Source organism: Equus przewalskii, chromosome X (genome assembly GCF_037783145.1).
Source record: "Equus przewalskii isolate Varuska chromosome X, EquPr2, whole genome shotgun sequence".
Lineage (NCBI taxonomy): Eukaryota > Metazoa > Chordata > Mammalia > Perissodactyla > Equidae > Equus > Equus przewalskii.
The window spans coordinates 66650212-66928855 of record NC_091863.1 but is presented as its reverse complement, the minus strand read 5'-3'; the positions used below and the strand labels follow the sequence as shown (position 1 = coordinate 66928855).

General features: G+C 36.3%; 1 protein-coding gene across 1 annotated transcript; it reads left to right on the top strand.

The window, feature by feature from the left end:
* The first annotated feature begins 48274 nt into the window (after positions 1–48274).
* Positions 48275–205361, top strand: CHM (CHM Rab escort protein). Its single transcript, XM_008519568.2, has 15 exons — positions 48275–48392; positions 68663–68729; positions 99946–100018; positions 102758–102882; positions 114985–115372; positions 119470–119586; positions 120096–120216; positions 121793–122018; positions 160713–160790; positions 170384–170488; positions 170895–170958; positions 175911–176007; positions 189859–189957; positions 195729–195889; positions 201913–205361. Exons 1-15 carry the CDS (start codon positions 48344–48346, stop codon positions 202102–202104), a joined length of 1962 nt encoding a protein of 653 aa, XP_008517790.1. The 5' UTR covers positions 48275–48343; the 3' UTR covers positions 202105–205361.
* Positions 205362–278644: the final 73283 nt, after the last annotated feature.

Here is a 278644-nt window from a genome sequence, read left to right as displayed (position 1 = left end):
TGAAGTAATGCAGTGACATCTGTTTTTAATGTTTTAAAGATGGAATATTCCTGATTAAGTAGAAGAAGTTACTAGAGATGTTTTCAGTGATTGACATTTATGGTGGTATCTTCAGGGAGATCTAATAAAGGCATTTATACTTCTTACAATAACTACATTTTAACCCACTATCAATTATGTGCAATAATACTCAGGCATAAATCCTTTCTTTCTGTGGAAACAAATTGAGGAACTCTTCTTTTGTCGCATTGCTCTATCACATTGAAAGCTTTTCAATTAGCAGTGGTAGGCTATTCCTCTGCCACACTTAGAAATTGCAGAGTAAAGATATAAACATAGTGTAATTAGGCCAAAAAAGAACAATGGAGAATTTTGTATTGAAGGCCAATTTGCAACATTTTGTAATCAGTCCTTTCACAAAAGCCATACTCATTTATTTTGTTAGTATACAAAGCAAACAATGATGAAGGAATTTTCATATGGAATTATTTGATAAAGTCCCTGAAACACCGCATCTTGGAAGTGACCTAAAAGCTCTTAACTAAGGTAGGGTTGCCAGATTTAGCAAGTAAAAATACAGGATGCAATATTTGCAGTATTTGGGACATACTTATACAAAAATTATTCATCATTGATCTGAAATTCAAATTTAACTGTGATTCCTGTACCTTTATTTGCTAAATCTGGCAACATTTACCCAGGGGAATCAGGGAAGTCTTCTCAAGTGAGGTGATACTTGAGCCATCGTGAAGGATCACTTGAAGTTAGCTAGGTGAAAGTGAGTGGAAGGAGGGGGCAAGGCGTTTGAGGCAGAGGCATGAAGATAATAGTGAATATGGCTGGAGAATAGGAGTGGGAAAGAGTGATGAAAAATAGAGTTGAGCCCTGAAGTTTATCTAGAAAGTTAACTTCTAACTTCACAATGATAACAGATAAAAGGGACATTACTTTACTTGAATCTCCAACCCTTTTCTCCAAGTTCACAACGATGTCTGACAGGTGTAAACACAGCAGCAGTCGTGCAAAACAGTTGCTTGAAAGAATACAAAGCTCTGCTCTGTCCAAATTCTCTCTTCTTTCAGAACCTTCAACAGATTTCCCCTTGCTCTGTGAGAGCTAATCGGCCTTTGATTTTCTCCAGTAAGGAATCTGATCACTTCTCTTTTCTTTGAACATGTCACATTCCACACTCTCTGCAACTGTTTCCACCTGTCAGGATGTCAGGTCTCAATGTAACTTTATGGCTGGAGTAGGAAACTTGAGTGCTCCAAAAGGAGATTTTTCACCAATAACTGATGGTTGATGAAAGAACCAAATGTCCTTTAATGTAAACTGATGTTTGTATCCTGTTTGAATACTGACTTCTGAAAAGTTGTGGTCTGAGCATGAACTGTTGTTAATCATCCTACTCACTAAAACCTCTCAATATGAGGCCTTTGCTGTGGCAAATCACACTTGTCTCTATTGTCCTGGGAGGGTTTTTCATACAAAGTATAAAGTCCTATTAACATTACTCATCACAAGGACTCTTGAAAATTCATTTCAAATTCATTAAGACAGGCATTTTCAAATAACTTATCTAAACTCTTTACTTAAAATATAGAGCCAAATGGATACATTTTGAGCCCAAAATGTCTGAAAAGAAATAAAACATCAAGGGGAAGGTGTGACCTACACTTATATAAAACTCTTGTGCTAATATTATCATTAACAATGACTCGCAAATCATTCTGTTTTGGAATACAAATACTAAACAACTGTATATAAGGTAATGCATAAAAATGAAAATATTCTGTTTCATCATTTGACATTTTTATATTTTTCTAATTCCCTATTTGGTTTTAATTTCACATATACACGAAAAAGGGAACAAAAACAGAGTTTCAATTCTCTTGTAAGCCATGGACAATGTCTTCAACACAAATAAAAACATTCACACACACACTCACACACACTCCTCCATCCTCCCTTCCCCCACAAACACATGCTCATTCTACCACTACTACTAAAATCTCAATCATGGGTTACTATGTATCTTCATCTTTGGTGCAAGCAAACAAAAATTTCCATTTTACTGCTTTACTGCAAAAGACCCATCCTGGAGTTACCGCCATCTAGTGTCAAGTAGGGGTATTTAATCCTTTTATTTTTCAAAACTAAATTGCCTACAATTATAAAACGTAAAATAACAAGAAAATAAATATAAAAACTCTGAGAGAACCCTTCAGTCTACAATATATCCGCCACAGCATTGTTTGATTGTAAATGAAAGTAATTATTTTTGTTTTCAAAGAAATTGGACTTCTTCCAGGTTTCTAGCATGTTAACATTTTACTTTGTGATGAAAATGTAAACTATACAGATATGTATTCCTTTGCATCTTAAACGTATTGAAATTCTACGCTGAAATAATATTTCTTTTTTATTGACTTACCAATTGTTTTCAATAATAATAATTTGCTATTTTTATAGAACATGCTTACATCTGTAGCTCTTATCTTGAGAAATTTCTGTGTGTGCAGGTTCCTGAGATGTTGTCACAAATGATTTCCTTGCATTCATGACTGCATAAATATTGCCGTGGAGGAAAAAAGTTAACATTTAGTCAAATATTTCAGAATTCTTTCAGAAATGGGGTATTAAATATTATGCTAAATATATCTGAAAAATCTAGCTGTGTAGGAGTTAGAAAGTTTCTTTTTTTACAACAGTGCCCTACTATCGTTTTTCAGGGTCACACACATAGTAACCTCAATCTGGAAAGTGACCTTTTGTTTAAACTAGGAAACACAGAGATACTGCAGAATTTCAGCTCAGTCTTCCTAAGAAACAAATGCATCCCTATTGACCTCAAGTGGTAACTTTCATTTAAATGTACACATTTTATAAAGAACTAATACTTAGTGTCAAATAGTGCTTATTTAAAAATTATCTGTCCTGACTTTAAAGATGCAAATAATTATATATAATATTTTTAGTTAGTTCACTTTTCCCTAAAGAACAGGATAAAAATATCTACCATGGATACTGACCACTCCAAATGGGCAATTTAATCACTTCATCTAGTTAAAGAACTGCTAGGGTGCATAGGCCTGTTCTTTTGTCTCTGTCAGTAAGGAAAACCCTTAAATATGAATGGGTAGGTTCTGGGTCTCTAGGTTAGCAACCACTTTTCATTTCTCAGAGTCACTGGAACCAAGTCTCATTAATCTATGTCTTGTAAAAAGTTACAGAGGTCACATTAAAATGTGTGTGATATAACGGTTTCTCCATCTGGGGTAGAAAGGAAAACAAAAGTAACAGTAGATTTCTGAGGCTTAGCTCTTTCATAATTTAATATCAGAATTGAATTCAAGTGTGTCAGTGATATTACTGAGTCGTTATACTAGAAATGTAAAGATTAAAATCAGCTGAAGCCTTAGAAATAGACATCTACTAATTGATTGGAACATTTGGTCTGTGGTTGGAGTATGTTGTAAATGATTTTGAATTAAATGCAAACAGTGCTGACTCAATTATGTTGCTATTTGAGAATTACAAAAATTTATTTTCCTTACTTAAAAGGCAATCTATTTGTACCATATAAAATATTCAAAGCAATGTAAAATACTCTTTGTTCTGGTCATCATTCTCTGTTCTCATAGTCATGATTTTACCCCAGAAGTGGAATCTAAGTTGAGAAATAGTTAATGAGTGCCAGTGGTGTCCCCTGGATTTTATATAACACTGCTTTAATGCATGCAAATAAAAAATGTGATTGGAATTATGTAATGGTTTTAACGTTAGGAAAATCCGAAATCTTTTATGTTCAATGTGAAAATAAATGGGGCATTAAATGACTAGATCGAATAAGTACAGACCCCTCAAACATCAGAAGTACATTTTCTCAGCTTGATTTCTTAAGCGGCCATGGCTTCATCTGTATTAGGGGACTCTTAAATATTAAAAAAGAGTAAAATTTCTTAAATAAGTAAGATATTAATATAGCAAGAGGCATATTAGAAGCAATGTTTTGCTTTAGTGAGATAGACACAAAACATTTCTTTTCAGTTGTCCAGGAATCATCAGTGAGAATCTTATAGTAGAAATTTAACGGACATTCATTAAATATTTATTTCTCCAAATATTCATGTTAGTTTCTTTAATTCTGAGCTAGATGTTTGACTTCAAATTTAAAATGCATGGTTTGAATTCATTCAGCATTTCTTATTTAAAGTCAGCATGTAGGTCAGGGGTTAGGCTACAGTAATTCATCAGAGGGAAATCTCCCATGTGTAAACTCTGGAGTGGGAGGTTTTGTTGTAGCATTCTGGAAAAGCAGCGAAACCCTGTATTATTGTATCCTGTGGCATCATAAGGCAAGAATCAGACTGAGAAGTAATTCCTAAATTTAAGACAAAGACAAGTTTAAAATCAGGTAACTCTGATTGTCTAAGTAACCCGAGGCAGTTACATTCAGAGAAAATGTTGTTCTGAGCCCGTTGACTGAGATTCTAATAGAGAAACGGTATTAAGAGGGTGGGAAGTTCTCAAGAATGAAAATCTCACTATACAACTAAAAATAATCCTGAAGTAAAAGAAAAGGAGAGTGAAACTAAAGAAGATGATGTGACCTTATAGGGAGCTTTCAGAAGAGCTCAGATTATAAAAGGAGGCACACAAAAGATGGAAAAATAAACATGCTCAAGGACAAACATTTTTAAATGGCACATATATACCTATTTATACAACCTATGAAGGTTGGAGCCAAGGAAGGGATAAGAACTGTAAAATTAGAAGAAAAGTTTAAAACCACCAAAGTGCCTTTTAAAAAGTTATATTTGGAGTAAGAACCAAAAAGGGCTACAGTGTACACTGATGTGTTTCTCAGAGTTGGGATGTTTATTTAAAATGTCTATTCCTTCCCTTGCACTCAATGAATCCAAATCCCCAGGAATGGGCCCAGGAATCTGCATTTTAATTAATTCCCAGGTGAATTTAATTTTTTTCAAAGTAGAAAGTGAATCTAGTTTTAAAAGTCAAATAATGCCAAAAGACATCTAGTAAATAATAGTTTCCTTGGCCAATCCACTCTCAAATCCTCAGACTTCCTCCTAAAAGGTAACAACTTTCAAACGTTTCAGTTATCACTACTGGCATTTACTTCCACATTTCTAAATAATATTGCTATTTCTTGATTGTTCACTTTTCAATATTGCCTTTTGACTTCCTCTTATAGTAGATAAGGATTTAGATCTCTTACACTTCCACCCTTATACTTCCCCTCCCCCACACTCCCAGTATAGTTATATCACAATTTGGGGAAAACTAGGCTTCAGTGTTTACATTGGTATGATCATATATATCTTATTCATAGTTGAGCCAATTAGTATACTGTGATTACATTTCCTTTCTCTAACAATGCTTGTTTTTCCAGACATTAATAATTGCTTCATATACGCTTAGATTTTTCCGTACTTTTGGGTGATTCTGCCCAAATGCTCCTTCATTGTCTCAATCCTATTTTCTACACGAGCGAACACACCATATAATGCCTAACTTCCTATTTTCCCAGAAGTCTTCCTTCCTGAAGCCCTTTACCTCTCTGCTCTGCTCTGGGTTAGTTTCTCTCCAAGTCAGTCACATCTATTGTTCTAGGAATTTCCTTTGCCACCATCCTGTGTTGGATCACCTATTCCTTTAATATTCCTCTGTCCTGATTTACTCCCTTCTTTTGGTAGTCTATATCCTCCAGTTACTTTCTGAGTGCTGCATAGAAGGCACTTTTTGACTCCTGGGATGTATGAAAATATCTTTGTAGCTACCAATCAGCTTTGTAGTGTCTCATTTTTAACATGAATGGGAAGGCAAATAGTACTAGATATTTCAGGAAGGCCCTTGCTGAAAAAACAGACACCAAAATAGAGAAAACTTGGAGAGAGAATAAAAGAAAAGAGCCAAGGCTAGGAACAGAATAAAACTTTAAAATATATAAATAGTATGCTCAGACAGGTGAGAGAAGATGTAGTAGCTATGAAATAAGAACAAGATACTATAAAAATAGTAATCAGTCCACAAGACTTAGAGCCTGGAAATTTAAAACATAACATAAAAAGAGAATCAGCCCTATATCCTCTCTGGTTGGTTAATATTACATTGTTGGATATAGCCTAGTGCTCTCAAGGTTTGTGCCTGAAAACCACCTGGAGACCGTAGGTTGAACATGGCGGAGTACACAAAGACATTTATCCACTCTTCCCTCCCAAAACCACATTAAAATAATAGTAAGGGATTTTTGTTAATGCCTTAATTGTGACAGAGACCAAAACACAGAAAGGGAAATAGGAGAAAGTAAAGAAAAGGCTAGGAACAGAAGAAAACTTCACAAAAATTATAATTACTATCCTTAGAGAGATGAGGAAAGATGGAAAGTGCATAGAGGTGTGGTAGCTGACTTAGCATATGAAGGAAAACAATGCACATAGGCTTGCTTTTCACCAGACCATTCTGGAGCAGTCATTTCAGCTTCCTCCAAAAGCATGTTAACTTCTCTTCTCCGTTCTTTGTGTCCATGGGTAGAGCTTGCAGATACGTAAGCTTCAATATCTTCCATGTCGGCCAGCTGATTCAGCAATAAGCCAAACAGATCTCAAAGGTCAGTATTTAGAGTTCTTGAAGAACAGACATCTCAATTTTGATAATGTCTAATTTATTAATATTTTCCTTTATGGTTAGTGCTTTTTGCGTTCTGCTTAAAAAGTCTTTGCCTACTCCAAATGATCATGACGATATTTTCCCATGTTGTATTCTATTAGTTTTATTGTTTTATCTTTCACACATATTTATATTTTCAATCCTCTGAGAATTGATTTCTTTTTACAGTGTGAAATAAGGGTCTTTTTTCTTATGTATATTAAAATGACCCATTTATTTAAGTAAAGCATTCTTCCTCCATTGCACTTCAACATTGTCGTAAGTCATGTGACCATATACATGTATGTCTGTTTCTGGATTCTCTATTCCATTCCATTACTCTGTCTATACATACACCAATACTATACTATCCTAGTCAGTCTATATCACTAATAGGTATTAATATCTAGCATTTTCATTTTATTAATCTTCTTTGGGTTTATTTTTCTTGACTATTCTTGGGCTTTTGCATTTCTAATACAATTCTGAGAATTGACGTCAATTTCTACATAAAACCTACTGAGTTTTTCATGGGGGTCAAAAAATATCAATTTGCAATGAATTGGCATCTTTACAATTTTGAGTCTTTTAATTCAGGAATATGGCATAAGCTTTTTCCATTAATTTTGGTCTTTTTTTAAATTTCCTCTAATGTTTTATAGCTTTCTATGTAAGGTTTATGCACATCTTTTGTTAGATTTGTTCTTAGGTATTTGATGATATTATAAAAGATCTTTTTTTCTCAAATTCTAACATTGATTTTTTATATTGACCTTGTATCTGGAGAACTTATTAAATTCACTTATTATTTCTGACATATGTGTGTAGATGTTTCTGGATTTTCTCCATACATAACAGTGTCATGTGCAAATAATAATGCCCTTATTTTTTCATTTCCAACTCTTTTACTTTTTCTCTCATTTTTTTTTAAAGATTGGCACCTGAGCTAACAACCGTTGCAAATCTTCTTGTGTTTTTTCTGCTTTTTCTCCCCAAGTCCCCCCAGTACATAGTTGTATATTTTAGTTGTGGGGCCTTCCAGTTGTGGCATTACTTTTTATTTCTTTTTCTTGCTTTATTGCACGGGTTAGGACCTCTAGTAGAATGCTGAGTGTAAGTGATGATAGCAGGTATTCTTGTCTTATTGCCACTCTCAAGAGAAAAGCTTCCAATATTTCACCACTAAAGATGATCTTTCCTGTAAGATTTTGTTTTACATACTACTTATCAGATTAAGGAAGTGTTCTTCTATTCCTGTTTGGCTAAAAGTTTGTGGGTTTTTTTTTTTAATCATAAATGGGTGTAGAATTTTAACTCTAAGTCATCTATTGAGATTATCATAGGCTTTTTCTAATTTCTCCTTCTTTTCTCATTTCTCTTTAATTGATTTTTATCAATTTAATTTATAATACATTGAGTGACTTTTCTTTACAAAAGGTTAATTTTTATTATTATCATGGATTCAAAATCCAATAGCTCATATTAAATTGTTCTAAAAAAATGTTAAATGTACCGTATGAAAAGATGGTACTCTTAAACCTACAGCTATCAAAATTTTGGTTTATTAATTGAATAATTTTTTTAATTTCATTTTACCTTGAAATTCTTGGGATAAAGCCAACTTGGCCATGATGATTATCCATTTTATATATCACTGGATTTAATTTTATAATATTTAAAAAAAAATTTCATCTATGTGCATCAGAGAGATTGGCCTGTAACTTTTCTTCCTTATAATGTCCTTGTCAGACTGTGTTGTACTATTCTGATCACATAAAGTGAATTGGGAAGCATTCACCCATTTTCTATTCTCTGGAACAGTGTTTGTGTGACATTGATGCTACTTCTTCCTTAAATGTTTTGAAAGATTTACTGTCATCTGGGGCTGGAGTTTTCTTTGTGGGAAAGTTTTTAATTGTAAATTCAATTTCTTTTTTTTTTTTCTTTTTGAGGAAGGTTAGCCCTGAGCTAACATTTGCTGTCAATCCTCCTCTTTTTGCTGAGGAAGATTGGCCCTGAGCTAACATCTGTGCCCATCTTCCTCTACTTTATATGTGGGACGCCTGCCACAGCATGGCTTCAGCAGCAGTGCCTAGGTCCACGCCTGGGTTCTGAACCAGGGAACCTCAGGCTGCCAAAGCCAAGCGCACAAACTTAACCACTGTACCACCGGGCTAGCCCTTAATTCAATTTCTTTAATAGATATAATACCATTCAAATGTCTTATTTCTTGTGTCAGTTTGGTAAATTGTATTTTTCAAGGAAGTTTTATCTAAAATTGAAATTTATTGTCATAAAATTAAAATATACTATTATCTTTTTAATATTTGTAGGATCCTTAGTGGTATTCCTGGCTTCATCCCTAATATTGGTGATTTGTGCCTTATCTTTTTGTGTGTGTGTGCCTTGAGGAGTTTTGCAAAGAGTTTATCGATTTTATTAGTCTTTGCAACTAAGTAACTTTGACTTTTTGAATTTACTCTATTGTATGTCTTCTTTCTATTTAATTAAATTCTGCTTTTATCTTTATTATTTTCCATCTACTTTCATTGAGTTTAACTTACTGTTCTTTTCCTAATTTCTTGAGATGGATATCTAGATTACTAGATAAATCCACCTTTCAAACTCCTGCCTCTGTCTTGGTGAACACGTCAGAAAACAGCCAACATATGAGTCTGGGAAAAACTACCACATGAGGTAGTCCCCTTCTGACTCAGAGCAGAAAAAAGGAAGAGCAAGGGATGGATATGACGGCCCACAGGCAAATGTCTAATACAGAGTGTGAAATCTGGAGAAAAATGACTTGGGTAGGACATGATAATGCTCTTTAAGTTCTCAAAGAGTTGTTTTATGGGAGAAGGACTGAATGTGTTAAATATCAATCCAGAGGTCAGTACTAGAACTAATGGGGGAAATTACAGAAAAATAGACTGCAGCTCAATATAAGAAAAAACTTTTAACAATTAGAGTCACACAAAAACAGAAGAGCTAAAGTATAGGGAATCAGGCACTCTCATAAATTTTTGGTTGGAAAGCGTTTTGACAAAATCTATTAGAATTTAAAGTACTCTTTCACTCAACAATTTTACACTTAGGATTTTTTTCTATATGTATTATTGTTAATGTACACCAAGAAGTATGTGCAAGGATAGTTACTGAAGATTGCTTGCAATAGGAAAAGATTGGAAACACTCTAAAAGGCTATCAGTAGGGAATTGACTAAACAAATTATGGTAATCCATACAATTATAATACAGTGTAGCCAAATGCTGCAGATCTAGATTTACTGGAATAATGTCCAAGATATATTATGTGAAAAAAGAAACATGCAAAACAGTTTCATAGTTGGCTATCATTTACATAGCATGCTATTATTTGTGTAAAAATAAAGGAATACAAATCTACACACAGGTGTATATACTTTATATGCACAATAAGGCTGTGGATGGATACACAGGAAACTACCAAGCGGTAGAAAAAGGAATCTTGAAAGCATAGATTATCTGAATTTTCACAAACCAAATGAGTTAGAAAACTTTCACATTTCAAGTTACATTTTCATAGATAAAATAAAGAAATGTTAGCTAGATAGTTGAGTGAATACTAATTAGGGGATCAATATCAACCACAGGTAAAATCTCTGTATTGCACCACAGAGCCCTGTCCTCCGTTCTACTCAGCACGGGTAGTAATGACTTGAATGAGAACGTAGATTCATAGACCCTTGGATGAGAATATGAAACTCAGCAATGTCCATTTTAACAGAAAACTCGTAAGAGTAGCAAATACATTGGATTGAACAACAAATACGTTGTTAGTCAGTGTTTAGCCTTCTTGTCAATCAAAGTTATCTACATTTCTTAAATGTGCATTTGGATAGAAACAGAGCAGATAAGAGGAATCGCTATAATTGTCATCAGTTTCACATTTCAAATTAGAAATTTGACTATGACTATTTTCTCTATACTTGCTAAGAATTGCGAATTTGTTGAATTCCAAGTCAAAAGTGGATTGTTAGTTTTCTTTAAACCATAATAAGAAAGCTGACTAAACGGAGATTTTTCAAATCTGCCTGTAAGCATTTGAAGATTTTTTTTAATTTTAGTTATTTCCATTACAAAAAGTTGATAAATGAAGACATGTTTTAGACTACTTAATGGATCTATTACACCTTATTAGATGACATACGAAATATTAGAAATGAGTATCTCAAGAGCAATGATGTAAGGAGATTCAGTTCACCAAAAACACAAGGATTTGCAGCTCTCTCATTTGGTATATTAAAACAATCATACAAATCTTCACCTATGCCCCTGTTGTGAATCTAAGAAAAATCAGATTTGGGTAAAGGAAAGCGGGTATAGCATCCTTGTTTCAAGACTGATGATTCTTTGACTTGCCTCATATGTACTCCTCACACTGTCAAAGTAGGACGTCACTAGCTGGCAGCCCTTTTTAGATTTAACTCTTATCCATCATAAGTCTTCCTCAATGCAGACTCTCAGTACAGCAGAAGCAATAGCACACTTACAAGAAAGGGTCATCTATTGTTTCCCCGTGGGAGCACCAAAAGCCATTCAAGCAGACAACACTTGGAAAAATAGGTCTCTGTACAAAGTTTTTAAATATAAGTTGTTTGTCTCAAAGGAGTATCTATGCAGAATATAACACGATTATTTTATTTACATAGGGTTTTACATGTCATTTTTCCCCCCATCAGACCCTTTGAGTATACTCTCAACTTCTTGAGTTTTAGTCATTTGTTCTAAAGCCAGTAGCATGACATTCCCAATAAGGAGTTGAAAAGCACTGATCAGTAAAACGTCCAAATCCTGCTCTATACCTGCCATGTATTCAGTTTGGCGTATTGTTTGGGAAAAAAATTAAGACTGGGAAGTAGATATTATATAAAAAAGGGGTCAATTCAAAACAGAAAATTTAATAATGTTATCTCTTTAATCATGCTCCTTTTTTTTTTTGCTTGTTGCTTGGGAAACATGAAGATCTACCTATAAATATCATATAATATTGTTAGAAAAATTTAAGATCTAATGAAGCATTTTCAATCTATGAGAAGTGCCAACAGTGTCAAGCCTAAAACTGCAAAGAAACTGCCAGCTCTTAAGCCCTACTTATGGGTCACTGAGATGGATCTTGACCTTATTTGGGGCACCTAACTGGCAGTTTACACACTAGTGCAAGTTATACTAAAGTGCATCTGTTTGGAGAGAGATATTGGATCTGCAAATCAAAATTCCAGATTGAAAAAGTGCTATGTTGCCTTCTCCTAAAGAATACATACTAAAGGCCTTTTTGCTCTCCATAGTGACTTCAGGTTTTTAACATTGTTGGCAAAAATTTTAATTGCGCACATTTTAAAAATACATTTTTATGATAATGCTAACACGTCAAGGTCAGTTTTCTAAAATGTTTGTGAAGGGACTTGTAATTTTAGAAACAGTGCAGCTATGTAACACACTATCAAGTTTAGCTCTCTACCTGTAATTAAAAGTGATCCTTTAAATTCTACTAGAGATGCAATATTACTAGCACTGATAACTGTACCCTTGCTACCTGGTTCTCAAGTGAAGGAAGGGCTCCTGTTCACTTGATATGTTTACTCAGCTCCCACTAATGTGGATAGGCAATCCTCGAGGACAAGAAAAAAAATTATAGGTCTAGCATATGAAACACCAACTCAATAAATTTAATTCTGCAAAGATATGTGAAATTCTTCCTGACACTACAAGAATAGCAATTGCAAGAGGCTTTGGTAAACAAAATAGAGGTTGAAAGGATTCAAGATTGGAGGAAACAATCTCTCTGTCAAATCCTGGCATTAAAAGTCACCACGATTTTGGTAATCTGCCTTGAAAAGTTTTGATACTATTAATGTACTGCAATGTAATCACAATACTAAAGGACAATGAAACACGTTGTCAATTAAATTTAAAACTGTGATAAACACAAATGTGCTAACTGAATTATGTGGGAGAGCACTTGCAGAATGAGAAATACCTTTGAACTCTCCCTTTTCTCTATTGAGTTCAAGTTTTTAAATAAAGAAAGCCTGCAGGGTATATTTGGGATTCATTTTTTGAAACTCTAGAGTAATTGGATTTCCGAAGTCATCTTTAGAAAGAAGGATTTATCTAGATGGACAAAATCTCTGGGCGATTCTGTCTGCTCACCTGGTGAGGGACTGAGTAAGTCAGCCTTTCCATGGCCCCGAACGCAGTCCATTGAGAGGCTCAGGTGGAACATATTCACCAACCAGCCTTCGCCTAGCCTTGGAGCAGCTACAGTTGTAGCTATTCCCAACATCTTTAAAAGACAGAAGGAAATGGATTTTTTTCACTCATGCAACTCCTTTCTTTTTCCACTACCTCTGTATAAGCTCCTGTTTCCCATGTGGAAGAAAAATAGGAGTTAATTATACTCTTAAATATCTATAATATAGGTGTTTGTATAATGTAGCTCAAAAAAGATGGACTACATGAGCTCACAAGGATGCTTCTCTTTACACTGCAGTCTATTTTTCCCCCAAAACACTCAAGTTCCCTCAATTTCCAGCTCTGTCCAAAACTTCTATAATCCTCATAATGATAAACTAATGCTTTCAGATTTAAGGAAGTTACCCCTTCACCACCTCTCACAATATACTCAAAATGGAAAAGCAATTGCATAAGTAAAATTTCTTAGAAAATCATGGTGAAGACTCAATTTGCACCTAGATTTAGCTGGGGTCTCCACTGAGAACTTAGGCTATGTATTTTCTAGAAATCAGGCATGTCTGGTGGTACACTAAAAGCAGGTTGGCCATGGATCTATTACATGTAAGTCCTGGGGAAAAACTCAAACCAAATGAGGGAATCGAAGCACACAAAGACAGTCAAGGAAATGGATGGGGAGGTTCACTTCTGAGTTCAGCCCCGAGATTGTCATTCAGCATGGTCCCCTGGCTCAACGCTTGTGGACCCATGGCTGAGTGCAATAAAAGAATAAAAAGGAAAAGAACTGCTTCTGTGAATCTTAAGAGTACTGAGTAGCACTTCTCTGTACCCTACTTAGTAGGATATCACACCAATGGAAGTAAAGGGTACTTTCTTCAATGGGGTTAACTACTAAAACAAAAAATGGGCAAAATACTGGTGGTTTTGGTGGGCTTCAGTGGTTATGGGTGCCTGTGGTAGGCATCGGGGTAACCTTATGTGTTGCAGTCGTGTATATAAAGCACTTAGCACAGTTTCTGACACAAAATATCTGCTCAGAAAATGCTGGCTTAATAGCACGGTTATTAATAGTAGCAGCACCCTTGGTGAGTGTTACGGGTTGAATTGTGTGCCCCCCAAAATTCACTTCAGCATGTGACTGTATTTGGACATAGGGTCTTTAAAGAAGTAATTAAGTTAAAATGAGGTCATTAGGTTGGGCCCTAATCCAATAGGAGTGGTGTCCTTATATGAAGAGGAAATTTGGAGACAGGCACATACAAAGGGAAGACATGTGAAGACACAGGGAGAGGACAGCCATCCATGAGCCAAGGAGAGAAGTCTAGAACAAATCCTTCATGGCCTTTGGAGGGAGCCAATCCTGCTGACACCCTGATTTCGGACTTCTAGTTTCCAAAACCATGAGAAAATACATTTCTGTTGTTTAAGCCACCCAGTCTGTGGTATTTTGTTATGGGCATTACTAAATCAGTGGGAATTGGCAGCAACAGGATACATCATGCTAGCAAGCTGGGGGAAGAGAAGAAAATAGTGGTAGCTGATATCACTAGTTCCTAAGCATTAATTTATTCATATACATTCATTGAATAAATATTGGCTGGTCATTACCATGTGTCAGACATTATTCTAAGTGTTAGAAGTTGAAAGACCAACAAAGCATAGTCCCTATCAGTAAGGAACTCATAGTCTTGTGTATGTGTGGTCGTTTGGGAGTGCGAAAAGAGGAGGAGAGGAGGAAGGAGGGGAATGAGATGATGAAAAGGGCATAGGGCAGCAAATAAGTAAATCAATGATTACAATTCCATAATCAGCACTGTGAAAAGTAGGACAAAGTTAGACATAATGTTTTATGGATGTACAGAGGCGGGCCATCTAAATCAGAATGGGGGTCAGGAAAAGCTTTCTGAAAGAGATGTCTCTTGAACTAGGCACTGATGAGTGAATAGGAGTTAGCTAGATGAAAAGAGGAAGGGCATTTCTATTTAAGACACACTAGCCCATCCTCTTCTTCTTCTTCTTTTTTTTTTTTTTTTTTTTTTGCTGAGGAAGTTTAGCCCTGAGCTAACATCCATTGCCAATCTTCCTCTTTTTTGGCTTGAGAAAGGTTGGCTCTGAGCTAACATCTGTGTCAATCTTCCTCTATTTTTTTGTACGTGGGACACCACCACAGCATGGCTGGTGAGTGGAGTAGGTCTGTGCCTGGGATCCAGGTCCATGAACACAGGCCACTGAAGCAGAGCACGTTGAACTTTAACCACTTGGCCACAGGGCTGGGCTTCCCTTCCCCTTCTTCCTGAATTCCTTGAACTAAATGGGGAGGTCTTGCAATAGTTATAGGGGAAGTGTCAGCAAAATTCAGTTTTGTCACTCTTCTAATTAATACAATTTATCAGGCTGGAATGGCCTAGAAAATTCAAGACTTTTACACACAGTTCACACAGTTCAGTTTTGTATTCAAACTGAAAATCGAAAGCTACACACACAGACATACACACATTTGTGAATGCTAAGAAGGCCCAATTCAGGAAGTGTAATCATTGCTTTATAATGACTATATTGAACCCTGAGAAAAAGAGACTGAAAATAAATTTCAACTCATATTCCAACGATATAAAATTATTCTTTATTGTGCTTTTGCCAGCTTCTACATGAAAACTCATTTATCCTCCCTTTGATTTCAGTATCTGATTTGTATCTAGTTCATCTACTATTCAAAATAGTCTTTCATAAGTTTAGTGAAGAGATCTGAAGTCACACAGAATAATACATGCATTAAGATTTTCTAATATCTCATTTCATGTACTAGTAGCACTCCTATGTACTATGGAATCAACTAATATCTCTGTATATCAGTTTTTTGTCTATAAGAAGGTTGATATTTTTCCTCCCAGCAAAAATGGCAAAATATATTTCAGCACAAAATAGCTGTTCTAGTTTTAAATTGTATTTGAACAGTGAATAATGTAGGCCTACGAACTGAAAAGGATGATAATAGCATCTTTGAATAGTTCAGAGGCTAAAGAAAGCAAATTTTAAAAAGGAAAGCATGACAGTAAAGAATTAAGGTGACATGTGAAATGTACTACCATTCTATTCCAAATCAGTCATTTAGGCTCACAAAGATAATGATGATGATTATGATGACATAATTATATTCAGCTAAAATATCAATTTTAATTCATCCATTTTCTTTTACAAATTAAAAAAAACATATTTCTTTCTCTTCCCAATAGGAATGTGACCATTTAAAAATAGGTCTTCTTGCCAGTCTCCTTCTAATAACCTGCTTCAGAATGAAGAACTGAATAGTCATTCTTTCAGTGTCAAAGTTTTCACTGAATGCTTTGACTTCTATAGAAGACTGAGAATACTGTCCTTTAAACTGCTGGAGTTAGGCTTATGGTATATTTGAATACAGGCATGCCTCATTTTATTATGCTTCACTTTATTGTGTTTCACAAATATTGTGTTTTTTCCAAATTGAAGGTTTGTGGCAACCCTGTGTCAAGAAAGTCTACCAGCGCCATTTTTCCAATAGCGTTTGCTCACTTTGTGTCTCTGTGTCACATTTTGGTAATTCTCACAGTACTTCAAACTTTTTCATTATTATTATATTTGTTATGGTGACCTTTGATCATGATCTTTGATGTTACTATTGTAATTGTTTTGGGACGCCATGAGCACAACCAGATAAGACAGTGAACTTAATAAATGCTGTATGTTCTGACTGCTCCACTGACCAGCCGCTTCCCTGTCTCTCTCCCTCTCCTCAGGCCTCCCTATTCCCTGAGACACAACAATATTGAAATTAGGTAAGTTAATAACCCCACAATGGTCTCAGAGTGTTCGATTAAAGGAAGAGTCACATGTCTCCTACTTTAAATCAAAAACTAGAAATGATGAAGCTTAATGGAGAAGGCATGTTGAAAGCGAGATAGGCTGAAAGCTAGGCCTCTTGTGCCAAACAATTAGCCAAGTTGTGAATGCAAAGGAAAGGTTCTTGAAGGAAATTAAAAGTCTATTCCAGTGAATACATGAGTGCTAAGAAAGCAAAACAGCCTTATCGCTGATATGGAGAAAGTTTTAGTGGTCTGCATAAAAGACCAAACCAGCCACAGCGTTCCCTTAAGCCAAAGCCTAATCCAGAGCAAGGCCCTAACTCTCTTCAGTTCTCTGAGAGCTGGAATTGACTTCTTCAGAACTTCTGTTAATGTCGCTGCATTATTGGGGAATGCAGCAGATGAGGAAGATGCAGAAGAAAAGTTTGAAGCTAGCAGAGGTTGGTTCGTGAGGCCTAAACAAAGAAACCATCTCCATAACATAAAAGTGGAAGGGGAAACAGCAAGTGCTGATGTGGAAGCTGCAGCAAGTTATCCAGAAGATCTAACTAAGATTTTCAATGAAGGTGGCTACACTAAACAACAGATTTTCAGTGTAGATGAAACAGCCTCATATTAGAATAAGATGTCATCTAGCACTTTCATAGCTAGAGAGGAGAAGCCAATGACTGGCTTCAAAGCTTCAAACAACAGGCTGACTCTTGTTAGGGGCTAATGCATCTGGTGACTTCAAGTTGAAGCCATTGCTCACCTACCATCCTGAAAATCCTGAGGCCCTTAAGAATTATGCTAAATCTACTCCGCCTGTTCTCTGTAGATGGACCAACAAAGCCTGGATGACAGCACATCAGTTTACAACATGGTTTACTGAATATTATAAGCCCACTGTTGAGACATACTGCTCAGAAAAAAGATTCCTTTCAAAATTATTGCTCATTGACAATGCACCTGGTCACCCAAGAGCTCTGATGGAGATGTACGATGAGATTAATGTTGTTTTCATGCCTGCTAACACAACATCCATTATGCAGCCCATGGATCAAGGAGTGATCTAGACTTTCAAGTCTAATTATTTAAGAAATACATTTCATAAGGCTATAGCTGCCATAGATAGTGATTCCTTTAATGGATCTGGGCAAAGTAAATTGAAAACCTTCTAGAAAGGATTCACCATTTTAGATGCTGCCAAGCACATGTGTGATTCATAGGAAGAGATCAAAATAGCAACATTAACAGAAGTTCAGAACAAGGTGATTCCAGCTCTCATGGATGACTTTGAGGGGTTCAAGACTTCAGTGGAGGAAGTAACTGCAAATGTGGTGGAAATAGCAAGAGAACTAGAATGAAAAGTGGAGCCTGAAGATGTAACTGAATTGCTGCAATCTCATGATCAAACTTTAATGGATGAGGAGCTACTTCTTATGGATGAGCAAAGAAAGCGGTTTCTTTCCTTTTTTTGGTGAGGAAGATTGGCCCTGAGCTAACATCCGTGCCCATCTTCCTCTATTTTGTATGTGAGATGCTGCCACAGCATGGCTTGAGGAGTGATGTGTAGATCCAGGCCTGGGATCTGAACCCACAAACCCTGGGCTGCTGCTAACTTAACCATTACATCACCAGGCTCACCCCAAAAAAGTGGTTTCTTGAGATGGAATCTACTTTTGGTGAACTGCTGTGAATATTGTTGAAATGACAACAAAGGATTTAGAATATTACAAAAACTTAGTTGATAAAGCAGTGTCAGGGTTTGAGAGGATTGACTCCAATTTTGAAAGAAGTTCTATTGTGGGTAAAATGCTATCAAACAGCATTGCATGCTGCAGAGAAATCATGCGTGAAAGGAAGAGTCAATTTATGCAGCAAACTTCACTGTTGTCTTATGCTAAGAAATTGCCACAGCCACCCCAACCTTCAGCAACCACCGCTGTGATCAGTCAGCAGCCATCAATACGGACGCAAGATCCCCCCCCCCGACACACACAAAAAGGTTATAACTTGCTGAAGGCTCAGATGATGGTTAGCATTTTTTAGCAATAAAGTATTTTTTAACTAAGGTATGTACATTGTTTTTTTAGACAAAATGCTACTGCACACTTAGACTACAGTATAGTTTAAACATAACTTTTATATGCACTGAAACAAAAAATTCATGTGACTCACTTTACTGTGATATTGAGGTGATCTGGAACCTAATCCACAATAACTCCCAGCTAGGCCTGGATATATTTTGGACGCAGCATGGCAAGATTTTTTTCCTTACTCTACTAAGGTCCTAACCTCCCACAATAGTTTGTCCTTTTTCTGGGAAGACACCATTCATTATGAAAGGATGGAGTATGAAAACAGCTGAACTCTTGAAAAGCAGTCTATTTCAGATAAAACTCTGGCAGCTTGGGACTTTTCTAGACTCTGTCAGAAACCTAGAGATACAACAAATGCTGGTCCCAATCTCATTATGGAGGCCAGATTTAGTGTCTGAAACAGAAAATAATGCAAATAAGAACTATAATAAAATACTAAATTATGTGAAAGAGAAAAAAAGGACAACTTACCAGAATATCTCCCTTACCAACTCACGTGATGGGCAGATAGACTTTGGGATATCCAAAGAAATGCAAACAAAATTAAAATCACAGAAAATAAGATGATTATTGAGGAAAACTGTTATGTTCTCTTAAAGAGTTAACTTTTAAAAGGCTCTCCTCCAAACCACGATTAATAATCTTGTTTTCATAGCTAAATTGGAAATATTGGGAGAGAGTCCAGAATGGTGAGCTTTGTCTTGCTGTTTGTTATGGAAAGCTAACACACAAATGCCTGGCATGAAAGAAAAACTTGTTTCTGTCAAACACATTCTGTTCAGGAAGAGTGCATCCGTGTGAAAATATGACCCCTATAATGCTGCCAAGTTTAGCAAAATCTAAGGCGAGCTGTCGAGGAAGTACTAAAAGCAGCTTTAACTTACACACTCAGTTTGTAAAGGCTTTCAAAAACAAGCTCAAGGAGAACACTTATAACAGACTCCTTTGGTAATTCCCCTCTCTTTCCGACTTCCTTTGTCTCAATTTAGACACTAGATAAATGTATTGTTCCTGAAAGAACTGGAAACATGATGTTTAACCTGTAACATATTTTTCAACATTCTGGTTTGCATGTCTTGGGTATTAAAGTTTCATATTTGTTTATATTCTTTGTGAGTTTAAAATAAGGGTCTTCTGCAACAAATCTGAGTTTGCAAGAACTTATTTCCTGTGTTGTCTTTATGGTCTTTTGTTTTTGGGTTCTCTTTAAAACGTCCAAGTTAAGATATTGCATATGGGAGACATCAATGCTTTAACTTTATGAACCACCTTAAACTCTAATTTCGTGATGAAATATATGGTAAAATTCCCAAAGGAGTTTAACCAGTTTCAAAACCTTGGGGATTATGAAGGTTTTTTTCTTTTGGTCATGTATAATTTTATTTTTTCAGGGTTGTGGGAGGTTATATTTTTTAAAAATTTCCCTAATTTTCTCATTTCTTAAATAGCACAGACAAAGCTTCAAATTGGAGCTCAGCTATGCAGTGACTCAGAGATTTCAGTGCACCCAAACTAATAGTATGTGATTTGGGTATATGTGAGTTGACTACTGTGGGTGGGTTCAACACCTGTGATCAGAGTTTTGGTGGACCTGTTATGATGTGTTGGTGAATATATATATGGTAGTAGTCAAAAACTCATATGTTTACAGGGGCCTGGCAGGTAGTATAAATGAGTGAAGTTGTCTGGCGTAAGAATAAATATCTTGAAACAGGAAGCAATTGTGGTCTTTAATTTCCCTACTTTTGATTGAGATACAGCTACAGCTTTTTCTTTGTCTGTTTTCCTTTGAATTATTTTAGGGAAAACAACAATGCAAGCAAAAGAAGAAACAGAAACTAACAATTGGATTCAAAAGTATCAATGTGCAAGATTTGGCTATGATTATCAGTTTGTGACTGCTGGTTTAGAGTGAAATATAATAATTGCTGGGCTCTCCAGATACTGTGATATCAGGCACACAGCACCATCTGCGAAGCACTTTTGCCAAGAAGTTGACCCTGAACCTAATTAAATCTCTAAAGTTAACTTTCATTTACAGAAATATAAAGGATAGAGGAACAAGTAAAATGATACCTGCAGGAAGGAGACAGACAAATATAGAATGTGGGATATTCCATATGAATCATTGATGTGATTTCTCCTACTAACCAATGGCAGGGAAAATAAAGGTGGAGAGAAGATACTGCCCTAGATTCAAAGAGACCAAACAGGCATATCGATCAAATGCAGTTGCGGATCTGATTTGGATCCTAATTCAAACACATATTTTTAAACAATCAGAAACATTTGTTTATGGACTAGATACTAGATAATACCAAAAAATATTGTTAATTTTTTTGACATGATAATGGCATTGTGATTATGTAAGAGAGTATCCAGGATTTTTACAGATACATACGGAAGTATGTAGAGGCAAAATTATGTGGTGACTGAATTTGCCTGAAAGACTTAAGAAAACTGAGAAAAAGCAAAAAAGAGATAGATAAAACATGTGAGACAAATCTTGATAATCTGGCGACGGGTATATGCGGATCCATTGTACTATTTTCTATTTTTGCTTTTGTTTGAATTTTTTCATTTAAAAAACTAAAACTGGAGAGAGTTATACTTCCAGGTATGAGAGATTAAGACCCTACTTGACAACTCTCCACCTCCACCCCTTTGCATAAAATAACTATGAAATCTGGGCATAAAACAACAAGAAAATACCTGAACATACCGGAGAGTGAATAGACGTGTCTGCTGGGTTGGTAGTGCAATGTAAGGTCACTTGGAGGAGAGAAGACAAGTACATTCCTATCTCTGCGGTTCTTATCCTGAGGCTAATTGTAGTCCGAACTTGGCTGGGAATCATGTATAAAAAAATGTACAACCTATCTCTGCCTTGTGAAAAAAGAAAATTGAACCCAGGAAACTGACTGCTGAAGAGAATGGAGGAATCCTGCAAGGGAAAGAACCAGTGAGCAGATTCCCAAACTCTGTCCAACTAAATTTCTGACTCACCTCTGAGGCATGTATGGAACGGACCAAAAGCGTCTCAGCTAAAGGCCACCTAACTCTACACTAGAGGTTTCGAACTGACAACTCATGGGTAATTTCCACACATAGACGCATTTGCACCCAATCTGAAGTGAGTTTGAAGTTCAAGCCCAGCCCCCCTTCCAAAAAAATCATCTGCTAAAATAAAGAAGACAATGCTCATCAGGGAAAAATAACAGAATCCAAAATCTCTACAATTTAACATTCAAAATATCCAGCATACAGCAGAAAATTACAAGGCACATAAAGAACCAAGAAAATGAAACACATCCGAAAGACGGAAAAAAATCAATCAGGTCTAATTCCAAGAAGAATCAGTTGGTGGAGTTAATATACAACAATTTTAAAGTGGCTATAATAGCCATCCTCAGTGAAGTAAATAAAATGTGGTTTCAATAAGTAAAAATTTCAGTAAAGAAAAAGAAACAATAAAACAGAACTAAATGGAAATCTTAGAATTGAAAAATATACTTTCTGAAATTAAAAGTTCAGAATAGACTTAACAGCCAAATGGAAATGACAGAGGAATGAGTAAGTGAACTTCAAGATAGATCGATTAAAATCGTCTAATGTGAAGTACACAGAGCAAAAAGATTGAAAAATAATGAACCGAGACTCATGGAACCATTAGGTGATATCAAGTGATTTGACATGTGTGTAAATGCAATACCAGAAGATGAGGTGAAACAGAATGGGGCAGGAAAATAATATTTGAAGAAATAACAGCTCAAAACTTTCCAGATCTGATGAAAGAAAGAAATTTGAAGATTCGAGATACTCAATAAATATCGTGCAGAATAAACTAAAAGAAGATCATGCCAAGGAACATCACAGTCAAACTATCGAAAGCCAGAGATAAAGAGCCAATCTGGAAAGCAGCAGGAGTAAGACAATGTGCGGGGGAGGGGACAAGGTTCAATTAACACATGACTTCTCCGAAAAGAAGGAGGACAGAAAAGAACGGAGAGAAAAAATTTTTTAATGATGAAATAAAGAAAACTGTTAACCCATTACTTTATATTCAGCAAAAGTATTCTTCAAAAATGAAGAGGAAATAAAGACATTTTCAGGTAAAAGAAAACTAACATAATTCTATCACTAGTTTATCTGCGTTACAAGAAATGCCAAAGAAAGTTCTTCAGGTTGAAGGGAAATAATACTAGATAGAAACTCAGACCATTAGAAAAGAATAAAGAGCATCAGAAAGGGCAAATACCTGGGTAAATACAAGGACCACATTTTTCTTTGTGCCCTGTTCTTCTTAATTGCTTTATAAACCATATAGCTGTTTAATGTAAAAATAATAATATTGTCTTGTGGGCATTAGAATGTATATAGACATAATACTTATAACAACTATAGCAGAAAGGACATTATTAACTGGAAATGGACTGCAGAATTTAAGGATTAATAACGTAAACCCTAGGGAGATCACAAAGAAATTAAATGCAAAGAATTATAACTAAACATTTATCAGGAAATAATAATGTAATTCCAAAAAGATTCAGATAATTCAATAAAAGGCAAGAAAGGAGGGAAAGAAATGAAAAACAGGATGCAAACTAAAAACAAAAGAAGTGGTAGAATCAAACACATTAAAAATTACTGAACTAAATAGTCCAAGTAAAAGGTAGAAATTATCAAAATGGATAGAAGATATACTTTCATAGTTGAACGTAAATGGATGTAAAAGATGTACTTTACAAATAGTAAGCATAAGAAGGCTAGAATGGCCATATTGATCAGATGAAACAGATTTCAAGATGAAATATATTATGAGAGATAACGAAGGACATTTCAGAGTGACAAAAGGTCAGTGCATCAGGAAGATGTAACAATTATAAATGCATGCGTCCCATGAGAGAGCTTCAAAATACATGAAGCAATAAGTGACAAAAGTAAATGGCAAAATAGATCATTCCACAATCATGTTGGAGAATTTAATAGTCTGCATTAGTTATCTACTGCTGCATAACAAATTACCTCAAAACTTACTGGCTTAAAATGACAAACATCTATTTCACAGTTTCTATAGGTTAAGAATACCTTCTGCGGGGCTCTCACAAGGGTGCAGTCAAGGTGTTGGTTGGTGTTGCGGCCATCTCAAAGATTCCCTGGGGGAGGATGGACTTCTAAGCTTAGACACGGAACTGCTGTCAAGCCTCAGAAGAGCCACTTCAGAGGTCATTCTCTGTTGGGAGGTGTTAGGTCCTCACTGGCTTTTGACCAGAGACATTAGTTCCTTGCCACATGAGCCCCTCCATGGGGTGTTCACGATTTGTTAGCTTGCTTCCTCAAGAGCAAGGGTGGAGAGAGAAAGGAATGGGGGAGTGACTCAGGGAACACTTCATATGCTGCACTGTGACCAAATTCTTTTATTTGCCTGTACTTTTGACATTCCAAATTTCTGTCTTCTCATATTGTAAATTCCTCAATAGAAGAAACCACGCCTTTTCTGTATGACATCCCTCCCCTCATAGCGTTGAACGAATTTATAGCAGAGTCAACATATTTAATGTTACTCGTGGTGTCAGGAAAGGCACACTGACATGTGCAAAGCCATCTAAATAGAACACCGAGTGGAATAAAAGACTGTAAACTGCACCTAGCTAACCATTCTATAGTCAATTGACGAAGTTTAGAATTTTGCTAGTTCCAGCTGAATTATCTCAGGCTATATTTCTTAGTATAACAAAGGAAGAGGTACTTGAATTAATGGCTCTAGGTATTTTGACCTCTTGTCTGTGTATAATTGTGCTATGGAAGGGAGCTAAGGGCACCTAGCAATAGCGAAGGGGGAAAGTGAATTCTCATCCAGCTCTACTCATTGGAAGTTGCAGGATAGCAATACAAAAACTACCTGAGTCTCAGTTGCTCAGCGAAAATTAAAATCCAATCTCAGGAGCAAACTCTCACATACCATTAATGGGTTCTCTAGAGCACAGTTTCTCAAACTGTGACTATTGACAATTGTTGTTGTTAGTGCTGTCAGTCCAACGCCTGGCCACCCTGTGTACAGCAGAAGAGAACCCTGCCCGGTCTTTTTGCACCATCCTCTCCCCTTCTGGCGCTGTATCAGACAATGCTCTGCTGCTATTCATAGGGTTTTCATGATCATTTTTTTCAAATGTGGGTGCCTAGGTCCTTCTTCCTCAACATGCAGCCACCACAGTGTGACAGACCGGTGGTGTGGTTCCCTGACTGGGAAATGAACCTGGGTGTGGTGCTCTCTGAACTTTAACCTCTAGACCACCAGGCCTGTCTATTGACAACTGAAGCCGGATAATTCTTTGTGGGGGGAGGAGGGGCAGGGATTGTCGTGTGCACTGTAGGAGGTTGAAAGGCATCCCTGGCCTCTACCACTAGATGCCAGTAGTTGCACCCCCATCCCAATTGCAAGAAACAAAAGTGTTTCTAGACATTGCCAAATGCCCCCTGGGGGGCAAAATTACCTCCCTTTGAGAACCACTCCCCTCGACAGTACTTTCCAAACTGAGAGGCACATCTTTTACTGGGTACTGAAATCAATTTAGTGGGCATCAACCAGCATTTTTTAATGAAATCAAATTGAATAGAAAACATCAGAGAGAGCCCAGCCCTGTCATACAGTGGTTAATGTTCCATGAGCTCTCCTTTGGCAGCCTGGGTTCACGGATCCCAGGTGCAGACCTACTCCACTCATTAGCCATGTTGCAGAGGTGTCCCACATACAAAATAGAGCAAGATTGGCGACAGATGTTAGCTAAGGGCGAATCTTCCTCAGGAAAAAGAAAGAAAGAAAAGAAAAAGAAAACATCGGAGCACTTAGACTGTAGTACACGTAATACATTGTGTGTGTACTGTGTTGCTATGTAAAATCTATTTTTTTTTGTCAACTTCAATCTCTCTCTACAGAAACACAGATATGCCTAAGTAATGTGATGTGCATGAGTTGTTTCTTTTTAATATTGAGGAAAAAAGTAGTAGGTTTGGTTTGAAAACTCTGAAGGAATTGTAGAAACTCTTAGACATTAGATGAGGCATCAAAACCCAGATTGACTGTGACTGGTTTTCTCTCAGTATTTATATTAGAATTAAAGGATTCTTCCAGACTCTTGTCATTATGCTGTTCTTACTCCTCTCCTATGGGTCCCTTCTATTCCTGATGATGCTTCTTAATTCTTCTATATTTCAATAGAAACTTAGTATGAATTGCTGCCAGAAACGTTGGAAAGCAACTGTGCCCAGAGCACAGCTGAAAGTACTCAACCAGAATGGCTGCTTTAAGGTCACAGACTTTATCCTAGCTAATCTAAGATCTAGTAGTCCATGATCCCTGTATGAACGTCATCCAAGCTTGACCAGGCCCTACTGTGCCCTTCAAAAATATTCTCATGGCCTCCTGTCTTTATGCCTTTTCTCCTACAGTTCTTCCTGAACTCATATCCTTATCAATACTACCCATCTTTCAAGGTCTCTCCAGGGCCTCTATGATGTAATACCTTACATTCCAGTAAAAAATAATCCCTCCCTTCTCTGAACACCTTTTGTACTTCTTGTCCACACTGTAGAAGCCCTCTTAAATGACGTGACTGGGAACCACACTTTGGAGGTTACTAGCAAAAAATTAGTGAAAGATGTGACTTATCTTAAAGATTTTGTCAAAACCTAAATAATACAAATGCACATTAATTTGACAATCTTTTGACACAAATGCCAAGGCTTTTTCCTTGAGAACACATCTGCCAACTGACTGTCAATTTCTGTACTTATCCCAGGCCGTGTCTGGAAATGAGGGAACATTTACCTAAGAAGCAGTAAGTACCCACACTATTTCTAAATTGGAACACATTTGGTATTAGAACCAGATAGACAGTAATTATATCTGCACTAAATACTTTCAGTAAACATATTAAATATGTAGTAAGTGTCAACAGATATAAATAATTTTCATAATTATAATATTCCACTGTGCTCCAGGGCTTGTAAAGGTAATTATTAGGAATTTTCTTCATTCTTTTGAGTTTTAAAAATAGTTTATGCTCTTTGCTGCTAATGTACTTTCAGCAGTTATTGAACAAAGACTTATTTAAACCATTCACATTACAATTATTTCTTTTCCTTAAAATTGTGTAAGCTCCAAGAAGGTAAGGACTACGTTTTTCTGGTTCATTGCTATATCCCCAGCATCTGTCACAGTTCTTGACACATGGCCAACATTCAACAAATGCTTGTTGAATGAATAATACCAAAAAATTTTAATGGGCTAGTTATAATTGTTTGTTTGTGTTTGGAATTTAAGCTCTTAAAAGTGGGGTCTGTGAGTTTTAGAGTCTGTAGGGGATCTAACCTGAAGCGCGTGTCAGCAGTCATTACCATCTCTAGGCAGGGGCGTGCTGGTAAACATGTGTGGTGAAAATCTTCCACCAAGTCTGAATTCAAGCTACCAGCCTGACCTTCCTGAACTTGGAGCTGGGAAGAGACGTGGACACTGCCTCTCAGGAGCCAGTGTGAGCTGGATCCAGCGTACCACTGCCCGGGAGATGTCAGTCCTCACTCTGCCCAATCAAGCTTTAGATATTGAGACCTGAAAACTGTACATTTAATATTCTCCCCTCCTAAAACAATCCTGACCAAGCCCGGCATTTTAGCAGGAGCTCTATCTCCACCAGAAGATGGGAGTCTGTAATTAGTCTTGTTGCCATAATCCAGGAGTTCTCAAAGCGAAGTTCCAGGATCAGCAGCATTAGTGTTACCTGGGAACTTTCTACGAAATTCCCAAATTCTCAGTCCCCACCCCAGCCCCATCTATCCAATCAGGAACTCTGGGAATGAGTGGAGGAATTGTGTTTTAAGCCCTCCAGGTGATTCTGCTACTTCAATTTGAAAACCACTGCTCTAAGCCAATAGTCAGTAGGCCTAAGGCACGCTCCACAGGCACCTGCACTTTCAACCAGCTGCGATCTTTCCCTCTTTCATTCATGTAATTTCAGTCAGTTTGACTTAGTTTCTGCCCCTTTCAATGAATCTTAGTCCACGTCTCTGAAGGAACTAGTGTCTTGGCCTAAACCACAAATAGAACTCTTGAAAATTAGATACAGATGCCAGCTGAGATGGAACTAGTTACTCACACTCAGGATGGCAATGTTAGTCTTCCTACCCCAATTGCAACTCTTTCTCCAGTAGCTTTTCAGTAAGCTTTCATCCTAGACTCCACAGGTTTTGGCTCTAGGCTAAAATATCTGGAAGACTTAAGTGATAGACATGGTGGTATTTTTGTTGTTGTTGTCTACCTTTTCTCACAAACTCTCTAAAAAGGTGATTTAGGTATAGTTTTAGTTTTGAGAGCCCCTAAAACAAAATGTAGGCTTAAAAAGTGTGCCCTATGTCTCCTGTAAAAAGGTTAACATATAATGAAGCCATATCTCCAATGATGACTTTCTTAGTTGTCATATTATTTAAGCACTAAATCCTGGGACTTCTTCCTAGGAAAGGCAATCCCCAGGGGCTCTTTTTGCTGTTCAGGTCTACCACAGAAGTACAGGATACATGTTAACAGGATATATGAATATAAAGCACTAAGAAAAAGAGAAAATAAAGGCTATATTTTAAATTACCAGAAACCACAAATAAAAATATACATTAGTGGGCCGGCTCCGTGGCCGAGTGGTTAAGTTCACGTGCTCCACTGCGGTAGCCCAGGGTTTCACTGGTTCGGATCCTGGGCGCAGACATGGCACTGCTCATCAGGCCACGTTGAGGAGGCGTCCCATATGCCACAACTATAAGGACCTGCAACTAAGATATACAGCCATGTACCAGGGGGAATTTGGGCGAGATAAAGCAGAAAAAAAAGAAAAAGAAAAAAGATTGGCAACAGTTGTTAGCTCAGGTGCCAATCTTTAAAAAAAAAATATATATATATATATAAATTAGTAAAGTCCTTGAATTCTGAGATGTGAAAGAAATCAACAGGATCTTAAAGAAATAGAATTATACATAAGTTTAAAATTCAATAAAAATAGAAAATGTAATCCTATATATTTTCCCACTATCAAGATGCTGTGGTGGACATCTATTACTTTTACTCCTGAAGAATCATTCACCAATCGGTTTGTGACAAAATATACCATAATTTTTCTTGGGGACACTATCTCTCTTCTACTCTGTTTATGTGCTTAGGGTGGATCTGAGTCCATCTCAAGCTCTAGGGGAAGCCACCTATGTCACTTGATACTTGCCATTGAGAAAATCACATTTCCACAATGACTGGTCCAGAGATGGGCACATGGCCCAGTTGGAACTAGTGAGACTTTTACTAGGTTGATTGAAAGAAAAGCAAGTGATGTTCCCTGCTGGACAATTGTTAATGTAAGAGGATCAAGCTGCTGCAGCCATCTTGCCACTAGAAGAGGAGAGCCTAGAGTCACTGGGGGCCACCACAGTCTGAAAAAGAAGTGACACACAACAGAAGGTAGAACTGAAAAATGGAGTGAAGTGGAGCTCTAGTGACATTGCTTGGGCCAAACTCCTTGACATTTAGTTACACAAGTCAATATATTCTTTAAATTGCAGGAAGTTAGAGTTTGATTTTCTGCCTGACAAACATATATCATCATAAAGTCTGTAAGTTGTGAGCTTACAGCTACTCCACGCACCATAATGTCCTGAAGGAAGAATCCACAAAACGTCAAGGGTGCTCAATAGAGTATGTAGAACACAGGAAGATGCCTCCGCAGAACAAGCTGAACAGATAAGCTGACCGATTAAGGATCTGGAAGAAACTGGGGGCAGGTGAAAAACAACTCTTCTGAGGAAAATTGTGAGGGGATGAGGGGACATCCTGTTCTCTTTCTTGAAGACTTCAGAAAGCTAAGCCATTTGGGAAGGAACCAAATGATTAAGAAGTCTTATTGGTAAATAATGGAGAATGTTTTTGTGGATTTTTAAAACCTTACATGGGAAGCTTATTTTTACTTTTTTTGAAATGAGTTTTATACCTCAAATTTTCAAAAATATAAATCAGAAAAATGGATAAAATGCTCATTTCCTGATGGGCTATTTGTTTTATTCTGTCAAATAGTAGATAGATATCTCAACATAAAGTTATTCAGTATGTGTGTGCATGTGCACGCATATGTGTGTTTAATGTATTAATAACTTTAAGAAAGGATCACAAACTCAAATATCTAGAGATCAGGTAGATAATATACATGAAGAAAGTGGGCTATTTGAGACGAAGGATCAGTGGGATACTGTGGTGAAGTGGCAAGCAAATATGCTACTTAATTCAGTTGCCCTATGGGAATACAGATCCAGTATTGCCATATCCCCCGAGTTTTTAAGAAAGCCTCAAAATCTGTATTTTAACATGAAATACTGCAATTTTTAAATATTGGCGACTATTCTCTTGTTGTTGTCAACACTGTGCATGCCAAACAAAATAAAATCCAGCTATTAGCCACCATTTTAAATTCCAGCATTCAAGCAAGACATATTTATTGAGTTCCTACTAATATATTCTAGATCTTATTTTAATCACCGAGGATAAAAATAGTGAACAAAACAGACAACCTATCTGCCCTCATGGAGCTTACTGTCCTAGGAGCACAGAGTAGGAAACACAGTTTATAGTAATGCTTCTCATGTCCTTGTCCATAAAAGTTGACAAAAAGCAGAGTTTCAATGGAACAAATATGAAAGTGTACATGTGTTTCCACATATGTCATTTTTCCTTCCTCTTCTCTTGTAAATAAATATTAATTCAATTTATGTCTGGGTATTATTGTTATATTATTGTGTAACAGGAATTATGTTTTTCTAATTTTCCACTGCTTGCTAGGGAGTGTGGATACTGGTAGATTTAGGGACCTTTATTTGTTGAGCTCCTGTGTGTATGTATGTGAAATATTATGAGGTAATATTTTGAGATGTTTCATCTCCACTGTCTCTATTCTTTGTATCCGTTATTCTTTCCCGCTAATTGGGCAACAGCTTTCTATATGCTCTGCCTTTCCTTGCACGATAGACTTGTCTTCGAACAAAGATGTCTAATGAGTCGCTGATTGGATTTTGAAACTTACAGCAGACATGATAATTTAAAAGCCAAAGAATTTTGATTTGTAAGAGCCAAATATGGTTGATACAAAAAAATGTTCTTGGAATTCTCAAATTTATATATGGAGCCAAAGCTGAGAAAATTGAGTTTATATCATCAGCCATTAAGTGAGGTTTTTGTTTTTTGGAGGGTGGGACCCAGACCGCCAGAGACCACTGTCTAGCTTCCCAAGGTGTAGTGTCCTAAAAATTAAAAGTTTCATAAGGATGTACCTTGGCAGTAGATTAGCAATGGCGGCGGGAGGTGTTCAGGAAGATAGACCTCAGGGAAGCCTGCACACATCACGCATACCTCAAAATGGTGCGTGGAAAGCAACTATGTGCTCCAGAGCCCCCAAGAAGAGATCAAGCAGTGCTGATGGAGTTAGTTTTGAAAATAAGAGGAGAAAGAGGAAGTAATAAATTTAAATCATGCACTGATTTAAAACTAAAGGTGACTGAGTTACGTTGAATTGGCAGGTTTAGGTTTCCTGCCAGTTGTGAAAATGGGATTCATGAACTAATTTAAATTACAGTACAATAAAAGTTCTGAAGCTTCATATCTGACTTTTGGGGCGGTGGAATTTATATCTGCTGCATGAGTTTGGAAAAGCTGAGGTAAACTTCAACAGTGCTGCTTATGAAAGGAGCAAGATTTAAAGGTCCAGAGGGAAAGATCTTGGATCAAAGAAGATACAAGTCAGCAAGACTGGACAAGAAAGAGGAAGATTGAAAGTAGAAAGAAACGAGAGGATGGAAATTCACTGCTCCCTGCCTAACACACACACACACACACACACACACACACACGCACACAGATTGGTGGTGCAACTAGGGAAACCTGGAAGGAGACGTATATCTACTGAGGATGTTTGTAATTAAATTCTATGCAACAGGCAACGTGATCCTTCCTGTGTTCCCACGAATGTTCAGTAAAACTCAAAACAAAAAAAGCAAATAAAAAAAAACAGCAATGATAGGTTCATTATGATTGGAATTCTTGTGAAGGCCAGTGAAGCAGTCAAGTTTTGTGTCAAGGTTTGTGGGAGGCCAAATTACATTCCCAATATGCAAATAGGGTGTGCAACCAATAAGTGAGCTTTAAAGAGTTAGTTATGTGTGAGAGAGTTCAACACAGGAATTATGTCTCAAATGTCTTGGTATCTCTCTGAACATCAGTTATCTAATCTATAAAATGAAGATGAAGATATGTACCTTGTAAAGTTGCCCAAAAGATTAGAGATAATATATTTAAAATACCTAACATATAGTGTCTGGCACAGCAATGCCATGAGAAATTATGGCAATTGCAATATTACTGTTATTATTAATATACCTCATTGCATTTAGCTTTTAAAATCAATATACATTGTCCAAAATTAGACATTATTCTGCCATTTAAAAACTCTGCCTTTAGCCCATATGTTATAAAGGAGCTTGTTTCAATCTTCCTTTGTCAATGTCTCAATCAGCGTATATTTTTAATGAACCACGTAAGAATTCATATATTGATTACATCGAGAAAAAAAAACTGGCTTGATCACCTAACAATTATAAAGATATCCAAAATATATGTTGTATTACTTAAAAAATCTTTATGTGAAGAAATAAGTTTAGACAGATTTATTTAGCTACAGCCACACAGACCTCTTTCCTGTTCTTGAAACATATCTTGACTTTTATGCTTTTTTTCTTGTTGAAGACCAGCCCTCCAAGCAGGAGGAAGGGCTCCTTCCTTTGCATGTCCATGACATCTTGTTTATTCCTTTATGCTGGCATTTATCATTGAATGCCTGGTATTATAAGCCATTTGTTTGTCTCTTCTCTCAAAGAAGAATATGTCCACTTCTTATTCATCTTTATACACTCTGCTAGTGTCTTGTACCTAGTAGGTCTACTCAATATATCTTTTAACTTTAACAATTTTTTATTCTTTCTCATTTACATTCTCCAAGAAATGCTGTGAATATATCTTCTTAAATAAACCGATCTCAAGATTTTTAAATAACCTTTGCTTTATCCTAAATGTTATGATATTAGTTTGAAGGTCTTATGTTAGCCCCAAACAATTAGAGAAATGCAGCTAAAAATCATAATGAGATGCTATTTCGCATTCACTAGGACGGCTGGCATAAAAAAAGCAGATCACAACAAGTGTTGTTGAAAATACGGAGAAATCAGAACCCTGATACAATGCTGGTGGAAATGTAAAATGATGCAATCACTTTGGAAAACAGTCTGGAAATTCCTCAAGCCGTTAAACATAGAGTTACCACCTGACCCATCAATTCCATTCCTAGGTATATATCTAAGAGAAATGAAAACATATGTCTATTCAAAAATTTGCACACTAATATTCATGGCAGCATTATTCATAATAGCCAAGAGGCAGAAACAACCCAAATGTCCATAAACTGACAAGTGGATAAACAAACTGGTGCATCCATATAATGGAATATTATTCAGCCATAAAAAGGAATGAAGTACTGATACATGCTGTGACATGGATGAACCTTGAAAACATTATACTAAGTGAAAGAAGCCAGTCACAAAAGACTACATATGGTATGATTCCACTCACATGAAATGTCCAGTACAGGGAAATCCACAGAGATAGAAAGTAGACTAGTGGTGGCCAGGAGCTGGGAAGTGGGGGTGGCACCAAAAGGGGAGAGTGGGTGATAGCTAAAGGGTGTGGGTTTTCTTTTGGGGATGATGAAAATGTTCTAAAATTGACTGTGTTGGTTGTTGCACAATTCTGTGAATAAACTAAAAATCCACTGAATTTTACACTTTACACGGGTGAACTCTATGGTATATGGAACTATTTTTCAATAAAGCTGTTTTAACAAACTCTGCTTTATCCTGAACACTGAGAACATTAGTTTGAAAGCCTGCTATTGGTCCCAAACATCTACTTCTTGTAACAATGCAAATGAAACAGCATAGTAAACTAATACATAAATAACATTTAAACACACAGCCCTAGTCACTTCACTGAATTTATTATTGAACTTCACTTGTTTGCTTGCCGTTCCCTAAATTTTATTCTCTTACTTTTTTTCTTTACTGTATGGGTCACTTGTCATCTTAGAAATCAGTGCCAGTAAAATTTCTATTGGCCAATAAGAGGAAATGGCACTTTCTTAATACAGGAAGGAAACAGACGCAAGGACCCTCCTTATAGCCGTGCAGGCTGTGCAGGGTGTGTGCTGCACTGCTCCAGAGGATGTCATTTACATAGCCCACAGTGCGAATGCTGCCTCCTAGAACTGGGCAATGTGATAGCCTTGATAAAATCTTCTTTGCTTTCAGTGCCATTCTCTAATTATGTAGGGTCAAGTGTGACTTCTCCTCACTTATTCTCATACCAACTCCACAACATATTGACTGGTCTGTCATTTCTACTGATATGTCCGCCAAATTCATTCTCATTCCATTCTCGCTACCACTGCCCTAGTTTAATCACTCATTTTTCTTTCCTAAATTATTCCAACAGTCTCCTAACTGATCTTTCTACTATATCCATCATATCACAAGCCGAATTTTCTTCTAAAGATACAATTATATCTTTCCCTGTACAAAAAGCTCTCAGTGCTTCCAGTTACCTATAAATTCCACAATTCTTAGCCTGCCATTTAAAATCCCTCGTGATCTCACTCTAACCTACTTTGCAAATCTCATCTTTAACCAATTCTTTCCGTGTTTCATACTACAACCACATAGCTCTATTCTCTGTTCCTCAAACCCATCATGCACTTTGCTGCCTCCATACCTCAGATCATGTTCTCTCTCTTGTTTATAATGTCCTTTCCATCTGGTTAAATTCTACTCTTTCCTTAGGGCCTAGCCTAAATGCTACCATATCTTGGATGCTTTCTCCTATCCTTCCTGGCAGAATGAATAGATCTTTATTCTGTAGGTTCCTACTATTTTATTTATACCTTTCTTATCATACTCATCTTATGGCTGGTATTATAAAACATCTGTGTGTCCATCCTTTCCATCATGACTCCTCATCTCTCTTAATCATCTCTGAATATAACAGGTGCTTAAAAATGTTCAATGAATGGAAAGAAAAATAAATGTACCATATTGGATTTGGGAAAGACAAAATGAATGGCAGATGAAAAGAAAGAGCTATATAAAACACAATAAAATAAAAAGATAGTGAAGAAGATGCTGAAGTCCTACTATAGGTTGGATCCTTTAAATAAGAATTCAGAAAAGCTATGAGTTTGTATCATAGGAAATATACAATTGATGACTGATGGTTCACATTTTAAAAATATCTTTTTGTAGAAGCTGTTTGATGGCTTCCTAAAATAAAAAGGCTTACAACAGAAAATATAAAGAGGAGTAAGTGAATGTGTGAAATTGAGGCTAAATAAGCAAGAATAACGTTGATAGCATTTCTAAACTGAAGTATTTCTTTTTTTCCCTTCTAATTGTAGCAAATCCAATTGTAGCACATCTCACATTTGTAATTTGCATGATTGTGGTCACAAACATTTCCCACATTATCCATACCTCAACTGCCATGACACTATTTCTTATTCTGAGAATAGGTCTGGAGCAGGCCCCATGGCCTAGTGGTTAAGTTTGGTGTGCTCCACTTTGGCAGCCTGGGTTTGGTTCCCAGGCATGGACCTACATCACTCGTTGGTTGCCATGCTGTGGTGGCAACCCACATGCAAAAACAGAGGAAGACTGGCACAGATGTTAGCTCAGGGCGAATCTTCCTCAAGCAAAAAGAGGAAGATTGGCAACAGATTTTAGCTCAGGGTAAATCTTCCTCAGCAAAAAGAAAAAATAAAAAAGAATAGGTCTGATGGAACCAGGGAGTTTACAAAGGAAAAGCAAAGACAAACTTATAATTTTAGTTACAAAGATTAATGTCTTCTTTTGGTGAACCTAAACTAATATTTATTAGATTATATCCAAAATTCTGTCAATGTTACATTTTAGGAAGTCAAACCACACCACTTCTATACGATTTGCACAGATCTGTCATTTTATTAAAATAAAAGCATACTTCCAGGATAATTAAGGACATTAATTATTATTCCAGTTGACTAATAACTACGATTTTGCACATGTTTCTGTAGTTTAAACATTTCAGAGTTCTACTAGGAGAAATTACACATGGCACGTGGTACATTTCACCTCTCTCAACTTCACCATTATTTAACTTCTATGGCAAAGGTCAAACCAACTTTTTAGTAGGTCTAAATGCCTAGAAACAGGCAGTGATAAATATATGGAGCTACACATTCATGTACATACAGGAAATGCACCTTGGGGGGAGGGTTTTCAAATCAGAAATTCTGATGAATTGTAAATCCTAAACTCATGTCGTTCTGAGATAAGGGCATCTGTGCCTAAGATGCAAGTTCTGGTATAACTTCTTGTAAGAGGAAAAACATACAAATCATCATTTCCATGCATTTAAAAAAGACATCTCTGAGCCAACTTGGAACATATGAAACTTCCCCAAATAGAATGAAAGTAAGAGTTTTACTTTATACTTCCATTAACTGTTCTCAAAACACACAAACAAAAAATATTTCAACTCAATATTCATTAACTTTATTTAAGAATTGTCATGCTCCAGGCATTGTGATAGGTGCTGCAGAGGACTGGAAGATGAGAAAAAAATAAATAAGTTGTGTTCTCCAGGTACTTTCAGTCTGATAGGTGAGATAGGTAAAGACAGAACTAACTATAATTTAAGATTTATGTCAGTAAGTGCCCTCAAAAAATGGCTAAAGCAGAATTGAGTTTGCATTATACATACTTTTTATCCAGCATCATTTTTTGGGGGTACAACTCCTGTACCAATCTGTAGTTCTGATGGTCCTGTTAATTATTGTGTCACCTTGCCTCCATCTCAGACCCCTTCCCCCAGAGTGACCATGTGACACAAGCAGGCCAATCTCACTGGGCTGTCCTGTGCCACAGTGATTGGACTATGTGTGGGCACATGACCCAAGCAAGGTGTCCTAAATATTTTCTCTTCATCCCTCCAGATCCATTATCCACCCTTTTCTACTCTGCTCTGAGTTCGAGGAGGCTGACCTTTATGAAATACATTAACGGGCTTCTTTGCCCTCTGTCTTCTTGTTGGCTTCAACCAATGGGGAGCCTCAAGAGATTAAAAGAAGGGAGGAAAATGAGACCAGGGTATTTATTCCTGTGGTCCCTTCCTTGCAAGCTTGCTGCAAATTGACTACAACCCTCTACTGAAGTCACAGCACCTGCCAGGTGGCCTTCTCCATACAGCTACCCTCTCTGGACTCAGGTAACTCTTCCCACCTCTTCTCTCTTCTGGTCCAGAGATGACAACAACTCTCTTCTGTCCTAATTCCTGCACAATTCTCTGTAGGTTTCCCCAAACTCTGACAACAAATTACCCAGGTTGAGTGTGCCCTTAATTTCTGCTGGAATTCTGATAGACAGGAACAGAGTCTTTCCTTATACATGGAGCTGAGGAGAGACAAAGAGACTCTCTACTTTTGGATAACAAACTGTAAGGATTTAAATGGGTCTTTCCAAAAGCTATTTTTCCTGACAATTAAGAGACTGCCTACGGAATGAGGGAAATCTTCACAGGCAATCAAGGAAGTAGGACCAAGAGATGGGAAGAGAGAGAGAGAGCGCAAGCACACCTCAGGGTCTAGTCATAGTTAAGACATCTTCACCCGTTGTCTATCCCGGTTACGTAAACCAATAAATTCTCTTTTTGCTTGAGCTATTTTGAGTTGGCATTCTGTCACTTGCAACTAAAAGAATCCTGAATAATACAGGACTTAAAAGGAAGAAGATATATCACCCAGTTTGGGAGATCAGTGAAGCTTATATGAAGCAGGTGGCTGATGAGAGGGATTTTGAAGGAAATGTGTGACTTTTAGGGCAAAGATAGGGAATAGAAATGCTTTTCAGTGAAAGGAAAAATTTGAATAAAGACACGGAGACATCAAAATGTTCAGGGAATAGGGAACCGACCAGTTTTGCTTGACCATAGAGTACAGGCAGTGGAGAAGTAGTGGAGATGAAGCTGGAAAGGTCAAATTAGGGCTTGACTTGGCTAAAACGTTTGGGATGGGGTGGGGGCATATGTTTCTGGGATGTAGCAGTGGCAGTTCTCTCCACGACTCAGCATGACTGAAATGTCACCTTCAGATGGATTATAGTACTTTATTTTTCTACTAGCTGCCTATGGCTGAATAAGAAATCACCTTGGAAATTAGTGTCTTAAAACAATAAATATTTATTACCTCACAGTTTCTTTGGGTTAGGAATTCAGGAGCAGCTTAGCTGAGTGGTTCTGTTTTGGAATCTCTCATTAGGATGCAGTCAAGATGGCAGCTAAGGCTGCAGTCATTTGAAGGTTTAACTGGGGATGGAAGATCCACTTCCAAGATGGCTCACTCACAAGGCTGCCGGCAGGAGGCCTTGGTTCCTTGCTACATGTAGGCAGAAGTTATTGCCGCATAGACCTCTCCATAGAGTCGTTTCAGTGTCCTCGTGAACTGACAACTGGCTTTTCCCAGAGCGGGTGATCCTAGACGGAATGAGGTGGAAACTGCAATATCTTAAATGACCTGTTCTCTGAAATCACACCCCATCATTTCCACAGAATCCTATTTGTACACACGTCAGCCAATTTTGTGTGGGAAGAGACCGCACAGGGCATGACTGCCAGGATGTGGGGCCCATTGAGGCCATTTTGGAGGCTGACTGCCACAGTTTTGAAAACTTGTAATTTGTATACTGCTGTAGGGAGATTATGACTGCAACTGGGGTTTCACCATTAATGCAGCTGCTTTCACATGTTTTGATAGCCCTCTGACAATTCTCACAGACTCCTTATGATACCATGCTCATACTGGTACCATTGTATGGAGGGTTTTCAGTGCTAGGCTGAATTGGCATTAGTTGTTTTATTTCCAATCATGTCATGATGTGATATTAATATGTTATTAATACATCACTCAGAACTCCAAACTTAATATAAAAATTGTACAAATCAACATTGTAGCGGTAGGGTTTCCTAACCCTAGAAATGGGGAAAAAAGAAGGAAAATGAAGAAATGGGCAAAAAAGAAGGAAATACACCTCTCCAGAGGTATTCAAAATAGGATAGCATTTTCCAAATAGAATAGCTTTTTTCCAGCTGCCTGGAATAATTTGGCTATGAACTGGGCTGAAGGCAAAGGATAGATAGACCATCTCTTAAGATCTGTTCTCATCTTATGATTTCTTGATTACTATTTAGATTTGAGTTAATATTTCTCATATTTGAATAGTGATAATAAAAACCTCTTCCAGTTGTAACTTTTAGGTGAAGAAACAGTTTGCAGAGAACCATCTGTAATTGTCTCTCATTTTGTAGGGCTTGTATGCTAATTTGTTTTTGGCTACATGGGCATTATAAAATCTTTTAATCAAAACTTTTTTTTTGCAATACTCACCCAGGCTACCTGAAGACAAAGGGGTGTTATTGTAAGAATACACTGCAGTTTGCAGGAATTGAAGGAAAAGAGACAAAACACAACCAATCTTCATGGGACAGAGACCACAACTTTTCTCTCACAAGAGCAGGAACTTGCTCTTGCTCCCATGGCAACTGGACTTCTTTGTGCAGGTCTCCTCCACTCTCCTTTCTCCCGATCAGTTGACTTCCTCTTTACTTATCTTGATTATGGCTATATACAAGATGGATGCCTCACATCATGACGGCTCCAGCCCTCTTTACAACAAAACAAATCTCAATACTTTTTTCCAGCTTCTGTTATACTGCATCTTCCATCTCTGTCATTTATTTAGAATTTCCTGAAAAGAGAATCTGATTGGCCCAGGTTATCTTTTTAAAACAGGCCTCAAGTCCAGGCATAAATCTTTGCAGGCCATGGATTCTCTTGGGTCAGCTTTATTCTTTGCCCTCCAACCAACTGTGGTTAGAGGCTTGAAGTCATGTGGTATTTAAAACATGACTGTTGCCTTTTGGCAGGGGTGCTGGAGGGGTAGCTTCCACGAGAAGGTATAGTGGCAATGGTAGACATTGCTACTACAGAAATACAGAGACAATTCCTGCTTTTCAGTAGGCGTTTCAAATATTTCTCTCCAAACTCCTGTTGTGTACCTATATACAATATAAAATATGGTTCAAATGACCCCATTACATTCAAACTTGGAACAAAGATAGTCCAATCATGATGTGATTCTTTCTATTCTTAATGGTTTGATTTATATATAAACTTAATAAAACATTATCCTTGAGGATTAGAGAAAACTAAAAGCTCTGAATCTTAGGTTATTCAACCATTTCCTGATAAAGACTAATTAAAAATGCTTTTGCAGTGAAATAAAACATGAATGTATTATAGTAAAAACAAACTGTAGTAATGAAACACAAATAATAGGAGAGACTACTAGTACAAACTGTAAAATATTTTAAAATTTTACTATGAATAGCCATGTTATAAATTCTGATGTAAAGTTTTGTCAGCAAATTTGAGAATAGTTTATAGTTTGAGATTAAATATCTCTTTAAATAAAAAATTTTTTCTCATTAAAAATGAAAAGTCAAATACAATTAAATGTGAAACCATCCCATGATGCTGATTTCCATGTGTTTGTCTGAACTTTTTACTTTGTGCAACCATACAAACAATTTATTATATTGAAATTTTAAGGATAATAAAACACAAGAAAACAAATTAAATTATTGAATGGTGAAATGCAAATGAATAGTGTTTATACTTAATCTTTGCAATGTGTGTGCTTGAATATGTTTAGACAATTTTAATTAACTGGATGCTAGTTTGATAAAATATAGGGAAACTTTGCAATCAGGCCACTGAATATTCAGTTTAATTATGTTGGTATGCTCTTCTATTTGCTTCTAATGCTAAGGATCCATTGGTAAAATGAATGCCCATTTTGTGGTCTGTTATGCAGAAAATGTTTAATCCAGTGTTTGATTTACTCTGTTAAATCTTCCTTATTGAATGTGCTTATTCATCCATGCAGAATTGGGTATGCTGCTTTCTGTTACTATGACATTACAATTAAGCAGCTAAAAGAAGAACAGCAAGACTTTCTGTAAAGGTTCATGAAATTCCCACAAAATTATTCATAGTTTATTGTTTTGTTTTGTTTTGCAAAGACTATGAAAAAAAGCAAATGCATTCTGAATATTTCTGTGTTGAAGAAGCTGACAAATATAATAATACAAATAATCATTTTGTTATTAAAACTAGCACTTAAAATATATTTCTGATATAGTGGAAATGATTGCTGTCATGACATTGATTATCTTTTAAAGATGGAAATGAACATGAACTCAAAGAACCTGAATTTTATACAACAGAAAATGGTACGATGGAATAATATTTGTACATATTTGAAATGGAAAAGTCCAAGTTGACTTCATCTGGGTATACTGTAAAACTCCTGAAAGAGTTTTTATGCTCACAGGAGTACTACTTTGTGTAGTTTCAGGTTATTCTCCAGTAGACTGGACTTTCTCCACTTTTAGCTGTTTTATTGTCCAGAGCACTTATGCCTGTGAATATTTATTACTAACATGAACATAGACTTAGAGACAGAAAATTGTTAATTCAAAGGAAGTTCTAACAGTAGTTCTGCATTTACAAAAATTTCCTTTATAAGTCTGAAACTTGTAATAAGGTGTTAATAATCCACTTCCTGAAATGTTATTGCTTGTTTGTCTTGGTGTTAAAAGATATATGTTCATACAGACATAACCATTTTCTAAGAATCTCTCTAAAACTTAAAGAAATCAGGGTATCGATGGTTTATCTGACACTCTTACCTTAGTTTATACCAGAAGATCAGTGACTGGTTAGTTTGGTTGTTTAAAATATGGTAAGAATGAGATTCCACGATAGTGGATTCAATTTGTGTGTGTGTGCGCATGTGTGTGTAAAATTATGTGACTGCTAGATCATAAACTACTAATAACACTAACATCTTGGAAGAGTGTGTAATAGTTCTGGTCCACCTGGTCTATTACCACACCCAGAAACTTTTTGCTGTGTCCTACTGATGATGGGGCAATAATATCATCTACGAAAACATAAGAAATACCATTCTGGGTCAGACCAATAGTCCAGCCTAGTGTTTCCCAAAGTGTGTTCTGTGGTTTAAAAGTTATTATGAAATCCTCACAGTTTATATGTATATTTGTTATAAAAGATTTGAAGAGTCCTCCAGTAAAGAAACCATTTAATTTTAATTTCTCCCTAATTGTTTTCATTTGATCATGAAAGCCCTATTAATCTCCTGCAGAATTACGTTTCCTCAGAGTATACCTTGGGAAAAAGGCTAACCATTGGCACTGAGAGGGGTTTCATAGGGGAGTATTAAGATCTCCATCCCTTTTGCATTCAAGAAATATTTATTAAACTCTTACTCAATATAGGCATTCTTCTAGATGCTTGGAATAATTCAGCAAGCAAAGATTCCCACATTCCTCCTACTTTTACAATCCTTGAGTTTATATAAGCCTTTCTTATATATGTTTATATATTCAATTCCCAAGCCATGTTGGAGTGAAAGAATTTATATTTTATTTAAGAACAGATTACTTATGCTATGGTACTGCATGTCAAAATAACCATTAACATAAAAGTTACTTTTTGGTCACATGAATTTAAAACCCAAAGGTCAGGAAAATATTGAAATGATCAACACAGTGTTATATCTTTGCAAATAAGAATTAAAAAGTTCACCTGTCTATAGGATAAATTACAAATGATAAAATGCTAAATCACCAAGCACATGCATTTAAAATATTGACAGATATTGTCAAATCACCATCCAAAGAAATCGTATCAATTTCCACTTCCATTAGCAGCATGAGTGTGCCCGCTTCCCCATACCTTTACCAATACTGTGTGTTATCAAATATTTTCATTTTTGCCAATCCGATTGTTGAAAATTGGTATCTCCCACATGCTCACAATGACTACTACTGCTGCTGCTGCTGCTCCTACTACTAACAACAACACTTACTGAGTGCTTACTACGAGTCAAATATAGTTGTAAATATTTTATTTATTTACCCCTCGTAACCACCATGGAAGGTAAGTAATATTATTGCTGCCATTTTACAGATAAGGAAACTGAGGTTCATAGAGGTTAAATAACTTACCTGAGTCCGTTCAGTTGGTAAATGATGGAATTAGGACTCAAATCTAGGAAGTATGGCAAGAGTCTGAGCTCAGAACCATTATCCTATACTGACTCTCTAAGAAGAGGATGTCCATCGCAGCAGTATTTGTAGTAGCCAAAGACTAGGAAAACACCTAAATATCCATCAACAGAGGAATATTAAATTAATCACGGTGTATCCATATAATGGAATTATAGGAAGCCATTAAAAATGAGGCATCCCTATATGGCCTGAGAACACAGGATCTCCCAAACACATTAAGTGAAAACATAAAGGTGTAAGGTGAGAAATAATGTCTATAGCATGCTAACATTTGTGTCAAAAAAGAAATAAAGGGATTACTGCTCCCCTCACACATAAACACACACACACAATCTCTAGCAGGATTCACAGAAGATGGATATTAGTGCTTATCTCTGGGGAGGACAACTAGAGGGGCAGAGAGGGTATGGAGGCTTATTTCTCTTACTAGTCTTTGAACTTTTGTGACTGGATTTTTTTATTAACCATGCGTGTGTTACTTGTTCAATTACAAACACAAAACCAGCAGATGAAACAAGTTTACTGGGCAATCAACTCATTTTATTCCAATTTAAAATACTACTCAGGTGTTGTTTCCTGAAGATTTTTCTATAGTTTATTATTCATCCAATCATTCAGCAGATTTTTTAAAAATTTATTTTTTTGACAAACAAAAATTATATATATTTAAGGTGTACAATGTGATGTTTTGGTATATGTATACAGTATGAAGTGATTACCACAATCAAACCAATTAACATATCTATCACCTCCCATAGTTACCATTTTTTTGTGTGGTGAAAACACTTGAGGCCTAAATCTCAGCAAATGTCAAGTATACAATACATTATCAGTGACTACAGTCACCATGCTGTACATTAGGTCTCCAGAACTTATTCATCTTGTAACTGAAATTTTGAACCATTTGATCAATATCTCCCTTTTTCCCAACTCCCAGCCTCTAGTACCCACCATTCTACTCTCTGTTACTATAAGTTCAACTTAAAAAATTTCTTTTTAGATTCCACATATAAGTGAGATCATGTGATATTTGTCTTTCTGTGTCTGGCTTATTTCACTTAGCGTAACATTTTCCAGATTCATCCACGTTGTTGAAAATGGCAAGATTTCCTTCTTTTTAAAGGCTGAATAATATTCCATATATATATATATATATATATATATATGTACACACACACACACCACATTTTCTTTATCCATTCATCTGTTGATGAACACAAGTTGTTTCCATATCTTGGCTACTGTGAATAATGATGCAATGAACATGGGACTGCAGATACCTCTTTGAGATGGTGATTTTATTTGCTTTGAATATATACCCATAAGTGAGATTTCAACAGATATTTTCAGTGCCTATTATGTGCCAGGCACTGAATGATGTATTGGAAATATAATGATGAACAATATAGGCACAGTCCTTGACTTTGTGGAACTTACCTTCTAGGAGGATGGCAGATATGAAACTAGTAATTGCACAGGTAATTTGATATTTGCAATCATGAAAAGTTCAACAAAGGAGGAGTACAGGGAGACAGGAGACCTAGGCTAGACCGAGGACTCAATGAAGACTCGGCAGAGTATGTGATATTTCGAACGAACTGCAAAATGAGTAGGGTTAAGCTAGGAGAAAGGGGGAAGAAGGATAAAAGTGCACCTCAGGCACATGGAAGAGCATGTCTGAAGTCCCTGAAGCAGGAAGGAGCATGGGGTATTAGAGGAAGTGAAGGAGAGCCAATATGGCTGGAGCTTAGAGAGAGAAGGGTGCGAGGTATGAGATGAGACAGGAGAATTCAGCAGGGCCTTTTAGACCATGTTTAAAATTTTCGAGTGTATCTTAGGAGCAATGGGAACTCATGAAGGCTTTAGTAGAGGAGGACATGATCAGATTTGAATTTTCAAATTTTACTCTACCTGCAGTGTGGAGAGTGGACTTGAGAGAAGCAAACATGAATAAGGGCTCTAGCTGAGACCCACTGTAGTAGTCTAGGCAAGAGATTATGGGGCAGTGAAGATTGAGAGGTAGATGTATTTACAATATATCTTTGAGATAAATCTGCAAGAGTTGCTGATGAATTGGCCTAAGGGTGAAAGAGAGTGATACATCAAGGATGATTCTTAAGTTTTTGGCTTAACTGACTCCAAGGCGGTACCATTTCTAAAGTAAATAACATTGGACAAAGAAGTTTGGGAGTGGGGTTGAACTGTTCAGGAGTTCAGTATTCAACGTGTTCAGAAGAGATGTTGAATAAGGGGTTGGATATATGGATCTGGAACTAAAGGAAAGGCCAGGGATAGAGACTATTAAACTACTATTCATAAAATATGATACATCAGATCCCACAGTTGAGTAAACTTCTGAATACAAGGTAAATGTTCAGGGCATCATGGTTTTTCAACTCAGGAAATCAATAAGTACAAAATTAGTGTCACAGTGATTTAATAGGGTAGTCAATTTGTAGGTATCCATCATCTCATTGTACTGTGACTTACTCAAATAAAATATTACAGTTCTCAAAAATAGATGTCCTTAGAATAACAGAATATATAACAATTAAGCTGCTTTGCTTTATATTTTACTGACATTATCAACTCCTATATTTATCTTTATTTTGTGAAAAATCTACAAAAATACATTTGAAAGAAAAGGTATTTTGAGCATTTTCCCCATGCAGAGGCTTTAAGTTTTTCAAATGTAATAATCTTTTCCATGCCCAGAGAGGGTGTGATAACTTTAGAGGAAGGACAGCTAAATATAGGCTGGCAATTTTATCTTCCTGGGAGTTGTGTTTTCTAGCTTCAGAAAAAAAGGGATTTAAAATTTGGGGCAAAACATATTGGAAAATTAGCACTACAGAGTAATCACTCGTTTATTTTTTCTTACTCCACTAGATAGAAACTTCATGAAGACAGGGGCTTTTCTCTTTTTGGTTCATTGCTGTAATCCCAGTGTCTCAATTGGTTCCTTGCACATAGTAGGTATTCAATGAATATTTGAGGAAAATGGAATGAATTAATGAGTTGTGTCTTCACAGTGTGGTTGTATTTGTTAGAAAATTCCTGAATCCATAGAAAGTCAGATATACTCATATTGAAAAGGATATATATATATACACACATATACATGTATAGACATATATCTCCAAAGTAAGATAGAAATACTTTCATTTATCATGTTTTTAACCATCCATCTATGGCCTCTCTCTATTAGAGGAGATTTTGGAAAGTTTCCTGTGTTTACCTTGGGAAATCTATTAATTTCCGTTTTCATTGGTGGTATTAAAAGTCTCACAGATCTCATAGATAAGATCTTTTTCACTTCTGATAATACTCAAATCTGTCTTTTCACATCAAGGCAAATGGTAGAGTGGTTTACTGAACAATACATTACACTTCTCAGAGGAATCTCTTTTACACAAAATATTCATCAGAGGACACATCACATCAGAATTGTTCAATATAACAAGATAATCCATAAAAGAAATTAATAAAACATGCACGATGTCGCTAATGATTATGGCAAAATGAGGGGGAAAAAAACCCAGTAAAATACAATTTCAAGAATTTTCATGGAACTCAAGCAAAGTAACAAACACCTATTGAGCATCTTCAAAATATACGACACAGTATCGTGGTGGGCAGATATAAAAGTGGAGACGAAGTCCCTGTCTCCATAGTGCTTACCATCCCACAGGGAAGTCGGAACTAAGCTCAGTTCAGCAAACACCTACTGAATTCCTACTCTGCACCAGGCTTATGTTAGATGCAGGGGGTAAAAAGATGAGGCACAGTCCCTGTCATTCTGAGGCTTATAATTTAGAATGCTGTATATCTAGATGTGTATTTTTGTGAGTACGTCTGGGGCTATGTGTACTGTGCAGGAGCCAACATAAATGCAAATAATTTCAGCGCAATATGGGAGGGTATGACAGACTGGTAGCACTAAGTAGGGAAATTTAACCCCAAATAGGGAGGAGATGAAAGGAGGAGGTGGTGGAAGCAGAGGTGAATCTTGGGGATAAGTGCTAGCTAGAGAATGGGAAGATTATTCCCCGCTGAAGGAAGAGCGTGACTGGGGAACCATAAACAGCTCAGAGGGCAGGGGGTGTGAGGGAAAGTCCACTGCTGCACTCTCTCTTTGAATTATTTTGAAACTCTTGCAAAATAACTACATAATGAATTTCTGGGATCAAAAAAGTACCCTCCCTCACTCCCATGCTCCCTCCCCCTCTTTTCTGCTTTGGTACTGTCAGACAGCAAAGCATGTTAAATGACGGGGAGAGGGGGTGGGAGGAGGCCGACCTTGAAATACTTATGATGGCTATGTTAGCTGCTTGGCATAGACAATCTAAACCCCCTCACCAAATACAATCAGTTTAATATAAAGGCCATTTTACCTTGATTATTTCTGCGGTGGCTTATCAGGAGAATCTTGTACGGACTCCTCGTATACGTATAGAAAACGAGCTTCAGAATCAATAAACGCTTATCAAGCAAATACTACGCTTTCGTATTTTTTCCCCTCCTGTAAAGCAAGGCTAATTTTGCAAATATATATCGCCAGGGTGGCTGTTTGGACTAACTAGAACAAATAGAAGCGATGAGGGTTCCTTTCGGACGAAACTAGGGCGAGAGGTTTTCTGTGGGTTTTCATTGGGGAGACATAGAGACGAAAAAAAATAGGGGATACAGTTTGAAGGTATTGTGTGAAAAATTATGCCTCGGGGCTAAAACGAAAGTACAGACACGCTGGGGGAATCAGTCTGCAGGCTGGAATGAAAATTTCCTTTGTTCACAGAGCAACCCCCTTTCAATTTCACTCCGCCCTCCGTGTCTCCTAGCAATTCTTGCTTCATCTTTGTCAAGGGGTACCCAGGTCTTCCCACATTCATCCTAGCCATCGGGGTAAAAATCTACATCTTTTTTCTACCCCAGACCTCCAGGCTAAATGTGCTACTGTACTCAGCCTGGAAAATGAATCGAGCTTTTAATATTCGTCTAAACATTTCAAATACAACGCTGTAGCCGCCTACCTGGACCTGCCACCCAAGAACTACAATACCCAGAATGCACTGTTTTCCCTTCCGCCTTCTACCAAAGCAATGCCTAACTTGATCTCATTTCCACAAGCAATAGTCACATGACACGTTTCCTGTCAAGATGGCGGATAATCTCCCTTCGGAGTTTGATGTGATCGTAATAGGGACGGGTATGTGTGGCTCTGGTACTCCCCGGACAAAGTGTAGGAAGTCTATCTCGTTCCTACCTTCTCTGTCAGTGGCGAGGATTGGCGAGAAATGCCGAGGATCGAGTATGGGAGGGAGGAACAGAAAGGAAGTGAGGTAGTCTGGAGTCAGCGCGGGACTTGGCAGCTCCAGGGAGGGGCTTGGACCCGCGGCATTTAGCGCCATTTGAGTAGGGGTCGATCTGGTCGATGCCGATTGCTGAGGTTGGTTGCTGCGGGTGATTCCTGTAATTTACTTAGAGGGAGGTGGGTTTGCAGTGTCATGAGAATGGACGGTCGGGATTTTATCAATGGAGACGCCTTTGGCATGATATTATGATTCCCTCGTTGATTTCAAGGTGATATTACCCATCATTTTGTCTCGCCATTTCATAGGGATTTTTCATATATTTGTATAATCCTAGGGTGCACTGCAGCTCGGATACAGCTTAATCCTCAGTTTTGCGAGAAAGATGCTCAGTTGTTGCCCTTGTGCGTATTAACGTACCAGGGCGAGGAAACGGACTTTTTTCTATTGTGTTGAGAAGCTTAGGGAATTGTATTTTGTTGAGGTAGCCATTATTCCTGCTTTATGGTGCTCAAAGAAAGCATTTTGCTTTCTACCACCCACCTGTCTGCCCACAATGAAATGAGCTCTGAACAAGCTTCTGTTAGTTTCAGTTCAGGTGTGTGACCTTATCTTCCCCTTTTTTTCCCATCGTTTTCTCTCCATGTTTTGGGTGGAGCCAGAAACCCCTAAGCAATTTCTAGTTGACAGATTCAATGTACAGCACGTGGCAGAAGACCTTAGGCAGCAGTTGGTATTTTGTTTTTCTTAACAGTGTAAGGAGTGGATTTTAGATGGGGTGAAATACGTTGTTGAGTGGAGTTTCTCCTGTCTGCAGAATGTGGTAGGCCAGAGAAGGTCTGGTGGATGAGACCCTGTCTATTGTGTTCATGAATTTAGTTCGTTGTCTTCTCAAACAGTAGGAGCAGCCATGTTACCAGGGCGGGAGTAAAAGTAATAGCTACCTGTCTTCGAATGCTTATTGTTTGCTAATGGATGTGCTAAGCACTCTACAGACCGTATGTAATCCTCACAACAGCCTTATTAGAATAGGTATTCTCTACACTTTACAAAAGAGGAAAAAGGAGGCCAGAAAGGTTGCAGTTTGCTCAAGATCACACAGCTGGTAAATTTCCAAAGGCCCATTCCATTCTAGAAGGAGAATCAGTGGTTCTGATCCTCAGAGTTAACCCATATTAGTAAAAGTAATTGGGAAAACGTGGTTCTAGACCTTGCTTGGCCATTAGCTAGCTGTGTGAGTTGCTAGGGCTAGGCACTTAATCTCTTGAGTCTCAGTTTCAGTGTTTTTGAATATAGGAAGTGTAAACCAGATAGCATTTTAGGTGTTGTTTAACCAAAAATTCTCTTATTCTAATTGCACCTGAGTAATTGTTCACAGAACAGCAAGGACATGTTTATTTCCAACCTGAAAACTGAATGGGTGCAGATAACCTGGCTCCAGTTGCTGCGTATAGATGTTTGATGAGGGCTGGAAGGAGCCAATAGACTATTCTCTTATTTTCTCTAGTCTATCCTAAAACTAAGGACATCCATTTTAGAATAGTTATACCATACTGGGATCTATATTATTGCCTTTCTTTTTTGTTCCCTAGGAATTTAGGGGTATTTTAAAAATTTTTCTTGAATCATTAGGAGATTTTTTTGTTATCTGGATTCAAATTTTAATGGATGAGCACTAATTCTTATTATTAAATGCTGTTAAGTCTTATAATAAATTTTGCCTTCTGGTTCAGTTCATGATATGGACTACAGCCATCCTGTTGGAGTCTATTATAATAGAGGTAGGAAGACACTGTGAGTGATCCAGAAAATTGCATCAGGAGGCGTTTGGTGTTATTTGGAAAAAGATTCATTTTAGACTTATTCCAGTGAGAGTAATCTTGTTTCTCAAAGCATGAGAAAAACTTATTTGAAGTTCATCTTAAAAGTTAAGGTTTTCATATCGCACAATGGTGAACACAGTCCGAGTTTATCAAGCACATTGCTTAAATTTATGATATGGAGCTTTTTTTTTAGGTTCGTCACATTGGGGAAATTGGATGAAAGTCATTTTCCAAATAAATGATTCCAATAATGCCAATCATTACTTAATTGGAATTGTTTTTAACGTGTTTGGACTCTTCTGAAATAGTTTGCTGAAAGTAGCCTTTAAAATGTGTTTGCTTTGCTAAATGTACTAGCTTGAGTAAATCGTAGGAAAAGCAGTGTTTCGTAGATTAAATTTTACCAACAAAAGCAAAATTAATCATGCATGTATCAGAAACATGAAGAAATAGGCTATGAGATGTAATTTTTCTTTTAGCGGATTTAGTTCCAGTTAAAATGTCAAGAGACAGTTGCTTCCAGTAAAATCTGTGGATAATATTTTAGATCCTTTTGACCTTAATTAATATGTATTTCTTCATTTTTCATAACACAAGGTTTTCCTAGAGATCATGTTTTGAAGAGATTATGGGAAAGTAAAGTTTCGTATGTATTTTCTTAGTTAAGCCCATTTCCTTCTGATTACAAAATACAGGAAATCTCTTTCAAACACCCAAAGGCAGAGGACTAAGATAAAATACTTAAACCATGGAAAATACAGAAGAAAATGGACTAAGGAAGGAGGGTCAACTGGAGTCTCAAGGGAGACGACAAAAATAGATATGTGACAAGTGTCTACAAAGTGGCCTTCAGTTTGGGTACACATTGTCATTTTAAAGACTTTTTGTCATTTGAAAAGACGTTCGAATGATAATTTTGTGGTTGTAGAGAAGTATCTTTGGCTTCAGGTTAAAAATAGTCCCAGTAGCGTAACACGTTACCGGAGGTGACTTATCCAGCAACCTGTGTAATCTGCGGCAGAGCCCACAACTCAATAGAAGAGCAGGCAAGATGGAAGGTACAGCAGCTATGTGATAATATCCACATGCTTTTTACGTAGGGGAGTCCCCTCAGGCCCTCACTTAGAGCACACTCATTCTTGTTCTAGAAATACTTCTAGCATGCTCAGAACGTATTAGAAGATAGAAGGAGTGTTATCAACTTCTGCAAAAGGTGTGTTTGGGGGGTGTCCTTAGACATAAGTGGCAGTTCATATCCTCTGGGAAAGGGAAGAGACAATCGTCTAAAATGAAAAACCTACAGCATTTTTCAGGGTATTCAACCCACATTTACCGAGAACCTCGTGCCTGCCCTTGTGAAGTTTCCTGTATTGCCTGTTCTCAGGAACTATTTGGGGTTCCTGAAAGTCACATCCTCAGAGCTGTTCTTAAGCCATTGTGGGCTTTTCATTGCATCCTTCTTGCTTTCTGAAGACCACATAGAGATTCAGTCTGCATCCCTTTCCATTCTGAAGTACACCACACACATTATATTTTGGAGTTCTTCCCCCACGATGGGCTGTGGAGTAGGCTAGCTTAAACCTTTTCCTGCAGAGAATAAACACATAGATCCTTTTGGATTTAAGAGTTTTATTGCTAAAGATTATGGGGAAAGAAATGAGATAACCCAAATAATAAACGTGGAGAAATTACAGGAATATTGCTCCTAAATCCTTACTGTCTTGCTAGATAGTGCTCAGCATAGTGTGGCAGCTTGGCCTTCCTACTGGGTGACTTTGGGCAAATTGCATAACCTCTTGGGATGTCAGTTTGTGCATCTGTGAAGTGAGAGATTTGAATCAGGTTACCTCTAAAGTAAGCACCTATGGACTCTAAAATTTACCATTTTGTGTGCGTAATTATTACCCTGGGTCCTTGAGAAAAGGCTAAATTCTGTATAGTCCTTTTAAGAAGTCAAGTCAGTGCTTAATACACTTTAGAAATTTTCCAATCAAAATAGTTCGTAAAAAGATTTCTTGAAAATGATAAGCTGCTTTTATCAGAAATGGTCGTGTAGGTAACACAGCTCTGTCTCCTTGATGTTGGCTGAGAATTGAAATGTTAAAATAGTTAGCCTTAGCCGGCAGCTCATTGACGTTAATGCTTATGATGATGGTGGAGTAGCTTCACTTCTCTAAGCACTGGGGATAGTAATGCTGTAGGAGGTGTTGTGCAAGCTAATATTTACCAAATACCAGTTTGTGCCAGATTCTATGCCGAGCGATTTCCCATATATGTATCTCATGTAATCATTTCCCAGGATGACTGTATGTGGTTCTAACATCATAGGATGTCCATATGTCCTCTGCCTGCATTTCCAAACATCTATGCACTTATGGTCTAGAGCAGGGTTTTTTTTTCAATTGCAAGATACTGCCTGTTTGTGGGTCTTGAAACCAATTCCAGTATTTCTTTAAAAAATGTAGAGTAGAAAATAGCAGAATACATTACATGTAGTAAGGATGAGAATACTTTTATGAAACACATTTCATATGTGTATAGTAGATCACTATAGTATACACATATACATATATATGTATTACATACACACACACGCGTATACATATGGTATTTTTTTTCTTTGGAGGGATGGCCTCGGTAAAAAGTTTTAAAGTCTAGAGAATGTTGATTAAATGAATAACAGTGAGTAGGAATGAAAATGGTATTTCTGAAAATGGTATTTCAGAAGTCCTTTAGTTTTATGAATGTTATACGATCCGTACATTTTATTTACATTAACATGTATGTGTCTCATTTGAGAAATATGGTATAGTGATGACAGTGTGGCTCTGAAGTCAGACTGGATTTGAATCATCTCTGCCCCTTGTGCCATCTCACACATCTTCCTTAATGTCTGTGCCAGTTTTCTCATCCTTAAATGAGAATAAACCTCACAGAGCAGTGTAGAGGATTCAGTGAAATAATTCCTGTACAGTGATTACTAAGTGCTCAGAAAACGTAGTTGATTTTTATGGCACATAATGCTATACTGAGGTGCTTTTATCATGACTACTTTTGCCTGAATGCTTCCCAGGAAGGACTCCTGCTTTCCATGGAGAGCAGTGGAAGGATTCAGGTGTCTCAGTCATCTCCCTCCTCTTTCCATTGGCTGCTTGCTGGGAAAGACCTTTGTGTGTCTATTACCATTATTTCTATCAGATTTCTTATCTGGTGGTTTACACATTTTCTATGTTTTTTCTTTTATTCTGTTTTGTTCACCAGCTTGCATTGTCATTTGTTTTGCCTAAAAGTTTTGAACAGATTTCTCTTATTTTGGGCATAGTATGAAATTCTTCCTTGTCGGTGTAAGAATACTGAAGGAGCTAAAGAAAGCCTACAGATTTTGCTGTTCTGAAAAATGCTTTGCAATTCTTCAGGCAGTTATTGATGGGAAAGTGTGTCTTTTCTGCTCTCATACCTAGAAAAGTAAAGGGAGTTATCTAACTCTGAAGAAGATTCTGGGAGAGGCTTACCTTTCCCTGTAAATCAGAAGTTTGAGCCAATCTTTCAGAGAGAGCCGCATCTGCAGCATCGTTTTCATCTGCCATACTTCATGTCGTTTTCTCATTTTCTCCTGTGTTCTCATGTTTTGGATAACTCAAGCTACAGCAGTTAAAATCAAATACGCCGCTCACCATCACATTTCATGTTTAGCCTAAAATCCCAATGCACGGAAACAATTATAATTCCATATAATTGACCTGTTACTCATGCTAAATCATCTGCTATTCAGTTTCAGTGCGGTCTTTTAACTGAAAAGTTAGGCTGTACCTGCTATGTATGTAAATGGTTTTAAAAGTAAAATGGACTAAAAATCACATCAGTTCCCAGTTTATATTAATATATTACAAAACTATATATATGTATAGTGTGTGTGTAAATATATATATATATATATATATAAAATATGCTCGACAGATTGGAAACATTTTGGGGATATTTAGTTGTGACCAACAAAATAGCGGTACTTTGAAAGACTGAGTTATTGTCTTTTTGCTTTTCCAATAATCCTATTAAAGGGAAGTATAAAAAGATAATAATTTATCATAGGTGTGGTTTCTCAAAGCATGATTATAGGAGCTGTCATATTGTCATATTGAGATTATTTAAAAAATAGTTTGCAAATAGAAGAGACCAAGGGCAGCTTGGCCAGTGTGGTGCTTAGCATAAATGTTTCATCTCATATTGGATTTTACCAAGAGCTTAAGTGGGTAATGTCATGCCACTTGACTGATTGGGTTTATATCACATTTAGAAAAGTACCAACGTCTGCTTTTTCTTCTGAGTAGTGTTCTTACATATCTTTTTTGTCCAGCCCAGTGTTCATGATGAGTTACAATGGCTATTAGTTAATGGCAGTTTTAGTCATTTTATATTACTTTGAAATGTTTTGGATCATATATCTGTGATCCAAATTTGCACATTTGTTAAACTAGTTTTCTGTATATGGATTTAAAGTAATTATCATGGGAAAGTTTACACAAGCTAAAGTATAGGGAAATAACGTATTATGTACAGATATCAGGCATATTAGGAAGACGCCAAGTTGTGAGTTCTAATCCTTATTTTCCATGGACTGTGTTACTTTGGCGTGAGCTGTCTAAGCTAAACAGATGACAACTAGAGAATTAATTTTAGTACCTACAACACACTGTTAAACAAGTATATGAAAACAATTTTGTAGCATTTATTATATGCCTAGTGCTGTGCTAAGTCCTTAAAATGCATTATCTCCTCTGATTCTCACAATAACCCTGTCTGTGATAGATATGATTATCTCCATTTTACAAGTGTGGAACCTAAGCCTTAGTTAAGTTTGACTTAGGTCAAGCTGTGACGGCTGGAGTTAACTCTGGCCTGTTGCATTCTTCCAAGTGAAAAAATACCTTATACTATTTAGATTAGTGTGCCCTAGCTTAGTGGTTGGCACTTGCTTCATTTTTGGGAGTTACCATTGTTGACATTAAAATCCTGATGCTAAGAAAGCCTTGTGGTGTTAACTCATTATTGACAGCGTCATGATATCTGTGTCAGCTTGCAAACCTTTTGATGAAGGTGAACTGAATGACCTGGTGGTGTTTTTCCCTTAAAACTAGAAAGAAACCCAGAATCACAGCCACTAAAGGAGTGGCAAGAAGTGCGATCAGAGAATACAGTCATATTTCAAACGACAGTGTTTCCCTTGGGATTATTTATTGATTCCGAGATACTTAATTTCCACTCAAATAAAATGATTATTAAAAATGACCTCTAGGCTGTTTGTGCATGTTCCGGAGTTTACCATATTATGTCTTCTTTAAGTTTTCTTCACTTGCAAATTAAATTTTCAAGATCAAGCATGGTACTCATTGTCCTGTTTATGAAGCTTTTCGTTTTGTGGTTGAGTATTCTTTTGGTTCCTACAATTTTCAACAATTGTTGGCACTTACAATGGATGCATTTTAATTGACAGAGAGGATATGGTAATATCTTTTTCCTCCAAGGGCCTTGTCATTAACAAATGACAATAATATCTAACACTTTTATGTATATACTTCCAGACTTTTTCTCACTATGTGTGTATAGATGTATGTATACTTTTCTATGTTTATGAAAGTATCTTTTTTTAGATGCTGTTTTTGACTTCACAATATGTCATGAACATCATTTAATGTCAACCAAATATTCTTCCTTAGTGCCCTTTTTTAAAACTTTATTTGGAGATAATTGTAGACTCTCATGAAGTGGTAGGAAATAATATAGGAAGATCCTGTATACGCTTCACCCAGTTTCCCCCAATGGTAAGTAACATCTTGCATAACTATAGCATAACCAGGAAATTGACCTTACCCAATGACCTTTTTCACGTTTCACCAGTTTTACATGTACTTGTGTGTGTGTGTGTGTGTGTGTATGTGTGTGTGTGTGTGTGTTTTAGTTCTGTGCAGTTTTATCACATTTGTAGATTGGTGTGAACACCACCACATCCAGATGCAGAACAGTTTCATCATCAGAATCTCTCGTGGTACCTATTTATAGCCACAGACACCTCCCCCTTCCCCCATCCGTAAGCCCTGGCAACCCCTACTCTGTTCTCCATCTCTAATTATGTGATTGTGTCATTTCAGAAATCTTATTAAATGTCATTATAAATAGATGCTTAGTAAATACTCTCTTCTAAAGATGTCCGGTCATTTATTTAAACACTCAACTTTTGTTGGACATTTAAGATTTTCACTTTTTCACTTTTATAAACTAATGCTGTGATGAACACATCATACCTAAATCTTTTGTGCATATTTAACTATTTCCTCAGGATAAATACCTGGAACTGTAATTGTTGGGTTGAATTTTCAGAGGGTGGTTCAGTAACGCTTCTAGTTTATATTGATCAATTGCCTGAAGGAAAGTTTGCCAATCTATAATACCCCCAGCAGAGTATGAGAATGCTTATTTCCCCATATTCTTTTGGCTATGTATTACGTATACTCTGCATGTCTCTCTCAGTGTAGTCTTTTTAAAAGTGGGAAGTAGAAAGTGGGAATAGTCAGAGCCATCTGGTCTATATAGAAGTGATAACTTTCCCTCTTTGAAATCTCAAAAACAAAAGGTAATATTTGAATATGTAAAAAATTATAGCATCTACCCTGAAAAATAGCAAACTGAAAGAAAAAGGAAAACAGAGTGGGGTTATTTGCAACTCATAACAAAGGATTAACTACATAAAAAGAGTACATTCAAATTTATATGAAAAATATCAAGATCTCTATAGATAAATAGGCAGAGAATGTAAACAGACAGGAGAAGATAGAAGTAGTCAACAAGCTGTTGGGAAAATATTTTTTCTTATTAAGAGTCAAATGCAAAATAGCCTAATAATTTAAAAAATTAAGAGTAATAACTAAGTGTTGGTGAAGTTGTATTCAGTTGATATGCTGATGATACTATAAATTGGGACAACACTTTGGCAAAGTAATATGACAGTTTGTACTAAGAGTTGTCAATATGTTCATTCTGTTACACTGAATAACTCCAAATCTGAGAATTTATTCTGAGAAAATCATTCAATATAGATAAAAAGCTACAAGGGTGACAACATCTATTTTAAAGCTGCTTATCATAGTACAATTTGAAAATAATATAAACGTTGTATATCAGAGAGCCCCGATACCTCAGAAGCTGGGTACTGATGCAGTAGGCAGTCTTACAGGATGGCCCGGCATCTGATCCACAGCTTTCTTTTTTGTTATAAAATATCATACATACAAATGAAATATATGTGTGTGTATGTATATGTATATTTATTTATTTATTTCAGTGAACAGTAATAAAGTGAATGGCATGTGTGTATGACCCAGCTAAAAAAAAAGAACATTACCGGTACTGTAGAAGCTCCCTGTGTGTACCACCACCATCTAGCTCCTCTTCCTTTCCCACAAATTTAGCCATTATGGTAAGTTTTATTGATTGTTCCCTTGCATTTTTTCGAAGTGTTTTTTACCGCGTGTATGTATCTCGAAACAATATATTGTTTTATCTGTTTTTGACCCTTGTCGAACTTTTGGAATTCTACTGTATGTATTCTTTTGCGACTTGTTCTGTTGATGGGTGTTATGTCTTGTGAGATTCATCTGTACAGATTCGTATAGCTGTAGTCCCCCCCATGCACACACACACTGCTATGATATAGTATTCTAGGTTTGCAGATCTTCAACTTCAGTTGGTTATATCTGTTTACCAAAGTAATTGTATTTATTTGCCCTTTGGTTTTCAGCTTTTCAAGCCCCTGCCCTCCTCAAGAAATGTATAATTCATGACAAGATCAGCTCATTCTATACCCACCATTCGGCAACTTTTTCAGTCAGTAATCCTCACCTTTCTATCCATTTAGGGCTTTTTTTCTCATCTAGCATATAGACCATATTTAACTTTGCACAATCTCCCATCCTAAAATACCTTTTTACAAAGGGCGCAGACTTGTGTCCAGTTCATCATCATGCATTGCTTCTGCTTGCTGTGTCCTGTAAGTCTATTTTATTCTAGGATAGTTTTCCTTTCTTTTTTTTTTTTTTGTTTATAAGCTCCTTTTTTTTTTTTTTTTTTATTTCTTCTCCCCAAAGCCCCCCGGTACATAGTTGTGTATTCTTCGTTGTGGGTTCTTCCAGTTGTGGCATGTGGGACGCTGCCTCAGCGTGGTCTGACGAGCAGTGCCATGTCCGCACCCAGGATTCGAACCGACGAAACACTGGTCCGCCTGCAGCGGAGCGCGCGAACTTAACCACTCGGCTACGGGGCCAGCCCCTCTTTTTCTTTCTTTTTAATTATGACTGAGATGTTGAAGAGACTGGGCCAGTGACCCTACAAAATGTTCTACCTTTTGAATTTGGCTGCTTTCTTCCCTATAGTATCATTTACCTTGTTCCTCTAGCTTGTGTTTTTCCTGTAAAATGAAAGTTAGATCTATAGGCTTGATGGAGTCAAGGTTAACATTTTTGGCTAGAAAACATCTTTGGTAATATGGATGCTATGTTGGATCATACCAGAAGACACGTAATATCTGGTTAATGGACCATGAGTGTTACTAAAATTGACCCTGTAGTAGGATAATGACGATCTGATACCTCCATTGTATGGATATATTTTCCCCCTTTGTATTGAAAATAATCTATATATTGCTAATTTGGTACTGTACAACTGTTCAGCTTGATACCAGCTATTCACATAATTCTTTTAACATCAATAAGTAATCCACGTATAAATAAGTATTTTCATTAGGACTTGCAAAATGATGTTTTTTCCCCCAGTCCTTTGATTTCTTTTCCATTTAATAGTTGCCACTGAATGCCAGTTTCTTAATTTACAAAAGGGAACATACCTTTCTAGCATTACTGGTGTGTAGGGGTTAGAGTACCCATTTCTAAGAATCAAGTCATTTAGGAAACTGAATTAATTGTCAGGTTACTTGGTAGGGCTGGACAAAGAGATTTAGATGTGCTGAAGCAGTAGGATATAGGGCTTAAGAGCACAGACTCTGGAGCCAGACTGGCTAGCTTCCAGTATTAACTTTGCTATTTACTGGGTATATGACTTTGGGCAAATGACTTAACCCGTCAGTGTTTCAGTTTCCTCATCCTCTACTGCCTTATGTATCCATGTGGACAAGGACTGGAAAATAAAAGAAAAATGAAAAAGAAGTTCTGTTAGTGGTCAGGGTATGGATGATTAAAATGTTTTCTTTAGTTTTGTATCATATTTACAATGTAAGAGAGGAAACGAAAACGAAAAGTAACTGTCATGCTGCTTTTTAGGTATTTTTAATGTGCATTTTAAAGTGCAGACTTTGATCATGATTCATGAACCTTTTATGTTGAGTTTGGTTTATCCTTCTTGATACAGTGTTTAAGAAATTCTTAATGCAATAAAATTGTAATTTTCATTAGATAAAATTTTATCCTTCAACTGTTTTATTTTAATAAACTCAATGTAATCACTGTTCAGCTTTTTAATAAGCAGGATAGGATAATTATCCTCAGTGTTTTCTCAGTGATATGTAGTCAGTTTTCTCTTAAATACATATTGAGACTACATTTAAAATTTAATTTGAAGTGTTTTTACCTTAAGGAATGTTGCATAGTTAAAAAGAACAAATTAAGTCCTTTCATATTTAGTTTATGAGGCTCATTTCTTTTTCTCTACTTTTTAAAAAATGAGTTTCATGATAGGATTTCATATAAGGGAAGAAGATTATTTGTGTGATTTTATAACATTCTTGGAATGAGCACACAGTCTCTCTCATTGTCTCTTTTAGTCTCATAGCTTTATAAGTAATACAATAAAGGTCACTTTTCCTCTGTGGCACATAAGTAAAAATATGTTCTGAACAAAGAAACTTTGTTTTCCTCATCACAAGTTAAATATTGTTATTAAGTTAGAAGAGAGCTCAGCTGGGATATCCTTTGCTGTGAAAAGATTATTTTGGTCGCTTAAATTGATAAAACAGAAATATTAGTGTTAAGAAAATTAAGTAAAAATTAATTGTAGTGGAATCTGCTTATTTTGTTTCCCGACATGGAATAGGTCTTTGGCCAATATTTACATTACTTAATAAAACTTTCATTAAGAGAATTTGAGTTGATGTAGTTTTCTCGATGTAGGTAAAAAAACAGAATAATAAATCTCAGCTTTCCAAGGGATTATTTTATTTGGTAGGCCCTGTCTTTCATTACCTCTCTAAAATTTGGTATTGAATTTTATTTTTTAAACTTTTTATTATGGAAAATGTCAAACATAAACAAGTAGAATAAAATAACCCCTCATGTACTCATCTCCCAGTTACAACGGTTATCGATTTCTGGCCTGTCTTGTTTTCTCTGTACCCTCCATCTTCTCCTCATTTCACCAGCCAACCCTGGATTGTTTTTAAGGCAGATACCAGATTTCATACCATTACATCTGTAAACATTTCAATATATATGTAAAAGATAAGGTCCCTCTCTTGTAAGCGTAAGTGCAGTAACTTCATGCCCGTTTGCATCTTCAGTTTTTCCGAAGGCTCTTATCCATGGTGTTGGTTTGCTCTAGTGTTCCTTCTAGTTTAGTTTTCATGTCTGAAATGATTTTTGCTTTAATTTCTTCTTGAGTCATTTCACTCTCTTTTCAAATGTTCCTGTTATCTAATCACTACGCTTTCGAGTTTTTTACATTCTTATTTATGTTGATCTTTCACAGCTTCTATCATTTTCTTAATTTCTTCCAGCTTATATTGCCATAGTTGTAGTTTTCATCTAATTCGCAAGCATGTCTTTCTGGCATGTTTTCATTGTCTGTTGGGATGTTATTTCACTCCTTATTCTGTTTTTTACTGTACATTGAATGGGATTCAACCAAGATCCTTTTGCGTTGCTCATTTTTAAGCGAAACAAGTTTTCCATGTGTTTTTAATAGGAAATGCGGATCAGGAGGGCTTTTCTAACTTCGCTGCTCTGGATCTCTTCTGTGTTTTCACAAAGTAATAAAAAAACACAGCCTGAGATCTGCGATCTGCTGGCTGTGTTACCCTCTCCGAGTTTTGTATGGACCTTCTCTTTCCTTTGCTCTATTTTTCCTGTTCTGCTGAATTTGGATTGGATTCCCAATAGTTACTCCTCAGCGCAAGGGTTTTTCTAGAGGGAGAGTGCGGTTTGCCAATTTCCTAAATTCTTAGGGCCCAACTCCACCCCTCAGCACCCCACCACTCTAAGCACTCCCAGGAGTTCGTTTGCCCTCATCCACAGGTTGGAGCCTGCAAAGTGCCCTCCCACTTTCTGCCGGTGTTCTCAGAATGGCCTGCGCAGCTTCCGGGGAATGCCTGGCTCTCAGGGCTGTCACAGATTTCTTTGCCTTCCCTTCATTTCCTCTTGCACACTTTCTGATACCATGTGGGTCTTAAAGCTATTGGTGATCGGTTTGTAATGACCTGCTTGTATTTTGGAGTTCATCGTGATATTTTGTCCCCTAGCTTTGCTGTAGATGTCTCTGGGTGTTTGGTTTTGGTGTCCTGGTTGCACTGTTTTTCTGGAGGTCTTGGAGGATATTCAACAACTTTGATGCTAATGCCATCTTCCCAGAATCCTGTTTTTATTTTTAAGTTCAGGTCATTTGCCCAAGAACAGAGGCCAAGTTGTTGATCTGCCATTAAGATTCACCTTTGAGAACGCATAACAAACCTTATGGGTCACTTAGTTCAAGCCCTTCATTTTATCTGTAAGGAAGCTGAATTCTAGAGAGGTTAAGTAACTTTCCAGCTATTTCGTATAAACCTGAAAACCAGAATCTTTCTCCTGACTCTCAGTACCCTGAAGATTGCAGCAGTGTTCTTGTTATTAGACACTCCGAAAAGCTCACACTATATTGAATTTTAAAAAATTAACGTAAGTTTCGCGAATTTTTTATGGATAGTATATTTTTCTAAAGTTGTAAAGATTATATAGATATTAATAATAATATTTTCTCCCATGAGGAAGAAATCCACAGATATTAAATTACTACATTTACTAATATGTTTGGCATTTTGTGTAAGTCAAAGTGAATTAAAATAACTGTCGGTTTAAAAACAGTATTTTTGTCTGTATTTCTTGGTAGTTTCTTAAGCTACTTTCACTGGCAGTTTTTTTTTCTTTTTTAAGGTAACCACTAAAAAGTAAATATAAGATATAAAGTTTTAATTTGGAATTTAATAGGAATGAGCAAAGCTGCTTGAACCTGGGTTGAAATTCCATTTCTGCCTACTTTTGTGATGTCATTTCTTTTGACTAGCTGTGACCTGAGTTAAGCGCAGAGTTTTGCCTTCGCATTGCTCAGTCTAGTCATTCTGTACCTAATGTTTCTGCTTTGTTTGCAGCGGTGCAGAAGGATCGTTCATCGGGTTGTTTAAGTAGTAAATGATGTGGCTCTCTAAAAACTTGTTGTACTCACAAGTTTTTTCTTGCCAGTAATTCTACTTCTTTTCCTAAGAAGTTATTCTTTATAAAAAAACATCACAGTAAATTTTCTAGTTCTGTGTAATTTTCTTTCCATTCTGGTCCTCACTGGTTATAAATAACACATGAAATGACTTTCAAGGTAGAAAGCAGGAATCCATTTTGAAATGTTCTATAAAATAAAGAGTGATTTATGGTTTCTTTATGATTTGGGCTGAAAGCACTCGGGCTTTGCCAGGTCATCAAAGTCCTGTCAGGGGAATCTATTATTTATTGTTCGATACGCTGGGAGTGGTGTAAGTACTTTATTTTATGTTTATCTTATGTAAGTATAGTGTTAGGAAAAATCAATTCCAGATACTAATACAGTTTTAGGAATAGATCGGAGAAAACTAACCTAAATATTATAGTTGTAAATGTGAGGTTCAACATTAAGGATTTGGATGAAAGGGGGATTTTGAAAAAGGAAGGAGTAATGATTTCATTCCTGTGAAATAGTTTAGATGAGATTGTTGAAAATATTAATTTCATACCTCTTTGGTGCTGATTTTAGTCTAGCCCCTTCATCTGATAATGACACATCTCTATCTTATCTAGACAAGTTTTGGAAACTTGCAGACAACCAGGACTACACATGTTTGTTATATGATCGTATAACATTTCATAAGCTTCTAATATATTTTTTCTAGCTGCCAACTTTATAACAGAACCTCAACTGAGACGGGCATAATGTAACAAACCTCAGTTTCCCCCATTCCAAACTGTTATGAAATGCTAATTTAATACCTAATATTTACCTGTGTTAGATAAAAATGACTTGCCGGTAAAAGTTGTTGGTCTTGCATCAGAATTACACATTTTTCCTATAATGCTTTGGCAGAGTTCTTTGATACAGCCTCACTAATGAGTTTGATAATCATATTCAATAATGTGATGTGTTTAAATGATATTGTTTGATAAAATTCTATAGTGTACATATAGAAAAGGCTATTTGACATTTTAAAAAACTATTTTAAGTCGTTAGATCTTTGAAGATAATGTAAGTAAATAGTAAACAAGTAAGTTTTTTTCCCCCCTCAAATATGTAATCTTATCAAAGGGATAAGAAGAGAAGGGAAGAGAACCAATATTTATTTATTTATTTTATTTTATTGAGCTAACTTTGGCTTATAACATTATGTAAGTTTCAGGTGTACAACATTATAATTAGACATCTGTGTGTACTACGGCATGTTCACCACCGAAAGTCTCGTTTGCATCCGTTACCGTACAGTTGATCACCTTTACACATTTTGCCCTCCTCCTCCCCCCTTCCCCTCTGGTAACCAATCTATTGTCTACTTCTATGAGTTTTTGTTTTGTTTTCTATATTCTACATATGAGTAAAATTGTATGGTATTTGTCTTTTTCTGTCGGACTTATTTCACTTAGCTTAATACCCTCAAGGTCTATCCATGTTGTTGCAACTGGCAAGATTTCATCTTTTTATGGCTGAATAATATTCCATTGTGTGTGTGTGCCGTATCTTCTTTATCAGTTCATCTTTCTCTGGGCATTTAGGTTTCCCTGTCCTGGCTGTTGTAAATAATGCTGCAATGAACATAGGGGTGCATATTATCTTTTTAAATTAGTGTTTTCATATTCTTTGAATAAATACCCAAAAGTGGAATAGCTGGATCATATGGTAGTTCTATTTGTAATTTTTTGAGGAATCTTCATACTGTTTTCCATAGTGACTGGACTAATTTCCATTCCCACCAACAGTGTACAAGGGTTCCCTTTTCTCCAACACTTGTTATTTCTTGTCTTTTTGATATAGCTGTTCTAATGGGCGTGAGGTGATATTGCTTTGTGGTTTTGATTTGCATTTCCCTAATAATTAGTGATGTTGAACATCTTTTCATGTGCCTGTTGGCCATCTGTATATCTTTGGAAAAATGTCTATTAAGATTCTTTGCACATTTTTTTAATTGGGTTACTTATTTCTTTGTTGTTGAGTTGTATGAGTTCTTTATATATTTTGGATATTAATCCCTTATTGGATGTATGATTTGCAAATATCTTCTCCCATTTGGTAGGTTTCATTTTGTTGATGGTTTCCTTTGCTGTGCTGAAGCTTTTTAGTTTGCTGTAGTCCCTTTTGTTTCCCTTGCTTGAGGAGACATATCCAAAGAGATATGGCTAAGACCAATGTCAAAGAGTATACTGCCTATGTTTTTTTCTAGGAGTTTTATGAGAACCAATATTTATTGAGTGTCAGTGACATGCTAGGAGGCACTGTGTAAGGGTTTTTTTTTTTTTTTATCATTTTGTACCTATTCTTCCCTTCAACCCTTATTATTAACCCCACTTTCCAGTTGAAAACATTATACTTGTATATTTGTATTCACATATTTTACAGTGTGTTTCCCCTGTATTGCTGTGTGATTTGACTCTGATCTAGGTTATCTGTTTCTAACTTACATCTGGCTTTGCCTTGTGGGAAAGACGGTATAATTCAATGTAAGCCTATGTATGTTTCATATACATGCCTCACAAGGATGTTGTGTGAATTTGAGTAATGATTCAGAAGTTCACTTTTTATGGTGCCCAGTGTTAAAAAAGATTTTATTTTGAAATTAATCACGGATTTAAATGCTATTAAAATTGAGCTTATAAATATGAATTTAAACAAAACAAGTGGTTATTTTATTTTGCTTAATTATCAATAAGACCAAAAAGTTTATTAAATTTTCCTAAACAAGAGTTAACCAAAAAACCCTGAAACTTAAAGTTCCAATTATATATGAGTTCATCCTTCATGCTGTGACTAGGGTTGTTTTTCTGAAGCACTGATTTGATCGTGCTGTTCTTCTGGCTACTCCCTGTTCCTTACAGGTTCAAGTTCAGACTCCACACTTTGGCTCCAACCATTCTTTTTGGAGCATTACCTTTTGGTTCTCTCTTCCTTCACCCTTTGCCAGGAATACTCCTTTCCATTTTCCTTTTTTCTTCTTCTACACTCTTCGGTTGGGTTATTACAGATCTTGGAAGACCCAGCTAGTGTACCCTGCTCTCTTCACAGCTTTAACTCCTCTCTACAAAGGAAATGCTTCTTTCCATTGTGTTTCTCTAGCAGTTTTAATTGCATTTATTATTTTAATCCCTTTAAATTCTTGTTCTTTACACTCTGAGCTCTTTTCGGCTAAGAATTGTCTTAATCTTATCTTTTTTTTTCTTACCACCTATCACAGTCTGTTTCATCCCTCTCTCCCTCTTCCCTTTCCCCATTTTCTCTTTCTCCAAATATTTATAGAGAATTACTACGTGCCTCCTCTGTTCAAGGAACTCAGTGTTTATTGAATGAGTGGGAAGAAATATGAAATCCTGGCCAAGAAGACATTACTAACTGTATTATTAGTCTGTTATTTTAATCATTCTAAGCATGAAGATAATAGGCCCTGGCCATTTAACATAGGAATAGCCTATCAGTTTCACAAAGTTGTGGGATGTCTGGATGAAAGTATTAAGGGAAAACACAAATGATAGTCATTTTGGTTTTATGTAATTTGGTCTTAAATCATGTTCACTATTGAAATCCATCCTTGTCTTTGCTTTGTCAGCAGAGACATGACTCCTGACAGTGTTGATTGCAGCTATGGAAATAACCACATATGTATTTGCTTATCCAAAATAACAGCTTATTTGGGCCAAACAGAAGAGTGATTTTATTATTTGCCAGTGGAGTTGGCATCTGGTAAAAATAGGTGCATGTTTCGAGTAGTATTTAGATGAAAGTCTAGTGCTTCTAAAATATCTTTATGAAGAATAATAAAAGTAGATAGTGCTTATAGAGCCAATACCCTGTACTAACAACTGAACAATCCTATGAGGTAGATGGTGGTATTCCCATTGATGGATCAAGAAACAAAGACTTGGAGAAGTCAAGTGACTTGTCTGAGGTCACACAGCTAGTTAAGCAGCAAAACTAAGACGAAACCTAGGTCTGTCTGATTGACACCATACCGATTTCGTTACATTGCTGTCCTGCCCTTAAATCCTCATTCTCAGACTCATGTCCAAGTTGGAGAGAGTGAATTTATGTGGTATTTTGAATTTGAGATACCAAATTACTGAATTACTTGATCTTTGGCGAGTTGTTTAACCGTTCTCATCCCATTTCTCATATGGATAATACTGCCTGCCTTCCAGGATTATAATGTGGATTAAATGAGATGACGGATGTAAAAAGACATTGTGAACCATAATGGCCTATGCTAATGTTTGGTGGTATTATTAATGCTGTCGTTATTACATGCTTTAACATACTAATTCTGTTTCCTGAATATTTCTTTACTGTTGTCCTTTTTAACTGAGCTGCTTAACAGCTTTTAAAGTACCATAGTGACTGCATTTCATGAATAAGAAAAGTTATTTCTTTAGGTGTAAAAAGTTCAGATAGTTTTAAGATAAAAAATATTAGAACAACATAGTTTTAACTTTTTGAAAAAGTAAGTGTGCTTAACTATTTAAAACTTTCTCCTATTTCCTTCCACACCACAAATTCTCACTTTGTTTTTATTTGAATTGTATCCAGAGTTAAGGTTGAAACTTTATGATGGCTTATTTCCAATAATTGATATTTAATGGCTATATTCAGTACATTCGGTCAGAACAACTTTTTTGAACCAAACATTATATACCCACAGTGTTCACCACTGGAAAACTCTAGTTCTTCCGTGAATGCAGCTGGAGCTTGTGTTTAATGTGGTTTTTAACTGGAGATTGACTATGTCAATTGCTTCCACATGGGTATTGCTTTTTGCATAAAGGAGATAACTGTTCCCTTTTCTTGAAATCCATGATGCTTAGTGTGTAGTTTAAACCCTTGCCAAAAGAATGGTGCTGTTTCTTTTCTGTTAGGTAAAAATCCAAGTGGCTCAGGGCGTTTTATTGTAGTGAGTCAGTAGTAGCCCTATAGAATTGCATCAAACTTTCAAAACATGCTTTGTTCGTCTGACTGATAGAAAAGATTTAATAGCCTCTATTGAAATGGTAGATCTCACGATAAAAAGTTATAGAAGAGTCTTGAACTTACAATATAAGGTATTGACTAGCCGATGTAGCAGAACACCTGAATTTTTTTTATTATACAGTCATTATCTTTGATTAAAACAATTTTTTTTGCTGGTACTGGTCATAGTAATATATTTCCTCTTATGATAACCAGCTTTATGGTGGGGCTCAATTTAATTCCCAAACAGTAATGTCCTTTTCAAACTTCTGTGTTAACCAGAAAGTAAAATCATATAGCTTGTGAATGGCCTCTTTTTAAACTAGCTAACCTAGCGGCTTAAATTCAAAGATGTGTGCCGTTCCCGCTTAGAGACGCTGTGGCTTTGGAGTTATATTTGAGTTCCAATTTCAACTCTAAAACTTTTGTTTTAAAGCATTGGGCAGCAAGTCAACATATTTGCACCCTAGTGTCATCTTCGTCTCTAAAATGTGTGTGCAGATGCTTCTCTCTCACTGCAGTGGGGAGAGTCAGATGAGCTAGTGTGTGAATGTGTTGTTCAAATGACTAAATAACAAAGTGCTGTAGGAACAATATTTTGGCAGTTGCTCATTTATGGTAATTTGCAGGTCAAAAGAACTTAAGTACTTGATTTTTAAAAATATCTCTTCCACATAGTAAAATTTTCAGTATTAGTAGGATCTGTTTAAGAAAACATCCAGTGGTATAATAATATAAACTTTATGATTTTGAATACAAGGATGAGTCTCTTTTGTTAAACTCTTCTATACAGCGATGGCATGAATTGAACATTTTGTGTACTCTATATATATATATTTCTACATTCTAAATGATATAGGTGTGTGTTTTTATAGGTTTGCCTGAATCCATCATTGCGGCTGCATGTTCAAGAAGTGGCCAGAGGGTTCTGCATGTTGATTCGTAAGTTTATCAATGGTAGCATTTACTACTTCCTAAATATCTCTATACATAATTAAAATTTAAATATATGTGTGTGTGTATATATATGTGTATATGTATGTCATATATAAACTTTTTAAGTTAAAAAATGATTGGAATTGTTTAATTTTCACCAGAAATATGTGAACTATGTAGCATACAAGTTTTACTATTATACTATGTGAAACAGTGATGTTTCCTTTGAGAATAAGCCAATTATTATGTACCATAATTTTATTTTTCACAAGTGGTTTTTGTTTTTGTTTTTGTTTTTTTTGCAAAGGAAGAGTGGCCCTGAGCTAACATCTGTTGCCAATCTTCCTCTTATTGCTTGAGGAAGATTGGCCCTGAGCTAACATCTGTGCCAGTCTTCCTGTGTTTTGTATGTGGGATGCCACCACGGCATGACTTGATGAGTGGTGTGTAGGTCCGTGTCCAGGATCTGAACCTGTGAAGCCAGGGCTGCTGAAGCTGAGCACACGAACTTAACCGCGACACCACTGGGCCGGCCCCATGATTTTGTTTTTTAAATGATAAATAATTCTCCAAGATGCTTGGAACCCTCACACCTGCCCTTTTTCTTAAATATATGTGTGTGGGTGTATACAACCTGTATGCTGTTGTATTTAGGCTTCATGTTTGATTGTTGAAAAATTTAGTTAATAGATTTAGAGTATTTGGTTTTTAAGAAATTCATCAAAATTTAAAGTCTTAGAAAAAATTTAACTAAGAAAAATATCTAGAGTTTTGTTTTCCCCCTTTTCCCGTAAATGTGATGATAAAAAAGAAGTTCTTGGAACATTCAAGTTTACAATAAAGCAGAGCTTAAATCTCGCCATTCCTGCTTCCTCCGGAAACATACCCCTAACTTGCCACCTGTCTAATGGTTTTGATCATTGTATCTTGGCACTTGAATTGTTCATTAAATAGGAGTGAAAAAGAAACAAGAAATGGACTTCATATTTTCTGTTAGATGTTAACCACATTGTTTCTCAGAATGCCAGAATAGAAAGAATAACTAGATTCATTATTATTTGTAGTGCCTTCTAATATATTATTATCCTGTTGTAAATATGTAGGAATTCAAAAAGTAGTGTTAGTTCATTTACATTTAACCCTTTCTAAATTTATTTTGAAAGCACATTAACTCCTCAGTTATTGGATGAAATTTCTAAATCAAATTAGTTTTAGTTTTCGAATAAGTTCTGCCCTTGGAATATTTTTTTTACTATTGTATGCGTAACTGCTTGTGTGTTAATGTCTTAATTTAGTTTTTTTGACATATTGTTGATTCACCTGCTGAAAAATCTGCCACCTTGAAAGCCCAGGTACTGGGCCAGTTTGCTTTAAGAGGCTTAATAAAAACATTAATTCCAATTTATTTTCACTAACACTAATTGACCTAAAATTGAAAATAAAGTGATTTGTTGTGCTCGCCCTATGTGTTACTCATATCAGTCTTCTTTACACGTTCTGTAATTTAATTCCCATTGCAGCCCAGTGAGGTAGGTGGTGTTACCCCAATCTAACAAATGGCGACTGTGGGTAATTTTTCTAACTTTACCCAGCTAGTGCATGTCTAACTTTAAATTCGAATTTATTTTGTGTTTTCTTATTCTAAAACCTGAGGTCTTCCCAGAATGAAGAGTATTTTAGAAATCACAGAAGGTTTACTGATATTCAAAAATAAATTTTGATTTGGAATATAAGAAGCTAAATCTTATTTTGATAAATAGTGAATCAAGTAGAAAGGCTTGATAATGTGGGTGCCTTAAGAACTTACAGCTTAATGGAAATAGTATTTCAAAGTGACAAAACTTTTTTCTTCTGTTTTAGATCTTCAGCCTTGGTGGCTTTTGAGAGTTTAGGTGCATCTAGGTATTGATTTATAGGATGTTTTCCTGCTTTGGGCCAGGTTTAAATATTTTCTCATTTTTATTCATTTTAGCATTTAAAGCTCTTCATAGATTCAGTCTTCCTCAGCCCCGTCTTTCATTTCTGTTTTACATGTACACTAGGACCATATTATCTCTGTTCCGTGGACATATCTTCCCATGCTTTTATTAAAAATAACTTGTGAATAGTGGTAAAAGGCACATAACATAAAATTTGCCATTTTAACCATTTTTAAGCATAGAGTTCAGGAGTGTTAAGTATATTCGTGGTGTTGTGCAACACATCTCCAGAACTCTTGATCTTGCAGAACTGAAATTCTCTACCCATTAAACAATAATTCCCTATTCCTTTTGCCTCCAGGCCCTGGCAACCACCATTCTACTTTCTGTCTCCATGAATTTGATTGCTCTGAAAACCTAATATAATTAGAATCATGCAATATTTGTCTTTGTGTGACTGTCCTGTTTCACTCAGTATAATGTCCTCAAGTTGCATCTATTTTGTATCATGTGTCAGAATTTCCTTCCTTTTTCAGACTGAATAATATTCCATTGTCTGTGTATACCACATCCATTCATCTGTGGATAAACATTTGGGTGCTTCCACGTCTTGACTGTAGTGAATAATGCTGCTGTGAACGTGGATGTGCAAATATATCCTCGAGATCCTGCTTTCAATTCTTTTGGATATATACCCAGAATTGGGATTGCTAGATCATATGGTAATTCTATTTTTAATTTTTTGAGGCACTGCCATACTATTTTCCACAGCAGCTGTACCATTTCACATTCCTACCAACTCCCCATGCTCTAGCTCCACTGCGAAGTCGTGTATGGGCTTTTAAGCCAGAATGCCTGGGTTCAAATCCTGATTTCTCCACTTACTAGGCATGTAACCTTTGACAAGTTATGGAATCTTTCTATACCTCAGTTTCTTGATATAAAGGGCATAATAATAGTACTTAATTTATGAGATTGTTAGTAGGATTAAATAAAATAATCTGTAAACCCTCAGTAAATGTTAACTTCAAGTAATACTGCTGCTGCTGTTACTACCTAGATTCAAACAGTGAAGCCAGAGAAAAGAGCGACTAATCGTGCCTGGGAGATTAGTGGAAAGTATCACAGAGATGATATTTCAGCTTAGCCTTGAAGGATGAGTAAGGGTTTATGAGGAGTTACAGCATTCCAGAGAGAGGAAACAGATTGAAAGGGCATGACACGCTAGGTAAATGGGGAGAATTTTATGACTGAGAGATTGGCTCAGTGAGTTGGATTAGTGAGAGTTGAAACTAGAGGTGATGGGAGCCATATTGGTAAGGCCTAGATGCTGCAGTAGGGAGTGTTGATTTTATCCTTAATCCTTATCTTTATTGTCTTTATGTCCTTCCCTCAAACGCATATTCAGTCCTTCAGCATATCCTGTCAGCTCTACTTCCAAGACATAACTCAAATCTAACTAGTTTTCTCTGTCTCCACTCTTTCTTCTGGTTCATTCCACCATCGTTTACCATTGAACTACTCCAAAAATCTCCTAATTTAGTCTCTCTGTTTTCAGTACTGCTCCCAGTATTTAGCCAGTTCATCCTTTCTAACTGCATCACATATGCCTCTCTCCCTTGCTTGCAATGCTCTGCTATATAGCTCTAATTATGGACTCATTTTTTATTCTTAATATTTTTTGTGCCTTTTTTATTCTTTCTTTCTCCTTGATCTCTTTTGCCAGAGATTTATCTATATCATTAGTCTTTTCAAAGAACCAGCTTTTGCTTCGTCGTTTCCTTCTGTGGTATCTTTGTTTTCTATCTAATTAATATTTATGTTTATCTTTATTATTTCCTTCCTTCTGCTTTCTTTGGCTTGAAATCACTCTTGTTCTTTTTCTAGCATCTTGAATTAAATTCTTATTTCTTTATATTTAAGCTTTTCTGTTTATTTGTGATTCTGGTTCCTTCTTGGGATCGCATTAGCTGACTTTCATGAGTATTAAGTATTTTCTAATAGCCATTGTGATTTCTTCTTTGATCCATTAGTTATTTAGAGGTATGTTTTTAAATTTTCAGATACATTTTTTATTTCATTATCTTATTGAATTTATAGTTCCAAACACTCGTGACAAAACATGCAAATGAGGAAGTAAAAACATTCTAGCGTGCCTCCTCTCTTTTCTTGCCTGCACCCCGCTTTCCCTCTCTACCCTGAGTCTCAACTCCTGGAAGCAGCTACTGTTAACCTTTTATATGTCCTACAATATGCTGTTCAGAGGAAGAAGTTTCAGAAAAATATGTAAGTTTTTATCCTGTGTATGTTAGATTCAGTGTAGAAAAAGTGACAAGATACTGAACAGTTCCAACACCAAGGATCCCTTGTGTCGCCTTTTTATATCCGTACCCACCTCCCTCCTCTGCCTCCCCTATTTGTAACCCTGGCAACTACTGATTTGTTTTTTAGCTCTATAATTTTCTCATTTTCAGTATGAAACTGTACAGTATGCAGCTTTTTGTCATTGGCTTTTTTCACTCAGCAAAATGCCCTTGGAGGTTCATCAAGGTTGCTGCATGCATCAATAGTTTGCTCCTTTTTATTGCTGAATAGTATTCCACATTACATATGTGTCATAGTTTGTTTAACCATTCACTTGAAGGGCATTTGGGCCAATTCCAGTTCTCGGCTATTACAGATAAAATTGCTGTGTGAACATTCGTCTATAGGTTTGTGTGTGTGTGTGAACTTAAGTTTTTATTTTTCTGGGATATGCTCCGGAGTACAATTACTGGGTCATGTGGTAATGGCATGCTTAGCTTTTTAAAAAACTGCAAAGTATTTTCCAGAGTGCCTATACTGTTTTACATTCCCAGTAGCAATGTTCAAGTGATCCAGTTTCTCTACATCGTGACCAGTATTTGGTATTGTCAGAGTTTTTGGGGGGGGTGGGGGGATCCTGATTGTTGTGCAGTGATATCTCATTGTGATTTTAATTCACAATTCCTTAATGTCTAATGATGTTGAACATTTTTCGTGTGCTTATTTGCTATCTGTATCTCCTCTTTGATAAAATGTCTTCATGTCTTTAGCCTATTTTCTAATTGGATTGTTTGTTTTGCTATTAAGTTTTGAGAGTTCTTTATACTTTCTAAACAAATATATTTTTTAACTTTATGGTTTTTTTGGTAATTGGTTTCTAATTTAATTACATTACTGTCAGATAATGAGCTCTGCATGATATCAATTATTTGGTATTTTTCAGAATTGCTTGATGGTTTGGAGCTATATGACTCCATGTGGCTTAAAAGCAATATTTTTCAGTATGGAGATTCTTCAAAAAATTAAAAATAGAACTAACTATCATCCAGCTATTCCACTTCTAAGTATTTATCCAAAGAACTTGAAAACACTAATTTGAAAAGATATATGTACCCCGATGTTCATTGCATTCATAGCCAAGACTTGGAAGCAATCTAAGCACCTGTTGATAGATGAACAGATAAAGAAGATATGGTATTTATATACACGCACCCACACACACAGACACACACACACAGTGGAATACTACTCAGCCATGAAAAAGATGAAATCTTGCTATGTGTGACATGGATGGACCTTTGAGGGTATTATACTAAGTGAAATAAGTCAGAGAAAGACAAATACTGTATGATTTCACTTATATGTGAAATCTAAAAAAGAAAACAAATGAACAAAAAAAACAAAAACAAACAAATAGTCACAGAAAATAGATTGGTGGTTACCAGAGAAGGAGGGTTGGGGGAGAGCGAAATGGATGAAGGGGATCAGTTGGATGGATGGATGGTAATTAGACTTACAGTGGTGATCACTATGTAGTGTATACAAATATCGAATTGTAATGTTGCAAACCTGAAATAGTGGTACACCAGTTTTACCACAATAAAAAAGTGAACAGAATTATAAAGAAAAATAAAAATTCCACAATCAGCAGGAAAATTTTAATATACATCTCCATAATTAATAAATTGATCAAATACTAGAAATTCTGAATAGCAAAATAACAAATTTGATCTATTTCCATAGTTAAAGTTTACATTCCCACCAGTGGTGTACGAGGGTTCCCTTTTCTCCACATCCTCTCTAACACTTGTTACTTTTTGTCTTTTTGATAATAACCATTCTAACAGATGTGAGGTCATAGCTCATTGTGGTTTTGATTTGTATTTCCTTGGTAATTAGTGATGTTGAACATTTTTCCATGTGCCTCTTAGCCATCTGTGTGTCTTTGGAAAAACATCTATTCAGAGCCTCTGCCCATTTTTAATCAGGTTGTTTGTTTTGTTCTTGTATTAGTTCCTTATATATTTTGGATATTAACCCCTTATTGGATATAAGATTTGCAAATATCTTTTCCCATTTAGTAGGTTGCCGTTTTTTTTATTGGTTTCCTTTGCTGTGCAGAAGCTGTTTAGTTTGATGTTGTCACATTTGTTTATTTTTGCTTTTGTTTCCCTTGCTCTTGAAATCACATCCAGAAAAAAACATTGCTAAGATTGATGTCAAGGAGCATATTGCCTATCCTTTCTTCTAGAAATTTTATGGTTTCAGGTCTCACATTCAAGTCTTTAATCCATTTTGAGTTAATTTTTGTATATGTTGTAAGATAGTGGTCTAGTTTCATTCTTTTGCATGGGGTTGTCCAGTTTTCCCAGCACAATTTATTGAAGAGACTGTCTTTTCCCTATTGTATGTTCTTGGTTCCTTGGTCATAAATTAATTGTCCATTTACATGTGGGTTCATTTCTTGGCTCTCAGTTCTGTTCTGTTGATCTGTGTGTCTGTTTTTATGCCTAATTCTTTTAATTTTTGCTCTATGTATTCTGAGTGTATATTCAGAGACATATAGATTTAGAATTATATCCTTATGTACTTGCCTTCTGTTTTTCCTGAGAATGCTTTTTTGCCTTAAATTCTGTTTTGTATGATATTACATAGTGATATCAGATTTCTTTGTTTTTCCCCAAATGTATCTTTTCTGCCCTTTTACTTTTAATCTTTTTGTACCTCTTTGTTATAGATTGCCTCTTGCAAATAGCATGTAAGTAGATTTTATTGACTTAATTCAATTTGTCAATCTGTCTTTTAAATGAATTTGGTCCATTTACATTTACTGTGATTCACTAATATTTGGATATATTTCTACCATCTTACGTGCTTTCTCTGTACCCTCCCTTTTCTTGGCTTTTTTCTCTCACCTTTCTACCTTTTATTGAATAGACAGAGGTATGTTTATACCCTTTTTCCCTCCCCACAACTAGTTTGGAGTTATAAATGAAATTTCTATTTATTTTAGAATAGAACCTTAAACAGTTTTAGAACCTTAAAGTTTTCATATATATATTCAAATTAAATTCCAAAACTAATCAAAGTATTTACTCTTGGCAAGCAATACAAGGGCCACCCCTCTCATGTTTGTTATTATGTAGCATTTTGGTGATACTTTGATCTTATACCCCTTTTGGTTATTGTTGTTATTACTTTATTTTTTTTCAGTCAGTGCTTATCTAGATTTCCCTACATCTTTACCAGTTTCTTTGCTTACTCTTCATTCTGGGGCCAATATCCTGCTTCCTGCATTTCAACCTAAATCTGTTAGTGGTGAGCTCTGTCTTTGTCTTTTGATGCCTTTATTTCACTCTCAATCTCAAATTTTAGTTTAGTTGGTTCTGTGATTGCACGTTGAGAGTGATTTTCTTTCAGCACTTCTTTCTCTGACTTGTTTTGTTACTGTTGAGAAATGTCATTCTTTTGTAGATGAATTCTCTTTTCTGATTGCTTTAATATTCTCCTGTTTTTCTTTATAGTTATAGTCTTACTCTTATCTGTCTAGGTGTGGATTTTATTTCTTTTTATCCTGTTCAGAACTTGTTTTACTTCTTGAAATCAAATGATTTATGCCTTTTATTGGTGGGATAATTCTGAACTGTTTCTTTAAACATTACCTCTTTCTTAGTGTTTCTTTTGGAAATTCTCTTATATTTTGGACTTTCTCATTCTATCTTTTATGCTTGTTAATGTCTCTTTCTTATTTTTCATCTTTTTACCTTTGATACTGCATTCTGGGTAGTTTCCTCAGCTTTATCTTCTAGTTCTGGGATTCCAAGCTATGGCCCACAGGTCAGCTATTTATTTTTGTAAATAAAGTCTTATTAGAACCATGCTTATGACAAATAAAAATGGCAAGTAATAGGATATATTGGAGTATATGAGGAAGCCATTTTGTGTAAACCTAATTCGGCCTGACCTTGTCTTTCCAAAAGGGCCTGACTGAGGCCGTTGAGCATGCATTGTATATCTGCTTTAGAGATTCCCTATGGTAAGAGCAAAGGCCCTTGAGATAAAGGTGCAACTTCTCTCCCCTTCCCAACGTTGGCATCTCCTTAAAGATTAAACATCTTTCTTTAGGCTGGAAACTGATTGCAGCGCTCATATGTGACTGCCCAGCTTGAGGCAATGGACCTGCCACCCTGTGGGGTTCACTGAGACAGCAGGCCTATCTGCCGTTTCCATCAATCGCTGTGCTGACAGAGCAGCCTCGTGACTATTGTAAAAGGGACATTTCAATCATATGTGAAGCATACTCTTTGAGGGTATATAACCACCCTGTGTACCCCCACCTCTTTGGAGTGCTCTGTTACTTTGTGGAAAGACTCTCCTGGGTTATAATCCTAAGATTTAAGCTCAGAATAAACTCACCCAAATTTTCATTTATAGATTGGTTATGGATTATTTTCGTTGACACTTATATATTTATACATAGACATGTTTACATATCGACTATGGCTGCTTTCACACTACAAAGACAGAATTAAGTAGCTGCAACAAAAACCACGTGGCCTACAAAGCCAAAAAATTCACTGTCTGGCCCTTTATAGAAAATGTTTGCAGACCTCTTTTTTAGTTTATTAATCCTGTCTTGCGATGTGTCTAATTTTCTGTTTAACCCGTCATTTTTGTTTTTTTCAGTGAATTTCATTTCTAGATGTTCTGTTTGGTTATGTTTTAAAGCTTTCATGTCCTTTCCTTGTGTTTCAATTCATTATTTCATTTTTTTTAAACATGTAAACTATTTAACACATAATTCTATTATGTGAAGTTCTTGGAGATTTAATACTGCTGTTTGTTACTTTCTTTCCAGCTTTAGGGTCAGTATTTTTCCCTTTTTTTTTCCCCCTAAAATGTTTAATTTCAAATTTTTCTTTATCTCTGAGAATCCTGTGTGACCTTGTTGAGGGAGTATGGTCCTACTAAGTGGTTTTGTGTTTCCTGTTGTTTGGTCACCCAGTGCTATTACTGACTATGTTAGTTTCCTATTGCTGCTGTGACAAATTACCGCAAATGTAGTAGTTTAAAGCAACACAAATTTATTCTTTTATAGTTCTGCAGGTCAGAAGTACGAAATGAATCTCATAGGGCTGAAATCAAGGTGTAGGCTGACAGTGCTACATCCCTTTTTGGAGGTTCCAGGGGGGGACTCTGTTTTCTTTTCTTTCCCAGCTTCCAGAGGCCACTTGTATTCCTTCCTCATGGCCCCTTCTTCCATCTTCAGGTGCATCACTTCAACCTCTGTCATACCATCTCGTTTATCTGCCTTTGACCTTTTTGTCTCCCTCCTATAAGGAACCTTGTGTTTGCATTGGGCTTACCTGGGTAATCTAGGATGTTCTTCCCATCTCAGGATCCTTAATTTATTCACATTATTAAAGTTTCTTTGCCATGTAAGATAACATATTCATACATTTTGGGGATTAGAATGTGGACATCTTTGGGGAACCATTGTTCTGTCTACTACACTGGCCCAAAGCAATTTTTATGTTAATTTCTAGGCATGAGGGTTCCTGGTTTATGCAAGTAGTATACAGTAGAGCACCATAATCACCTGTGGTTCAGGTTTGCAGTTATAAATTCTCAGAGAAATTTCCCCTTCCACCTACACGTGCTTCAGCAGCATCCCACCATGTACCCTCTCTGAATATACAATATTCTCTCATATCTTTATGCCTTTTTTTATGCTTGCCCCTATTCTATGTGAACAGTTCTTACTCCTCCTCCAGGACATAGCTAAAATACTGCTTTCTAGTGACATCTTCCTTGATACTCCCAGTAGTATCAATTTTTCTGTTTCTCTGTACTTTCAAGTATTCTGTACATTTTTGTAATGTAACATTTTTCACACAGTATTGTTATTGTTTATAGATCTGTTGGCCCTATTAGACTCTTGGATCATGTCTTAGGTTATCTTTATGTCCCCAGTACCTAAGAGGCCTGGAGTATAGCAGTCTCTACATAAATATTTGATAACTATATAAATGTTAAGAATATTGCTATGTGCCAAGCCACTGTTCTGGTGATGAGAATTTAGACTTGCTTCATACATGCTGAATGCAGCATTGGTCCTTGCTGATCCACAGATGGTAGTTTAGAAGGGAGTCATCTGTTGATGAGAAAGTTCAGGTTTGCCCTGGGTCAAAAGAGCAGATGACTGGGACCAAAACTCAGGTCTTATTCCTATTCCACCATTCTCTGAAATATATCACACTAACTTTGTTATTGATGGTGATTTGAATTACTCCAACTAATTCTAATTTGTAGACACAGTAGAAAATCATTACCTTGTATTTTTGCGTATTTCTCAATTAAGCTGTACTGTTGAATAGGTTAGAACCATGCTTCTCAAACTGTAGTGGTATTCTAGCACTTAGTTGGGTGGTGGTGGAATATGAAGCCAAAGGATAAACAGTGGAGCATCTGCTTGGTTTGTAAATTTTATAAACATTATAATGCATTAAATGCATTAAATTAAAACATTAAAATTTTTAGAACAGATTTTAGACTTATGATGAAGTTGCAAAATTAGTACAGAGAATTTCTGTATATGCTTTATTCAGCTTCCCCTAATGCTATTATCTTATGTAGCCATAGTACAATGATCAAAACTCAGAAATTAATTGGTGGAATACTAACCACTAAACTACAGACTTAATTTGAACTTCACTAGTATTTTTAATAATTGTTTTTCTGTTCCAGGATCCCATTGCATTTAGTTGTTAATTGTCTCAAAGTATCTCCCCCAATGTGCATTGATGTTTGCCTAATTGTTATTTTCTATTTTCCTCTTCCCATCTTCATTTATTTGTTGTAATTCTTTTGTAAAGAGCTATCTCTTCTCCCCCACTTATTTATTCAATTATTTATATCTGTATGGGTTCATGGATATTTATTTTATTCTGTGGATTATAATCTAATACTATCATTGTTTATTTTATTGCTCAGATTGTTCCAGCTTTGGTCATCATGAGTTCCTTCCAGGCAGTTTCTATGTCTTTGTGAAATGTCCAGTCCTTATTTGAGCACTTCCTTACTTTTTGACACTGCAAGATGCTTCAGGCTCATCTTGTGTTTTCACTGCTCTAGCCCTAGAATCAACCACTTATCCAGGAGCCCTCTCTCCATGTATTTGATAATAGTATTTAGAAACCAAGTTCTGAGTATTATGTGTGCTCATTCCTACTGGGGTGTTACTGCCTCTAGGTGCCCTCAGTGGACAGAGCTAGTTAGTATATTTATGTATATTAAGCCATTCATACATACACATCTATATTTCTGTACGTATCTAGCTGTATATGTATACCAAAAACCATGAATCTGTACTTATACCTCCAATTAAATTGAAAACATTTAAAAATATTGTTTAAAAATGGACATTTAATAGACTAAGATGCAAAATTTACCAGATTTTTTAAAGATGATGCATAAATATTCAACAACATTTTGTGCTTATGTAGGACTACCCCCTGGCTTCCCCTAGTGTAAGCTTTCTCATAAGCCATGAGAGCTGCTTTGAAGGAAATATCAACAAGTCTCATGTTAGTATATACATTATCTGCTCTGAGATGCTTGGTACATAGGTGCTCAGTAAATACTTTTTGGGTAAATGACTCAATACAAGAGTATGAATGTGAAGGGGCCAGGAACTTATATCATTCCATAATCATGGTCAGAATTTGTAACCTAGCCATCTTGCCAGATCTATATCATTGACTATACGGGAGATTGAAGATAAATTAACTTGCAGTTCATTACCACAGCTGGAATGATAACAGCACATACCCTAGCCTCATCTTTGTCACCTGGCAGAGTATTATTGTCTGTTGGTAGACACTTCATAAATGCCATTTGGTGATAGTGTAGGATTCAAGAAAGCTTAATTTTCCTTTCTTGAGGGAATAGGATAAAGTTTCCGCAGAACATGTTTGGTTTGTTTTTCAGTTTTCAGATTTTCAATTTTGTTTTTAAAGATTTTTCCAGTCATGGAGAGTGAAAGCTACTCTCACTATTACTTTTCTTAATATTTCAAAACAATCTAAACTATATAATATGGTACAGTGAGGATTATACTCTAGACAAGCGGTTGGCAAACTATCATCCACAGGCTGGGAGCCTGTTTTTGTGAATAAAGCTGTATTGTAACACAGCCATGCCCATTCATTTATGTATGGTCTGTGTCTGCTTTTGTTATACAGTGGCAGAGTTGAACAGTTGTGACAGAGACTGTGTGGCCCACAAAACCTAAAATATGTACTGTCAGGCCTTTTACAGAAAATGTTTGCTGACCCCTGCTCTAGAGAGTATTTTTAGCCCATGTAAATATATCCTTTTTTAACTGTTCTGTACAATAGCTGACTTTTGTATTGATTAAGGGAAGATAGCAAAGATAGGATCAGAGAGGAAATAATGATTTATATTTTAGAATTTATTAAAATCTTGCTTTTTAAGTTTTTATTACAAAAGTAATATATGTACATTATATCATGAAAAAAATAAAAGAGCGTACTGTTGTCACTTATTTTATATATGCCATAAATGCGAGTTATGACATTTTTCTATGCTATGCTGCGTTAGTTAGAATGAAAGAATAAAGTGCTATAATAAAGAGACCCAAAATACGGTGGCTTGAAGAACAGTTATTAGAAATAGTTTATAATTAAAATAAATGCGAAGTGTCCAGTGCTAATAGGGTGATGGCTCTCTTCCATAAGGACTCAGACTCCTCCTTTCTGGTTTCTGTACCCTCCCCTAAAGTATTCCTTGTTTGCATGGTCTAAACTGGGTCACAGATTTGCCCAGCTTCCATCTTCCGAGCAGACAGAGTGTGATAGACCCTTGTCCTTTTATGGCCTGGGCCTAGAGTGGCGTGTATCACTTCTGCTCCTATTTCCTGGACAAAACCTTAGTCACATATCCGCATACATTTGTATAGTTGTATAGTTCATGGAGGCGTGAAACCCGTTCCTAGCTCGATGGCCACATGTCTGCTCCCAGCTGGGGGAGAAGGGGAGATTTTGGTGGACAGGTAGTAGTCTCTGCTGTGGGTTCGTAAGGTTTCTTACAGAAGATATACTTTAAAAAAGAAAATACATTTTGACGTGTCAAAAATATTGTTTTACAGTTAATTGTAATGGTCTGTGTATTTTTTTCCAGCAAACACACTACAATTTAACCACTTCTGTACTGCAGTATTTTAAGTTATTTCCAATTTCTAAACAAAATGTGGTCATCCGTATGCATATGGATTTTTTTATAGATGTCTAATACTTTGGGGAAAAAGGTCTGCAATTTTTACCATGTTTGTATATTTGTAAAATGATCATACGATCTTTTTCTCGAATTTAAATTGTCACAAAGTCAGTTTGACCTTTTGAGTTTGTATAACTCCTGTGCCTCAATAACTAAATGTAATGGTGAAGAATTAGGTAAAATTCACTTTTTTTCCTGGAAGATTTATGTAGTTAGGCAGTAGAATAGTGACCTGAACTGATAATTGCCTCCTGACAAATTGACTGGTGTTATTTTTCTTATTTCAATGAAAGTCTTTTTTACATTAGAACATTAAATATTAAATAAGGCCAAAGCTATGAGAATAACAGCAGGCAAAAATGCACTTTGATTTTTTTATGTGTATGTATTATATTTATGACTTTGTGAAGATGAACTTAGTACTTTACTTTTCTGCCACTATTTGCATTTATATACCATTTAAGTGGTGGACGTTGATGGCTCTGAAGTGGCCCATTATAAAATACTAAGTACAACCTTTGTTGACTTATAAATGCTATCCGAGCATCATCACTATTAACAGTAGCTAATCTTACTCAAAATAGTCACTTCATTGCTCTGTTGTCATAAATTTCTGTAGACAGATTTTAAACGAAAGTTAACTTCTGCCAAATTGTAATTAAAGGAGCTCTATTTTTGTGTGCCAGCTATCTGTCTCAATAAATGTAAAATCTGTGGTTCTTTTCAGAGAACCGCATTTACTGTAGATATTAATGAGCTGTTGACATGTGAAATTTTAAGAATAGATGTTGTGATTTAGAAAACCAATTTGCAATTCAAACTATAGAGATTGGCATTTACTTTAGACTTGAAGTTGCTAAAGGGAGGTGCAACAAGACCAAAAGTTTATATTGAACAGAATCTACTTTTACTGATATGTGTTTGTCTCCACAGCCTCGGTCAGTCTTTTCTGCTAATCATATATGCGATTGTTTGGTTTTATTTTGTCTCCTATCAGTCTTCACTGCTACGATTGCTTCAGACAGAGAGAAATAAACTAAATAAATTGAAAGTAATGATGTTACCTCACTGCCTTTATTTAAATTCATGTTTTCTTTTAAAAAGAGTATTCAATGTTTGAGGTCCTTGAATCGCATTATGTTACGTTTTTAGTGGATCTATGATATGGGCCCAAATGAATATCATAAATACAGCTGTTGAAGTTTTACTCTTTTATGATAACCATGTTCTTATTCCTAGAAGTTGAAAACATAGCTGTACTTTACTAATTTGACCAAAGAAGCATATTAATCTAAGTAGTATTATCTTGTAGGGTTAAGAACTGATGTCACTATATCACATGTCTATCAGTTTCTGGGCTAGATTTCTCTTTGGTCTGACAAATGAAATTTTTTTTCTACTTAGGAATTGTGATAAAGAGAAGTAAACAATTATTTTGTCTCTGGAGTTGTGTTTTATTCTTGTTTGTTTGTTTGAAAAGATCTTTTTCCCCTAATCATAAAAATATACATACGCTTGTCTTAAAAATTTATGCAATATAAGTCTATATATTACATGCACATATACATATATACGTGAAAAATATGCATGTCATTCCTCCCACATACTACTCTCAAGAGACCACTGTTAGTGTGGTTAATTCTATCTGGAAGACTTACAGATAGTTTCATGAGAGAAGAATGAGTGCTTAAATGAAAGGATAAAATGAATAGATGAGGTGAAAATATGCCATAATAGTGTCTCATCATCACTTCTATGTATTTGCTCATTCTTTTCTCATTTAAGAATATTATTTAGTAATATTATGTTGTGGTACTAATAGTGAACAAACAATAAAAACTAATTTTTTTGACAGATAAATAGTTGATCAAAACTAAATGAGATCATATAGGATTGTGTTAGGAATATTCACCCTGTTTCTTGAGAGTGGTAGAGCTATGGCTGACCATTTCAAAGCGTGCTTTCTAGGATCACTGTTTCTCTACCATTGACTTGACTTTGTTTTGACATCCCCTTTTTCTCTTTGTAGTTGTTCATCACTATGTTTTGGCACCGAGGTGAGAGAGACAGAAGTTTGTTAAGAATGGTCACTTCTCAGGAGATATATATGTTAATTAGATACCAGTTGTAAAACCAAATGAGATCATGGGCTTTGCTAGTCCCTGAGTATCGAGAGGTGAACAAAATAGACTATGACACCTGCCCTCATGATGACCTTGAACCCTAGTAGGGGGATATAGACATTAAACATGTTTAGGGGCCGGCCCGGTGGCGCAGCGGTTAATTGTGCACGTTCTGCTTCAGCGGCCCGGGGTTCGCTGGTTCGGATCCCAGGTGCAGACATGGCACCACTTGGCAACAGCCATACTGTGGTGGGCGTCCCACGTATAAAGTAGAGGAAGATGGGCACAGATGTTAGTTCAGGGCCAGTCTTCCTCAGCAAAAAGAGGAGGATTGGCAGCAGTTAGCTCAGGGCTAATCTTCCTCAAAACAAACAAACAAAACACCCAAAAATGTTTAAATTTTGTATTATACATTGTGCTTATGAAGGAAACAAGGGTAGTGCTATAAGAGAGTAATAGGGGCATTGTTTAGATTTGGTGGTGGGAGAGGGGCATGAATGGGAGTGGTAACAATAACCTCTTCTGGGCTTCTCACCATGAATGTGAAACTATGAAGATCTTTGAGAGCTAGCAGCATTTTCCTTTTATAGAAAGAGTTACTTGATTTCTTATTAGAGGCAAATTTTTTATGGCTTCATGTGTAACGCTCTACGTCATTGAGTCAGCTCAGAAACTGCATCTGCAGTTGTCTCCCAAATCGATTTGGTGATATTTTTCTGCTCTAGAAATTAACTCTACATATGTGGAGATAAGTGAAAAATTTAGGTCTATGGCTTGCTTCTGTAATGAAAGGACAAAAATACTCTGTGTAGATGTTCAGTGGTTATTAGCTCCTAAAAAAAGAAACCAGTAGTGATTCAACAGCTTCTCTTACTGTGAAGTTTCTTTTTAGTGGCTTTTACTTCTTAGAAATTGAGGTGTGTTTATGTTTTCTTTAAGGAAAAAAGTAAAATAACATGTCTCTTTCTCTTATATTGGAATGCTCGCACATATGTGAATAAGGTAGCTCAAAGATAAGTTTTTGAAAGGTTTTAGATTTAAGACTACCATAAAGGGATAGGAAAATAAAAGAAAATGTAGCCTCACTTAGAAGAAAATTTTTATTTTTACCTTCTATTATTTAGATAAAAGAAAGAAAACAGTGCTCTTCTGTAAGGGTGAGAAAAATGTATATGAAATATCAAACAATCAAGGGTTATCCTAGTTTTCTCCTTTCTGTGTTCTCCCATGTTAAAAACAGATTTCATGATGTCTGTGGCACTCATGTATGAGTGAAAGTAATTTTCATTTGCTTAACCTAATCAAGTATTCAAGACATGCTGTATGCTATTAGAGACGATGTGATGTAATAATAATAGCTATCATTTACTGAATATTTGCTCAGTACTGTGTTAGGTACTTGACAAATATTAACTTATTTAATTCTTACTACATTTCTCTAAAAGAAGTATAATTTCCCTCCTTTAACAGATGAGGAAACAAACTCAGAGAATTGAAATAACTTGTCCAATGTCACATATCTATTAAGAGGAAGAACCAGGATTTAAACCCAGCTTCATTTGACTGCAAAGCCTGTGGTCTTTCACTAACATAAGTTGTAGGGTTGGGAAACAATTACTGGGCTTGATGGTCAAGAGTCATGATTGTCACTGATTACTTATGTCACTTATGTTGTTTTCTGGAACCATAAAATGGGTCTAGTGCACAACCTCCCTTGAAGAGTCACTGTGAGGGCCCAGTGGGATATATGTAAAAGGTTGAGGTGTGGCCAGGAAGGTCTGACAGTAAAAGGTACCAGGTTTACTAAAACAGACTTTTATTTTGGAATCATCAGGAATATGTTCAGCCTTTATTTTGAAGGGCAGTGCGGGAAAAAATTCCTTGGAAGCAATTCACGATTTTTTATGGTTTTGAAACAGAAATGTCATTTTATCTTTAGGTCACTGAAATCTGTGTGACAGGAGCTTCATTTGCAAATGACAGTTCTTGCATAAGGAGGATTTTTTCCCATAGAGCTCAAACAGAGGCTAGATTGATTGAGACAGCTCTTTTCAGAAATCATGGTGCATCAGCTTCTCTCTAGATATTACTAATTTTGACTTGTTTGATTCAGTGGGTTTGAATTAGGGTAGCTTTCACACACAAACTAGAAAACGACATGCAAAGGTCATTGAATGTACATATCCATTTTTCCACTATATCTCCCTCCCTCACCCTTCTCCCCTTGAGCAATTTCTTTACCATTCACCCTCTTTTGCAAAGAAAATAAAGAGAAATCTTTTATATTTTTCTTCCTCCTTGTTTGTTTGCCTTTTGTTTTTACTTTGAAATGGCAAGTATTCCTATCAGCTCCTTGGGGGTTTGAAGAATATTAGTCACCTTCACAGCTGGAAGCAGAGTGATCTACAGCAATAAAGCTTAAAGCTTTTTCCTGTCACTCTAATTTCCATTTTTTCCCCCAATAATGAAAATGGCCTTTGATTTGCCTTTCCATGACAAAGAAAGTGTTGAATTTTAGGAGCCGTGACTGCTTTGAAGTAGAGGGTAGGAAAAAATGGGAGAACGACTCAGCAGTCCTCAATCCTTTGATCCGTCAGTTCGGTCCTTTTCTTAGCAGTGTCTCCATTCCTGGCTCACTGTGTCTCTTCTTCCTTCTCTGGGTTTTCAGTGAACCTAGCTGTGGCTGGCTGGCACTGGACTCTGCTAGTTGCCAGTGAAAGGGCACTAGATACTCCTGTGGGCTTGTTCCCCTGTGTCCACAGTTTGGGAGGGGAGGAGGAGGTGGAGGAGGATGTAACCTACTATGTGCTAGGCTCTACTATGTGCAGAGCTATGGAAGCACAGAGATAAGCCTTTCTGGTTATACGTTGGAGAGCTGGAGGCTTCACAGAGAAGGTGATATTGGATTTGAGTAGTTCTCACTGGTCTCACTAGTTCCATCATTAGTTTTGTGAAGGAATAGCATTTGGGCATAGGGAATAGCAGTAATAAAAGCAAAGAGACATTCAGGCACTTGGTTCGCTAATGCTATGTTAAGTGTGTGGTTGTGTCTGATGCATTGGGTACACGGCTGAGAAGGGTGATGTCCACAGATAAGCCTGGAGAGTTAAGTTGGAACTAAGTTTTGAAGGATCTAGTAGTGATGCCAAGGATTTTGGACTCAATTCTCGAGGCATTAGTAAACCATTAAACATCTTTAAGCCAGGGAATGGTCTAATGTGGTCTGCTGAGACTTGATCACGATGGCAGTAATGTAGAGGCTGGGTTGAAAGGGAAAGAGACTAGAGACAGGGAAGCCTTTGAGGAGGCTAATGAATAAATGGGATAAGAGATAGGGCCTAAAGTAAGGCAGCAGTGGTAGGGATGGCAAGGATAGAAGAGGTTTGAGAAATTAACTACAATTGACACATGAGGAAGCCATGATGAACAACTTCAAGATTTTATTTTTATTGAGCTAACATTGGTTTATAATATTATATAAGTTGCGTGGGTACGACATTGTAATTCGACTTCTGTATACACTACAGCATGCTCACCACCAAAATCTAGTTTCCATCCGTCACCTTACAATTGACCATCTTTACTCATTTCACCCTCCCCCAACTCCCCTTCCCCTCTGGTAACCAGGAATCTGTTCTCTTTATCTCTGTGTTTGTTTTTGTTTTGTTTTGGTTGGTTGGTTCTTTTGTTTTTTTATATTCCACATGTGAGTGAAATCATACAGTATTGAGCTTTCTACATCTGACTTATTTCACTTATCCTAATACCCTCAAGGTCCATGCACGTTGTAGCAAATGGCAGGATTATATCTTTGTTTATGGCTGAGTAGTATTCCGTTGTGTGTGTGTGTGTACATACGTATATATACACGTATATATATACATATATATATACGTGTATATATACACACACAGTACATATATATATGTATACACACCCCCCCCCCCATCTTCTTTATCCATTCATGGGCACTTAGATTGTTTCTAAGTCTTGGCTATTGTACATAATGCTGCAATATGAACATAGCAGTGCACGTATCTTTTTGTGTGTGTGTGTGAGGAGGATGGGCCCAGAGTTAACATCTGTTGCCAGTCTTCTTTTTGCTTAGGAAGATTGTCGCTGAGCTATCGTCTGTGCCAGTCTTCCTCTATTTTATGTGGGATGCCACCACAGTGTGGCTTGATGAGCGGTGCTAGGTCTGCGCCCCAGATTTGAACCTGCAAATCCTGGGCTGCCAAGGTGGAGTGCACAAACTTAACCACAACGCTGCCAGGCCAGCCCCCTGCATATGTCTTTGTAAATTAGTATTTTTATTTTCTTCAGATAAATACCCAGAAGTGGAAGAGCTGGAGCATATGGTAGTTCTGTTCTTAATTCTTTAGAGGAATCTCCATATTGTCTTTCATAGTGGCTTCACCAATTTCAGTTCCCACCAGAGTTGTATGAGGGTTCCCTTTGCTTCACATCCTCTCCAACATGTGTTATTTCTGGTCTCTTTGATAATAGCCATTCTAATGGGTGTGAGGTGGTATCTCATTGTGGTTTTGATTTGTATTTCCCTAATGATTAGTCATGTTGAACATCTTTTCATGTGCCTACTGGCCATCTGTATATATTCTTTGGAAAAATGTCTATTCAGAGCCTCTGTCCATTTTTTAATTAGGTTGTTTGTTTTTTTGTCATTGGGTTCTATGAGTTCTTTGTATATCTTGCATATTGACCCCTTATTGAATATATAATTTACGAATATCTTCTCTCAATTGGTATGTTCTCTTTTCATTTTGTTGATGATTTCCTTTGCTATGCAGAAGGTTTTTAGTTTAATGTATTTCCGTTTGTTTGTTTTTGGTTTTGTTTCCCCTGCCTGAGGAGGCATAGCCAAAAAGATATCGCTAAGACCAATATCAAGGAGCATACTGCCTGTGCTTTCTTCTAGGAGTTTGATGGTTTCAGGTCTTACATTCAAGCATTTAATCCATTTTGAGTTAATTTTTGTGTATGGTCTAAGATAATGGTCTAGTTTCTTTTGCATGTGGCTGTCCAGTTTTCTCAGCATGATTTATTGAAGAGACTTTCCTTTCTCCATTGTATGTTCTTGGCTCCTTTGTCATAAATAAGTTGTCCATATATGTGTGGGATTATTTCTGGGCTCTCAATTCTGTTCTGTTGATCTGTGTTTTCTGCCAATACCATGCTATTTTGATTATTATGGCTTTGTTTTTTAATTTGAAATCAGGGAGTGTGATACCTCCAGCGTTGTTCTTTTTCCTCGGGAGTGCTTTGGCTACTTGGGATCTTTTCTGATTCCATACAAATTTTAGGATTCTTTGTTCTGTTTCTGTGAAAGATGTCATTGGGATTTTAATAGGGATTGCATTGAATCTGTAGATTGCTTTAGGTAATATGGACATTTTAACGGTGTTAATTCTTCTAGTCCATGACCATGGAATATCTTTTTATTTCTTTGTGTCTCTTCAATTTCTTTCAACAATGTCTTACAGTTTTCAGTGTACAGGTCTTTCACAAACTCTTTGGTTAAATTTATTCCTAGGTATTCTATTCTTTTTGTTGTGATTATCAATGGGACTGTTTTCTTAATTTTTCTTTTGACTAGTTTGTTGTTAGTGTATAGAAACACAACAGATTTTTGTATATTGATATTGTGTCCTGCAACTTTACTGTATTTGCTTATTATTTCTAAAAGTTTTTCGGTGGATTCTTTAGGGTTTTCTATATATAAAATCATGTCATCCACAAATAGTGACAGTTATACTTCTTCCTTTCCAATTTGGATACCTTTTCTTTCTTTTTCTTGCCTCATTGGTCCAGCTAAGACTTTCAACACTATGTTGAATAAAAGTGGCAAGAATGAGCATCCTTCTCTTGTTCCTGATCTTAGAGGGATAGCTTTCAGTTTTTCACTGAGTATGATATTAGCCCATATATGGCCTTTATTACATTGTGGTATGTTCCTTCTATACCCATTTTATTGAGAGCTTTTTTCATAAATGGATGTTGAATTTTGTCAAATGCCTTTTCTGCTTCTCTTAAGATGATCATATGATTTTTATCTTTCATTTTGTTAATATGGTGTATCGTGTTGATTGATCATCAGATGTTCAACAATCCTTGCATTCTTGGAATAAATCCCACTTGATCATGGTGTATGATCCTTTTACTGTATTGTTGTAGTTGGTTTGCTGATATTTTGTTGAGGATTTTTGCATTTATATTCATGAGAGATAGTGGCCTATAATTTTTCGTGTCTGTGTTGCCCTTGTTTGCTTTTAGTACCAGGGTTATACTGGCCTTGTAAAAGGAGTTAGGAAGCATTCCCTCCTCTTCAATTTTAGAAGAATTTGAGAAGGGTAGGTATTAAATCTTATTTGAATGTTTGGTAGCATTTACCAGTGAAACCATCTGGTCCTGGAGTTTTGTTTTTTACGAGGTTTTTTGATTACTCTTTCAATCTCCTTACTAGTGATTAGTCTTCAGACTTTTTGTTTCTTCATGATTCAGTCTTGGAAGGTTGTATTATTCTAAGAATTTATCCATTTCTTCTAGGTTGTCCAATTTGTTAGTGTATAGCTGTTCATAGTAGGCTATTATAATCCTTTGTGTTTCTGTGGTATCTGTTGTAACTTCTCTTTCATTTCTGATTTTTTTTATTTGAGCCTTCTCTCTTTTTCTTCTTAAAGAGTCCAGCTAAAGGTTTTTCAATTTTTATCTTTTCAAAGAACCAGTTCTTAGTTTCATTGTTCTTTTTTCTATTGTCTTTTTAATCTCTATTTCGTTTATTTCTGCTCTGATTTTTATATTTCCTTCCTTCTACTGACTTTGGACTTTGTTCTTTTTCTGGTTTATTTAGATAAGGTTAGACTATTCATTTGAGGTTTTTCTTGTTTTTGAGGTAGGCCTGTATTACTATAAACTTCCCTCATAGTACTACTGTTGTTGCATTTCATAGGTTTTGGTATGTCATGTTTTCATTTGTCTCCAGATATTTTTTGATTTCTCCTTTGATTTATTCGTTGACCCAGTAGTTCTTCAGTAGCATGTTGTTTAGTCTCCACATATTTGTGATTTTTCCAGCTTTCTTCTTGTAGTTGATTTTTGGTTTCATGCTGTTGTCATTGGAAAAGATGCTTGATATAATTTCAGTCTTCTTAAATTAAGTGAGACTTGTTTTGTGTCCCAACATATGGTCTATCCTGGAGTATGTTCCATGTGCACTTGAGAAGAATGTGTATTCTGCTGCTTTTGGATGAAATGTTCTGTATATGTCTATTAAGTCCATTTGATCTAATGTTTCATTTAAGGCCAGTGTTTCCTTGTTGACTTTCTGTCTGGATGATCTAGCCATTGAAGTAAGTGAGGTGTTAAAGTATTCTATTATTAATGTGTTACTATCAGTTTCTCCCTTTAGTTCTGCTAATAATTGCTTTATGTATTTTGGTGATCCTATGTTTGGAGCATATATATTAATGTTATATCTTCTTGATGGATTGTCCACTTTATTATTATATAATGTCCATCTTTGTCTCTTGTTACCTTTTTTGGCTTGAAGTCTATTTTGTCTGATATGATTATGGGTACATTCACCTTCTTTTGACTGCCTTGCTTGGAATATCCCCTTTCGTCCCTTCACTTTGAGCCTCTGTTTGTCTTTGGAGCTGAAATGGGTCTCCTAGAGGCAGCATATTGTTGGGTCTTGTTTCTTACTCCATCCAGCAGTCTCTGTCTTTTGATTGGTGAATTTAATCTATTTACATTTAAGGTGATTATTGATACATGAGGACTTTGTACTGCCATTTTGTTTTTTGTTTTCTGGTTGCTCTATATTTCCATTGTTTCTTTTGTGTTGTGTTTCTGCTATTTTAGTTTGGTGGTTTACTATGATGTTTTTCTCAGTTTTCTTTTTTTTATGTTTTATGTCTCTGCTTTAGGCTTTTGTGGTTGCCATGAGGTTTGTCTAAAATGTCGTATAGATAAAAATAGGCCTTTTTCTGCTCATAGCATCTTATTTTCATTTGCCTGTTGAATTCTGTCCTTTTCCTCTTCCTCTTGTGTGTTTTTGTTATCACAAATTATCCCTTTTTATGTTGTGCATTTGTTACCAAATAGAAGTATCTGTAGTTATTTTTAATGCTTTTTTCCCTTTAACTTTATGCTGTAATTAAGTGCTTAACCACCTATTCTGATATAGAGTTGCAGTTTTCTGATTCTGTCTGTCTATCACCTTACTCAAAGTTTTGTGTACTTTCTGCCTTTTTGTTTCATGTGGGAGAGCTCCTTTCAACATTTCTCATAAGGCAGGTCTAGTGATGATGACCTTCCTCAGCTTTTGTTTGTCTGGGAAAGCCTTTATTTCTCCTTCATATCTGAAGGATAACTTTGCTGGATAGAGTACTCTTGGCTGACAGTTTTTATCTTTCGATATTTTGAGTTATGTCATTTCACTCTCTCCTAGCAAGTAGAGTTTCTGATGAGAAATATACAGATAGCCTACTGGGGTTCCTTATAAGTTACGTCTTTTTTTCCCTGCCTGCCTTTAAAATTCTTTTTTTTTTTTTTAAAGATTGGCACCTGAGCTAACATCTGTTGCCAATCTTCTCACTCTTTTTTTTTTTCTTCTTCTTCTTCTCCCCAATCCCCCCAGTTCATAGTTGTATATTCTAGTTGTAGATCCTTCTGGTTGTGCTTTGTGGGATGCCACCTCAGCATAGCCTGATGAGCATTGCTGGGTCTGCACCCGGGATCTGAACTGGCAAAACCCTGGGCCACTGAATTGGTGCACACAAATTTAACCACTCAGCCATGGGGCTGGCCCCAGAATTGTTTCTTTGTCATTGACTTTTGACAGTTTTAATATAATGTGTCTTGGAGGTCTTTGTGTTGAGATAATTAGGTGTTCTATTAGCTTTATGTATTTGTATATCCAGTTTCTTCCCCATGTTTGGGAAGTTCTCCACTGTTATTTCTTTAAATAAGCTCTCTGCTCTGCTCTCCATCTCTTCTCCTTCTGAGATATCCATTACTGTTATGTTGTCTTTTCTAATGGAGTCAGATAATTCTCATAGAATTTCTACAATTTTTTTAATGTCCTAGTTCTCTCTCCTCTTCTACATGTATTATATCTATATATAGGTTTCTATCTTTGAGTTTGCTAATTCTCTCTTCCACAGGCTCTTCTTTATTTCTAGTGCTTTCCAATGCATTCTTCATCTCATTTACTGAGTTCTTCAGCTCCCATATTTCTGTTTGGCTTGCTTTTAGAGCTTCAATCTCTTTGGTAAAAAGTGTTCCTTCTGTTTGTTAATTTTATTCCTGAATTAATTGAACTGCCTTTCTGAATTTTCTTGGCACTCATTGAATTTCTTCATGATAGCTATTTTGAATTCTCTACCAGGTCACAATCTTTTGTGACTTTAAGTTCAGTTTCTGGAGAATTGTCATTTTCTTTTTGTGATACTGCGTTACTGTGGTTTTTCATGGTGCATGCTGAGTTGTTCCTCTGCTAGTGAATTTTCAGTAATGACACCTTTCTTATTTAGGTAAAGCTTTGTTTACTTTGATTGTAACAATTCAACAGGTTGGTAATTAGAAGCTTTTCTTTTGTTTTTCAATAGGTGGCGCTATAGCATAAGTTTTTGTTTTTCCTTATGTGAGCTGCCTCTGGCTATATTTGAGAATTGGCACTTTCCACCCTCTACCATCTCTGTAAGAGGTGTTGCCAGTGCCCTCCACGTCACTGCTGGTGCTCTTTTCCCTGCAGTTGCTGATGTTGCCACTGGGGGCACTGGGATGGCAGGTGCCTCCATTATATCCAGGGTCACCTGGGTCTTGGAGACAACCACTGTGATTGAGGGAGGGGAGATGAGGTTGCAGGAGCCTCTCTCATGTCTGGGGTTTTTGGTTTGTGAGCAAGGGGACGAGAGTTGTAGGTCCCACTGTGGCTGGAAGGACCAGGGTTGTGGGCCTCACTGCCACTGCTGCCTGGTTCCCTGGGGCTATGGGTGCTGCTGCTGCTGGAGGCCAGTGTCCTGGGTGCCGCCCCTGCTGCTGCTACAAGGTTCCCTGGGTCTGCAGGCTCAGCTGCCATGGGTCCAGGGTTGCAGGCACCACCTCCACTGTTCCCATGTTTTCCCCAATTCTGTATATTCCAATCCACCCATCTTCAAATGTACAGATGTGTGGATCTCTCCAGTGTCCTGGTGTGTAAGGCAGAGGAACCTTTATAGAGTTATGGAGTTGTAAATTGAAGGGGATAGAGATGCAGCCATGATGGCATCACTGCCATGATGCTGACATCACTCCTGGAATTCAAGATTTTTTTAGCACAAGCAGCTGTAATAATGATGTTTGTATATGTTGAAATGGGGAAACCAAGAGGAAAACCAAGTTGGAAGTGGGGGATTGATAATAAATTTATCTCTTGGACATGTACAGATTAAAGTTAATCTGGGATATTTGGTGAAGGGAGATGTCCAGTAAGCTGATGACTCATGATCTGTGCTTTTAGCCCAGAAATAGCTATGAGTCTAGAGCTCACTAGTGGGGCCCGGATTGGAGATACCAATTTGTGAGTCATCAAGGGAGAAGTGAAAATTGGATCAGTAGGAATAGATGAGATCAAAGAGGGAAAGAGAACTGAGGGCAACCTTCGTATATTACCTACTCATCTACCTGGTTTGGTGTCTAAAAATGAATTTGAATGGATGGACTAGTGTGGAATGACTAATAACTCTAAACATGGAATGGTATCTTTCCAGCCCTAATGACTGGGAATACAGCCTGGTATTTCATTCTGACAGACTGGTCTGATTGCCAGAGCAACTTCCTGTAGCCTCATGGGACTTTTTAAAAACCAAGTAAGGGCTTGGTCTTCCTCTCTAAAGTTAGAATTGCATCTGCATATCCTACCAAGGAGGCTCATCTTCCTTATTGTTGAAATGAGGGGATAGTGAAAGGAGCTTGGGTTTCTTGTGTATCAGGTACGTGGTGCTTTTAGTAAATGAGAGTTTGCATAGGGCTTAAGTTTCCTAGCCTGTTCTGTTATTTGTCAACCAGGAAGATAGAAACGTGTCATGATTCCTTGTAGTACTCCAACCAAATTTAAATGGAAAAGAGCCTCTTTTATTGTGTGTAGTGTATTGTACTCAATAATAGCTGGCAAATTGATACTAGTAGACATTCCTACCCCTATCATGTATAGAAAGAGACTTGTGCAAATTAAATATGAAGTATGCAATAAAATTGGTTGTATTTTAGGTCCTAGAAATGAATAGTTCCTCCAGCTCTGGCATTAGAATCAACGTAGTCATGAAGTTATTATCCCATTTTCATTATCTGGATGAATTGGAGAAGCAAAATGAAAATTAGGCTTCATTCCACCTAATGTCTGTAAACAGATCCCATTGCCTTATAGTAAGTCAAATTCCAGGATATGTATTATATGCTTATGTTTATAATTTTAAATGTTTCAATCTTGTATGTCATAGGAAACAGTGGCATGAGGGAACTTTCTAGACTGATGGCGATGTTCTTTATCTTGATAAAGTTCTTAGTTATACAAGTGTATGCATTTACTAAAACGTTAAATGGTACACTTAAGATCTGTGCGTTTCACTGTATGTAATTTTATCTCAGAAAGAAGAACCATAAATAAATACTGAACTCTAGTTAATGATATGCATGCTGAAGTGTTCCAGATTGAAGGTACTGGATGTGTACAACTAACTATGAAATGCATAAAACAATAAGATGGAATGATGGATGGATAAAAGAATGACTACATGGGTAGTTGTGTAATAAAACAAATACAGTAAAAATGTTCATGTTAGAATCTAGGTAGTGGATACATAAGTGTTCACGGTACAATTTTTTCACCTTTTCTGTATGTGTGAAAATTATAATAAAATGTTAGAAAAACAGAAGTAATATAACATGAGTTTTCAAACACTGACCATGATGTGCCAATTTCCAAGGTATTTGCCTCTATTATCAAAAGCTAGAAAAACTCTAAGAAGAGCCATCTTGCCGTTTCTTTCCATTATTAGATGACCTGAGGTCAGTTCATGGTCAAAATCTATTTTTCTCCCCTATACGTGGTCATATGGTTTTTGACAGAGCTAATTGGTTCTAGTATTTTTCCATGCAGCTCCCATTTTCAACTTTTCCTGTTGATGTGCTCTTAACATCAGCATCTGGTGATCTCATCTAATTATGTATGTAAAAGGTGAAACATGGTTTTCATTACTGTGGTCTTTCTGACTAAAAAGGGTAACATAATTATTAATAAACTCACTATGAAACCAGCACAGGTTTTGACTAAATTCGTTTTGGTATTTGTATGGTTCTAAATATGGTTTATAATATCCTTTAAAGAGAAAGCCAAGAACTTTAGGTATCAAAATCAATATGACAAAAAGAAAAAAAAAATCAATATAACATTCTAATATGCTCTCTAGAACAGTATTGCAATAGAAATTGTAAAAACTAAAGCTCACAAAATATTTTCTTAAATTTTATCTTTAAAGATACAGCTTCAGAACTCTCACATTCATATGCAATTTGCAAAATACTATTTCCACTGTCTTTAAAACTGTTTCTGTGGGGAATGACAAGGCTAGATTACTGGTTTTATTTTTAAAACCGTATAGATACAATTTGTTTTAAGGACAAAGTGAGAACTTCCTGACTGAAGAAAAAAGGGAAATGAAATGTTTTCTGCCAATTTTGTGCCACCACTGCCTTTGTACATCAAGTAAAGGAAAAAGTAGTTTATTATGAAGGATGATGTTTATCTCTATTGCCAGAACACTATTTTATATGATGAAAAAGACTACCTTAAAACTAGAATCTCTTTGTGGAACTAGAAAATGAGTAATCACAATATTTAAACAGCAAACACAAAACTAATGTCTCAAGCCCTCTAAAGCTTCACACTGGGAAAGTGACCTAAAATTTTCAGCTAAAATAGTAAAAAGCACAAATTGATGTTTTTATTTTCAAAGATAGAAATGCCCAATAATCACAATACTGAGGTATAGCTCTCCATTGTGTGAAATGTTGACCTTAATACTGTAGAAAGCCTGGTTTTAATCTTTCTAAAGTTTCACAAAGCTTACTCAGAGTACCACCTAAGTTTTTCCAGACACTGAAAGAAAATATGTTACACAACTGTCTCCATTAACATCAATGAATAAAACAACAGAAAAATATGGTATTAAACCAGTAACAAGAGATTTCTCATCCTTTACACCGTATTTAATGTTAAAGCAACATCACTTTGTGTAATGTCTACTAACAGAAAAGAAATACATTACGGGTGGACATAAAGAAAATTGAATTGTATGAGTAGGCTGAGCATTAAACCTATTAATTAGAGCCTATTAATTAAATCCCACAATGTTCTTTTCCATTGTGCACCCTAATTACATTTCAGTATTGAATATTCAGCAACAGCCACAGCTACATGATGCTAAACTACATCCTGTATTGGGAAATGGCTTTTGTAAGCAAGTAAAACAACATTGACAAAAGAACGGGCTACTGACATTCAGGCACATTCATTTGGGAACTGTTTAATTATTAAGGAACCCAGGAGTTGAAAATGTTTTCAAGCAGGTCACCCCTGGGGTCCAAGCTTGCTCAATGGGAAAGGGAGGCAGCATAGCTCAACCTCTGGACCTCCTACTCTATGTTCACTGCTCCCACAATTCCGTTCCCTAGCAGAGTAGTAATACCACCTTCGACTGACAGCATTCTTAATTTTCCAAATTGTTTTCACAACTATTTTCTCATGGATTCTTCCGGCAGTCCTCTGAGGCAGGTAGGGTGTTATTTTACAGGTGAGGACAGTGAGACCTGTCTCTGTAAAGTCACTAGTTCAGGGCGACACAGCTACAGTTGGCAGAACTGCAATTGAAACTCGTTTCTCCTGAACTGGAAGCTTTTCCATTGCAACATAAACAATCTCCAACTTCTAAGCTGGCTAGCATCATTTCATCCACAGGGTATGATCATAGGAGCTGGGGTTCAAAGAAGCCAAACACTTAGATGTCAAATAGCACCTGGCCCTGATTACTAAGTTCACCTTTTCCAAAATGTATCCCATCAATGACATGGGCTGTTAGTAAGTGTTCCAAGAAAAAAAAGGTACAATGACAAAATAAGTTTGGAAAATGCTAGGTTTAAAAAGTTAAACACCCCAAAAAAATGGTTTGTTTACGGCAGAGCTTCTCAACACCGTCAAACATATCAATGTCTGTTCTTTCCAAGAGGGAACACTGATGAGCATTTTATTTTGAAAAAGCATTTGAAGGGATTAGGCTTCAACAGAACATATTTTGAGAAATTCTGGCTTAATTCATGTTAAGGGGAAGAAAAAAAACAGCATACTATATATGTTGAGCTTATCATTTTCCATTCACTATCTCACTTAATCTTCACAAGAATCCTGAGAGATTGGTGCTATAATTATTGCCATTTTAAAATGAGAAAAAGCAGAAAAAGCCCAAATGTGACATTGAGTATCTTGTCTAACTCACTCAGCGGGGAAATAGCAAAACTCGGATTTAAGCCCAGAGCATATCAGACCCCAAAGCCTATGCTCTTTCCACCATATAACATTGTTTGGTATGATATACAAGATTGAAATGTTTAAAGTTATAAACATAACCATATAATACGTATCCTGGAATCTGACTTACTATAAGTAAAGGCAATGGGATCTGTTTACAATCATTAGATGGAATGAAGTCTAATTTTTGTTTTGCTTCTCCATTTCATCTAGATATGAAAATTGGATAGTAACTTCATGACTACGTTGACTCTAATGCCAGAGCTGGAGGAGCTATTCATTTCTGATGAATAATAGTTCACTCAGTTATCAATAGAAATATTGTTCTTGTTAGACTTATCACAAAAGCCGTGATGTGAATAACTGTGTCTCAGGATCTGCTTTTATATTTTGCCCTGAAGGTGAAGAATAGCACAGGGCCTTTCACTAGATCTAGAGTAGCCAATTATGTATGTGTGTATGTGTGTATATGTGTGTGTGTGTATACACACACACACACATACACACACATATTTTTTTCTTGGTGTAGGAGATAGGTTTGGTGGTTGTGGTGGTAGTGAATATTGAACTGCTTTTAGAAAACTTAGCAGTTTTTCCAGTAGCTTTCTTTGAGATCTACCAAGATTTTCTTTCCAGCCATTTCTGTTCACCCAGGAGTCAGATTTGTTCATGTTACCTGCTCAGTCCTCATATCAAGCTATTGACAATCACATGCTCACTGGCATTTGATCAGTGGAAAAAGCTCTAGGGAGGCAAAAGTGATTTTTTAACTCCTTATACAGTGAAAAGTTACATTTGGGATCTGAGAGGTCCACTTCTATTTTGTCAGCATACCATTTCCTCTAATCTCAGCATCCCAATTATGTGTGCTTTTGAACTCTGAGGCAGCAGTATTGAAAATGAAATGAGTTGAAGAGTCAAGGGTGGTTTGTTCAGGAAGATTGGTGACTTGATTTTTATACCCTTTTCTTTACCCTTATTTTTTATTGTTACAGAAGAAGCTACTATGGAGGAAACTGGGCCAGTTTTAGCTTTTCAGGACTGTTGTCCTGGCTAAAGGAATACCAGGTAAAGTTCTTATCTCATTTTTTTAATCTACTAGATTGTATTTTGTGCCACATAATAACCCTGCATTGAAGAAAACGCTCAGCTTCATCTGTAATATAGGATTGATACCTCATTTTTATTTACCTACTTAACAAAAATAATGCAGTCACCTTTTCAGCTAATATTTTTCCATTGCCTTCTTTATATAGGTGTTACTTTTTCAATGTAAATAGATATGTTGGCTGAAGAGTAAACCATATATACTTGATACCATTTCCTAGTTATTCTCTGTGCCCAAATATAAGGCAAGATTTTTTCCCAAAAATAGACTTTCAGAAAAAATATTTCAGTCCTTATAAAGTCTCACATATTACTAGTTGCTATTTCAGTTAGTATATTTTGAAAAAAAAAACTATTTGGGGAAGATACATTAATTTGAAATGATCTCGGTCATTGGTAGTTTTGCATATTTATAGAAATCATCTGACAGAATCACTAAAAACAAAAAGCAAGGAAAGAAATTTAATATAAATTTATTAAGTTTTTTCCTAAGGGTAGGATCTCACTACTACAACTGTTGGATATCATTGTAAAGAAGTTTTTTAGAGCTCATTTACAGCATAGTCATATGGGGAGTTGGTAATGTCATGGAGTTTACCAATTTTTATGAGACGGATTAAAAAAACTGACCTACTTTTCCGTAAATAGTACATGTGGCTTGAAGTGAAATTCCTACTGAGAACATCATACATGAAATCAGAAACTACTGTATCTCAAAAGAGTTTAGACAGTTGGGAAAGGAGGATGATATACTCTAGAAAATTGTATTCAGTTAGCTAAGACTTACTAAGCACTTACCATGTGCCAAGCACCATACCAAGCGTTGTAGTTGTCCTGATTGATTTAATGGTGTACATGACTCAAAAAGTGCCTCTAGTGATGACAAAGACAGTGACGTTGAAGATGCAGTTTGAATAATAGCATTACATGAAGTGAGAGTGTGCAGAAACAAGCAATATTTGTAAAGTAGCATTTCATATAATAATTCAAGCTATGTATAAATAAAGTAAATGTCGTAAGTAGACTTTTAACTGTTTTATCTATATGCCTTAAATACTCATGTATTTATGTTGATCAGAAACCCTTTTTTGAACCTTATCCTTGGGAAGTATGTATGAGGGTCACCTTATATTGAAGCATAGTTATACATCCCTGAGAAAATTTAGTCCAGATTTCTCAGAACAACAGCAAAAATGCTCTAGTTGTCTGAATGGGAAACTTTTGGTGAGTGAAGGGATTTTTAAAAAATAAATTTTGGTAATGGGTTAGATTTATTAAAATAAAAATATTTTTGTAGGTATTTCTTTCATTTTAATGCTTCTTTTACTCTAATGTCTCGACTCTGTCACCATATCTTCTTCCACTTCACTCTCCGTTCCTGATCCACAGTTCTTTTTTCAGGCTGGTAACCGTATCTATACATTCAAAGTTCCTGTACTTTACCTCCTCTTCTACTTGTGTTGGGATGTTTCATACTATCTAATGATTACACTGATAATAACAGCTATCTGCCACTACTTTTCTTCAACTTAAAATGTTGAATTCAGGAGAACAAAGTCTTTTAAAAATAATTATTGAGTCTGGCCCCGTGGCTGGATGCTTAAAGTTCCACATGCTCTGCTTTGGTGGCCCAGGTTCATGGGTTTGGATCCCAGGCACGGACCTACTCCACTCACCAGCCATGTTGTGGAGGCATCCCGTGTACAAAATAGAGGAAGATTGGCACAGCTGTTAGCTCAGGGTGGATCTTCCTCAGCAAAATCAAATAAAAGATTACTGCCTTACTTTATGAAATCTGTACGTTTAGAAATTTTCTGATGTGAATTGACTTAAAAGAAATGATCTCATAGTTATATTTCACTACTAGTTCTTTGAGTATATCGCATACATTTAAAAAATTTTTTCTTTGAGAGATGTGTGTGAAGTAGATTAAAATTTGAAACAGATTAAAGATAGATCCTTGATATTTGGAAAAGGTATATCTTGACATCTTCAAAAATCCACTGTATTCAAATATTGCTATGTCGTGAAAATTTTCTCCATAAAATGTAATTATGAATTATTGAAAAGTTGAAAGGATTGCTTTCAACCCTTAGCGAGAGTTTACATATTTTATTATATATTCTTGTTTTTATTGTCTTTCTGAATATAAAATATTCAGGGGTCGATTATTATAAAGTCTTTAGTTATATTGGGCTGAGTACTTTTCAAAAATACTTTTACATGTAATCAAAATTTGACATGGCTAGTGACAAACCTTCAAAGATCTGAAAGCAAGTAAGAATGAAGTAATTTTGAGCCTGCTGTTTTGATAACAAAATGTAGAAACTTTATTAATAAATAATATGTACAACAGCCACGCTTGATTCTCAGCAGATGGAGGGTTAGTTGTCCTAGTTCTTAAGCAAGTCAAAGCAGCCTTGTCCAAATGACTGCATCACATTGTCGCATATCCTGATAGAAATCTGTAAACCAGAGCTAGCTTTTGATAGGATAAATTTTTGTACACTGTTTCCTTCTCCTTCCTTTCAAGTTGGCACTCTGCTGGAGTTGCTTTAGTGACTCTGAAGTGATACCCTTCTTTCAGTTTGGATGGGATGAAAGGGAAAGTGTGAATTTAGAAAGGCATAAATTTTCTCAGAAAAGTAGAGGTCCGGATTGCTCAATTTAATTAAAATTTCTCGTCTGTATTTTGTTTAGGAAAACAGTGACATTGTGAATGAAAGCCCAGCATGGCAAGAGCAGATCCTTGAAAATGAAGAAGCCATTGCTCTTAGCAGGAAGGACAAAACCATTCAACATGTGGAAGTATTTTGCTATGCCAGGTATGACAAGTATTTAGTTAGAATAAACTAAGTTAATGACTTCTTATCCACACATCTGCAGAAGACGCCAACAGGAAGGATTTGTATGGCATTGGCTGCTACAAGTCTAATTGATACGCTGGTTTGCCTTTTTTAAAATGTAACTTTCAGTTTTCTCTGTTTAGGTAATAATAGTAACAATTTCTTATGTTAATGACTTAGAATTTACCAAGCTCTTTTAAATACATTATCTTATTTGATCCTTACGACAATCCTATGCTAGGATAGCGCAGATAGTATTAGTTGCATTTTTTTTTTTAACAGAATCCTCAGTGGAGCTCAAAGAGATTAATTTGCTGAAGGTCATATGGCTTGAGAAGTGCCAGGGCCATGCTTAAGCTAGATATAGGGGTGGAGCCCAAGATTAAAACCCAGGGTTTTTTAATCCTAGTTCAGTGTTCTTCCAACTCTTCTTAGATAATATTCATTGTAGCAAAATGAAAAATTATAATTTTGAATTAAAAAATTGAGTGGTTGTAGCGTTTGGGGACATATTTTTGTAAATCAGGAGAGAACAGGGGCAAGTAAGAATGTTTTAAGTGTCTCTTTCTGAGAGAATCTGTTGTTTTAAAACAATTGGAATAGTTAATTTTTTCAGATGACATGGTCGATAGGCTCGAAGGTAACAATCACATAGTTTAGTGCAATCATTCAAGTAGTCATAGAGTCAAGAGATTTAGAATGTCAGACTGTCAAGCACTTTAATAGTAATGATCGCTTAAAATCCAAGACACTGGAGATTCTTCAGGATATGCTCTGTCATTTTACATATTCTTGTTGTGACATAGAGCTAAGTGTGACCTGAGTCCGAGGAAAGTTTGGTAACTTGTGGTTGGTTTCTCAAACTATGTTCATATCTTTCAGATAACTAGCATTTTCTCCCATAAATACACAGTTGATTTTCTGCAAAAGGGCCTCATTTGAAATGTCAGGTATAGATTGTGATTTACATAATGTTAAATGGCTTTCAGTATGAGAAAGGTATAACTCTGATTTTGTTTAGAGCCAGTGTAGACAGATTTATAACAAAAGGTGGTCTCAGTCATACAATTTAATGAAACCAGGATTAAATATTTGACGTCTTTCTTTTGCGTTTATGAATACTACTTGAGTAGAATGTAGTGACAGCCACACTCTGCCCCTTTGAAAGGTACTTTTTGATGTTCCTGGGCCTCGGATTTCTCTACTTTTTATGACAATTGAGGTTTATAGTTTCTAATGACTGAACTGACACATTGTGAGTGCAGAGGAAGTCATCTCGTTTTCAATTTCTGATCTCTTCAATTTCATTTTTGGAACTTCTCAAAGTATTAAAGTAAAAGCTTGGAGGTAGAAGGTTTCTTTTAAAACAGAGAAGTAGGACTCTGTTCTGTGTTCCTCTCATTGCCCGTTAGAGCATGGAGGAAGAGGTGAACTGGGATAATATTCTATGTATCTTCATTTGCTTGGAAGACGTAGCTGATTATTAATGTCATAGTAAGCAGGAAAAGCCCTGAGAGCATCCAGTGGAGGAATGTACAGAAAATACACTTACCTATAATAGGTGCTATGCACATGGGTAAACAGGAATAACAATATCTCACTTAGCCCCAGACAGACTATGGCATTCTTAACCTTTTGGATCATGGCCACAAACTGGAAATTATGTGAAAGGGACTAGGGCCAAAATAACTGTCCCAGGGCCAAAATAGGTGATGTTCTAGGAGAGATCATCACCCAGGACTCGCTGACTTAAATCAGAAGCCCTGTTTAATACATATTTCTGACAACCTTATTTTCTGGGTTTTCTACCACAGTAGTTTAAAGCAGCAAATAGGAAAGAGGTATTTGCTAGAGGCAAGCACACTGAGAACCACACCAAGACCAGGATTGTAGTCCTGCCTTTATCCTTCAGCTTGCTGTGTGATACGGAGCAAGAGATGTCTCCTCTCTAGGCCTCTGTTTTACTGTTGGCAAAATACGAAGGGTTTGGACTAGGTGATCTCAGACGTCCCTCTGGGCTGTAACATGATGGTATTTTAGGTGCAAGTTGATAGACTAACAGAGAAGTAGACAGCATCGGTAAGCTTTGGGCCATTTCTAGTGTGGTGGCAGATGGCTTTTCATACCAAAAGATCCCTCAAGGACATCACTGGGTTACAGCACAGTGTAACAGTTGATGATCATAATTATATTCCTGTGTCTTCAGGCAAAAGTTAAACTATGTTTTTTTATCCTCAACTTGAAAAGGTAGGGGAATTTGAAATATACTTTAGAAAGATGAGTATTAAAAATGATTACAAGAAAAATTTTAACATTTTTGAGAGATTAGCTTTGGTTGTCTAGAAAATTCCCTCATTTTCTCTCTGAATAAGTAAGGATATCACTGTGTAATAGGTCCTTGACATTCTTGTGTGATATATCAAAGAATCTTTGTGAATCCCCTTTTATAAATAATGAAAAATATGGTATAGGTGCCTGGCTTTTTGTTGTTTCTTTTTTACGTATGTGTTACTGATATTAATATTGTATTTTGTGGACATAGGGTGTGTGTGTTTAGTTCTATATAATTTTAACATGTGTGCTCATGTATTCATTACCACAGTCAACTTACAGGCTAGTTCCGTCACCACAATGATCACTCCTGTTGCCATTTTATAACCACACCTCATCTCCTTCCTACCCTCCCCCTAATTCTTAACTCCTGGGAACCACTGATCTGTCTTCAAGCTCTATAATTTTGTCATTTTGAGAATGTTATGGAAATGGAACAGTACAGTATGTAACCTTTTGCCATGGGCTTTTTTCACTCAGCATAGTCACTTGGAGATTTGTCCAGGTTGTTGCATACATCAATAGTTTGTTCCTTTTTGTTGCTGAGTAGTATTCCATGGTATGGGTGTACCACAGTTCATTTAATCCTTCACCCATTGAAGAACATCTGGGTTGTTTCCACTTTTGTCTATTACAAATAAAACTGCTATGCATGTTTGTTTACAGGATTTTGTGTGAACGTAAGTTTTTGTTTCTCTAGGATAAGTGCCCAAGTGTATAATTGCTAGGTCATGTGGTAATTGCATGTTTAGTTTTAAAAGAAACTCATGAACTGTTTTCCAGAGGAGCTGTACCATTTTATATTCCCCCCAGAAATGGATGAGTGGTTGTTTCTCCATGTCCTCGCCAGCATTTCGTGTTGTCACTTTGTTTTTATTTTAGCCATTCTTATAGGTATGTAGTGATATCTCGTTGTGGTTTTAATTTGCGTTTCGCTGATGGCTGATTGTGAACATCTTTTCATTTGCTCATTTGCCATCCATATATCCTTTTTGGCGAAATGTCTGTTCATGTCTTTTGCTCATTTTGTTGGATTAGTTTTTTCCTGTGGAGTTTTGAGAGTTCTTTATATGTTCTAAATATGCGTCCTTTGTCAGATATGTGGTTTGCAAGTATTTTACCCCAGTCTGTAGCTTCTCTTTCAACAGGATATTTTGCAGAGCAAATATTTTAAATGTTTGGGTTTTTTTTTCATTTTTGGTGAGGAAGATTGTCCCTGAGCTAACATCTGTGCCCATCTTCCTCTATTTTATGTGTGGGACGCCTGCCACAGCATGGCATGATGAGTAGTGCATAGGTCCGCGCCCGGGATCTGAACCAGTGAACCCTGGGCTGCCAAAGCAGAGTGTGCGAACTTAACTGCTACGCCACCAGGCTGGGCCTGCAAACATTTTAAATTTTGATGAGATCCAATTTATCAATTTTTTTTGTGGATTGCTCTTTTGGTCTCAAATCTGAGACTCTTTGCCCAGCTGTAGATTCAGAAGATTTTCTCCTATTTCTAAAAAAAGTTTTATGTTTTACATTTAAGTCCATGATCCACTTTGAATTAATTTTTGTATAAGGTGTAAGGTTTGGGTCACTGTTCATTTATTTAACTTAAGTATATCCAGGTGCTTCAGCACCATTTGTTGAAAAGGCTGTTTTTCCCCCATTGAATACCCTGGCATCTTTGTCAAACATCAGTTGGCTGTTCTTGAATGGGTCTATTTCTGGATTCTCTGTTCTGTTCCATTGATCTATATGTCTTTTCCCACACCAATAGCACACTATCTTGATTTCAGCAGCTATATAGTAGGACTTAATATCAGGTAGAATGATTCTTCCAAATTTATTCTTCATTAAGATTGTTTTAGCTATTTTAGAGTTTGTGCCTTTTCATGTAAAGGTTTTATTAAGCTTGTCTATGTCTAGAAAATGTTGCTGGAATTTTGATAGGAATTGCATTAAAGCTATAGATCAACTTGGAGAGAATTGACATGTTTATTATTTTGAGTCTTCCATTCCATCAATAAGCTATGTCTCTCCATTTATGGAGGTTGTCTTTGATTTCTTTCTATAGAATTGTGTAATTTTCAGCATACCAATCCTGTACATGTTTTGTTAATTGTATACCTAAGTATTTAATTTTCTTTGGAGCAATTGCAAGTGGCATTGTCTTTTTAGTTTTGATTTTTACATGTTCATTATTATATCTAGAAATGCAATTGGTTTTTGTGTTGATTTTTATATCCTGAGAGCTTGCTAAACTCACTTATTCTTGCAATTTTTTTTGTAGATTCCTTGGGAATTTTACATAGACAGTCATATCTTCTGTAGAGGAACAGTGTTATGTCTTCCTTTCCATTGGCTTTTTTTGGAGTCTATTTTCTATTGAGCATCATGAGTTTTCTGTCCATAGCTACATACCACAAGTTAATTATGTTTTCTGCTTATCCTTAGGCTCACTTAACGAGCAGAAAGGAAGTTATTATCACTTCCTGAGGACTTTGTAATTATACACTAATGCTGGGTAATCATTTAGGGTCTCTCACTTGCCAGTTATCTTGTTCTTGCACGCTATTCTCTCAGCATGTGCAAATCAAATCTACAATTTGACCAAATGACAAATTGCCAAAAGTCCTACACTTTAACGGTCATTCACATCAAGCGTTTACTGTATTTAGTTACATCAAGCAGATAGAGAGCAGTCAAACTGTAATCCTTGGTACACTGCATACATAGAACATTGTTTTAAATATTTTGGTAAATTTTCAAAATACCATCAACGACAGCTTTATAATGATATGAATTCTGAAATATTATGACTTGTTTCCCGTTTTAGACCAGACGCGTTAGCTTATTTATAGAGTTGATGTTTATTAGGCCCAAATCTCTGGCTTGATTCTCAGATATGCCACTTGATATTTCATCAGGGAGGAATAGAGTATATGTCTCTTGGCCATAAACAATATTATAGCTGTAACCAGTAGCCTCTCAATTTTTTTTTTTTGGGTTTATAACATTGTGTAATTTCGGGTGTGCATTATTGTTTACCAATTTCTGAATATACTTCATTGTGCTCATCCCCAGTAGTCTGATTTTTACCCATCACCATACATATGTGCCCCTATATCCCTTTAGCCCTATCCAAAGAACTTGAAATCAATGATCCAAAGAGATTTATGCACCCCTGTGTTCATTGCAGCATCATTCTTAATAGCCAAGATGTGGAAGCAACCCAGGAGCCCTTCTACAGATGAATGGATAAAAAAGGCGTGGTATATATGTATACAGTGGAATACTACTCAGCTGTAAAAAAGTAGCCACTCAATTTTTAATCTTTGATTACAAGTAGGACGGGGCAAGGATGCAAGTAGATCACTGCAAACCCGTCACTACTGCTTGGAAAATACCTCAAAGTACACAGCAAGTCAGTAACACCATATTCTAATGTAAATATATAGAATAGCGCATTAATTTTTGATTGTTGACTTATTTTCAAAAATAATTCTGAAGCATTCAACCTAAAGGTTTTTAGTGATCTTTTGAACATTACATTTAGTACTTTTGGTTATTGCAAAATTAGGCTAGATGCTAAAGTAAAAATTGTAGTGATTAGTCTATTATCATAGCTTATGTTCAGGTATCACAAACTCTATAAAGAACAATCCTGATTGTTTTGTTATATCAGAGCTTTGTTATCCCAAGTGCTTGAAAGAAGTGGGATAATTTCCAGTTTGGGCCAGAAATACTTTTGCTATACATAGATTGTTTTTGATTGAAACAAATTTTGTGATTATACAGTTGACTTACGGAAGGGAAGTGAGAGAGGACTAGCATTTATTGGATGTTATCTTTGTGGCAACTGCCTTAACCTGGTGCTTTACATATTTTATTTCATTCAACTTCATTTAGTCTGTGCTCCAACCGTGTGCATGAGCTGTAGGTCTATATTACTGACAAATAAAGTGAAGCTCAGGAGAGCCATGGATAGCAGACCCAGGATTTGAACCCACGCCCATCTAACTCAAAAGCTTGTGCTGTTTCCATTGTGTCCTGTTGTATTTCAGGCAGCAGATAAATACATATATGCACATCAAGGGAGCCATTCCACCAGGTGAATAAAGTATTTCCTTTGTGAAGACTGGCACCTGAGGAAGTGCATTTGCTTCTTTAATTTACTAGCATACTATTTAGCATTGTAAAGTAGCTGTATCGATAACGGGGAATTAAAGTGCCTAACCCCCAGTGTTGGGAAGATGAGGGATGAATCTGGGATCCTTTAATAGTTGTGATTGTAGTTTATATGCCACAAAATGTTCTTGTAGTTTATATGGGAGAATAAACGCAGCTACTCTTTCTAGTTTTAAATATTCAACAGACAATGAAAAGGCACAATACATTAATTCACACTGAAGTCACACAAACTCAAACAATTCTTAGGTGAAAGATTGGTTGTCTGTTAATTGCACAGTACCATGTAGTTTCTTTAGTGAGAAGAGATTTTGTCTTTCTAAAATATTGGCAAGAGCTTGTGCTTTTACTGCCCTATTTTTGTTTTGCATAATATTGAGCATTGTTTCCACTTTTCTGGCATGATACTGTTAAAGCAGGATGAAACCTTGCTTCTTAGATTTGCAAATGACCCAACTCTCTAGTGGATTGATACCAAAATAAAGATATTATTGTAATAGTAATCTAAAATTCTGCTTATTTTGGATTCTAAAATTTTAATTTAAAAAAATTATACAAGTAACATGAACTTCTTGGGAAAAAATGGAATAATACCAATGAGAAGAAAGGAATAAAAAATTTGAAAGTATGGGGCTAGGCCCTGTGGATGAGTCGTTGTTCAGATTCTGGGTGCAGACCTACTGCACTCATCAGCCATGCTCTGGAGGCATCCCACATATAAAGTAGGGGAAGATTGACACAGATGTTAGCTCAGGGCTAATCTTCCTCAGGCAAAAAAAAAAAAAAGAGAGGATTGGCAATGGATGTTAGCTCAGGGCAAATCTTCCTCACACAAGCACAAAAAAATTAAAGTATGAAAAATCACCCGTACTTTTTACAACTTAGGGAAAGCTATTGTTCGTCACTGTGTACAAATAAGTTTGTTTTAGGCTGCACGTGACACCGTATTCAACTAAAAGTGGTTTAAACAAGTAGATGGATGGGTAGGTGGAAGGGCAGACAGGTGAGCAGGTAAGTAGATAGGTAGTTGCAAAATTTGTTAATTGAGCATCTTAATGATGTCAGAACTCTGGGATAGCTGCTCTGCACTTCTCTTAGCTTTCCATTCATAAATACAAGATGGTGGTCACCATTCCAAACAGGTTTTTGCACAAGAAAAATCTCTAAACAGGGAACTGGCCTGGTGGCATGGTGGTGAAGTTTGCACAGTACACTTCAGTGGCCTGGGGTTCACTGGCTCAGATCCCAGGCTTAGACCTGCACACTGCCCATCAAGTCATGCTATGGCGGCGGTGTCCCACATAGAAAATGGAGGACGATTGGCACAGATATTAGCTTGGGGACAGTCTTCCTCAAGTAGAAAGAAAAAGAGGAAGATTGGCAATGGATGTTAGCTCAGGGCCAATCTTCCTCAAAAAAAAAAAAAAAAAGACAAAGAAAAGAAAAATCTCTAAACATGAAAGGAAGGGGGAGAGTTTTTCCTGACATGTGTATGCTTCTTTTGTTATTAGACTAGAGAGTCTTTACCAAGAGTTCCCAGCAGGCTCTCCCTTGTCTCATTGGTTAAAACTAGATAACCTGTTTACTCCTAAATCAATCACTAGCAAAGGGCAGTAAAATTACCATAATTGGTTTTGATGAATCATGATGGATCCCCTAGTTCTGGGCACCTTCTGCCTGAGAGACTTAAAATTGCAGCTCTTGTGAGAGAGGAGGGGGTAATGGTGGTTTGCTGTACACCACCTTATCCACCTTATGAAATTTTGTTCTTGGAGAAATGTGACAAGAGATATTTCAGCTGCATTTTATAGTATATGCTAACATTTTAAGTTGGTAACAAATAGGGAAATATATCTACTGATACATTATATTGCAGCAATTCAAAATTGATTGCAGTGGTTTTTTATATTGCTGTTTTCTGAAACAACTTTTGGATGGTCTGATTTTTGTAACTCTTATGAGTAACCATTAAAGATTTATTTGCAGGAATAAACAGCTGGGTAGCAGTATAACGTATACTGTGCAAATCAGAAATGAATGGCCTTAGAACAAAGTGCATACATCAAAGTAAAATAATACAATTTCTGTAACAAGCTGTATTGGGGGAAAAAAGGTGCAAATGGCTGAAAAATAAATAGTGAACACCTGTGCTGCATAAATTAACCACCTGGTTGGCAATTTTTTATTTGACTCATCTAAAAGGGTGACTGTTACAAGGAATTAATAAGACACATTCACTTCGAGGTTTTCCTTTGTTACTACCATTAATTGATAAGCATTACTAGATAATATCAGAATTTATACCCCCAGATTCTCAGGGTTATATAATTAGTAAAAAAAAAAAAAAAATGCATTACACAAAGCAGTATTCAGCAGTTGCGATTAGGTAAAATTATCTCAAAAATATTGTTACACTATATTGTAAATGGCCTTTGAAATTCAAATTAGCAATATAAATGACTTTAGATTTCATTTATAAAATCTATTTTGATATTGAAACTTTTTATAAGAACTAATGATGCAGATCCTTGCCCTTTCTATGTTAGAATCATAGTAGCATTTTAGAACTCAAAGGTTTCTTTGAGAGCTTATAATCCGGCCACATTCATTTACAACTGACAAATGTGTTTTTATACTTTTCAAATACTTTAAAATTAATAAAATTATTTTCTTCTGAAATTTTCCTGAAAAGGTTGAATTATCTTTTTTAAGAAACTTTTTCTTTACCACGATATAAAGTTTTAAATTTGAGGGAAGATAAGTTCTTTTTGATGAACAGAATTTTGCTTACTGAGGAATTAAGTGAAATTGTGAGAGTTTTCTGGGGTTTTTATAAACTTCTAGTTCGGTATTAAATTCAAGCTTGGCAGAACTCCAGAAATATTGTGGTGGTTCTTAATAGAAAGTAAGGACACATTGTGTTTTTATTGCACGTTTTCCATAGTGCTTGGGATTTCACCGAATCATGATGTTGAGAACAGTGAAACTTAATAGCTTATGAATGTAGAACAAATTCACAAAGAATAATTTCTTTCCTTACCTTTATACCTTTAATTAAATATTCTGACTTATACCTTTGAGGTTGTCCAACACTGGTTAATGCATATCATTCATGCTAGAAAACCCACTGTCTCAAAATGTTCTAAGAGGGCCTCTGACTAGATCACTTTCTCTGCTCAGTTTCCATGGTGTCATCATCATGGTCTGTTATAAGAGAAGTTGCCATATTCTGTCTTATCGTAAAGTGTAATTAATTATCCTGTCATTTCTTAGTTTAATCTTTGGGCGTGGAACTTTTGCTGAAAGTTGTCACCTTAGATCCCTCGTGAAACACACTTTGGTTTATTGGTTTTCAAAATAATGAAAGAGAATACAGAATGTGAACAATTATGTAAAAAAAATATGCAAATCACATTTCATATTATCGCTCTTCATTTTTAATGTCACTAATGGCAGTGGTGCTATTGTGTGGTTATGTGGCTAAAGAGCTTTCAACGTGTGATCTCAGAAAACCTAGGTACACGAGTTTTGAGTTGCCTGTTGACCTGTGGGGAGTTTAACAATATCTCATATTCGATTAATATCTTATATTTGATTAACCTTTTAGAGTTTATAAAATGCTTTTTGTATATTTTAGCTCATTTATCTTACAACAGCCTCATGAAGGGTAAGACAGATGGAATGATCTCCACTTTACAGATGAGAAATCTGAGAGATTAAGTGACTTGCCTAATATCTGCTAAATAATGCATCTAGGACTAGAACTTCTCCATTACGCTTTGCTAGATCTGAGAAGTACTGTTGTAATGATATCAAGTCATTTTTTTCATTATATTTAATTAGAATTACTAGATTATAACAGTAAATATCATGGCATTTTATTTCTTGACATTTAAAATAAGTTATTTTATTCTTTCATTGTATCCTTTTTTATTGTAGTGTTTATTGTGATAATTTTAAATAAGGCACTTTTTTTCACTGCACCCAGACTTCTGAATTTACAATTTTATTTTTTTCCTGGCCTAATTTTTTGTGTTTTCTACAATAAATTTGTTTCATATATATCTCCATCCTGTGCATGTACAAACCGTTATTCATCAAGCACGTTTATAGAGCAGTGCAGTAGGTGCTGTGATGGGCACACAAGAATAGATGTTAGGGTCTTCACTCAGGGGAATTCAAGTCTAGTTCAGAAGATAAAGTGTATACTCGATACCCAAAGGACTATTAAAAAGGAACTGATAAATAAATGCAAGGCAGACTGCATGCATGTATTATGGGGCCATGGAGTAATAGCATGATGAGTGTGGTTCGGTTAAGGAAGACTTCTCAGAAGTGAAATTTAAACTTTTCCTTAGAATGGATACATTATTGAAGTATGTGATTATGTTTGGAGGTGGGGGAATTGTTATAGGGAGTGGGAAAAATAGCCCAGAAGAAACAATTGTTATGGGCCAAAACATGGAGATTAGAGTTGATAAATTGGGAGGTAGAGATGCCATGTTGGAAAGTAGGAGAGGTGAGACCAGAAGACAGTAGATAATGAAGGTGATTTGGTTTAGAGACCGGAAGAGGAAGATTTTGTGGGGTAGGGTTTAATTCTGATATAAGGAAGAGCTACTTTTAGTTCTTGAGCAATCTGTTAGCAGTTTATTTACTTCCTAAGGCCTGTCATGTTCAGGGCATTTTTACTGTTGAGCAATGTTGAGAACTAGAGCAACTTAATGGAAATGTAGGTTCTGTGGAGAGTAAAACATCATGGAGAAATACATAACGGAGACGCACTGAGCTGGAACCTGCTGTATCAGTCAAGGCTATAATGGACTGAGAATGTTAACTCTAGTAGTAACTTTGAAATTGGGGCTTCCAGTAGAGTGATAGACACTAATACTAACACAAAATACAGTAGGAAAGAATGCAGGAAGATCCTGTTAGATACCACATTGTGACAAACCGACTTAAACTTTCATGGCAGTTTTTTTCCAGCTCTGTCACACCACCAGTAATAATAATAATGATCTCTGATAACTACCACTGTTGAGCATTTCCTATGTGCCAAGCACTCTGCCAGGTTCTTTGCATGCGATGCCTCGTTTAATCTTCAAAACAACCTTGTGAGGTAGTTGGTATTATCCCTATGTTGTAGATGGATAATGGAGGTCAGAGAGGGTAAATAATTTGTCTGAGTTCACAGAATTCTCTTCTCACAGGGTCAGGGTTTGAACTTGATCTGTTTGTTCTGAAGGCTGTGCTCGTAAGCACTGTGTTGATTTTTTTTTAAATGTAATTCCCCATCTGCCTTAAATTCTCAAAAATGTACATGCGCTGTGGCCTGCTAAACACTAAAGTCTTTATGTGTGTTTTTCAAATCTTAATTATGTTGCATATTGTATCAAAACCTTAACAGATGAATGTTTAATGTGTGGGTCACATAAGGCAAAACGTACACTGAACTGGGTAAGATAAATGGGGTAAAGAAATAAAAATTGCCATTAAAAGTTAAATAATATAAAAAGGTAGCCAAGTGCAATTATCAAAAGCATGGTGTTGATTATTATTATAACTTGTCATTAGTCAGGATTTGCATGAAGATGTTGAAGAAGCTGGTGCACTGCAGAAAAATCACGCTGCTGTGACATCCGCGAACTCCACAGAAGCTGCAGATTCTGCTTGCTTGCCTACAGAAGATGAGTCATTAAGCACTGCAAGCTGTGAAAGGCCTGCAGAACAAACTCCAAGCAGTGATGCAGAGAGTGCTCTAGAAGTAAATGATGCTGAAGCGACAGGGGAGAAAGAAAACCATTGTGATGATAAAACTTGTGTGCCATCAACTTCAGAAGAGGAAACAGGTGAAAATGTGCCTACAGTAGAAGACACGGCGGAGCAACCAAAGAAAAATAGGATTACTTACGCACAAATTATTAAAGAAGGCAGGAGATTTAATATTGATTTGGTATCAAAGGTAAGTACCAATTTTACCCATCTTATTGTACAACAATACTAATTTTCAATTGGTTGAAAATAGCATCTGGGCCCATAAACCCAATTTTCATATTTTTATTCTTTTAATTGTAGAACATTTGTTTTATAAAGAGATAGTAGCCAGAAGTTTATAATTCTGTTAAAATAGTCTTTAAATATAGGTTAAAAATACAATAAAAATGCTCAGTGCTGTATCACAAGGATACTTTTGTACTCGAGCACATAGTCCACCTGATGCTCTCCTACTGCATGGACACTATGATTTCTATCAAGAGAAAAATTCTAAGAAACCTAATTACAGATCCATGTTATTTATAATCAATGTATTGAATGAACTTTGTTTTAGCCCTTAGTTATAGTAACTGTTCTATCATCTATATGATGATGAACATTCTGAATAACCCAGTGCATTTTTGAAAAGTCATCTGTTCAGGTGTCGGGGCTTCAGAGGCTAGTATAATAGTAGCGGGGCAGGGGGCTGGGAAGAGTGCTATTCTACTGTCTTCGGTTATGTTTCCATCCTTAACTCTAGTGTTAGGTAAGTGTGACTTCAGAGGAGTCACTGAGTCTTACGAGGGTGCAGTGTTGCACTGGATTTATAGGAAGCAAGGCTAATTTAGTGCAAAAGAATAGAAAACCAGTAAGATAAAGGATAATGGCCTTAAAGGGTTACAGTGTAGGGCTGGGTGAAAGTGGAAAGAAACAGAAACCAAATTCCATAAGTTGAGGGCAAACAATGAGAAATTGGAGAGAAGTAGGAGAGGATAGTGAGTAATAACATCAGGCTCGAAACTAGGCTTTTCAATTTAATGTGCTCTCTTGAAGTTCCAAGTTATAAAGAGAGAGAGTAATGCATGCTCCTCCGGTTTGCTGACAATCCCGTGTCCTCATACTGGTGCTCTCTTTAAACCTGATGCCTGAAAATGTGACTATCTTTTTACTACCCATTGTTTCTTTCTATCACATGGCTCTCTCTGTCTGACGATTCTGTCCTGGTCTGAGTTGGCTACTGCCTTGATCCTACTTCATATTTCTGCCCTGTCTATTCCACCTTCTCCACCTACTTTGATCCTGCCATGCTTTGAAATCTAGCATTCTTTCCCTGTTACCTTGGCTATTGATTTCTGGGTGGAAGTTTAATCATTGCTCACTAATAGTCTTCCTATTCTCATGAGCAGGAAGTAAGTTAAAAAAAAAGAACAAAACAAAAAACTGAAGCAGTCAAGTAACAAATGGGCTTTGTTCTGAAAATTGGATTTTGAATTAGCTATTTGGAATTTGGAATGCCTAACTTAAAAAACGATGATACAAGTAGTGGTTAAGAATCGAGGCTAGTTCATAAAGTGTCTAACCCTTGTGGTAGCTGAAATACCACAAAGGTCTTGCAAAGGAAAATGATAGAAGAGGGCACTGTTTTAATTTTTGGAATTAGTGTAGGAAACTATTTACTTGTATAAGAAAGTGCATGCTGGTTGTGCTGGAGAGGAAGGTAGTTTAATTAGATGCTGAGACATTTGAGAAGACTCTGAAGGAGATTTCTGGGTATTTTCATGAGTTCGAATGGTTAATAATAGTGGTTCTCTTAGGGTAAGTTGAAAACAAACATGTCTAGAGGAGTCAAGGCAGTTGTACTTTGTCCTGCATAGTTTTCATGGGCTCACACATTTAAAAAATGTCTACTAATAATCTACGATACTTACCCTACAAGGCAGGAATAGCTAAAGAACATGTAACCATAGCAATACAAGAGGCTTATTATCATTTTTTTTAATGTTAGTCAGTTAGTGAACATTTATTGATACCTGCTGTGTGGAAAGCAGTGTATTTCATGATGTTGGCAATCGGTAACTCCTTGGAAATTCCATCTGTTCTAATAATTGCAGTTAGTACATCTAAGTTTAGGATGATTGCCAAGTATCTCCAGCCCTGCCTCTTTCTTGAAGTCCAGTGTAATATCTCCAAACTACTTGACATTTCTACACACATTCCATCTCAAAATCATCATGGTAAAAGTGACAAGTGCTTATAGTTTACAAAACACATCCAGGTATACAGCCTTTTAAAAAGTAATCTTATAGGGGCCGGCTGGGTGGCTCAGTGGTTAAGTGCGCACGTTCCGCTTTGGCAGCCTGGGATTCGCCAGTTTGGATCCTGGGTATGGACATGGCACCACTTGGCAAGCCATGCTGTGGTAGACATCCCACATATACAGTAGAGGAAGATGGGCACAGATGTTAGCTCAGGGCCAGTCTTCCTCAGCAAAGAAAGGAGGATTGGCAGTGGATGTTAGCTCAGGGCTAATCTTCCTCAAAAAAAGTAAATAAATAAATAAAAAAGTAATCTTATAGCTCAGGGTAGGTTAGTTAAATGAAATACTTGATAGTCTTATACCATTTATGCTAATAAAGAAGATCATCAAAGATGATGTTCTTACAATTAAAACTCATTTCTAACAAAGCCAATACCCTTAATGATTATGGAACCAACATGCCAAGTAAACCAAAAGTTGTTAATTATTAAATCCAGTTCCGATTATTTTAATCAGATTGAAGTATTCTTTAGCCTCTCCCCACTGTGAAATTGCTGTGGCAGATCACTTAGAGTGATGAAAAAGAGGCTTAGGTTTAAATACGGTACATATTTGTTAATTATAACCTTCTGACAAAAGGTTAGTATAGTTTTAATTAAAATGTTGTTTTCATTCTTCAGTGATATTTTAAATGCATTATTTTTTAAACTGGCATTAAATCTTTATTAGATCTTATTAAGTGAAAATATATTTTATGTTTGATATGTTAATATTTGTGAAATTATTATGACTACTGAGGGATCATTGAATTTCAAGTATTTGTGTTTTTAAATGAGGTATTTGAAGTACTTGTTTTTTATTACAATTATGGAATTAAGACGGCGATATCTTCTTAAAAACATGGGCTCTCTCAGTTGTGTAGTGTAAGGGGCTGGAGGTAATGAAGTAACATGCCATATTTAGTCGGGGTAATTGGATTAGTTTCAAAAACTGTGATGTTAATTTTGTTTTGTTCTCCACAATGCTGGACTAATATAATAGTTTATACAAATTCACCTAACTGATATTGATTTACGGAAAGTCTTTACTGACCTCATGGATACTGAGACTAATGGTTTAGTTCGATTTTTGAAATTACCTTTTTCTTTGGAGTAAAGCTAATTTTTCTTTACTTTTTCCCCTTTATTACAGATGTAACATTTACATTTTTAAACATTATCGAGTTATAGACACTTAAAGGTTCTCAGTATAGGAAATAGCTAAATCTGTTGCATTTAACCAGATGGTTAAATTTAAAACATGTTAGGCAATACTGCTGAAGTTGCTTTTGTCTTTCTGATATTGCTTATGAGAGAGATGTTGAAAGATTAAATCAATCCCTCACATGCATGCTGGCAATAGCTGTCGTCCTCGCTTCTTGAGAAAGACACATCTCATATAAATCTAGACTTCTGGCATTATGGAGGGACCTTATGATTTGATGCTTTTGGTGGAAATGCATAACAAGTGTTTTTCTTTCTTGGTTAATGAGGAGGTCCAGCTAGCCAGTTTCTTCTTAATAACCACTTGGCCTCGTAGAAGGCTCCAGCCCCTTATCTAAAACCCTCGGGACCTGGTGGGTTCTGTTATTCAGATTAAAAAAATATTTTAGAAAGTAATGAAGTACATATGCTATATGTGATGTAACATTCTCAGCAGTATCTGAGGAGGTACTCTATAATTAAACATATTAATATTTCCGCAGTCAAATGTATAAATATTTACTTTAAGTGGGATAAACACGGAAGAGCCTTATATCAGTTTGGGTCAAGTTTTATTGCCAAGCCAGTTATGAAAAAGCTTTGGATTCCAGAGTTTTTTGGGTTTTGAGTTTCAGATGATCAATTGTGAACTTGTAATAAGTTGTGTTTTGTGTTATAATATTAATAGGTTTAAAGATTTTTTACAAATAATTTAAAATGTAACAAATTTTACCTTTATTTAGTGTTTATCAACTTTGCCTCTATTTCACCTTTTATTTCATCCTCCAAAATATTTTCTTTGTACAGCTGCTGTACTCTCGAGGATTGCTAATTGATCTTCTAATCAAATCTAATGTTAGTCGATATGCAGAGTTCAAAAATATTACCAGGATTCTTGCATTTCGAGAAGGAAGAGTGGAACAGGTACTGTGCTGATCAAGTATTGTAACTGAGTATGAGCTTAATTTTTGATTATGGTTCGTTTTGGAAGATAAGCAAATAAGATTATTTTCCTGGTAAAGCAGCAAATTCCAATCCTGCATGGTGATTTACAAATGTAAATAGTAAGAGATTGCTCAGTTAAGAAGTTTAGTGTTAATTTTTTCATGAGTTATTCTGCAGCTTGATGTTGGTGTTGAGAGGGTGTTAATTTCAGGCAGCCTTGGTGGATTTAAGCTGTCATTTGCTCCCAGTTAGGAGTGACATGCCACTGGTCTCGTAATGGCATAAGGAGCAACTTGGCAGAATTAAGTAAAAGAGCTCACAAGTTAATTAGCTCTGAAGTCACAGAGGTGCCATTAGTACTGGTGGAAGGTAACATGAAACAGCCTGACTAGAATGGAAATAATAATCGTATTATATTTAAAGGGAAAAAATGTAATTTGGAATAATTGTATCACTAGGAAGCAGTTTCTTAAGATCATGTTTTTCAGGTGCCTTGTTCCAGAGCAGATGTCTTTAATAGCAAACAACTTACTATGGTAGAAAAGCGAATGCTAATGAAGTTTCTTACATTTTGTATGGAGTATGAGGAACATCCTGATGAATATAAAGGTATTGTTTTTCATTAAATTGTGTTCTTCAATTTTGCGCTTGCTTATTATTTTAATGTGCTTGCTTATTATTTTAATGTGCTTGCTTTGATGTAGTGAGCTACTTGCTACTCTTCTAAAATACATTCTTACTCTGCACTATCCAGTTGGTTAGCCATTAGCAACATGTAGCTTTCTAAATTTAAATTAATTAAAATTAAATAAAATTTAAAATTAAGTTTCTCAGTTGCACTAGCACATTCAAGGTGCTCAGTGGCCACATGTGGCTAGTGACTATTGTGGCCACAGTGCAGCTATAGAACATTTTGATTATCACAGAAATGCTGTGCTGGGTGTTAACTTTTATTCTTGTTAATACTGCTGTCAACTGGTTCTTCATAGGTAATACTCTCTTCTCATTGTTCCATTAATTTTTTTCATCAGTAATTTTAAAAATGCGTATATTTATCCATTTTTCCAGGATTACTTTTGCTTAGAATATTGAATTATTCATTTTGACTGATTCAGAAAAGAGGCTAGATGGTATGAGAGGGAACTACTGGATTAGAAGACATAGTTTGTAGTCTTGGCTTCGACTCATCTTACTGTGTCATTTGTGGCCAGTTACTTCACAGTTTGTTGAAAATTGAATATGCCATTTTAGTATCAGAGCCTTACAATTTCGGTAAAAGTTATCCAAAATGGGAATATACGTTTGGGCTGGAAAAGTTATCCAAAATACGAATATACTATTGATGATTTATTTATAAAGTTACAAAGAAAAATACAGCAGTTTTGTTTTTTTTTTAACTAGGTAGAATATTAAAAAAAGCTCTTGCTCTGAAAGCTTCCGGTGCATTAGATACTGCCAAATTGTTCTCCACAGTGGTGTAAAGTTAGAATCTCTCAATAAATTTTTGTAATTTTTATTCATTAATATAAATTATTTCTATAAAGTTTTTGTGTTTTGTCATGAAATTGTATTTCCTACCACTAGCAGTCCAATTAAAGTTTGTTCTGATCTTGTTTTAAAGGAGTTTTTACAGGTCCCTGATGTTTTGAGGTAGGATTGTAAGGCAGTAAGATTGATTCCACTAGCCACACAGAAATTACCTTCCTTACGTTTTAGTCCCAGTTCATTGTTCCTAGTTTTAGTAAGAAATATATATTTCAAAAAAATCAAGTATTACTCTATCGTCTTCACCAAAAACTTTCCATTTGTCATATTTATTTAATATTTCCAAGTGCAATTACTGGCATTATTCTGCAGTTTTAATAATAATTAAGATCATTGCCAACCATGGAAGCCTATTCTGATGGTTAATGAATTAGTTAATGCTTTTCTAGTGTTTTAAATCTGTAAAATACTAAACGAAAGTTAAAATTTAAAAATTGTGCCATCAATCCAATTAGGATAGTGAGATTGTTTCTAGTATTTTTTTCTCCAAAATCAATGGTCTCTGTCTAAAATATAATAATATTACCACCTGTGTCCTTTGCCAAGTGTTTTAAGCAGACTTGATCTCATTTTTGTGCAGTGGTTTTAAATTGGTTTGTTTCTGATTTTAATTGACAAATTTTCATTTTTCTTTTCATAGCCTATGAGGAGATTACATTTTCTGAATATTTAAAAACTCAAAAATTAACCCCCAACCTCCAATATTTTGTCCTGCATTCAATTGCAATGACATCAGAGACAGCCAGCAGCACCATAGATGGTCTCAAAGCTACCAAAAATTTTCTTCACTGTCTTGGGCGATACGGCAACACTCCATTTTTGTTTCCTTTATATGGCCAAGGAGAACTCCCTCAGTGCTTCTGCAGGTAAGACTGGCATTGGTTCTCTTGTCTCTTCTTAAGGTGATAATTAGTTACAGATGAAAATTAGAAAGACAAAAATGAGATTTATTGAAGATTTAGTATATGCAAAGATATACTTTGTTGTTCTACTCTTTTATAATTTATCTATTTGCCTGTCTACATATCTACCTAAATGATATATTCAGTTTGGCCTGTTTTTGAGCTTTATAAAATAGAATCATACTGTGAATTCCTTTACTCACTCAATGTTATGTTTCAAAGCATCATCCTTGTTGTGTATAATTATAGTTAACGTATTTTCATTGTTATACAGTATTCCATTGTGAATGATTTATTCTTCCATTTTTCTGTTGATGAAGACAGGATGTATCCAGTTTTTTGCTGTTATTAACATCCTCTGTTTGTTTCAGGATATACATGTCAAGAGTTTCTCTAGGATAAATATTTAAGAGTGAAATTCCCAAGTCATGGGATATATGAATATTCATACAAGATAGTGCCTGATTGTTTCTCCATAGGGTTGTACCAATTTACATCCCCCTAGCAATATGTAAGAATTCCCATAGCTCTACGTCTTTGCCAATGTTTGGTATTATCAGAATTTTTAGTTTTTGTCAATCTAACTCACATAAAATATCATCATATTGTGTTTTTATTTTACATTTCCCAGATTACTTATGAGGACGAGCGTCGTCTTCTGTGGTTGTTGGCTATTTATGTTTTCTCTTCTGAGAAATGTTTGTTAGTGTCTTTTTCCCATTTGTCTGTTGTGTTGTTTTTTTCTTATTGATTTGTAGGAGTTTTTGTATATCCTGAATACTAATCTTTTCTCAGTTATATGTGTCACATATATCTTGCCTTATGGTATTTATGATGCATGGAGATCATTAAGATTATTGTAGTCAAATATAGCAATCTCTTCTTTTAAACTTAACTCTTTTGAGGGTAGTAGAGCATAGTAGTTAAGAACCTGGACTGTGGAGACAGACTGCCTAGATTTAAATTCTGGCCCCTTCATTTATTAGCCATGTAACTTGGGACAAGTTACACAATTATGTTTTCAAAGAATCAACTTTTGGGTGTTTTGATCCCCTCTATTTTAGCTTTGTGTCCTAGTTCATTAATTTCTGTTCTTTCTTAATCTTTTATTTTGCTTTCTTTGGGTTTTGTTCAGCTCATCCCTCTTCGTCCCTGCCAATTCTTAGGCTGAAACCTAATGAGTTGAATTTTCATCTTTTAAAATTTTCTAATAAAAGCATTTAAGATGATAAAGTTCTAACTAAAGTTCTAACTCCTGTTTTGAATCCTACACAGTTATTACGTGTTCTTTTCATTATCTTTTAGTCCTAAGTATCTTTATTTCCGTTATGGTTTCTTCATTGACCCATGATTTATTATGAGGTGTTTTAAAATAGCTAATTTGCTTGGTTCTTCTTACCATCTAATTTAATTGTATTGTGTCTAGAAAATATGTTTTTATGGTACTCAGTCTTTGAACTTTATTTTATGACTTCATATGTCATCAGTTTTGGTTATGTTTCCATGTGTGCTTGGGACAAAGGTGTTTATCTAGTTGTTGGGTACAGGGTGCTCTAATTATTGGTCTTGGAGTCTAATAAGTCAAGCCTTGAGTTGTTATTTTCAAACTTTATTTTTATTGGGGATTTTCCTTTAATCTATCAATAATAGAGAAACGTGTTTTGAAATCTCCCATTATAATGTTTGATTTGTCAATTTCTCCATATAATCCTATCAATTTCTACCTTATATTTATTTTGAGGCAATTTATTAAGGTCATAACAATTTATAACTCTGTAATCTTCCTGGTGAATTTAATATTTTACATTATCTGTTGACTTTCTCCATCCCGAAGGTATTTTTTTCTTAAAGTCTACTTTGTCTGATAGCCAAATAGCTACTCCAACTTTTTAGTGTTTTCCTATTACATCCTTCTCCATCTCTTTGTTTTTCAGTTTTTCTGAGTCTATATTTAGAGCTCTACGTAGGATATTATTACATGTTTTTAATCCCGTCTGACAGTCTCTGTCTTCTACCAAGCAGGATGAGTCCTGTTAACAGGAACCTGTTCCTTCCTTCTGAAGGGTATAATTTTATTTTATTATTATCATTTTATTTATTTTTATTGCAGTAGCATTGGTTTATAACATTATATAAATTTCAGTGTACATCATTATATTTTGATTTCTGTGTAGATTACATCATGTTCACCACCCAAAGACTAATTACAATCTATCACCTAGTTTACATCTGTTGGTAGTAAATACTTCCTAGTTGGTGTGTATATGAAAATAACTTTTTTTTGTCTTTTTGTCTTGGGTAAAGATTTGCTAGGTAAATATTCCAGTGTTGGCAATTCTTTTCTCTCAGTACTTCAAAATTTTATTCCACTGTCATTTGAGTTCCATTTTTGCTGTTGAAAAGTTTGATGTCAGCTTGTCATTTCTTTATAAGTAATATCTCTTTCTCTTAGACTATTTTTAAGATAGTTTGTTTTTGGTGTTCTGCATTTTCACTATAGTGAACTTAGGTGATGGTTTCTTTGTATTTTTCTAGCTTGGTATATGTTGTACTGTATGAAATTAACAATATTAAACTGTTTTGATCTATAGTTCCATTTGGTTCAAACAACTACATCGTATTTCCTCTATCTGTGAATTGTCATTTATCATTTTGGAAAACTATCAGCCAGTATCTTTGCAGATAGTGTTTTTCCTCCATTATCTCTCTTCTCATCTTTTTGGAACCCCAAATAGATAATGTTTTAGAACTTAGCACTCTCTCTTCCCTATTTTTTAATCTCCCTTTCGTATTTTCTGTCCCCTTGTCATTCTGGCTGCATTCTGGGTACTTTATTAAGATCCCTTTATTAAGATTTATTAAGGGTAGTTTATTAATTCTCTTCACGTGTGACTAATCTGTAGTTTAGCCCTTTTATTTTTTTACCTTGATATTTACCTCAATATTTTCATTCTACTTTTTCCCCTTATCTTCATTGTCATTGATATTCTCTTTTTCTGGTTCATTTTTTTCATATATAGATATTTTACATTTTGTCATGTGTTGTTTCTGTTGATTCATGTTAATGGTTTTATTTCCTTATGCCATGCTTATCTTTAAGAGTTTGTATTTCATTGATTTTAGTCTTTGGAAATCTGGGGACCCAAATTAAGGCTGCTTTCCTTCATGATTTGTGTTTGTTTCAGCCATAATACACTACGCCTTGGGACCATTTCAACTCCCTTCGGGGGATCCTTACTTAATAAAGGAGCCCCCGATCCGGCTCCCACACTGATACGGGGCAGCATGACTTGTTTTTTTTTTAAGTGCAGTGTTTGTTGCTCAAAGCTTCAACTTCAGCTCAGGGTTTATTTGTACTGTGCGTATGTGTGTGTTTGGGATTGGGAGATTTCCTGTGGACATTTCTCCTATTTCCTTCAATCTCAGCAGTGCAATAAAAATTATGTTTAATGTAAGAAATAATTTTTTTGATAGTAACAGGAAGTCCCTTCACAGTATCCAGCCCAATATACTGCTGGAAGTAGGTATTTTCAAATCTACCTTTCTGAACTATGTGATTTTATGAATGAAGGTGAGAATGTTATTAATTTCAAAGTAACTTCATTCTGAATGATAGGTCTATGTATTTACAGACAAGTTCTTCCTCTTCCAATGACTTGCCAGAGTAGGGCTGAATAGGAAATGCATGTTCCTCCTCCCCCGCCCCCCCCCCCCCCCAGGGCCAGAGGTCCTCCTATCAATTGAAACTAAGAGGGAAGTTCTTTGGTTCTCTTAATCATTCTTTTCCTCTTCCTGTGGCCTTGCCTGATTCAAAAGAAGCCACGCTCTTTTCTCTTGTGTTGCCATTTGCTACTCACTTCTGCAGAGCTTTAGGGTAAGGAATAGGGACAGAATGAACAGATGACTGAGGAGTGTGCAGCTCACAGGCTTCCTTCCCAGCACTTTATGAAAATGGGATATTTAACTTCATTCCTACTTTGCCACCAAATCCCTATATTTCCTTTCTTAATTCATACATTTTGTAAATATGTATTTGACGTTTATTTGTTGTTTTTAAGGGAAAACACATTTAAAAGTTTTGCTTGTTTGTCCTGTACTGATATAAATTTCAGAATGAGACCCATATGTATTGAATCCTAGACAAAGAAAATATTTTTCCCCAAAGATAATTGTAACTTCCTTGAGGCTGAGTTCTTATCAGCCTTCCATATCTTTGTATGCTCTGCAGAAGCTATCTCAGAATTCTGTGTGTGGTTCAGATTCATTGCTTATCATAGGAATTACACCTCACTCCGATTCAAAGCGATACTTTCAGGGAATGATATAATTAAATGTATATATATGTGTATATAGGTGGATATTAAAGACAACAATAAAAAGCTCTTTCTGTTGTTTTTTAAGTAGTATATTAAACTTTTGGGTTATTCTTTGGTAATTAATGTAACTCTGAGTTCTTCCTACATATTATATATGTGAGTCTATCTATGAATTATAATAAAAATGTATTTATTTGGCCTAGGGATATTAGCTTTTAATTTTATATTTGATTTCCTGCATAATGCTTTATAATTTCGTATAAATATTGTTCTGTTTATATCCTAAAGTAGTAACACTACCACCATCTATACATCACAGCCTGCACTTTTTATCACCAGGTTATCAGAATTAGGTGTCACCTGTTCTATGATTTCTAACCACCATTCTATATTCTGTTTTAATATAAGCCTCTTAAGCGTTTCTCACAGCCAGTTACAGTGTGTTCTCATCAAGGCTACTGTTATAAATGGCATGCATGCATATTTATGTGAAGGATTCAAAGACATTTGTAAGTCATATCCTTGCATTCTAAATTCTGCATAAACAGTATACCATTTTAACTACTAGAGATAACTTTCATGACTAAACACGCTTTGAGGTTTTTATAAATTTAAATAGGTAGATTGTTTTTTTCAGCAAAGAAAATGAAGCTTATTTATTATACTACCTACTCCCCATTAATATGTCAAGATACATAAATTGGGTCATATTGGACGAAAAGTCATTGAAACCTATATATTTTTCTAGTCTAGCAAGCCATAGAATTTTCCCTACTATATATTAGTTGGTTAATATTTTTTCTGGCACACTGCACAGGACATGTATGCAGTATATAGGTTTTTAAACTCTCATGATATATCTTCCAAACAGAAGTCCTTTTTAAGCCCCTGGCTAATTTATTTCTGTTATCTGTGTGGTTGGTAACATAGGAGCCTTTGGAACTACTTTCTAGTTCAGAATAGGTTTCATATACTGTCTCATATTTTCATAACCTGTGAAACAGAGCAGTACCAGTGCGAGCAAACACACATTTTTTTTAAAAGTTGACCTAGACTGTCCAAAGATTGTTACTTGTTTTTTTTGCAAAGAGAGGGTATTTACTACTGGGAGTTTACTAGATAATTCAGTCTTTCATTCTTCAGTGGCCTAGATTTGATTTTATTTTTTTCTTTAATGCAGTAGGATTGTTAAAATGTAAAGGATGGGTATGTTTTACTTTTAACATGTAAATAAATTGTGTGTGTGTGTGTGTGTGTGTGTGTGTATAAAATCACCACCAAATACTTTCTACCAGGTGTTTGTACCCAAATGACATTTTCCTGAGTATTGTAGGTGGAAAAATGAATAGACGTGAGATCTACGTCAGGAAATTGTGGAACACAAGTTGATCTCTAACTTATAGCTTTTAAAAAGAGAGAATGAGAGAACACTGAAAGTCCAAAATATGTAAGTAACTTGCTCAGGATTATAGGAACAGCATGGAAGGACAGGAAAGGGAATCTCCCATTTGAGGCATTCAGTCAGTAATGGTGGAAAGAACAATGCCCAAAATGGGCCTTGTAGATGCTCTGTGATTTTGTCATAATCATAGTATTTGTTTTTTAATATAAATTGTAAGGTATTTTATGTTGTTTTGCCTTTTCTTCTACTTTAGAAAAATACCCTTCTTTAGTCCAAAGTCCAAGATCAAAACATACACTTTACTGAATGTTTTATCGTTCCATTTGAAGAACTCATAGTAGAAAACATCCCGCAGACCAAAATAACCTACTTCTTTTATTCTCTAATAACCAACTTTTTTTTTATTCAGAGATTTTCAGAAATCTAAGAGATATTTGTTAATCTGCATCAGCCTTTAGAAAACCAAGAGAAGTGTTAAAATTGGCCAAAGATTATACTGATAGAAGATTTTATAAGTTTATTTATTCAATTGCATGTGAAGTCAGAGCAAAATTGTGATGGCTTTTTAGTGTCTGCCCCAATGTTTTTGCCCTTCCACCCAACCAAGTTAGACTATAGGTTAGATATATGGATCTAGATTCTTTAACAGTACATTATTTTTTCCTTCAACAGCATTCTCCTTAATCTCTTTTCTTGTAAAACTCTCCCTACTATTCTGGCAGTAATATGACAAAAAAAAATGAGAAGAAAGCTTTGATATTGTTTTGACTGGTTTGTCTAATTTGCAAATGAAGAAAGTTAATATAAAAAGAGGCTGAGGCTAGAAACCAGATTTCCTGATATGCATTCTTCATGACTAACCTCTCAGAATTTTTGAACAACGTTTTCGGAAAAAATTACAAGGGGATAGTTAATAAAAATAGTTGTTTTGGGGGGATTTTTTAATATTTGTGGTATTTGTCAGCTTTTAACAACTTATCGTTTGCTGTGATTTCTTTCTCACTGTCAATACGTAGTCACTTTCCAAAGAAAAGCAGGAGAGAGTAAGAACCACTCTTACAGTGTTCTAGAGACACGTGCCCATTCTGTGCCTAATAGGAAATGCCCATTTAGATGAATAAAGAAGTTCTTTCACGTCCCGTATTTTACCACATTGGTAAAGGGAAAAGGGAAAACAGACCATGAGCAAATCTGTCTCCCCTCCACCCCTATAACTTGTATGTGTGCATTTGGTAAACACTAATGCGAACGAGCCCAGCGGCAGTTGGTTTTATACATTTTGAAGACTAGTTAGCATTGCTCTGTTTCATCCTCTCAACCCCATTGGTTGACTCCCACAGTGTCATAGGGAGGACTTCATGGTACACCTAAATGTAGGTATAGAAACTGACCCCATGTCTAACTGGTAGATTTGACCAGTCCAAATGCGCGCGTTTGTAAAGCTTGATTATTGAATGAAGCCTTAAATATTTGAAATTAAATGTTAAAAATTTGACAAGTGAATTCAAAAGACACAGATTAATTAAACATTAAGTGCATAAATCTTATGGATAAGTAGGAAATATTTTCACAGTGGATCCCTACACACTATTGTTTTGCAAACTGCAACTTGAGTAGAGCTGCAGTGAGATATGCCAAAGGTTCTTATTCTAGAGTCCATAGGTCCTTGGAGTTTGTATACAAAATGTTTCATGTGTGTTTTTATGAAAAGAATATAGTCTCATCAAATTTTCACAGGCATCCCTGACCTAAAATCAAAGGTTGAGAACTATTATAAGTTTTCAATTAAAAAAAACTGTCCTTATGTTTTACTCAGATAATCATTCCTTACATGCTTATAAAAAGAAGAGGTCCTAAAGAGTGAATAGCAAAGGTGCTTCTGGAGTCTAAAGACTGAGGAGAGATGGGAAAACTTGGAAGTGTAATTTACACGCACCTCTTTGGATAGATGCAAGGAGATATCTCTGCTCTAGTGGTGTGGAGAAGTAGTAAGTATAATATAGTGAACAAGAGGCTACGTTTTAGAGCCAGACCAATGGGGTCAAATCCTGGTTCTGCCATTTACTAGCTGTGCATCCTTGAAAGTTATTTAACCTCTCTATGCTCCAGTTTCTTCATTTTCCATAAGGATAATAATAGTCTCTGTCTCATAGGTTGTGAGGATTAAAATGACTTAATATCTAGAATGTGCTTAAAACAGTGCTTGCCTTTGTAAGTACTACATAAGTGTTAGCTATTATTACTATTTGTGTTAATATTATTATAATTATTGCTGCTGCTGCTGTTCTAGAATTCCACCAGGGTTAGTCTGAGGCCAAGTTAGGGACTGAGCCAGATTGAGTGTTGTAATCCAGAGGGTCAATAAACTTTTTCTGTAAGGGATCAGATAGTAAGTAGTTGAGGCTTTGGACGCCAGATGGTCTCCCTTGAAACTATTTGCAGTCATAGACAATATGTAAAAGAGTGGACATGGCTGTGTTCCAAAAAACTTTATAAAAATAGGTGGCGGGTTTTCCAACCCCAGTTTAATCAGTTGAATAGTCTTTTGTGTGCAAAATAATTTTTTAAAACCCCAATATTAGGAGGTTATATAAGATTGCCTCAGTGCAATGCCTAGTATGTATTAGCCATTCATTAAATATTTGATGGATAAGTGAATAGTAGCTATTTGTGAATTGCTGCAAAAATTGTGTGTTAAACCACAGAGCAGTGTTTCTTAAGCTGTCACCTGTGTCAGAATTTAACCCACTGATTACTGGGCCCCATCCCCAGAGTTTCTGACTTGTAAATCTGGGATGGCCTGAAAATTTGCATTTCTAATAAGTTCCCAGATGTTGCTAATGCTGCTTGTCTAGGGAACACTGCTGAAGAGGAAGCAACCAGGGAAATTGCTGTCTGGGCCCAATTCTAATCAAAAAAAAAAAAGATTTAAAGTGACCAAAAACTTGTGAAGAAGCATCTATGTCATTTGTTGTAAATGCGATTATTTTCGTTTCTTCCCATTTAATTCCACGGCTAATTCAACAGTCTATGACATAGACAGACTTTGATGTCAATGTCAAGAGTGTTTACTCTAGTTGAGGAAAGAAAATGTGCACTCATGAACCAATTAGAGAATAAGAAAATAGATTTCATCAGGTTCCAGAATGTGCAATGTAGGTATGAATGCTATCAGTACTCAGAAATGATTGGAAGGAGCCTAAACTGACATGATATGAAATTAATTTAATCAAGACATGCAGACAACACTTTGATGAAGTTATAGGAATCTTGAACTGCTCTGTTAACCCTCCATGTCCAGAAAAGAGCAAGAAGATTGGGTCCCACTCTGAGCCAAGAACTGTCAGTGTTCTGACCCCACCTGTCACTGAGCGTGGTCCATTTACGTGAGATGCATAAGTGTTCTAGAGGCTCTTGGTTTAGGCCAGTGTTTCTCAGTCTGGGCACTGTTGACATTTTTGGCAGGATAACTCTTTACTGTGTTGGGGGAAGGCTGTCCTGTGCATTATAGGATGTTTAGCAGCATCCTTGGCCTCTACCCGCTAGGTGCAACTGCCTTCACCCACTTACTTGCGACAGACAAAAATGTCTCCTGGCATTACCAAATGTCCATTAGGGGCAAAACACTCCCTGTTTGAGAAATGCTGGTTTAATCCAACTCAGTCTATAGTGAATTGGTGTACTCTACTTTAGCTAGATGTTGAAAGGCAGGGAGAATAAAATGTTATTGTGGTCCATTCTTACAATCTTATTATTCAATTTTTGGTTCTACAGTCTAGACCTATGTAAAAATTCTTTAAGGAAGAGAACAGTTTAAAATATCTTGGCATTGGAATCAATGGAGTAATTCATGCAGCTCTTTTAGCAAAGTGCTCAACATGTAGAAGATGCTAAATAGATATTAAAAAGCAAATTCTTATATAGCGTGTAATCTTAATAGGGAAAAAATGCAAATACTAAAAAAATAGAAAACACACAGACAATCACCTTTATAAAGGATACAGGCCCTATTCCCCATCCTTGAATTCCACCCCTAGAGTTAGCCATTGTTAAGTTAGTTACATATCTTCCCATCTTTTCTGTGCTTATACAGACATCTTTGTATAAATGTGTACATATATGCATACTTAAAAAAGATTTAAATGGCTGAATAGTTCTATGGTATATGGATATCTGTACCGTAATTTATTTAACCATTTTCTTATTGTTCATATCATCATGCTAAAATTAAAATTTTCTTTATTATATAAAAATAAATGAAGAAATTTTGGAAACAGAAGTACTACTATTTATTACTATTGTAATTACCTTAAATCCTATCACCTGTTAGCAATAACCACACCGAACATTTTGGTGTATTTTCTTCTTTTTTTCAGTCCACACATTTGAAAAATATATCATTACAATCCTCTTAATTTTTTTTATTTGACCATCTTGAATTATAGCATAAGCAAACTTGAAGCCATCCTCTTAAAAGCACGTATCTAAGCTTAAAATAGACAACAGTGGAAGGCTGGGTATAGTAACGGGAGTTCTTAAAAATTCAAGAGTCCTTCACTTGGCATCCAATGCCTGGAATCAATCACCTCGGTTTCAGGAATTTAGGGGTAAATACTCTGAAATTGCATGCCGGATTTTGTGTGTGTGACGAGCATAGCTGCATTTTTAGGAAGAGGATTCATAGTTTCTGTCAGTGTCTCAAGGGAGTCTTATCACCTCCCAAACAGCTCTCAACTGAGAGCTGTCCTTATTAAATTAGAGGAGCAATGGGGAGTAGATTATCCAACAGCTTGTCTCGCAAAAGTTTGAAGACTGTTATTTGAGTAGATTTTTATAAACTGTAGAATCCTGGAGGGTAAAATAAGCACAGCAACATACCTCATTTTCTGAATCTTTTGTATATGATTTTAAAGACAGTTTCCCCTCTAGTTGATAATTGATATTGGCATAGATATGATACATAAAGTATAGAGGGTAAGCATGATTATGTTTGTATGATCATTTGTTTGTTTTTCCCTAGAGGAGAGAATGCTGCATGGGATAAATAGCAGGGTGGGGAGATAATCCATCATTTTGAAACCTGTTCTCTGGTGATGGATGGATAGATTGGTAAAGTAACTCAATAATCTTCATTTTTTTCCAGGTTATTCACAGATCAGTGAGCGTTGTCACTAATAAAGCAATGGAATGCTTTTGTGTCCTTGCCTGCATTATTCCTCAGGTTTTGACAGGAAAAGACTTTTAATTTGGAAATAACCTTTTATTAAAACTTACATTATATTTAAGTGTGTGGTGCTGGAGCATTTATTGTGACTCTCATGAATATTTTAGAATTATTTTGGCTATACAAATTATACAGTTTGAGTTTCTGTTTTAGTAATATTCCCCTTCAAAGCTAACTAATTCAGATACTTGTTATCCTCATAGGTAGGTACAAACACTTACCCAATCGTTTTCTCCTCAGGCTATGTATGTATACTACTCCAGATCTTAAAATAATTCTAACAACATATTAGAGTGAAAGACGGCTGGCTCCATATAGGGCAAGAGTGATATCTGAATTAAGTCCAGTGTTTGGAGCTGCAATTTTAGTTTGGTTAAATTGAAATGTAGCACTCTGTTATTGCATAGACTAGCGTTTTAGGAATTATTCAAAACAATTCTTGACCCATCTCTTTGGAACCAATTACTCTTGTGCAAGTGTAATAGAAATAATATGTGAAGTCTGTTTATTTTCAAGCTGATTCAAAAAACAAGCAAAAAATCTGAAGGCAGCCAGATTACAAAGATCTAAGGCTCTGTTTGCTGGCAAGGGTAAGTCTGTGTTAGATAGTTGAGTTTCCATGTGTTTTCTACTATTCCCCTGTTTAAATTGGTTTTGTTCCAGTTTGATCCGATTAATATGATCACATACAATTGTAATGAAGCTGTTCATCTCCAATTCTTCATCAATTTACCTTCTGCTTTGCTGGGGAATGCTCAAAAGCCGAGTCTTTTTATAAAATTCCTTGTCACGTTTCATGAATCTTGAACATATTTCCATGTGTTAGAAAAGGTTCAGTCTCAGAATTGGGTTCTGATTCCAGCTCTGTCATGTTATTATTTGCATGAACTTAAACATGTGATTTAACTTCTCAGAGCCTCAATTGTCTTACCTGTATTGTGGAAAAAGTAATTAAATCTAATCCTCCCTCCTGCCCTGGGCACTGTGAGACTCAAATGTGATGATCTTAGGGAAAGTGCGTTGAAAATTGCCTGACGCCAGTGTAGAGCATTATAACATAAAAGCTGAATGACTTCACGGTCTTGGTATTTAGAATGAATGCATTTGTAGTCACTGAAACTTTAATTTATATATTATAGACTGTTCATTCAGTTTATACAAACTAAATCTGGTATTTAGAATTTAATCATGTAATTAAATTACCTAATAATTTGTCTGTTGATAGATATATTTACTGTATAAAATTTCATCATCTCTATGTCTCCTATAGTTCCTAGCTTGTAGCCTTCTACAGAATAAACGCTCCATAATTTTTTCCTTACTACTGGACTTGGTATATTTTACTCATATGTGGTCAACTGCTTAGAACTCTGGCTGGCACATAGTAGGTGCTTAATAAATATTTAAAAAATTGAATTAGAAATTACTGTGGAAAGAGATTAAATACTGCAGGATAGAAGCTGTGTTTTTCTTTCATTCGCCAGAGAAATAATTTGTAAAAGAGAGCTCTTTGGGGGCTGAAATAATTAATGTCATTTTCAGCCATTCCTCCTCCTTATTTCTCTATCCCTTTATGCCTCCTCCTCCCCCCTCCCCAAGTTAGGCAATAGGTTGTCACTTGCCTGATATAATAAAAGGGAACAAAAGTTTTGCCAAAAAAACCCCCTCCACTTACATATGGTAAAACTTCACTGATTTTAATCTCATCAATTCAGGATTCATAACAATCTGAATGTTTTTACTTTGTACTCTGTATGTAAATGAATGAATCGCATAAACAGTAAGGTATATTTAGCCTGCTCAAGAAACCAAACTAGTTTGAACTACTTTTTAAATGACTCCTGCAATCTTTAATTCGTGTACGCTTGAAAGTCATAAACCTGTAATTTATAATTTACACTTAGACTGGTATCCCTACATTATTTCATACACATGCACGTGTATTTACAAATAGCCACATCTTTCAAACTTTTTGCTTTCCCATCTAGAGTTTCTAAAAGAACAGTGGGATTCACAGTGTGGCTGTTTTTGTTAAGTAAATCTCTTTTGACTATATTAGAACTTGAAAATACTCATTCTTGAATCCACAAGCTTTAATCATGGTCACATATGCATGGGCTCATATTCTTCAGGTGCAGTTAAAAATAGAATTAACTCGAAAATAACCTCTTTCAATAGTACACATTTATTGAATGAGCAATTAACTTTGATCCTAATTTTATGTTTTAACATATTGTGAGGGGTAGCATAGTGTAGTAGTTAAGAGTAGAGACCCTGAAGCCAGACTTTCTAAGTTTGAATCTTGCCTCATAATAAGTGCTACATGAGCCTTTGTTATATAAAATGAAATAATTTACTAACTGCATTAAGTTGTGCATAGTGTGTGAATTCAGGTTCTTAGCTATAGTAGGGTGGCCCCAAATGCCTAAGGAATTGAGAGCCAAACTTCTTACTGGAGTGTTTCCACCTTCCATGATGTTTTCAAAATCACTACTTAACTGTCAGCCGGTAGGGGTCCCATGACAGAAGTGGTTGTACCAAGATCAGAGCTGCTGCTATCTGAAATCTAGCACAGTACCTACTCCCCTCCCTGGAATTAGCTTTCTTGCTTGTTCTTTTTTTTGTGAGGTTTGACTTGACTTTTCCCTGCATAGTGGTAGTGTGTGCTATGATGTACTTTCACAAGCAAATACAGAGGGAAACAAGCATTAGTCCTTCATACTTCTAAAAGTAGAAATAAAGACTGCTATTGAATGTCTGGTTAGGACACGAATGTTTCGATACTTGAAATGGGCTCTTTAAGACCAGCAAACTAAGGCGGTGTCTGTATGGTACAGGTAAATCAAGTGTGACAGAAGAATTTGGACTCCTGTTTTTACATTTTAACTTAAATATTCTGGCTATAATGAGACTGTACTATTTATCACCAATATAGTTTCTGTTTTATAATAATTAGAGATCTAATCATATCAAAACTTACATGAGAAAAGAAATATTGCTTTATTTCTGAATAGTTGCTGGGATAGAAAATAATTTGCCTTGGAATGTAAACTTTGGAACTGTAAACTTTAAGACCCCAATGAACACACCAATGTGTATTGATGTTCAGTCAGTCGAACAGACTGAGTGTTTCTGCTGTTAACCATTCTTTATGGAGATGGTCTTAGTCACAGAAATGTACTAATAAAATTGATCTGACCATTGCATTCAGAAATCTTTTTAAGATACCCTCATATATGATCTATAGTTAGTGATATTAGGAAAATTAATGTGTCAACCTTGCACCTTAAAACTTGAGCTTCTATACATTTTGTTCCCGCTGGAAGATGTCAAACCATGGATAAAATCTCTCCATAGTAGGATGTTTTCCCTAGGGATACAAAGCAAGTCTGGAAACTTATGTGTGTTTAATTCTTTACTGTCAGTTTGGAGTATATAGTTAATATGTTGAAATGGCATGAGAAACACACCGTACTGATCTATGGGAAATAAAAGCAAGGTAGCAAAAAAGGAGGACACCAAAGACAGCAAAGCACAAAAGCATAGTGAAAGGTAGCTGGGCAGCTTTGAGATTCTCTTTGTTGCAGGATACCCTTTTATTTTGTTGGTAATAGGATATTTAGACAATCAGTTCTCAACTCCTTTCTGTGTCAACATACATGATAGATGCGTTTGTATGTTTAAGCCATTCCCAGGGCTATACCCAGAGTTTTTAGAGGCTTGGGCATAGATAAGAGAGGCTATAGGCTCTGCATAGGTACCTCTGTAAAACCACTGTTTTTTTTCTCCCAGACTTAAGGCACACTGTTTCTCAGAACGAACACCAAGGTTGAGAACCACTGTGTTATTAAACTAAGCATGAAATTCATACTAGATCTGGAATTCACCTAGGAGTGACGGCTTTTAGCCATCTTGCTAAATGGAAGTTAGCTTATTAACATCCAATATGTATATTTTAAGGCAAAGGAAAATGTAATTTTAGACGTCTTGTTTGGAAGAAAAAATAGTATCTAAGATATATGAACTATATAGCTCTCTATCATTCTAGACTTTTATGTGTTTTTAATTCCATAAAGCCAATTGAAAAAATGTATTTTCAGCAGTGTATATATTAAGTAAGCATAGGGTTCTGTTTATTTTTTTGCTATTTTCTTTCCTAACTTTCTACTGCATACTTTCTGGTTATACCTTGCAGCAACTTGACCTTTATTTTTTTCCTGAAAGGAAGTACTTTTTTTCTTTTTCTGCTTATCAAAATAAATCACACTTATGATACGAAATTTAGTACAGAAGATGTGAAGAACTAAAAATTACATTGATGAGATGATCATTTTTATCAGAATTACTTTGATTCATTTTAGTTTGGTTTTAAAATGGCTTTCATAAGATTCATCATCTTTGACCATTCTGTTATTAGGATCCCAGCCTTAATTTTATACACAGTGTCAAAACTGCTCGAGTGCTTGAAAACTACAACAGAACCTCCTGATTGTTCAATATGGTATCATTTTGTAAACAAATTTGTTGTTGTGTGTAAATTTGAAAACTCTGAAGGGTTTTTTTCCCCTACCATAGCTTCTAGTGTTGTAAGCGTGTTTTGCCTTTTTCACTATTTACATAGTTTATTGACAAAGGAAGAAACTGATCCTTCTACAAATAACTTGATGAAAACTTGAAGTTTCTGTGAGAGAAAGAGCTACAAGAGATAATAAACTTGAGTCTATATATCGGAAAAACTAAGTTATGGGAAAGGATTACCCACATCCTCTTTTCTTTTTTTTTTTTTTAAGTATTATCACGAGCTTCCGGAGAGTACTGGGAAGATGAGAGTATATTTCAGAGGCCAAGCTATCAAAGTTGAAGCATTTTTTCCCAGAATATAGGAATAGTATATAAAACAGTTTAATGTTTATATACTACTTTTTACAAGAGTAAATAATGCTAGTTATTCTGGTTATTAAATTAGAAACTAGAAGTTTCACTGAAATCAACCTTTTCTACATTAGAAGTTTTTAAAAATAAACCTATAAAAATACAAAAAGTTTCTGAGATCTTGGAGACTTGTACTGGTTCTGATCTCACTTTTTCCTATCCAGTGAATATGTCACCTTTGAAACAAATATGTTCCCTAGCCAAAGGTAGAGGCCCTAAACCTGCCTTGCAAATATGTACTTTTGATTCCAACAGGAACCTACTAAGAGTGTTTATTGTGTTTGTTACCACCAATACATTTACAACTTTTGAACATTTCTTTGGTAGCCGTATGCATTTTGTCTAAACACACATGCACTCACTCACACTCACATGCACACGCTAATTCAGTCAAGGCATAGTAAGTATGGGTAATAGTTAATGAGGTTATACCAAAGACCTAAAACTGATACTTTTTTACACAAAAACGTAGGGAAGCATTGACTATAAACTTGGGCTCTCTGTTTTATCACATGTAAATTTAGAATAAAAATTAAAATTCATTAAATAAGATATGTATTGAATGCTTTATACTAGCCCTTCTGTAGGTGCTAAACATACATTGTTGAAAACAGAAAGTCTCTGATTGCGGGGATATGTTGAAGAGTGTTAGAGAGTAGACAAATAAAATTTAAGAGAGTGATATGTGCTGTGAATTAAAGAAGATAGAGTGATATGGCAGGAAGTGACTATTGGCAGGGGTAGGGAGGTGCCCCTTTAGTTGCTGTGATGGTCAAAGAAGTCCTCTCTGGAGGCTGGCATTTGGGGGTGGTGGGACCAAAATATGGTAAGGCATAAGCTTTTGAAAATTTGAAGAAAGAGCTTTCTGGGCAACAAGAACTGCATCAGAGGTCTAAGGTAGGGTCTTTTGAGATACGAAAAGGTTAATATGACTGGGACACAGTGAGCATGTTAATCAGGAGAAGAGTTTGTGACAGTATCCCAACTGAGGCCATTGGTGAGCATACAGATTGTTGCTACTTGCTTCTTTGCAGCATTACTGTGCCCCAATAATTTCTTATATTCAAACTTTCTAGCTTTTGAAATATGACTTTTTGTTTGAGGATTACTTTTTTACTTCTGTGGGAAAATATGCATCATGTTTAATTTGCTTTATTGGTTTGATGTAGTTATATGATTCAACAGCTTTGATGATAAGACCTCAGCTGAAGGTCTAGAGAACTTTAAAAAAATAATAAAATGCAACATTAAATCTAGGACACAGAATGTTCTGTGTGTAAAAATAGATTAAATGAGAATAATATATTAATGTGAGGCCTTGCCATTTTTCCTCTGATCTCCCTCCAAAGCTCTTAGGGCCTTGTGCCCAGTATTTATCCTAAGAGGCAGAGACGGTCTCTTACCACCTTTAGGAAAAACTCTTGGTTAAAGCTAAGACTTACTGTTCATTTTTCATATACAGAATTGCACATACATAACTTTAGAAATGAAAACATTGCCTTACATTTTACATTTATGAATTTGGAGAATATTTTCAAAGATTCTTTTCTGTGTATTTTCAAATTCTAAAGCCTTAATACAGGTCAGTTTTTATTCTTGTAATTTCAAAATTAGTACAACTGAATATGTATAAAATAATTCTTCCATTTTGAAAATAAAGAGATTAGGTGAAGAGACACTTTCTGTTTTGTCGCATTTTTCTTGGGAAAATTACATCCACACAGTATACTTGTAGCAACAGATGTGGTAACCCTGAAGTCTATTTTCTTTCTTGTTACATTCGTTTTTAATTAAAGAAAACAACTAGTTGGAGGCAGTTGCTTTCTGTGAAATGTAGTGAAGATTTTTTTGGAAGTGACCTTCACTTTATTAGCTGAAGCACTAATCAGCAGAATTAATAGAATAATCAAATTATATACAAACTCATAAATCGTCATGAATAGTGCTGTCAAAAGTTCAGCTATTAATGGGTTCTATTGTTTTGCAGCTGTATTAAAAAAAATTACAACTGCTGATTCCTACCTTGATAGGCACTGAAATTGCTTTTTTAAAGGCTATGTAGGATAGGGGCTACCAGCCAAAAATTTTCACAACTGTTAATTTATCTGCAATACAATTTGATGTCACCAGGGCAAAGTTGAAATTGAGTACAGTGTTGGTATGCTCTCTTTCAGTAAAATCTGACTCATTGTTGGAAGCAGTACTCAATTAAAGTTCTGTTGGTTGAAATGTCTGTTGTTTGGGGTTATTGACATCAAAGAGTTAGGTTATACTCCAAATATAACCAATTATCCAAATAATGTATTGGATGGATGTTATGTTGCTTTTGTGGATTTTACTTGAGCTTGTTATAAACAAGTAGTTGAATTGGCAGTTTAATATTTGAAACTTACAGAAAAAATATATCTCATTAGACTCAGTGTTTCATATTTCTTAGGAACTATTTACATAGATTCCCTTGCTCTTTTTAACTAATTACCATGGGACAAATGGGAAATTCCTTGCTGCTGAGTTTCATATTTTTTGCAGTTGCGTGTATGGGAATAGTAGATCTCCACCGCTTGTGTCACATAGTTGATGATACTTAAAAACAACATCTAGCCACAGCTTTGTGCAGTCAAGCATTATACTCTGTCAGAACCTATTAAAATTTATTTTTGAAAAAAATCCAAGACTTGGTGAAGTTACAAAACAAGTTGTCATTTTTTAAATTAATGTGCAGTGTAATTATTTTATTTTGTATCTTTGAAAGTGACGTTTTCCTTTTTCTTCCTCTAATTTTGACAAAAGAAAGACATGTTCACAAGTGAGGAAAATTGTCTTTACTCTCAGTCATTAGGTAGACCCAGATATTAATTTCACATGAATGACCATTGCTTATTTTTCAAATTTGTATTTTTATTGTGTTAATTTCTTAACTCTCTCAAATGTCTCAAAAGTATGATGAATATCTCTGTATTACATGGTAAATAACTGAAGTATAAAATGTGTTAGCATTCTATGGAAGAGGAATTCAAAATAAGTTTTAAACTTTGATTTATCACTAACTCTCATCTCATAGGTGGATTTTTTTAAAAGAAAACTAAAGAAAGAAGCCAAGATAAATCTAAATACACGGACTTTCCCGAGATACCTCTATTGTTTGTTACAGTCAATTTGAAATAGAAACACCTCACTTGTTTTCAGAAAAATAAATTGTGGCCACCTCAGAACATCAAATATCTTTCCCTTTTCCATATCTTCTGTAGCTAATGAGATAGATACTCTCAGAATTCTACCAATTCTATTAACTGTTGCATTTTGCTTTCTTTGACTGATTTCCTTTGGTTTTAGAAGATCCATATTTTAAATTTTAATGTGCAACATCCTGAATAATAGTCATTTAACATAGAACATTCATGGCAAGGTAAATAAAAAAATACTAAAAGAAAACAGTGAAGAACTGAGGCATAGGGATTGCGATGACAAATGTCTCCAGGGGCCAGGTAGGTCGTAGAAAGAACGTGAAGTGGGCTGGAAGGACACCGTGGGAGTAGTAGAGACCATGGTGAACTGTTGAGCACAGGACACATCTAAAGGGAGCAGCTGCTCTGTGATCATAGGTCTCAACTGCAAGTCCAGTATCGCCAGATTTTCTCTTTTTCAAAGAAGCCAGATCCAGATTGTTTATACCAAGGTAACTTTTTTTTTTTCGACTGTGAGGTCATACAAAACTTATCTACAGGCAGATATAACCCATGGACTTCCAGGTGTTTCCTCCTTGCTGTAGGTAAATGACAATTTTTATTTGTACATCTAAAAGAATGATTTATTTCACCTAATTGAGATTTTTTAAAACTTATAGCCATTCCAAAATACTTCTTCATTGCATCAGACTTATAGTTAGCAACTGTGGTATGTAGTGAATTTATGCCATGCATATGCCACCTCAGAATTGAATTTTGAGTTACTGTGTAAATTGAGCATCCCTTAAGGAAACCCCAGGCGTTCCAGTGGTATTTTACTTCTCACAAATCGACAGCCTAGAAAATCTGGGGTTAACCTTTGACTCTGTCCTAATTACTGTGTTATTCTCAGTTTTCTGCAGTTACACTTTCCTCAGTTTCTGCTCTTCTGCCATGGTCCAGGACTTATCACTTACTGGATTCCTGCTATAACCCCTAACTGCCCTCCTGCTCCCAGTATCCGACATGTCACTTCCAGTAGCATTCTGTTGTCTATCACATCAGATCCAAATACTTCTACCTACCTTTTAACCCCATGCCATAATCATTTTATCCTTTAGCTCCTTCTTGTTGTTCCCCAATTGGTACATCCGTTCAGTGATTCAGGTTATCAATGCACATTCTCACCTTTCTGTATTTTCTCATATTTTCCCACCTTTTAGAATCTGCCTCCACCCTAAACAGTCTAATCTGTTCCTCTTCAAGCCTTGACTTAAGCCCAGCGATCAATCTTCTTCCATTACCTCTGGCTGCTAGAAGCTGCGTGCTTTTAGGCAAGTAGTTTAACTTCTCTGATTTTCTATAACAGGAAGTTGGTCTAGCTGTTTTAAAGGTTTCCTCCAGTTCTGACATTCTGTAACTCCTCCTTCAACACATGTTGACTTCTCTATTCTTCAAACTCCCTTATAGTACTTCTAGTCTCTACCATATAATATAATCTTTAATTTTTCTCCAGTTTTTACTCTTAATAATGTCATTTGTCTCATATGCTTAGTAGAAGGCTAAGTCCGTAACTTATACTTTGGCATCTACTGTGGAACTCGTGCGCTGCAGGTGGCTAGTTGGCTGATTTGAGCAATTTCAGTCTTATCCACGACCCTAGGGGAATGATGGCTGACAGCTCTACCTTCAGTGCCAGGCTAGTACCATTAACCTTTGAGCTGAGAAAGCTTGCAGGCCTTTCCTAGGATTTGCCTAACACAAGTGACTATCCTTTTTTTTATTTCACTATATGAACTGATATGTGTCAGCAAAGGGAAAAAAATGAAAGTATCTGGGATCATAGAGATCTGGGTCTCATTTGTGTGCAAACTATCTCATTTTAAAATGTGACAGTCAGTATTGAGCAAGGGTTCAGTTTTGGAAGGGCAGTTAAAGGAAATTAGTTGATTTGGGTTACGGAGAAGGAATAGAGGGTACATAGTTTAAAGAAGGAGCCCAGGAACCACAGAGGAATAAGGCTAACTATTTGACCTGACAGTCAGTTTTGTAATAAACAGCTAAAGGGTGAAATTATTGAACATGTAATCCACAGGGGGAGAGAATATGGTTTTTGTGAGGTAATTATACCTCAACCATCTAACAGGGTTCTTTGACAGGGGTAAATATGGTGTGAACAAGGGGGAGCCAGTGAACATTTAGATTTTCAAAAAGCCTTTGATAAGATTTTATACCAAAGACTGCTTTAAAAAATGTCCTCTCACCAAGGGGTTGGGGATAATGTTTAGTCATGCATAGAGATCTAGTTTAAACACAGGAAGGAAGGAACGGGTGGTTGAAATGAACTCTTACTTGCATGGGGAGGTTATTACAGTATGCTCTCCCAAGAATCAATGTTTAGTTTGTTTATTTTAACATTTTTATAAATGATTGGAGAGTCAGGGTAGTAACTCTTCCAGCTGCTTCCCAATTTATAGTTGACACTGAGAGCTTGTAGATAGTAAAATATTAAGCTGAAGAGTATTAGCTGAAGGACTGTTTCACAAGGCAATGTGAGAAGGCTGGAAAACGGCATGAGTGACTGTCTCTCTAAGAAGATGGCACTGCACGTATTTTCCAACCTATAAAAGGAATCTAGAGGTCATTGCGTAGGGATCTCTGAAGACATTAGCTTTGGATATTCTTGTGTCTGCCATTCAGAAAGACCTACATAATACTGGACATAGTCATGAAGGGCACTAGAAATAAAAGAGAGATTCAAAATTGATGCCTCTTTACCTGTGTTATTTGTACAATTTGAGTTTTGAAGGCTAGGTGGCAAAATGGATCAAGGATTTAAATAAGGATTATTCAAATAAGTGAATATATCATGTACAGAATGTCAAAACAGAGAAAGAGGCTGAGAAAGGAGAGTAATCAAAAGAAATTTCGTTGAGAACCTAAGTAGGTTTACTGTAAGACTTGTTTGCTATATCCAAAAGTTTTAACAAAAGGCTTCCTTTTGAATTTGAAAGATCTGTTTTTGAATGAATTTGTAGATATGTGGCAGATGAGAAACGGGCTGTTAGCCTGAGTGTTCAGACTGAAAAGTTCATTTTTATTAAGAGCTTAGTTTAAATTATAATATGCTTGAAGAGTAGTTAGGAAACGCCAGCATTTTCCCATCAAAAGCTCTGTTGATGTCATCGTGATAGGCTATATTGAAGAATCATTGAGTTGGCATGGTGGTTCTGGCCCTTATACAAACCAGAGAGCCATTCCACACACTGAACTGTAGATACAGAGCCTAGGTTGTGACACAAGCATATAAATTGACCCCCAATATTTTTGGAAGGCTTTATTTTTTTAAGATTGAATGATGACTTGTGTTCTATAATTTATGCTAATTTATTCTGGGCCCCGGTACAGTTATTAATATAGATCTGTTTCTGTCATCCAATATATAGTTTTATTGTGACTTTCCCTATAGAAGGTTAAATTTAAGGACAGCTGGAAAAGCTGAAAAAAATGAATACATCATCTGCAAAATGTCACCTAGAACAGAGGAAGCTAGATATATGGCTAAGATCTATAAAATAAAGGCAGTTTCTGGGAGTGAGTGTTTTGGAGGCTATGTATTGCTTTTTGACAGCTTTTTCTAAGTTAAGCATGATGATTATGCCTTGCAAGAGTGACAGCAGTACTTAAAGGGCAATCCATCTGCCCACAACCTTTTCAATGAGTGTGAAATTTGCATCAAAAGCCCCATTGGACTCAGGTACTTGTACCTTATAATTTCTTGAATTATCAACAGTGCTCTGTCCTTCCAGGTCCACGGCAGCTCCTTCAAGTCACGGAAACTAATCTGTTCCTTGTGCCCTCCCATCTAGAGATTAGTATCCAGAATATTAAGTAGTTATCTTGATGAATCGCCAGGAGATAGTGGTTGTGAAGGCTGGTAACAATTAGCTGGCTCTAATAATCCGAGTGGAGGAAGAGTGTTTCCACAGAACCCCTTCAAAGCGCTACTGTACTTCAAAGCGGTACAGAAAGTCTGGATCCGGTTGGAGCAGTTGCATTTGATTGTTACTCATTTCAGAGGGGAGACTGCTCTCATGAGTATATGAATTACCTTAAACTTGTCTTTAGGAAGAAATCTCTGCTACATCTAGTCCATCAGCAGTTCTTGTCAGCTTTATGTCTCAAATATGTCCCTAGTCTCCCTACTTCGTCTCCATTGCCACTACCCTGTTTCAGGCCGCCATCATCTCTTACTTGGTCTACTGCAAATGTGACTGGCCTCCCTTTTCCACTCTTGCTCCGTTGACAATTCTCGCATAGCAGCCAGGCTCATCTTTTAAAAAATACAAATCTGATCATGTCACTGCCCTGCTCAGAACCTTCTGGTGGCTACTTATTATACTTAGAATAAAATTCAAGGTCTTCACTCTGGCCTTTGAAGGCCTGCACGATCAGGCCCCTTACTAGCTCTGTGACCCCAATTCACACTGTATTTCTGCCTGTTTACTATGTTCCAGCCCCACTGGCTGTCCCGCTCTTCCTCAAATACAGTGAGCTAGTTTGCAATTCCACAGTTTCAAATTTGCTGTGCCCTCTGCTTAGAATATTCTTCCTCCAGACCTTCATATGTTGATTTCTTCTGATCACTCAGGTCTCAGCTTAGATAATTTCTCAAAGAGGCTGTGCCTGATTACCCTGTCTAACGTTCAGACTCCCGCATCATCCTCACATTATCCTGCATTGTTTCAGAAGACATATCACGATCTACTATTATTTTATTTCTTGTTTATTGTCTCTCTTGTGCACTAGATAAGTTGCATGTCAGCATTTTTCTTGTTTACTTTTGTATCCCTAGTGCCCAGAACTACATCTAGTGCATAGCAGGCCTAGTTTCACAAATATTTGGGAATGAAGAAGTAAATCTCAGTGCTTGTCCTTATCAGCATCAAAAGTTCTCTTAGAACTGCCGCAGTTCCCACCAGGGAAGGTAGTTGAATCCGCCAGATGCCTAAGTTGCTTAAATTGTGTTAGAAGAATATAGGCTTTGGACACAGGGAAGCAAATTGTCACAGTCAGTAACAGCAATGTTGCCTGCAGACCCCACATGGGTAGTACAGTCTGTGACCTTTTCCCCTCTGCTGTACAAAGTAATAGCTAACCAAAGCTACAGTTTATTGAATGTTTACAATGTACCAGGCCCAGAAAAAATCACTTCATACACATTAACTCATTTAATCCATGCAACACCCCTATACAGTAGGTATTATTATTATCATCCCCGTTTTATAGTCTTGAGAACTGAAGTATAGTCACACAGCTAGTAAGTAGGGGATTCAGGATAGGCACCTAGGTAGTCTGAGTCCAGAGATAGACTGTCCACGTTGATTTCACAACCACCTCCAAGAGCTGAGCTCTGCAACTTGTATATCACAGCTGGGATTATACACTTGACTTTTAGTGACCTTTTAGTTTTGGTGATCACTACTTGCCAAACAAGTTCCCTTGGGTTCTGTCACCACGACCAATATCAGATAGGGCTTGCCATTTTGGCCATACTGGATCACTGTGAATGAGACCCATGTTGTAATGGAGCACTCATTTAAGGGGTTTTTTTTTTGATGGCCTGTCTTAATAGTCTAAACTTTTTTTTTTTCTGCTTTATCTCCTCAAACCCCCACTGTACATAGTTGTATATCTTAGTTGCCGGTCCTTCTAGTTGTGGGATGTGGGACGCCGCCTCAACGTGGCCTGACAAGCGGTGCCACGTCCGCGCCCAGGATCCGAACCCTGGGCCGCCACAGCAGAGCGTGAGAACTCGACCACTCAGCCACGGAGACGGCCCCTAATAGTCTAAACTTTTGTAGGTAATGAACTCCAAGAACTTCTAGCAAGGATGAGGCCTGGCTGGAGATTGTTACGAACATACTGTTTCCTGAGGCTGCAGGAGTCATTACCTATTGTTTAGCTCTTGCTCTAGAGAAAGCGTTTAGTTCTGGGCCAATAGAAAGTCTATGCTGAGTTGGAGGACAATGGTTTGAGTCGTAGAGGGAATCTTGGGGGTGGAGGTGGGGATGAGGCTGTGACTTATGTGCTGCGCTGTTTTGCGTTCCCAGGAGACAGACCAACTACAGCAGAAATGCATCCTTCACTTCTGACACCCAACACACAATCACTCCCCTTCCCCCTACTTCCTGCTAGATACCCGACACCAGATACCAAGAAAGAAAAAAAGAAATGGTATGAGTAAACAGTCTGCAAAGTAATATAAATATGTAACCAGTAAATGTGATGTAGTAATATAAATATGCAATATAAGTATGTCCCATAAACATGCTATATGCTATGTAATATATTTATTAGAACTGTGTGTGCGCATGTGTGTGTCAACAGCACTAAGACTTTTGGGGCCCCCTGTGTGTGTGTATATTTAAGTGTGAAAAATAAACACACATACTTGCAGGCCTTCCCACACATTTTTCAGACCAGCCGGCACTGGGTAAACATGATAGAAAAACTCAATGTGTCATTTTAAGTATAGTGCTCTGATAAACATATACGTCTGAATGTAGTTCCCAGTAAGTAACGCAGTTGAACTTTGTATAGATGAAGCTTTATTATCTTTTATGAAACTTAGACGTGTCTGTTTACTGTTGAATGGAACTTCTGCTTTTCCAGTACAATTTAGGCTAGGGTGTCACCAAAGCACAATGATGATGATCAATGGTTACTCAGAATTCTCTTGTAACAGACCTTTTCTTAATTTGTTTTTTAATGGTATTTGATACTCTTTCAAAGGTATTTTTGTAGTGACTTAGTTTTGGTAGTGCTATCTACTGTTTTTAGTACATTTGTAGATTTTCTTTTTTAAGTAAGTCCCATAAAACTTATAATTGATTGCCTCTAGGCCCCATAGTACCCTATAGGAGGCAGATGGATATAGAGCTGCCTTGCCAGGAATTATGTTAGGTCCCTGCACCAAAGTTGGGGCCTGACTGGCATCTCAGCTGTGTTCACCGTCTTTGGTAGCTTAATTGTCCATCATTAAAGGCATGTTAACCCTTGGATCGCTAGGCTACCATTTAATGCACTGGAATAAAACGTGTCTTTTGGAGCCTTATTACCTTCAAATAAATTCATGGTAAAGTGTTTGCCTCCTACCAACAGCACTTTCTTTATTTAAAAAATCTCTAGCTTACCAATATACTTTATAAATCACTTTTTAAAATGTGGATTGCAAAGTAGTCATAATTTGCTAGATACTCTAAAGATGAGTCTTCTCACAGTTATTCTTACTCGGAGCTTATGTTCTATCTAAAATGAAGCCACACATAATCCATTTAACATGTACAGATAGAAAATAAACATATACTTTTTGGGAGACAAGAATGTATATAAGTTGAGAAATTATTTTACTGTTTGTAATAATCTTTGTAACTTTTTGGGAATTAGAACAACTCTGAGAGGAACTTTGACCAAGTGACTCCATATTGCTTTCCTTCATAATGCCAAAAAAGGTGGTATTGACAATGAGGCAGTTTCCTATGATGGTTAACAGAGAAGCCACTGGCACCAGATTGTCAGAGTCTTTATTTAGCAATACCATTTACTAAATGACCCTGAGCAAGTCACTAGACCCCTCTTTGCCTCAGTTTCCAAAACTGTAAAACACTGCCTCATAGAGTTGTAGGATGCAGTGTGTTAATAGATGCAAAGCATCTAGCATTTAGTAAGCACTCAGTGCTAGCTGTGATGATTATTTGTATTGTTGTTATTGTTAGAGACTGTGCCCCAAAGACCAGTGTGTAGCCAACAATTATTTCCTCACTTCTCATGTAATGCCTTACTTCTGTAAATGACTGCTATTTGAGTTTTGAATGCAACTCTCAAGAACTGCTTCCTCGTGTCCTTCTTACCCGCTTATGAAAGGTTTCCTCGATGGCTTATTGCTACCAAGTAGCCCTACCCCAACGAAAAGAATTTTTTGAAGGCTAAGTATGAGAACGAGTGATAAGAATGGCACACAGAGTAGTCTTCATCAATCCCCTCATTTTGCCTGGCACTTTTTACAAACCACTGGTTTTTGTCACTTGGGCATAAGGTACGTGAGGAAAATACAGAGGTGAGAGAGAAAAAAATGCCACCATTGTGAGCAAAACACATCTCCCCTAGCAGGGAAGACTGGTGTGGGGAAAAAAGCCAATGAGAAGCAGTATACAAAACGTATACAGTCGTCCCTTGGTATCTGCGGGAAATTGATTCCAGGATCTCCCGCAGATACCAAAATCTAGGGATGTCATGTACCTTAGTCAGTTCTCCATATCCGCAGGTTCCACATCTGCAGATTCAACCAACCGTGGATCACAAATAATAAATACACAATCTGTGGTTGGTTGAATTCACGGATGCGGGACCCACATGTGCAGAGGGCTGACTATGCACATGGAACTGTATGCTTTGCAGTTGCAGAAATTTATAGTAGATATCAAGTCATTCTTTCCACGTGCACAGAATACTTCCTATGTTCTCGTTTAAAATTAAGAGGAAATTTGTTAGATTATCATGACAGCGTCTCAGTATTGGACTTCTTACCCTATAGTATTGACCATCATCCACACAAACCAGTTCTTAACATTCTTTACATTCCTGTATTTCTTCCATATGTTACCACCCAAGGGGGGGTGGTCATCTGCCCGCCGCAAGACATGGCAATAGTCAAGAGGCAAGTAAGTAGGAGAGAAAGGACTTTCTATTACAGTTTGCTAGCAAGAGGGAAGATGGCCAACTAATGTCTGAAATAACTGTCTTAAGGGGGCACAGGATCTTGAAGCAGTTCTATAGGCCACTGGGTTATAGGGGAGGGAGTCAGGAAATGTTGAACCCCCTGGTGTTGCAGACTGGGAGTTGCCACATCAGATCTTGTGATTGTCATGGATATCAGCATAGAATCTCTGTCCAGAGGCCATCACATTCCTAGAGAACTCAAAAGAGCAAAGTTATCATCTTATCACTGCTGGGAGGGGCAATAAAACCCACAGAGCCTGCAGCTGCCCTGGAGACAGACCCTTGCTTATCTAGCAAGCTAAAGCAAAGATTCAAAGGGGCTGGTGAGTCAGGATTAGTTAATCAGAAGTCATTCAAAGTTACAATATGGTTTCTTTTTTACAATATGACTTCCCTTATGTCAACCTTGTGCTGATCCGGTATCAGTTCCCCCCTTTTGTTGTTCATCCTCAACCTTGAGGGGTATCCTGTTGATGAGGGGCAGAGGTTGTTCCATCTCATTGAACCATTCTCCTAGTAAGACGGTGATGCAGGTAGATGGGCTTCCAAAGTCAGGCCTATATTGTGTAAGCAAGTAACCAGGTATTCACTAAGACAAAAAGAACAACAAGGTTAATTGTGGGAGTAAACTATAAACCAGTTTCTGAGCCCAAGTGGCAGCCAGTCAAAAAGATTTCTAGGTGTCAGAGTCGAAGCATCCTTCACAGTTTGAAATGTCTCTGATGATGTCATTGGATGTTCAGGTATCTTTCTGAGTGGCTTACATAGCAGCAGACATGAATCTCTCTTAAATTTATATCAAGTCCTCTAGCTTCAGTTTGCAAGGCTTCATGAAAAAGGTCAGGTTCAATTCTCAGTGATTCCAAATGAAAATCATGGGAAGAATTGAAAATGTTAGTTTGGAGATTTGCAGCCAGATATTTCAGGAGACTAGAAGAATTCAAGATCCTGTCCAGTTAACAGATATAACAAAAACCTCAAAGACAGTTAACAGAACTAGAATCTAATATCCATGAATGTGTACTATAGCTTCTACTGAAACATAATTTTTCTCTCTAAAATCACCCTCAGTTTTTACAAAAGATGGCCTAATTAAGATTAACTGGTTTGCAAAATAAGTCTAGTTTCAATAAAACTTGATCCAATTATTTACGTAAGTGCAGCAAGAATAGTAATTGATTGTATAGGCTCTTTTAAATCAGCTTTGCTGGAACTTTTTATAAGGAATCTCAGATTGAACTTTAAAGGCTTCTTGAGGCCAGAAAAGCCAAGCCAAGGGCTTGTCATCAGATTGTGCCTGCAAAACCTACAGATTTGGGTGGATTCCTGTCTTCTCAAGGTCCCTCAAAATATTTCAAGGTTTCAGGCGCCTACCAGATATGTGACCTTCCTTAGTTACCTGGTAAAGTTGGTGCAAACTCTGTAAATGAGGTATCAGGCCACTATTTCCATGTGACTTTATTCCAGAAAGTCAACCTTTATTCCTCAAAAGCTGTCTTGTCATATCTGAGTCTGTATGTTTCTCTCAAATATGACATTTCACTCCAAAGCCTTGGTATTATAACCAGTGTTTCCAATTGTGTCCTGTTATAAGGAGAACAGATTCTTATTGAACTTATGAAAATAACTATATTGCCATGAAAACAATACTCACTCAGTAAGAGTTTCCAAATTCTAGAGGGATCAAGTATGGAGAAAAAGATAAATGTTTCAATTCTGCTCAGAAAGGTATAATTTTACCAAATTGCTACGTCATAGTTAGCATCAGAGAAAAAAGATTTCCTTAAATCTGAAACAAAACAAAACATCAAAGAATCAGCAATATCTCAAATGAAAAGTCATAAATTATAATTATCTTCATCAGTTCATTCAGTCCTGTGTAATTGGTTCTTGATCTTAATCTGTCAGCAGTTTCATGAAGTCATCAGTTTCTCTGTTAGAGTTCCGTAATTTCTTACCCTGTTCAGTTTTATGATCTGAAAGTTTATCAGAAACCTGAATTCTAGAATAAGTGTCAGTCCTTTCCAGGAATCTCTCTGAAGATGAAACATATTTTCAAAAGCAGAGGAAAACAACTATCTGCAAATGACAGAAAACTCAAAAAAGAGCAATTGACAAAGAAACTTGTCACATACAACACTTCAAGTGACATACAACAACTTCAAGATAATAATTGGAATTATGGCTGTCAACCAGGACAGATCAGAATTTTTGAAATGTTGTGTAATTTTTAAAACATTTATATGAATAACATTTACTCACATAATACCACCTAAGAAGGTTTATCATCACTTATTTGACAATGCTTCCCATGTAATTTAACATGCCAAATAAACCTAATAAGTTTAATATCTTCCTCCTTATAGGAAGAGAGAGTGAATTTCTTTGAGAAGTCTCAGGCCCTCTGAAAATCCCCAGAGAAATTTTCTCCTTTCTTCCAGGTGAAAAGAAAGCCTTTATTCAGGACTTGAGTATCTTTTTGGGGCATGGGGGAGAGAGCTTGTCAAAACTATCAAAAGGTTTTAAAATGCTTGTTCAAATAGGAAACAGCATTCACTGAGCAACAATACTCAGTTATCTGTTCGATCAAAGTGACAACAGAAACAGTCAAGGGCAAACAGTTAAAATAGTCAAAAGACCTTAACAGAGAGACCTAAGTCTTTTTTGAGCATAGGAAATTATTTTAACAAAACATAGTTTTTCTGTCTTTTAGGTAGACTTACTTAAAAGTAAAGAAAAGCCTTTTTTAACCTCTTTATCAAGAGCTGATCAAAAGTTCAAGAAAATTATCCTTTTAAGAGTAAGAAGGCCACTTCTAATTTTGCATCAGCTTACTTTTGACATTAAAATTCATTTACTTCCTTTAATCTTATCCCACTTCACCATGCATAAAACTCCTGGAGATTTTACTTTCACGAACTGTCACTTACTTTTTACATTCAGAAGTTGTCTCGTCCCCCCCCCCCTTTTTTTCTTTCTTACTACTTTAGGACAAATTCATCCTTTTTTTAAGAAGATAAACTAAAATCTCCATTCTTTATATCTTCTCTACTGGAATCATTTTACTTTCCTTGTATACAGACTTTCTAGAAATATGTGCTTTCTCACAGAAAATTTCTCAGCATGTACAAAACATGTCTATCAACAAACTAAGCATTTTTTAGTTTCTCTGAGATAAGACACCAAAGGCAGACAAATCTATGCTTAATAATGAATTTCTAACATTTTATCTTATCTGCAAATGACCTAGATACTCAACACGTTTTTATCATTCAACTTAATTTAGCTGAACTCTGAAGTTTTAGCTTACCAAAAAGAATTTGGAAGCTGTTTTTTCAAGTATAGAAGCCATGAAACATAATTATTGTACCTAAGAACTCTTACCCATTTTCATCTATCTAAATCATTTATTTCTAACAATTATGTTTAGAAAACTTCCTGAGACATTAGACAAAATTAGCTATCATTTAAAGCTATTTTTGCTGACAAATTTGTAACAAGTATTATGAGCTCATTTGACTACTAAACCTAGGCTGCATGTCTACATCATATCCAAATACTGACAACTCTGAGGACATGCTTATTTTGATCAACAAACTTAAGCTTTCATTTACCAAAGATTAATTTATGTCATGTTAACTTGAAAGACATTTGAGTTAATTTCTGTTACATTTAGAATTTATGTTAGTGCTTACTTTAAGCCAATTTGAATAGAGCTCTTAATTTTGGCCATACCATCTGGAGGTAGAGAAATTTCTCAGTTACAACATATACATATGGATACATATATGAGCACACAGGTAAACATAGGGACCTTACAGTTGCCTTTAAAGTTTTATGAATCAGGTGCAATACAAAACTCACTAGTCTATGAGAAACATTTGCATTTCAAACAGTGGCTCTTAAGTCCTAGAGAAGATGGGAACAGAAAGTTTACATCGTAAAGACATAGAGAAGCCCTTCAGGTTTTCTCTAAGATGGAGTTTCTGGGGCATAACCCATCCAATTGAAAGTGTTTTCAATTAATTAAAATGCACCCAAGTGGTGAGTCTCCTGGGGTGCTTGCGGTGTTCCTCATGGCAGTAAAGCCAGGGTCTGACTATCATCAGACTTGGAGAAGGGTGCAAAGCCTGACTGCAAGTGTCAATATAGTTATAAGATTTAGTCAAGGCCCACCCAGCCTAGGCACTTACTCCCTGAGCCTGCACAAGGCAAGCCAGGGAGGCAAGAGGCAAAGACCTGGAGTGGGCCAGGGGCTGGGGTCCCAACAACAGGGTTGATAGTTAAGTCCCTACAAAGGTTTCTAAGTTTTCAATTTTACAGAAGGTCTGGCCTGAACTTAACCTCGACTTGGTGACAACAGAGGAGGTGAAAACAAGACAGACAAAGAAGGGAAAGAGGTGATCAGGCCTTGCCCTCATGGCCTCTTCCCAAGGGTTATCGATAAGAGTCACACAAACAACAGTTCCCATGCCAGGACATGCAACCACAGCAGGACAGTTTACAGAATAAGTTATAGGTCTCCTGTACCCATAACTGACTCAGTAGGCACCCAAAATACTCAACGAGTCCTTGACAGGAGACGAAACAGGGTTCCAGATTTTCAGTCAAATGACTGACCCAGGAGCCAACCTGGAATCATTCCAGGTGCCCCCAAACCAGTGGGGAGCTCCCAGGGGTGGATCATGGACTCTCTGAAGCCAGAAACTGCAGCCCCAGCCTGGGAGTACTCCAGGTGCACAAACAGAAATGAGAACCACCAAGAGAGGGCACCCCACTTGGGGTCGCTGGGGTGATAAAGCCTGGAAACCAGAGGAGAGCACCCAGGGGTGGAGCCTTTGACTTTAAAGATTTCTTTGTTTCTCTGTTCAAAAGCTCAAAAGCAGCTCCCAAATAGCCACTGTAACTTTAAATTATCCCAGGTTATCTTGCCAGCTGTTTACAATTACCTGCGTTTTAGGGGGCTTTTCTCAAGGTGGCCGCAACAAACAAGGTAATTTCCAAAGAGACTTTGTTATGATCACCAAGAAACTCAGTCCCCAAACAGCTATTTTAAACTATTTACTGACACAGACACAGCCAAACCAGGCACCAGTGAACTAGTTCCCAGATTTAGGGTATAAAGTCCTACAACTGTTCGCACTCTTGAGTGCATGCCCAAATGGTCTTATTGGACCCCAGATGGAGGGGAAGGGAGTTTATTGAGCGTCCTTGAGGCATCTTACCCTGTTCCAGATTGAGCCCATTGACTGACCAGATGTAACCGTTTCTCTCTTTACCTCAATCAGCGTTTGGAGGCAGCCAGCGTTGGTCCAGGAAAGGAGGAAGGGCAGTTCCTGGAGACAAGGAGAGCCTCGGCAGCTGCTATGGACTTACATGCCTGTCCTAGGTCATCTGGCCACAAGAAGGGCTTAGGGTCCCACGTGTAGTACTACATTTGTTACCACCCAGGGGAAAATTATTTGCCCACCGTAAGACATGGCAATAGTCAAAGCAAGGTAATAGGAGAGAAATGACTTTTTATTACAGCTTGCAAGCAAGAGGGAAGATGGCCAACTAATGTCTGAAAGAACCCTCTTAAGCAGGGCACAGGATCTTGAAGCAGTTCTATAGGCCACTGGGTTATAGGGGAGGGAGTCAGGAAATGTTGAACCCCCTGGTGTTGCAGACTGGGAGTTGCCACATCAGATCTTGTGATTGTCATGGATATCAGCATAGAATTTCTGTCCAGAGACCATCACATTCCCAGAGAACTTAAAAGAACAAAATTTTCATCTTATCACGGCTGGGAGGGGCCATAAAATCTACAGAGCCTGCAGCTGCCCTGGAGACAGACCCTTGCTTATCTAGCAAGCTAAAGCAAAGATTCAAAGGGGCTGGTGAGTCAGGATTAGTTAATCAGAAGTCATTCAAAATTACAGTATGGTTTCTTTTCTACAAGATGGCTTTCCTTATATCAACCTTGTGTTGCGCCGGTATCAGATATAGTATATGTCACTGTTAATATGAAACCAGGTCATTTTTTGATGGCTTAATGAAATAAATAGTTATAGATGGCTCTATTGCGTTTTATATTTAAGTGTCTTTTTCAGAGGCCCCATTTACCCTAAAAACTTAAGAGAAATTAATTTTCAAACAGAAAGATACTTGTTAATATCATATACTAAAGTAGCATGTGTTTCATAAACTGTAATCTATAGTGAAAGGAGGTCTTTGTTGAAAATTATATTTAATTTTAGTTAAGTGGATTTTTCATGCTTTTGATAATACTGTAATAGTCGTGGCATAATGTCTTATGATTTTTTAACCTTATACAATTTCCCACTGATTCTGAACTTGATCTCCTTGCTTTTCTTCTAATCTGGGAAGATATTTAAAAATTGTTTTTCCCCATGTGGGGAATTGGTGAGTGTGTGTGTGCGTAAACATGAAGCAGTCTGACTGACTGAAATGAAGAGCTGCGTAGGTCAGTTGGTAACAACTCATCTATAGCTGCTTACGAGGAAGTTGGAAACAGTGGTGCTACTACTCACATGACGAAAAGAAATCCCCTAGCAAATGAGAAAGCTAATTGTATGATCTACACTTTTAACTTGCTTGTCCATTTTGGGGCCTTGACCTAATTCAGCCTGTTTACGTTTAGTGAGCCAGTAATATTTCATGTGCCTATGACTTCTTTCAGTAATGTCAGGAAGTTAATGAAGGTTACGCTGATTAACTTGATCACATCAACTTCACTGTGTCAATATTCCCCTACCAACAACAGGCAGCTGAATACCACTTGGGAAATGCAAACAGTCCAACAGAAAGATGACTTTTTCTGTCCTTAGAAACTATCGAGTGAAATGTCTCAAATAGTACCAGCTGTACTAGCACAATTAAGATTGTTCCATAATTTGATATTTGACTGGGGAACAAGATTAGCAAGAAGGGAGAATAATCTTTTAGCTGGTGTCCTAGGGTAAAATTTGGAGTCTACAGGATTTTCAGGCACATGAAATTTTGCTTGGTTGCTCTAATGTGGCATTTCTTGTATTATTCTAAATTCCTCAATGGAAAAAAAAAACCCCTGATTTCCTTGTTGTTTTATAGTAGAAGGAATTATTATCTAACCTCACCTACCCTAACTAGCTTGGTCATGTCCACTAAAATGATTAAATTTAGAAAGACAATAGGAATATTATGACATACTTAGAGAATGTCACTTATCTCTACCATTCATTTTTATTTTTTATTATGATCAGATTATGAAATATTTTAAGATTATTTCAGAAAGTACAGAGAATAATATAAAGACCACCCACGTAACCACTTACAGTTTTGTCAAATCTTAGCATTTTGCCATATTTGCTCTCAATATGTTTTTTAAAGAAACTGAGCAATTGAAAGCTTCGGTGTAACTTTCACTCCCTCCCTTCCCAGAGATAACTCGTATCCTGAATTTGGTGTTTATAATTCCCTTAAATGTTTGTGAACTTTTGCTACATATATATGTATCCATAAATGATATACAGTATTATTTTACATATGAAGTTTTGAAACTTTTTAGAAATAATATCACTCTGGACATATTCTTCCCTGAGTTGCTCTTATCAGATACTCAATTTTTATGTTTTTGTCATTTATCCATGTTTATGGATGGGGCTGTAGTTCATTCATTTAAATTGTTTATAGTACTCCATTATACAAAGTGAGAGATTAAGCCAAGTGTATAGTTAGACGGTGCAGTCCCCACAGGACCACTCTCACTTCTGACACCAACTGCACGTTTGACGGATTCCCCAAACCACCCTCAAGTTTGATAGTTAACTAGAAGGACTCCCAGGACTCACTAAAAGCTGTGATACTCACAGTTATGCTTTATTACAGGGAATGGGTATAGATTGAAATCAGTCAAGAGAAGAAGTGCATAGGATGGAGTACAGGGGGGTTCCGAATGTGGAGCTTCCAGTTGTCTTCTCCCCATGGAGTCAAGACAGTGTTAGTCTCCTAGCATTGATGTGTGTCAATATGCACAGAGGATGGCCAATCAGGGAAGCTCACATGAGCTTCAGTGTCCAGAGTTTTTATTGGAGCTCCATCACACTCGGGCATGACTGATTACCCATAGGGCTGAGCTCAGTCTACAGCCCCTCTAGAGGTTGACTGATACCACATAACTGAACGCCTCCACTCTAAATTACACTGTTGATCTTTCTGGGATGGCTAGTCCCTACCCTAAGACTTGTTGATGTGGCCAACCCTCACTCTAAATCATATTGTTAGACTGTCTGGTGAGCCAAGGCCCACAAGCAAACAAAGAGACTCCTTTCAAACTTGACGTTCCAAGGGCTTAGAGATCACCTCCCAGAAGCCAAATATAAAGGCCAGATCTTTTTGTGGGCCAGGTTAGATTCTTTATTACATGTATGAATATACCACATTTTATTTTATCTATTCTCGTGATGGATATTTGGGTTGCATGTGGCATATACAAAAATAATACCTTTTTATTATTTAGTTAAGGAATGCTTATGTAATACTTACAGTGTATCAGATGCTGTGTAGCTTCTTTTCAAGTATTAATTCATTTAATCCCCAGAAGAATCCTATATGAGATAAATGCTACTATTCTCATTCTGTCAATGAAGAAAATAGGATACAGGAAGGCTAAATACCTTGTTCAGAGTCACACAGCCAGTAGATGGAATAGCTGAGATATAAACTGAGGCAGTCAGAATCCTTCCTTATAACCATTATGCTATGCTGCCTAAAACCAATGCAGCTACAAATATTTTTATACACAACTTCTTGTATACACGTATGAGAGTTTTTATAAGATAAATGCCAAACAGTAGAATTGCTACACTGTAGGTATATGCATCTTTAACTTTATTAGCTACTGCCAAATTGTTATCCAAACTGATATTTTTAAACAATTTGTAAGGTATTTGCACGTTTTTCCTAATCCGTGACTTGTCCTTTCACTTTCTTTTGTTGTCCAGATGTTTATAATTTTAAAGTACTCCATTTTTTCAATATTTTTCTTTATGATTTTGCTTTTTGCATCTTAAGAAATATTTCTTTCCCCTGAGCTCAAAATTACATCCTCCTATATTTTCTTCTAGAAGTTTTCTTTTTATATTTATGCCTTTCATCTACCTGGAATTGATTCTGAATATAGCGTAAAGCAAGGCTATAATTATTTTCCCCATATTGTCTCAAAGCTTTTCAATGGTCCATTCTTTCCCCACTGGTCTATAATGCCACCTCTGTCATAATCATGTTCATATACATATGGGTTTTTGTGTTAGTTTGCTATTGCTGCCATAACAAATTACCACAAACTTAGTAGCTTAAAACAACACAAATTTGTTAGCTTACATTCCTCGAGTTCGGAAGTCTAAAATGAGTAGCAAGGATGCCTTCCTTCTTGGGGCTCTGGGGAAGAGGCTGTTTCTTGTCTTCTCCAGCTTATAAAGGCTCCCTGTATTCCTTGGCTTGTTTCCCCCTTCCAGCAATGGCGTCACTCCAACCTCTGCTTCCGTCTTCAGATCTTCTCTCACTTTGACCCTCCTGCTTCCTTTTTGATCACATTGCACCCACTGGAATCATCCAGGAAAATCTCCCCATCTGAAGATCCTTAATTTAATTATATCTGCAAAATCCTTGCTATGTGAGGGAATGTATCCACAGGTTCCAGGGATGAGGATGTGAACATCTTTGATGGGGGTATTATTCAGCCTACCACGATCTCTTTCTGGACTTTTCATTATTATTATGTTTTTAATTCATCCCTTTTAAGCATACTTATTTTATAATCTCTATCTGATAGTTCTACCATCTGAATAAAGTTTTCGGCAGTCTAATCCTGCTGTTTGTTGTGTCTGTTGATTCTTACTAGGATAAGATATGTTTCTTCATCTGTTGTATAATTTTGAATTATAAACTCATCACAGGGCACAATCTCATGTGGCCTGTGTTGAAGCCATATCACTCCAGAAAGCAATTGCTTTCTACCAAGTCTCCAGGGGTACTACTGACCCAGAGCCACTTTTTATGACATTTTCTTGGTTAAGGGTTTTTTGAATCATATAGTAGTGTAACTTCAAACCCCCAACCTGTGTAAGGTTGTAAATGCAGAGGTGAAATTTTCCACCACCCAGGGCTTTAGATAAAACTTTCGTTTTCTCCCTCTTTTAGTAAGTGGATCTTTTCCCTAGATAACCCTTTCACTGAGGTGTAGTCCTTTAAGGATCCCGACGTTATGAGGGAATATTGTCTTTTCCACTCCCTGCCTTGTCTGGATTCTAAGACTTCTCCTTTCCCTATGTGGGCATTAAAACCCAAGCCCTTAGATTCCTGGGATAGGCAAACTCCTTAGAGCTTCTGCAGCATGAACTCATGTGCTTACTGCTCTAGTTTTTAGTTCCGAGTTTAGTTTTTGCTTACTTTTATGGTAAGCAAAATCTCTAGGGGTCTCCTAGAGTCTTCCCTGCTTGTTTTCTCCTTAACACTTCTCTGTGGCCACTTCTTTTGAGAGTCTCATACATCACCTCTTGAGTAATCAGTAGCTGGTTTGGGGGGGATAGCTGAGCTTTGCTTAGGGACACCTTTGGCTTGGTCACAATTCTAGGCTTCCACATTATATTATTAGCAGTAGTACCTCTGCTGAATCAAAATACAACTGATCTTACCTTTGAGATATTCTTAATACCGTGATAGACAAAATAATAAATTGTCAAAATCCTATTTCTGTAAGACTAATTATTAAATGTAAGATAATTTAAAAGAAAATAACGTTATACCTTAATTTTCAACTCAAGAATCCTAATTCTCATTTTCCTCTTCTCTTCCTAGGATGTGTGCTGTGTTTGGTGGAATCTATTGTCTTCGCCATTCAGTACAGTGCCTTGTTGTGGACAAAGAATCCAGAAAGTAAGGATGATATAAGTTACCTTCCTATATTTACACTGCAAGCACAGGTGAAAAATGCTAAAGTCGATTATAAAAAAATGATTCTTCAAAGATCCTCCTTGGTATTAATAACATATCAACCTTGATTAAAAGTAATTTGTATTTAGATCCTCCAGAACAAGGAAAGTGAGTTCAGAATATAGAAAGTAAATTAATTTCCCTGCAATATGACTATAGCTCCTGATCATCCAAGCTTAGAAGACAAATCATTTCAGCTGCTGGGGTGGGTGATGAGTGATGTTAGTTTTCCTTGTGGCCTTACCTCCTCTAATTGATTTTCATCAGATGACAACAAAGCCCTCTGTTATTGCATTTTTAAAAATGGAGCTCACCTAAAGACTCATCAGATTAATCTCTGCTGATAATGCATGTCACTCCAAGAGAAAAGACTTTAATGACTTTTTAGGTAGATTGTTGTCATAAACTATGCTGCCCTGTTATCTGAGGATAAATTCTTTTACAACCGTATCAGGCCTGCAGGCTGGGTTCGGATCGAAATAAGAATGTACCTGCCTTTAAAAAAAGCTGAGCACCATCTATTCATCTGTGTATTTTTATACTTCAATTATATTTTTCTAGGATTTATTATTTAGTTACTAAGATATGCTCTTGCCTGAATTACACTAAAAAGCATTCTTTGATTTCTTGGTTTTACATTGAAACTTAAGTGGGTCAACTGGATCAAGTGTTAGGAGCTGTTTAAATTGCTACGTGTTTTTCTTTTTTGTTATGTGTTCTTAAGCATCTACTGACCTATGTCTCTTGTATGGCTGTTTGTAGGGGTATATAAAGAAATAGTGTTGTTCAGGTCATAAAATACGTTAATATCTTAAACTGAAAACTTAACAATGCAAATTTTAATGTTTCTTTCATTTTACAATAATGTTGTGTAGTCTAAGTGGCATAAACTGTTAACTTCTTATAGACTAGTTATAGCACAATAAGTAGTATTTTGAGATATGGGGGAGAAAAAAATTCAACCCTAGAACATGTGATATTTAGATAGTGAATTCACTTTAGAAAAGTAATCCTCAAGTATAAGATAAAATAGACGCATTGTTTAAAAGCTTGTGAAGTACCTTTAGCACTTAAACAGAAAGGTACCACATAAATGAAACCTGATAATCCAAAGTGAAAAATCTGTCCCCGAAGGCCCAGGATATTCATGTATTGGCTCATGAAGAGCTCTGTGGAGGTTCACGAAGGAATAGTTGTCTTTATGACTCTTAGGGTCATTTTGCCTTATGCATTCATTTTGAAGCGTGAGTATGTTCCCAAGATGGAAAGCCAGATAATGAATTGCTTGTTTGGTGCTTATTTACTTAGATCCTTTTACCTTTTTGGGCCCCATTCCAGTCCGCCATATTACTCTTAGTGACAGGCAGAATTTGCATGGCTTATGTTTGTTTAAAAAAAAAACATGGATACATTAGTACAGTAATAGCTTTTGTTGAACTAAAGGCTGCATTTACCTTAACTTTCACTTAGTTTTTATTACAGACTCTGAACAGAGGAGCTCTTCTTTTATGGTCTGCAGATTTCAGTTGTAGCAGATAGCTGAGGGCTAAGGGTCTAAAGACCAAAGTTTGGTAGTTTTCAATTTTTAATGTGCATAAGAATCACCAGGTGAACTTGTTAAAAAAAATGCCAATTTCTGTGCCTCACCCTCTGAGAGTGAAGTTGGATAATGTGCTTAGAGTGGAGCCAGGTAATTTGCAGTTTTAAGGAACACCCCCAGTGGATCTAATGTAGGTGCTCCTCAGATGACACTGAGAAACTCTGATCTGTGAGGTAAAGTTCAGGATTTAAGCCAATGGTACTTGGTTCCAGGATGGACTTGGGGTTCTGGGTCTTAATTCATTCTAAGCCCTTATCAAGATGAACCTTTTAGATCTACTGGAATCGAATACGAATTTTAAATAACAGACACTGCTTCAGATTTAACATTTCTTTTGTATCATCATAGAAAGACCTCAAACATAGCAATTATTATCTAACAACTCCTAAGGCATACGTGATCAGGTAGCCCTGGACTGAGAAGACGTGGAACTCCATCATTACCAGGAATGATAGTGGGCAAGTCACTTTTCTTTGGACCAGTTCCTTTATCTGTAGGACGAGTTAGATGGACTCTGCAATAATCCCAAATTTCCTCCCAGATGTGACATGCTTTGGTTGAGTTACTGAAAGTACTTAGAAAGTACTTAGTTTTTCTTTATCATTTAGAAATAAATTATCTTAAAATGTTTTATATGCCCAAATGTAGGCCATTCTCACATATTGGGTAATCTTCAGTACCAGTGAGAAATTCAAAATTTTTGAAGAACTTGTAATTGTCTACTTTTATGGATATAAATGAAATAGCAAAATGTCTACTTATTCTATTTATTAAATTGTTATTTTACTAGAACTCCAGTTTTCCAAGTGAATACCTTTTTCCTGTCCATCTTGGTTGATGAAGATACAGCCATTTTGGATTCTGGGTATAATTCTCTTCCTGGAAAATTTATTCCAAGCCATAAGTGTTTATTTCCTTATAGTAAGAGAGTTTTTAAAATTTGACCTGCATTCATAATATTCATGATACTACAATATTCTAACTGTACTGAATTACTTAAGTGATCTTTAAAAGTTTTAAGAGACAACCAGTACTTGAAAATTGTAAATTCATACCTTCACTAATAATTACCATATTTATAATAATTTTTGTCTCTTTAAAAAAAAGAATCCATTTTATGACGTCAAATAGTTTTTGTAAATATCTAAAGCTGGCATTCATTGAAGTTGACTCAGGCCAATGTATCTTTCCCAAACACTACTTTGTCATTCAAAATCAAATAATTGAGAGAGCTACCAGTAATAGTAGATATTTTGTCAGGACTTAAATGTAAAGTGAGGGATAATTTTTTGAGGGAAAAACCTTGAGTTTTTATTTGGGCATATCCAACATACATTTCTTTTTAAGGAATACAAGTTGAGTCAAACAACTCTTTATTCTAAGTGTAATTAGAATATTAATCAAAGAATTTGCATTTGTTTCCTTATGGTCTTAGATCACCTTTCTTTCCCTATTTTTCTGTGTGGAACACTTGACGTCTCCTTTCCCCATTTGGCGTAGTTACAAGCTACTCCGGCTTCAGGTCTAAGATTATTTCCTAATCCCACAGACTAGATCAGAACCCTCTGCCAGCCTCCCAAGTCAGGTCCCCTTGTGTGATTGTTTGTCAGTTCCCAGTAAGAAAAGGCAGGATCTCACTACTGTATCTCCAGAACTAAGGTACGTTCCTGTCACCCTCTATACTCAATAGCTATGTATTGAATGAATGAATGAAGATGAAAACCTGATGATAGCTTTTTGTGCGTTTCTTTTCACCTTCCATTGAGGAAAGGTGATAGAAGCATAAAGATCATAGCACTGAATTTGATGTGGTGATTATACATCAAAGTATTACGCGAACTTTGAGAGAAGAAATATGAAATACATAACCAAATGCATACTTATTTTCAGCTAGGTCTTATTTTTCATTTTTGTTTAATTTGCTTTTTCTGAGGTCCACATTGACTATGCTCTCTTTCTATATTATCCATTGGCTCTGCTTTCTTAATTTTCAGCGGACATAGGTATCAGTAGTTCTTTTCTGTACCCTCACTAAATTCTAATATTGAACCCCTCTGTTGAATGCTTCTGGAAATGCTGAATGCTCTTGTTGAACAGCTTTCTTTGCAGCTGTGCTGACCATGTAAAACTCCTATAAATTAGATTTCGCCGTTTAGTAATACAGCATTTGATGTTAAGTTAGGGTATGAATGACCTTGGACCAGATATGTCTGTAACCAATAGTCTGAATCTAATTACTTCAGCTAGTGTGCCTTGTGTACTTCAGCTGTCTCACTTGCTAGATTTCCTACTATGACTATTTCTGAGTGAGAGGTTTTTCTGATATTGTGAATAACTATACCTTTTCTAGATACTTGGACATTAGTAATGAATAGTATGTTAGACCAAGCATGAGGTGACCGATTCTTAATACCATTCGTCATTGTAGGAAAATCACTGAATTTCTGATTTTAGCGTGTCTTGTTGGCAAAATGGTAGTGATAATATTCTAGATATTTAACCTTCACCAACCCCCACGCTAGTTGCTATGGGGATAAAGAGATGAATAAAACATGGACCTTGCCCTTGTGTACAAAGAGACAGTAAAGAGTGCAGCCTTTAAAGTCAGATAGACCTGGATCTGTATCCTGGCTTCCCCACTTACTAGCTGAGTGAACTTTAACCAGTTGTTTTTAACCTCTCTGTGCTCCAGTTTCTTTATCTATAAAGTGGGACATGACAGTACCTACCTTATTGGGGTATTATGAGTATTAAATGAACAGATAAAGCACATAGAACCATTTATTACACATAGCAAGAGCTCAGTACATGTTAGCTAGTAGCAATTATTAATGTTAACTAGATACTTTGGAATCCCATGGAGGCGATATGTTGTAAAGGTCTTCTATGCTATGCTAAAGAATTTGGACTATAATCAGTGGTAGTTTTAAGTAGGTAAATAAGATTAGATTTGCTGCTTTTAAGTTAGTAATTCTGGCAGTGGTTTGGAAGAAGCACTGTGATGGAAAGAGATTCTTTGCCTTCTAAATCAGAGATTCTGTGTTTTTGTTTCTGTCTCTACACTGTTCACGTGCACAGAAAACTTCCATCATCCATCCATCCACTCAGCCTTCCATGCAACAAGTATTGGTTGTTTTCTGTGTGCCAGGCACTGGGGATACAGCAGAGAACAAGACAATCATGGTCTTTGTTCTCATGGAGCTTAGAGTCTACTGGGGGACGTTAGAGAACAAATAAATTAATGAGATAATTACACACTGAGATCTGTTCAATATGCGGATCTGCCTCTGTCCCTCCCAGTGTAAAAAGCTTCAGTGGCTTTATATCACTTGAGAATCAAGTCTAAGACCCTTTTACGTGACACATGAGACTCTGGGATCTAACCTCTGGCTGCCTCTCTAAACTCATCTCTCTTCCCTCCCTGCTTCCATTTTATTGTCAGTTAATACTGAACTGCTTATGATTTCCTGTAATCTCTTATTTGCCTCTGTTTCCCTGCAAATGCTGCCTTTTTACCTGAAGTTTTCTGCTTATTTGCTTTATTCGTTGGTTTTCAGCCTTTAAAAGCAGCTAATGCATCACTTCCTCCGAAGAACATTGCTGATACTCCACCCCTCCCCCTAAGCTGAGTTAGATCCCTCCCCTTAGTACTCGCATGATGCTCTGTCCTCATCTCTTACCACCTACCAACTTGCTACCAGTCCATTGTCTTATTAGTCTTAACAAGAGTCTAAGGCAGTGTGATTGGAGATGGAGAGAAGAGGCTAGTTTTAAGAAATCTTTATAAGGTGGAGTCAAAATTGAGTAGCAGGTTAGATGTGGGAAGAGAGGTTCTGAACTAGGGAAATTCTGTAACTAACTGGTCATGTCATGACCTAAGACAGGGACTCGAAGGAGGGAAGCAGGTGAGGAGGCATGATGAAGTCAGTTTGGGGAATGCTAGGTTTAAAAGGGATTGGAGTCTATCCAGAAAAAAATAGATAATAGGCAGTTAAAAATACAGATACAGAGTTTGAGATTGGTCAGAGCAGAGAACTATAGATGTGGAGTTAATCTGTTAATGGTGTTTGAAACTATTGGAGTGGATTTTTAACCCCCCAAAAATTAGTGATAAGCATTTTAGAATGGTTTTATCAAAGAAGTGTCATTTGAATTAATGTGTGCGAGAAAGCATAGAAGGGCATAATGAGTAGGGAGAATTATTTTGTTTCTTGCAATGATTGGGAATCTTATAATTTCCTTAGTTATTATATTTTCCTTTTAATTTTTTCATGTGTGATTTCTGCATTCCTCATCATACAATTAGTTGGGATATTAATTCTGAAGATCATAGACACTGGATACCTGTTTTAATGTTAATTTTTCTCTTCTGGGCCAAATTCCAGATAAAGAGTTTTCATCTTGCGGAGTGTTTTCTTCCTTATCGTCACTTTGCTATTTATGCCCTCATGTCACTGAACCAAGAACTGAATAACTGTTGTGATTTGTTGGTTTAGAAAGCTCAGCTCTAGAAATGTTCTGTCTGGCTTCAGTGATTCTTATGATCAGCTTGGTCATTGTGTCCCTGTAACTAGAAACTCCTATCATGTTTCTCCTCAATTTACTATTTATGAGTCTCAGCAAGGCCCTCAACTAAATCCAAAATGCTGTTAATCTTTAATGGCTGCCTCAGGTTCACGTGGGAGGAGTGGGCAGGAGGGGATTTTAGTGTCTCTGGCAGCACTGTTTCATTTTGCTGTTTTCCATTACTTGAATGTCATCTAATTTTTTATATTAATCTTTATAATACAAAGTTTAAGTCTAGGTCCCAAATCAATATTCCTTTCTTTGTTGTTCTCCCAATTAGGCCTAATATATGACAGTAAGTCAAGCATTGGAGGGGAAAACAAATCCTATCACTTACTTAAACTTATCTTGGTTTGAATAGCTTTGCTCAGACCTAGAGCCCTAGTAGAGTGAGAGTGTCGGGTGAGTTGTGTTATTATCTACCAGACTGACTGGGCGTATGTGACCATCACTTCAGTTTCTGTAGAAATTGGATTTTTTCCTGTGGCGATAGCTCTTGACTTTTCTTTACCTAGCGCCGTGTAAAGATACATCACTAGCAGTGGCATGCTCACCAGTGATTCTTCCCTGGGATTTGGGAGCTTATCAGAATCTCCAGGGGTACTGATAATTTTAAAAAGTCCCCCAGGCGTGATTCTGATTTGCTTCCTTCTCCTCCTCCTCCTCCTCTTCTTCTTCCTCTGAGAATTACTGTTTGATCCAGAAGCTTCAGCATAAATAGGCCCATTTATTGGTACACTGTCCTTGCAGAGTTCAGCTCCCTAATCCTCACGCCCCCGCACTTCCCTTTGGAGTGGTCCCCAGTAGTTCTTTCTAATACCGTAATTCTGAAACCAATGTCTACCTCTCACCGCAGGTGTAGCTACCACTGAAGCAGCCCTCTTAGTCTTTGGAAGCCTACAAAGCAAGGCGGCCCCCACAAGCTTGAGGGCCATGTTTAACTGTGTGGTTTATTTAAACGGAAGCCCTTTGCAAAGACTTAGACTACAGTCCAGAATTTATACTAATACCACTCCCCCGCCCAATTTTATTCCAACATTTTATAATGAAACATTTCAAATCTACATCAAAGTTGAAAGAATTTCATGGTGAACACCTGTAAATTCACCACCTAGATTCTACAATTAACATTTTAATACATTTGCTTAATCATAGATCTACCCAAAAATTCATCCCTCTACCCATATATTCATCTTTTTAGCATTTTATAGTAAATTCCAGATAGCAGTACAATTCCCCCTAAATATCTTGGCATACATTTTATTAACTAGAGTTTAATATTTGTTTATAGCCTTTTTTAATGTTAAATTTACGTACAGTAAAGTGCCCAAATCTTAAGTGCTCATTAGCTGAGTTTTGACAGATGATAAATCTGAATAACCCAAATCCCTATCAAGATATAGAAGATTTTAACAACCTCTCTTTTTCTGCCCAGATTATTCCCTATTGACTTTCTATAATCTCTGAGTTAAAGGTAAGAAAAAGGCTTGTCAGTGTTTCCAGGACAAATAGGGATCAATGTTTGGTGACAGATCAACAGATTTCTCTTCTCCATTGCCTAAAGTACCTTGTGTTTTGAATTGTATATGAATGTTTTAAAACAGGAGACTGAATGAATACATTATCTTTTCAGTTTTTAAATAATTATTTTAGAAAATACTGTATCTAGGTATAAATACCTTATATTTAGTTAAGTATTTTATAAGGCAAGAGATCTAGTTTAATGAAATGTGAGGAGATATCCATAGAAACATAAGTGGTGAAGAGAAAAGAAGTAGAGATGAGATGGGAAAAAAATAATATAAATAGTAAGGTAATATAATGTGTGTATTAATATGTGGTTAATTGATTAAAATATATATTGTGTATATCTAACATCACGAGATGTAGTCTATCGTGACAACAGTGGCATGCCATTTATTCAAGAATATCAGCATGTCATAACCTGCCTTTAGGAAATGCACATTAATTTCCTCTCACAATTGTTCTTGGGTGTTCATCGCCTTATTTTTAATGCCTTTATGCCTGGTAAATATTTCGTATTTGGCTTGTTTTTAGAGTGATGTAGCATATTTTAATTTGTACCAGTATATTTAAAATATGGTATAAGTTTGAAATTATTTGCTTTTATTTTATGAGGAGCAATATATAAGTGTATTTCTGATGAAATAATTCTGGTCCCAAAAGGAGAAGCTGTAAGAAAAGTAAATTGTGATATTTCCATAATAAAAAGATAAAGCAAACATGCAGGCATTTGCATACAGTTCCTGAAATATTGCATGCTGGCTTTGTCAGTGCTGGTAAGTCCATTTCAAGGATGTTGCCCTTAGTCCATTAGTTTGGATAATGAGCCCTATAAAGTACATTTATAACTTGTGGCACTGCAAGGAGATGGATTCTAATTTTCATCCTTTTATCTAGACACATTGAAAGAAGGTCAATGGAGGGTTCTATATGATTCATTGTCCCAACACATATCAGATGACAGAGACCTGATAATGTCCATGCATAAGTGTTTTCCTTATTTGGAAACAGCACTTGAAAGAAATCTTTCTATGATCATCCTTTGAAGTAAAGTGGAAACATATTAAAAGAAGCTCTATCCTTTTTGTTGTTGTTGTTTAAAACATTATCACACGTGTGACCAGATAGCTATTCTTGAACAAAAGAGAAAGCAACACTGAACAGAAAAATAAAAAGCCTTTGGTGGCTTTTACAGGCTGTGAATGATACAACAAGATATTTAATCAACTTTTCTCTCCCCCTTTTCTTAGATCTGTTAAGAAAAAGAAAGAGCCTGTTTTCTAAACAAAGGAAGAGCTTCTATGTTCCTTAACATTTTAGGAAAGCTTATACTATAATACTTATCCTAACTTTACTGTTATTACTGACATTCAAAATAAATATGTAAGTTCTATTCCAAGCTTATTTTATAGTTTAAAAGACTTCAGAATAGCAAGAAGAATATATATTCTGTAATTTGGTGTCAATTTTGTGTGTGCATGTGTGTGAGGAAGATTGGCTCTGAGCTAACATCTATTGCCAATTTTCCTCTTTTTGCTTGAGGAAGATTGTCGCTGAGCTAACACCTGTGCCAATCTTCCTTTATTTTATGTGGGATGCTGCCACAGAGTGGCTTGATGAGCGGTGCTAGGTCCACACCCAGGATCCAAACCTGCGAACCCCGGGCTGCTGAAGCGAAGCACGCAAACTCAACCACTACACCACTAGGCCGGCCCCTGTGTCAACTTTTTTAATTTTGTCTCCCAAGAAATTGGTTTTAGATTCAAAATTGGTAGCTGATTATGTTCATTTTCTTTATTATCTAATCATTAATGAGAACTTTCTGCTATGCTTATCTTCTTCATAGATGTAAAGCAATCATAGATCAGTTTGGTCAGAGAATAATCTCTAAGCATTTCCTTGTGGAGGACAGTTACTTTTCTGAGAACACATGCTCGCATGTGCGATACAGGTAAGGCACCCCTCTACACACTGTCTAAGGGAAGGTGAAACTTAAGAAAATTGATCTGCGTGATTACATTGACACTTCTGTTAAGACTTTGTTCTTCAAGTAAGATGTAACTGTCTACCAAACCGAGGATATATTCAATATGTTACCACTGTTCTCTTATAGGGTCTGGTTTTGGGGGAGCCTAGCCTAATTTCGACTCCTTTGCATCAGCTGGGGTTTGTCTGCAGGTCACACATCCTTCTTTCATGAGCCAAGGAAAGATTAAAGCAGAACTTGACTTGATTTGGGGAGGTGACACTTTTATCGTGACTTAAATCTTTGAAACATGCCTTCTGGTGGTTATATAGCTGTAAATGAAACTTATTCATGGAATCTGAATCACTGATTAACTTTTCGTGCATTACAGGCAGATCTCCAGAGCAGTCCTGATTACAGATAGATCTGTACTAAAAACAGATTCAGACCAACAGGTAATTTTAGTCCTGTACTTAAACACATTGCTAACTTAATCTACATGGTTAGAAGTATAAGATAATATCAGTGAAATAAAATGTATTAAGCCATATGTGCTAATACATTTGTTACATTTAAAATATATATATATATAATAGCAATTATGTAATAATCTTGATTTCTTTAATATTTCCTTCCAGCAGAACAAATAATTGTGTTTTATGTAGCAGATTTATTGTAGGAAAATTGGACTAAATCCTAGTTGTCAACAACTATTTCTATGAAATTGAAAATATATTGTTATGGGAGGAAGAAGAGAGTCCCAAGAGAATACCTTTAAAAATCTTGGCGGAAAAGGCTTTATGCTAACCAACCCCACAGCAGTGGTGGTAAACCACCATTATGCCCGGTGTGAATGAATATCAGCGCACATTTCCAGTTCTGATATTTGCTCATCACCATTGTTCATTTCAGCATCCTCTTCTTCCTCCTCACTCCCAATTCTATAGGAATGTGTTTATGCCTGTGGACTTTCCTGAGTCTGAACACTTAAATTCCAGAAGTATGCCCCCTTCTTCTGACCATATTTTACAGTGACTGATAAAATCAGCTTACTCAGTAAGTGTGCCTGTTAGACCTATTCTATATACTACCGCTAAAAATAGGTTCCTAAAATTCCTTAAGTTGGGAGCTTTCTATTACATGAAACAAATATGTTCGTTATGCATGTGAGCATAAATACTTTCATTTAATCATTCGGCAAACATTGAGTGCCTTTTATATGCCAGGTAGTGTGCTAGGTTCTGAGGAAACAGTGCTAACCATGATAGCATCTCTGCCCTCATAGCTCGCAGACTGAAGGATACAGATACAGACAGATAAATAGCAACTACAGTTCAGTGTGACAAGTGTGAGCAAGGAATGGTACAGCAGTTATTGTAGCACTCATCACACTGTGCTGTAATTGCCAGCCCACTTGAGCTTTGTGAGTGGGTCAAAGTGTGACAGGGAGGCAGAAAAGTGAAGAGAGCAAATAGAGACAATTCTGAAGAAGCTAAGCTGTGAAGAGTAAGAGAGAGGAAGTGGTTCTTCAAGAGGGATGTGGAAGTGAAGAGGGCTTTTCTTTAAAAGATTGGTGTATACTTCAGCTGATGGGGATGGGAGCTAGTAGAGAGGGAGAGGGTGAAGATACCCAGGAGAAAAGAGGGTAATTGATGCAGTGAGGTCCAGGTAAAGGCCAGGGAGGATGGGATTCAGAGAACAGGTAAGAGCATTGCCCTTAGATGGGATGTGAGACACTTTGAAATGAGAAGGTGGATGCAGGACCATTTGGTGGTTTGGGAGTTCCCGTCTGATGGGTTCCATTTAGTCTTTAAATTACAGGGTGAGGTCATCACCTGAGAATGAGGGTGTGAGAGTGGAGAATGGGTCAAAGCTCAAGGAAAGGTGTAAACTAATCACTGTGGGGAGTTGGAGAATGACCTATCTCGTGGTCAGATGACTGGGCAGTGTCAATGGCCCAGTTGAGTCTGGAAGTCATGGGTTTACAGTGGCGTTAATCTGCCCCTATTCTTCCAGCTCTTTCCTTCTCTTACCCCTACCCAGCCTGCTCACTGACCTGTTAAGAGACCTACAATTCCTTGTCCCCTCTGTTTCCTCCCAGATTGCGAGCTCCCTTGAGCCCTCTTCCTTTTCCATGTCTTAGACCCCTTGGTGGATCTTCTGAACTGCCCCCCACCAACACTTTCAATTCTCATGTAGCCGTGTTCTTCCACTGTACCCACAGAAGAAAATCCCATCCTTGAATGAGCCTGTAATCTACATCTGCATCACTGAGGGCTGCTTGAGAAAACCACTCAACCACACAGACTGGCACTGCCTCAAACTCAAGGGTGCCAACCTCATTCAGCTGGATCCTCAGCACTCACCACCAATTAGCTCTTCCACTGGCCTCAGACAGCTCCCTCTCCTTTTTCCTCCAGTGTCCAGTCCAAGTCTTCACTGTTTTGCCCACCCTTCTCTCCTTTATGCTTCTTTTATTCCCCCTGCTTCACTGAAAAAAGTGAGGCCACCTGCTAAGCACAATGGCCCTTGACCTCGTGCCTCACCACACACAACTTATGTACACCAGCATAGAGACTAATGAGAGGGGTCCCCTTGTTTTCCAAGGCAAACCCCTTTCACGGATGCCCTTCACACACACACACACACACACACACACACACACAGAACTACCCCGTATCCTGTTCTCTCTCCTGCATCTTCGGCCTCTCCTCACTACTGACAACTTCCCCTCCACCTATATACATGTACTAGCATTTTCTCTTCCAAAAATAAAAAAAAACACACAAAAAATGCTCCCTTGACTCTGCCCCCTTCTCTAGCTAGTATCCGATCTCTCCCTTGCTCTTATCAACATTTTCAAGACAGTATCTCTGCTTACTGCCTCTAGCTCCTTACCTCTCAACTCGTTTCTAAACCAACCTGGCTTCTACCTTCACATTTCTACCATAATTTCTCTTGCTAAGTTCATTACTAACTTCATAATAGTCAGGGCCACAGGACATTTTTTGATTTTTGTCTGCTAGGTCTTTTCTGCTATATTTGACAATGTTGATTATTCCTTTTCTCTTGAAATTCTCTACTTCTTTGGCTTCCATGACACTGTGCTCTCCTGGTTCTCCTCCTAACTCTCTGGCTATTCCCTCTCTTCTTCCTTTGTGGGCTCCATGCTCCTCTTAAATATCGGGGCTCCTCAGGGTTCTCACTTCAACCTACAATACCTCTTACTCTGTGCACATTTGCCACTTGACTCCATTTACTCTTATGGTTCCAACTCTGCATAAATGTTGGTGACAGTTACTTCTATATCTCCCAGGAGTGTTGACCTACATGTCAAACTTCCTGCTGGACATCTATTCCAAGGGCTCTTCAAACTGAACATACTCAGAGCTGAAGTCACCGTCTTCCCTCTCAAAACTACCCATCCTGTGTTCCTTACCTCCCTGGATAGTGCTGGCATCCTTTCAAAACCAGCTTCTTCCTCCCATCTCTGACATCTCATGAGCCTCCGGGTCCTGTCAGTGTACTTCCTAGAAGTTGATCCAATCTGCTTTTCCTCTCAGTCCTTATTCTCACTGTTCCAGTTTCAGAACTCATCATCTCTACCATCTTACTGGTCGCCCTGCCACTCACGTTGTCTCCTCTTCCACACAGCCATCAGAGGGATCAATCTAAAATGTACATGTGGTTTGCCTTTCTTTTGTTTGCTATGTGGGATTTTTCCCTCTTTTTAAATTTTTAAAGCATAAATAAAATGATGAAACTTAAAGAGAGGAAAGAATAGGCGTAGGTCTAGGTGAATTTTATGGAAGTGGTATCAGAAGGTTGTAGGAATTCTTTTTTGATGGCTTTTATAATCTCGATGAGATTTAAGACAGTTGCCTTCTCAGTTCAGGAGGTGGAAGGCACTGTGGTATAAAAGGTTACTGACTGTATCTCAATTTTAAAAAGTTATAGATGATAGTTTTAAGAAACAAAAGTACTTACATGTTGTTGCAGTCCTTAAGATACCTTTCCAGTTATGTGCATGTTTGTAGACATAATCATTTGATAATTATTGCACAACATTAGATGCATGTCAGTGGCTCCTCTCTCTTTAATGCTAAAGTACAACATTTTCTTTCATGGACAGCAGCAAAGGGAGTTAAGAGGAATATAGAGAACACAGTTTTTGAGATATCTTAAGGCCAAAAATGTACATATAAGTAATATGATAGTAGGATAATCATGGTTATCAAACGAATTTCTATTTTTAGGACTCATTGTAGGCATTTCTTCTGTGTGCTATCAATGTGACATTACCAGTCAAAATCTAAGCATAGTGCTCACAGGTAAAAGTGCAAATGGGGCTGTACCTTTCAGCAAGTATTTCCTCTTTGAGAGGATTTAGTTTCCTCAGATTGAAGATTAGATTGAGAATTGATATTGAAACTTTTGGTTCTATAGAGAAATATTAACCTGATGGACATTTAAAGTCTTTTAAATATAAAGCCATATGGCATATCAGTAGTGACTAGGGCAGCATACTGCATATCAATAAATATTATTATTGTTTTTGGTGAGGAAGATTGGCCCTGAGATAATAACATCTGTTGCCAGCCTTCCTCTTTTTGCTTGAGGAAGATTTGTCGCTGAGCGAACACCTGTGCCAATCTGCCTCCATTTTTTATATGTGGGACTCTGCCACAGCATAGCTTGATGAATGATGTAGGTCCGTGCCTGGGATCCAAACCCACCAACCCCAGGCCACTGAAGCAGCGTATGCAAACTCAACCACTACACCACCGGGCCAACGCCTCAATAAACATTATTTAATAATAATTTTACGTTTCACTTTTAATTCTTAGTTATTAATGGAGTCCTTAAATTAATTCGAAACCACTCATTTTGAAAAATTTTGGTATATGTTTGACTATACTTTGGTATATGTTGCCATATACTTTGCTTGTTTCAATATCTTTGGGATTTGTAAAATTTTTAATTTTTAGTACTCTGTAACTGCTTTTTAGCCATTATGAATAACAAAAATTGATTTAATATGATCTCATTTCAAATACTGAAGTGCATATAATTCAGGAGTAATAACTCATAATTGCATTCTTTGAAAATAATTGAAGGATTTAATAAATATTAAAGATTGAAATATTTCTTGTCTATGAATTATATGAATGCAGTATATATAATATATAAATGAATAATACAGAAATTGGATGTTAAGACACATGTGCATGTTATATGTTTCTAATTCTGTTCCGAGGTTAAATCCTTACAAGTTAAATTTTTTCAAACATTAATGAGTACTTGAAAAAAGACGCTCAGTTTGGAAGTTAACTACGTTCTAATGAATGATAGAAGAATGAAAATAAGATCTAACAACCATGTCTGATACTTTGTTTCTACTTTTTAGATTTCCATTTTGACAGTGCCAGCAGAGGAACCAGGGACTTTTGCTGTTCGGGTCATTGAGTTATGTTCTTCAACAATGACCTGCATGAAAGGCACATGTAAGCACAATGGAATCTGGTTGTCTTTTGTCTTTGTGTAGGAAGTAAAGGGCAGGCAGCTATTATTACAGTTGTCAGGGTTGTGTTTATAGAGTTTTGCCATATATTTTTTTATTCGCAGTATTTGTTTGCACAGTGTATGTGCGTACAATAAGTCGTTTCATACCTTCCCCTCGCCTATGTGCATTTCTGTGGCTAACTCTTCACAGGCACCATTCTTAAGGTCTCCAGTGAGAAAATTTCCGTGACTTCCAATTCTTTCTTAATTGAAACACTTTAACAAAATTATTTTTCCTTACTACTGGTTTTCTTCTTTACTTCTTAGAATTCTTAACCCAGTTACTGAATTTCTACCTTGTATAAATTCTCAATTTCTTTCTTTTTTAAAGTTAGAGACTGCTTTTCTGTCTGTTCTTTCACCTCATACAGCCTGGTGAGGGGTGGGAGTCTAGACTACCCATGTCGCCTTTAACGGCAGATGAGGATGTGGGGTCGCAGTTTTTTCTGTGGTGTTTGACTGGAGTAGAGCAATTATTGCCAAAAAGTTTTCTCTCTTACGAGGTTGCCCCTTTCCTGGTCCTTTGACTAGAAGGAGAGAAGCTTTTGTTGGGGGTTTTTTAGTCTGAGTCCATTGATATTTCTGGTTTGCAAATTTCTCTGGTAACCAGTCTGGGAGATATGAGGCAAAAGAAAACCCAGGGAACTCTGCCATTTTGTTCTTTTGGTCCCAAGGTCCATAGCGGGTCTGCTTTCTTCTCTCCACCTCTCAGAGTCTTATTATGTTTCTTTTATATATTATGTTCAAGATTTTTAGCCGTACTTAGCAGGAGGAATAGAGAAAATTACCTTTACTCCATCTTTCTCGAGGTGGAAGTCCCAACACGTCTAGAGTTTTAGGGCTTTTGATGTATAATGTCAAATTGCCACCTTCCCAAAGTTGTATCAACTTATATATCCAGTGGTATTTTATAAGCAAGCGTATCTACTTCTCCAAACCCTCGAGAGCACTGGATATTATCTTATCAAAACTCCTTTGCCAATTTTAAAGGTGAAAAATGGTATTTTGTTTCAATTTGTATTTAATAACTCATGAAGTTGAACATCCTTTCATAATGCTTATTGGATATTTATACTTCTTTTGTGAATGCCTTATTCATTTCCTTTATCTATTGCTTATTCTTTTCTTATCAACTTATAAAGCAATATAAACATTAAGGGGATCAACCCTTGATCTTACGTGTCACAAGTATGTTTCTCAGTTTGTTAAGCATTTCTTTTAAAGCATAGGGTAAGTTTAGGACCTTATTCTAGTTCTCGGGAGTAGGACAGAAAGTGAGAAAAGAAAGAATTCATGATCTCAGGCACTTTAAATGTACTGGGAAAGAGAAAAACAACAACATAAATGAACTAAAACCAAAATCACAGCCACAGAGCAAGGTAGCATAAACTAAGGATACAAGCAACGAGTGCTGAATGGAGGAGAAGTCATTGTCTAAAATGATCTGGGGGGCTAGCCCAGTGGTGCAGCAGTTAAGTTTGCACGTTCCGCTTTGGCGGCCGCGGTTCGCCGGTTCGGATCCCAGGTGCGGACGTGGCACCGCTTGGCAAGCCGTGCTGTGGCGGGCGTCCCACATATAAAGTAGGGGAAGTTGGGCACAAATGTTAGCTCAGGGCTAGTGTTCCTCAGCAAAAAGAGGAGGATTGGCAGCAGATGTTAGCTCAGGGCTAATCTTCCTCAAAAAATAAAAATAAAAAAAATAAAATGATCTAGGAATGCTTCAAGAAAAATATGGGATGTGATCTTGGCCTTAAAAATGGTATATAAGAAACTTTGCAGTTTCATATTAATTATAATGCTAATAGAAGGTTTGCTTGTATAAGTTTTATTTGTTATGAGTAAAATTTCTTAACTAATTTTGTCTTCTGAGGGATGAATATATTTGTGTGTGTTTATGTATACATATGCACACATACATATATGCACTTATAGGTACATCAGTGTATTTATAGGAAACAAATTCCAAAGAGCATATGCCAAAATAGTCACAGCAGTGGTTATCACTAAGTGATGGGAATGCAGGTAACTGTATAACCCTGTGAAGTGGGTACTGTTAGCTCCATATTATCGATTAGGAAAGTAAGGTTTAGGGAGTTTAATTCGATTGCCTAAGATCACACACTTCAGTAAGTGGCAGAGCAGAGATTCAAACATGATTTCTTCTGAATCAGGGCCCATACAGCCTACCTCTATGCTGATGCGGAAAATTAAACAAAATAATAACACTGTCCTCATACACTTTTATTTCTGTGGTCATAAATCATAAATATTGTGCCAACTCTAAAACTATGGACTCTTTCCTATCATACAATAAAGAAAATGATGTCCTAACATTCTGTAATGATAGTCATTCAACAAATATTTATTGAGCTCCGACTAAATGTTACATGCCCATGGATATCAATGAATTAGGGCTGTTGTAAAGATTTAATGTTTATAACGCATTTAACACAACAGAGTGCCTGACAAAGAGTAAACATGTAATAAATGGCATCTGCTATGAATAATTAGAAGAAGAATACCATTACCAATATACTGGGCTATGGATACTACATGTAGCAAAATATTATTATTATTATTATTATTATTATTATTATTATTTTTTGAGGAAGATTAGCCCTGAGCTAACATCTGCTGCCAATCCTCCTCTTTTTGCTGAGGAAGACTGGCCCTGAGCTAACATCTGTGCCCATCTTCCTCTACTTTATATGTGGGACGCCTACCACAGCATGGTGTGCCAAGCAGTGCCATGTCCGCATCCGGGATCCGAACTGGCGAACCCCGGGCCGCTGAAGCAGAACCTGCGCACTTAACCGCTACGCCACTGGGCTGGCCCCCAAAATATTATTCTTTTTAGAATTACCATGTTTTGTCTTACCTTTGTGCCTTTGCACACACTGTTCCCTTGACCTAAAGTGGCCTTGCCAACCAGTTAAATACCTTTTCATCCTTTGAATCCTAGTTCAAATATTACCACCTTTCACAAGTTTTTCCCTGACTCATTCATTCACTTAGGCTTGTACCCCTCTGTTTAGGTAGAACCTTGAACTTCCCTCTAGGTTAACATTTATTCCGTTTTAATAATAATGATAACTAACATTTATTAACTACTTAGTATCTGCAGGCACTGCTCTAAGTACTTTACATGGATTAACTTAATTTATCCCTCACAACAATTCTATGAGATAGGTCCCATTGTCTTCTCAATTATTCAGATGAGGAAACTGAGGCACAGAAAAGGTAAATTATTTACCCAGGGTCACTGAGCTAGTATGAGGGAGAAGCAGAATTTGAATCCAGGCAGTCTGCCTCTAGAGCCTACGTTTTTAACCATCATGCCGCACTGCTTCTCAGAGCAATTATAGCATGATTCGCTTTACATCTCTCTTCCAATAAGAGGAGCCGAACCATGGCTTACCATTTCTATCCCTAAAACTTAACAATGTACATGATGCTTAGCACTGCTGAGTAAATGAAAGGAAAAAAACCACATGCCAAGTCTTATTTCTAAAGTGACATTTTCTGACTTTAAAGTTAAAAGACTAAAGTTGCTTGGAATCTTTTTACCCACTAGCAAATGAAAAACAAGGGATTTTAAAGCACTCTAACTTAATATGTCATGAAAGTTAAATTATTTTAACAAGTTATTTATTTATTTTTTTGACTCGTCTACCTAATGTTGTGGGAATCAATTTCCAGCTTGACTTTTTAGGATATTTAAGAAGAATACTGGTATAGTGGAAAGAATATTGGCCCAACAGTCTACCGAATTGCTTCCAATTGTTACTTGACATTGGACAAGTTTCTTAATTTCTTGCATCTTGGTTTCTTCATTGCAAATTGCGGGGTGGCGGGTTAGTCTAAATAATTTAGAAAAATCCCATACAAATTGAACACCCTCAATGGTCAAGATTTTGCATGTGTCTGGAAAAAGCCACCTGTCCTGTGTAAGTTGGATGGTGTATATGACATTATTTTAAGCAAAATGGCTAAGATCCTTTTTCTTCAAAACCCTCTCCAACTCTGGCTTTCTCACTATTTTTCATGATAAAATTATCTCACTGATTTTTACTATAGCTTAGTCAATTTGTAAATACAAAACCAGCGGTATAAACAAGTGGACTGGCTTTGATTTTTTTTTTTTTTTTTTAGTCTCAATAGTAAGGTTTACACCAGGAAGGTTGACTGAAAGAGATAAGTTTGAATTTATTGTTTATACTTTGCCTTGTTCCAGAAAAAAAGAGTTCATGTTCATTGTTAAATCCTGTATGCTTTCTTCCTGTAATAACATGTGCTATTTAAAGTCTTAGTTAATAGTTATAATACAGTTAATGCTTGATGTACTATACGCAAGATTTAAGAAATACACTGAGACAGAAGCTGAAATTTTTATCATCCACTTGCTTTTATTACTTAATTGAAGTTTGGCTTCTACTTCTCCTCCTCCTCTGTTTCTTATGCTTTGGGCCTGCTCACAGACTTTCAAGAATAATTTGTAACTTGGAATTTAAAAGTCTTTAATGGCATAATTTCCTGCTGCTGCCCTAATTGTGAGCCATTGATGTTACAACTAGTCGCAAGTTGTTCTGCTCGTGGTAATTAGCTTGTCTGTCTCCCGAAACAGAACTAGTGATGATATCATAGAAGGCTTTAAACCACCTTTTCCCTTTTATTTTTTTTCTATTTCAAGTCAGAAAAAAGGACAAAGAAGAATATGCCATGTCTTTATCTATCCAAAACTCTTCCCAACTCATTTATTTTCCTCTTTTGCAGCTACCTTGTTATAGGCAAATTACTTAGTTTACAATGTTGCACGATTATTCTCTTCCCTAACTACTTTTACTTCTAAATCTCTAAGGGTTTTGTCTTTTTGCTGAACCTTTTGAATAAATCATATCCTGAACACAATAGAAGAGATTTTTAGAACTTAGATCATTGTTTCTTCACAGAAAAATTTCATTATTTCCCAGATCAAGCACCAAAAGATGAAAATGCTGAATATTCATGGTGTAAGAACCCACCTTTTGAGGGAAGAGTGTATGGAATTTGACATTACTCTCACTCAAAAAAAAAAAATGTATCTTCAAAAGAATTTGTCTCAATTAGGATTCTTGAGAGAAGGCTTTTTACTATTCTCTGTGAATGTTCTTCTTTTCATATATCTAGATTAGCTATGTTGTTGATTTCTCATATTTATACTAATTATGATGTTGAGCTGTTAATGATCATCCATGTGCTCATTGTCTTGTAAAAGTCAAAAAATATAATATTGAGGAAGAATAAATTCTAAGTATTGTATAAATTTTATATTTTTATATCATTAATTAGATTTTATTGTGACTTATTTTTCTCATCAAACATTTAAGAGAAGTGGACAAATACATCTAGACTTTGGTTGCATTGTATAAATAACAGGCAGATAATCAGTATTGCCAGCTGAGTGGAACCAAATGCCTTCACTTGCCTTAAAAATTGAGGCTGTAATGATGAAATCATGAGCTAAACTCATCGTTCTTCCTGTTGGAAGAATCACTTAAACACTAATGTTGGCAACCACTGTGGCTAATGCAGTTATACCTGAGTAAATCACACGTAATCAAAATGTGTACCTGCGGGACTTTGTCACTTGTACCCATTCCTTAAAGGTAATAAAATGCAATTTATAGAAAGTCCATGATGTGAAGTTTGGTGATTTATACTTTAGTTGTTTAACAAAGAAATGCATTTTAAAGACATGTTATTCGTGAGCAAATTAGCTTGTTTGTAAGCCATACTTACTCATTACATAATTATGGCTTTTGGAGAAAAGATGGGGGAATTCTTTAGTAAAAATTTCAGTCTTTTTTTTACTTTTAAATACTGGGTTTTATTAATGTCTAATCTAGTATAGTTCATTCTTCATTAGCCATAGCAATCTATATGTAAAGATTTATTTTCCTTTTAAAGATGTTATTGATTTCAAAGGTATTTTTTTCTCACTTAAACGAATGTGAGAAGATGAAGGAATTTAAATGTGTTACAAGTACTCTGCTCTTAGCTAATGAAGGTTTTATGTTATTCTTTCTGAGCCCATACTAAGTATTCACTTGTTGACTAATTCCGATACTCAGTTCATCTTTACCTCTGTTCAGTATCCACTGCTCAAAGTCACCCATTCTTAAATCAGCACCAGCTTTACTTTCTTACCTGAATGCAGGGTAGAAGTTTGCGACCTTTTACAGTGTAATTCTGGGTTGACCAGTACTATAATACTTTATATTCAACATTCAGTTACCGTGCTGCGTTCAGTGAAGTATAATGCATAAGTTTCATTTTGTAGTCTTTCTTAAAGAGAATCTTATATTAATGTTTTAAGCATCATATTAAAAAGAATGTATAATTAAGTGTTTTCAACTTTTTCACAATTTTAATTTTCTGTTTTAGAAATCACATGTTTTAGACTTTTTATTCTTCCTGTGTTACGCAAATGCTGCACTATAGTCTTAAGTATGTGGTCAAGAATGTGCTTAAGACAGTAAAATACCTTGAGTTCACTTTCACTTTTTAGTCTCTTTAATTTTGTGAAATTTTCATGGATGTCACGTTGCCTTATATTTAGCTATGTTTGGCTTGATTTAGAATTTGTAAAACTGTAAGTGTGCAACTGAAGTTTACCTTCACATGGTATGGGGATGGTATATATGAAAGGTACTTGCAAGGCAACTGAATAGTTCATTTAACAAGGAAGATGCACTTGAATGACACACTGTTGTGTGGTAGTTGAGCACATAGGCTGGGTTCAAATCCCAGCTCTTTTACATACCAGCTGATTGACCTAAGACAAGTTACTTAAGCTCTCTGTGCCTTGGCTTCCGTGTCTAGAAAATAGGGATAATGATAGTACCTACCTCAGGATTGTTATCAGGATCAAATTCATGGGAACAGTGTATGGCACTCATAAGTGCTCAATACTTTACTTTAAAATTAATCAACAGAGTTAGAACTCTAGGGGCCCTAGAGGTATGTTCCAAGACGTGGATGGATACCCTTGGAGACATGTCTTGGTGAGCTGAGTTAGTGATTGTTCCCTCATTTATTTCAGAGTAATTTCCTGCTCCAAAAGCAGACCTCTGACCTGAGTAACAGAAGCCTCTAGCAGAGATGCCTTCTAAGGAAACCTGAAATACCTTTTGTTGCAAATAAAAATATTTTAGGTGATTTGTTAAATGAGTTTTCATTACAACGGAATTGGGGATAGATAGGAAAGATTTGAAAGCCAGTTAGAAATACTCATTAGCGTGTAAACACTAGTCAATAATGTGTCAATTCCTTAGCACCCCCTAGTGTGCTATAGTCTCCCCAAATATGTTCTTCAGATAGCTGAATGGATCCTTTAGGATTGAAATTTTTATAGTTTTTTAATAATTATCTTTCTAGCATGTTTCACATGTTTCCTTGATATTCTATACTGAATATATGAAACATTTTAACCTTTTTTTCTCATAACTTAGAGATATTGTGAACATTATTTATTATGGTCCATGGTAATCCAGTGATGCCCTTGAGGCCGATTGAGTGTTTAGGCCTATTTGTCCCTATGCTAAATGACCCTATACTGGCATGCTTTTATCATTTCTTACGTCTACATTTTATATGTCTTCCTCTGGCTGTTTTCATGCAGCTGTCAGGATGTTCTTTCTGGCAGCACATTCCACTGACCTCCCTTCCCCCTTACTTGCTGCTTGTAATCCACAGAGGGCCAAAAAGCAAGATAGCCAAGCTTGTTGAATTATGTGTATAACCAAGTTCTGAGCCAGTGGTTGTGTTCGTCTGTGGGCATTGTAACATTTACCTCAGGTGCCAAAAAGCCTTTTTTTGAGGGGGGAAGGGGCAGCATATTCCCTGATTCTGGGTTGTGTGTGAAAGTCCTCTGAATAAGTGAGATGTTACTGTAATTGCAATGTAAACAGAGGTCAATATCAGTTAAGTTGGTATTTTGATACAGTGATAGCAAATCATTGTTATCCATTCATGTAGGGCTTTTGTGAGCAACCCAGGGTTACCTTAGTTATTTTATCCTTTTTAAAGTAATGTTACATTTTTTTTTAAAACTGTAAGTCAATTTAAGTTCCCCTCCCCTCAGCTAATTTGGTTCAAGTTATTAAGTATTTGAAATGTATTTATTGTTTTCAAAAGCTGAACAAGTCGTATTTTTCACCCACGTAGTCCATGTTTCAGAACATACCTTCCATCTTTATTTTCTCCTCACCTTTCTTATATCCTAAATGAATCTAATGTGGGTTTTATTTCCTTTTAAAATCCTTTGTAAAGGAGTAAAACATCATCTCTGCAGCACTTCCATTTGGCGTTCAAGTTCACACTCTTTACAGTACTTATTCATATTCTAGGCAGTTTGAAATTTTTTTGTACAAAATAATTAGGCAGTAACAGCTGTTTTATTCTGGGATGTGATGTTACAGGATATTATTTATCTGTGATATGATTATACATTTGTGACTATATATACTAATGAATAATCAAGAATTTTATGTATGTACTAGTTTATATAATTTTTCTGCTTTTATGACCCTGGAAAGAAAATGTTATATACTATCTTTTATAAAAATGAATTTAGATAATCATTTAAAACAATTATTGGGGTCTGGCCTGGTGGTGTAGCGGTTAAGTTCACGCACTCCACGTCAGTGGCCCAGGGTTCACCGGTTTGGATCCCAGGGAGCAGACCTATGCACCGCTTAGCAAGCCTTGCTGTGGCAGGCATCCCACATATAAAATATAGGAAGACGGGCACAGATGTTAGCCCAGGGCCAGTCTTCCTCAGCAAAAAGAGGAGGATTGGCCACAGATGTTAGCTCAGGTCTAGTCTTCCTCAAAAAAAAAAACAAAAAATCATTGACGCCTTTTTACTTGTCTCTTTTGTCTTTTGAAAATGTAACTACATACATTATTTTTTATTGGCATTGTCACAAAGCATGGATTTGATTTTATAAGTAAACTTATTTTTCCTTGTGATCTTAAGTTGGCATTCAAGAGTTTTTTTCATTAAATTCTATTGAGAAAGTACAGGCTGACTCTGGAATTAGTCTGGAGTTTTTCATGGTTGGATTCAGAAACCAAATTGTGTGCCATATGTCATCAAACTCAGTTCCTTACTTGGGTACCATAAAGAAAATGTGTTTCTGACCTTTTCTATCTTATTGACACAGTCATATATTCTTACCTGGACTATATCACATAAATTACATTTGGCCTTTTTGCCTACATGGAAGACAAGTTATGAGCCACACTGATTCCTATATACATGAATTATATATTCCTAGTTAGGTTGCACAACGAAATGGACTTGTTGACTAGCTCATACATGAAGTTTCTTTAAATGCGTTTGGAACAGTTTTGCCTACTTGTATAGAGTGAATGGCTGCTATGTGTGGTAATCTTAGAAGCATGAGGAGTAGATTTCTTTCTTTTTTCAGCAGCATTCACTTAGGTTTTACATTCATGTTTGTAATGCCATCAGTTGTTGGCTTAAAATCTGTCATCATTGAAAGAATCATGGCTGATGAGTAGGGAGTTAGAGCCATATAACTTTAGAACTAGAAGAAGTCTTGTAGAAGAACTAATTCTGCCCCTTCCATTTAATCATGAGGACACTGAGGCCAGAGAGAGAAACCAACTCAGCCAGCTAGATACAGACAGAGAGCAGAAGTAACACCAGACCTGGATACACCATCCTCTACTGTGTCACCCTGCTACGGTACATTGGACTTAGCACTTTTGTATGTTCTGATTATTACTGTTGTGCAAATTTGGTGTAGAAATTTCACTTTTTGTGTGTTTCAAAAAAAAAAAACTGCAAGTTGTAAGAGGGCAGTAGCTTATTACATGAGAGACCAGTGTTCCAAACTCAGTTTTAGAGAACTGAAAGTGTGTTGTTATTTCTAGTTTTGTGTTGAGTGATGTCTGGCTTCTGAATTTCAGATGCCCTTGGTTCGGTGGTGCTGGTTGTGACTGGCACTCCATTCACCAGTTTTTCAAGTATTACCCTTCCATTCTGTGAATTAAAGCTTATTTCATGCTAAGGTTTCTTTAAAGCCAATACCAATATAAGTATATTGCCAACAGAGGAATTGTGATAGAGAACACATTTTGTCATCTTTTAGCCCATTAAGCCTTTAAGCAGTTTCTAAATGAAGTAAAAAGAGCACAGTTTATAAAAGGTAGACTCAGTTTAAAAATTTCTTTTGGGGTAGGTTATAATCTCACGTGATGCTAGTGGGTTATGTTTCTGATTCTCTCGCATCTTCCATGGTCTTAGTAATAGTTGTTAATTGGTAGTAATGAATGTAATGCTTTTAGGAAAGCACTTGCCCCATCTGATCTAATTTATCATCATTTTTAGCATTTATTGAGCAAATTAATCCTTTGGGAAAGAATTAAAGTCACAGAATGCAAACAAGCATTTTACACAGAGAGTTAAATTTTAGTAGAAATGTGACAACGTGTTTGGTTTTGTGATTGCCCTAATGCCTTAAGGTCTTCAAACTTTTTGCTTCTGGACCCCTTGAGCACTTACTTATAAGTTGACATATACAATTTTTTATCGTAAGATTAAAATAATTGAGAAGAATAGGGCATTATAAATATTGATATGTAATAGTAAAACTCTAACATCACTCTTTTAAATGTATTCAGTGGAATTTAAGTACAGAGGTGTTTGATATCCACTATCAACCATTTAAAAAATAAATGAAATAGAATTTTTTGCTAATTTGATGATAAGCTACTAAGTGTTTTAAAAAATATCTTCTGGATTGAGTAATTAATACAGTTGTTATTTGTGCACAATTAAACTATCATAAATATATTACAGTTTTGATAAAGGTTTATTAAATACAAAATAATTTTATTGAAATACATTGCTTAATAAAGCGGAAGGAGGCAGGGTTGAGAATCTGGACGATGACTCCCTTGTAGTTATTGTACCTTCTGAAAAGTCCTCCCGTATCTTGGTACACACCCCAGTTTGCGGACTGTGCCTTAAGCGACTGGCCGCGCCTTCCACAGGAGCTTGTTACAGTTACTGCACAACATGGTTTAGTGACTGAGAGCAGGCACTCGAGAGGCAGACCATTTGGCCTTGACTTCCAGCTCTGAGTCCCAGCTCTGCCTGATACTAATTGCATAACTTGGGGAAATCTGCTTAACTGCAGTGTTCCTCTGTTTTCTCACCTGTAAAATGACGATAACAGTTGTGTTGCCCAGGTGAAATGAAATACTTCTAACATGCTTAGAATAGTGTCTGACGTATGCAGGTTAGCTGTACAGTCAATTCTAGATAATCTTAAATTCTTTTGAGAATGTTATAGGTGTATCTTAAAGAGTCTGTGAGCGTTTCTCAGGCAGATTTAAATAATTTGAGGATTATCTATTGATACTTTGCTTACCTCTATCCTGGTTGATCAAATAATTTCCTAAATTTCATATAAAAAACTAGTAAAAATTTCGCCATGCATGTGTATGCGTACATATATTTGTGTGCTTGCCTATATCTATTTAAGCCTGTGAAGACTTAATGTCTGCCCATGATAGGGAAGTAAATTATCTTTAGTCACAAATGCTTATTGAACACCCACTGTAAATGAAAGTTACATTTGGCAGACAAAGAAGCGAAAAACGTACTCTAAACCTTGCCCCTGCAAGAAACTTACAAGAGATATGAAGATTAATAGACCAATTTTGAAAATAACTTGAATTTATTCAAAAATAACAATCTCTCTGATTTAAAGAGAAGCAATGAATTCAGATTCACCAAGACAAGGAAGTGATATAGGTAACAGGAAAAGCAGAAAGTGTAGGAAGGAAAAGCAGTTGTTCATACCTTAAATTTGTAAATCAGTTAATAATGTAGCATCTAAGCAGAATCAAGGTATAGACATTGGAATTCAGGTTCTGAGTGTCTTTAAGTTTTGTTTCTAATAATTGCTATAAAACTCATTAAGTACAAGATGGTAACTGACTTCACTGCTAGAAATTTTTGCTAGCGCTCCCTGAACTGAACTCTGTTATGTTATTAGGAAACATAAGGATGCTCTTACTCCAGTGTATTTCTTTTATATATCCTGTTGAACAGAACCAGTAGTTTACCATTAAGATATTTTTCAAAATATACTGTTCTATTTATATTCATATTCATCTACTTTTTCCCTGGTACACGTTAATTGAATAGGAAAGAACTGGAAAATTGAGAACCTGGGCATGAACATTTTGTGAGACTGTGGGATGAGAGACAGGACAGTTTCTCTCGAGCTTTACATTAGGGATTTCTGCCTTTGTAGTTATACACACTGTTTAATCCAACAATTATCTCAAAAGTTTACAGTCCCTCCCCTCCAAAGTTATATGGCATTTTAAAATTTAAGTTAATCAGGAATAATTTTGTTGTGAAGGTTATTATACCTTTTAAAATAATTATCATACTTTCTACAATGTCACAGAACCAATGGAAATCATTGTTACATTCATGTAAAAATATTGCTTAAACAAAGTAGATCTTTTATTAGGCCATACATAAGTCAGGAAACTTCTTAGAGTATCACTTTCTTTGGACCTGGAAAAAAATATTACGAAATTTGATTTTAGCTCACATGGTTATTAAGAGCCCCTCAGATTATGCTTAGATATATTTTACAGCAGTTCAATGTGGAATGAATTTTAATAATGAGAATCCTATTCTGATGTTTGGCTTTCATTATAAATTTTGAACTATCTTCCTAGGTTTAAAAAAAAATGTCTAGTGGGTGAAATAAACTTTTGAAAAAGAAGTGGGTGTACTTTTCTCCTGTGTTTTAGGGGAAGGAATTTCTCAGTGCTTGTTCTGTTCTCTCATACATTCTTTCTGCCCTTATTCTATCCCACCCCAAGCCCTTGCCAGGACCATAAGAATTTCGCCCATTTAGGGATTCTTAGTCATTTTTTTCAGCATACTGAACTTCTCGTCCATCCTTTACCTCTCTGTGTAAGCCTGTAGGAATTCTAAATGCCTTAGGCTCCAGTATTTCACTTCTGTGAAGGGCCTTTTTTGTACGTGATATTCTCTAACCCAAACATTCTCCAAGGTCCAGGCCCCATGAATCTGTAAATGCAAAAGGAAAACGATTTGGAATTCCTAAAAATATTATAGACTGTTTTAACTTGTGCCATTTTACGGACTTTCAAGCATATGTATGATTAAAACTAAGCCAACAGTGTTCCTCTAAAAGGTTTTTTAGAGAACCCTATAATGAATAGATGATTTGTTGTTAACTTATCAGTGAAGTTTGTATAAATGGATTCTTCTGTCCGAAGATTATTAAGTGTGTTCTCTTAGGTAAATAAATACTTTCTAAAGTATTTTATTATTTTTTTAAAACACTTTCAGTCTTTTCTACACAATTACTTTACTTAGTAATTCTTTACTCACCCTCTTTGGGAGTGTTATAAGGATAACTTAAGCTCTTTCTATGAATAAGTGGTTTCCTAATAAGCTTTTCTACTCTGCTAGTTTTACAAAATGAGCCAACAACTGCCGCTTCCTCTAGGGTCTTAAGTGTGCTCTCTTACTACTAGTTAACACAGATAGTATATGGTTAATGGTTTTAACATGTCCCCCATCACTAGATTATAAACGCTTTGAAGGCAGGAGGCATGACTTGCTCAGCTCTGTATGCCCTATGGCACCAGCTTAGTGCCTTATATATGAGTACATAGTGAAATTTGTGATAAGTAGGAACTCAAAATATTATTTTTTTAAACAGATTTGGTTCATTTGACTTGTACATCTTCTAAAACAGCAAGAGAAGATTTGGAACCAGTTGTGCAGAAATTGTTTACTCCATATACCGAAACGGAGATAGGTAAGGACAATAATCAGTGATTCCTGATGGAAAGGTAATGTACCCGTTTTACTGTTCAGTATCTCACGCATGTTTCCGCAATTTGACTGAAATGTGATGTATTCAGCAACAATGCTTACGTGTTTTACTAGGATCTTGACACATTCTCATCCTAAAAATGGGAAAATATTCACTCTATAATGGTAAAGGAAAACTATACATCTCACACAATGTATATAATTAAGTGCAAAAAAATACATTCGTATGTGCACAGACTCACGTGCATAGAAAAAAGGCTGCCAGGAAATCTCAATTTTGGTGGGATTATGGACAATTTTTTTCCTTTTAATTTTCTTTATTTTACAGGTGTACAAAGAGTATGTATTTGTTTATCAGAAAAAAATTATCCTCACTTACAAAAAAAAGTTGGTTCAACTGAGAGAAGATTAAAATATTGACAAATATAGGAATCTTTCTTAACTAATAATTGTCTTTTAATGCATGGCATGCTAGCGATGTGATGAATGTTTAGCTCTCAAAATATACATGCCACTATGCTGCTTATTCACGGTGGAAAAATGCTTTCAACTGCAAGTTTTTCACCTTTTCTCCGCACACTATAAGGTGGCTGTTGTAGCTGTGAATGGAGCAAATTGTAGTGTGTTTTGTATGCAAATGATCAAAGACTAGCCTGATGGATCGTCTTCATTTATATGAAGCGAGGGTGATTTTCATTATAAGATTTGCATGTCCACTTGAGTCATGGCCAGTTTCCTCATTGATTCATGTATCTTCATTTTCTTTGGATGCTGTGTTTGTCCAGGCAACCATTTATTTACTCCTACCTATTTTAGTTCATCCCCTATGTGTCTTATTTTTTTCTTAATGCAGAGATAGTGCATAGAGGGGCATTTATATTTACTTAAGAAAACAAACTGGTCTGTTCTCAAGAGCTAATATCAATATAATTAGTTACTTCTTGAGCTGCCTGAATAAAATCCTTCAATATGAAAATTGGGGTCCGGCCCGGTGACACAGCGGTTAAGTGCGCACGTTCCACTTTGGCGGCCCGGTGTTTGCCGGTTCAGATCGAGGGTGAGGACACGGCACCGGCTTGGCAAAAAGCCGTGCTGTGGTGGGCGTCCCACATATAAAGTAGACGAAGATGGGCACAGATGTTAGCTCAGGGCCAGTCTTCCTCAGCGAAAAGAGGAGGATTGGCAGCAGTTAGCTCATGGCTAATCATCCTCAAAAAGGACAAAAGAAAGTTTACTTCACTTTAGTTTGGAATTTAATTTGTTCCATATTTACATAATTTTCTTCATTGGAAAATGTTTGGATTATTGTTAAACATTTGATTGCAAAGTTATGGTACATGATAATATTCCTAAACCTAATGTGGTATCATAGTTTTATAGTTGGCTTTAATTACCGTATAAAAATTCTGAATTCCTTCTTTATTTCTGAAATTTTTCATAAATTTTTTGTTGTAGTTTTATTGTGTGGTCGTCCCAAATGATACACTAAATTTGAATCTTGTATCATTGCTCTTTACTTTTTAAATGCTTTTAATTTTCTTTCTTAAAAAATCAAGCTGGGAGAAATTACATGTTCATTACCTAGCATTCTCTAGCCATTTTAGGTTTTTAAACATTAATCTTAATGGTTAAAGTGATCCCTTTTTGAAATGATGTATTGTTTAGAAGCCGAGCGAAATTCTTTAGTAAGAACTATGCTCAGAGGGGTCCTCAGGTGCACCGAGGCACTGAAAAGCTAGTTTTCACTGACACATAGGCCTTTTTATCATCAGGATGAGGTAGTGGTCATATTTTAATTAAAATGTCAGAACAAATACTGTTGGAGTTATTGAAAATGAATCACCAGATAAAGTGAGCACTGGGCCATGGCAGGTCAAAGAGGCAAAGTCACCTGGAGAAGAGAACTCAATTCATTTTCCTGCCTAAATGAGGAAGAAGGAACTTTATGAGCAGTATGAACTTTTAATACATTAAAGCACATTCTTCTCTGTAGCAAAAGCCCCTATTTGCACAGGTTGGTGGCTTTTATTATTATGTTTTAGTTATTTAACAATATAAAACTTTATGCTTTAGAGCATTGCAAATATTTTGTTTTAAAACTTGTGCCAAAGGAATAACATTTGAGTTTATTTTCTTTTTCTTTGTGAGTTCTGTGTTCTGAGTAATGCTGTGTTTCATAAGCCTTTGTGAAAGTCAGCATAGTCACCTTGCAAGGAAGGTTATTTATTGTAAAAGATAGTGGTCTCTTCTCAAATACGGTACTTCTTTGCTAATGTTACGTAAGAAATTTCTGTAGGGTTGTGAAGATATTCCCTCTGTTCTCTCTCTCTCTTATTTTTCATGTTTAGGGCATCAGCCAAGCTCTTGACGTTTGCACTGTCTTAAGAAACAGTTGTACTAATACTTCCAAGAACCCTACCTCCCATGCTCCTTTAAGAGCATCAAAGATCTCTAAACCTTTTCCTACTTCCTACTCCAAAGCAATTTCAGATATTTTATGCTTCATGAACCTGATTCTGCAGGTGAGAAAGTTAGGTGATTGCTCACTATTCGTATGTGCATAATTATTCCAGACTCCAGAATATCCTTCAAAGCACTGAGTGAGCAGTATGTTCTAGTATGTTCTAGTCTCCCTTACCAGTTCTACCGAACTGTCCTCAGTGGTTTCTTATTTTACGCAGGAAATTGAGATTTTCAGTACTAAGTGAAGCAAGAGTTTCTTTAGTGCTACATCTTGAAATGTCTACAATAGAGTGTCATCACTGCACCATCTTCTCTCTTTTTCCCGCCGTTGTGCACGGTATGTGGAGTTGTCTCATTCCATCTCATTCATTTCCTGTCTCAAAAAAGCAGCACTGCCTAAAAATAGAAATTCCCCTTATAGGTGTTATTTTAAAGTCAGTGGCTGGTAAGGGTGTTAAGTAATTGTTGGGCTGAGAAGTCAAATGCCTTAGTTCCTTTATGTGTTTGTTGTGTCCAGACTAGGTCATGGCTGTGACAGTCTCCTACTCTCTTTATGTCATTCTACTCTGCTATGGTACTAAAGTAGTTTACTCTCTCCCTAAACATGGCGTGCAACTATAGACATGCAGCTATAGAGCAACTATATTGGTTTCATTTGGTAGCCATTGTTGATTTTCTTCTGCCTGCCTTATTTTGTGCTTCCCCTAGTTTAATTTGCTTAAGATCTTATTCTAAATTACCTATTATTTGTTTAGTCCTCTGCACTAATTGAATGAAATGAGCTATTACAGAAAACTGTTTCTACTTCTGGCCAAGTAATATATTCCTAGCAAAACCTCGGTAACTTTAATATTTTTTTTGACAATTGTGCGCTTCATAACATGTTATTTTTCTCCCCATCCCTCTGCCTTCAAACTGACCTCAAAGAAAGATGAAGCAATTGCGTGTCTCTTTGAGAGTTTTAAGGTCAAAGCCTGGTAACTCCCTTGTATCTGGAGCTTTATCTTCAGCCTATGTCAACTTTTGATCTTCCTCGTGGTTTCTTTTCAAAGCTTCAAGCTCTATGAAATTTATTTCCCATAATCTATTGAATTATTCATTTTCCTCAACTTTTATTGAGTGAAAGCCCTCCTCTGAACTGGAATACAAGATAAACTCTCTTAGTATACGTTTAGAAATGGACTGGGCAATATTAAAGGACTTCCAAACTTTAGCCCACTGTTCTGCAATCCTCCCCGAATCTGGTGTCACAAATCACGAGTGCTGTGTTTAAGTATCTTCCTGTAAGAATTAGTGAAACTAAATTCACCAATAAATATAGTAAAAGCCATATGGTTTTGGCTGTGAAATATGAGTTCCTTGTGTTCCTTTATTTTGTCAATAAATAGGTTTTGCCACCTATCATGTGCTTACATGAAGTTAGTACTACCTTAGACTCATAGATCTTAGCATTAGAAAGGGGCATCTTAAGGGATCACTTCTTCCATTCAGATTTTCTTCATTCTATCATGCTATTAATTATGGATTATTCAGGATGGACTAGAAAAATAACATATTTGGAATTCTCTTAGTGGCGATATTTTATTTTATTTTTTATTTATTTACTTTTTTGAGGAAGATTAGCCCTGAGCTAACATCTGCTGCCAATCCTCCTCTTTTTGCTGAGGAAGCCTGGCCCTGAGCTAATATCCATGCCCATCTTCCTCTGCTTTATATGTGGGACACCTACCACAGCATGGCTTGCCAAGTGGTACCATGTCCGCATCTGGGATCTGAACCGGTGAACCCCGGGCCTCCAAAGTGTAATGTGTGAACTTAACTGCTGCACCACTGGGCCGGCCCCTAGATATTTTAAATTAAATGTAATAAAATCCTATTTATCCTGAATTGGGGAATGGGGCATTCTTGTTATATGAATACTGCAATTAGCTGAGAATTCTCTACCTCGATTACCAATTTAACACTAAGTTAATTAACTAGATAATTATGCCTTTAGCATTTTCTTTATGATTCACAAGATGCCTCATGTTCTTGGATAATTTTCATATACATTTGTTGTAATCATCGTACAGAATTTGAATTTTTGTTCAGATTCAGGCTAAAGAAAACACTGTAGTCAATAAATATATTAACAGCAATGTTTTGTTTTCAACCAAAGAAGATTTAATTATAACATTTCTAGGGAAGAAAGGCAGAGAAATAATTATTAAGATAGCTAGGAATAGGCTTTAAGTATTGAGGTTTAATAAGGTTGGACCTTTTAATAAGCACATCATATTTTGCTTATACCTGAAAACAGGATTAAAATCAATTCAGAAATTATTCCTTGAGCATCTGTTGTGTGCTAGACCCTGTATTAGGAAACATAAAAAAGCAAGAGAGTAAGGACTAAGTCTACTTCATCCATGTAGCCCCTGCTCTTAGCCCAATGGCTAACATATACAATAGACGCTTGCCGTTAGATGAGAGAATGTGTGCTCGAAACAACTTGCTGTCTCACAAGCTTATTTTTGTTATTTGTTCGTTGATTGCCATTACTTTCGTGATCCAGTAGAACAAAGTGTTAATGAGTTAGAACATCAAAGTTTTAATCCTGTATATACTATTTTTTAATAACAGCTTTATTGAGATATAATTCATATACCATACAGTTGACTCATTTAAAGTATAAAATTCCCTGTTTTTAATATGTTCACAAAATTGTTCAAACATAACCACAGTTAACTTTAGAATATTTCCATCACCCCCGAAAGAAACCCCATACCCATTAGCAGCCATCCTCCACTTAATCCCATTTCCTCCCAGCCCTAGGTAACCACTAGTCTACTTCCCATCTCTATGGATTTGTCTATTCTGGACATCTCATAATCCTGTATATAGCATTGCTTACTATATAATTTTTCAAGTTGGTTGTCCATGTGAAACATAAAATCAATTTATCTTCTCACTTCATAGGCATAATTTAAGGAGGAATGTGATCATAAGCACTTTGATACTGGTAAGGAGAAATAATAGAAATCTAAGGGAACACGATTGGAGTTAAATCTAAGTAACTTACTAATAAAGTAATTTTTAAAATCTAACTTGTCTTAGGTTGAAAAGCCATTATTGCTTGAACTGTCATACACGTATTAGAGTGTGTGGATACAGATTTAGTGTTGTTTACATACAAAGCTCTGATTTACTACAATATATATATAGTCAGGGCTTTGTTAATAATTGGCTGCATATTGTAGTAATTGACAGGCATACTGTGCTCTAGATGTAAGTAAAAGTTATCTCTACATTTAGAAAATGAAGAAGTTGAAAAGCCAAGACTTCTGTGGGCTCTTTACTTCAATATGAGAGACTCTTCAGACATCAGCAGGAGCTCTTACAATGATTTGCCATCCAACGTTTACGTCTGCTCTGGCCCAGACTGCAGTTTAGGAAGTGATAATGCAGTCAAACAGGTAAGGCTGTTGGTGTTTCTCATTTTTGTGTTACAAAGTTGGTGTGGCAGGGAAAGTGAATTGGTTTTTCCTCTGGGAGATGAGAAAAGAGACTAGAAAAGCATCTCTCTCGTTTAATACCATTTCTGCAACTTGCCCCTAAACTTTTTTCCGTGAACGACAAAGCTACTTTAAATATAATTTAAATAAAGTATTGTTATTTTCACATTCTTGAATATAATGATGAATTATGAGAGATCACTTATGAGTTCCATTGTGGGAAAAAGGATGGAAGATGTTAGAAATACATATTCAGAAAAATGAAGTTATAATACCAGTATTTTAAAGAAACATTGCTTCTAATTTAAACTGTTGGCCTATCAATATATTATTCTGAAATACACAAACCTGTTTTTCTGTTAACCTGAGTCATTTCAGTACCTAGTAAGGCATACAAAATGTAATTTTTAAATGGTTTTGAGGTGTTTTCTTCTCTTGGATAAGAAAATGTAAGTTAGAGTTTTTCACAATTAACATGATCCCTTTAATGTTTTGACACAAGCCAGTGTCCCAGGAGCTACTATCATAGCTGCCGACGAGTGTGTTGAATCAAGGGGGAATTGTGTGGCGGCACTCCTAGTCAAAGCTATGAAGAGGGACAGGGCAGGCTGACACAAGCTGCGAAAAGTGAACAATGATTCCATTATGCTGAAGATCCATATACGTATACAAATACACTTCTCTGCACTTGATAGGAAGAGAAGAGCAAAAAATATCATTTTTTGAGGCACAAGTCGAGATTTTTCACAGATATAGTTGGCACATCTGTCTATTGAATCAATAAATGGATATTTTAACATTGTTTTAAGACCTCAGATGGAAGTTTCATTCCCACTACTGGCAGGAATCTTACAGGAGCAAATTGTCCTCATTGAGCCTTTGATCTAATTTTTAGTCATAGCAGCAAGGCCATGACCCATACATTTACAGTTTTTTGCCAGATTCTCTTGTTTCTCATCTTTGGAGTCTAACAGTCATCCTGGAGAATCATATTCAGCCAGTTATAACGAACAAAAGCAGAAAGTCACATCGCTCGTCCATCATTCATTCTCTTAATTTTATAGGAACCCAAGGTGGTTCAAGCTCTACATTTATGGCTTAGGGCCAGCCCTGATGGCCTAGTGGTTTAGTTTAACTTGCTCGGCTTCGGCAGCCCAGGTTCGGTTCCTGGGCATGGACCTACAACACTCCTCTGTCAGTGGCCATGCTGTCATGGTGGCTCATGTACAAAAAGAGGAAGATTGGCAACAGATGTTAGTTCAGGGCGAATCTTCCTCAGCAAAAGGAAGAAGATTGGCAATAGGTGTTAGCTCAGGGCAAATCTTCCTCAGCAAAAAAAAAAAAGAAAAGAAAAAGAATATTGTTAAACAACTCAAAAAAAAAGATTTACATTTATGGCTTAAAGTGACCAGCCCATTTTTGCTTTGATGTTCCATTTTTTTTCCAAGCAGAAATTGCCACCAAGTTTTCAGCTAGGTAACTTAGGTCATTTTTATTCCTGAGTGAAGTTTAATATTTTTTAACCAAAATGGAAGTCCTTTTAAATAAGGACTTATTTTACAAGTGCTAATGCAATCTAAACTGCAAGCTAAAAGATTATAATTAAAGGGTAATTTTGTCATGAGATAATTTGCTTTAGGAGTATAGTTGTCACGGTAGAAAACAGTATAATGCCGTTTTGGGTACTAATTATTATATACTGTTAAATATAAGTAGTTTTAAATTTGTTATATAACTTTTAACCTCACATCAGTTTGGGGAGAAATATTATAATGCCTACTTTAAAGGCATAAATAATATTTACAAATAGCCAGTTTATTCAGATAAACTGTATTCTGATCCCAGTATATCATCCTGTGTTCATTCTAATCACTAGTTGATGACTTCTGTTTTCCAAATTGTCTATAAAAGCTCTTAGAACATCACCTAGGCTTTGTCTGTGTAGAAAACATAAGCACCTACAGATTTCTTTTTTTACAAAAAAATGCCTCATTTTACGAGTTAGCAAGTTTACATCTGCTTTTCTTAGTTGGAAATGTATAGACGTTGAATAACATAGACCTGTCCCCTTGTGTTCCTCTGGAACTATTTGTGATTTGAAGACATACTGAAAATATAAAGTGATCTGTGTTTAATACTCACAACTGGAAGTTGTGTGCAGGAGCACACCATGACCTTCCCTGTTATCACCACAAGGATGCCAGTCTAAGTGATAGTTGCAATTCTTTCTGTGACTTGCTAGTTTATGTTACTTCAGTTTTTGTCTGAACCTGACATACAACATCTCTTTTCTTAACACAGGTAGTGTCTCATTTACCCACACATACTGATGAACAGATTGGTCTATAGTCTCCTTCTCCCAAGACATTAATAGCTCACTCCTCCTTCAGGAGCCCCCCTCCCCTAGGGGCTGCCACTACCGTGGGAGCAAGAAGAGTTCAATAGTGCTGTACTCTTCGTATTATACTTCAGGCATAAAATGGGTTAAATTGGCTGATATGGGCTGGGCTGGCAACTTCCCCACCACTTAGAATGCTTTTATGGACAGATTAGCGCCTGGCTTGTGAGTTTTGGTACATAATTTGTGAGGTGAAGACTAGCTTTATAGGTCATATGAACTATCAAGTTACTCACATATTGCAGTATCATTTGCTTTCTCATGCCATTGAAAGAGAGGGCAATTTTACGTGTCACATTTTCTAAAGCTCCCATTCACTGAGCATTTCTGTGTGCCAGGCACTATCCTAAGCATCTCACATATATTATCTCATTTGGTCTTCACAACAACCCTATGAGGCAAATATCTGTGACATCCCCATTTTACAGATGAAGAAGCTAAGGCCCAAAGGGGCTAAATAACTTGTCCAAAGGTCACACACCCAGTAAGTTTTTGAGCCGGGATTTAACCTCAAGTCTGTTGGACTCCAGTGCTCGTACACTCATCTAGTGAGCTGTGCTACTTTCATCTTGTTAATGTAGACGCATCCTAAATGCGTTGAAATGCTAGATTGACAAAATATTTTTTTGTTTTGTGTAGATATATGTTAAATCAACAGGAATATCTTAAATAACTCAGCTTGTCCTCTACTTCCCAATATAAGGAAACCAAGTAACAATATGAAACTCTTGACCCTGTAAACTAATTTCTGGCGTAAAGGGCAGGGAGGATTAAAAATTGACAGTTTACTACTCTGAACTGACCGCTTTATGACAATTCTCAGAACTGGGGCTGAGTTGACAAATGAAATGCAGCCGATCAAGGAGCCTTAGGTCAACCTTCTGGAACATGGCAGTTGTCCCCAAAAGGTTCCAGCAGTTAGAGAGAGGAGAGACTTGGGCAGAGCTGGAGGCTGACTGTAGGAAATTGACGTCAGCGAGGGCCAGTGCCAGACGGGCTGAAGGCGGGAGTTCCACAAGCAGGTGGAGCACGAATAAGGGTAGTGCAGCAGCCTGCACTTGGGTGGCAGTCTCAGGAGACATTGTTCGTGACAGGGATATATGGAAACAGATCAAGTGGGATCCAATCACAGGGACTGGGGTTCAGGGGCAAATCTACAGGGAGGTGGCAAAAGGGAGACAAGGGGTGAGACACAGAGGAACTGAAGTAAAAGTACTAGTATTGACGATAATAGTTATTATTATTATATTTATATTCAACATTTGTATAATATACAGTTTTTAAAGTTCTCCCATTCATTAAAAATATATATATTGAGATTCTACTGCACGCCAAGCACTAAGATCCAGAATTGACTAAAACCCAGTTGCGATCATCCCTGGAGGAGCGCTGTCTGGTAGAGGAGAAGAACATGTGAACCAATGACAGTGCAGGGCAGTAGACGCGATAACAGAATAATAGCCAAAGTCCAGAAGTAATACAGAGGAATCCTGAGCTCTACCCAGGAGTCAGAGAACCTTACAAGAGGCATATAAAAGATGAGTAGTGGTTCCTCATCGAAATGGAAACATTCTAGGCGCTATAGCATCTGCAGCAGTCCAGGATGTCAACATCATGGTGTGTTGAAGAAAGTACAAATAAACAAGTATTAGTGAAGCAGGAAGTTTGAGAGGTGGAGATGGAATGAAGGACAAGATGGTAAGACCGGAGAGGGTAGGCCTGCTGGGTTTTGGATGTCATAGTGGGGATCTTGGATTTTTATCCTGTTGGGAGTGGGGAGTCATTGCAGAGTTTTAAGCCAGAAAGTGGCATAAACAGAATTTCATTTTCCGTAGATGGCTCTCTGGGCAGCATGGAGATGGATTACATAGGGAGCCCTTGAGGCAAGGTGGCCAGTCCGGTTCTGAGACGTTGCAGTTGCCTGGGGGAAAGATTGTGCGTGCCTGGGCTGTGTCTGTAGGAAAGGACCAGATGGAGGCAAGAACTAGGAGATAAAATTGATGGGATTTGGTGATTGAACGCAAGCAGAGAGTGAAGGGGAGGGAGAACTTCTACAGACAAACAAGATGGAGATAAAAGACAAAAAAGACCATTAGAGGACATGAAGCATGAGGTAGAGGCTCCGTCTGACCTCAGTCCTGCTTCTAAGGCTATGTCTCCAGCAACGACATGCGGTGAGTTCCCAAGGTGGAAAGCAAAGCAAGCGTCTCAAATATTTAATTTCAAAATATCCATAATAAAATGGCATGTCCAAAAATGCACCCTTGGCCTGTACTCAAGAGGGGAAAAAAGCTGTTTTTCTCTCCCTGTCCCTTCTTTTGACTGCACATCAAAGCTCAAAAGTTTGTTTACTACCCCTCCACCCACTCCCAAAGAATATCAGTTTTAATCACCTGATGCAGCAGTCTACCAACCGTAGATGGCCAAATGGTAAATCGTTTAAATTTTGCAGCCCACGTGGTCTCTGTTGCACCTATTCAACTCTGCCATTGCAGGGCAAAAGCAGCCATAGACAATAGATAGATGAATGAACATGACTGTGTTCCAATAAAACTTTATTTACAATAACACGCGGCAGGCTGGATTTGGCCTGTGGGCCGTAGTTGTCAGCTCCAGGCCTAGAGGATGACCTTGTGTGTATGTCAGGAAGAAGGGTTGAAGTGGTACAGAAATCATTATAGCCTTTAAAACAAACCTGTATCTTAAAACCCTGTAATGACTTTCATTTACCAATAAGAGTGTAAGCTCCTTAGCATGGCAGGGACCCTTATCTAACAATGAGCTGTATTCATCTCAATAAAAGCAGTAATATGTTTAGAATAGAATAACAGTGCTAATTGCCACATTTACTTTCTTGTGTGTATGTGCATTTGTTGTTGTTAATGAAGGTCACATTTACTTTCTTATTCTCTTACTCTGTCAGACTACACTCACTTAAATCTTGACATTTTAACTTATGTTATTATTAATAACAATGATAACAGCTGCCATATATAGAGGCTTACTCTCTGCCATTTTATAGACAAGGAAAGCAAGGCTCGGAAGTTGAGTAAGCATTCCCCAAATCGTATTGCTGTTAAGTGACAGAGCCAGCATTTGCGCATGGCTGTCTACTCAGAGTCCGTGATCTTGAACACTGTGCTATACTTCTTAAAGCCCAGGGGGAAAGAAATTATACTAGAAGAACAAATAGTTGAGCAAAAATGAAGAATTTTCTTGATTTGAACAATGACTTGTTAAAATTATTATATGCCAAATTGTACAGAAAGACTATTAAGGGAAATTGTATTTCTATTGACATGTAGAATGAATGTCCTTAAATTCTCAACTATCTGAACATTTGATAAAGACTCTAATCAAGTACTGATATACTTGAAGGATGGACCTGAAGGTGTGTAAAGAATTAGAAGGAAAAAACTCAGGGAATTCTGAAAGCAGATTTTTAGAAGGTCTTATATACTGGGTAAGGTTATATAACTTAAAGAAATTTTTGAGTTGATAGTTTATTCTTTTTAATACTGCCAGAAAGCCACGTACATTTTACACTGATGTCCAAAAACTATCGTGTCCTTTCTTCTCTGGCCAGGCTGAAACCCTTTTCCACCAAATCTGCCCCAATGAAGACTTCTGTCCACCACCACCAAATCCTGAAGACATTATCCTTGATGGAGACAGTGTGCAACCAGAGGCTTCAGAATCCAGTGCCATACCAGAGGCCAATTCAGAGACTCCCAGGGAAAGTGCAAACCTGGGAAACCCAGAGGAGCCCTCTGAATAATGGATATGCACCAAACTGGATACCCCACTTTGGAAATTCCTTCTGGCCTCAGAGTCTTCTTGATGGAAGTACTGTTTGAAAAATGTTAGAAAGCAGCAGCCAGTTGACATGCAGAATTACCAAGAGAAACAGGTCATAGAAATACAAAAGGGGGTTTTCCTTGAAGAGGACATTCCAAGAACACAGAACACTTGTAAAGCACATTGACTTGCTTGCTTTAAGATACCAAACCTGTGGAATTAGCAGATAAAAATTATAAATGGATTGATTCCCAAGAATATAGCTATGGATATGAAAGTGATCCTATGCATCGTTAATAATTCTGTGGTATTAGGACAGCTTTTGCTTGCCACTTTGGATCTTTGTTTGAAAGCCACATCTTCAGAATCAGCTCATATATTTCCTCTGGTTATTTGAATTATATTGTCTTTGTGGGTATGAGTATCATGACACAAATGACAAAAGCATATTAAGTATAGTTGAGAAAAATTAAACTATCGTGATCCAGGCAGGAGCCTATGTTTGGAATAGAGGTTTGTTTTGTTTTCTATCTTGAGAAGTATTGAAAATTCTAATATTAAAGTAGACATTTTTACAAACAAATCGTAAGTCCACTACTCAGTGTTTTTTTAATGTTAGCAGTGATATTTGTATGTGAATCATTTACACACTAGGAGAGCTCAGTACTGAAGAAATGGAAGGAAAGACTTGGATAGGCTTATCAGTATTTGGAAATTCTGTCTAGTCAAGAAACTGGAGCACTAGCCTAATCGACTATGGACCTAATTTAGTCCTAGCTGTGCTACTGATATTAGGCAAATTGTTTAATTTCTGGGCCTTGGTTCCTCCATATGTAAGGTGGAAATAGTAATACTCTGTCTACTGTGCAAATGATTTTGAAGATAAATGCAGTGCCATCTTTAGAATGGTTTTTCTGGAAGAAAAGTTGTTTCAGAATTTTCCCCTTAACTTGGAAGTGAATTTCAGAAATCTCCTGCAGCAAATACTTGTTTGCTGTCAACTCCCCCAACACAATAGATGAGTGTTTTTATTGTATTAAGCTTTTAAAATAAAAATCTATTTCCTAAATTAGTATTTTATAGTCTTATACATTAGTAAGCATAGTAAAATGTAGAATTGTGGTTTTGAATCTTAATAAGGAAAACACTCTCTAAGTTCTTCATATTCCTTTTCTGGTAGGTAAACCTGAAACCATCAAGGACTCTGATAGAGTATGACAACTGGTAAGCCCTCATATGCACTTAACATAAAAATGTTTAGGCTGTACATAGGCAGCAAATCTAGTTACAGTGACAGTGCCTATATTAAAATTTTTCCAAATGCCAAGCTCTGATGGTTTACTTTTTTTGAGCAATAGTTTGGACTTAATAACTTACTTCAATAAATAAATACATGAAAAGTTTATTGCCGTGCAGTCTGGCCTATATCGCTGATCAAGGAGCCATGGCTACCATGGAAGCACATAGCTCTTCCACGCTGTAGCTGCAGCGCAGCTCTGACCTCTCCAGATTTCTGCGCAGATCTTAAAGGAAGCTAGCTCTGTTGGCTCACAGACTCATGGGAAATGGAAAGAACCAAGGAATGTAGCTTTTGCCTCACCTTTCCAGACCCCTGCAGATATAGCTCAATCCAGATGAAAGGAAAACCTCCCCAGCCTCTCAGGCTATTCCTAACCCCTCTGCCCATTGTACAGCCCCTCTCCTGTCTCTTTCGTCCCCTTTCCCTCTCTTCCCCTTTTATAATGTTATACAAATCAGGGACAGTAAATCACATTAAAACCTACTTTGATATATGAATTCAGACCTTGCTTAAGTCAAATCATGTTTCCTAAAACCCAACTGTGGCATGCACTAAATGCACAATACATGCCTATAAGCACCGGCTATTGGCCCTGCCCCTCAATACCAGCAATATAAAAGGTTCCACTATATGAGAGTATTGAGTCTGAATACAATTGCAATTAAGTTGCACAAATTAAGATATTATATTTTGTTATAGTCTTAGAATTAAGGCCTCTCTGAATGCAGCATGCACATTTGTGTAAACAGCTAATCAGGGTAGGCCCAGAATAGCTAGAAAAGTTCTGACAGCTTTACTGCAGCTATCTCTGTGTAGAACAATGAAGGGGATATTCTGTGGTCTCATGGCCCAACCCATATTGTACCCTATTTCATCCGTTAGCTAGCACCAGAATCTCTCTTCCAGGTTATTTATTAAATACTGTTGAAACGTTTAAAAGCTCCTCAATATGGTTAGTGATAATTAAGATACAACTGTTAAAAACATTGTGTTAGAGAACTTTAGATATTTCCTGTTGCCTCAGAATGTAATAGAAATTATTCTAAGAGCTTTCTTTCTAGCTATCTTAATTACTGCAAATAAATAATTTGTTTTCATAGTTTTAAGACGAAAAAAAAAACTTTTTGTTTTGTAAAACTGTAAGCCTGAAGTCATATGAATAAAAATAATACGTTGTAGGTGATGCAGAAATTTCAGTAGCTAATTTAAAATTTTGGAAATTGCTATTATCAAAGAATTTTGATTCGTGTGTTTAAAATGTTTAGTTATGCATGCTTCTTATTAACCAAAAATGATAATGCCATTGAGTTTAGAGATCAATATGAAAACCAATTACTAACCCTATGTTGATACTGTATTTTTGTCTAGTTGGTATGCCTGCCCAGGAAAACATATATATATATATTATAAACATATATATTTTTATAGGAAAGCTGAGTTATAATTTTTCCCTATCTCCTATGATGTTTAGTTGCCCATAGTAAAATAGCATGTTAACGGTTAACTTCTAGAACGGTAGTTTCTGAGATTGGCAGCCTTTTGTCTAAAATAATGGCCATGCTAATGATTAACTTCTGTTACATCTGTCGTTCCCAAGAAGGCAGCCCTTTGTCTAAAGTCCTTAAGACTTCAAAAAAATTTGTTGAAATTTGATTGCTAAATAGTAGTGATCCTTTAAAGCAGGAATTAAACAATTTTCATACAAATAAGTTATTTACTGCTATTGGTATCAAATAATTTCTCTTCTGCTCTTGGTTAATTTTCTTATATGCATTTCAAAAAGCATGAATACATGATTTATAATTTGCACACTGTAACGGTAATTTTTTCAGAGGAAATAAAGTCTGTTTTCAGTGCCTTTCAGGTGTGATGTCCTATTTTCTTAATATTAAAATCTTATATATGTGCCAAGAAAATAAAGATTGCCTTGGAACTGATTTATTTGTTGATATCAGTCTGTCATTTAAGTACTTAGTTAATTGTCCAGCTGTATACTTGGTTTTGTTTCTAGGCATCTGTCAACTGTGAGAGGTTTGTAAGAAAGGCAATCAAATGATACACGAATATGATTTACTTAGCGAACTGTTGCAGATGCCAGCATCAGACCTCATTCTGTTTGAAATCAGTGCTGTGAGGCGTGGGCTATGGCTTTGCAGTACATTGATTGCCTACAGACTGTTTTCACATCTCACTTAGTGTATGAGAATCTGAAATGTTTTTCATATTTACTTGGCGAATGAAAACTTGAAATGTTTTTCTCTGTGGTAGTTGGGTCCCCAACTGCTTACTTGCAACAGACAAGAGACTACTGATGTTCTTTTTATGCAGACATCATTCGTTGAACTATGATTTGTTCTTGAATCAAATAATTAAAGCAGAGTGACGTTTTCTGTCAATTCCAAGTAGTTTCTAAAGCTTCTCAGACAGGATGCATTCAAAAGATAACAGGACTCTTTCAAAACTGGCAATTTATCCATGCGATTATTAATAAATCAAGTTTAAGAAAGATAAGGTTAATTGAATTTTTAAACAAGTAGCGGTATTATCCTTCAAGCACCTTGGAGCTCATACAGTATTCACACTTTTTTTTCAAACAAGTACTTTGATGTGTTTGATTTCTCCTCTTTAATGAAGGCTTTCGTAAAACACCAGTTAAGTGGTTTAACACTTAGCATCCCAGGTCACATTTTGAAGGCCACTTTTCTTTCCATCAATGCAGTTTAGCTGTGGAGCTGCAATGAGATGCCCTTCTATACAAATTGCCACGTCTGCTTTTTCTGGTGATGATGACTGTTAGGACCATTTGACAGGTAATCATTAGAACTTGAATCCTCGTAGACTGTAGGGTCTTTTCACCTATCACTGAAGGGGGATTTATGCTGGTAACTCCTATTAATGTTAATAGGACTTGCATGTGTAAATCCTCTTCCTATCAATGAGACAGTTGACCCCTAAAAGCTATTCTTTAGAAATGGACACTTGCTGATCTAGAAGCATTAATGAATTACTCTATTCAGGATTTTCACATGTGGAAAAAATTAGCAAGACTGTACTAATTCAGCAGAGGATTTGTTTGTAGAGCTTGAAAAGATGAAATACTAGCTCTTAATTTTCCATTCCCATTTCTAAGGTGTTAGATACTATTACTCTGTTTCATATTACCAACATAGTTTTTTATTCTTATTTTTGAAAGAATTAAATAATTTTGCCCAGAATTTAATCGAAGTCACATTTTAATGTGCCAGTCCTAGCCTATAAGTTCTGGAAATATTGAACATTTTAAAGCTATGTAATACCCCAGTCTCATAGTAATCAAGGAAATGCAGACCAAACCAGGAGATTTATTTTGCTTATCAAGTTGGAAGAATCCAAAGGATCAATAATATCCAGAGTGGTGAGGGTGTAGGGAAAAGGCACTCTTGTACATTATGTCTACAAGTGTAAATTAGCTATACCCTCTTTGACCAGTAATTGGGCAGTGCCTATCTAAGTTTTAAATACACATACCCTTTGACCAAGCAGTTGCACTTCTAAAAATCTATCTTACAGAAAGTTTTGTACATGTACACAAAAATACATGATTGCTCACTATAGCATTTTTTTTTAAATTTTGGAGATAAATGTTCATTAAGAGGAGACTGGCTTAAATAGTTAATACATGCGTTCTGTAGTATAGAATACTATGCAGCTGCTAAAAAGAATGAGGTACATCTATGTGTAATAGATCTCCAACATACTTAAAAATCAATTCACAGAATATATTAACTTGTTTATGTAAAAATCAAAACCCTATATGTATTGCAAGTGTGTGTGTGTATATACACATACGTATTACAGGAAAAGTTTGAAGAGTGTACATACTAAACTGATAACAGTGGTTATGCTGGGAAGAGAGATTGGGATTCACGGGGGGGAGAGTAAAAGGATGCTTTAACTTCTATGTAATTTTTTTTTAGAATTTTTATAGCAAGTATTCATGTATCTTATGAAAAAAATCTGTTTAATAGTCCCAAACCAAATTTATATGTGATGAGACCACCAAAAATAGTGACTTCAGATGTTGGAATATATTAATGGTTTTATAAAGTGCAATTAAGATGTGACATATAATAGGTGACTAGCTAGATAAATTATGATACATCCATTACAGTGGAAGACTATGCAGTTGTTAAATGGAATTGGGAAAGCATACACTGCTCTAGTGTGAGTTCCAAGACATTAAGTGACACAAGCACTCTATACCCAAAAGTGTATATATAATATCTGCATTTTGTGTAAGAAGGGGAGGGGTATTCAAAACATACAGATATAAATGGTTACCTTTTGGGAAAGGCAAGAGACAGCACAGGGATGGAAGCTGGACATCTTGGAATGTTCCTTGTTTTATGGTTTTGACTTGAAACCAAAAGCAATCCTTAAACTGAAAACAAACGTAAACCATTGAACATAACCATATATTGAGTTGCTGGCATAACTGTATGGAGAAGCATTATTTTTTCTATTGTTTTTTACAATTGTTTTCATCCCTGTTTTCTAGAGGAAAGTGTTAAGCCAGAGATTAATTTCCACAGGGAGATCAAACTTTCTTTTTAGGGAGTAGATTTTTATTTATTTTTTTTGCAGGGGAAGATTTGCCCTAAGCGAACATCTGTTGCAAATCTTCCTCCTTTTTTCTTCCTTACCCCCCACCAAAGCCCCAGGACATGGTTGTGTATAGTTATAAGTTCTGCTGATTCTTGTATGTGAGCCACCGCTACAGCATGGCTACTGACAAACGAGTGGCATAGTTCTGCACCCGGCAACCAAACCTGGGCCACCAAAGCAGAATGCGCCAAACATTAACTGCTAGGCCATCAGGACTGGCTCAGAGAAGAAATATTTTAGGTGATTTTAAAGCACAGTGTTTAAGCATACATTCTAAGCAGTGGAGGTGGAGTACACAACACAAAGAAATTTAAACTTTATTTTAAATAAAGTTTGGTGATAGTGGCAATATTCGTATAGATAGATAAAATAATAATTATGTTGATGTGATTAGTAACCAGTATATTCAGAATAAAAAAAGATAATATGCAAGCAAAGTAAAAACCCTGTGATCTTTAATTAGGGTTATAAATATCAATATAAACTTAAGATGAATTTTTCTCATTCTAAAAATTACATATTTTCTAGATAGGAAGCTGGTGAAGTCTACCACTGTCACATCAAAAGGACATAATAACCAACTCAAAGAGACTCCCATTAGTCATAGATGAGGCCATTTAAGAATCAAGTGTTTATAATGACACTTCAAAGTATCAAACAAACTTCGTTGATGAACCATGAAGATTGCTTTAGCACCAACCCTTTATTCTAGAAAATAATGAAGATAAGGCAAGTACCTTTCCTGTAAAAATGTATGTCAAGGTATTCAAATAGTTCTTGAAGGAAAGTCCTCATAAAGGGATCACAATTGAATGCATGAGGAATGATAGAATTAGAAAACTAACCATTTTGTAAACTCAGTATGGTAATGGACCTAGGCAGTGATTATCAATGGCTGCTAAAACCTTTAGTTGAAAGGTTGATGCAGACATCACCTGAATCTACTGATAAATTTTAAAATCACTAGGAGTAAAAAATAAGATGTTATAAGCCTCCTGATGTGTTGTAACAGGAAGTATACAGCACTAACTGGGAAGAATTCTTGCCAAAATAAAAATAAAAAACAAATTCAACCTGAGTATAATCAAGCCTCTAGATCTAACTACCAATTATAGACCCTAGGGGGATAGAAGAACTCGTTAAATGACACCACAAAGATACAATGTATAAAATTCTACAGCACAAATTACCTGATTTTATCAACAATTAACTGGCATAGAAAAAAAGAGAAGGAGCACTGTTACAGAGTAAAGGAGACTTTAGAGACAGATCAACCAAAAGCAACATGCTGACCTTGTTTTGACCAAACAAAATGTGTTTTGAAAGGAGCAAAAAATGAACCATTTTGAGGCAATCGGGGAGGATTGAGCATTGCTTGGGTGTTACTCGATATTAAGGGATTCATTTTAACTGCTGGGTGTGATCGTGTTAATTCTTTTAGAGGCACTGTCTGTTATAGGTTTTTAATAATAGATGAAGCAAATAAAACGTTAACAACATTTGAATCTGGGTTATCTATATGGGAGTTTGTGTCTATTCTGTATTTTTGCTTGTGTTTAAAATTTTTCATAGCAAATTTTTTAAAGGACAGATAAAAGCCCGTTGATTAGTAATAATAATAACCTATAGATAGTATCTTACTTTACAACAGGATTACTCTCCCTTATTTCTAAGAAAGAGGGGGCTGGCCCCGTGGCCGAGTGGTTAAGTTCGCACGCTCCACTGCAGCCGGCCCAGTGTTTCGTTGGTTCAAATCCTGGGCGTGGACGTGGCACTGCTCATCAAACGACGCTGAGGCAGCGTCCCTCATGCCACAACTAGAAGGACCCACAACGAAGAATATACAACTATGCACTGGGGGGCTTTGGGGAGAAAAAGGAAAAAATAAAATCTTTTAAAAAAAAAAAAAGGAAAAAGAAAGAGGACTTACAGGATTCAGTCCTCTCCTATATATTTTGTTCTAGAATGTTCTGAAACCATGGGCTATAAAAATTACATTTGCATGTATTGCCTTTCGTCTATCTAGGGTCAGAGAGACAGAGCTTTGCTGAGCAACTTCTTTGGCACAAGGGCAAGTACAGGAAAAATAAACATGTTTACAGAGTGCCTCTCTCTCTCTTTGTCTCTCTCATCTCTGTCTCTATCTCAGTCTCTATCTCTATTTCTATCTTTCTTTAACTGAAAATAGCATTATTGAGTCCCATGGAGTGGGTAAATTGATATTCTTGCAACTTAGATAATCTACTTTGTTATGTACTTTGTTCACTAGACAAATACCGACAGTAAAATTTTAATGACTTTTAACCTCTAAAGTATTTCTCTCTAGGCGTTTTTTTAGATATTACAACATGGAGACTGATAGTAATTTCCAACGTGAAACCTGTCCGGTGACTGTAGACATTTGGGTTTGTGACCACTACTCTATGGGAATCTGTTGAATATGGTCATACTTTTTAAGAAACTAAGCTGAAAATATATATTGCACAATAAACATGCCCCAATTATCCACATCAAAAATTCAAACTTTTCCCTATAATAAAAATACAGTTCAACTGTTATCAACTGTTACTCTCAAGAATTGTTGTTGATAGGACAGTAGATCTCCTATTATTCTTTTTTGCAATAATTTTATTGAGATCATAATGACTTATCATGTAATTTCAGATATACATTAGTATTTATCAATTTCTGAATAGACTTCATTTTACTCACCACTAGAAGTCTAATTTTTGTCTGTCACTGTACTTATGTTCCCCTTTACCCCTTTCACCCACCCCCAGCCCCCTTCCCCTCTGATGACTACTAATTTGTTCTCTTTATCTATATATTTGTTTATCTTCCACATATGAGTGAAATCATGAAGTATTTGTCTTTCTCTGTCTGGCTTTTTTCCCTCAGCATCATACCCTCAAGGACCATCCATGTTGTTGCAAATGGGACAATTTTGTCTTTTTTATGGCTGAGTAGTATTCCGTTGTATATATCCATCACATCTTCTTTATCCATTCATCTGTAGAAGGGCACTTGGCTTGCTTCCAGGTCTTGGCTATTGTGAATAATGCTGCTGCAGTGAATATAGGGGTGTGTAAATCTCTTTCGATCATTGATTTCAAGTTCTTTAGATAAATAACCAGTAGTGGGATAGCTGGATTGTATGGTATTTCTATTTTTAATTTTCGGAGAAATATCCATACTCTTTTCCATAGTGGCTGCACCAGTTTGCATTCCCACCAGCAGTGCATGCGAGTTCCCTTTTCGCCACATCCTCTCCAACATTTGTTATTTTTTGTCTTGGTAATTATAGCCCTTCAGACTGGTATAAGGTGATATCTTAGTGTAGTTTTGAATAGCATTTCCCTAATAATTAGTGATGTTGAACAATGTTTCATGTGTCTGTTGGCCATCTGTATATCTTCTCTGGAAAAATGTCTGTTCATATCCTCTGCCCATTTTTTGATCTGGTTGTTCGTTTTTTTGTTGTTGGATTGTATGAGTTCTTTATATATTTTGGAAATTATCCCCTTGTCAGATATATGATTTGCAAATACTTTCTCCAAGTTGGTGGGTTGTCTTCATTTTGTTCCTGGTTTCCCCTTGCCTTGCAGAAGCTTTTTAGTCTGATCTAGTCCCATTTGTAATTTTTTCTTTTGTTTTCCTTGCCTGAGTAGACATGATGTTCAAAAAGATGCTGCTAGGACCAATGTCAAATAATGTGCTGCCTATTATTTTCTTCTAGGATTTTTATGGTTTCAGGTCTTACATTAAAGACTTTAATCCATTTTGAATTAATTTTTGTGTATGGTGCAAGACAATGCTCTACTTTCATTCTTTTGTGTGTGGCTGCCCAGTTTTCCCAACACCATTTATTGAGGAGACTTTCCTTTGTCCATGACATGTTCTTGGCTCCTTTGTCAAAGAGTAACTGTCCATAGATGTGTGGTTTTATTTCTGGGCTGTAAATTCTGTTCCACTGATCTGTGTGTCTGTTTTTGTGCCAGTACCATGCTTTTTTGATTACTATAGCTTTGTAGTATATTTTGTAATCAGGTATTGCGATGCCTCCAGCTTTCTTCTTTTTTCTCAGGATTCCTTTGGCTAATTGAGGTCTTTTTTGTTCCATATAAATTTTAGGACTCTTTGTTCTATTTCTGTGAAGAATGTTATTGAGATTCTGATTGGGATTGCATTGAAACTGTAGTTGCTTTAGGTAATATGGACTTTTTAACTATGTTTATTCTTCCCACCCATGAGCACGGAATATCTTTCCGTTTCTTTATGTCTTCTTCAATTTATTTCAATAAGGTCTTGTAGTTTTCAGTTTATAGGTCTCTACCTCTCTGGTTAAGTTTATTCCTAGATATTTTATTCTTTTCGTTGCGTTTGTAAATGGGACTGTATCCTTGACTTCTCTTTCTGCCAGTTCCTTGTTAGTGTGTAGAAATGCAACTGATTTTTGCACATTGATTTTGTACCCTCCCACTTTGCTGTAGTTGTTGATTATTTCTAATAGTTTTCTGATGGATTCTTTAGGGTTTTCTACATATAGAATCATGTAATCTGCAAACAGAGTTTCACTTCTTCCTTTCCAATTTGGATTCCTTTTGTTTCTTTTTCTTGTCTAATTGATCTGGCCAACACCTCCATTACTATGTTGACTAGGAATGATGAGAGTGGGCACACTTGTCTTGTTCCTGTTCTCAGAGGGATGGTTTTCAATTTTTCCCCATTGATTATGATGTTGGCTGTGGGTTTGTCATATATGGCCTTTATTATGTTGAGGTACTTTCCTTCTATACACATTTTATTCAGAGATTTTATCATAAATGGATGTTGGATCTTGTCAAATGCTTTCTCTGCATTTCTTAAGATGATCATGTGATTCTTATGCCTCATTTTGTTAATGTGGTGTATCATTGATTTGTGGATACTGAATCATCCCTGCATACCTGGAATAAATCTCAGTTGATCATGGTGTATGATCCTTTTAATGTATTGCTGTACTCAGTTTGGCAATATTTTGTTGAGGAGTTTGGCATCATGCTCATCAGCAATATTGGCCTATGATTTTCCTTTTTGTGCTGTCCTTGTCTGCTTTTGGTATCAGGGTAATATTGGCCTCATAGAATGAGTCAGGAAGCATTCCATCTTCTTCAGGTTTTGGAATAGTTTGAGAAGGATAAGTATTAAGTCTTTGAATGTTTGGTAGAATTCTCCAGAGAAGCCATCTGGTCCTGGACTTTTGGTTTTTGTGAGGTTTTTGCTTACTGATTCAATCTCTTTACTTGTGATTAGTCTATTCAGATTTTCTATTTCTTCTTCATTCAGTTTTGGGAGGTTGTATGATTCTAAGAATTTATCCATTTCATCTAGGTTATCCAATTTGTGAGCATATACTTTTTCATAGTATTCTCTTATAACCCTTTGTGTTTCTGTGGTGTCTATTGTAATTTCTCTTCTTTCTAATTTTATTTCTAATTTTATTTATTTGAGCCTTCTCTCTCTCTTTCTTGTTGAGTCTGGCTAAGGGTTTGTCAATTTTGTTTATCTTCCCAAAGAACCAGCACTTAGTTTCAGTAATCCTTTCTATTGTTTTTAGTCTCTATTTCATTTAATTCTGCTCTGATTTTTATTATTTCCCTCCTTCTGCTTACTTTGGGCTTTGTTTGTTCTTCTTTTTCTACTTCTGTTAGGTGCAGTTTAAGATAACTTCCTTGATATTTTTCTTGTTGAGTGGGCCTGTATTGCTATGAATTTCCCTCTTATGACCAGTTTTGTTGCATCCCATAATAGGTGGTATGTTGTATTTTTATTTTCATTTGTCTCCAGGCATTTTTTAATTTCTCCTTTGATTTCTTCATTGATCCAATGGTTGTTCAGTAGCATGTTGTTTAGTCTCCACATATTTCTGACTTTCCAAGTTTTTTTCTTGTAGTTGACTTCTAATTTCATAGCATCATGGTCAGAAAAGATGAATGATATGATTTCAATTTTTTAATGATTTATTAAATTTTTTAAGGCTTACCTTGTTCCTCAACATATGATCTATTTTTGAGAATGATCCATGTGCACTTGAGAAGAATGTGTATTCTGTTGTTTTTGGATGGAATGCTCTCTCTATATATCTATTGTCCATCTGATCAAGTGTTTCATTTAAAGCCACTATTTCCCTGTTGACTTTCTTTCTGGATTATCTGTCCATTGATGGAAGTGGGGTGTTGAGCTCCCCTATTATTATTGTGTTGCTGTTAATTTCTCACTTTAGGTCTGTTAATAGTTGTTTTATGCAATTTGGTGCTCCTGTGTTAGATGCATATATATTAATAAGTGTTATGTCCTCTTGGCAGAATGTCCCTTTTATCATTATATAATGCTACTCTCTGTGTCTCATTGCCTTTTTTAACTTGAAGTCTGCTTTGTCTGATATAAGTATGGCAACACCTGGTTTCTTTTGTTTGCCATTAGCTTGGAGTATCCTCTTCAATCCTTTCACTCTGAGCCTATGTTTTTCTTTAGAGCTGAGATGTGTTTCCTGGAGGCAGCATATTGTTGGGTCTTGTTTTTTAATCCATCCAGCTACTCTGTGTCTTTTTATTGGACAATTCAATCCATTTACATTTAGAGTGATTATTGATATATAAGGGATTGATACTGCCATTTTATCTCTTGTTTTCTGTTTGTTCTACATTTCCATTTTTTCTCTTCCTGTGTAGTTATGAATGCCATTTCATTTTGGTGGTTTTCCGAGGAGGTTTTTTCACTTTTCTCTCTGTTCTGAATTGTGGCTCTGCTCTGATTTTTTATTTAGCAGTTACCACAAGGTTTGTATAAAAGATCTCATAGATTAAATAGTCCATTTTCTCATAGCCACTTATCTCCATTAGCCTAACCAGGTTCCATCCCTCTCCTCTTCCCCTTCTGAGTTATTGTTGTCACAAGTTATTGTGTTTTGTGTTGTGAGTTTGTGACTAAGTTGAAGTGTTTATAATTACTTTGATGCTTTCCTTCCCCTTATCTTTTAAGTTATAATTGAGGACTTGCTTCCCTGCTCTAATAGAGATCTGCAATTTTCTGATTTTGTCTATTTGTCTCCTTGCTCAAAGCTTTTTTAACCTTTGCCTTTTTGTTTCAATTATGAGGTCTTCCTTTATCATTTCTTGTAAGGGAGGTCTAGTGGCAATGAAATCCCTCAGCTTTTGTTTATCTGGGAAAGCTTTTTTTTCCCCATTGTATCTGAAGGAAAGTTTGGCTGGGTAGAGTATTCTTGGCTGAAAGTTTTTGTCTTTCAGTATTTTAAATATATCATTCCATTCTCCCCTAGCCTATAAGGTTTCTGTTGAGAAAGCCACTGAAAGTCTGATAGGGGTTCCTTTGTAGGTTATTTTCTTCTGCCTTGCTGCCCTTACTATTTTATCTTTGTCATCAACATTTGCCAGTTTTAATATTATATGCCTTGGAGAATGTCTTTTTGCATTGATGTAATTAGGAGTTTTATTGGTTTCCTGTAGTTGTAAATCTGGTTCCTTCCCCAGGTTTAGGAATTTCTCAGCTATTATTTCTTTGAACAAGCTCTCTGCTCCTTTCTCCCTCCCTTCTACCTCCAAATACCTATAATCCTCATGTTGCTTTTCCTAATTAAGTCAGATATTTCTTGAAGAATTCCTTCATTTTTTAAAAATCTTAGGTCTCTCTCCCCCTCCACCTGTTAGCATTTCTATATTTCTATCCTCTAACTCACTAATTCTTTCCTCCATAGAATCAGCTCAGTTTTTTAACTATTCTAGATTATTTTTTATTTCATTGTGTTCTTCTTATCCAAAATTTCTGCTTGTTTTTTTTTTTTATAGTTTCAATCTCTTTGGTGAAGTATTCCTCCTTCTCATTAATTTTATTCCTGAGCTCATTGAACTGTCTTTCTGGGTTTTCTTGTAACTTGTTGAGTTTCTTTATGATAATTATTTTGAATTCTCCATCATTTAGACTGTAAATTTCTGTGCCTTCAAGTTTGGTTTCTGGAGAATTGTCATTTTCATTCTGGTCTGAATTGTTGCTGTAGTTTCTCATGGTGTTTGATGAACTAATCTTATTTTGTCAGTGCATTTGTGATAGTATTAGGTCAAAGATTCCACATGCTACAGCTAGTGGGAAGCAGGAGCTGAGTTTCTGGTCCCACACCATCTGCTGGAAGTTGTGGGGGTACTGTGGGTTCTTGAACCGACCTGGAGACTACACTGTGCTTGGTGGATGAGGCTTCCTCATGGGGTCCGACCCAGGGCCACTCCTTCAGGTCTGAGTGGCAAGGTGGGCTCCTCCAGCACCATGAAAGTGATCACAATGAGTGGAGACCACTCCAGTTGTTTTTATCCCATTAGAGCTACTGATGGAACAAGTGAATAAGTCAATTGAAATTTGGACAGTTGTGTGTGTGTGTGTGTGTGTGCGTGTGTGTGTATGTGAGAAAGATTCACCCTGAGCTAACATCCATTGCCAATGCTCCTTTGCTTTTTGCTTGAGTAAGATTAGCCCTGAGCTAACATCTGTGCCAATCTTCCTCTACTTTGTTTGTGGGATGCCTCCAGAGCATGGCTGATGAATGGAGTAGGTCTGCACCCAGGATCCAAACCTGTGAACCTGGGCTGCTGAAGCAGAGCATACAGACCTTTAGCAACTCAGCTGTGGGTCAGGCCAGCCCTGACAGTTTTCTTTAAATTGAAGTAGTTGATACAGAGGGCCTAGGAACCAAGGCAGCCCATGCCCCCAGAGGCTCTAGGAACCACAGCATTACCTATGACCCAGCCCCCTCCCTGTCTCCCCACAGCAGTGCCTTCGACCCTGGCCCTCCCAGCAGCATGGCCTCCATTGAAGACCCTGGTATCCCCATAGCACAGTGGTGCTGGTAACCAGAGATTCCAGGAACTGTGTTCACACCCGAGACCAGAGGCTCCAGAAACCACAGTGGCACTCGTGGCTCAGCCCTTGCCCCTCCTCCAGCATTCAAAGGTGACATCCACAACCTGAGGGTCCAGGAGCCACTGTGGCACTTCAGCCTAGAGGCTCCAGGAATGGCAGTGCTGCCTGTGACAGAGCCCCCTCACCCTACCTTCAGCAGCAGTGCCTCTGACCTCTGTACTCCCAGTATTGAGGGCTACATTCAGGACCCTAGTGACCCCACGAGCAGTGGTGGCACCCATGACCTGAGGTTCCAGGAACAATGCTGGTGCTTGAAACCAAAGGCTCTAGGAACTGTGGTTGCACCTGTGACCAAGGTACAACTCCCTCCATGGTAGTGATGCCCGTGGCCCTGGAGACTTCTCCTTCTCCCCCTCCCCCACTGCAATAGGGGAAACTGCAAGCCAGGTGACACCAGAAGCAGCAGAGGTGATCACCAGCCCTGTGACACTGGTGGTAACACCCATGACTGCAAAAAATTGTAAGCAGCAAGGCACCAACAATGCTGGAGATACACGCAGTACAATGAGGGCACTGACAACAACTCTAGCAGATGCAGTGGAGGGTGGAAAGCACAAGCTCTCAGCTACAATCAGAAGGAGCTCAAAATGAAAGTAAACAAAGCCTTACCTAAATAAGAAAGGTGTTTGCTACTACAAATATGCCAGGAGAGGAACAACTCATCAAGCACCATGAAAAACTACAGTAATATGGTTTCACAAAAACAAAATGACAATTCTCCAGAAAAAAAAATTTGAAGTCACAGAAGATTGTGATCTAATTGACAGAAAATTCAAAATAGCTGTCATGAACAAACTCAGTAAGTGACAAGGAAACTCAGAAACAGTTCCCTGAGCTCAGGAGTAAAATTAATGAACAAAAGGAGTACTTCACCAGAAAGACTGAAAGTCTAAAAAAGACCCAAACAGAAATTCTGGAGCTGAAAAACACAATAAATGAGATGAAGAATAAAACAGAAGCACTGGAAATAGAACAGATGATATGGAAGAGGGAATTAGTAAGCTCAAAGATAGAAATATATAAATGATTCAGGTGGAAGAGGACAGAGAACAAAGATTCTTTTAAAAATGGAGCAACTCTATGAGAAATATTAGACTCAATTAGGAAATGCACCATAAAGATAATGGGTATCTCATAAAAAGAACGAGAGGGAGAAAGGAGAAGAGAGCTTATTCAAAGAAATAATAGCTGAAAACTTCCCAAACCTTGGTAACGAACTGGATATACAAGTTTATGAAGCTAATAGAACACCTAATTATTGCAATGGAAAAAAAACCTTCTCTAAGGCACATTATATTAAAAGTATCAAAAGTCAATGACATAGAAAAAATATCAAGGGCAGCCAGAGAGGAAAAGAACAATAACCTATAAAGGAACACCCATTAGGCTGTCAGCAGATTTTTTAGCAGAAACTCTACAAGCTGGAGGAGAGTGGAATGACATATTCAAAGTATTGAAAGATAACTGTTAGCCAAGAATACTCTATCCAGCAGTTATCCTTCAGATGTGAAGGAGAAATAAAGGCTTTCCCAGACAAACAAAAGCTGAGGGAGTTCACCACCACTAGACCTGTCTTACGAGAAATATTGGAAAGAGCCCTCCTACCTGAAATGAAAAAAAGCAAAGGTACACAAAGCTTTAAACAAAGTAATAAATAGACAGAGTCATAAAATTGTAATTCTATATCAGAATAGGTTATTAAACAATTATAACATAAAGCTAAAGGGAAAGGAAGCATTAAAAGTAACTATGACAACTTCAATTTGGTAATGAACTCATACAAAAAGGAATAATTTGTGATAACAAAAACCTAGAAAGGGAAGAGGAAAAGGATGAAACCTACATAGGCAAATGAAGATAAGATGCTATCAGCAGAAAAAAGACTATCTCGTCTACAAGATATTTTATACAAACCTCATGGTAACCACAAAACAAGTATTTAAAGTAGAGTCATGAGAAATAAAAGAAGAGGAAACTGAGAAACACATCACAGAAAACCACCAAATTTAAATGGCAGACAGGAACACAATGAAGAAGAAACAATGGAAATATAGAGCAACCAGGAAACAAAAGATGAAATGGCAGTATTAAGTCCTCATATATCGATAATCACCCTAAATCTAAACGGACTGAATTCACCAATTGAAAGACACAGAGTGTTTGGATGGGTTAAAATACAATACCCAACAGTATACTGCTTCCAGGAGGCCCATCTCAGCTCTAAAGACAAACATAGCAGCATTATTATTTGTTTTTTTTGAGGAAGATTAGCCCTGAGCTAACTACTGCCAGTCCTCCTCTTTTTGCTGGGGAAGACTGGCCCTGAGCTAACATCCGTGCCCATCTTCCTTTACTTTTTTATATGTGGGATTCCTACCACAGCATGGCATGCCAAGCAGTGTCGCGTCCGCACCCGGGATCCGAACAGGTGAACCCTGGGCTGCTGAGAAGCAGAACATGTGAACTTAACCACTGCACCACTGGGCCGGCCCAGCAGCATTATTTACAATACTTAAGACCTGGAAGCAACCCAAGTGCCCATCAACGAATGAATGGATAAAGACGATGTGGTATATATATATATGTATATACTTATATATATATATGTGTGTGTGTGTGTGTGTGTGTGTGTACTTAGAGGGTATTATGCTAAGTGAAATAAGTCAGATGGAGAAAGACAAATACTGTATGATTTCACTCATATGTGGAAGATAAATGAACACATCGATAAGGAGAACAGATTGATGGTTACCAGAGGGAAAGGGGGTTGAAGGAAGATGAAAGGGGTAAAAGGGCACATATGTATGGTGACAGGTAAAACTAGACTATTGGTGGTGAACAAAATGCAGTCTACACAGAAACTGAAATAGAATAAGGTGCACCTGAAATTTACACAATTGTATAAGACAATATGACCTCAATAAAATAACTTAAAATAAAGACACATATAGGCTCAGAGTGAAGGGGTAGAAGATGATACTCCAAGCAAATGGCAACCCAAAGTAAGTGGGTGTAGCTATACTTATATCAGACAAAATAGATTTCAAGCCAAAAAGGTAACAAGAGACAAAGATGGATATTATATAATGATAAAGGGGACAATCCATCAAGAAACATGACTTTTATTAATATACATGCACCTAACATAGGAGCATGAAAGTATATAAAGTAACTATTAACAGACTTAAAGAGATAAACTGACAGCAACACAATAATAGTAGGGGACTTAAACACCCCACTTATATCAATGGATAGATCATCCAGATACAAATTCAATGAGGAAACATTGGCCTTACATGAAAGACTAGACGTGATGGACTTCATAGATATATATAGAACATTCCATCCAAAAGTAGAAGAATACACATTATTCTCAAATGCACATGGAACCTTCTCAAAGATAGACCATATGTTGGGATACAAAAGAAGTCTCAATAAGTTTAAGAAGATCGAAATCATATCAAGCATCTTTTGCAACCACAATGGTATGAAACTAGAAATCAACTACAAGAAGAAAGCTGGAAAAGTCAGAAATATGTGGAGACTAAACAACATGCTATTGAACAAATACTGGATGAATGAACAAATCAAAGGAGAAATAAAAAAAAAATACCTGGAGACAAATGAACATGAAATCACAGCATAGCAAAATCTATGGGATGCAGCAAAAGTGGTACTATGAGGGAACTTTACAGCAATATAGGAATACCTCAACAAATAAGAAAAAGCTCAAATAAACAACTTAACACTATACCTAAAAGAACTAGAAAAAGAAGAATAAATGAAGCCCAGAGTCAGTAGAAGGAAGGAAATAATGAAAATGAGAGTGGAAATAAATGAAATAGAGATTAAAAAGACAATAGAAAAGATCAATGAAACTAAGAGCTGGTTCTTTGAGAAGAAACAAAATTGACAAACCTTTAGCGAGACTTACTAAGAAAGAAAAGAGAACAAAAATAAAATAAGAAATGAAAAGGGAGAAATTACAACAGATACCACAGAAATACAAAGGACTCTAACAGAATAGTATGAAAAGCTATACATCAACCAATTGGATAACCTAGAAGAAATAGATAATTCTTAGAATCATACAACCTCTCAAAAATTAATTAAGAAGAAATAAAGAATCTGAATAGACCTATGACTAGTAAGGAAATTGAAACAGTAATCAAAAACCTCCCAAAAAATAAAAGTCCAGGACCAGATGGCCTCTCTGGCGAATTCTACCTACCATTCAAAGAAGATTTAACAGTTATATTTCTCAAACTCTTCTAAAAAACAGAAGAGGCAAGAATGCTTCCTAACTCATTTTACAAGGCCAAAATTACCCTGATAGCAAAACCAGACAAGGACAACACAAAAAAGGAAAATTACAGGCCAATATCACTGATGAACATAGATGCAAAAATCTTCAACAAAATATTAGCAAACCAAATACAACAATGAATTAAAAGGATTATACACCACAATCAAGTGGGATTTATTTCAGGGGTGCATTTCAGGGATTCAATATCCACAAATCAATCAATGTGGTATACCACATTAACAAAATAAAGATTGAAAAGCACATGATCATCTCAATAAATGCAGAGAAAACATTTGAAAAGATTCAGCTTCCATTTATGATAACTCTCAATAAAATGGGTTATAGAAGGTAAGCACCTCAATATAAAAAAGGCCATATATGACAAACCCACAGCTAACATCATACTCAATAGTGAAGAACTGAAAACTATCCCTCTAAGAACAAGAACCAGACAAAGATGCCTACTTTCACCACTTTTATTTAACATAGTGTTGGTAGTCCTAGCCAGAGCAATCAGACAATAAAAAGAAATGAAAGGGATCCAAATTGGAAAGGAAGACGTAAAACTATCACTATTTGTGGATGACATGGTTTTATATATAGAAATCCCTAGAAAATCCACCAAAAAACTGTTAGAAATACTGAATACAGTAAAGTTGCAGGGTACAAACAACATATAAAAATCAGTTGTCTTTCTATACACTAACAAAAATCTGGCAGAAAGAGAAATCAAGAATACAATTCCATCCACAATTGCAACAAAAAGAATAAAATACCTAGTAATAAATTTAACCAAGGAGGTCAAAGACCTGTACAATGAAAACTATAAGACGTTGAAAGAAATCAAAGAAGACGCAAAGAAATGGAAAGATATTGTGTGTTCATAGATTGGAAGAATTAACATAGTTAAAATGTCCATAATTCCTAAAGCACTCTAAAAATTCAATGCAATCCCAATCAGAATCCCAATGACTTTTTCACAGAAATTGAACAAAGAATCCTAAAATGTATATGGAACAACAAAGCATCTCGAATAGCCAAAGCATTCCTGAGAAAAAAGGACAAAGCTGGAGGTTTCATATTCTCTGATTTCAAAATATATTACAAAGCTATAGTAGTCAAAACAGCATGATACTGGCAAAAAAACAGATACACAGATCAATGGAACAGAATTGAGGGCCCAGAAATAAACCGACACATCTATGGACAGCTAATTTTCAGCAAAGGAGCCAAGAACATACAATGGAGAAAGGAAAGTCTCTTCAATAAATGGTTTTGGGAAAACTGGACAGCCACTTACAAAAGAATTAAAGTAGACCATTATCTCAAACCATAAACAAAAATTAACTCAAAATGAATGAAAGACGTGAATATAAGACTGGAACCCACAGAACTCCTAGAAGAAAACACAGGCCATACACTCTTTGATATTGGTCTCAGCAGTATCTTTTTGAATATGTCTCCTCAGACAAGGGGAAAAAAGAGAAAAACAAATGGGACTGCATCAAACTAAAATGCTTCTGCATAGTAAAGGAAACTATTAACAAAACAAAAATACAGCCTACCTGCTGGGAGAAGATATTTGTAAATCATATATCCACTAAGGGCTTAATATCCAAAATATATAAAGAAACCATACAATTCAACAAAAACCCCCAAATAACCCAATCGAAAACGAGGCAGAAAATCTGAACAGTTTTCCAAAGATATACAGATGACCCAACAGACACATGAAAAGATGTTCAACATCACTAAGTATTAGAGAAATGCAAATCAAAACCACAATGAGATATCACCTTACACCTGTCAGAATGACTATTACTAAAAAGACAAGAAATAATAAGTGTTGGGGAGGATGTAGAGAAAAGGGAAGCCTCGTACACCACTGGTGGGAATGTAAACTTGTGCAGCCACTATGGAAAACAGTGCAGAGATTCCTCAAAAAATTAAAACTAGAAATACCATATGATCCAGCTATTACACTTCTGAGTATTTATCCAAGGAACATGAAAACACTAATTCAAAAAGACATATGCACCCCTATGTTCATTGCAGCATTATTCACAACAGCCAAGATTTGGAAACAACCTATGTTCCCATCAATGGATAAATGGATAAAGAAGATGTGGTATATATACACAATGGAATAGTACTCGGCCATAAAAAAGGTGAGATCTTGCCATTTGTGGCAACATGGATGGACCTTGATGGTATTATGTTAAGCGAAATAAGTCAAACTGAGAAAGACAAACAGCATATGATTTCACTCATGTGGAACATAAAAAAACAACACATAGTTACAGTGAACAGATTGGTGATTACCAGAGGGGAATAGAGGTGTAGGGAGGGTGAAAGAGATAAATAGGCAGGTGTATACAGTGATGGATGGAAACTAGACTTTTGGTAAATAACATGGTATAGTCTATACAGAAGTCAAAATACAATGATGTACACCTGAAATTTATATAATGTTATAAATCAATGTCACCTCAATTAATAAAATAAAATAAAATAAATACAAGGCTCTGATCATGTCACTTCTTTCTTTAAAAACCTTTCCATATTAAATACAATCTGAACTCTTTAGCATAATGTATGAGACAACACCCCCAAAAACCAAAACGTTCCTCTTTGGCTTCATTTCCTGTCATTCTACCTAACTCCCCTCCTCACACTCTATTCTTGAGTCACAATGAACTTCTCAGTATCTTCAAACTCTTTGGCCCATTGCATATATACTTTCTTTTTGTGGAATGCCCTCAGCTCTCTCTGCTAACGCCATACCTCTTTTCCCCTGACAAGCTTCTATTCTGCCTTTAAAGCCCAGCTTTAATGTTACATCAATTGCTAATACTTTGGCCACTCTACTTGGTAAAGACGCTTTTTTTTTTACTTTTTCCCCTGTGCCCCTGACAGCACTGTTCATAAAGCCCTTATCTCACTGGACTCCACGTTTTCTGATTTTATTTCTCTCTTCTAGACAGTGAGCAAGTTGAGGGCAGGGACCCTGCTATTTATCCTGGCATCTCCAGCCCCTACCAACACTTGGCTCATCACCATGCCTCTCCTGCATAACCCTGCTCCTCTGGCCACCATAGTTTCGATCTAGGGTGGGGACAGGCCCCTGACCCACTTTGAAATTGGGACGCCTAAAGAGTTTGACTTTCTGAGTGGCTGACCCATAACACAAAATCTCTTTTGCTATAGACAGCCATATTTTCCACCATGTGGCCAGGAGAACAAAATTAGTTTACAATGAAAGAAGCAGTGATGAGACACAGGACTGCCTGGTGAACCTGGAATTGGTTTCTGAGAGCTTTCTAATTCCAAGATCCAGTCCTTCCTGAGGCCCAGTATCATTCCTGCCCTTGGGATTTTTGAGACTGATCTGTCTCCCTATAATCAGATTTCCTTTGATATTCAGGAAATGTGTATTGATTTCTGACACTTACAAAGTTTTAACTAAATAAATATGTCTGGGAAATTTAATTATTAGAACCTCCAAAACTGCCTCTGTGTGTATGTGTGCGTGTATGTTTGTGAATGCATTTGTGTATTGTGCAGATTTGAATTTTTACCAATTAGGAAATGTTGTAAAATGTTCAAGTCCAAAGCTCCACACAGAAGGGAAAGTAAAACAAGGAAGAAAGCAAATATTATCACACTTGAGAAGAACTTTGGCAGAGAATTATCTCAGTGATTTCTCACATACCACTATCAAAATATTGTGAGAAAAACCATAGGAGAGTCATTACCCATCTAATGAGTATGTGCTGTAAAAAGCAGCTGAGGTTACAACAGAAGTCAATTATAGTTAGGGTACTTAACCTAGTGCCTTTGGAGCAAGTGATCTGAAATTGACCTTTTTTGATTTGAATTTGTCTTAGAAATATGTTTGCCAAATAATGCTCTGGAATAAGACTCTTAAAATACTTGCTCTTAAGCTCAAATACAGTTTAAAGTTTTGCCGAAATCCACCTTTGTTTGGTATGGAAGCTATTAGCATAGTAAGCAAACATTTGAAATAGTTTTACAGGTTGATAAGTGTACAAAGCATAAGATACACCCCAAGTTCTATACCCTAAGGAGCTTAGAATTTTGAAGTCAGAAATGGGCAATGTACCAGAAAGTGGTTTCTGTTGGTTGAGCTTATGCGATAGCAACAAAAAGATTTGTGCAGAACTTAAAACTACTCTTTATTAATCTTTATTATGACTGGAAAAAATTGCCTACGGGAAGTGCCATTCATTTTCTAAATCTGGATTTGAAAAGAATAGGGATAGATAAGCTGAACTTTGAACATCATTTGTCATTCAGATCTTTTGAAAATAATTTTTGACTGCTAGATTTGAGATGCTAATCCATTTTCAGGCACATCCTGTTTTAAGAGAACACTCTATAAGAAGATCTAGATTTATAAAGCACAATATTTTGAAGGGTGACTGTGCGCATTACAAAGTGGTTCTTTGCTTTACTGAAGAATTCAGGCTTCTTTTAAGTAGGAGTTCGTAGGAGTTCTCAGGTGGTACATATTAGCGCTGCATACTGTTAACTTCTATGTAGGGAGAGGTAGGTGTGGTATAGTAGAACCACTGACAAATGAAGATCAAATTGAAGATAAAGCACTTATAAAATGGTTGTGAAAGTAAAGGACAGAAGTCTAGTTTGAACACTACTTTGCAGGAGTACAACTGTAGCATAAAGTGTGTTGCACTTAAAGATTATTTGGGGAGTACAGTGCACTTCTAATAATAGAACTCATCCATCTATCAGATTGCCCCCAATAAGTCTATGTGAAGTTGCCATCCAAAAATACTCCTTTACACATGATTCATATTTTTTATTAATTCCACATGGTCATAATCTTGACCAAAAGACTATATGGTGGCTAGTTCTTTTTTCTTTTTCTTGCTATGTCTAATAGTAAGTTGTAAAACCATGAAATTCACGCTGTGGTGTGGGCCTCATAAATAATCAAATTTTGATCTTCTTTACTAGAACCTGGGAAGACTGCCTGTGTAAGCCTACCTCAGAAATGGAGTATAGAATATGTGAAATATCATAGAATGTGAAAAATCATGAGTACTCAATGTATATTTATGATTAGGATTGAGGGGCCTAAATAGAGCCAGAAGTGGGATCCCAAGCTATGGCTCATGCCATATGATCCTATATAGCCTCTCCTGATGGCATGTTGGGGTAGCTTACATCTCTCCCTTTGTCTCCTTCACTCTCTGAATGGCCAGAAATATGTGGTGGTAGAGCAGGAGCACCTTGGCAGGATATAGCAAAGCCAAGATGGAGAGCCATCCAGTCCACCCACAATGCCATTTTAGCTCTATTCAGTATTATACCCCTAAGAGAAATTGCCTTCTTTTTATTAAATATTTATATGGAAAGAAAACCTCACAAGAAACAACTGCAAAACATTTATTCAGCAAAAAGATTTCTGAACATCTCTAATATACAAGGCCAAAGACATGGAATGAAGCCTGACTATATTGTAGTAGAACGAAGAAACAACGGCTAAAACGAATGAGAGGGAGGATAGCTTAAGAGACCATTTACTTCTAGTCCAATCTCCTGATTTTGTATATGGAGAAACTGAGACCAAGAGAGAGGAAGTAACTTGTCCAAAAACCTTGAAGCTAGAAACATAGGACGATTTAACAGTTAATGGTGTGGGTTTGTAGTCAGAGAGACCTGGGTTTGACTCCTGGTTCCTCCACTTATTAAATGTAACTCTTGGCAAGTTATTTCAGCCTCTGTATTTATCCATTTCTTTGTTTGCTGAATGGAAATGATGATAGTACCTACTCCATAGGATTTGTGTCAGAATGAATATGAAAAACTCCACGTGAAGCACTCAACAGTGCCCTGCACATAGAAAAGTACTCAATAAAAGGCAACATTACTGTTGCATGATTCAGGATGGAGCTGGGATTAGGACCCAGCTTTCCTAATTGCCAGACTGCAACAGCGGATGAGCTAGAGAATCTTTAGTAAACTTGAACATATATTTTCTAGTTGTACCCCGTTAATCAGACCACAGTCCCTCTCATTATCTGGTAGTAGTGGTTTTAGATATTCTAACCTACAAGTTGAAAAGTGACATCTATGATTCCATTAAAAGAGACAATTAAATCTAAATATTCAGATTCAATCCCAAGAGAAACAGCACAGCACACTCTCCAAGTTACATTTTATCGAGTAAACTGTTTCTATATACCTGAAATTTAGTCCTGAGTCACAGGAATTCAGGAGACATTAAATTCAAGCTTTTGCTGTTGGAAAAGCATTTGTTATGGATTCCAACACTAGCTTTATTTACAGGCTTTTTGCCCATATTCTCATAGTGACCGGTGCATCACAGGCTAAAATGGAAACGTCATGGAAATACTGTAAATCTCTGTGGCAATTGGGATTTGGGACATGACAAGGAAGATCCAAACAGATGCAGTGGCTGCCTGCATAGGAGGTCTGATCAAAGGAAAGTTGAAAAGAAAGTACTACTTGTGCCATAACTTGAACAGAAAATAAGTACTCGACTAACAACTCCATTTGCGGTAAGAAAATGTACTTGGATGCACATCAAGAACGTGCTATATGTTTAAATAAAGTTTTGTAAGACAAGTCATTGACTTGTTTTTCTGTTCATGTTGCAATCCAGACCGAAAGAATATTTTGCAGGTATTTCCTATGAAAACCTTAACCTCTGGATAGAATGTTTTTTTGAAAAATATCTCAGTTCAATCACAGTGGTGGGTACTCTTTCCCTGTTGCTCCTTCATATATCACAATACCTGTCTGAATTAGCAATGTTGATGTTACATACACAAAAGATAATGCTTCTGCAGCAATAAAAATATCTTAAAAGAACACAAAGAATTCAGATGTATATATAAACAAGGTATTTGGGAAGTGTCTGGAAGGTTGTAAGCACTATAAATGTTTGTTAAATAAATAAACAAAATAGGCAATTAACGTCATGGAAGAAAATCCACAATATATGGTTAAACAAAAAAAGCAAGTTACAAAAACAGCATTATAGCATGATCCAATTTTGTGAAAAAGAGACAAGTCTATGTGCATATGTATATATATGTGCAAACTCTAGAAGAGCACATACAAAATGGTAACAGTAGTTATCTTTGAATTGTGCAATTTTATGAATAATCTCTTTTCCTTTATACTTCTTTTAATTTTCCACATTTTTTGAGATATTCATTCTCCATCACTTCTAATATCTCCTCACCAGATATGAAACTGTTGTTTGCTGTGTTCTTTCAGATATTTTTCTGTGCACCCACACAAGCACACAGATGCTATGCGTATACTGGTATAGGATCTTTTTAAATTTTTTTAAAACATAAATTGGGTCATATCATAGTTCTGTAACTTACTTTTTTCAAAAACAATATATCTTAGACATAAAAACATACCAATACATAAAAATTTGCTTCCTTCTTTTTAATTTCTGCGTAGTGTTCCATGGTATTAAATCCATTTAACCAATCATTATTAATGAACATTCAGGTGTTTCTAGTTTTATTATTATTACAAGCAATGATTCAACAAACATGTCATACATATATCTCTGTTCACATGTATATTTCTGATGAATAGATTCTTAGAGGTTGAATTCTGGGGTTAAATAGTATGTACATTTTAAATTTTGATCGAGACTGCCAAATGGTATTCCTAAAAGACTTTTATTAATTTGCACTCTCATTAATACTGGATATTATTATTCTTTTATTGTCTGCCAATCTAATGGGCCAAAAAATGGCATCATATTGTTATATTTTGCATTTCCCTGATTACGTATGCATCTGATCATATGTTTATTGGTGATTTTGAATGACCTCATTTGTGGCTTCTTAATCCATGCCCTTGACACTATTATGATTTGTAAGAGTTTAAAAAAATATTTTGCATATTAATTCTTTGTTATATATGTTATAAATATTTTTCCCCACTCTAGATTTTAACATCGTGTATGGGGTGACATTACCCAGAAATTTTAAACTTTGATGTAGTCAAATCACTCAATATTTTCCTTAATGGCTTCTAGACTTTACATCTTATTTAGGAAAGTCTTCCCCAACTCAATATTATGAAAATAAGTCCTACATGTTTTTCAAATACCTTTAAAGTATTTTTAAACTTTTGGTTCTTTAACCCACCTAAAATTTATTTGAGGAAATTATGTGAGATAGAAATCTACTATAACTTTTTACATATGAATATCGAATTGCCCTGATACCATTTATTGACTAGTTCATCTCATTCATACTAATTTGGAATACTATCATTATCAAATATTAAGTTTCTATTCTAGACTCCATCCAATTTCATTGATATTTTTGTTTATTCCTAGAATAATACCACACTACTTTAATTACTATGACTTTTGTAACATGTTTTGATACCCTTTAGAGTGACCCCCTCTACTTCATTTTTTTCTTCAAAATTGTCTTGGCTAGTCTAGGCCTTTTGCTTTTTCATATACATTTTAGAATCAACTCATCAATTCAATACACAAACATGCACATAAATCTTTATTGTAATTTTGATTGGAATTGTATCCAATCCTATTCCACATTTCCATCCATGAACATGGTATATCACTCCATTTATTTATATTTTCCTTATGCTTTTCAGTAATCTTATACTTTTTGGCAGAGACTGATAATAGTCACCAAATATCCACATTCAGCTATACATTTTCCATCCTCCCTTGAAGATAGGTTAGGGTGATTGGGCAGTGAAGAGCCATTTTGCCTCCTCCATTCCTTTCTCCCTCTTCCACAACTAACTAATAGGCCACATATTCCAGGTAGCATTGCCACAAGTCAGAACCTTCCAGGAACCCTCAGATATCTCTTGAAAGAAAGCTGTGCCAGAGGGCCACCTGACTCACATCAACTGTAACTAGAGCAAGAAATAAATTTGTGTTGTGTTTAATGAGGATTTCAGGGATTATGTGTCACCACGGCATAGCCTAGCATTACCCTGACAAATTCAAAGCTCTTGCCAATCTTTTATTTATGCTTGGGTGTCTCATAGTGTTTAAAAATTTTGTTTTATAATAATTGGCTGCTGATGTATATAGGAACAAAATTAATTTTATATATTGATCTTCTATCTATCAACGTTGATAAACTCTCTTATCAATAATTTATCCATAGATTCTTTTTAGTTTTCATGTGGATAATTCATTGGTGACTAACTACAGTCTTATTTCTTTCTTTTCAACCTTTTAACTTTTATTTCTTTTTCCTGTCTTACTTCATTGTCTAGGACCCCCAATACAATGGTGAACATAAGTGGTGATAGCAGACATACCTTTATTTTTCCTGGGTGTAAAAAAGGAATGATTAAAACATTTCACCTTGAGTTTAATGTTTATTGTAGTATCTTGTAGACACTCTTTATGAGGTTAGGGAAGTTGACTTCTATTCCTAGTTTCCTAAGAGCTTTTATCAGGAATGGGCAAAGAATTTTGAGAAAAGGCTTTTCTGCATCTATTTATTGATTGCCTATTATGGGTCAGGCACTGATCATGTGTTTTACTTCTTTAATCTGTTGATGTAGTAATCTACACTGTTTTTCTATATTAAACCATGCTTACATTTCTCCTGTTGATATAGATATTCCACCTCTGGGTTAATTGAAAGCCCACATGTTGCTAGCGCCTAGCATAGGTGCTGGCACAATATAAGCTTTCAGTAAGTATTGGCTAATTGAATGAATGACGATAAACAGAATGTTTTACTAATATTAATTATCATTTCACTTAATCATTGGTATCTTTTATTATTATACATATAAGATTCACAGCAGCAGAATTTTATAAAACACAAATCTGAAGCAAATTTGAGTTAAAAATAAACCAAATATGCTTAACCAAACCCAAGATTAACATTATATATCTTTCCACATAAGAAGAGCTAAGGAAATTATTTATTGATTTGTAAAAATAATATTGATATCCCATGTGGTTTTGTTCTTTTCCTCACACCATTTTCAGTGGGATTTTAAATACCATTAATATAAACTCAAGGTGAATAATATATAGTGAGAAGAGCAAAGATTTTGAAGTCAGACAGACTTAGTCTCAATTCCTGTCCCTTTGACTTCTTAAGCTGTGTGAATTTGGGCAAATTCACCTCTCTGAGTTTCAATTTCCTTATCTGTAAAACAAGAATAATAATATTTGCTTCATTATGTTACTGTGATTACATTAAGCAATCAAAAGTAATTAATATAAAATATCTGGCGTATTGTAGACCCTAAATAAGTATTAATTCAACAAATGAATAAGAATAAATGAATAAGCATTGGATCAAGATGGTGGAGTAGGACTACCTTAGCTCACCTCCTCCCATGGACACATCAAAACTACAGCTACATATAGAACAACTATCACCAAGAACAACCTGAAGACTAGCAGAACAGCTTTTCCACAACTAAGGATATAAAAAATTAGCCACATCAAGACAGGTAGTATGGGTGGAGATGTGGTCTAGTCAGAACTCACACCTCTGGTGTGACAACTCACAAGTGGGAGGAATATAAAAACTGTGAAGTTCCTCCTTGAGCAGCCAGGAGCCCACGCCATACATTGAGCTCCCCAGCCCAGGGGGCCTGCACTGGGAAGAGGAGCTCTCATAATGTCTTTGAAAACCAAGAGAGCTTACATCCAGCAGAGCTGGAGGGCTATAGGAAACCAAGACTCCACTCTTAAAGGGCACATGCACAAACTCACTTGCTCTGAGTCCCAGCACAGAGGAAGCAGTTGGAAAAGTGCCTGAGTTGTACATGAAGGATATTCATTGACTAATTTTAGGGCATGTACCATACAGGCAGGGATGTTGGAACTTTCTCTGGGGTACCTAGCTAGCCTGGTCCTGGTAGGCACCATTTCTAACACTTGCCATCTGCCTTGTTAGCACCACTCACCTGCCCTAATGTTCCCCTGCAAACTCACCCTGGCTGAGGCCCCTCCAAAGCAGCTCCCACCCCAGGGGGCCAGCCCCATGCACCAGCATGCCTGCAGCAGTCATGGCTCAGACACAACAGGAGGGTGCATGCTGCCTACACAGAGGACATACCTGGAGAACCTGGCCCTAAGAACCAAGGGAGATTGTGCTACTAGCCCCACAGGACACATTCTACATAAGGCCACCCCTTCAAGACTGGGAGAAATAGCTGATCTACCTGATACACAGAAACAAACACAGAGGATTAGGCAAAATGAGGGGACAGACGAATATGTTCAAAATGAAAAAAACCTGACAAAAACATCAGAAAAAGAACTAAATGGAGATAAGCAATCTACCAGATAAAGAGTTCAAAGTAACTGTCATAAAGATACTCACTAAACTCAGGAGAAGAATGGATGAACATAGTGAGACCTTCCACCAAGAGAAAATATAAAAAAGGACCAATCAGAGCTGAAGAATACAATAACTGAAAAGAAAAATACACTAGAGGAAATCAACAGCAGATTAGATGATGCAGAAGAATGAACTGGCAATCTGAAAGACAGGGTAGTGGAAACCACCCAACTGGAACAGCAAAAAGAAAAAAAAATACAAAAAAAATGAAGATAGCTTAAGTAACTTCTGGAACAACATCAAGCATATTAACATTCACATTATAGGGATGCCAGAAGGAGAAGAGAGAGTGAAAGGGACAGAAAACCTATTTGAAAAAATAATAGCTGAAAAATTCCCCAACCTGGCAAAGAAAATCAACATCCAAGTCCAGGAAGCACAGAGAGTCCCAAATAAGATGAACCCAAAGAGACTCACACCAAGATACATTATAATTAAAATGTCAAAAGCTAAATATAAAGAGAGACTCTTAAAAGCAGCAAGAGAAAAACAACTAGTTATGTACAAGGGAACCTCCATAAGAATATCAGCTGATTTTTCAGCAGAAACTTTAAAGGCCAAAAGAGAGTGGCATGATATATTCAAAGTACTGAAAGGAAAAGACTTATGACCAAAAATTCTCTACCCAGCAAGGTTACTATTCAGCATTGAAAGAGAGATAAAGAGTTTTCCAGACAAGCAAAAGCTAAAGGAGTTCATCACCACTAAACTGGCCTTATGAGAAATGTTAAAGAGACTTCTTTAAATGGAAAAGTAAAGGCCCTCACTAGAAATTTTAAAAAATTATGAAAGAAAAAAATCTCACTGGTAATGGCAAATATAGTAAAGTTAGTGGATCAACCATCTATATAGCTATTTTGAAAGTTAAAAGACACAAGTAGTAAAATAATCTATATCTACAATAAGTAGTTAAGGGATACACAAAAATAGAAAGATGTAAAATATGATGTCAAAAATGTAGAACACAGAGAGGACAGTAAAAATTTAGTGCTTTTAGAATGTGCTTGATCTTAAATGGCTGTCACCTTAAATAGACTACCATATACATAGACTGTTATATATAAACCAAAACCCAAAAACCTATAATAGATACACAAAAAATAAAGAGAAAGGAATACAAACATAACACCAAAGAATGTCATTGGATCACAAGGGAAGGAAGCAAGAGAAGAGTAAAGGAACAGAGAACTACAAAAACAACCAGAAAACAATTAACAAAATGGCAATAAGTACAGACCTATCAATAATTACTTTAAATATAAATGGACTAAACACTCCAATCAAAAGACATAGTGAGGCTGAGTGGATAAAAAACAAGACCCATGTATGTCCTGCCTACAAGAGGCTCACAGACTGAAAAGTGAGAGGATGGAAAAAGATATTCCATGCCAATGGAAATGAAAAGAAAGCTGAGGTAGCAATACTAATATAAGACAAAATAGACTTTAAAACAAAGACAAGAGGCAATTAAAGGCTTTATATAATGATAAAGGGATCAATACAATAAGAGGATGTAAAATTTGTAATGTCTATGAACCCAAATATACCTAAATATATAAAGCAAATATTAACAAGCATAAAGGGAGAAATTGACAGCGATAAAGTAATAGTAGGATACTTTATTATCCCACTTACATCAATGAATAGATCATCCAGACAAAATCAACAAGGAAACATTGGCCTTAAACAAAACATTATACCAGACGGACTTAATAGATATATACAGAACATTACATATAAAAACTGCAGAATACACATTCTTTTCAAGTGCACACAGAACATTTTCTAGGATATATCGCAAGTCTCAAAAATTTAAGAAGACTGAAATCATATCAAGCATCTTTTCTAACCACAGTGGTATGAAACTAGAAATCAATTACAAGAATAAAACTGGATAAAACACAAATTCGTGGATGCCAAACAACATGCTACTAAACAACCAATAGGTCAATGAAGAAATCAAAGAGGAAATCAAAAAATATTTTGAGACAAACGAAAATGGAGACACAATATCCCAAAATATATGAGATGCAGCAAAAGCAGTTCTAAGAGGGAAGTTTACATTATCACAGGCCTACCTCAAGAAACAAGAAAAACTCAAATAAGCAATGTAATTTTACATCTTAAGGAACTAGAAAAAGAAGGACAAACAAAACCCAAAGTTAGCAAGTGGAAGGAAATACTGAAGATCAGAGCAGAAATAAATGAAATAAAGAATTTAAAAAACAATAAAAAAGATTAATAAAATTAAGAGCTGGTTCTTTGAAAAGATAAAATTGATAAACTTTTAGCCAGACTGACCAAGAAAAAAAGAGAGAAGGCTGAAATAAATAAAATCAGAATGAAAACGATGTTACAACCACAGGAATACAAAGGGTCATAAAAGATTACTACAAACAATTATATGCCAACAATTGGACAACCTAGAAGAAATGAAAATTCCTAGAAACATACAATCTTTTAATTGAATCAGGAAGACATAGAAAATTTGAACTGGTGATTATCAGTAATAAAATTGAATCAGTAATCAAAAAACTCCCAACAAACAAAAGTCCAGGACCAGACAGCTTCATAAGCAAATTCTACAAAACATTTAAAGAAGAGTTAATACCTATCCTCAAACTATTCCAAAAAATTGAAGAGCAAGGAGCATCTTCAAACTCATTCTACTAGGCCAGCATTACCATGATACCAAAACCAGACAAAGACAACATAAAACAAGAAAATTACAGGATAATATTCCTGATGAATGTAGATATAAAAATCTTCAATAAAATATTAGCAAACTAAATTCAACAATACATTAAAAGGATCATATCCATGATCAAGTGGGATTTATTCCAGGGATGCAAGGATGGTTCAATATCCACAAATCAACCAATGTGATACACCATATTAACAAAATGAAGGATAAAAATCATATGATCATCTCAATAAATGAATAAAAAGCATTTGACAAAATTCAACATCCATTTATGATAAAAATTCTGAACAAAGTGGGTATAGAGGGAACATATCTCAAAAGAATAAAGGCCGCATATGACAAACCTACAGCTAACATCATTCTCATTGGTGAAAAGCTGAAAGCATTTTCTCTAAGATCAGGAACTAAACAAGGATGCCCACTCTTGCCATTTTTATTGAACATAGTATTGGTTCTCAACCATAGCAATCAGACAAGAAAAAGAAATAAAAGACATCTAAATTGGAAAGGAAGACATAAAACTGTCACTATTTGCAGATGATATGATACTATATATAGAAAACCCTAAAGACGCCACCAAAAAACTATTAAAACTAATAAATGTATTCAGTAAATTTGGAGGATACAAAATCACCATGCAGAAATCTGTTGCATTTCTATACACTAATAACAAACTATCAGAAAGAGAAATTAAGAAAACAATCCCATTTACAACTGCATCAAAAAGAGTAAAATACCTAGGAATAAATTTAATAAAGAAGATGAAAGACCTGTACTCTGAAAACTGTAAGATATTGATGAAATAAATTGAATATAATACAAATAAATGGAAAGATACACCATAGTCATGGATTGGAAGAATTAATACTGTCATATGTCACTTAACAGGGATACATTCTAAGAAACATGTCATTAGGTGATTTTGTCATTGTGTGACCGTCATAGAGTGTATTTATACAAACCAAGATGGTATAGCCTATTACACACCTAGGCTATATGGTATAACCTATTCCTCCTAGTCTGCAAACCTATACAGCATGTTACTGTACTAAATACTGTAGGCAATTGTAACACAATGGTAAATACTTGAGTATCTAAACATATATAAAGATAGAAAAGATATACTAAAAATATGGTATAAAAAATAAAATCTGGTACACCTATATAGGGCAGTCACCATGAATGGAGCCTGCAGGATTGGAAGTTGCTCTAGGTGAGTCAGTGAGTAAATGGAGAGTGAATGTGAAGGCCTAGGACATTACTGTACATGACTGTAGACTTTATAAACACTGTACACTTTTAGGCTACACTAAATTTACAAAAAAATATTTTTCTTTCTTCAATAATAAATTGACCCTAGCTTACTGTAACTTTTTTATGTTGTAGAGTTTTTAATTTTTTATAACTTTTTCACTCTTTTTAAATAACATGTAGTTTAAAACACAGAATGTACAGTTAGACAAAAATATTTTTCTTTATATCTTTATTCTATAAGCTTTTGTCTATTTTTAAAAGTTTTTAGTTTTTTTTTTTAAGTTTTAAACTCTTTTGTTACAAACAAAGACAAAAACATACACATTAACCTAGGCTCACACAGGGTCAGGGTCATCAATATCATTGTCATCCTCCTCCACACCTTGTCCCACTGGAAGGACTTCAAGAGCAATAACACATATGGAGCTGTCATCTCCCATGATAACAATGCCTTCTTCTGTAACACTTCCTGAAGGATCTACCTGAGGATCTTGTTGAGGAGGTGTCACTCTTTTCAGAAATATGTCCATAGTGGTTTGCTTCATTTTTATCACAGATTTGCTTGTAAGCAGATAATGTACCATGAACATTCTTCTCTATTAATGAAAGCCTTTCAGTGTTGAGGTCCATATTTTCAAACTTTTTAAGGAGATTGTTGAGGTCTGCAAAAGCTTCTGTTAAACTCTTCACTGTAAATTATCTTGGAGGTTCTTTTTCTTTTTCCTCTGTAGTTTCCTTTTCTGTTGCCTCTTCTCCAGCTATGCGTTCCTGTTTCAATTCCAACAACTCCTTATTAGTCAATTCCTCAGGAACCACCTCTAGGAACTTCTCAATGTTGTCCTCATTCACACCTATGTTAAAGTTGTTTGCCTTCTGAACAACAACCTTCTTGATTTTTGCAACCTCGTCATCCTTGGCAAATCCTTTGAAGTCGTGAATGAACCTCTTCAGTGTCTTCTTGCAGATGCCATTCATACACTCCTTGGTGACATCACCCCAAGCCCAAGCAACCCAAGCAAGATTCTTTTTTTGAAGAAGAAGAAGATTAGCCCTGAGCTAACATCTGCTGCCAATCCTTCTCCTTTTTTTTCTGAGGAAGACTGGCCCTGAGCTAACATGCATGCCCATCTCCCCCATCTTCCTCTAATTTATATGTGGGACACCTGCCACAGCGTAGCTTGCCAAGCCGTGCCATGTCCACACCCGGGATCCGAACCGGCGAATCCCAAGCCTCCAAAGCAGAATGTGCGAACTTAACTGCTGTGCCACCAGGCCGGCCCCCCAGGCAAGATTCTTGATGCAGTCACAGATGCTATAATCCTTCCAGAATTGCTTCAGTGTCTTCTTGGTGTCTTCCTCAGTTGTAGCAATAGCCTAGGCAAAGGCCCTCCTCACGTAGTAGTCCTTAAAAGCTGATAAAACTCCTTGATCCATTTGTTGGATTAAAGAGATGGTGATTGGAGGGAGAAACACTGCTTTGAAATTGAGATGAAGATCACCAACAAAAGGAGAACACCTGGGAGTGTTATCAACAATAAACAAAATCTTGAAAGATGTGTTATTCTCTAAACAGTACTTCTCCATTTTGCTGGCATAGCAATTCAGGATGGCATCTTGGAAGAGAGGTGGGTCATCCATGACTTCTTATTGCTCCTGTAGTACATGGCAGTTTGTGCTTACTTATATGCTTGAAGGCCCTGGGGTTCTCAAGGTGTCAGATCACAAAGGGTTTCAATTTGTAGCTTGTAGTGTTGCCCCCAAGCAAGACTGTTATCCTGTCCTTAAAAGTATTGAAACCTGGAGACTTGCCCTCCTTCTGGGTGAAAGTCCTTTGAGACATCCGTTTCCAGAATAGGGAGGTTTCATCCATACTAAATATTTGCTCTGGCAAGTAATTTTCCTCCACAATCAGCTTATCCAGAGTTTCCAAAAAATTCTTCAACTGCCTTCACACCAGCGCTCACAAACTCACCACTCACTTTCACATTATGTAATGAATAATGATTCTTGAATTGTTTAAACCTCCCCGAGCTAGCAACTAGCAGTAAATTTAGCATTGTAGTCAGGTCCAGCCTTTTCTTTCAACATCACAAAGAAATTTTTTACTTTGGCTGTGATTGTAATGGTGCCAAGAGGCATATGCTTCTGTGTCTGGTCTTCAAATCAGGGATTAGAAGTTTCTCCATTTTCGTTAGTGTCATTGCCTTCAATAAAGCATATCCTTTAACAACTTCCATCACATTGTTCTTGTTCTTCAAGATTGAAGCTTTGATGGAATGGGACATGCCTGACTGGCAAGCATTAACCATCACTGATTTTCCACGTTTATGGTCCTTAATCTCTTTTAATTTTGTTTCCAAATCAGTCACTCAATGTGGCCTCTTACTGGCAACATTAGCAGTGGATTTTATATGCTTAGGGGCATGATGAACAAAACAACATGAGATTAAATCAAGCACAAGAGAAAATGATTCAATCAAGAGATGTGGTAAACACAATATGTATGAGGCTGTTGCCAGTGTAACAGCATAGTGTTTTACAGTAAACTTTTTTTATAAGTAGAAAGAGTACACTTCAAAATAACAATAAAGTGTATAGTACAGTAAATACATAAACTAGTAACATAGTCATTTATTATCATTGTCAGGTATTATGTACTGTACATAATTATACGTGCTATACTTTTATATGATTGGCAGCACGGTAGGTTTGCTTACAACATCATCACCACAAACACAAGTAATGCATTGTGCTACAACATTATGATGGCTACGATGTCACTAGGTGATAAGAATTTTTCAGCTTCATTATAATCTTATGGGACCACTGTCATATATGCAGTCTGTCATTGACCAAAATATCATTATGCTGTGTATGGCTATATTGTTAAAATGCCCATACTACCCAAAGCAATAGACAGATTCAATGTAATCCCTATCAAAATACCAATGGCATTTTTCACAGAAAAAGAACAAATAATCCTAAAATTTGTGTGGAACCACTAAGGACCCTGAATAGCCAAAGCAATCTTGTGAAATAACAAAGCTGGAGGTATTATACTCCCTGGTTTCAAACTATACTACAAAGCTATAGTAATCAACATTGTATGGTACTGGCACAAAAACAGACACATAGATCAATGTAACAGAACATAAAATGCAGAAATAAACCCACTCTTATGTGGTCATTTAATCTACGACAAAGGAGGCAAGAATATACAATGGGGAAAAGGCAGTATTTTCAATAAATGGCATTGGAAAAACTGGACATCTACATGCAAAAGAATGAACCTGGACATTTTCTTGTGCCATATGTAAAAATAAACTCAAAATGGATTAAAGATTTAAACGTAAAACCTGAAGCCATAAAACTCTTAGAAGAAAACATAGGCAGTCAGCTCTTTGACATCAGTCTTAGAAATATTTTTATGGATCTGTCTCCTCAGGCAAAGGCAACAAAAGAAAACATAAATAAATGGGTCTACATCAAACTAAAAAGCTTTTGCACAGCAAAAGAAAACATCAACAAAACAAAAAGGCAACCTACAGAATGGGAGAAGATATTTGAAAATGATATATCAGATAAGGGATTAATATCTAATATATATAAAGAACTCCTACAACTCAATATTAAAAAAATAATAATTTGATTAAAATATGGCAGAGGATATGAATAGACATTTTCCAAATAAGACACACAGATGGTCAACATGCACATGAAAAGATGGTCAACATCACGAATCATCAGGGAAATTCAAATCAAAACCACAATGAGATATCACCTCACACCTGTCAGAATGGCTATTATCAAAAAGACAACAAATAACAAGTGTCGACAAGGATGTGGAGAAAAGGGAACCCTCATACACTTCTGGTGGAAATGCAATTGGTGCAGCCACTATGAAAAACAGTATGGAGGTTCCTCAAAAAATTAAAAATGGGGGCTGGCCCTGGGGCCTAGTGGTTAAGTTTGGCACCCTCCACTTCAGTGGCCTGAGTTTGGTTCCTGGGGTGGATCTACACCACTCTTTGGTGGACATGCTGTGGTGGCGATCCACATACAAAATAAAGGAAGATTGGCATGGATGTTAGCTCAGGGCTAATTTTCCTCAGGAAAAAAAATTAAAAATAGAACTAACGTATGATCCAACAATTCCACTTCCGGGTATTTATCTGAAGAAAATGAAAATATTAATTTGGAAAGTTATATGCGCCCCTCTGTTCATTGCAGCCTGATTTACACTAGTCAAGATATGGAAACAACCTAAGTTTTCATCAGTAGATGAATGAGTAAAGAAGTAGTGGAATATTACTCAGCCATAAAAAATAATGAAAATTTTCCATTTGCTACAACATAGATTGACCTAGAGGATATTTTGCTAAGTGAAATAAGTTAGACAGAGAAAGACAAATACCATATGATTTTACTTGTAAGTGGAATCTAAAAAGTAAAACAAATGAACCAACCAAACAAAACAGAAACACACTCATAGATACAAAGAACATACTAGTGGTTGCCAGAGAGGTGGAGAATGAGAGATGAGTGAAATAGGTGAAGGGGATTAAGAAGTACAAAGTTTCGGTTACAAAATAAACGTGTCACAGGGATGTAATGTATAGCATAGAGAATATAGTCAATAATATTATAATAACTTTGTATGGTGACAGATGGTTACTAGACTTACCATGGTGGTCCTTTCGTAATGTATATAAATGGCGAATCACTATGTTGTACACCTGAAACTAATATAATATTTATGTCAACTCTACTTCAATTACTCCGATAAAGTAGTGAGTTCCTCATCTCCAGAGATGAGAAGGCTTCAAGCAAAATCTGATGATTCTTTGTCAGAAACTTTTGCATTGAGTACATGCTTGGAATTCCATGATCTCTAACGACCCTTATAACTGTGAGAAAAGTCCTATTTATTTGTCTTACTAGAAAGTTAAGCTATCATAGAATCATGTTAAATAAACAATTTCTCTAGAGATGGAATCTATAGGTTTTCCCATATTTCTTCAGTAACTTACACAGGTCCATAGGGATTTTCAAATAGTCATGTAGATATAATTCCTCATCTAGACAAGAGTGACCATCTAGACAGATTGTCTTCAGATGTTAAGTTAAAGTTTAGAATGTGCATATACATGTCTTTGTCTTCTGCCTCTCTGTCTCTGTATATACACATATATTTGAAATATATAACATATATGTGAAATATAAAACATATATTTGAAAGTTCTATATATACAAATGTTTCTATAGCATATGCATATGGTTCCTATAATCATTCTATCCAAACCAAATTCTAAAGATTTAGGCAAAAATATATCTTGAATTTGATATAAATCTTTCTATACTAAGGCATTTAGTCCATCTGAAGGTAAAAGTTGTTGCAATTAGGAGCCATTAATAATGATTAGAAAGGAGCCAAATGGTAAAATTACTTTTCGAAAAGAAACAAAGACTTCATAATAAATACACAAAACACAACTTAGTAAGCAACAAAAATAATTGAGGCCAAAATACCCAATTCAGCGAGCAAGATAAAAGAATAGAAAAAAAGGATAAATGAAAATGCTCCTTTCTCAGAAAAATGTAATATGTCAAGAATTCTAAAAATAGGAAATCTATAAATGAAGTCCTCCCAGCTTTTCACAGTTCTAAAGAAACTCAGTTTCTTTTTTTATTGGTGACTGTCATGAGTGGTTGACAGGTTGTTCACATTTAGAAATATGTAATTAAACTCACTCAAAGCAGCAACTGGCTAAATTTATGTTATCTATATCTTCTCATCTTGAGAGCTATTGTTAATCTCACATAGGTGCCTCAGCTCTATTTTCAAACATTTATATAACTAAGCTGTCAATAAATATTGTTCAGAGTTTAATTATATTACCCAGCATTTTTCCTGTAAAGGAAACAGCTACTCTAATCCACTTTATGTTCAGGTGTATTCTCTCTTTTTCTCTCTCCGCAGTGTTTATTTTTGACTGAATAGAATTATTATTTTGGTAAGAATACTTGATGTTCTCACATTTGTTTGGAAAAATAAAGTTCCGATAAACCAATTTGAATTTCCCAAACTTTTCCATGAGAATAACGCATTAGAAATAAGGTCTTTATAAAGAAGATGAAGGATAAAGAGGAGGCTGTGGAGGAGGGATGGAAGAGGAGAGGAGAGGGAAGAGCAAGTTTTCAATGAAGTCATCTAACTCTAATGAATGTCTCTTTCCTGTCTCCTGCAGAATCTATCATTGAGGTTAGAGAGATTTACTAAACTTAGTGGTCTACCCCTGGAAAACTTTATTCTTGGGACCATTTTCAATGAGTGAGATGAGGTTAGGAGACGCATGGTGTCTATATTACTTGGATAATATGAATGTCACTGGCTCTCCTCAATCAGTGGCTTTAGACAGTAAACTTTCAGCTCTATCCCTAGCATAGTGCTTGTCAATTAGTAGGGATTCAATCTCTGTTGAGTTAAATTGACTAAGATACGCTGTATTAAACCTTTTAATTCCACATAAGACACTCATCACAGGGAAATTTACTGGCAGTCCCTGCCCCTGAATAACTTCCAAAGCAAAGCAATAAACTAAAACAGTCACTGAAGGTAACTATTACTGAAGGTGGGAGAAGTTTTCATTGAAATTGCTCCTAAGTGACAGGTTTACATGACAATGCAATGGTCCAGGATTTTAAAACCTTAAATATTGTTTCAGTGAATGTCTGTGAACTAATGTAAAGTAATGTGACAGACACTGAAGATTTGCTTCTCAAAAGCCATTCATAACCCCCTTTCCCCTTGCTTTCATCTGCTATCAGAGCTGTCTCACAGGCAGATAAGACCATGTGACATGAAAGTAGCCAACGAGATATAAGCAAATTTGTGCTAGGTAGGGTCTATGTGAAAGCTTCGTCTTTCCTGATATGAAGGAACTAGCTTAGGTGATCAGGCCCTTCACTCATTTGCCCTAATCCCTCCTCCCTCTTATGAGTTTAGACATGATAACTTGAAATGAAGGCACTATCTTATGACCATGAAATGGGAAACATGAATATAAAATCCAAACTTATAAGAATGGCAGAATAGAAAGAGGAAGAACCTGGATCCTTGAGGGTACCATTGGCAGCTGCACCAGACTTGGTCTACCTATCTATGAACTTCCTGTTAATTGAGTCATATAAACCCTTTTTTGTCTTTTATTTTTTATAGTATAACAGTGTCCTTTGCTGAGTCGTCTTCTTTGCCCTCAATTGCAACTTCCTTTGGTGATATGTGAAATTATTTTAGATTCAGTTTATTATGCACAAAGCCCTTGTCATATTTTTCCCTGGAAACAGTATCCATAGCCCATAAGTACTGTTTTCCACAATCATCCCTAGAAACAAAGCAAAGAAATCCAATCAAAATATGTCAATAAACATCTTTTATTGCTAAATGAAAAAAAAATCAGAACAAAAAATTGTGTGTGCTTATATATCTCCTAATTTTGTTCATAAACAAATAGGCAAAGAAAAAAGGCATGAAGTAAATGAGGCATGTAGAAAATATGTTAAAGTAGTAATCTCTAGGTGGTGGGATTTGGAGTGAGTTTTATTTTGTTAATATTTTTGATATTGAACATGTATTAAAAATAAGCCTTATTAATTTTATCATTTTAAAAACATATATTAATGTTTTCCCTATAATGAATCAATACTTTTCTTTAACTTAGGTTTTATTTGTATTTTGATGTGTAGAGTTATGTCTTTAAGCCTCTAGGAACTGTTGTCTATTAATGTAGAGTAGGGAACTATTTGTGAAAGTTTTCTGAAATCCCTATATGACCATTCATTGTGTCAGTTAAAGGCTTACACCAAAAACAATGTTTGAAAAGTCACATTTTACAAAGAGACATTTAAACTACAAATTCTAGAAATCAGCCCATCCTTACAAATAGGGAGGAATTGGGAAGATGGCAATGATACATAATTCTAGATCACTCTATCTCCCTCCTTCTTTCCTGGGTCTCTTTTCAGTCTAAACACTCTCCCAGGGTAATCAATCCCCTCCCATGGCTTCAATTGCACTTTATTTGCTGATGACAAATACACACACACACGTACACAGACACAAGATCTCCTGAACTCCAGTCCCATATGTCTCACTACCTATTGGACATCTCCACTTAAATGCTCCCAGGACCCCTGACACTCAACTTGTCCAAAATAAAACACGTTATCTCATAGCTTTGTACTCCCAGTTTTTCTTCTCCTCTTGTTATTTCCTATTCCTTAAGGAATGGCACCCACATGAAACCAACCTGTTGACCAGAACCACACACCTAGGAATCATGTCATCCTTTGTCCTTTTTACTACCCTTTACCAATTCTTGTCACCAAATCCTTGTGATTCTATGTCTTAAATTACTCTTTAATATGTCTCCTCCTCTCTATTTCAACTGTCATTGCTCTGGTCCGAAACATCATCATCTCTCAGCTGGACCCGTGCACTAGGCTGCTAACTGGACTGGTCTGCTTACCTCCAATTTTGTTCTCCTAGAATTCTTTTAACATAGTGCTACCAGAACAATCTTTCTAAAATGTAAATATGATCATATCATTCTTCTGCTTGAAATCTTTTAATGTCTTTCTACCCCCTACCCTACCCCTCTGCAGTCTATGCTCCAACCATTCAGGATTATTTGAAGTTCATTGAAGGTGCCATGCTTTCTCTTGCCTGTGCATTTGCACATGCCATTTCCACTTTTTCTTTTTTGTTTAAGATTTAATTTTTTTTTCCTTTTTCTCCCCAAAGACTCCCGGTACATAGTTGTATATTCTTCATTGTGGGTCCTTCTAGTTGTGGCATGTGGGACGCTGCCTAGAGTGGTTTGATGAGCAGTGCCATGTCCGCGCCCAGGATTCGAACCAACGAAACACTGGGCCTCCTGCAGTGGAGGGCGCGAACTTAACCACTTGGCCACGGGGCCAGCCCCCATTTCTACTTTCTTGATACCCTTTCTCTGCCTGGATATCTGCTACATTAAGACTCTTCTTACATCACCTCTCCCAAAAGCCTTCTCTGTCACTCCCAGTTCAGGCTAAGTACCAGGTTAAAGTACATTCTCTAAACTTCTGTTTACATTGCCTAGCATTGTCATTGTCTATTTTCACAGGTCTGTCTGTCCAATAGACTGGTGAGCTCTTTGAGAGCAGAGACTGTGTCTTAGTCATCTCAGAGTTTCTGAATTGTGTTTCCTTAAGTCTTCGGTTTTGTGTGTTTTAGAATAATAAATCTGCTCTTCTTAGGAAAAGTTCAGTTCTAGGTTTTCTCTGAATTTTGCAGGCTACAACAACTCTTCTATGGCAACACAAAATCAGTTAAAAACTACCACCCTTTGAAAGAAGTTGCTCAGAATTCAGAATACAAAGTGTGTCTCCTTTCTTGGAATGTGGAAGAAAAAACATCTACAAACTGTGAGAACAAACCCAAATTAGTATTTCAACAAAGGATCCTGTGACAGAGTACAGATGCTACTTTAAGGACAATAAACTATTACTACAAGAGAAAGCCTTGAGAAGTTCTCTTTTGTCTTTTTCTTTGCCTAAAGCAGGTCAAAATTTTCCATTGTTTTTTCTAAAATACAAAATACACGTGGGAGTGATTTAAACACATCGTAAAATCTGAATTCAGTTCAAAATTGAGTAATTGTAATAAAATAAAGAAGATTTTACTGAGTTAAAATGATGGGAATGGAAATAAAGTTCATTTAGGCCATATAGGGGTTGGTTGGAAACATCTTCTAACACAACAATTTTTGATTAGGAAATAACAGAATTTTAGAGCCAAAAAGATCCCCTTTTCAGATAAGCAAAAATCTTAGCATTGGTGCAGTGGCAAAAAAAATTGCTGTGCATACTTGTAATTTTTAAAAATGCAGGATTCTAACTTCTACTCATTTTGCCAGCAAGAAAATATCTACTTATTCTACTTCTAGTTTCAGCCATATAGTTTAGATTGGTAGGCTTTCAGGAGAAGATAGCCTTTTAAAATTGATCATCAGCAAAATTACTTCCAAATTCCAATTAAAGCTTTCAGCACGGACCCAAGTTAAATTGGGTCAGAGTCAAGGGCAGCATGTTACAAATGCTGCTTCCATTCTACTTGAACATGCTGAGAGGTAGCTATGACATGCCTGCTGAAATGGGAGTTATGATTTCTGAACAGTCTGTCTGAGAGCAGAGGAGAGGTCAGAGGAAATATCTGACAATTAAATAAATGAGGTCAATAGGAAAAATGCAACAAGCAAAGCAATCTTCTTTTTAGAATAGAAATGTGTGTTTTTTTTAAAGCCAGGTTTAACTTTTATTAATCAGATTTTTATGATTTACTAAGACTAATAATTAGCTAGCAGCTAACACACAGCACATCATCTGTAACAAGCATTTCTTAGGTGCTTCATATACATTAATTCAAATCAGTGAAGTAAGAACTATTATCATCCCAATTTTCACAGATGAGGAAACTGAGGCACAGAGAAGTTAAATAATTTACCCAATATCACACAGTTAAGTGGCAAAATCAAGGTTTAAACACAGGCAATTTGATCCCAAGGCCAGGACAATTAAAGTATGTGGAGATTTGGTCATTTGGATTTTGTAAAAGCAATAAATAAATCTAAACCCACACTCCCTGCCCACTTTCCCCTACTAACTTAGCTTTGTTTCCTTCACTTGGTAATAGTTTACGGGGTTAAACTAAAAAGAGAGAGTACCAGTCAAATGCCTGATTTTGATGCAAATCTTCCTCACTTATTTAAAATATAACATACTGGACAATTTTAGTAGCTCAATTTCTGTAAAATTTTTTACCCAACAACTTTAGAGCAGAAATGCCATGATAAGCCATCAATAACCTCACTGTGGAAGAGTTTTCTTATCTGACCTCCATTAAGAGTAAGTAACATATTTCATATTTAGAATCTTCTAGTCTAATAATGTAGGCTGCTGAGAAACAGCTTTATAGGTGTAGTTTTCACTAGCACAGAGTAGTGCAGAGTATACTATGCCATCAGATAAATGAATGCCTAGTTTAATATTTCAACAAAATTAAATGAGCTCCATCTAGCCCATGAAAACTAGGTCCTAACAGGAAAACTGGATCAATAAGGCCCAGGTTGTTTGAAAGGAGGCTGGATTATACCCAGGAACTGAGAGACATATCACATCCTTCTTCACATAATGCAAGAGATACGACCCTGTTCAATTGTTAAAAGATACTGAGAAGTGAGCAAAATCATGAAATTTGAGCTAAGTGGCTCTACTCAAGCTTAATTGGTGGTGTCAAAAGATGCATATGAAGATCATATTTTCCAAAGGCTCTAAACTTTAATCTGATATAATATGACAATAGAATGCAACCAATGGTACCAGTGTATCCTTGAAAGTGTATAATCTCAGTGTGCAACTCAAACTATTTATTCTGCCTTATTTAATTATGCAGCCTGGTTGACAACACTCAGTACAAACAGTCCATTCTAATGCCTTATGAAGAGAATACCTGAGCCCAGGTACCTAAATGCTGCCAGAATAGTGATAAATGGCTAAATCACCTTCTTCTGACACGAATAGCAGCACTGATTCAACAGTGTGAAGTGTTGTTTAGCAGAGGAAACAGTGAGTGTTAATGATATGCTGTAAATATGTACTGGAAAAAATGCAGACGACAGGTGCAAACAATTTTCTGTGTGGAAAATCAAATATAGTTGTAATGATATGTGATAGAACGGCAGATGTTTCCGAGAACAAACACGGCTTCCATCACTAATGCTTTCCTTATTTTTTTAAGTCACTTTCATTGACCAACAGAAACATTGCTTTGTTTAGGGTTTAATAAAAACAGAGGCAATTAAAGTGTAAGACAAAATGACATTTTATTGAAATATATTTTACTTCTGTACACGATTTGTTAGCAGAGGGAGAACTGCTTCATTTTTAATTAGGTCCAAATCCTTGTCTTCATAGGCTTGCTGGATAAGGCAGTGAGCTTTCCTATTTATGAAGAACTGATGAAAAAAGTCGTATTATTTTTATACTACAATAGCTCTGATTATGAAATATGTATTTTGGATTTTTCAAAAAATATTCATTTTATGCATATTTAAAATGAACTGACATTCTTATGAGAATGAATGCCATTGACTCTCATATATTTTTCTATTATTAGGAACATGCAAAATATCTAAGCTCACAGACATAAAAGTCTTTTTATATAGATCTTTGTGTCTATAAGAAGGGAGGGGAAACCAAGGGAAATGGAGGGAAACATGTGGGTACACAATGTATAACCACAAAGGGATAGGATTGGTGGACAAGGGATACTGGTCCTGTTATCAGCAAGTTACCATCAAGAAGGGCTTTTATGAATGGATGGGGGAAACCTTCCAAGGTTACTGGGACTAGGGAGGAGTTATGCCCATTTTTTTTTAAGATTTTATTTTTCCTTTTTCTCCCAGAAGCCCCCCAGTACATAGTTGTGTATTTTTAGTTGTGGGTCCTTCTAGTTGTGGCATGTGGGATGCCGCCTCAGCATGGCTTGATGAGTGGTGCCATGTCGACGCCCAGGATTCAAACCGGTGAAACCCTGGGCCGCCAAAGCGGAGCGCAGAAACTTAACCACTCAGCCACGGGGCTGGCCCCGAGTCATGCCCTTTTTAAAAGAAAGTAATGCAGGAAGAAAGAAGTTACAATTGGTTCCGTTTTTTCCTTCCAGAGTTAGGGTACTGTGAGCAGGATATTGTGGAGTAATCTAAAGAACTCAGACTATAGATGAAGATGTGCCAGAACCCAGAAAGTTGTCCTCGAGTTTTGAAACAGGAGAAACAAAAATGACTAAAACACTAAGAAAAGGGAGAAAAGTTGGAGCACTAACAACAGCATAGGACAGTGGGGAAGCTGAAAAAATCATATTCCTTAATTTTTTAATAATTAAGTGTGAGACAACGAGCATTCAAAAAAGTAGAGTTTGGGCTAAATTTGGGAATTTAAATCTTTTGTATATCATGTATAGACATTACTTGTTAGAGCTGATTTTTTATTAAAATTATTTCTTATCAAATTTATCAACTTTGTAGTAAGATCTAGGAAAGAGAGATTCGGTATGTCTTTTTAATATGAAACCTATTCCCAAAACTGCTGACAAAGGGAGAATGTGTGTGTGTGTGTGTGTGTGTGTGTGAGCAGGAGCAGGAGACTGATGGTGTGAGTGGAGCTGAGGAAAACAGTACTCAAAGACAACGTATGTTATGACAATTTCAGTTTCAAGTGAAGGCTAACCCAACTTGAACTAGTTTAAACGAGGGAGAAAACTATTGTTTTGTGTAAATGAAAAGCCCAGAGCCTCAGGCAGAGCTGGTTCCACATAATCAAACACTCTTTTCCTCCTTTACTCTGATTTTCTCTTTGTGCTTTATCTTTTGGAAAATCCCCTCCCATGGTAGTAACAAGTATAGGTTTACACCATATTTATATATCTCTCAATTGCAGACACAGAATTTCTTATTCAAGTTCTAGCAAAAGTTCTAAAAATTTCCCTTACTGATTGGCTTAGATCACTTTCCCATTCCTGAACAAATCTCTTTGGCTGAGGGAATGGGATACTCCTATTGGAAATGTCTGTCATCTTACCACTCTTGTGGTCAGTCAGAGGAGTCAACCCAACAACAAAAAAGTTCTGTTACTAAAGGAGGAATGGAGTGGGAGAAAATGTTAAGCAGGCAAAACTGTAGGTAATGCAATTGACTGACTATCAGCAATATGTTCAAATTGATGTGAGAAGGGCACATATAATATGAGTGTAACAAAAAACAATGTAAAATATTTCAATCTCAATTATCAGGATATTCTATATAAAAATATCAGTGGAGTACATGCCTATTTTTTTTCAGACAACAGCCTTCATTTTTACTTATTTTTTAAATTTTTTTTGAGGAAGATTAGCCCTGAGCTAACATCCGCTGCCAATCCTCCTCTTTGGTGAGGAAGATTGGCCCTGGGCTAACATCTGTGCCCATCTTCCTCTATTTTATATGTGGGACACCTGTCACAACATGGCTTGATAAACAGTGCTAGGTCCGCATCCAGGATTCGAACTGGCAAACCCTGGGCTGCCTCAGCGGTGCATGCAAACTTAATTGGTATGCCACTGGGCCGGACCCACAACCTTCATTTTTAATTATTATTTCTCCAGTACAATCCTTGGGCCAATTGCATTAGAATTACTTGATAATCTTGTTAAAAATACAGTTTCTTGGATTCTAACCTAAACCTGTTGAATCAGAATCTACAAATAAATTTGTTGTCCAGGAATCTACATTTTTAGCAGGTATCTGGGTGATTCTTATGCACATAAAAGCTCCAGAACCATGACTCTATGTTATTTAGATGCATTGAATTGTAATACTGGGAAGAGGAGATGTGTTTTGGTTTGTGACTAGGGATGTAAATCCAGTCAAGCCCATTGTCAGTTCTCAAGCAATGTTTGATGCATTAAATAATCATACCTTGCTAGTTCAGACTAATTAGGTAGATGTCTCAAGAGTTGTTGAAAATGGAAAACCACAGGTTATTTTTTAAAAGAAATGTGGGGACTTCTGGCTACGGTGTAGTGATAAAGACAACAAAAATTGTCTGTCCCCAAACAACTAAATAAAACTCAATGATATTGTTTAAAAATCCAATCACCACTTCAGGGCTCTGGGACTTGGACAGAAGCAAGCAACAAATCAAGAAACACTTATTCATGAAAAACTGAATTTCAAGTAAGAACAATGAGAGTCTGTGAAGTTCCTGTCTGGGGCTGCTCCCATCCCACCTCCATATCAGTAGGCAAGGTAGTTCTGCCACAGTGGAACTGGCAGTAAAAACCAGCAGCTTCACTGGTAGAAGGGGCTAACTTGATTTGGAGTAGAGCATGAACAACCTATGTGCAATGGCATTGTTAGCAAAAGTGAACAATTTGGTAGAAAATAAACAGAGAAAGCCAGCAGCAATGCTAGCTTCAGGGTGAAGCCTTGATTGAAGTCAGTGGCAGACCAACCAACTAGCTGAAATTTAATAAGGAAATTCTGGATATGAAAAAACCATAGAGGAGCTATCTTTGGCTGTGCAAGAGGCTGCATGAATGCACAGCGAGACCTGAAAGGACCTAGTGGAAATTAATAGCTGGGGAGCAATTGAAAATGGCCTGAATTTTTACACACACATAAAACCACACACAAATCCATCAGCAGTGGGTGGATGCCTTATTGACTCAAGTTGTTTGAGCATAACCTCTGACCAATCATTAGCTGACCATTAAATTATGAAAACCCAGAGGTGACTCCTAAGAAGCCAGGCTCAAAAGAAAAAATAAGAATTAAAAATATAAGCAGAGCCATCAGAGACCACAAAGCATGTGGGAGACAGATTCTGCAGATTAAGTCCAGGGAAGCTACAAATAAGACCAACAACCACCACCACCTTTGGAGGGGGTGAAGAATCTAGGGCTCATTTCCAGTTTTGAAATAAAAAAAAGACAATACATGAAAAGAAACAGAAAAGAGTGATTCAAACTCAGGAAAAAAAGTAGTTAATAGAAACTTCCTGAGTGGGCCCAGATGTTGGATTAGCAGACAAGGACTTCAAAGCAGCTGATAAATATGTTCAAAGAATTAAAGGAAACAGTGTTTAAGAATTAAAGAAAAATATGATGACAATGATATAACAAATAGCAAATCTCAATAAAAAACACTTTAAAATGAACCAATTGGAAATTCTGCAGTTGAAATTACAGTAACTGAAATTTAATTTACTATATTTACTCAGCATCATATTTGAAATGGCAGAGTGAGTCATCCAGTCTGAAGAACAGAGAGAAAAAAGATTGAAGAAAAATGAACAGAGCCCCAGCGACCTGTGGGACAACTTCAAGCATACCAGCTTATATGTGATAGGAATCCAAGAAGAAAAGGAGAGAGAGAAGGGGTAGAAAAAATATTTGAAGAAATAATGGTCAAAAACTTTCCAAGTTTGGTGAAAAACATTGGTCAATTAAGCTCAAGTAACCCCAAGTAGGATAAACACAAAGGGATCCACATCTAGCCACATCATAGCCAAAATTTGAAAGCCTAAACCAGAAAATCTTGAAAGGAATGAGAGATAAATGACTCCTCATGTACAGACGAACTATAATATGTTTACCCTACTATTACCATCATACTTAATGATGAAAGACTGAATGCTTCCCCCTTAACATCAGAAACAAGGGAGGGATGTAAGTTTTTGCTGCTCCTACTTAATGTTTCCTGGATGTTCTAGCCAGTGTAATCAGGACAGAAAAAGAAGAAACAAGCACCCAAATCTCAAAAGAAGTAAAATTCTATTTGTAGATTGTATGACATTATATGTAGACCACAAAAAACTTTAGAACTAATAAGCAGACATAGAAAGATCGCAGGATACAAGACACAAAATTCAATTATGTTTCTATATATGAGCAATGAAAAATCTGGAAATGAAATTAAGAATACAATTCTATTCATTATAGCATCGAAAAGAATAAAATACTTAGGAATAATTTTAACAAAAGAAGTGTATGACTTATACCTTGAAAACTAGAAAATATTGCAAAGAAAACTTAAAAGATTTAAATTCCCTATGTCCATCTATATATTCAATTCTGGTCAAAATCCCAGCAGAATTTTTTTTAAAGGAATTGACAAAACGATCCAAAAATTTATATAGGAATGCAAAGGACCCAGACCCAGAATAGCCAACCAATTTGGGGAAGAACAGAGTTGGAGGACTTCAGCTACCCAACTTCAAAACCTACTATAAACCTACTGTGATGAAGACAGTGTGGCACTGGCCTAAGGATAGATATATAGATCAATGGAACAAAACAGAGTCCAGAAATAAACTCTTAACTTTATGGTCAATTGATTTCTTTAAGGTTGCTACACAATTAAATGGGGAAAGGATAAACTTTTCAGCAAATGATTTTGGATATCCACATACAAAAAAAAAAAAAAAAAAAAAGAACTTCTACCTTTACCTCACACCATCCACAAAAATTAATTTTATCTTTTAATAGCTTTATTGAAATATATTTCACAAACCACAAAATTCACCTATTTTCAGTTTAGTGGTTTTTAGTATATTTACAGAGTTGTGCAACCATCATCACGATCTAATTTTCGAAGATTCTCAACACTCCAGAGAGAAATCCTGGACACAGTAGCAGTCATGCCCCATTCCCACTACTTCCTTCCACCACAATTCCCCCAGGCAATCACTAGTATACCCTCTGTCTCTATGTTTATTCTGGACATTTTACATAAACGACGTCATACAATGTGTTTAAAGGGATCGTAGATCTAAATGTAGCAGCTAAAATGATCAAAAACTTGAGGAAAACATTGAGACAAATTTTGTGTTATGTAAATTGTATCTCAATAAAGTTGTTAATTGTTTCAGTTTCTATGACTGCATAATAAATTACCCCAAAACTTAGGTTGTGCAACTTATTCTGCTCATGGAGTCTATGTATCAGGGCATACAGCATAGAGGAGATGGTTTGTTTCTGCTCCACAATGCCTGGAACCTCAGCTAAAATACTAAAAGCCTGAAGGATGGAATCATGATGAGGCTTGTTTACCCTCATGTCTGATCGTTAATGCTGTCAGTCAATAACTAGGACTGTCAGCTTGACTATGCACATGTGGTCTCTCCTTGTGGTATGTCGGGACTCCTTACAACATGCTGTGTTTGTCTAATGTTTGTCTCATGATTAGACTGGGAATGACCACAGAGGTAAAGTGCCATTCTCATCACATCACACCAAAGGTATATGCTATCGACATGACTTATCACTTACCACTGTTGATGTTAACCTGGACAATCTGGCCAAGGTGGTGTTTGCCAGATTTCTCCACTGTAAAGTTCCTTTACCCCCTCCCCCTTTTCATACTCTACTTTTTGGAAACAAGTCACTAAGCACAATCTACTTAAAGAGTGAAGAGTTATGCCTCATCTCCTCGAAGGAATTATATAAGTTATGTGAAATTTTTATGCAAGAGAGATTTGTCTATTCTCCACTTATTTACTTATTCAATAATTTATTACTATCAGTATGGAGTCATAGATATTTATTTTGTACTTTTGGTTATAAACCAATACTACTTTATTTTGTTGCTCATATTTCTCCAGCTTTGCCCATTGGGAGCTCCTTCAGTTGGCTTCAGTGTCCCTTTGACTCCTATCTTTGTGAGTGTGTGTGTGTGTGTGCACGCGCCTGCGTGTGTGTGTGTATCGAGCACTTCCTTACTTTATGGCGTTACAAAATACTCAAAGTTCATGTTGTATATTTACTACTTCAGCCAAAGAATCAGCCATTTCTCCAAAGAGCTCTGGTTCTTTTTATTGAATAGTGGCATTAGATATCAATTTCTGGAGACTAAGTGTGCTCATAGGAGTTTCATTGCTTTGAGACTCACACAGCTGTCAGAGCAAGAATATATATATATATACACACTAACCCATTTGTGCATCCATATCTATAAATATTTCCATATGCATCCATATGTATTTATTAAACTAAGCATGAGTTCACACTGAGATCTCCAACTCTAATCCAATAACATATGGATCATTCTAGCCTTCTCCCCTTGGTTGTTTTTAAACCCCTTTTTCAACAGTGAGAAACCTGGCACCCATCATTCGTTATCCATTTATTTATTTGTTCAATCCCAGTATATATCTACAGCAGTTTCAGAGTTGTATCTGTTTACTTTTTTAAAACTTACTTTCATTTCCCATTTTCACTTCAGCAATAGAACTAAACCCACAAGTTCCAAGGTACAATGTGATAGATTTGCTTAGGAATCAGTATTTTTAAGATTTTACCCATTATACTATGTAACATCAGGACGAAAAATCAAAGATTGCTTAAGAGAAAAGAAGATACATAATTTTAAAAACAATCGTTTCCCCTTCTTTTCTGATTTTTCTTTTTATTGTGGTAAAATATACACAATATAAGATATACCACGTTAACCACTTTTAGTGTACAATTTAGTGGCATTAAATATATTCACAATGTTATGTAACCATTGCCACTATCCATTTCCAGAACTTTTTCATCATCTCTTACTGAAGCTCTCTACTCATTAAACCATAAGTCCCCACACTCTTTCCATACCCTCTGATAGACTTCATTACACTTTCTGTCTCTATGAATTTGCTCATTCTAGTAATTCCTCTAAATGGAATCATAGAATAGTTGTCTTTTTCCTCCTGGCTTGTTTCACTTAGCATAATGTTTTCAAGGTTTATCCGTGTTGTACAATGTGTCAGAATTTCCTTCTATTTTAAGGCTGAGTAATATTTCATTGTATGTATATACTACATTTTGTTTATCTATTCATCTGTTGGTGGACATTTTGTTATTTCAACCTTTTGTCTGTTGTGACTAATACTCCTAGGAACATGGGTGTACAAGTATCTGTTTGAGTGCCTGCTTTCAATTCTTTGGATATATACCTAGAAGTGAACTTGATAAATCACATGGTAATTCTATGTTTAACTGTTTGAGGAACCACCAAACAGCTTTTCACAGTGGTTGCACAATTTTACATTCTCACCAGCAATGCACAAGGGCTCTAATTTCCCCACATCTTCACCAACACTTATTATTTTTATTTTTTTATTTTTATAACAGCTCTCCTAATGGGTGTTATCTTAGCCCATTCTGGCTGCTATAACAAAACAAAAGAGGGGGGACATCAGCAAGACGGCTGGATAAGATGTCCCTTGCAAGTATCCCCTCTTCAACAACAACAATTTGTCATCCATCCACAGACAAAATTGTCTTTGAGTGTGCTGTGGAATCTAGTCCCAAATGCCAAGGAACCTGGGAGGATTCTCACCCACCCACGCATCTGGTAAGAGGCATGCAGACCTTAATCTCAGCTGCGGACCCTAAAGTGGTTCATGAACCAGATACAGCTTCTCATAGCCATAGTCTTGGAGCCCCTGGAGAACACTGATTTAGACAATAATCATAGCCAAGAGAGCCTTTGTGGAAGTCCAGGAGTCCAGTGGAGAAGTTCCAGCACACCATGGGAGTAAACAATCCAAGATTTAACACATTGGAGAGGGTAAAAGGAACAGTTTGAGTTTACCTGTATCACCCTTCCCCCAAGGTGATACAGCTCAGTGCCAAGAGAGCCCTTTTTGGCCCATAATTTCTCTTATTGGGGAAAGTGAGAGCATGGGAGTGAGCATCTGGCTTCCACAGCTATGTGGTATGTGCCCAAAGAGACCCACTTCTCTCTTGCCCCAACCAGAGTACTGAGTCATGAGTTGCATGACTTGGGGGCAGTGAGCAGCTGAGAGAGCAGAAGCCAGGGCTTGGAATGAACTATATTAAAGGGACACAAATCCTACTAGCCACATCACAGACTCCATGGGGAGCCTCCCATGAGCCACTGGGAATGCCTCACCTGCAGATTCCCCCAACTGGCCCACGGGCACTGCCTGCACACTGTGTGCCACACTCACACACAACCCCACCACATGGCCAGCTCCCTGTGCGGTCTCTTGATGGAAACAAGAGTGAGCGTTTGCTGATGGTGAGTGAGCACATGCAGAGAGAAGTCTGGAATCTAGGGGACAGGGAGAGACCACAAACTTGAGCACTTAGCACCAACCTTGGGAGAGCAAAAGAGAAGCTGTCAACACTTGGCCTGACTTTACAGGATCAAGAGAAGGCATGCAAGCTTAAGAATTTTGTCACAGAGGGAGCAAGAAGTGTGGAGCAGGCCTATCCATGGAAGGTTTGAGAAAGCCTAAGAATCCCTAACAGGGCTGATAGAAGGTATTTCTCTCCAAAAGTCAGTCAGTAAAGACTGGAGAAGGTGATTGCTATTTCAAATGAGAAGACAGTACAGCAAGACTTCAAGAAACATGAAAAAATCAAGAAAATATGACACCACCAAAGGAACACAACCACTTTCCAGTAACCGACCCCAAACACATGGAGTATAAAAATAACTATAGCTACAGTAATTAGTCAATGAATGCAATATACAAAAAAAGTACATTTTAACATAAAAAATGTAAAAGGGGGGAGTAAAAGGGTAGAGTTTTTGTGTGCAGTTGAAATTGTTATCAGCAAAAAACAGACTGTTATATTTATAAGATGCTTTACATGAGCCTCATGGTAACTACAAAGCAAAAGTCCACTGTAGATATACAAAAGATAAAGAGAAGGGAATCAAAGCATACAACTATGAAAAAATAAATTCACAAAGGAAGACTGTAAGAGAGGAAGAAGGGAACAACAAAATAGTCATAAAACAATTAAGATGGCATTAGTAAGTTCTTACCTATCAATAATTACTGTAAATGTAAATGGATTAAATTCTTCAATCAAAAGGCATAGAGTGCCTAAATGGATAAAAACAAGACCCAACTATATGCTGCCTATAAGAGCTTCACTTAAGCTTTAGGGATACACATAGGCTCAAAGTGAAGTGATGGAAAATGATATTTCATGGAAGTGGAAACCAAAGGAGAGCAAGCATAGCAATACTTATACAAGACAAAATAGATCTTATCTCAAAAGCTGTAACAAGATACAAAGAAGGTCATTATATAATGATAAAGGGATCAATTTATAAGAGGATATAACAATTGTGAATATATATACACTCAATATCAGAGCATCTAAATATATTAAGCAAATACTAAGAAATCTAAGAGAAAAATAGGCAACAATACAATAGGCAACTGGAGAGCACAGGTGTGAGAAAAGGAAAGTGGGAAATGATGCTTTTCTGGTTTGACAAAAAAATAGTATAAATGTTTATACCTTTTAGGAATATTAAGATCAAAATTAAAATATTTTCACTATGGCAAAAAATTGAAAGACAAGCACTTCAAGGAAAGTTTAATTTTTGGCAGCTTCCTGTTTGTTTTGAGCCTACCCAAGTTCTGACAATATTACCAGACTCTGAAAAGTTTCCTGGTGGATTTGAATTTTGCAGCACACATTATTCACATCTCTATATTTCATGTAACAGTCCCCTCCCATTTTAAGAGCCATGTTGCCAAAGAACAGAACATAATTAAGTGAAATTGACTATACTATGTATATAGAGCCATATAACTCATTAGGCTATTGTATAGTAATGTATTGTTTAAGCATAGGGCACCATGGAGTCAGACAGATCTGGCTTAGACTCTTAGATCCACCACCTACTATGTGGTAGAAAATTATGTAATTGACCTGTTTCTTCAATTTCTTCAACTAGAAAGTGGGAATGAGTGCCTACTTCATATCGTTGTTGTGTTACGCAAAAACAGTCAATTTAATAACAAGTGGAAATGGTTAGGGTGCATAGTTTATGTCCAGCTTGCCATTGTCACTCCAACAGAGTTATAATGTGTTTCCACTTATTATATTGGCAAAATAAAATAAGTTGCTCAAACATCAAAATCAAAAAGCCAACTGTAATCTTTATGGCAGTGAGATACAGTTTAGTTACCAACAAACCAGGACTGGTTCTCTTAATCAGACACCACACAATCTATAGGGGCCAGGTAGGTGACCTAAATGAATAAAGAGGGTCTAATGTGGACTATGGCCAACTGGAGAGCACAGGTTCTGTCTAAACTAATCATTATCTACTAAACAGCTGCCACTTAGGGCAATGTGGTTTTTCCCACAGTTGCTAGATCCTCTGACTTTGCAAGAGTAGCTAGATATGCAAATTTTAGTATGACATCTCTTGATTAACTGTGGGTAACTAGTTTATAAAAAACACAAAACACTGTGTGGGCCGAACAAAAGACAACTATGGGCTGGAGGTAGCTTATGGGCCCCCATGCTGCTGTCTCTATATAACAACACATTGTATATCAGAATAAAATTATCTATAATTTACAGAGTTCATGAAAGCATAAATCTTAAGTCAATTGGCTAGGCATCAAAATCAATACAGGCATACCTTGTTTTACTGTGCTTCAGTTTATTGCACTTCACAGATATTGTGTTTTTCACAAATTGAAGATTTGTGGCAACCTTGCATCAAGCAAGTCTATTGGCACCATTTTTCCAATAGCATTTGCTCACTTTATGTCTCTGTGTCACATTTTTGTAATTCTCACAATATTTCAAATTTTTTTATTATTATTGTATTTGTTATGGTGATCTGTGATAGGTGATCTTTGATGTTGCCATTGTAATTGTTTTGGGGAGCCACAAACCACACCCATGTAACATGGCAAAATTTCAATAAATGTTCTGTGTGTTCTGACTGCTCCGCTGAGCAGCCATTCCCCTGTCTCTCTCCCTCTCCTCAGGCCTCTCTATTCCCTGAGACACAATCATATTGAAATTCGGCCAATTAATAAACTTACAATGGCCTCTAAATATTCTAGTGAAAGGAAGAGTCACATGTCTCTCAATTTAAATAAAAAACTAGAAACGATTAAGCTTAGTGAGGAAGGCATGTTGAAAGCTGAGACAAGCCAAAAACTAGGCCTCTTATGCCAAACGGGCAAGTTGTGAATGCAAGGGAAAAGTTCTTGAAGGAAATTAAAAGTGCTACTCCAGCGAACATATGAATGATAAGAAAGAAAAAACAACCTTACTGCTGAAATGGAGAAAGTTTCAGTGGTCTGGATAGATCAAACCAGCCACAACGTTCCCTTATGCCAAAGCCTAATCCAGACCAAGGCCTTAACTCTTTTCAATTCTGTGAAGGCTGAGAGGGGTGAGGAAACTGTAGAAGAAAAGTTTGAAGCTAGCAGAGGTTGGTTCATGAGGTTTAAGGAAAGAAGCCATCTCCATAACATAAAAGTGCAAAGGGAAGCAGCAAGTGCTGATGTAGAAACTGCAGCAAGTTATCCAAAAAAAAATCTAGCTAAGATAATTAGCGAAGGTGGCTACACTAATCAGATTTTCAATGTAGACAAAATGGCCTTCTATTGGTGGAAGATGCCATGTAGGACATTCATAGCTAGAGACGAGAAGTCAATGACTGGCTTCAAAGCTTCAAGAGGCAACTGACTCTCTTGTTAGGGGCTAACACATCTGGTGACTTTAAGTTGAAGCCAATGTTCATTTGTCATTCTGAAAATCCTAGGGCCCTTAAGAATTCTGCTAAATCAACTCTGCCTGTGCATTATAAATGGAACAACAAAGCCTGGATGACAGCACATCTGTTTACAACGTGATTTACTGAATATTTTAAGCCCACTGTTGAGAACTACTACTCAGAAAAAAGATTCCTTTCAAAATATTATTGCTCATTGACAATGAACCTGGTCACCCAAGGGCTCTGATGGAGATGTAAAACAAGATTAATGTTGTTTTCATGCCTGCTAATACAACATCCATTCTGCAGCCCACAGATCAAGGCATAATTTCAACTGTCAAGTCTTACTATTTAAGAAATACTGTTTGTAAGGCTTTAGCTGGCATAGATAGTGATTCCTCTGATAAATCTTGGCAAAATGAATTGAAAACTTTCTGGAAAGGATTCATCATTCTAGATGCCATTAAGAACATTTGTGATTCATGGGAAGAGGTCAAAATAGCAACACTAACAGGAGTTTGCAAGAAGTTTGAGTCCAACCCTTATGGATGACTTTGAGGGGTTCAAGACTCAAGTGGAGGAAGTAACTGCGGATGTGGTGGAAATAGCAAGAGAACTAGAATTAGAAGTGGAGACTGAAGATGTGAGTGAATTGCTACAATCTTAGGATCAAACGTTTCACATGAGGAGTTGTTTCTTATGGATGAACAAAGAAAGTGGTTTCTTGAGATGGAATCTACTCCTGGTGAAGATGCTGTGAAGATTGTTGAAATGACAACAAAGGATTTAGAATATTAGGTAACCTTAGTTGATAAAACAGTGGCAGGGTTTGAGAGGATTGACTCCAATTTTGAAAGAAGTTCGGTTGTGGGTAAAATGCTATCGAACAGCATCACATGCTACAGGGAAATCGTCCATGGAAGGAAGAGTCAATCAATGTGGCAAATTTTATTGTCTTATTTTAAGAAATTGCCACAGCCACCCCAACCTTCAGCAACGACCACCCAGATCAGTCAACAGCCATCAACATCAAGGCAAGACCCTCCACCAGCAAAAAGATTATGACTTGCTTAAGACTCAAATGATGGTTACCATTTTTAGCAATAAATTATTTTTAATTAAGATATGTACATTGTGTTTTAGACATAATTCTATTGCATACTTAATAGTCTACAGTATAGTGCAAAGATGATTTTTTTAAAGATTGGCACCTGAGTTAACAACTGTTGCCAGCCTCTTTATTTTCTTCCCCAAAGCCCCCCAGTACATAGTTGTATATTGTAGCTGTGAGTGCCTCTGGTTGTGCTATGTGGGATGCTGCCTCAGCATGGCCTGATGAGCGGTGCCACGTCCAGGCCCATGATCCGAACTGATGAAACCCTGGGCTGCCGAAGTGGAGCACTCAAACTTAACCACTTGGCCATGGGGCAGACCCCAAAGATAATTTTTATATGAACTGGAAAACCAAAAAACTTGTGTGACTTGCTTTATTGCAATATCTGCTTTATTGCAGTAGTCTAGTACTGAACCTGCAATATGTCTGAGGTATGCCTGTATCCCATTTCAGCTAAAAATATATTTGTTTTCCATCTTATACCAAAACTGCTTCTTATCTGAGTGCAACGTGTCTGTATGGAGTTGTTTTTTTTTAAAGGAGTTTGGTTGGATTTTATCTGATATATTTTAAAGAAGAAATTTTATGTTAACCTCTCTTTTTTGATTCTCCTCAAAGTTTAGTAATAGTCTTGTAGTGTAATAATATTTAATCCTAAAATGTAATGGAAATCACAATGTAGCAAGCTACTTATTGGTGAGGGTAGATTTGGGGAAGAAATAACTCAATTCCATTTTAGTTTTGAAGAGCTTTTTTATTAAGAAAAATCCAGTGTCTATTTTTCTATGAAGTTTTCAAATAAACTTGAGCTTTGCAGCTAATATAAATAATATCTTAGTGTGACTTTATATGTAATTCTTAGAAACATTGCTTTGAACATCTTTTATGTTTTTGGATAACTATTTAATAATTTTCATTCCTTAAAAATAGAAGTTTCCTCTTAGTACAAAATGATTCAGAATGCCAGAAATCTGAATATTATCTAAACAAGGAATGCGGAAATTCAATCATCAACATTTTCAGCAATTTATGTTCATGTTAGATATATCACTGCCTGGATGTCACACCCTCTACTGTATAATTTATTATGTTGTTCTCATCTATTTTTCCTAATAGAGGAGGGATCTGTTTGTCCCACTCATTCTTCACAGATGCCTTACTTGGCTTTTTCACTGAGTTGAAAATTACTATGTTGTAAATATATGTTTCTCTTTATCTTAAAATACATTTTAAAACAGTATTTTCTTTTTTATAAATAATTATTAATACTTATTAACATCTAATTATAGACCTCGAAAGCAGCTTGTCATAGAGTAAACTTTGAGAAGCAGGGAGATGGCTAAAACTCAAAATAAATACCACCTAGAATTTTGTGATTTGATTTATTCTACATGACAGACAATTGATATTATAGTAATTTTTATCACAATACTTCTTTACATATTAGTTATGTGACTGTTGATCCTATTTTAATGATCCACATTGTCATTTGTAAGCAAGCCCAGTGTTCTTTGAAAGCATGCAAGAGCATCTTCAGCTTAGACTTTCCACTTTTCAGGATGGTCATTTCAGAAAGTTCACTTCAGTGCATGTGTAGTGATCTTAAGTCTAGAGTTTGCCATTGAACTTCAACCCACAATATCTGAAAGTGTACCATGTGTATTCGCTTGATAAACTTTTCAAAGTCTACAAGTAATTCAATGTTTCCTTGAGCTCCCTTCACCAAAAGTTTTAGATGTTCAAGGCTACTAACCTAGCAAGGTATGAGCATAAATTTCTCACTTTCTTACTTTCATGATTTCTCACTTTATGATACTGACTCTACAAGCTGAACTCTTTCAACTTTTCTTTCAGGGTTCCTTTTTAATAAAGGTACTTTTTTTCTTCATCAATTACATCTTTGTCTCCTTAGAAATTGTATGTCTTGAATAATCAGGAAAAGGAGTTTTGGTTTTTTTTTTTACCACCTCATGGAGTTTCCTACTGCTGTACAAGTCTCTCATTTTGACATTTGTGATGAGGTTTTTAAACAAAGGACAATTTTCATTTCTACTACTGTTTTGGGATTATATGACATACAAACAACAAATACACATCTGCCTTAATGAAGCAAGGATATGACTGTGGAAATTTACATCTTTCTTTGTTTGCTCCAAATAAATAAGCCAATATAAAGGTTGCTCTCCCATTCCTAACCCACCAACAGCTGCTCCAGCAGTAGTTGGCACAGATTAGCATCCTTGCTGACATTTTTAGAGGCATAGCCAAAGGGTAAATGAACCAACAATTTAGCCTAGACTATTTCCATGACAGGTGTGCCTACAAAAGAAGGAAACACAACACAGCTGCTGAGACCTGTTAGTCCTGTGTAAAGACTCTTCTCTTTCCAAGACAGTTAATTTGATCATTTTCTTGAGGGTCACTATCTATGTTGCATGAACTATTGGTTCCTTCTGAGAGAGTTTAAGATAAAATTAAATTAAAAGGCTAGTATTACTACTACAAAATAGAAAAATTCTTTCTTTGCAGTAAGGTGAATTACCATGATATTCCTGTACTAGACATATTAATGGAGCAATTCACATACAAAGATAGCTTTAAAATATGAAGCTCTCTTGTGAAAGGAATATCATTGTTAAGGTATAAGCAGGAAGAAAGGATTTTTCAACAATGAATGTGTTTTCTCAGAGTAATGTTGCATACAAACTGAAGATTGCCTCTTCTATTAAGTTGTATAATGAAAAATCAATCAGTTTAACGGTTGACAAACTTTGACATTCAAATAAAAATGTTGCTGGTATTTTCATAAAGACCTGTAGGCAAAAACGAGATTCCATGACTTTAATTTATGCAACAGTAAATGTCTGCCAAAACATTGTACAAATGACTGTATAATAAAGCAATAATAACTGAAGGAATCAAGGGAAAAGAAACAGAGGCCAAACTTTTCCACTTCTGGCAGATTACAGAAATGCATTGACAAAACTGAGCAAGGCAAAAACAAAACAAAACAAAAAAAGAGTCCCTCTGCTCTCTCATTATGCCAGTAGATTTTTGTTAGGGGGAGAAATTCATCTACATCATTTGCTATGTTGCTTTGACATCCTTGATCATCTCTTTTCCTCTCCACTCCCCCCCCCCCAAATTTAGGATTTCCTCCATTATTTTTTCATTTGTTCTTTCTACCCTTTATCTTAGATGAATTCATATATGATCTTTATAAATCAAGCCTCAAGGCAACAAAAGGAAACAAAGAAAGCCCTAATTAATAAAATGGCCAGTGCTATTTGTCTCAGATAAAACCAGTTGTTTTGATACTGATGGCACAAGAAATTTCAGTATATGCTTTACGAGTAGTCTGAATGAGATCTTTTCTATTTTACCCAGATGCTACATGGGGTTTAAGAACATTTACAAGGGAAAGACTACAGAGATGTGAATGAATGTAAGCTGTGTGAGTAGAGATGAATAGACATGGGGACTGTTGGGTAGTGAAAAAATGGTAAGGTACATAGACTAAAGAACTCAATGAGTTTGAAGAATTAATGGTGTGGGGGTGCTTGAGTACTTAAGTTGGAAAGAGGAATACTGGGTTAGAGTAGAATGCTTGAATTCAAAATTTTGGAGGCAATGCAATGATTCATGATGAGTAGAGTATAACCATGGGAATGAATCGATAAAGTGTAAGAGAGGGAAGAAATCTTTAAAGGTGAGACATCATCAGTGTGGAAAAGCAAGGGTTTTGTACAGATTATCTAAATGGATGTTGTAGTCACCAGTAATGCTACAGCATTCATGATGGAGAGAGAGTAAGACAATGAGTCAAGTGCTAAAGATTAAAATGAATGAGGAGCAGTGAACAGCATTTTAGTAGTTAACAACAACAAGAAAGTGTAGCAAGTGGCATGGCTGTTGGCATAAAATTCATAGGATCTTGGGATTTGTAGGTATAGGGAGGAGAAATGGTTTTGAAGTAGCAACATGGAGCAAGGAAGATGTCTATTTCACTTCCAGGCTCTAGGTTATGTGGGGCGTGAAACTGAAAATATTAACTACTTGAGAGGACTGCAGGGAAAATAGTATCTTTATTGAACATCTAGGTTTCAGTTAGACAAAGAAAGGGAAAGAAAAATTTTTTAAAAAAGAAATTAAAAACATATCGGGAGGAGTAATGTCAGCAAAATTACAGGCTAGGCAGTTCTAGGCCCCTGTTCCCTCACGGAAAGGTTAAGAGAAAAGAGAAAGCCTAGCCAAAAAAAACTTATAGAAGTATTGGAAAACAGTCAAAGAGCTACAGCAACAAAGTAAATTCTCAAGGAAGAAAAAGCCACACTAATAATGGTAGAAAATTTTGTGGTATCTTTGCAAACTCTCGCCCCAAATGCTCCCCAGTATGGCACAGTCTTGGTCTGGAGGAGGAGGAATGTCAGTTCTCAATTCCATCCCTTGACTGAAGGGTGCGTATCAGACTTTATATGCAACCTTCTAGCCAATCTGGTGGCTGCATGAAGGATTGGCCTCTAACTTACCTTACTCGGATCTCAGGCAGGAGAAGAATCAGGCACTTTTGGAATAGATACATTGGGACACAGACTCACAGACAACTGAGGCAAGTGACTATGGGTGGAGGCATGCATGTAAGGCCCTGGAGAGAAGCTGAGGTGAGACTCTTTGGCAGATTAAGACATTGAAAAGCAGCCATGTATATGTGGGAAATGAAAAAGCCACACACAAGCCCAGGCTATATGCGTGCTCAGAAAAGGAACTGAGAAGAACTTAAGCTTTAACTTCAGGCTGATCCCAAGTCTTAGAACACACCCAGCTAATTAGTGAAGGACTGCCCTGGCAGTTTTAAATATGCTCAGAGAGACAGAGGAAAATATAGACAAAAAACTAATGGAAATCAGGAAAACAATAAATGAACAAAATGAGAATAGCAAAGAGATAGAAATTATAAAAATAAGCCAAATAGAAAATACAATAACTTAATTGAAAAATATACTAAAGGAGTTCAACAGTACACTTGAGGATGCAAAAAAAGAATCAGTGAACTTGGAGATAAAACATTTTAAAATAGAGGGTCTGAAGAAGAGAAAGAACAAGGAATAAATAAAAGTGAACTGAGCCTAAAGAACTAATGGGACACCATTAGGTGGACAAACATGCAGCATGGGAGTTTCAGAAGGGGCAGAGAGATTACTTGAAGAAATAATGGCTGAAAACTTCTAAAAGTTGATGAAAGATATGAATATAAAATATAAAAATCCAAGAAAATCAGCAACAAAAAATCAATAAGGAAGTAGAAGATTTGAACAACACTATAAACCCATTGGACCTAACATATATATATATATATATATATATATATATATATAAATATATATAGTTGATCAAAAAGATCAACAAAATTGGCAAACCTTTAGCTAGATTTAATAAGAAAAAAATGAGAAGATAAATTGCTAAGATCAGAAATGAAAGCAGGGATATTACTACCAATTTTACAGTTATAAAAAGGATTATAAGAGAATACTAAAAGCAATTGTATACCAAAGAATTGAATAACCTAAATGAAATGGACAAAATCATAGAGACACACGACCTACCAAAACTGAATCATGATAAATAAAAAATCTGAATAGACTTATAAATAGTAAGGAAATTAAAATCAGGAATAACGAACCTCCTAACTAAAGAAAGCCCTGAACCAGAGAGCTTCAGAAGTGAATTTTACCAAAAATTTAAAGAATTAATACCAATCCTCCTCAAACTCTTCCAAAAAACTGAAGAGGAGGGAACACTTCTTAATATATTCTATAAAGTTGGTATTACCCTGATACAGAAGCCAGACCAAGACACTACAAGAAAAAAAAACTACAGAACAATATCTCTTATGAATATTAATGTAAAAATCCTCAACAAAAAACTAGCAAATCAAATTAAGTGGCATATATAAAGGATTGTACACGATTACTAAGTGGGATTTCTTTCCATAATGCAAGGATGGCTCGCCATATGAAAATCAATGTAATACAGCCCATTAACAAAATGAAGGAAAAAAACCCACATGATCATCTCAACGGATACATAAAAAGCACTTGACAAAATTCAACATCCTTTCGTGATAAAAACACTCAACAAACTAGGAATGGAAGGAAATTTCTTGAATATAATGAAGGCTACATATAAAAAACTTATAGCTAGCATCATACTCAATGGCAGAAGACGGAAAGCTTTTCCCTTATGATAATGAACAAGATAAAGATGAACACTGTTACCACTTCTATTCAACAAAGTATTGCAAGTTTTATCCAGAGAAATTAAGCAAGATAAAGAAATAGAGGGTGGTGATAGGTGTTCAAGATGGTGGCATAGAAAGATTCTGATCTAACTTCTTCCCACAGACACAACAAATCTACAACTACATATGGAATAATTTCCTCTGAAAAAGACCCGGAAACAGGATGAGCAGAGCCTCTACAACAAAGGATGAAAGAACAGCATCGAGACAGGTAGGCGAGACAGAGACATTGTCTCACCAAAAAAAAAAAAAAAAAATCCAGCCCACGCATGGTGATCCACAATCAGGAGAGAATTTCAACAATACAGAACATTTTCCTGAGGAGCAAGGGATTTGTGTTCTACATCAGGCACCCCAACCCTTAGATCCTGCACAGGAGACACTAGCCCCCAAATCACCTGCTTTGAAAAACAATAGGGATTATGTCTGGAAAAACCATAGAACTATAGGGAACAGAGAGCCCATTCTTAAAGGGTTTGCACACAGGCTCATTTACCCAGCCCAAAAACACCAGTTTAATAAGTGCCTAGATCACATGTGAAGGAGACCCACTTACTAATCTTAAAATATCTACCAGAGAGCCAGAAAACTGTTGGGAATCTCCAGAGATGGAGATACTGGTGGGCACAATTTTTGCAATCTCATTCTACCTTGCTAATGCCGTCACCAGTGGGTACCACTTTAGAACTCTCCCTGTAACCTACTAGAGCCAGTGGGAGAACCCCACTGAGACCACTACCTACCCCATGCTGTATCTGCTCTGGGTGAGAGCCCTGCCCACCTCTGTACCACAGTCACACACTGCAGTCAGGCTTAATGAAAGCACCTGCTACCCCTGTCCTGCAGGCATGTTCTGCAGGCATAGCCCCACCACAAAAAGTGGACATGCACAACCCACATGGAGGATGTCCCTTGAGTGCCTAGATTTGGTGGCCAGAGGAATTGTGCTTCTGGGCCCATGTAGCATCTCCTACACAAGCCCACACCTTTAAGACTGGGAGAGGTAGCTGATTTGCCTAATACATAGAAACAAACACAGAGAGTCAGGCAAAATGATAAGGTAAAGTAAAACATTCCAAATAAATGAACAAAACAAAACCTCAGAAAAATACATTAACGAAACGGAGATAAGCAATCTACCTGATAAAGAGTACAAAGTAATGGTCAGGAGGATGCTCAATAAACTCACGAGAAGAATGGGGGAATACAGTGAGATCTTCAACAAAGAGATAGACAATATAAGAACATTCCAAACAGAAGTTACAGAGCTGAAGAATACAACTGGACTGAAAACTACACTAGAGGGGTTCAACAGCAGACTGAATGAAGCAGAAGAACAGATGAGTGAGCTGGAAGACAAAGCAATAAAAGTCACCCAGTCAGAGCAACAAAAAGAAAAAAGAAATTAAAAAAGTAAAGATACCTTAAGGTATATTTGGGACAACATAAAGTGGAATGACATTTGCATTAGAGGGGGTCCCAGAATGAGAAGAGAGATAAAGGGCCAAAAAACTTATTTCAAGAAATAACGGCTGAAAACTTCCCTAATCTGGGGAAGGAAACAGACATCCGAGTCCAAGAAACCTAGAAAGTACCAAATAAGATAAACTTAAAGACATCTAAACCAAGATACATTATAATTAAAATAGTAAAAGTTAAAGATAAAGAGAGAATCTTAAAAACAGTAAGAGAAAAACAGCTTATTATATGCAAGAAAACCCCCATAAGTCTACTAGCAGAAGAGTTTGGAAGATGGCAGCATAGGAGGATCCTGAATGCGCCTCCTCCACAGACACAACAAATCTACAACAACCTGTGGGACAATTTCTTCTGAGAGAGATCTGGAAACTGGATGGAAAGAGCCTACACAACAAGAGATCACACAGAGAGGGATGGAAAAGGCAGAAATACAGTCCCACTGAGGCGAAAACCACATCCTAGCCGCTGCACTTCACGGTGGGGAGCAATCTCAATTGTACAAAGTTTTTCACAGAGGAGTGGGGGATTCAGGCTCTACATTAAGGCACCTCAGCCCTTAGATCCAGCACAAGAAAAGTAAGACCCCAAAACACCTGGCTTTGAAACCAATGAGGAATATTGCCAAGAAAATCTAGAACTACGGAAAGGAAAATTTACTCTAAATGGGCCCATGCAAAACTCACTCAACTCAGAAACCAGCACAAAAACACCAGATAGAAAAGTGCATATTCATTGGTAAAAGAGACTCGCTTACTAAGCTCAGAGTACATTCCAGAAAGACAGGAGGTAGTTGACCCCCGACCCCATCATGGACTGAGACAATGGTGGCAGCCATTTTTGTGATTTAATTCAGTAATGTTGACACAGACACTGACAGGTGCCATTTTGAAATCATCCCTTTAGCCTGGTAGTGCAGGGGCCTGCCCTGCCTACTAAAGCACCCAAGGAAATCAAGCACAGGCAGACAACACAGGCAGCCGTGCCCAGGGACTTGCTCTGCTCATCAGCGAGCCTGCAGCTCACTTGTGCTGCCAGGCCTTGCAACCAGCCACACACGAGATCTTCCCTGGCCACCAATGCCTGACAAATGGTTGTGCACTGCCCTGCCCACCAGCATGCCCCAAGCAATTATTCATTGCTTGGCTAGATAGCCAGCCAATGCTAGAGGTCTGCCCCACCCAAGAGTGAGCAAGTTACAGTCACTTACTGTGTAGCTAGGTGTACCTGGGACCAGCCCCACCTACCAGCATGCTTGAGACAGCTTTGCACCACTGGAACACACAGCCAGCTCATGCCAGAGGCCTGCCCTGACTACCAGTGAGCTAGCAACAGCTGTGTACCGCACAGCCAACCTCACTGGGCCTGTTCCCCACCAGTGCACCTGAGGTAACCAAGCACCACTGGGCTACGCAACCAGCCACACCAGGGGCCTGACCCACTCAACCGTGACCCCACAGTAGTTGTGCACTACCAGGCCTCACAGCTAGCCATGCTAGGGGTGTGCTCCACACAATAACTCACTTGTAGCAGCTTCCTGTGGCCAGGCCTTTCAACCAGCCAGCCCAGGGGCCAGCCCAGCCTACCCACATGCCCATACCAATAGCATCCCAAGGCTACTATGAACAATTATACACCAACAAGTTGGACAACCTAGGAAAAAAATGGACAAATTCCTAGGAAGATGCAATCTTCCAAGATTGAATCATGAAGAAAAGGAAAATTTGAATAGAAAAATTTACTAGTAAGGAGATTGAATCAGTAACCAAAATCTTCCCCCAGAAAAAGTCCGGGACCAGACAGCTCCTCGGGTGAATTCTACCAAACATTCAAAGAAGATTTAATACCAATCCTTCTCATCCTCTTCCAAAAAATTAAAGAAGAGGGAATGTGTCCAAGCTGATTTTACAAGACCAGCATTACCATGATACCAAAACCAGACAGGGACACCAAGAAAAGGAAATTATAAGCCAATGTCCTTAATGAACATAGATGCAAATATCCTCAACAAAATATTAGCAAACCAAATGCAACAGTACTTTAAATGGATCATACACCATACTCAAATGGGATTTATTCCAGGGATGCAAGGATGATTCAACATCCACAAATCAATCAACATGAGACACCACATTAAAAAAATGAAGAATAAAATCATATGATCATCTCAATAGATGCAGAAAAACATTTGACAAACTTCAACGTCATATATAATAAAAACTCAACAGAGAGAGTATAGAAGGACTGTATTCAACATAATAAAGGCCATATACGACAAACCCACAACTAATATCATACTCAAAGATGAACAACTGAAAGCATTTCCTCTAAGATAAGGAACAAGAAAAGGATGCATACTCTTGCCATTTTTATTGAACATAGTATTGGAGACCTTTCCACAGCAATTGGGCAAGAGAAAACTATGTAAGACATCCAAATCAGAAAAGAAGTAAAACAGTCACTATTTTCAATGACATGATACTATGTATAGAAAACCCTAAAGACTCCGTCTAAAAACCATTAGAACTAATCAACAATTCAGTACAGTTGCAGGTTACAAAATTAATATATGGCAATCTTTGGTGTTCCTATACACTAATAACAAATTATTAGGGAAATTAAGAAAACAATTTCTTTTACAATTGTATCAAAAAAATACCTAGAAGTAAATTTAACCAGGGAGGTGAAATACCTGTACACTGAGAATTATGAGACATTGATGAAAGAAATTGAAGAAGATATAAATAAATGGAAAGATATTCTGTGCTCATGGATTGGAAGAATTAATATTGTTTAAAATATGCATACTACCCAAAGCAATCTACATATTGAACGCAATCCTTATCAAAATTTCATTGGCATTTTCACAGAACTAGAACAAATAATTTTAAAATTTGTGTGGAACGACAAAAGATCCTGAATAGACAAAGGAATCTGGAGGAGAGCTCAGAAATAAACCCACACATATATGGACAATTAATTTATGACAAAGGAGCTGAGAACATACAGTTGAGAAAGAACAGTCTCTTCAATAAATAGTGTTGGAAAAACTGGACAGCCACATGTAAAGGAATGAAGCTAGACCACTATCATACAACATATACAAAAATTAACTCAAAATGGATTTGAATTGAATGTAAGACCTAAAATTATAAAATTCCTAGAAGAAAACATAGGCAGCAAGCTTTTCGACATCAGGTTTGGTGATTTTTTTGTGGATATGACTCTAAAGCCAAGGAAAATAAAAGCAATACTAAACTAGTGGAACTATGTGAAACTAAAAAGTTTCTGCACAGTGAGGGAAACCATCACCAAAAAGAAAATACAACTTACTGAACGGAAGAAGATATTTGCATGACATATATTTGACAAGGGGTTAATATCCAAAACATATTGATAACTCATACAACTCAACAACATAAAAAGAACGACCTGATTAAAAAATGTGCAGAGGATCTGAATAGTCATTTTTCTGAAGAAGACATACAGATGGCCACTAGGCACATGAAAAGATGTTCAACATCACTAATTATTAGAGAAATGCAAATCAAAACTTCAATGAGATATGACCTCACACCCGTCAGAATGATTATTATTAAAAAGGCAAGAAATAACAAGTGTTGGAGAGGATGTGGAGAGAAGTAAACCCTCATACACTGTTGGTGGAAATGGAAATTGGTGCACTTACTATGGAAAACAGTCTGGAGATTCCTAAAAAGATTAAGAATAGAACTACCATATGATCCAGCTATTCCACTTCTGGGTATTTATCCAAAGAATACGAAAACATTAATTTGAAAAGGTATATGCACCCTAATGTTCACTGCAGCATTATTTACAATAGCCAAGATATGGAAACATCCAAAGTGTCCATTGATGGATGAATGGATAAAGAAGACGTTGTATATATACACAATGGAATACTACTTGGCCATAAAGAAGAAGGAAATCTTGCCATTTGTGACAACATGGATGGACCTCGAGGGTATTATGCTAAGTGAAATAAGTCAGACTGAGAAAGACAAATACTGTATGATTTCACTCATTTGTGGAATCTTAAAAAACCAACAAATGAAAAAACAAAACAAAAATAAACTCATAGATACAGTGAAGAGATTGGTGGTTACCAACAGAAAGGGGTTGGGGTGAGTGAAATGAGTGAAGGGTGTCAACTGTATGGTGCTGGATGGTAACTAGACTTCTATTGGTGATCACCTCGCGATGTATAGTGATGTCGAATTATAACATTGTACAGCTGAAACTTATATAATGTTATATATCAATTTTACCTCAATTAAAAAAATAAATAAAAGGCACACTAATTGGAAAGGTAGAAGTAACATGATCTCTGTTCACAGATGACACGACGTTATATGTTGCAAACTCTAAAGATTACACACATACAAAATTGTTAGAGCTAATAATTGAATTCAGCAAGGTTTCGGGATACAAAATCAACAAACAAAAATCAGTTGCACTTCTATCCACAAACAATGAACAATCCAAAAGTAAAATTAGAAAACAATTCCATTTATAGTACCAATAAAAAGAATATACTACTTAGGAATAAGCTTTACCAAGGAGATGTATGATGGTTAATTTTATGTATCAACTTGAAGGCTGTTTTTGGATAAGAAACATTTAAATTGATAAACTTTGAGTAAGCAGATTGCCCTCCATAATGTGAGTGGGCCCCATCCAATCAGTTGAAGGCCTGAATATAAAAAAAAAGCAGCTTCCCCAAGCATAAGGGAATTCTCCATTAGACTGCCTTCAGACATCATCTGCACCATTGGCTCTACTAGGTCTCCACCTGCTGGCCTTGTATGTATATGTATCCATCCAATTGTTTCTGTTTCTTTGGAAAACCCTGATTAATACAAGGTGAAAGACTTGTACACTAAAAACTATACAATGTTGCCTAAAGAAATTAAAGAAGACATAAATAAATGAAAAGACATCCTGTATTCATGGATTGGAAGACTTAGTATTGTTAAGATGGCAGTGCTACCCAAAGCAATCCACAGATTCAATACAATACCTATCAAAATCCCTGGAATGTTTTTTTTTTAGAAACAGAAAAACCAATCCTAAAATTCATATAAAATTTCAAGTGACTGAATAGCCATAGCAACCTTGAAAAAAAAGAATGAAGTTGGAAGACTGACACTCCCTGTTTTCAGACTTTACTTCAATATTACAGTAATCAAAATGGTAGTGTGATACCAGCATAAAGACAGACACATAGACCAAAGGAATAGAATAAAGAACTAAAAAAATAAGCGTTTGCATATATATTCAAATAATTTTCAACAAGTGTACCAATATCATTCAATGAAGGAAAGGATAATATTTTCAACAATTCATTCTGGGAAAACTGGATATCTGAATGCAAAAGAATGAGATTGGACACTTACCTTACGGTATATACAAAAATTAACTCAAAACTGATGGAAGACCTAACATAATTGCTAAAACTATAAAATTCAGAAGGAAGCATACAGGAAAATCTTCATGTCCTTGGATATGGCAATGATTTATTGGATGTGGCATCAAAAGCACAGGTAACAAAAGATAAAAATAAATTAGACCATCAAAATTAGAAACTTTTGTGCATCAAAGGACACTATCAAGAGAGTGAAAAAGCAACCAAAGGATGGGAGAAAATATTTACAAATCATATATCTGATAAGAGATTAATATCCAGAATATATAAATAACACCTACAACTCAACAAAAAAACAAATAGTCCATTTAAAAATGTACAAGACTTGAATAGATATTTTTCTTAAAAAGATATACAAATAGCCAAAAAGCAAATGAAAAGCTCTTCAACATCACTAACGATTAGGGAAATGCAAATCAAAACCACACTGTAATACCATCTCATACCATTAGGATGGTTATTACCAAAAACATAGAAAATAAGTGTTTTTGAGGATGTAGAGAAATTGGAACATTGTGCATTGCTGGGGAATATAAAATGGTGCAGTCACTACGGAAAAGAGTGTGAGGGTTCCTCAAAAAAAAATTCAATTTAGAATTAGCACATAATCCAGCAATTCTACTTCTAGGTATATGCTCAAAAGATTTGAAAGCAGTGACTTGAGCAGACATTTGTACACCAATATTCATACGGCATTAGTCACAATAGCCAAAATGTGGAGATAACCTAAATGTATATCACAGAGGAATGGATAAACAAAATGTGGTATATACATAAAATGGAATGACATTTAGCCTTAAAATAGAAGGAAATTGCGATAGATATTATAACAAGGATAAATCCTGAAGACATCATAGGTGAAATATGTCAAATGCAAAAGGTTGAATATTGTATGATCCAACTATATGGGGTACCTAGAATAGTCAAATTCATAGAGACAGAATGTAGATTATGGGTTACCAGGGCTAGGGAAGGGGTAAAGGGGGCTTACTGTTTAATAGGTATCGAATTTCAAGTTGGGAAGGTGAAAAAGTTCTGGAGATGGATAGTGGTGATGGTTGCACAACAGTGTACTGAATGCCACGGAATTGTACCCTTAAAAATGGTTAAAATGGTAAATTTTATGTTATGTATATTTTACCACAATAAAAAACAAGATACAAAATTTCAGGGGCAAAAGATTTTTTTAATTTAAAAATTAAGGTGATGGATTGTGAGTTGTCAGAGGATACAATGAATGGATTCAGTGTGGGGAAGGGATGTGAGATTGGTACAGACTAGGAGATGTAGAGAGCAGAATGGAGGCAAGAGGTAAGTGGCTGAGAGATGACCTGGGAACCTAGACTTCCTGTGGTGATTGAGGTAAAGAAAGATGTAGGGAGCTGTAAGTGGGGAGGTGATCTGTGGGAAGGGTGATCTCCCTGAAAAAGCCTTGAGATGTCTGCGTTTTATTAAAGCATGATAGTCCAATAAAGGCAATAGAGAAAAATTGTTACTGTCATGGAATTTCTGACTTCTGCCAAAACTAGATTTGAATCATGTTTCTGCTACTTACCTCCTGTGTAGTACCTTGGGCAAACTTTTGAAACTAGTTTTCTCAACTGTAAAACAGCAATAAGACCTAACTGAATGAACTGTATGGGTCCAAAGAAATTACGTAGCTAAAGTACTTAATACATTGTCAGTACTAAATAAAATGGTAATTTGCTTTGATTGTTATTGTAATTATTGTTATATTCACCATCATCTTCTTTCTCTTTTACAGAAGAAACATAACACAATAGTGTGAAAGACCTGGGAATCTTGAAGGGAAAGAGGAAGGCATAGGAAAGAAGTTGTTGGAGGTTAAACTAAATCCACTTACCCATTTTGATTTGAGCTGGCTCTGTTCATGTAATTGATGGAGAAAACATGGTCAGGACAAGGTTTAGACATGCAAATGGAAGAAATATGAAAGTTAAAGGCTTGTGGCTCCACACAGTTGAAGATTCTATTGTATCAAAAGAATAAAAAAGTGTTTTTATTCATTAATGTAAATGATAAAACATCTGAGTATTCTAAAAATTCTTTCCTACATTGTAAGAACTGCATTTTCACTATTGACAGTTATAAATTTCAAGTAAGCAGAATGAAAAAATAAGAATGACTCATGATCCTAAAATCCAAAGATAACTACTATTTACTTTTGATGCATAGCCTTCCAGCTGTTTTCAACTCATATATAAATCTTTTATTAAAAATAAGATCCAACTCCATATTCTGATTTAAACTTGAGTTTTTCACTTAATACAAAATTTTGAACATCTTCTCATGTCAATAAACTAAAAATTGTGTTATTACTTTTAAGGTATGTAGTACCACATTGTATAAAAGTACCATAATTTCTTTAATCCTCTCATTGTACATTTAGTTTATTTTTGTTTTTCACTACTAAAAGCAACACTGTTTTAAACATCCTCTTAAGTAAATCTATCTACTTTGTATCATTTCCTTTAGATAAATTGCTAGAGAAAGACTTCTGAATCAAAAGCCATATAATGTGTTAAGGTATATATATATATATGTAAGAATGAAAAGAGGAGTGGCTTCAAGGCATTTGAAGTCAGAAAGGCATGAGTTGGAATTCTAGCACCTAATTTTACCAGCTGTGCAACCTTGAGGAAGTTTCTTGACCCACTGTGCTTCTGTTTCCTCATCTACAATAAAGAGAATAAATAACTTCCTGCCACATAAGTTGCTGTGAGAAAATACAGAGGAAGTGCTCAGCACAGTGCCAGGCACATAGCAAGTCCTTGTTGAAATATATATTAATATATTTAAAATGTATGTATTCTTACGTATAAACCACTATAGATACTACCATGCAAGTGGTCTTAGAAGTATCAGTGAGGCCCCTTCGAAATCCTAAATTACACTAATAAAGGCAACACACAGTGGATGAGCTCAGATATATGCAAATATCACAAAAGAAAGAATGTCTCACAAGCCAAAAGTTGGAAGAAAGTACTAGACTGCAGCTTAGTCAATGGTATTGACAATGCTAAAGATTCTGATAACAGAACGAGAGTGGTCAATTTTGAAATAGCAATATTGAGAAAGGGTATTATAGAGGTACAATCCAGGAGAAAGGGGCAGGTGAACTGACATGAATGTGTGTTCAGTAGCTCTACCCCTCCAGTGAAGGTGGGTGCATTACTATCCCAGCTGGATGACAATAGCCCTGAAAGCCCTCCAGCTCACTCCCCTTGCTCTATTCCCAGGGTTATTTAATCACTTTCTGATTATAATGTGATATAATCCCATGTATACTTTCCTGTGGAGAAGAGAATGCACTGACTAAATCTAAGTATTTCAGCCCGTGTAACCAACTAAATTAGTAAATCAGTATTGTGCTTTGTATCTCAGATTTGAGTTTTTTGTGAACTTGGGGAATGTGAGCTATTCCCCAAGATCATAGTTAGCTTTGAGAAAGTGTTAATTC

Excerpts from the sequence above, each read along its gene's own strand:
- CHM (XM_008519568.2), top strand. The coding sequence starts at position 48,344 with ATGGCGGATAATCTCCCTTCGGAGTTTGATGTGATCGTAATAGGGACG. Across the intron at positions 48,393-68,662 it reads TGTGATCGTAATAGGGACGG|GTTTGCCTGAATCCATCATT; the intron begins GTATGTGTGGCT and ends GTGTTTTTATAG. Across the intron at positions 195,890-201,912 it reads GTGATAATGCAGTCAAACAG|GCTGAAACCCTTTTCCACCA; the intron begins GTAAGGCTGTTG and ends TTCTCTGGCCAG.